The 288,358-nt window shown below is 44.0% G+C and overlaps 4 protein-coding genes and 2 long non-coding RNA genes across 6 annotated transcripts; 2 read left to right on the top strand and 4 right to left on the bottom strand.

Annotated features, from left to right (window-relative positions):
* Window positions 1–54,666: 54,666 nt before the first annotated feature.
* LOC143768596 (protein kinase C delta type-like) lies at window positions 54,667–58,213 on the top strand. Its single transcript, XM_077257232.1, has 6 exons — window positions 54,667–55,138; window positions 55,759–56,012; window positions 56,169–56,231; window positions 56,408–56,962; window positions 57,084–57,127; window positions 57,287–58,213. Exons 1-5 carry the CDS (start codon window positions 54,779–54,781, stop codon window positions 57,106–57,108), a joined length of 1,257 nt encoding a protein of 418 aa, XP_077113347.1. The 5' UTR covers window positions 54,667–54,778; the 3' UTR covers window positions 57,109–57,127; window positions 57,287–58,213.
* A 40,829-nt stretch (window positions 58,214–99,042) lies between these two features.
* LOC143768595 (uncharacterized) lies at window positions 99,043–102,784 on the top strand. Its single transcript, XR_013213960.1, has 3 exons — window positions 99,043–99,242; window positions 100,749–100,826; window positions 102,659–102,784. It is a non-coding gene; the product is annotated as an uncharacterized LOC143768595 (long non-coding RNA).
* On the bottom strand, window positions 102,416–119,552 carry GFY (golgi associated olfactory signaling regulator). Its single transcript, XM_077257231.1, has 3 exons — window positions 119,048–119,552; window positions 107,060–107,233; window positions 102,416–102,764 (listed from the first exon to the last, which is right to left on the bottom strand). Exons 1-3 carry the CDS (start codon window positions 119,517–119,519, stop codon window positions 102,559–102,561), a joined length of 852 nt encoding a protein of 283 aa, XP_077113346.1. The 5' UTR covers window positions 119,520–119,552; the 3' UTR covers window positions 102,416–102,558.
* Window positions 119,553–165,089: 45,537 nt separating this feature from the next.
* Window positions 165,090–180,819, bottom strand: LOC143768597 (uroplakin-2-like). Its single transcript, XM_077257233.1, has 5 exons — window positions 180,662–180,819; window positions 175,650–175,808; window positions 175,258–175,423; window positions 165,589–165,662; window positions 165,090–165,313 (listed from the first exon to the last, which is right to left on the bottom strand). Exons 1-5 carry the CDS (start codon window positions 180,747–180,749, stop codon window positions 165,174–165,176), a joined length of 627 nt encoding a protein of 208 aa, XP_077113348.1. The 5' UTR covers window positions 180,750–180,819; the 3' UTR covers window positions 165,090–165,173.
* A 465-nt stretch (window positions 180,820–181,284) lies between these two features.
* LOC143768593 (uncharacterized) lies at window positions 181,285–266,379 on the bottom strand. Its single transcript, XR_013213959.1, has 4 exons — window positions 265,759–266,379; window positions 240,828–240,908; window positions 207,260–207,379; window positions 181,285–181,411 (listed from the first exon to the last, which is right to left on the bottom strand). It is a non-coding gene; the product is annotated as an uncharacterized LOC143768593 (long non-coding RNA).
* Window positions 266,380–272,524: 6,145 nt separating this feature from the next.
* Window positions 272,525–278,505, bottom strand: LOC143768592 (galanin peptides-like). The gene is made up of 6 exons (XM_077257229.1): window positions 278,358–278,505; window positions 276,151–276,231; window positions 274,435–274,489; window positions 273,164–273,253; window positions 272,819–272,893; window positions 272,525–272,703 (listed from the first exon to the last, which is right to left on the bottom strand). The coding sequence occupies exons 2-6, from the start codon at window positions 276,229–276,231 to the stop codon at window positions 272,645–272,647; spliced, it is 360 nt and encodes a 119-aa protein (XP_077113344.1). The 5' UTR covers window positions 278,358–278,505; the 3' UTR covers window positions 272,525–272,644.
* Between the last annotated feature and the right edge of the window lie 9,853 nt (window positions 278,506–288,358).

Raw genomic sequence — 288,358 nt, 5'->3', positions numbered from 1 at the left:
GCTTGAAAAGGAATATGTTTCAGTTGTTTATAGTTTTTTTTTTATTTTCAAAAATATTTTTTTTAATTTAATTTACTTTTTTAGTCCCCTTTGGGGACATGAACCTGCAGTCATCTCATCACCACAATATTGCGATATACAGTGCCTACAAGTAGTATTCAACCCCCTGCAGATTTAGCAGGTTTACACATTTGGAATTAGCTTGGCATTGTGACATTTGGACTGTAGATCAGCCTGGAAGTGTGAAATGCACTGCAGCAAAAAAGAATGTTATTTCTTTGTTTATTTTTTTTTTAAATTGGGAAAAGTTTTTTCAGAGGGTCATTTATTATTCAACCCCTCAACCCACCAGAATTCTGTTTGGTTCCCCTAAAGTATTAAGAAGTAGTTCAGGCACAAAGAACAATGAGCTTCACATGTTTGGATTAATTATCTCTTTTTCCAGCCTTTTCTGACTATTTAAGACCCTCCCCAAACTTGTGAACAGCACTCAAACATGGTCAACATGGGAAAGACAAAGGAGCATTCCAAGGCCATCAGAGACAAGATTGTGGAGGGTCACAAGGCTGGCAAGGGGTACAAAACCCTTTCCAAGGAGTTGGGCCTACCTGTCTCCACTGTTGGGAGCATCATCCGGAAGTGGAAGGCTTATGGAACTACTGTTAGCCTTCCACGGCCTGGACAGCCTTTGAAAGTTTCCTCCCGTGCCGAGGCCAGGCTTGTCCGAAGAGTCAAGGCTAACCCAAGGACAACAAGGAAGGAGCTCCGGGAAGATCTCATGACAGTGGGGACATTGGTTTCAGTCAATACCATAAGTAACGTACTCCACCGCAATGGTCTCCGTTCCAGACGAGCCCGTAAGGTACCTTTACTTTCAAAGCGTCATGTCAAGGCTCGTCTACAGTTTGCTCATGATCACTTGGAGGACTCTGAGACTGACTGGTTCAAGGTTCTCTGGTCTGATGAGACCAAGATCGAGATCTTTGGTGCCAACCACACACGTGACGTTTGGAGACTGGATGGCACTGCATACGACCCCAAGAATACCATCCCTACAGTCAAGCATGGTGGTGGCAGCATCATGCTGTGGGGCTGTTTCTCAGCCAAGGGGCCTGGCCATCTGGTCCGCATCCATGGGAAGATGGATAGCACGGCCTACCTGGAGATTTTGGCCAAGAACCTCCGCTCCTCCATCAAGGATCTTAAGATGGGTCATCATTTCATCTTCCAACAAGACAACGACCCAAAGCACACAGCCAAGAAAACCAAGGCCTGGTTCAAGAGGCAAAAAATCAAGGTGTTGCAGTGGCCTAGTCAGTCTCCTGACCTTAACCCAATTGAAAACTTGTGGAAGGAGCTCAAGATTAAAGTCCACATGAGACACCCAAAGAACCTAGATAACTTGGAGAAGATCTGCATGGAGGAGTGGGCCAAGATAACTCCAGAGACCTGTGCCGGCCTGATCAGGTCTTATAAAAGACGATTATTAGCTGTAATTGCAAACAAAGGTTATTCCACAAAATATTAAACCTAGGGGTTGAATAATAATTGACCCACACTTTTATGTTTAAAATTTATAAAAATTTAACTGAGCAACAAAACTTTTTGGTTTGTAAGATTTATGCATCTGTTAATAAATCCTGCTCTTGTTTGAAGTTTGAAGGCTCTAACTTATTTGCATCTTATTAAGCCTGCTAAATCTGCAGGGGTTTGAATACTACTTGTAGGCACTGTATAGCAAAAAAAGAGGTTCCCTATAAAATTCAGCCTGAGCATCACAGGAGTTCCAAGACGGCAGTGATTGGGGTGTTCAGCAGGCCCCCAATTGCCACGCTTAGGCCGGGATCACACATGCCAGAAAAATGGCCGAGTCTCGCATGTTACTACGCGGCGGCAATCCAGAGCAGAGCGTGAGGCCGCATAGCAATACGTGGAGTCGCACGCTCCGCTCCCGAGTGCCGGCGGTAGTGTCGGGTATCGACATGCGAGACTCGACCGTGTTTCTCACATGTGTGATCCCGGCCTTACCTAGAGATTGTCAGCAGCATCTAAATGGTTAACAGCAGCTATCAGACATCAACTCCCCTACATTGCTGCTGCTGTCCTGGTGCTAGTTACAGGACACCTTCTGAGGTCTTATGGTGTCAATATCTCATTAGGGTAAATGTATGTTGATGAAGCCGATGCGCCTTACACAGTGTTAGGTATTAATGTTATGGCTGATCGAGGTATATACCGTAATTACTCTTTAAACTTTAGGTACAAAGTAACAAAGTGTACTTTCTTTGAAGTCATCATGACATCTTCTGTAAATCAATGTTACAATATATTCTGCAGCCAGGATGCAGAGTGTGATGGCCGAAAAATGTCTGGATAGCAATAAAGTCAAAAGTGATGATTTAAGGCGGAATATATCACTTTCCCGGGTGCACTGAGCTTCCATTTTATGTGTCTCCGCAGTGTAGTTTCCAGAAGACAGATCTGTACTCATGGGATAGTTGAACTATGTGCATAAATAGATTAGAAAAAAAACCTTAATGTATCTGTGATGATTAATGTTGTTATTATGTCGTCTGCAGAAGACAAATCATGTAATGTGCAAACCAGAATTATTACACCACTATACCTCAGCAATCTATATCCTTTTAATAGGATTATGTGCAATTAATGTATTTTACATCAAATAGTCTTTTCTTATATTGTGTTTGTGAATGTGTTTTTTATTATATTACTTGTACCTCTGTTACAAAACACAAACTGTACAATATCATCATGGTTTGGAATTGTGCAGCTAGCAGTCAGGTGGTAATGCTTGGTGGCGAACTCCATCTACCCTATATAACATTATCTGCATTCTTTATGGGTGGCATCAACACAACGCTCCAAATTCATATTCTATAGAATCAGGTTTTGGCACAAAAAAAAGCAGCAAAACCTGATACTTGCAGTTTTGGTGCATTTTTTCAGTGCTTTTTTCACCACCCAGCTATTTCAATGGGTGAAAAGCGCTGAAAAAATGTTGAAAGAAGCGATGCTCCATTGTGGAAGAAAACAAGCAAAGCACAAAATCCTCATGACAAAAAACAAACAAACTGTGTGCATGAGATTTCTGACTTCTCTAGACTTTGCTGGTACTGTAAAACGTAGCTGAAAATTTGCATGGATCAACACAACGCTACAAAAACGCCTAGCGTGAACTTAGCCTAAAAATCTTGGCAAAATGCTGATGAAGTGGAATCGCTTACGCAAAAAACAGTGGGTGGATTTACAGAGCAAAAGAATTAGGAATGTTCCTGAACATATTACACAGGTATTTGCACCCCAAGAAAATTTTTTAACTAATTTTGTGGGATTCAAACAGCTTTTCTACAGATATTTTCCACTCGAAAATGTCTACAGTGATTGGGCATTGTAGTTAAGTTAGGTCAACAGTTGAGCACTTACGATTTTGGAATTGAACTATCCTCTTTATGGTTTGCTTTGAAATGACCATAGGGAGGACCATAGAATTCGATATTATATGCCCCCATAGCAAAAATTTTCGATCAGAAATATGGCATATGGAATGAATTAAACAGACTGGTAGGCAGTGGGCTGAAGCTGCTTGCAAGTTCTGACAGCTTTCCAAGGGAACAGATGGATTTTACAAAGTGTGATCTGGTGGCAAATTCATGTCCAAGTTTTTCGAAGACCAGTAACGGTAAGAGAAAAAAAATGTATATTCAGCAAGTCTAAGCCATGATATCACAGACTGCGAGGCTCATGGTTGTAGAAGGTGATACAAAGCCACATAGCAAAAAAAAGAGTATAAAAATAAAATAAAAGGTATCTATATAAAATGGTCATGCAAAAAATAGGAATTAATATACACTATGTTCCAAATTATTATGCAAATTACATTTTTCTCGGATTTTCCTAAATGTTTGGTGCAAATGACAGTCAGTCTAATAAAAGTCATCACCCGATAGAGTATACATCGAATTTTATTGAAGAAACCTCCCAATGATAACAGTATAATCTCTAAAATGAATAAAAACTCAAAATGCACTGTTCCAAATTATTAGGCACAGTAGAATTTCTAGACATTTGATATGTTCTAAAGAACTGAAAATGCTCATTTGAAGAATTTGCAGCATTAGGAGGTCACATTCACTGAGCAAAAAAGCTATTTAACTCCAAAACATCCCAACAGGCCAAGTTACATGTTAACATAGGAACCCGTCTTTGATGTCACCTTCACAATTCTTGCATCCATTGAACTTGTGAGTTTTTGGAGAGTTTCTACTTGTATTTCTTTGCATGAAGCCAGAATAGCCTCCCAGAGCTGCTGTCTTGATGTGAACGGCCTCCCACCCTCATAGATCTTTTGTTTGATGATACTCCAAAGGTTCTCGATAGGGTTGAGGTCACGGGAAGATGGTGGCCATACCATGAGTTTATCTCCTTTTATGCCCATAGCAGCCAATGACTCAGAGGTATTCTTTGCAGCATTACAGCATGAGATAGTGCATTGTCATGCATGAAGATGCTTCTGCTCCTGAAGGCACGTTTCTGCTTTTTATACCATGGAAGAAAGTTGTCAGTCAGAAACTCTATACACTTTGCAGAGGTCATTTTCACACCTTCAGGAACCTTAAAGGGACCTACCAGCTGTTCTGGACCAAAACATGACTCCTCAACCTCCTTGCTGATGTCGCAGCCATCCACCAACCATGCACTACTCCTTCCATCTGGACCATCCAGGGTTGCTCAACACTCAACAAGACTGCTTGAAAAATAGTCTTCATGTATGTCTGGGCCCACTGCAACCATTTCTGCTTGTGATCACTGTTTAGGGGTGGCCGAATAGTAGGTTTATGCACCACAGCAAGCCTTTGAAGGATCCTACACCTTGAGGTTTGAGGGACTCCAGAGGCACCAGCAACTTCAAATAACTTTTTGCTGCTTTGTAATGGTATTTTGGCAGCTGCTCTCTTAATTCAATGAATTTGTCTGGCAGAAACCTTCCTCAATATGCCTTTATCTGCATGAACTCTGTTTCAGTAATAAATCTCTTCATAGTATGATGATCGCTCCTAAGTTTTCGTGAAATATCTAATGTTTTCATACCTTGTCCAAGGCATTGCACTATTTAACACTTTTCAGCAGCAGAGAGATCCTTTTTATTTCCCATATTGCTTGAAACCTGTGGCCTACATAATAATGTGGAACATCATTTTTAAGTAGTTTTCCTTTAATTAGAATCACCTGGAAAACTAATTATCACATGTATTTAAGATTGATTTCAGTGATCCATTGAGCCCTGAGACACAATACCATCACTGAGTTTATTTGAAAAACAAAACGATTAAATCTTTATGACACTTAAATCCAATTTGCATAATAATTTGGAACACAGTGTAGATATTAGGTGAATCAGTACAAAATAATCCTTAAAGCGCATAAGATAACAAAACTAAACACAAAAGCTAGTGTTGGGGCCAAAATTACAACCGATCTCATCATATCAGACAGAAAACCCTCTACTATAAAAATATACAACATCACTCACATACTGTGTACAGTGCCAAGTGCAAAGAAAATCTGTGCGATACATGAAGGTCCAAGGTCATAAATAAACCAAATAGAGTATAACAATAAATAATATAATAATGGTATTTTAGCCACAAATTTTTTATGTTCATAAGGGTAACAGGAGAAATTGCACCATATTATTTGTTGTGAAATTTCTCCTGAGTACGCCGATACCACAAAAATGTTGTTTTAGTCCCAAGTTTTTAATTTTTCCAAGGGCTAATAGGAAAAAATGGACCTCAGTTTGTTGTAAAAATTTCTCCTGAGTGCGCAAATGCCCTACATGTAATCGGGAACTACTTTTCAGGCACAATGGAAAGCTCAGAAGAGAAGGAGCGCCATATTGTAGTGTAGATTTTACTGTTAAGGCCCCGTCTCACATAGCGAGATCGCTAGCGAGATCGCTGCTGAGTCACAAGTTTTGTGACGCAACAGCGACCTCAGTAGCGATCTCGCTATGTGTGACACGTACCAGCGATCAGGCCCCTGCTGCGAGATCGCTGGTCGTGTCGGAATGGCCTGGACCTTTTTTTGGTCGTTGAGGTCCCGCTGACATCGCTGAATCGGTGTGTGTGACACGGATTCAGCGATGTCTTCACTGGTAACCAGGGTAAACATCGGGTTACTAAGCGCAGGGCCGCGCTTAGTAACCCGATGTTTACCCTGGTTACCAAAAAAAACAAACACTACATACTCACCATCTGTTGCCCGTCAGGTCCCTTGGCGTCTGCTTCCTGCTCTGACTGCCGCCGTAAAGTGAGAGCACAGCAGTGACGTCACCGCTGCGCTCTGCTCTCACTGTACGGCGGCTCAGTCAGAGCAGGAAGCAGACGCCAAGGGACCTGACGGGCAACAGATGGTGAGTATGTAGTGTTTGTTTTTTTTTGGTAACCAGGGTAAACATCGGGTTACTAAGCGCGGCCCTGCGCTTAGTAACCCGATGTTTACCCTGGTTACCCGGGTGCTGCAGGGGGACTTCGGCATCGTTGAAGACAGTTTCAACGATGCCGAAGTCGTTCCCCTGATCGTTGGTCGCTGGAGAGAGCTGTCTGTGTGACAGCTCCCCAGCGACCACACAGCGACAAAACAGCGACGCTGCAGCGATCAGCATCGTTGTCTGTATCGCTGCAGCGTCGCTGTGTGAGACGGGGCCTTTAGAGTTTGGGGATGCCATGATCCACTGGGAGAGCCCCGGAGGTGCCATAAGACCAGAAACCCCAATAAGTGACCTCATTTTACAAACTACACCTCTCAATGAACTCATCTAGTGGTGCAGTGATCATATTGACACTACAGGTGAGTCACAAAATGTTATACCATTGGGCAGTGAAGAAAAAATAACTACATTTTTACCATCAAAATTTAGTTTTAGCTCCAGATTTTACATTTTCACACAAGCAGTAGGTAAAGATTGCACCCTAATTTGTCCCACAATTTCTACTGAATGTGGCAATAAACCATATGGAGAGACTCAGGAGGGACGGAGCTCTATTTGCCTCCTCCAGTGCAGATTTTCCCAGAATAGATATCCAGAGTTCCTAAGTGATAGAAGAGCAGAATCCCACCATCAAGTGACCCCATTTTGGAAATTATACCCCTTGAGAATATATCTACCGGTGTAGTGACAGTTTTAACTCCCTGGCTGTTTTCCAGAAACCAGCAGCAGTGGATGTTGCTGAGTAAAAAGTACAAACTGCCCTTGTAGTGACCAGTACGTTGTAGTAACCAGTACATTGTAGTGCCCGTACATTGCAGTAACTAGTACATTGTAGTGCCCAGTAGATTGTAGTGCTAAGCTTGTGCTTTTGGAGACATGCACCCATAAATTAGGCGGGTTTTCATTGCTCCAAAAATGGCAAACATGTGGATGCTAAATGTGGTTTAGGTACACTGTCAGGCTCAGGAGGGAGTGAGGATTTGGATTTGGGATCGCAGAATTTGTTGGATTTCTTTTGGGGGGGCGAGGAGCCATTGTGATTTCCAGAGCCTTCATGCTGCCAGTAATGTGGAAGCCCACATTATATTTTCATTGACAGATGACAGACCTGAGTGGGGGCTTGTTTTTTTTTTTGTGGATTAATTTGGAACATTTTACATAACATTTTGGATCATATTTATCCGGTGATCTTGGCTGATAATTTATATTTTTTGTATAGTTATATTTTTTTAGCTGTCACCTGTTCACACTAGTTGTGATGTTCTGGTCATTTTCTTCTATTTCTAGCAAACCTTTTTTGATATGTGCACAACTACTTCCATCAGCCTCAGGTGATTTTATGTAGTTCGTTGGTTCATTTCTGCCCCATAAATTGTAGGCTTATTACCCAGAAGAGGTGTCATATCAGGACAGGGACCAAACAATGAGGTACGCCTTGACATTGTCTGTTGGGCTTACATATACTGGCCAATCTATGCACTAAGTATCTTCTTTTTCACTGTAATTTTTTATACCAATATTGCAGTTTTATTTCTCCAATATTCCATATGTACATAATGTACTCTTTTTCCTATTTTTAATGGCAGTAATGCAGTTCCAATGCTCTAGAGTTCTCATTCTTAGCAATTCAGGGTGCAACTTAATGTTTTTCTATAGTTATATTTTTTAGCTGGCACCTGTTCACACTAGTTTGGATTTGCTAGTCATTTCCTTCTGTTTATATTGGGGTTTCTAAGTGCATCTCCGAGTGACATGATTCAGATGAAACTTCGAAGTATCCATTCTCTATAATGAGGCAGTAGAGTTACTCTGACCTCTGTTCAGCAGTCGCCTTAATTTCAGAAGTACACAAACCTGTGGCAGACTGTGCTTTTATGCACGCCTAAAAGACAGACTTCGCAGGATCACCTGTCCTATGGCGTCCACAGTGCCTCCATCTGCCTCATTATAGGGAATCTTCTGCTGGGGATTCCATCTGAATCACATATTTCAGACATTTACAGGGAAACCCTGGGGTAAGCAATTAGCGCAGAGCGCAGGATAAATGTGCGATGAGCCTTACTGCGATCTTTGGGAGGCAGTATGAACAAATCAACAGCAAGTGAAGAATTGATTTTATTTATTTTTTACGCTGTTCCTTGTGCAGTGTGATTAGGCGACTTTATTCTTCAGGTCGGTGTGATTACAGAGATATCAGATTTATATCGGATTTTTATGTTTGGCTGCTTTAACACACTAAAAGACGCTTTTTATTGCGCATCTCCATATTTTGAGAGCTGTAATTTTTTCCATATTTCTGAATCATGTGAGGGCTTATTTTTGTAGGACAAGTTGACATTTTTATTCTTACCATTTTCAAGAGTATGACCTTTTTTTTATCACTTTTTATTTCGATTTTTAGGAGGCAGAATCATCAAAAATAAGCAATTCAGGAATTGTTTTTTCTTTTGAGGGTGTTGGGGGGTTTATGCCGTTGTGCGTGTGGTAAGATTGAAAAGGCAGTCTTATTCTTCGGGTCAGTACGATTACAGCAATACCCCATTTATATAGTTTTTTTATGCTTTGGCGCTTTTACACAATGAAAACTATTTTAGAGAAAAATAATTATTTTTGAAGTGCTTTATTCTAAGAGCTATAACTTTTTTATTTTTGCACTGATGGAGCTGTATGATGGCTTATTTTTTTTGCATGACAAGATAGCGTTTTCAATGCTACCATTTATATCTACATTCTTCTTTCTGAATGCGTTTTATTGCACTTTTTGCTCATCGGGATGATGAAAAAGCATTGGTTTGTGTCCCGATTGCCAGCGGCAGTGCCGGGACTTGATGCGAGAGACTCGCTCAAGTTTCTCTCATTGAGCTCGTTAGTGTGACCCCGGCCTTAGTTAGATCATGCTCTGCGCATGATCCAACTATTTTGATAGAGCCTGGTGAAGTGGATGTTATCATGACGAGATTGAGTCACTATGGCAACAATCGGGTCAACCGCCAAGATGTCACCGGTGCGCCGATCGGAAGGCAGAAAGGGGCCTTTCTCTCTGCCTCCCTTCTAAATGCTGAGATAGATTTTGATCGCAGCATTTAGGGGGTCAAACTGCCTGGAGTGGTGTGGACATCACTCCTGGCAGTGAGTGCCGGTTGTCAGCTATGATATTAGCTGAATTCCCGGCGGCGATCACTTGCGCAGTTGCTGCACGTGCAAAGTCACCTGGACGTACTGCATACGTCCAAGGTTGGGAAGTGGTAGAACATCCTTTCTCTTATTTTAAATACAAATTTGATTAGTGAATATTATACTGTATATTTTTATAAGGCTAGAGGTGTGCTCACTATTTTTTTTTAAGTGTCAAGGGTTCTTCTAAGCAGCTGCCTAGCACTCTGAAAATGAAAATGGAGGAGGCCAACAAAGCCGGAGAAGGCTATAAGAAGATAGCAAAGCATTTTCAAGTTGTCCTTTCCTCAGTTTGAATGTAATTAAGAAATGCCAGTTAACAGGCACTTTGAAAGTCAAGATAAGGTCTGAAAGACCAAGCAAAATTTCAGTGTGAGCTGCTCGTAGGATTGCTAGAGAGGCAAATCAGAACCTCCACTTGACTGCAAATACTCTAGCGTTGTGGTACATTGTTCTACTGTTAAGAAGCACCTGCACAAATATGGAATTTATGGAAGTCTTGAGGAGAAAACCTCTCCTACATCCTCACCATAAAATTAATCTTCAGAAGTTTGCTAAAGAATAAACAAGCCTAATGTGTTTTGGAAACAAGTCCTGTGGACTGATGATTCTAAAATAAAACTCTTTTTCCACAATGATCAAAGGTATGTGTTGAGTAAAAAGGGCACAGAATTTCAGGAAAAGAACATCTCACCAACGATTAAGCATGGGGGTGGATCAATCATGGTTTGGTGTTGTGTTGCAGCCAATGGCATGGGGAAAATTTCACTGGTAGAAGGAAGAATGGTTCAAAGAAATTTCAACAAATTCTTGATGCAAACCTAACACCAACTGTAAAAAGCTAAAGTTGAAAAGAGGATGGCTTCTACAAATAATGATTCTAAACACATGTCAGTATCCACAATAGACGACTTCAAAAGGCACAAGCTGAAGGTTTTACAATGGCACTCACAGTCCCCTGATCTGAACATCCTTGAAAATCTGTAGCTAGACCTCAAAATAGCAGACAATGCAAGACGACACAGGAATCTCACAGAACTGAACACATTTTCCAAGGAAGAATGGATGAAAATCCTGCAAACAAGAATTGAAAGACTCTTTACTGGCTACGAAAAGCGATTATAAGCGGTGATACTTTGAAAAGGGGTTCTACTAAGTACTAACCATGCAGGGTGCCCATACTTTTGCATTGGCCCATTTCCATTTATTTATTTTTTAAAATGTAATAGTATAAATAAATATAGATATATATATACTAGATGGTGGCCCGATTCTAACGCATCGGGTATTCTAGAATATGTATGCGTAGTGTACAGCACAGCCCACCTAGTATATTGCACAGCCACGCAGTACATTGCGCAGCCCACGCAGTACATTGCGCAGCCCACGCAGTACATTGCGCAGCCCACGCAGTACATTGCACAGCCCACGCAGTACATTGCGCAGCCAGCGCAGTACATTGCGCAGCCCACGCAGTACATTGCACAGCCCACGTAGTACATTGCATCTGTATTTTACTATTTGGTGCAAATAATAATCCACGGCCAGATTATATATATTACAATATGGAAGATTGGAGTTCTCTACTTTTTAGAGTAACCTTTTAGATGTTTTTAACTGTGTGTTGTATTTCTTGTGTGTACAAATAAAATTTGATATATTTTGAAAGAATTTATTTGTGGAGTTCCAACCATTTTTTGCATGTACCTTTTTCTTTACTTCATAAATAAGCCCACGTAGTATATTGCGCAGCCCACGTAGTATATTGCGCAGCCCACATTGTATATTGCGCAGCCCACATTGTATATTGCGCAGCCCATGTTGTATATTGCGGATCCCATGTTGTATATTGCACATCCCATGTAGTATATTGCGCAGCCCACGTAGTATATTGCGCAGTCCACATTGTATATTGCGCAGCCCACGTAGTACATTGCGCTGCCCACGTTGTACATTGCGCAGCCCACGTTGTATACTGTGCAGCCCATGTTGTATATTGCGCAGCCCATGTAGTATATTGCGCAGTCCACGTAGTATATTGCGCAGCCCACGTAGTATATTGCGCAGCCCACGTTGAATATTGCGCAGCCCAGGTAGTATATTGCGCAGCCCACGCTGTATATTGCACAGCCCATGTAGTATATTGCGCAGCCCACGTTGTATATTGCGCAGCCCACGTTGTATATTGCGCATCCCACGTATATAGCAATGTGGGCATGATATCCCTGTTAAAAAAAAAAAGAATTAAAATAAAAAATAGTTATATACTCACCTTCCGTTGGCGCCTGGATCCAAGAAGCGGTTACCGACGCTTGGGATCCACCGAAGCTCCGCCCAGCCGCTCGTGCCAGCCGCCATCTTCCGTTCCCAGGATGCATTGCGAAATTACCCAGAAGACTTTGCGGTCTCGCGAGACCGCTAAGTCTTCTGGGTAATTTCGCAATGCATCGCCGGGAACGGAAGATGGCGGCCGGCGCAAGTGGCTCGGCGGACTACGGAGTGTGAGTATAGCAGGTTTTTTGTTTTTTTATTATTTTTAACATGACATTTTTTTACTATTGATGCCGCATAGGCAGCCTCAATAGTAAAAAATTGGGGACACACAGGGTTAATAGCAGCGGTTACGGAGTGCTTTACCCACGGCATAACACGGTCCGTTACCGCCGGCATTAACCCTGTGTGAGCGGTGACCGGAGGGGAGTATGCGGGTGCCGGTCACTGAGTGCGGGGAGTAAGGAGCGGCCATTTTCTTCCGGACTGTGCGCGTCGCTGATTGGTTGTGGCAATGGTCGTGGGCGTTTTGCCACGACCAATCAGTGACTTGGATTCCATGACAGACAGAGGCCACGACCAATGAATATCCGTGACAGAAAGACAGACAGAAGGACAGACAGACGGAAGTGACCCTTAGACAACTATATAGTATATATATATATAGTTTGAAATACAAAGGAAATGTGTCACATTTAACTTTAGGCCTTTTAGAGATCATGTCATCTTCAACTTCCTTAACTCTTCACAATAACAGTAATTTTGACCAGGGGTGCCCAAACTTTTACATAGCACTGTAGATCACTTCTTGGAAGTAGATTTTTGTATCAGAAAATGATAGCTCATATATCAAATTACACGGTACTTTTTTAATACTTCCTTTGCTTCCTAAATGCAACATTCAGCAGCTTTTTAAGTAGTCTTCATTGAAAAATTTTGACCATTTTGCTACTGCAGAGCGTCTGTGAGTCTTTTATTTAGCTGAGTGATTTGAAAAACAAATACAATTCCAGCTCTATCTGCTTTACCCTTTTTCCCTCAGTTTTATGGACAGTAACCAGAAGGGGAAACAAGTTGCACAGAGGTCTACAGGACAAAAAACAGGCTACAAAAGGCCTATGAAGAGAAAATAAGTGCTGGATAGAAGCTGTGCTGTCCACCTCACTTTAGAAATTGAAATCAATGAACAGATTGGTTAGATGTGTTGGGCAGCTATGTCTATTTTTCCTGACCTTCCCATAGGTGCCGGTGTAACAGGCCAAAGTAACCCCGTCCCAGATTAACCCCGGGTATAATTTGGCCTAGGCCAGAGTATACCCCGGGGTATAAACTGGCCTAGGCCAAACTATACCCAGGCATAAAATGGCCTAGGCCAAACTATACCCCGGGGTGTAAAATAGCCTAGGCCAAACTATACCCCTCCAGGCCACATTATACCCCCCAGGGTTAAAGTGGCCTAGGCTACATTTAACCCTGGGTATATTTTGGCCTAGGCCAAACTATACCTAAGGATGTAAAACAGCCTAGGCCAAACTATAACAGGCCACACTATACCCTCAGGCCAGACTATAGCCTTTTACTGGTTGCTATGGGATTTTACATGACCAATTTATCCTAGCAACGCCTTGTATACGCTTGGAAAAGGGGTTAATCTACCTTGGGGGCACCCTCACAGCACTGCGGGGTGGGTGGGGATCCCTTTTACTGGTTGCTATGGGATTTTACATGGCCACTTTATCCTAGCAACGCCCTGGATACGGTTGGAAAAGGGGTTTATCTACCTTGGGGGCACCCTCACAGCACTGCGGGGAAGCCGGGGAACCCTTTTACTGGTTGCTATGGGATTTTACATGACCAATTTATCCTAGCAACGCCTTGTATACGCTTGGAAAAGGGGTTAATCTACCTTGGGGGCACCCTCACAGCACTGCGGGGTGGGTGGGGATCCCTTTTACTGGTTGCTATGGGATTTTACATGGCCACTTTATCCTAGCAACGCCCTGGATACGGTTGGAAAAGGGGTTTATCTACCTTGGGGGCACCCTCACAGCACTGCGGGGAAGCCGGGGAACCCTTTTACTGGTTGCTATGGGATTTTACATGGCCACTTTATCCTAGCAACGCCTTGGATACGCTTGGAAAAGGGGCTTATCTACCTTGGGGGCACTGTCGCAGCATTGCATGGAGGCTGGGGAACTCTTTTCCTGGTTGCTAAGCGATTTCAAATGATCAATCTAAGGTACTTACACCATGTAAAACCCTATAGCAAGCAGGGTGCCCCCAAGGTAGATAAACCCCTTTTCCAAGCATATACAAGGCATTGCTAGGATAAAGTGGTCATGTAAAATCCCATAGCAACCAGTAAAAGGGTTCCTCGGTGTAACAGGCCAAAGTAACCCTGTCCCAGATTAACCCCGGGTATAATTTGGTCTATGCCAGAGTATACCCGGGCATAAACTGGCCTAGGCCAAACTATACCCCGGGGTGTAAAATAGCCTAGGCCAAACTATACCCCTCCAGGCCAGATTATGTAACTAATCTGGGGTTAAAGTTGCCTAGCCCAATTTATACCTCTCAGCTCATATTATACCCCAATGAAATCATTTGCATTGAGTGATATACACAAGAATTACTTAATGCTTCAACATTTTATTGAGAAACCAAACTGACAATTCTTAAAGAGTACCTCCCACTATACAAAACTTTTGCCCATGGCAAAAGTAGTTGTAAAGGGGGGTATTTGTAATGCATATGCATTACAAATACCCCCCCATTTTATAGTTACCTTAGGGGGGCTGCCCGATTACCCCCCCTCGCTAACCGCCGCTGCCCGTCTCCTGGTAGACGGGGTCCCCCTCCTGCCGCTAGGTGGCGCTGCCTCTCCATGCGCCGACGTCACAGCCAGGCGCCATAGAGGAGAGCGGCACCTGGCTAGTGCCGTTGGAGCTTGTAGAAGCAGAGCCAGCACCACCTAGCGGTGGGAGGGGGGGCAATAATTTCTCATTAGCTATAAGTCACTTATCATGCAATGCAATTATCTGGGGCAACAAATCGCCCAACAGTCATTCTGTGTATTATGACATTTAGTCTAGCATGTCCTTGCTACCAAATTAACGTTTAAAGCTAAACACTGATAACAACATTGAAATGATCGTGCTTATTTTCAAGATACAGTGCATGTTCAGTTGTTGACTGCAGATTGAAGCTTGCAGGATATGTCAACCAATCCATGGAGTCACCGACGTTTGTGTAGATTATTATGTCGCAACTCAACAGATTCGCCGTGGTCATGATCTCTGCATCAGTTGCCCAGACTCCATCACGAGAGATTCCAGAGATGTTCACATATTCATTCACATTTTGGTTCAAGTAGTCCTGTAGTTTTTTTGTCAAGTCAGTTTTCATATGGTGGATGACTTTATCTCTGAGAAGGGAATGGTTGTCCTCTGTTCCTGTCAAGATGTAGCTGATGGCCCGGAAGAAGCAGTTTCCATCACCTTTGGTTTTATATGTACGCCGTGGTTGTTCAAGGTCTCGTCTGCATCCACAGTATACAACCTTACTAAACGTAAGGCCAAGAGTGGTGCTAAGATACTTCCTTCTTGAACTTGGTAGTAGGTTGAAAGCCTTAGTTTGCTTATTTTTCTGTGTGGCAGAGTCACTGGAATAATCATCATCGGATGGTGGAGAAGCCTCTTTATCCTGGTAAATCTTTAGGTTGCTGGTGTGGTATGTGTTGCTTAATATCTTGCCAGTTTTGTTGTTCTTAAGTTTTACTCGTCCCTTGGTCAAGGATTCCACAACTAAATAAGGTCCAATCCAGCGTGGTTCCATCTTTGAACCTATGCGTTGAATACGGCGCTGATTCTTGATATAAACTATGGTACCAGCAGTGATTTCTTTGTTGCTTTTGTGTCGGCGATCAAAGGCACACTTCTGGTGTTCTTGAGCAGAGTGGATGTTGGTACTGACGTCTGAGTGCAGCTTTTTAAGAATGCTTGACAGTGTATTTAGCACATCAGGGGTGGCATGATCTGAAATGGGCATGGGATCCACCGTATCATCTTTTGAGGGATTAAGGTCCATGGGAAGCTTGGCCTTCCGTCCATACATGACCTCAAATGGAGTAACCTTGGTTGAAGCATGCACAGATGTGTGATAGGCAAACAGAACACCAGGGATGAATTGATCCCAGTTGTTTCCTTGGTCATTGACAAGCTTACTAAGAGCTTCTTTAAGTGTCCGATTATCACGTTCCCGCTGGCCATTTGTTTGTGGGTGGTATGCAGATGAAATACGGTGATCTGTTTGAAAATGTTCCATCAGGTTGTCAATGATCGAGTTTACAAACTCTCGTCCCTGGTCGCTAATCAGAGTCTCCATACAGCCAAGGCGACAGATAACGGAGTACAAAAAATTTGCCACTGACTTGGCACTCTTATCTGGGACAGCTGTTGCTTCAGTCCATTTGGAGAAATGATCAGTGGCAGCAACTATATATTTGTTGCCATTTGATGTTTCCTGAAGAGGGCCAATCATATCAATCCCAACTAAGCTCCATACTTTTCCAGGCACTGATATACTGTTGAGTGGTGGAGCTTCCTTTGTGATTTTGGGATTTATAACAAAACATTTTTGACAGGCTTTCACATACTGGTGAACGTCATTTTTCATTCCCTTCCAGTAAAACCGGTCAGAGATTTTGGCTAAAGTTTTATCTCTGCCAAAATGGCCCCCAGATATTGGGTTGTCATGACAGGCCTTCAGGATATTTGGCAGTCGACTTTTAGTAAGAACCTCCTTTTCCCTATGATAAACAATTCCTCCTTGGGCTCGATATGGCTTTGCTGTTTGTCTAAACTGGGACTTGGCATTTGCACGTTTCTCAGGAGGTAGATCGTAGGTATACTGAGGGTACCTTTGTTCTGTTGCAGTGTAGAATCTCAAAAGCTGGTCATACAATTGATCTTCCATGGTTGTCAAAATTGGAAAAGATTTGGTGTCATAGAGAGCAGAGAGGTGTCATAGAGAACATACAAAACAAGTTATCATTAACTATGCACTGACAGGACAGCGCCATCTACTGTCAGTTCAGATCTGCACACTTTTCAACAAATAAGCAATAGGGTGAGAAAAACAGTGAAGTGATAACATTATGGCCTAGAGAAATACTATAAAAACTATTTTATACCCCCTGGTATAAAGTTTATCCCCCGGGGGTATACTATGGCCTAAGTCAGCTTTTGAATTTTTGTGCTGTTTCCTTCCTCAGTAAAAGGGTTCCCCGGCTTCCCCGCAGTGCTGCGAGGGTGCCCCCATGGTAGATAAACCCATTTTTTAAGCGTATCCAAGGCGTTGCTAGGATAGAATGGCCTTGTAAAATCCCATAGCAACCAGTAAAAGGGTTCCCCACCCACCCCGCAGTGCTGTGAGGGTGCCCCCAAGGTAGATTAACCCCTTTTCCAAGCGTATACAAGGCGTTGCTAGGATAAATTGGTCATGTAAAATCCCATAGCAACCAGTAAAAGGGTTCCCCGGCTTCCCCACAGTGCTGCAAGGGTGCCCCCAAGGTAGATAAACCCCTTTTCCAAGCGTATACAAGCCGTTGCTAGGATAAAGTGGTCATGTAAAATCCCATAGCAACCACCTAAGGGGTTAACCACCTATCCTTAAGTGCTGCGAGAGTGCCCCCAAGGTAGATAAACCCCTTTTTCAAGCGTATTCAAGGCGTTGCTAGGATAGAGTGATCATGTAAAATCCCATAGCAACCAGTAAAAGGTTTCCCCACCCACCCGCAGTGCTGCAATGGTGCCCCCAAGATAGATAAACCCCTTTTCCAAGCGTATCCAAGGTGTTGCTAGGATAGAGTGATCATGCTATATCCCATAGCAACCAGTAAAGGGGTTCCCCACCCACCCCTCAGTGCTCGTCAGTGCCCCCTAGGTACACAAAGCCCTTTTCCAAGCATATCCAAGGCGCCAAGACAACGAGCTGGCACGAGCAGGGCTGAAGATTTCATGTCACATGTGACTATAGGGAGGGGGTGGGGCTTAGAAAGGGAGATCCCTGGCGTCACCAGAGGTGGAGGAGCTTGAAAAGGAGCAGTGCCCGATGGGAGGGGGAGCTGTGACCTAGAAGAATGAGCAGCTTTCCCTCAGCTTACCCTGGGGGGTATAATCTGGCCTGGAGGGGTATACTTTGGCCTAGGCTATTTTATACCCCGGGGTATAGTTTGGCCTAGGCCAAAGTATACCCGGGGTATAATCTAGCCTAGGCCACTTTAACCCCGGGTATAGTCTGGCCTGGGGGTATAATCTGGCCTGTTACACCGGGAGTCATATTGATAACTTACCCAGAGTTTACTGCTCAGGCAGCATAATGGCCCAGTGGTTAGCATTGCTGGTGTCCTGGGTTCTACTCTGACTGAGGACAATGAGGTTCCTCCTCTCAGGTGTATTTTATAAATTGTGACTGCAAATGGGACTTCCTCTAGTTTTCCTGACCTTCCCATAGGTGCCGGGAGTCATATTGATGACTTACCCAGAGGTTAGTTTTCAGGCAGCATGATGGCCCAGTGGTTATCTCTGCTTCTGTCCAATGCTGGTGTCCTGTGTTCAACTCTGACTGAGGACAATGAGATTCCTCCTCTCAGGTGTATTTTTAAAATTGTTGTCAGTGATTGTAATGGTACCCGCTCTAGTTTTTTCTGACCTTCCCATAAATGCTGAAAGTCCTATTGATGACCTGGCTAGAAATAAACTCTCAGGCAACACAGTGGCTCAGTGGTTACCTCCATTGCCATCTTACGCTTGGGTCCTTAGTTCAACTCTGACTGAGGTCAATGAGATTCCTCCTCTCAGTCACATCTTAGAAAATGAAATTAGAGACCTCAAATGAAATCTGCTCTTCCTTTTCATGACCTGTCGATGGGTACTGATAGGCATATTGATGACCTAGCCATCAGATAATGCTATGGTGGCTCAGTGATTAGCTCCCTTAGCTTTGAATGCTTGAGTCTTTAGTTCTACTATGACTGAGGTCTGAGTAATTCCTCCTCACAGGTCTACTTTAGAAATTGCAAATGGACCTGCTCTAGTTTTTCATGACCTGTTGGTGGGCACTGTTAGATATATTGAAGACCTAGCCATCAGGTAATGCTTAGCTAGCACGGTGGCTCAGTGGTTAGCTCCATAGCATTTCAACGCTTGGGTCCTTAGTTCAATTCTGGCTAAGGTCTGAGAAATTCTACCTCTCAGTTGTACTTTAGAATTTGCAAATGGACCTGCTCTTATTTTTCATGACCTGCCGGTGGGCACTGATAGATATATTGATGACCTAACCATCAAAAAATTCTCAGCCAGCACAGTGACTCAGTGGTTAGCTCGATAACCTTTCACTTTAGAAAATGCAAATGGACCTGCTCTAGTTTTTCCTGATCTTCCCATTGGTGCTGCAAGTCATATCAATGATTTTGCCAAAGGTTATCTTCCGAGCAACACGGTGGCTCAGTGGAAAGCATTGGTTCTTTGCAGCATGGGAGTCCAGGGTTCAAATCCCACCATGAATGACATCTGCAAGGAGTTTGTATGTTCTCTCTGTGCTCAGGTGAGTGCCACACATGCTACAAAGACATACAGGTAGGGACCAGTGATGGAAGTGCTGTGCTAAATGATGTTGTTATTGTTACCTGTATCAAGGAGATAAACAGCTGCTATCCTGAGTTTCTGAGGGTTGGAGGAATACCGGAACTTGGGCTACAGGTGTCTGTGCTCTGCAGGGAGGTAGATCAGTTGCAGCTATTCTCAGTCTCCTGTGCTTCACTTCTCCTACACGCTCTCTACAATCCGTTTGTCTTTCTGTTTCATAGGAGCTGCAGCACTTCTAGTGGCTGAACGTCCCCTTGACTTCCTTCTCCTCTGTCTCTCTGACAGGAACTCTCTCTCAGTCTGACTGACTTTCCCTCCAGGCCAGAATATATATAGGGAAGCCACCCACAAGTTGGATCAGAGCTCCCCCTTCTGGCCTGGAGAGTGAACATGTTGTATGCTTGTGTGTACCTGGTAAAGAAGATCCTCCCTTGCTTCCAAGCATGACATCACTCTCCATGTGAGGAAAGCAATGCCACTGTGACAACCACTGTGTCACAGTAACATCAGGCTTTTAATCATCATTATAATACAATAATCAATCCATTTAGATAGAACATAAAATACATTTGTTGGAATACAACTTTAGAACAAAAAACTTTTGCATATTTACAATTTAATATACAGTACACTATGCAGTAAGTGGAAAAAAGTTTTCAACAAAATCGTACTGAATAACATTTGTGCAGTCTATGAATTTGTTCTGAGAAATAGTATCGCCTCCATCAGATGCTCCTCCATAGATGACCTCACATCTGACCTAATTATTTTAAGGATAGAGAACAACCTCTCTACACTAACTTGGGTTGGTGGCAAAGCAGTAACCACATCGGTAACATCTCTAACAATTTCGGGGTATAGAGGAATTATCTCGTGCACAGTCAGTTTTGATGAATGATTGAACTTTTCTACTTCTCTGAGAGCAAGTGAAAAATTTTGCTGAAATATGGACACTCTATTTTCTATGGGAGTGAATTTTTTTCCCCTGCTGCAACGCTTTGCCTGCTCCATGTCGTCCAAATACTTTTCGAAATCAAACTCCTCATCTGATGAGGATGAAGGAACGGCAGCAGCAGCACTGGCTGTACCTGAGTCCTCCTGCTCTTGGCCGTCCTGTAGCCCACTCATCCTAACTGCTACCTCAATCAGAGCTTTATTTCCTTTAGCAAGCTGTTGATCATCCAGCACTATACGATGACTCGGGTCCACATAAACAGCTGCCAGAAGAATCTTATTTTCCAATAGCAGTGTCTCCCTCTGTTTCATTGAAGCAGCAATGTCATCTGCGATTAAATCTCTTTGGGACAGGCAAAACAACAAGTTCTTCCACTCCTTTATAAAAATGCCAGGAGTTAAATAACTTAATGTAATGATAATGTAACTTTTTAGTCACTGTAAATGGGTGACGAAGCAATTACTTCAATTCAGCCACCTGTGTCCATTGACCTTCATGTAGTGTTACCTGAGGGTTCGCCATATCTACAAGGAAGGGTTTCAGCTCAAGCAATTGCTCAATCATTAAATAGGTGCTGCACCACCGAGTGGCTTGATCCACAATTGCCCCTTTTCCAGCATGTCTCTTCAAGATGGAATACATTTTAGAGGTTCTGGCAGGAATAGCCAAATTCCTCACTTTGCTAGTCAGAGTTCCAGCTTGTCCCTCTTGCAGACTATCTCTTATTGCCAGCTGCAGCATGTGCACAACACAGCACATGTGATGAAAAGGAAAGAGGTGTGAAGCTGCTTCAACAAGATCATCTCCATCAGTCGTGTTCATGCCCAGCGGTGCCAAGAGAAGCAAAGAGAAACTGGTATAAATGTATGTGGGAGAAGGAGGGACGAAACGGGCCCCGAGAGATGACAGTCAGGTCCTCTACAGCCGCGCTCTGCTCTGTAAGATGGATGCTGATAGATGATGTAGATGGGTGATGGAAGCATTTTGGATAGCTAGGACTGAAGCAGAGATTATATAAGAAAGCTACAGAACTTTTGATATCACAATAATTAAATAATTATATGGGTATTCCTTCCAAGTTTACCATTTTTGCCATATTTATGTCAAGCAATCCAGTCCTGAAAATGCATATGTATGCACTGTGCCCTGCGGCCGCCTGTCACGATATGTAGCGACAGCACAGGGGGTAGCTCAGCGGATGGCACGATACACATACAATGGGATGGAAGTGAGGAGAGGAAGGCCGTACTGATAGGGAAATTAGGGAGGAAAACCTCCTGCTCAAACCTGAGACTGACCCTGCACTTCCCTAATGCCCTAAGTGGGTCCTTCCCCATCATCATCAGGAACCTCATCCTTCGCTGTCACCTAGTACTGCCCTGGCTAGTGCACTGACTGGCAAGGGCGCTAGCTGCATCACCACAGATGGAACAACACAGGGGACAGTGACAAACACGAGACAGACTAGGACAAAAACACTAAACTTAGCTTAATAGCCTTCTCTGCTGCAAAGCACTGCATAGCACATATGACCTGTTGAAGCGCAATGTAAGCGTGAAACGATCGTCGTCTGTATTTGCTCCACTGTTTTATCTGCCTGCTGTTTGTATGATGATGCCACAATAAACAATTTTGTTGTATGTGACAGTATGTGCCAATCCACTTTCTTTTCTATGGACAGCAGAAGAAAGGCTCCCAGACCACAAAACCGTCTGAAATACCACAGCAGCCAGAGAGCTCCTTCCTCCAGGCTTGGTCAATACAGAAGGCTCTATCACCGACATTCAGCTGGTGCATCAGGTGACTATTTAAAGGATGGTGGGAGTGATTACCACCCAAATTAGCTCACCTAGCCACTCTGCAGTTGCAGCAGGGTTCCTGGTAGGGAAACTGACATTAACCCCCACTGGTCCTGAAAGGAAAAAAGCTCCATTTAAATCAAAGTGGAACCAGAGCTGCCACGAATCCAAAAATGGATCGTGACATTGCCTTATCCTCGCACAGGGTCAGTGGACGGTTCACCACAATGTCAGCTGGTCCCATATCTTTATTCTCCAGTGCAGGTTTTGCATGTGATCTGCGGTTATATACTACATATTCAGCGTCTGACTGGAGCACTTTGGGCCCACCAGAGAAAATCACGGCATCGGATCCCTGCACTCCGCTTCGCTGCCAAGCTGCAGGGATTAGCAGCCCTGCAGGGGCCCACCTCCAGGGCCCCAATGCAACCACTCAGGATTTACATGGGTGCAGTGTTAGCCACAGCCTGCGGCTAACACTGCCCGCTATGTGAAATTAATACTCACTCCTCTCCACGCCCATGGGGGCGTGGGGAAGCATGAATATTCATTTCTTTTCAGCAGTGGGGACAGGCTCCTGTCTCCAGCCGCTCCTCAGCTGACACCAGGTGGGCCCCAATGACTCAGGGGCCCCATAGCTGCTGGGTGTGCCGCTATTAGCGACACGCCACTGGCTGGGGGCCCCTGGAGCTGTGGGGCCCTAGGAAGCTGCTGGCCAGTATGCCAGCAGGTGTCAGTGCCAGGACCCACTGGAGAATCCTCTGATTCTCCGGTGGGCCAGTCAGACCCTGGTGATGGCCATCATACAGTGAGGGGGCTTCTAAGAGATTAGCATTTCATGTGGGGGCTATGATACACTGCGGTGGTCATTATACTATGTATAAGGCCGGCGTCACGCTCAGCGTATGAAAATACGGTCCGTTTTTTACAGCTGTAATACGCAGAAATGTTCCCAAAATAGTGATCCGTATGTCATCCATAGGCAGGGTGTGTCAGCGTATTTTGCGCATGGCATCTTCCGTATGTAATCCGTATGGCATCCGTACTGCGATATTTTCTCGCAGGCTTGCAAAACCGACATCTAATGGATTTATGGGCTCAAATGTTCGTTAAAACATATATAAAGTATATATATATATATATATATATATATATATGTCATTGAGACACATATATATATATATATATATATATATATATATACTGTATTTATATTTACTAAAAATAAGGAGGGTAAAGGAGTATATTGGGTATCAAAGTTTATTAAATATACAATGTATAAATACGATCATCAATTTACATAGATACGAAAAAACATTAAAGACCTACATATAAATGCATACAGGATGAGGACAGAACATCCCCACTGGTGAACGGGGCCCAAGTGGTCAAATTGTCCGCACTGGACTGCAGACTAGTAATAAATGTAACCGCAGAGTGCCATATGGCTAAATAAGTGTAGTGCAGTGTTCGCGATCACTGCTGATAGACACCGCCAAAAATGCTTACCACTGATTGCGGTGGGCACACCAGGACACCAGGCTGGGACCGGGAAGAAGAAAGTCTTTCTTCTTCTTCCCGGTCCCAGCCTGGTGTCCTGGTGTGCCCACCGCAATCAGTGGTAAGCATTTTTGGCGGTGTCTATCAGCAGTGATCGCGATCACTGCACTACACTTATTTAGCCATATGGCACCCTGCGGTTACATTTATTACTAGTCTGCAGTCCAGTGGGGACAATTTGACCACTTGGGCCCCGTTCACCAGTGGGGATGTTCTGTCCTCATCCTCTATGCATTTATATGTAGGTCTTTAATGTTTTTTCGTATCTATGTAAATTGATGATCGTATTTATACATTGTATATTTAATAAACTTTGATACCCAATATACTCCTTTACCCTCCTTATTTTTAGCAGTTATATGGAGTGGGTGGCCTTTTGAGTAGGCCTGGGGTTGTTTTGCATTATTATGTGTTAATTCACCCCTCCCTTTGCCGGCTTTCGGTAATATGTTTTCTGGTTGTACTATATGTATTTATATTTAATTCAGCGTCAATTATGACACCTATGCATTATTAATCCAATAGTACGAAATGGTTAATAAAACACACACACATTATTTAAAAGTATTTTAATGAAATAAAGACACAGGGTGTTTTAATATTTTATTATACTGGTAATCCACCTGAAGACCCTCGTCCTGTAAAAAAGGTAAAATAAAAAATCAACAATATCCCATACCTTCCGTCGTTCATTCAGTCCCACGATGTAAATCCATCTGAAGGGGTTAAATCGTTTTACAGCCAGGAGCTTTGCTAATGCAGTTGCTCCTGTCTGTAAAATGTCGTGAATGAATATAATGTAGGGGAATGTCCTGTCGTTACCTTGAGTCGCGGTGATGCGCCCCCTGCTGGATGTCCTCATATGAACTCGAGCGTGGGAACTTTTCCCAGGCTCGAGTTCATATGAGGACATCCAGCAGAGGGCGCATCACCGCGACTCACGGTAACTACAGGTCATTCCCCTGCATTACATTCATTCCCCGGGGTTTTACAACCAGGAGCACAGCTGCTTTAGCAGAGCTCCTGGGTGTAAAATGATTTAACCCCTTCAGATGGATTTACATCTTGGGATGTTCAAGAATGACGGAAGGTATGGGATATTGTTGATTTTTTATTTTTCCTTTTTTACAGAACGAGGGTCTTCAGGTGGATTAAGAGAATAATAAAATATTACAACACCGTGTCTTTATTTCATTAAAGTACTTTGTAATAATGTGTGTGTTTTTTTAACCATTTCGTACTATTGGATTAATAATGGAGAGGTGTCATAATTGAAGCCTCACCATTATTAATCTGGCTTAATGTCACCTTACAATAGCAAGGTGACATTAACCCTTCATTACCCCATATACCACCGCTACACGGGAGTGGAAAGAGAGTGGCCAAGTGCCAGAATAGGCGCATCTTTCAGATGTGCCTTTTCTGGGGTGGCTGGGGGCAGATGTTTGTAGCCGGGGGGGCCAATAACCATGGACCCTCTCTAGGCTATTAATATCTGCCCTCAATCACTGGCTTTACCACTCTGGCGGAGAAAATTGCGCGGGAGCCCACGCCAATTTTTTCCGCGATTTAACCCTTTAATTTAATAGCTACAGTGCCCAAATTTTGCACATACATACTACTAACATTAGTAGTGTGGAATATGCAAAAAAAAAAGGGATATGAGATGTTTTACTGTATGTAAACCATGTCTCATATCATGTCGGGTTTGGGAAGGAGATATCAAAAGCCGGCAATTGAATTACCGGCTTTTATGATATCTAGCGCTGTATGAAATATAAATATATATATGTGTCTCACTGACATATATATATATATATATATATATATATATATATATATATATATACCTATTCTATGTGTGCACATTTATTCTACCTATTCTATTCTATTCTATTCTGTCAGTGTGATTTTACTGTACACCGCACTGAATTGCAAAAGACCATATAATACGGATCAGTAAAATACGGCAGATAGGAGCTGGGCCATAGAGAATCATTGTACCGTATGCAATCCGTATTTTCTGCACCTCTCATACGTTCGTAATACTCGCTAGTGTGACGCCGGCCTAAGAGAGCATGATACTGTGTATAGCTGAGCTGTACAGGGGGGAGACTCGGGACATTATTAAATGTAAAGTGGCCACCAATTGTTATAGGGGAACTCAGGTTACTGTGAGTGTCAAAGGGGCACACAGGGCATTATTACTTTCAAGGGGGCAAAATGTGGGCATTGTTTTCTGGGGCAATTGCACCCGACATTACTATATTCTTGGAGGTTGCTTTAGAATTTAGAGGGCACATAGTGCCACACATCAGGTGCAGTAATGGGGACACATATGGCAGCAGCGGCTCAGTATTGGAGTATCAGCAGGATGTCGAGTTTGTGCAGGTTGGGAATAGATGGTGATGGCTGGAATGTGAGAAGTCGAACATGTCTTTGTTGCATTCTCTGCAGCCGAGTCCTGGGTGGAGAAGTTGTCATGATGGTCTGGGCCAGATGGAAAAGATGGGAAAAGTGAACGATTCCATCAGAAAGTACATCAGAGGTAAGACATTACCTGTAACTGTGCTGTGATCACTTAAATGTTCTGTAGGGCTGATATCTACTACTGACCATATGGCGGTAATATCCATATTGGTCTTTATATAGAGATTATTTTCAGCAACAGCATGGTCATCTGCTGAGGTTCTCCTCCACTCTTAGGGTCCACCACCATAGTTGTAATCAACAGGGTTACCTGGCTAAGGGCCACTCCAAAGTTTGCCCCCCTGACCCCTGAACCAAAACCCTAGCTACGCCTCTAAATCAGGCCATAGGTTAAAAAGAATTGAAATGCTAGAATTGCCATTTTTCTGTCACAGCACTTCCCCCCAAAAAAATACAGCAAAAAGTGAAATATTATATGTATCCCAAAATTGTTTAACCCCTTAAGCCCCGAGGGTGGTTTGCACGTTAATGACCGGGCCAATTTTTACAATTCTGACCACTGTCCCTTTATGAGGTTATAACTCTGGAACGCTTCAACGGATCCTGGTGATTCTGACATTGTTTTCTCGAGACATATTGTACTTCATGATAGTGGTAAAATTTCTTTGATATTACCTGCGTTTATTTGTGAAAAAAACTGAAATTTGGCAAAAATTTTGAAAATTTTGCAATTTTCCAACTTTGAATTTTTATGCCCTTAAATCACAGAGATATGTCTCACAAAATACTTAATAAGTAACATTTCCCACATGTCTACTTTACATCAGCACAATTTTGGAACCAAAATTTTTTTTGTTAGGGAGTTATAAGGGTTAAAAGTTGACCAGCAATTTCTCATTTTTACACCACCATTTTTTTTTAGGGACCACATCTCATTTGAAGTCATTTTGAGGGGTCTATATGATAGAAAATGGTGTGACACCATTCTAAAAACTGCACCCCTCAAGGTGCTCAAAACCACATTCAAGAAGTTTATTAACCCTTCAGGTGTTTCACAGGAATTTTTGGAATTTTTAAATAAAAATGAACATTTAACTTTTTTTCACACAAAATTTATTTCAGCTCCAATTTGTTTTATTTTACAAAGGGTAACCAGAGAAAATGGATCCCAAAAGTTGTTGTACAATTTGTCCTGAGTACGCTGATACCCCATATGTGGGGGTAAACCACTGTTTGGGCGCATGGCAGAGCTCGGAAGGAAAGGAGGGCCATTTTACTTTTCAATGCAAAATTGACTGGAATTGAGATGGGACGCCATGTTGCGTTTGGAGAGCCCCTGATGTGCGTAAACATTGAAACCCCCCACAAGTGAGACCATTTTGGAAAGTAGACCCCTTAAGGAACTTATCTAGATGTGTGGTGAGCACTTTGACCCACCAAGTGCTTCACAGAAGTTTATAATGCAGAGCCGTAAAAATAAAAAATCATATTTTTTCACAAAAATGATCTTTTTGCCCCCAATTTTTTATTTTGTCAAGGGTAAGAGAAGAAATTGGACCCTAAAAGTTGTTGTACAATATGTCCTGAGTACGCCAATACCCCATATGTGGGTGTAAACCATTCTTTGGGTGCATGGCAGAGCTCGGAAGGGAAGGAACGCCATTTGACTTTTCAATGCAAAATTGACTGGAATTGAGATGGGACTCCATGTTGCGTTTGGAGAGCCCCTGATGTGCCTAAACATTGAAAACCCCCACAAATGACACCATTTTGGAAAGTAGACCCCTTAAGGAACTTATCTAGATGTGTGGTGAGCACTTTGACCCAACAAGTGCTTCACAGAAGTTTATAATGCAGAGCCATAAAAATAAAAAATCATATTTTTTCACAAAAATGATCTTTTCGCCCCCAATTTTTTATTTTCCCAAGGGTAAGAGAAGAAATTAGACCACAAAAGTTGTTGTGCAATTTGTCCTGAGTACGACAATACCCCATATGTGGGGGTAAACCACTGTTTGGGCGCATAGCAGAGCTCGGAAGGGAAGGAGCGCCATTTTACTTTTCAATGCAAAATTGACTGGAATTGAGATCGGATGCCTTGTCGCGTTTGGAGAGCCCCTGATGTGCCTGAACAGTGGAAACTCCCCAATTCTACCTGAAACCCTAATCCAAACACACCCCTAACCCTAATCCCAATGGTAACCCTAACCCTGACACACCCAACCCTAATCCCCACCGTAAATGTAATCCAAACCCTAACCCTAACTTTAGCCCCAACCCCAACCCTAACTTTAGCCCCAACCCTAAGCCTAACTTTAGCTCCAACCCTAGCCCCAACCCTAACCCTAGCCCTAACCATAACCCTAGCCCTAACCCTAACCCTAGCCCTAACACTAGCCCTAACTCTAGCCCTAACCCTAGCCCTAACCCTAACCCTAACCCTAGCCCTAACCCTAACCCTAGCCCTAACCCTAGCCCTAACCCTAGCCCTAACCCTAGCCCTAACCCTAGCCCTAACCCTAACCCTAATCCTAATGGGAAAATGGAAATAAATACATTTTTTAAATTTTATTATTTTTCCCTAACTAAAGGGGTGATGAAGGGGGGTTTGATTTACTTTTATAGCATTTTTTATATCGGATTTTTATGATTGGCAGCTGTCACACACTAAAAGACGCTTTTTATAGCAAAAAAGTTTTTGCGTCTCCACATTTTGAGACCTATAATTTTTCCATATTTTGGTCCACAGAGTCACGTCAGGTCTTGTTTTTTGCGGGACGAGTTGACGTTTTTATTGGTAACATTTTCGGGCACATTACATTTTTTTATCGCTTTTTATTCCGATTTTTGTGAGGCAGAATGACCAAAAACCAGCTATTCATTAATTTCTTTTGGGGGAGGCGTTTATACCGTTCCATGTTTGGTAAAATTGATAAAGCAGTTTTATTCGTCGGGTCAGTACGATTACAGCGATATCTCATTTATATATTTTTTTGTATGTTTTGGTGCTTTTATATGATAAAAGCTATTTTATAGAAATAATTATTTTGGCATCGCTTTATTCTGAGGACTATAACTTTTTTATTTTTTTGCTTATGATGCTGTGTGGCAGCTTGTTTTTTGCGGGACAAGATGATGTTTTCAGTGGTACCATGTTTATTTATATCCATCCTTTTGATTGCGTGTTATTCCTCTTTTTGTTCAGCGGTATGATAATAAAGCGTTGTTTTTTGGCTCGTTTTTTTTTTTTTTTTCTTACGGTGTTCACTGAAAGGGTTAACTAGTGGGACAGTTTTATAGGTTGGGTCGTTACGGACGCGGCGATACTAAATATGTGTACTTTTATTGTTTTTATTTTTTTATTTAAAGAAATGTATTTATGGGAATAATATATTTTTTTATTTATTTATTTACGATTTTTTTTTTTTTTTACACATGTGGAAATTTTTTTTTAAACTTTTTTACTTTGTCCCAGGGGGACACATCACAGATCGCCAATCTGACAGTTTGCACAGCACTCTGTCAGATCACCGATCTCACTTACAGCGCTGCAGGCTTACCAGAGCCTGGTCTGCACCCGGAAGTAATCCCTGCAGGACCCGGATGCAGCCCCGTGGCCATTTTTGATCCGGGGCCTGCAGGGATAGGAGTTAAGAGACCCTCGCAGCAACGCGATCACATCGCGTTGCTCCAGGGGTCTCAGGGAAGCACGCAGGGAACTCCCTCCCTGCGCGATGCTTCCCTGTACCGCCGACACACCGCGATCATGTTTGATCGCGGTGTGCCGGGGGTTAATGTTCCAGGGGTTGTCCGTGACCGCTCCTGGCACATAGTGCCGGATGTCAGCTGCGATAGTCAGCTGACACCCGGCCGCGATCGGCCGTGCTCCCCCCGTGAGCGTGGCCGATTGGCTATGACGTACTATCCCCTCACTGGGAATTAAGTCCCAAGTCACCTTGACGGGATAGTACGTCATATGGGATTAAGGGGTTAATTAAAAGCATCAGCTCCTGGCGAAAAATAAACTAGACCTCACTCAGCTCCATGAACGAAAAGTATGCAGCAGAAAAATCCACGGCAAATATTGGAGTTTTTAATTTCCATCCTAAAACTCAACATAATGGGACCTAGAGGCCCCCAACAATAATCAGAGGGGGCCCCCTGCTTCCATTCGTATCAGTTATGCAACTGAGTCATTGCAGATATTTGGGCTATGTTCACATACAGCTTTTTTTGAGTTTTTTTGCTGTTTTTTAATGCAATTTGAAATTTTGCTCAAAATCAAAAATGTTTTATTTTTGTTTTTAATCTTGTTTTACAACTTTTCAGCATAAAAAGTGACATGTTAAAATGTCGCAAAGTATGTGTGAAAAATTTTTATGACTTCAGTACATAAAATCACTTAAGGGACTAAAGTACATTTAAGTAACATTTTTGCAAGTTTTTAAAAAGTTGCAATTAATGAATCAGCCGGAAACCCCAAAATGATGAATGAAAAAAAAAAAAAAAATGGAACACTGCAGAATTTTAAAAAAGCACAAATTAAAAGAAGAATAAAGTGCCAATGAAAAATAAAATCTAGAATAAAATGCGGCACAAATGCTATAATGAATTTTCCTATCATTTCATAACAGTGATATAACATGTGGCTTGTGTAGGAGCTCACCGCATTACAAAGAGGAAAGTGACACCTAGTAGTTGGGTGGGTAATACATTTCCAGGAACGGCACAATATGGAGGTCACAGAAGATACATAAACTGTTCTTTCATTGAGGACTTTTTTAAATGAACGTGCGGTATTTATACGCTATAGAAAAGTCAATTTCATGGGGGTCCACGTGGTCCATAGCAATCTTGTAGACATCCTGATTTACGCTATTTTCAAGGCATTCTCCATGGCATTGGTGCCATTCCCCCAATCATCGACCTCAGATTTGTAGAGCAAAAATGGAGAAGAACATTTCATTAATGGCGGATAAATAACGACTTCTCACTATGGAGGACGAACAACTTGATGTTATTTTTCCTCAAGGTTAAATAATTTGGCCAGATCTGTACCTTACAGTCCAAGTGTTTTCATCATCTGGGTAGATCCATGTATGGGAGTAAATTAGTAGAGGTGAGGGCTTCATGGAGGACTAAATGCCCACTGGCGATATTTTTATGGACTTTATTCCACAATGTCTTCAAGTCTCAGACATTCTAACCTTGTTATCCTGAAGAACAATCCATCCTCCACGTTTGTTCTAGAATTTCAGAAATTTCTCAGCCTGTTCTTGCTTTTCCTCAGACTGTCAGGGAGCTGATGTGATGCTATATAAGCAATGAGCTGGTAGACAAATGGTTTGATTTTGGGGACCACTTCTGTTCAATGTGGGTCACCAGTCCAGAGTTGGGGTGTCACAGATGTGTCAGAGGCTGCAGACAGTTGCCCTGCATCTGTCTGCAGAAGGTCTCAGTAGTGGTTACCTGACCCGATACTCAAGCTAAGTGTTCCCTTGTTTTGTGTATCCTAGTTGTCTTTAGCATTAGTGGGGATTGACTAGCGCTCATCCTGTGCTTCCCGCAGGGCTTATTGCCTGGGTCAGGCAGGGATTAGATATCCTGCTCGGCGATAGGTGCGGAACCTATATAGGGAGGATGGGACAGACAGGGTGACGTTAGCTCTGTCTAGGGGTCTCCACTCTCCCCTTCCCTAGTGTTTGGTTCCCCTTCCCTTATCCCTTTGTGTTGCACTTAGTCTGTCCAACACTGTGCATGACATGGGGAGACCAGTGGCTAGCGGCAGACTAGCTGCCTTCCTGACGAATTCACTCTAAACTGTGTGCAAAATGAACCTAGAAAAACTGATTTGGGCGGTCACCAAATATTGATGTGATTTATATTTCTCATTTGTTTATTCACTTTGCATTTTTTTAATTGATGAAAGTTAACCATTAATCCAGGTTAACATTACAGAGGACAACCACCTCCGTGATACATACCTCCCATCAATTATGTGTCCAGCAGTCATGCACACACAAATATATATATATATATATATATATATATATATATATATATATATATATGTATATATATATATATATATATATATATATATATACACACACAGGGCCGGCGTCAGCACGGGCAACTGCTGGGACCCTGAGCAGGCAGGGGGCCCACTCGCCATCGGGGACACTGGCGCGCTATAGTGCCGGCCCCCGCGAGTGGACCCCCCCTCCTGCTCCGGGCCCCGGCACTTGCGATACTTACCTCTCCCAGTTCCAGTGCTGCAGCGTCTTCCATCCTCTGACTGTGACGTTCAGGTCAGAGGGCGCGATAACGTCACCAGTGCGTGCCCTCTGCCTGAGCAGTCGCAGCACAGAGAGCAGGAAGACGTCGACACTGAGGAGTCCAGAGCAGAGCAGCGTCAAGCAACAAGAGGTGAGTATTTCATTTTTTTGTTTTTTAATATTTGGAGCAATATATGGGAACAATCAGAAGGGGCCCATATATGGAGCATTATATGGGGCTAATTCTATATGGAGTATCTTATGGGGCCAATAACATAGGGAGCATCTTATGAAGCAAATTCTATAGGGAACATTATATGGGGCCAATTTAATATGGAGCCAATTTAATATGGAGCATCTTATGGGGATAATTACATATGGAGCAGTATATGGGGCCAATAATATATGAAGCATCTTATGGGACTAATTATATATGGAGCATTTTATATGGCCAATTATATATGGAGCATTATATGGGGCCCATTATACATGGATCATCTTATGGGGTCAATTATTTTTGGAGCATTATATGGGACACATTCTGTATGGAGCATCATATGGGGCCCATTCTGTATGGAGCAATATATGAGACTCAGTATACTGTATGGGGCCAATCATATACTGTATGGAGCATTATATGAAGCCCATTCTGTAAGGAGTATTATATGGGGCCCATTCTGTATGGAGCATTATATGTGGCCCATTCTGTATGGAGCATCATATGGGGCCCATTCTGTATGGAGCAATATATGGGACTCAGTATACTGTATGGGGCCAATCATATACTGTATGGAGAATTATATGTGGCTCACTATACTGTATGGAGCATTATATGGGGTCAATTCCGTATGGAGCAATATATGCGGCTCATTCTGTATGGAGCACTCTGTGGTATCCATTATACTGTATGGAGCATTATATGAGGCTCATTATTCTGTATGGAGCATAATATTGGGCTCATTATTCTGTTTGGAGCAATAGATGGGGCTCATTATTCTGTATAGAGGACTATGTGGTGCCAATTATACTGTATGGAGCACTATATGGGGCCATTATACTGTATTTGGCAATATATGGGACTCATTATTCTGTTTGGAGCAATATATGGGGCTCATTATTTTGTATAGAGGACTATTCCCAATCCAAATCACCTAACATACAGTATATTACAAAAGTGAGTACACTCTTCACATCTTTGTAAATATTTTATTATATCTTTTCATGGGATAACACTGAGGACTGAGGTTATGACACTCTGACACAGTGTAAAGTAGTCAGTGTACAGTTTGTATAACAGTGTACGTTTGGTGTTCCCTCTAAATAGCTCAACACACAGCCATTAATGTCTCAACCGCTGGCAACAAAAGTGAGTACACCCCTTAGTGAAAATGGCCAAATTGCAACAAATTAGCCGTTTTCCCTCCCCGGTGTCATGTGACTCATTAGTGTTACAAGGGCTCAGGTGTGAATGGGGAGCAGGGGTGTTACATTTGGTGTCAACGCTCTCACGTTTTCCCATGCTGGTCACTGGAAGTTCAGCATGGCTGCTCATGGCAAAGAACTCTCTGAAGATCTGAAAAAAAGAATTGTTGCTCTACATAAAGATGGCCGAGGCTATAAGAAGGTCACCAACACACTGACACTGAGTTGCAGCACGGTGACCAAGACCATACAGTGATTTAACAAGACAGGTTTGACCAAAGAAGTTGAGTGCACGTGCTCAGCGTCATATCCAGAGGTTGTCTTTTCAAAATAGACGTATGTGTGCTACCAGCATTACTACAGAGGATACAGCGTTGTGAGGTCTGCCTGTCAGTGCTCAAGCATATGGCAGCACACTCCATAACATTTGTCTGCATGGCTGTTGTCCTAGAAGGAAGCTCTTCCAAAGATGATGCAAATAAAGCCCGTAAATAGTTTGCTGAAGACAAGCAGAGTAAGGACATGGCTTACTAGAACCATGGCCTTTGGTCTGATGAGACCAAGATAAACTTATTTGGTTCAGATGTTGTCAAGTATGTGTGTCAGCATCCAGTGAGGAGTACCAAGACAAGTGTGTCTGGCCTACAGTCAAGCATGGTGGTGGGAGTGTCATGGTTTGGGACTGCATGGGTGCTGCTGGTTATGGGGAGCTATAGTTCATTGAGGGAACCATGAATGCCAACAAGTAATGTGTTATACTGAAGTAGAGCATGATCCCCTCCCTTCGGAAACTGGGCCGCGGTGCAATTTTGCAACATGTTATGACTCCAAACACCTCCAAGATGACCACTGCCTTGCTAAAGAAACTGAGGGTAAAGATGGTGGACTGGCCAAGCATGTCTCCAGACTTAAACCCTATGGAGCATCTGTGGGGCATCCTCAAATGGAAGGTGAAGGAGGACAAGGTCTCTAACATCCACCAGCTCAATGCTGTCATCATGGAGGAGGGAAGAGGATTCCAGTGGCAACCGGTGAAGATCTAGTGACCTCCATGCCTAAGAGATTTAAAGCAGTGCTTGAAAATAATGGTGGCCACACAAAATATTGACACTTTGGGCACAATTTTGGCCATTTTCACTTAGGGGTGTACTCACTTTTGTTGCCAGCGGTTTAGACATTAATGGCTGCATATTGAGGGCACACCAAATTTACACTGACTACTTTACATTATATCAAAGTGTCATATCTTCAGTGTTGTCCCATAAAAGATATAATAAAATATTCACAAAAATGTGAGGGGTGTACTCACTTTTGTAATATACTGTAATTATTAAGTTATATACACAGTATATGCATTTTTTCTACAATTTTGCAATGCATTGGTGTCAGGGATGGAGCGTTGACTGTGCATTCAAGGTTCTTTCAATTTATTTCTATGAATACTCCTAAAACGGCAATTTTCAGAGCTGCCACAAAAGCAAATGGAGCAAGCTGTGCATGTGACCCAAGTCTATCAGACATTGAAGGTTCAATAATAATAATAATCTTTATTTTTATATAGCGCTAACATTTTCCGCAGCGCTTTACAGTTTGCACACATTATCATTGCTGTCCCCAATGGGGGCTCACAATCTAAATTCCCTATCAGTATGTCTTTGAAATGTGGGAAGAACCCGGAGGAAACCCACGCAAACACGGGGAGAACATACAAACTCCTTGCAGATGCCGTCCTTGGTGGGATTTGAACCTAGGACCCCAGAGCTGCAAAGCTGCAGTGCTAACCACTGAGCCATTGAGTTCAAAAACTTTTTCTTTTTTTTAAGTCTAATAAAAGGTAATCGGTAGGGTTGAGCGAAACGGGTCGATCATTTTCAAAAGTCGCCGACTTTTGGCTAAGTCGGCGTCTCATGAAACCCGATCCGACCCCTGTGCTTGTCGGCCATGCGGTACGCGACTTTCGCGCCAAAGTCGCGTTTCAATGACGCGAAAAGCGCCATTTCTCAGCCAATGAAGGTGAACGCAGAGTGTGGGCAGCGTGATGACATAGATCCTGGTCCCCACCATCTTAGAGAAGGGCATTGCAGTGATTGGCTTGCTGTCTGCGGCGTCACAGGGGCTATAAAGGGGCGTTCCCGCCGACCGCCATCTTACTGCTGCTGATCTGAGCTTAGGGACAGGTTGCTGCCGCTTCGTCAGAAGCAGGGAGAGCGTTAGGCAGGGTCCACTAACCACCAAACCGCTTGTGCTGTAGCGATTTCCACTGTCCAACACCACCTTCGGTGTGCAGGAACAGTGGAAGCTATTTTTTTTTTTTTTCCCCTCAGCGCTGTAGCTCATTGGGCTGCCCTAGAAGGCTCCGTGATAGCTGTATTGCTGTGTGTACGCCACTGTGGAAACCAACTGCTTTTTTCAAAGCACATATCCTCTTGTTCCTTCCTTTCTGCACAGCTATCTTTTTTGTTTGTCCACACTTTTTATTTAATTTGTGCATCAGTCCACTCCTATTGCTGCCTGCCATACCTGGCTTAGATTACTGCAGGGAGATAGTAATTGTAGGACAGTCCCTGTTTTTGTTTTTTTTTTTTTTTTTTTTTTGTGGGAGATTAAGATTGGCATTTCTGCTACAGTGCCATCCCTGTGTGTGCCATCTCTCACTGAGTGGGCCATAGAAAGCCTATTTATTTTTTCCGTGATTTGTGTTCTAAATTCTACCTCAACACAAAAACACTACATCAATCAGTGGGAGAAAAATATTGGCCTCAGTCAGGGCTTGTGTGCCACTGCTGTGTGTGCTATCTCTCATTCAGTGGGCTATAGCAAGCCTATTTATTTTATTTTTTTTTTTTAATATTATTTGGTTTCTAAAGTCTCCCTGAAAAAAAAAAAAAACCTAAAAAAACAGTGGGAGAGTAATATTGCCCTTTCAGCTTGTGTGCCAGTCTTGACTCCTGGGTGTGCCACCTCTCTCTCTCATTCAGTGGGCCATAGAAAGGCTATTTATTTTTTTGTTTTTTTTTAATATTATTTGGTTTCTAAAGTCTCCCTGAAAAAAAAAAAAATACATAAAAAAACAGTGGGAGAGTAATATTGCCCTTTCAGCTTGTGTGCCAGTCTTGACTCCTGGGTGTGCCACCTCTCTCCCTCTCATTCAGTGGGCCATAGAAAGCCTATTTTTTTTTTTTTTTAAATATTATTGGGTTTCTAAAGTCTCCCTTAAAAAACAAAAAATACATAAAAAAACAGTGGGAGAGTAATATTGCCCTTTCAGCTTGTGTGCCAGTCTTGACTCCTGGGTGTGCCACCTCTCTCTCATTCAGTGGGCCATAGAAAGCATTTTTTTTTTTTTTTCCTTGATTTGTGTTCTAAAATCTACCTCAACACAAAAACACTACATCAATCAGTGGGAGAAAAATATTGGCCTCAGTCAGGGCTTGTGTGCCACTGCTGTGTGTGCTATCTCTCATTCAGTGGGCTATAGAAAGCCTATTTATTTATTTATTTTTTTTCTTATTATTTGGTTTCTAAAGTCTCCCTGAAAAAAAAAATAAATAAATAAAAAAACAGTGGGAGAGTAATATTGCCCTTTCAGCTTGTGTGCCAGTCTTGACTCCTGGGTGTGCCACCTCTCTCCCTCTCATTCAGTGGGCCATAGAAAGCCTTTTTTTTTTTTTTTTTTTTTTAATATTATTGGGTTTCTAAAGTCTCCCTTAAAAAACAAAAAATACATAAAAAAACAGTGGGAGAGTAATATTGCCCTTTCAGCTTGTGTGCCAGTCTTGACTCCTGGGTGTGCCACCTCTCTCTCTCTAATTGTGGGCCATACAAAGCCTTTTTTTTTTTTTTTTTTAAATATTATTGGGTTTCTAAAGTCTCCCTTAAAAAACAAAAAATACATAAAAAAACAGTGGGAGAGTAATATTGCCCTTTCAGCTTGTGTGCCAGTCTTGACTCCTGGGTGTGCCACCTCTCTCTCTAATTGTGGGCCATACAAAGCCTTTTTTTTTTTTTTTTTAAATATTATTGGGTTTCTAAAGTCTCCCTTAAAAAACAAAAAATACATAAAAAAACAGTGGGAGTAATATTGCCCTTTCAGCTTGTGTGCCAGTCTTGACTCCTGGGTGTGCCACCTCTCTCTCTAATTGTGGGCCATACAAAGCCTTTTTTTTTTTTTTTTAAATATTATTGGGTTTCTAAAGTCTCCCTTAAAAAACAAAAAATACATAAAAAAACAGTGGGAGAGTAATATTGCCCTTTCAGCTTGTGTGCCAGTCTTGACTCCTGGGTGTGCCACCTCTCTCTCTCTAATTGTGGGCCATACAAAGCCTTTTTTTTTTTTTTTTTTAAATATTATTGGGTTTCTAAAGTCTCCCTTAAAAAACAAAAAATACATAAAAAAACAGTGGGAGAGTAATATTGCCCTTTCAGCTTGTGTGCCAGTCTTGACTCCTGGGTGTGCCACCTCTCTCTCTAATTGTGGGCCATACAAAGCCTTTTTTTTTTTTTTTTTAAATATTATTGGGTTTCTAAAGTCTCCCTTAAAAAACAAAAAATACATAAAAAAACAGTGGGAGTAATATTGCCCTTTCAGCTTGTGTGCCAGTCTTGACTCCTGGGTGTGCCACCTCTCTCTCTCATTCAGTGGGCCATAGAAAGGCTATTTTTTTTTTTGGTTTTTTTAATATTATTTGGTTTCTAAAGTCTCCCTGAAAAAAAAAAAAAAAACATAAAAAAACAGTGGGAGAGTAATATTGCCCTTTCAGCTTGTGTGCCAGTCTTGACTCCTGGGTGTGCCACCTCTCTCCCTCTCATTCAGTGGGCCATAGAAAGCCTATTTATTTTTTTTTTTAAATATTATTGGGTTTCTAAAGTCTCCCTTAAAAAACAAAAAATACATAAAAAAACAGTGGGAGAGTAATATTGCCCTTTCAGCTTGTGTGCCAGTCTTGACTCCTGGGTGTGCCACCTCTCTCTCATTCAGTGGGCCATAGAAAGCATTTTTTTTTTTTGGTTTTTTTAATATTATTTGGTTTCTAAAGTCTCCCTGAAAAAAAAAAAAAAACATAAAAAAACAGTGGGAGAGTAATATTGCCCTTTCAGCTTGTGTGCCAGTCTTGACTCCTGGGTGTGCCACCTCTCTCTCATTCAGTGGGCCATAGAAAGCATTTTTTTTTTTCCTTGATTTGTGTTCTAAAATCTACCTCAACACAAAAACACTACATCAATCAGTGGGAGAAAAATATTGGCCTCAGTCAGGGCTTGTGTGCCACTGCTGTGTGTGCTATCTCTCATTCAGTGGGCTATAGAAAGCCTATTTATTTATTTATTTTTTTTCTTATTATTTGGTTTCTAAAGTCTCCCTGAAAAAAAAACTAAATAAATAAAAAAACAGTGGGAGAGTAATATTGCCCTTTCAGCTTGTGTGCCAGTCTTGACTCCTGGGTGTGCCACCTCTCTCCCTCTCATTCAGTGGGCCATAGAAAGCCTATTTATTTTTTTTTTTTAATATTATTGGGTTTCTAAAGTCTCCCTTAAAAAACAAAAAATACATAAAAAAACAGTGGGAGAGTAATATTGCCCTTTCAGCTTGTGTGCCAGTCTTGACTCCTGGGTGTGCCACCTCTCTCTCATTCAGTGGGCCATAGAAAGCATTTTTTTTTTTTGGTTTTTTTAATATTATTTGGTTTCTAAAGTCTCTCTGAAAAAAAAAAAAAAAAAAAAAAAAAAAACAGTGGGAGAGTAATATTGCCCTTTCAGCTTGTGTGCCAGTCTTGACTCCTGGGTGTGCCACCTCTCTCTCTCATTCAGTGGGCCATAGAAAGGCTATTTTTTTTTTTGGTTTTTTTAATATTATTTGGTTTCTAAAGTCTCCCTGAAATAAAAAAAAAACTTAAAAAAACAGTGGGAGAGTAATATTGCCCTTTCAGCTTGTGCGCCAGTCTTGACTCCTGGGTGTGCCACCTCTCTCTCTCTAATTGTGGGCCATAGAAAGCCTTTTTTTTTTTTTTTTTTTTAATATTATTTGGTTTCTAAAGTCTCCCTGAGAAAAAAAAAAAAAAAATTAGGTGGGAGATTAATATTGACATTAGTGCTTGAGTGACAGTCCTGCGTGTGTGTCATCTCTGTGATTTTGTGCCACAGAAAACAGAGTGTGTAACATTGTGCCTGATTTTCCTTGTGGTCTCACCAACCTGTTAAGGGATATTGAAATCATACTGAAGTTATAGCTCACCGTGTAAGTTGTTTGACAGCAACAAATAAAGTTACTTTGGTTAAGATTTTAAAACAATGAGGAAGTCTGGTGCAAGAGGTCGTCGTGGGCGTTCATTGTCAGCTGGTAATGATGGTAGTGGTAGTGGAGCATCAGGTGGTCGTGGGGATAAAAATATTCCACCTAAGTCTGGAGCTGTGGAGCCAGTTTCGTCGTCAGGCTACACAAGGCCTCGAACGCTCTCTTTTCTGGGAGTAGGAAAACCGCTTTTAAAGGCGGAGCAGCAACAGCAAGTTTTGGCTTACATTGCAGACTCAGCCTCTAGCTCTTTTGCCTCCTCTTCAGAAACTGGTAAATGTAAAAGCAGCGCGTCGCTTGTGGATGTTCACGGTCAGGGACAAGTCGCTTCCTTGTCCTCCTCAGCAAAAACTACAACAAGAGAGAAGGATGCAGCAGGCGACACAACGGGTCACTCCATGGAGCTCTTTACACATACCGTCCCTGGCTTAGAAAGTGAAACATTTAACAGGCCATGCCCATTACAAGTAGATTCTGACATGGAGTGCACTGATGCACAGCCACAGCCAGAGTACTATGCTGCTCCTTTGACTCAGACCACCACATTGCCCTCTCAGGGTACAGATCCACAATCAGACCCTGATGAGACTATGTTGCCCCGCCACGAACGCTATACCACCGACCGACACAGTGACACAGACGAAGTTGCACACGAGCTCGAAGAGGAGGTAATAGATGACCCAGTTATTGACCCCGATTGGCAGCCATTGGGGGAACAGGGTGCAGGCGGCAGTAGTTCAGAAGCGGAGGTGGAGGAGGGGCCGCAGCAGGCATCAACATCGCAACAGGTTCCATCTGCCGGGCCCGTATCTGGCCCAAAACGCGTGTCAAAGCCAAAACCTGTTGGAGCACAGCGTTGCCATCCGGTTAAAGCTCAGTCTGCAATCCCTGAAAAGGGATCCGAGTCTAGGAAGAGTGCAGTCTGGCATTTTTTTAAACAACATCCAACTGATCAGCGCAAAGTCATCTGTCAAAAATGTTCAACTAGCTTAAGCAGAGGTCAGAATCTGAAAAGTCTAAATACTAGTTGCATGCATAGACACTTAACCACCATGCATTTTCAAGCCTGGACTAACTACCAAACGTCCCTCAAGGTTGTAGCACCCTCGGCCAATGAAGCTAGTCAGCAACGCAACATCCCTTCCGTCACTGTAAGGCCACCATTTTCCGCACCACCGGCAGTATCTGTGCAGGTTTCTTTGCCAGCCAAAAGCAGTCAGGGTCAGGGAATCACCAGTTTTGTAGGAGGAAATATTGCATCTAGGGCACCGGCGGAAACAATACCGTCTCCAACCGTCTCTCAGTCTGCCATGTACACCGGCACACCCGAAAGTTCCACGATCTCCAGCTCTCCAGTCCAGCTCACCCTACATGAGACTCTGGTTAGAAAAAGGAAGTACTTATCCTCGCATCCGCGTACACAGTGTTTTAACGCCCACATAGCTAGACTAATCTCGTTAGAGATGATGCCCTACCGGTTAGTTGAAAGCGAAGCTTTCAAAGCCCTGATGGAGTACGCTGAACCACGATACGAGCTACCCAGTCGACACTTTTTTTCCAGAAAAGCCATCCCAGCCCTGCACCAGCATGTTAAACAGCGCATCGTCCATGCACTCAGGCAATCTGTGAGTACAAAGGTGCACCTGACTACAGATGCATGGACCAGTAGGCATGGCCAGGGACGTTATGTGTCCATCACGGCACACTGGGTGAATGTGGTGGATGCAGGGTCCACAGGCGACATCAATTTAGGGACAGTTGTGCCTAGCCCACGGTCTAGGAAACAGTTGGCTGTAGGCGTTCGCACCCCCTCCTCCTCCTCCTCCTCGTCCTCCTGCAGAAGCTACAGCTCTTCCACAGAACGCAGTCTGCCAACCACTCCATCGGCAGATGACACTGTTGCACACCAGTTGTCCCATTATGGGCCAGCTACTGCCAAGCGTCAGCAGGCTGTATTGGCTATGAAGTGTTTGGGCGACAACAGACACACCGCGGAAGTTCTGTCCGAGTTCTTGCAACAAGAAACGCAGTCGTGGCTGGACACAGTAGATCTTGAGGCAGGCAAGGTAGTGAGTGATAACGGAAGGAATTTCATGGCTGCCATCTCCCTTTCCCAACTGAAACACATTCCTTGCCTGGCTCACACCTTAAACCTGGTGGTGCAGTGCTTATTGAAAACTTATCCTGGGTTCTCCGACCTGCTCCTCAAAGTGCGTGCACTTTGCTCACATATCCGACGTTCGCCTGTACACGCCAGCCGTATGCAGACCTATCAGCGGTCTTTGAACCTTCCCCAGCATCGCCTAATCATAGACAGAGGCATCAGCTATATATTGCTAAACCAAGAAATAGGCGACTCAATCATAAATATACCATACCTAGGAGGACCATGAGTCAAAAAACGTTGCCAGTCATATTCATATCAAACAATACCAATATTTATTAGAAATACAATCAGATAACATAATAAAATATTACCATTTATAATAAGGTGATATAGTGATTAGATCCATGGATGCAGTAGTGAACTGGCGATAGCGGTACGAGACATATAAACTCTTGTATATATGAGGATTTAACGTTATCACAATCTAGTGTGCTAGCAGCCGGCTACCACCAATCAGTAGTCCAGCAAGGATTAAGTATAAAGTGCAAATCGTGCTATAGAGTAAGCCGAAAGCTGCAATGCACACAAAATAATAAATTAGGAGCATTATTTACCCATGTGGGATGGTGTACAGGTCTCGTCCGGCACCCAGTCACGAACCGTGACTGGGTGCCGGACGAGACCTGTACACCATCCCACATGGGTAAATAATGCTCCTAATTTATTATTTTGTGTGCATTGCAGCTTTCGGCTTACTCTATAGCACGATTTGCACTTTATACTTAATCCTTGCTGGACTACTGATTGGTGGTAGCCGGCTGCTAGCACACTAGATTGTGATAACGTTAAATCCTCATATATACAAGAGTTTATATGTCTCGTACCGCTATCGCCAGTTCACTACTGCATCCATGGATCTAATCACTATATCACCTTATTATAAATGGTAATATTTTATTATGTTATCTGATTGTATTTCTAATAAATATTGGTATTGTTTGATATGAATATGACTGGCAACGTTTTTTGACTCATGGTCCTCCTAGGTATGGCCTAATCATAGACGTTGCAACAAGGTGGAACTCAACACTGCACATGCTTCAGAGACTGTGCGAACAGAGGCGTGCTGTTATTTATTTGTGGGAGGATACACGGGCAGGCAGTAGGATGGCAGACATGGAGTTGTCAGGTGTGCAGTGGTCTAAGATACAAGACATGTGTCAAGTCCTTCAGTGTTTTGAGGAATGCACACGGCTGGTTAGTGCAGACAACGCCGTAATAAGCATGAGCATCCCCCTAATGCGTCTGCTGATGCAAAGTTTGACGCACATAAAGGAGCAGGCGTCTGCACCAGAGGAAGAGGAAAGCCTTGATGACAGTCAGCCATTGTCTGGTCAGGGCAGTGTACAGGACGAGGTAGCGGGCGAAGAGGAGGTGGAGGACGAGGAGGATGATGGGGATGAGTATATTTTTAATGCCGAACCTTTCCCGGGGGCACAGGAAATTGGTTGCGTGTCACGGCCGGGTTCTGGTTTTTTGAGGGACACAAGTGACGTAGATTTGCCTGCAACTGCCCCTCAACCAATCACAACCGGAGATTTGACAACTGGAACTTTGGCCCACATGGCGGATTATGCCTTACGTATCCTAAAAAGGGACACACGCATTACGAAAATGATGAACGATGACGATTACTAGTTGGCCTGCCTCCTTGATCCACGCTATAAAGGCAAATTGCAAAATATTATGCCACATGAGAACTTGGAACTAATATTAGCAACCAAACAATCAACTCTTGTTGACCGTTTGCTTCAGGCATTCCCAGCACACAGCGCACGTGATCGTTCTCACACGAGCTCCAGGGGGCAGCAGACTAGGAGTGTTAGGGGTGCACACATCAGAAGTGGCGTTGGACAGAGGGGTTTTCTGACCAGGTTGTGGAGTGATTTTGCTATGACCGCAGACAGGACAGGTACTGCTGCATCAATTGAAAGTGACAGGAGACAACATTTGTCCAGTATGGTTACTAACTATTTTTCATCCCTTATCGATGTTCTCCCTCAACCGTCATTCCCATTTGATTACTGGGCCTCCAAATTAGACACCTGGCCAGAATTGGCAGAATATGCATTGCAGGAGCTTGCTTGCCCGGCAGCAAGTGTCCTATCAGAAAGAGTATTCAGTGCTGCAGGTTCAATATTAACCGAAAAAAGGACTCGTCTGGCTACCCAAAATGTTGACGATCTAACATTCATTAAAATGAACCACAACTGGATTTCGAAATCTTTTGCCCCACCTTGCCCGGCCGACACCTAGCTTTCCTATGAAAGGCTCTTGCCTGTGAATTACTTTTCTAATGTCTAATTTGCTGCAGCTGATTGTACAGCATACGACATGTTTACACCTCCCTAAATGGCCAAACTCCCCACACGGGGCCGTGGTATCGCGACTTGGCGCAAGCACCCGTGAGACTGCTGTTTGTCTGAAGAGGTGGGTGTGCTCGCTTTTGGTTGACGGCATTGCTACTGGGTCCCTCATAGTACAATGTAGTGTCTCTGGCGGTGGTGGTGCGCACCCAACGTCAGACACACCGTTGTAACATGAGGGGCCCTGGGGCGGTCCCGCCGGCCTCTAGAGAGTTCCCCCCTACCCCAGCTCAAAATGTGCTCTACCACATGCAAAATTATGTCGCACAGCTCCACCAATCTTTAGTCTATTCGCTGACATCATTCAATGTCTGGCACTGACAATACAAATTTGTAGACATCTATGATGCAACTTAAAGTAGTCTGTGTCTGTGTCCTATATTGGCACCATTAAATAGTTACTGCCAAATTACTATGTCAGAAACTCAGCAGATGAGCCCACCCCTGTACCTAAGTATGCCACCTTTTTTTTTGTTTTGGTTGTTTTGCGAGACATTAACATCTATTTATATTTTGGGAGTACTGGGACAGACACTCCTTGCACTACTCCTCCACTCACCACCAAGCTGCCCGTGTATCCATGTAACCGCTGTAAAACTGCCATGAGCCTATTGTTTGTTATTTTAGGCCTTTGATAGCCTGTCTGCGGTCCCTACTTTAAATACTCCTCCACTCACCACCAAGCTGCCTGCCCGTGTATCCATGTAACCGCTGTAAAACTGCCATGAGCCTATTGTTTGTTATTTTAGGCCTTTGAAGCCTGTCTGCGGTCCCTCCTTCCACTAGTCCTCCACTGACCAGACCACTGCTGCCCGTGTACCCCTGGAACCAATTATAAAGTGCCTACAGCCAGCCCATTTTTTTATGTTAGGCCTTTGAAGCCTGTCTGCGGTCCCTCCTTCCACTAGTCCTCCACTGACCAGACCACTGCTGCCCATGTACCCCTGGAACCAATTATAAAGTGCCTACAGCCAGCCCATTTTTTTATGTTAGGCCTTTGAAGCCTGTCTGCGGTCCCTCCTTCCACTAGTCCTCCACTGACCAGACCACTGCTGCCCGTGTACCCCTGGAACCAATTATAAAGTGCCTACAGCCAGCCCATTTTTTTATGTTAGGCCTTTGAAGCCTGTCTGCGGTCCCTCCTTCCACTAGTCCTCCACTGACCAGACCACTGCTGCCCGTGTACCCCTGGAACCAATTATAAAGTGCCTACAGCCAGCCCATTTTTTTATGTTAGGCCTTTGAAGCCTGTCTGCGGTCCCTCCTTCCACTAGTCCTCCACTGGCCAGACCACTGCTGCCCGTGTACCCCTGGAACCAATTATAAAGTGCCTACAGCCAGCCCATTTTTTTATGTTAGGCCTTTGAAGCCTGTCTGCGGTCCCTCCTTCCACTAGTCCTCCACTGGCCAGACCACTGCTGCCCGTGTACCCCTGGAACCAATTATAAAGTGCCTACAGCCAGCCCATTTTCTTATGTTAGGCCTTTGAAGCCTGTCTGCGGTCCCTACTTTAAATACTCCTCCACTCACCACCAAGCTGCCTGCCCGTGTATCCATGTAACCGCTGTAAAACTGCCATGAGCCTATTGTTTGTTATGTTAGGCCTTTGATAGCCTGTCTGCGGTCCCTACTTTAAATACTCCTCCACTCACCACCAAGCTGCCTGCCCGTCTATCCATGTAACCGCTGTAAAACTGCCATGAGCCTATTGTTTGTTATGTTAGGCCTTTGATAGCCTGTCTGCGGTCCTTACTTTAAATACTCCTCCACTCACCACCTAGCTGCCTGTGTATCCATGTAACCGCTGTAAAACTGCAATGAGCCTATTGTTTGTTATTTTAGGCCTTTGATAGCCTGTCTGCGGCCCCTACTTGCAATACTCCTCCACTGACCACAATGCTGCCTGGAGTGCCTGCCTGTGTATCCATGTAACCGATGTAAAACTGCCATGACTGCCTACTGTTTGTTATTTTAGGCCTTTGATAGCCTGTCTGCAGCCCCTACTTGCAATACTCCTCCACTGACCACAATGCTGCCTGGAGTGCCTGCCTGTGTATCCATGTAACCGATGTAAAACTGCCATGACTGCCTACTGTTTGTTATTTTAGGCCTTTGATAGCCTGTCTGCGGCCCCTACTTGCAATACTCCTCCACTGACCACAATGCTGCCTGCCTGTGTATCCATGTAACCGATGTAAAACTGCCATGACTGCCTACTGTTTGTTATTTTAGGCCTTTGATAGCCTGTCTGCGGCCCCTACTTGCAATACTCCTCCACTGACCACAATGCTGCCTGGAGTGCCTGCCTGTGTATCCATGTAACCGATGTAAAACTGCCATGACTGCCTACTGTTTGTTATTTTAGGCCTTTGATAGCCTGTCTGCGGCCCCTACTTGCAATACTCCTCCACTGACCACAATGCTGCCTGGAGTGCCTGCCTGTGTATCCATGTAACCGATGTAAAACTGCCATGAGTGCCTACTGTTTGTTATTTTAGGCCTTTGATAGCCTGTCTGCGGCCCCTACTTGCAATACTCCTCCACTGACCACAATGCTGCCTGGAGTGCCTGGCTGTGTATCCATGTAACCGATGTAAAACTGCCATGACTGCCTACTGTTTGTTATTTTAGGCCTTTGATAGCCTGTCTGCGGCCCCTACTTGCAATACTCCTCCACTGACCACAATGCTGCCTGGAGTGCCTGCCTGTGTATCCATGTAACCGATGTAAAACTGCCATGAGTGCCTACTGTTTGTTATTTTAGGCCTTTGATAGCCTGTCTGCAGCCCCTACTTGCAATACTCCTCCACTGACCACACCAATGCTGCCCGTGTACCCCTGGAACCTATTTAAAAGTTCATAGAGCCTAGTTATATATTTTATTTACTATTAATAAGGCCATGATGGACTACGCTGTACCACGCTACAAGCTAACCAGTCGACACTTCTTTTGCGAGAAAAGCCATCCCAACCCTCCACCAGCATGTAGAAGACCGCATTGTCCATGCACTCTGGCAATCTGTGAGTACAAAGGTGCACCTGACAACAGACGCATGGACCTGTAGGCATGGCCACGGAAGATTACGTGTCCATTACGGCGCAATGGGTTAATGTGTTGGATGCATGGTCCACAGGGGACAGCCTACTAAGTCTGTCTGCAGTCCCTAATTCAAATTGTCCTCCACTGTCTAAATCGGAGCTTCCACCTTCTGGCTTTTGGCCTATAGTATCAGAAATTAAACGGCATTTGGCCTTCAACTTTGGTTAGGGCCTACTAACGGCTTCTGCCCCTCCCTGGTGTTGCCCTCAACTAAATAAAGCTGAGCTTCAACCTTCTGCTCCAAATTACCATTTTAAAAAATGCAATAGGCTTTTCCGGCCTACTAAAGGTGTCTGTCTGTGTGCCCCTGCCTGGTGTTGTCCTCAACTGAATAAAGCTGAGCTTCAACCTTCCGGCTCTCATTAAGTGGTTTTTTAAAAAAAAAATGGTGGTTAGGGCCTACTAACGGCTTCTGCCCCTCCCTGGTGTTGCCCTCAACTAAATAAAGCTGAGCTTCAACCTTCTGCTCCAAATTACCATTTTAAAAAATGCAATAGGCTTTTCCGGCCTACTAAAGGTGTCTGTCTGTGTGCCCCTGCCTGGTGTTGTCCTCAACTGAATAAAGCTGAGCTTCAACCTTCCGGCTCTCATTAAGTGGTTTTTAAAAAACAAAATGGTGGTTAGGGCCTACTAACGGCTTCTGCCCCTCCCTGGTGTTGCCCTCAACTAAATAAAGCTGAGCTTCAACCTTCTGCTCCAAATTACCATTTTAAAAAATGCAATAGGCTTTTCCGGCCTACTAAAGGTGTCTGTCTGTGTGCCCCTGCCTGGTGTTGTCCTCAACTAAATAAAGCTGAGCTTCAACCTTCTGCTCCAAATTACCATTTTAAAAAATGCAATAGGCTTTTCCGGCCTACTAAAGGTGTCTGTCTGTGTGCCCCTGCCTGGTGTTGTCCTCAACTAAATAAAGCTGAGCTTCAACCTTCTGCTCCAAATTACCATTTTAAAAAATGCAATAGGCTTTTCCGGCCTACTAAAGGTGTCTGTCTGTGTGCCCCTGCCTGGTGTTGTCCTCAACTGAATAAAGCTGAGCTTCAACCTTCCGGCTCTCATTAAGTGGTTTTTAAAAAAAAAAATGGTGGTTAGGGCCTACTAACGGCTTCTGCCCCTCCCTGGTGTTGCCCTCAACTAAATAAAGCTGAGCTTCAACCTTCTGCTCCAAATTACCATTTTAAAAAATGCAATAGGCTTTTCCGGCCTACTAAAGGTGTCTGTCTGTGTGCCCCTGCCTGGTGTTGTCCTCAACTGAATAAAGCTGAGCTTCAACCTTCCGGCTCTCATTAAGTGGTTTTTAAAAAACAAAATGGTGGTTAGGGCCTACTAACGGCTTCTGCCCCTCCCTGGTGTTGCCCTCAACTAAATAAAGCTGAGCTTCAACCTTCTGCTCCAAATTACCATTTTAAAAAATGCAATAGGCTTTTCCGGCCTACTAAAGGTGTCTGTCTGTGTGCCCCTGCCTGGTGTTGTCCTCAACTAAATAAAGCTGAGCTTCAACCTTCTGCTCCAAATTACCATTTTAAAAAATGCAATAGGCTTTTCCGGCCTACTAAAGGTGTCTGTCTGTGTGCCCCTGCCTGGTGTTGTCCTCAACTAAATAAAGCTGAGCTTCAACCTTCTGCTCCAAATTACCATTTTAAAAAATGCAATAGGCTTTTCCGGCCTACTAAAGGTGTCTGTCTGTGTGCCCCTGCCTGGTGTTGTCCTCAACTGAATAAAGCTGAGCTTCAACCTTCCGGCTCTCATTAAGTGGTTTTTAAAAAACAAAATGGTGGTTAGGGCCTACTAACGGCTTCTGCCCCTCCCTGGTGTTGCCCTCAACTAAATAAAGCTGAGCTTCAACCTTCTGCTCCAAATTACCATTTTAAAAAATGCAATAGGCTTTTCCGGCCTACTAAAGGTGTCTGTCTGTGTGCCCCTGCCTGGTGTTGTCCTCAACTGAATAAAGCTGAGCTTCAACCTTCTGCTCCAAATTACCATTTTAAAAAATGCAATAGGCTTTTCCGGCCTACTAAAGGTGTCTGTCTGTGTGCCCCTGCCTGGTGTTGTCCTCAACTGAATAAAGCTGAGCTTCAACCTTCCGGCTCTCATTAAGTGGTTTTTAAAAAACAAAATGGTGGTTAGGGCCTACTAATGGCTTCTGCCCCTCCCTGGTGTTGCCCTCAACTAAATAAAGCTGAGCTTCAACCTTCTGCTCCAAATTACCATTTTAAAAAATGCAATAGGCTTTTCCGGCCTACTAAAGGTGTCTGTCTGTGTGCCCCTGCCTGGTGTTGTCCTCAACTGAATAAAGCTGAGCTTCAACCTTCCGGCTCTCATTAAGTGGTTTTTAAAAAAAAAAATGGTGGTTAGGGCCTACTAACGGCTTCTGCCCCTCCCTGGTGTTGCCCTCAACTAAATAAAGCTGAGCTTCAACCTTCTGCTCCAAATTACCATTTTAAAAAATGCAATAGGCTTTTCCGGCCTACTAAAGGTGTCTGCCCCTCCCTGGTGTTGTCCTCAACTGAACAAAGCTGAGCTTCCACATTCTGGCTTTCGCCCTATACTATCAGATATTAAACTGCATTTGGCCTACTAGTGTGGTTAGGCCCTTGAAACAGTGTCTGCTGCTCTTGGGTTTGCTACTCCACTGAACAAAGCAATGCCGCCTGTTTAGTCCTGTTACCAATTTTGAACTGCATTTAGCCTACTTTATTCTTTGGCCCTATATCTGTTTCCTCCTCATCCTGCCCATTGCCCAGCCACTGCTAAATGAGTCTGCTGGTACATTGACCTAGACCACTACATTCCCCTTGTACTCTACACAGCCAGAATCTGACCCTGCTGAAAGTAAGGTTCCCCTTCCCGCATGTTATACCACCTTACACAGGGACAAAGAGGAAGGTGCAGATGAAAGTGCAGGTTCCTTCATCAGGTGGGGGGGCATACTCGTTGGCGACGTCACTGGCACAGGGCCCCTCAGAGTACGCAAAAGTGTCGCTGCTGGTGGGAGGCGCCCCCGCCATGCAAACACACCGCCGTACTTTGAGGGGCCCTGTGCCAGTGCCAATGCGAACGAGTGGGCCCCCCCCTGCTTGCTCAGGATCACAGCACTTGCAACGTTTAAATACTTACCTTTCCCTGCAACACCGCCGTGACGTAGTCCGCATTTCCTGGGCCCACGAAAAACTTGAGCCAGCCCTACTCCCCCCACAACTTTCCCCCAATTCCCTATGCCCAACTATTATTATACAGTTAATTAAGATTGGCAAGCTTCAGAAACAAGAATGGATGTTTTTGGCATTAAAATGGGCACTGTAGGTGTTTTCCTGGCCTCCACTCACTGCCGACTATGCTTCCCCATTGACTTGCATTGGGTTTCGTGTTTCGGTCGATCCCCGACTTTTAGCGATAATCGGCCGACTGCACTCGACTCGACTCTGGACAAAATCGGGTTTCCCAAAACCCTACTCGATCTTAAAAAAATGAAAGTCGCTCAACCCTAGTAATCGGTTTTATGTGGAGGATCTCAGATTATGTAAACAAAGACATAAAGAAAAGGAAAGGACAAAACAGAAAAGAAGAGAAGGTGATAAAAAATGATGACAGCGGAGAACTTCTTATCAACCAAGGTGAGAAGATGGGAGAATATCTGGAACATCAGGAATCATTTGAAGGATAGTCAGGAGATCTAGTACCATAATAGACATATAGGAGGTCAGGTACACCAGACATATATAACTGAACCTGGAGCTGAAGCCCACCATCAACACAAGTACGAGAATGACTTGAACATTTGATGTAATTTAGCAGGGATCTTGGACCATTGTGAGAGGATCTTAAAGTTCAGTTCCTTTGTGTGTCCAACATTTCTTGGCCCTTTCTTCACGGGTCCCGATATCAGGTCCACTTTTGATATGTGTTGCCTGTTATCAATATAATATTTTTGTTTATATCCATGGCCAATACTTATCTATCTTCCACCATCCTTGGCACCCAACTATCTAATTCTGCAACTTTTCTCTTATCTTACTGACAGGTCGCATCTTGGCTGTGGATTCTGATCAGAAAGTTCAGCTAGGATATGATCTACTATGCTTCATTAGAGTTGTGTCTAAACCCTACAACAACTCCTAAAGGTGAACACTAGTCTATGTTTCTGTGCCACCTTATTATTGTGAGATATACTAACTTAGAGGAGCACCATTGTCCTTTTCTACTTGTATCAGTAGATGGGTCTGTCGGCTTTGGGCACAAAGCTTCGTGACTTCTTTGTCAATTGGGTGAGATGTTCTCTATATTAGGTCACCAAAAATATTTCTGTGCCCATTCCTCCAATTGTACTGCTCCAACTTCTTCTGATAGCCTTATAATTCGAAGGTTGTTCCTCCTGTGTCTACCTTTGTTATCATTGAGGTGTATGACGATGTTGTTTGTAATTTGTGAAGAATGCTCCTGTGGACTGTCTTGTGTAAAACTTTGCCCCAAAAAAGCCACCAAGCTATTTTGTGTTTTCTGTGGGATTCAAGATCTTGGCCTGGGAACATTTAATCTATCGTTGTCAATCGTTCTCTACTTAGAGTCCATAAACACCTCACCTATAGAAGTCCTTGTAATTAAGTAGTAATAATCCAACTCAACAGGTGGATTCTTTCAGATGAGGTAGTAGAAGTTGGGCACACGACCTGGTGATAGGTTGTCCTTCTTCTGTAGTGTCAAGTAGGCAAAAACATAGGGTGAACGGATCATTCAGATAACAGGAGCAACTTCTGCTAAGACACAGAGTTTCACAGGAGCATTAGAATATTATTATATATTTAAGAATTGTAGCTATACTTTGGCTGTATTTGTGCTCCCTTTCCTTTTCGGTTTTCCCTCCCTATTCTTTCCCGTAATGGTACTTATCAGTTGAGAGTCAATGTTGTCTCAGCTGTGGTCCTCCACGACCAAGTTTTGGAAGATTCTGTTAATTGCACAGGAAGATGCATCTTTACCCTGATTGGTGAACTAGTGCTAGCGGCGGGAATATTTCTGCATGAAAGGCCCAGTTTCGCCAAAGTCCGGGGTGGTCCGTGCACTTCAAGTCACCAGCATCCTGCCGGCCCACCCTTTTTGTTGCGATGCCCATTATTTAGCTAAGGCTGGGAGGATTTGGTCCATTTTTGATCATCACAGTTGATTATTTATTTGATTACTAACTGATGAATTTTTTTCTATGGTTTTTAATATTTATTGACTTATTAATTTATGTTTTATGTAACCTTTCATAAACATTGGGAGCCTTTTCTTTGTCAAAACTAACCTTTTCTAGTCTTTTTTTTATTAATATGTTAAAGGGAATCTGTCACCAGGTTTTTGTTACCTAATCTGATAGCTGCATAATGTAAAGACAGAGACCCTGATTCCAGTGATGTGTCACTTACTGAGCTGCTTGCTCTAGTTTTTATAAAAATCACTGTTTTATCAACAGGAAATTATCACTAGAGGACTAGTAAACCTTCTGCCAGGTAGTCTTCTGTATTCATGAGCTCTATGTAACCACACCCCCACCACTGATTTGCAGCTTTCTGCCTATGCACAGTATACACAGAAATCTGCCAGTGATGTTGGTGGGGTTATCACAGGCTTAACATTTTGAGCTATGCTAGATCTGTAGCAGGGAAAACACTGATTTCAAAAAACTACAGCAAGCAGCCCAGTAAGTGATATATCACTGGAATCAGAGTCTCTGTCCCTACAACATGCTGCTCACAGATGGGAAAGAAAAACCTGGTGACAGATTCCCTTTGTATTAATTGATTATATTTTTGTTGGGCCTTGTGCCTTGGTGCTTGGGTGGGTGCAACCTAAATAAAGACCCGAGTGCCGGCCAAAAATGAACAGTTACAATATTGTCAACAAGAGAGAAACCAAGGATAGGACATGCAAATAAATATTAGGATATCTTTATTGTGAACGCCATCGAGAAAAAAGCAGAACAAATCCACAGACTACAAAAATCTATAAACACATCAACGTGCGCAAAATGACCGATCCAAGTCCCAAGTCATGGACAGAAAGGACAACCAACCCCATACTGACAATAAGAGCAGGAGGGCCCAGGAAAAATGCAATAATAGAAAAAAATACTCAATAAGTGCAAAAGACTCTAATATCAATGCAATAAAGGACGGCAAGAGAATTAGTAAAGCATTGAAGAAAATGGCCGGCAATACAGCGCCCTGAAAAAGTATTCACACCCCATGAACTTTTACACATTTATTCACGTTACATCAACAAACTGAAATGTTTTTTATTGGGAATTGATGTGAAACCAACACAAGGTAACAAGTGTTTGTGAAGAGTAAAGGAAATGATACACGGGTTCCTAAATAATTAAAAAATATAATCTCTAGTAACCACGATATATGAGAAATAATATTATGACATGAAAGATAAAAGGAATCATTTATTAAATATATGGAAACCCTAGAATTACATTGGTAATGGGAAGAGCTGGGATTTTATAGTATGTTGTGTTTTTTATGTATTCTTGGCATATAATTACATCTCTGTGCATGTGGATAAAAAGAATGTATTCTGAAATTTTAAAAAACAGCACTAACAGTCGCCATGAAGTTCTGTGCCGTTCCTCTGGACCCTAAACTGTCACCCATGATGCCCACATCTCAGTGTATAGGGCAGAGCAGGGCCAGGAGCCACTTCCTGGCAGGAGCCACCTGAGGGTTCCGTCACCTCTGACCTCTGGTCACCTGCACACGACCAACTGCCGTTTACTTTCAACTGTCGGCTGAAGTGATTGGACCGAGGTCTACAGGCGGGAAGAGATTACTGAGAATGGCGACTACAGGACGAGGAGAAGAAAGCGAGAAGAGGAGCGAGGATGAGAGGAAGAGGGAGGAGAAGCGGAAGAGAGAAGAGGAGAGTGATACCACTGATGGATTCAGGAAGAAGAGAAGAGAGGAGAAGAGGAAGAGAGAAGAGAAGAAGAAGAGAGAGAAGAGGAAGAGAGAAGAGGTGAGTATTACCACTGCTGGTTTCAGGAAGAAGAGGAGAGAGGCCGAAGACAATGGATTGGAGGATGGAGAACCAACACCTGGATGCAGCAGAGACACCGGAACATCCAGCCCCTACGCCAGGCTTGACATGACCAACTTTGCCTTCCATAAGGTCTTGGGTAGAGGAAGCTTTGGGAAAGTAAGTTTCATATTTTTTTTTTAACAATCTATATTTGTCATTGTATCTCCATCTGTTATTTTCTGTAGATAGATATTCATTGACATCTTCTTCTATGGAATGGCTGACAAAACACACAGACGCTCCCCTGACCCCATGATTATTTCACAAATTGGATCATCTCATCACCATAGTTAGGTTTAGTGCTGCTGTAAACGGGTATTCTGATTCATTGAAGAGCTGATCTCTGGGATTACATCTGTGGGGAGTTGGGGTGACAGTTTATTTCCATGTACTGGTCCATATATGATGCTATCAGGATACAATATATGCTTTGACCTTTATGTTTTTAAATCAGCTGCACATTCATAGAAGACCAATACTGAACCCCAACCAGCTCCAAATACCATCCAGTGTTTGTCCTATTTATTGCCATATGGTGATAATGGAATACCCCTTTAAGGCCTCTCCATAGAGCATACGTGGAGGAGACGTATAGCTTTGCATTGCTCTGCTATAAAGTCCAGGACACCAGCAGACTCACAAACCACTCAGGCCACCCGTTTCTTGTGCAATAGATGAACCAGCTGTTTTCCACCTCCCATACACATTTTCCAACCATAGTTTATTCCTTTCTTCAGGTGGTCCTGACATCAGTCCCCAGCCGAAACATCTATATGGCTGTGAAGATGATCAAGAAAAGGGAGGATAATGAGAACATCATTATGAGAGAGCGGCGGATACTCCTGGCGGCCCGAGACTGCCCATTCCTATGTCACCTGTATGCCGCACACCAGTCTCGGAAGCGCGCGTATTTCATCACGGAGTATCTGTCCGGAGGCAGCCTCAAGGCTTTGATTGAGATGTATGGCTCTCTGAACATTGACAATGTAAGGTGAGAAAGAGGAAGAAATACCAAAAAGTGAGAGGAGGGGTGGAAATAAAAGGTGAGGTTGGGATGGAGCTGGGAAAGGACTGGCAGGGAATCTGGCCCAGGCAGGAAGGAGGTTCCAGCGATGACATTGATTCTACACTATGTTCTCTCCATCAGATTCTACACAGCAGAGATCGTATGTGGCCTCCAGTTCCTCCACGGACACAACATCGTCCACCGGTAAGCAGAACTTTAGAACTTTCTTCCTTCTCTCTGTCCCCTTTACGTGCTAGTAATATTGCCCCCAACTTTCCTGGGCTCCTGACTCCCTATTCCACCTGATCTTGCAGTGACCCATTTTCCATCTCCTGTATCACTCGGCAGATTTCTTACTCTGATGTTTTTTTTCATTGCAGAGATATTAAGCCTGATAACATCATGTTGGATGCCGATGGCCACATCCGTATCATCGACCTTGGGCTTGCCCAAGATGGTGTCACCTCCTCCAATAACATCTCTGGAGTGACGGGCACTTTACATTTCATGGCCCCAGAGGTGCTTCGTAAAAGAGGATATGGTACAGCAGTGGATTGGTGGAGCCTGGGGATTGTGGTGTCCGAGATGGCAACAGGACACTCCCCATTTTACACCGGCTCCGTCAGCAAAATTTCTTACAGAGCTATTACCAAAGAAGAGCCTGAAATTCCATCTTGGCTTGATGCTGACATGCAAGATCTTATCAAGAAGCTGCTGTGCAAAAAGCCTCAGAAGCGATTGGGTGTGAGCGGGAACATCAGAGAGCATCCATTCTTTACCACCATCGGCTGGGAGGATCTGGAGGAAAGGAGAGCACAGCCGCCATTCATACCATTCAGGCCAGTTCTGGAGAAACATCTTATGCAGTGGCCAGAGGAAAAGAAAGCCCTTAACCCCATAGCCGGCTTCAATTATGTGTCACCAAGCTGGGCCCGGTAAGATCATCTTTCTCTGAGGATAAATCCCATCAAATGTCCTTCTCAGCTTGTTGCCATTATCACCGTCCTTGTCTTCTCCCAGTGTTTCTGCCAATGACCATGTCTCTATTATTCTTAGGTGGATGAGAAGATCTGGGCTGTGAAACCATCCAAGACCATCAGGTGAGTGACTGCTGTACACACAGGACACTGATCATTATATCAGTACATCAGATCTGATATTTCATAGCCGAATGGTTCATTATGATGGCCATTCCTCTAAGACAACAGAAGATCCAGTAGATGGAAGACATTTCAATAACTTCTTTTTATGTCTTGCAGGATGAGCCTGTGCCAACTTCCCAGAACTTTGTGCCTCCAGACCCGTACCTGAGATCACTGCTGCTGTTTGTCACCTCGGCTGCCCTAGAACATCATGTCTCTCCATAACATCTTCATGTCGGACCACTGCTATCGTGTCGCTGCACCAGCCCAATCCTGGGCTGGTTCTTCACATCACTCCAGCCCAATCTTCTGTGCCATCGGGAGCGGCCTGTGCTTAGTGTCCATCTTTTGAGTTCAGGAATAATAGTCTAATATGGGCCATTATCCCTGAACTCAGCTCAGCACAGGCCTGGTAAGTATTTCACCCATAACCCATCACATCAACATCACCCACACTACATGATAGATATAGGTCCACACTACACGATAGGTATAGGCCCACACTACATGATAGGTATAGTCCCCTACACATAGACATATAGCATGTAGTTAGAGATTTCAGCTTTTGATCCTGGGATTTAATCTGATCGCCATATTTGGGGTCAGGAAGGAATTTTTCCCCCTAATATGAGGACAATTGGCCCATTCCTCATGGGGGTTTTCGCCTTCCTCTGGATCTACACGGCCTTAAATAGGTTTAGTATAAAATATTAAAAAGTAGATTCCCACATAAGTAGTCCAAAAAAGTTTTAATAATCAGAAATAGTTTATTTTACACAAAACAAAAACATTCTAAATATATAACAGATTAATTAAAATATTTTAAAAAAATCTCACTTCCACACTTTACAGATTAGGCTCGAGTCTTTGATCCTGGGATTTAATCTGATCGCCATATTTGGGGTCAGGAAGGAATTTTTCCTCCGTCACGAGAATAATTGGCCCATTTCTCACGTGGGGTTTTCGCCTTCCTCTGGATCAACACGGCCCATAGATAGGTTTAGAAATTAGAATAAATAAATAGATTATTATGTTTATAACAAATATATATATATATATATATAATTTTATTTTGGGTTTAAAAAAATAGTTAGCATAAAAATAAAAATAAATTAGTCCAAAAATAAAAAATTTCTAAATAAAAAATAATTACACTTAGGCATGACATATTAGCTATGAGCTCTTGATCCTGGGATTTATTCTGACCGCCATGTTTTATTTGGGGTCAGGAAGGAATTTTCCCCCCTGATATGAGGATAATTGGCCGATTCCTCACAGGGGGTTTTCGCCTTCCTCTGGATCAACTCGGCCAATAGATAGGTTTAGTAAAATAGAATAAATAAGTAGTTGCTTATGTTTATAATAAAAAAATATATAATTTATATAAAATAATAATATAATATTTTTAATTTACAATAATTTAGTTGATACAAATATAAACATAAATTAGTCCAAAAATAGAAATTACTTTTATATTTTTATATAATAAGCATTTATATAATAATAATAATAATATAATAATTTTATACACTATATCTTTTTTAAATTACACCTAGGTATGACACATTAGCTATAAGCCCTCGATCCTGGGATTTATTCTGACCGCCATATTTTATTTGGGGTCAGGAAGGAATTTTCCCCCCTGATATGAGGATAATTGACTGGTTCCTCACAGGGGGTTTTCGCCTTCCTCTGGATCAACCCGGCCCATAAATAGGATTATTCCGATAGAGTAATAATTTACACATCTACATAATAATAAAATATATAATAATTTATAACCCCGTCTATAAATAAATTATCTGTTTTTCCCCTACATCGTTGTTTTTGTTCTTATTTCATCCGACGTCCATGTAGTGAATGTGGGTTTAGCCCCTGACTCTTATTCTCCAGCACTATGGACCTTGATGGGGTCGTCCAGTCTCATGTAAGGTTTCTCCATATGGGTCAGAGGTAAAGCCCCAATGTGCTGTGAATAAAGACGAAATTGATCCCCTCTACACAAACCTCCTGCAGTAGTACCCGGCAGCCAATGCTGAATTTCCCTACAGCACCTCCAAATGAGAAATTAGGTATTACACATTGTCCTCTGTAATCACGGAAATCATGGAAGTGTTGGGTCGTCCAGAGCAGAGAATGCTGTTTATTGGTCGTCTGCATTCTGACTAATGGATGAGAATACAGAACGGGTCCCTTCTGTTGCCTCAGATTCCCATAAATGGCAGTTGGATTTTGGGTTTTCTAAACTGGTCAAGAACATTAAAGGTTCCTGTGAAACTTCAGCTGTAACTTCATCCCGGCACTGACTGACAGCCGACTCAGCAGTGCATCAGTACAGATACGACTGTCAGTCAGTGTCAGGAAGCGGACGCAGGGGCCGCCCACCATGGTCATCAGTAGGGCCCGGATCATAAGTGCACTGCCCCGGATCTCTAGTTAGCTTTATTTATTTGAATAAACTTTATAATCTGTACAGGCGCACACATGTGCAGGGTTTACCTGACACAGCCCCGGGTGGTGCGGCGGTGCGATCACCTTGTAACTCCTCCTCCCGCACCCCGATCCTCCTCATCGGTGCCAGCTACAGAAGAGGATTTATCTGTCCATGTGCAGAGCGACTGCACAGCACCGTGAGGAGGCAGAAAGTGGAAGTGAACGGGTCTAATACTGTGGGGGACAACAAGGCAGCTGATCCTGAGGAGAGGGGACACAAGTGCAGCCCACTCCTATCTGTGGCTGCTGTTCACACATGAGCTTCCTTCCACTCCTTTAATGCCACTACCAGGCTAGCATTAGGGCAGTCTGTCAGTCAGTGCCGAGGCATGGATACAGCCGCCGCTCTCTATACATAGCGGTGATTGAACTTGCGCCAGATAACGCCATATCAGCAGGTTAATAGTGTTATTCTACATGACAGGTTCCCTTTAACCTATGATGTAGTTTTATCACTGGTCTCTTAGGGCTATATGAAACCGACTCAGTAGCAGTGCCCACTTTATATGCAGCAGATGCCGGCTATGCTACAGAGCCAAAAACTGCCTGTAACTGAAGCAACCGGAGCTTGCTCCGATCGCTGAAAGTTTATCCATTTAAAGGCCTCTGTCAGTCACTGAATGGTGATTGCAGGGAGCCCACCTGGAGATGCGTCATTTGCACTGTATCGGCATGTGCAGCAGGTCCAAAGTGAAGCGGTGCGATTACGTCATTGAGCCCTGACACACAGAACGTGAGTTCTGGCGCGATGACATCACTACATTCGTCTGTTCGAGACCTGCCACTGTCTGCTGCTGGACTTGTCGGGGTAAGTGTACGAGTAAATTATGTTTATTCTTTCCTTTGAAAATTGTGTTATGGCCATAATGTTTAGGGGCCCTGCAAAAATAGTGGGGGCTACTAAGCGGTTACTAAGGGGAGGCTATCATGCATAGTGGGGGCTACTAAGGGAGCTATCATAGAATGTGGGCACTACTAAGAGGGCCATGACACAGTGTGGGCGCTACTAAGGGAACAATGCCAGTGTGGGGGCTACTAAGAGCGTCATCACAGTGTTGGGGCTACTGAGAGGACCGTGATACAGTGTTAGGGTTTCTAAGGAGGCCATGACAAAGCATGGAGGCTACTAAGGGTGCATAATACAGTGTGGGGGCTAGTAAGGATGCCATGACACAGTATGGCAGCTATAAAAGAGGCCATGACATAGTGTGGGGGCTACTAAGGGGGCAATGACATTGTGGAGGCTACTGAGGGGGCCATGATACAGTGTTAGTGCTACTAAGGAAGCCATGACACAGTGTGGGGGAGACTAAGAGGGCCATGACACAGTGTGTCAGCTACTAAGGAGGCCATAGTACAATCTTGGGACTACTAAAGGGACCATGATACAGAGTGGGGGCTGCTAAAGGGGTAATGATACAGAGTAGGTGCTACTGAGGTTGTAATCATACAGTGTGGGGGCTACTGGGTGATCATGACACAGTGTGAAGGCTACTAAGGGGCCATAACAGTGTGAGGGCTACTAAATGTCCATTATATAGATTGGAGGCTACTAAGGTGGCCATGAAACTATGTGGGGACTACTGTGATGGCCAGCGTCAGACTGGACTACCTTGGGCCCACCAGAGAAAATCATTCTTGGGGCTCACTATTCAGCTACATAGAAAAAAATACAAGACCACCAAATGGTAGTAAAACACACTAATATCAGGGTATAATATAAGGTAGTACACGTCTTAATTATGTAGCAGGGGTTGGGATAACCCCCTCATAGAATATAATGTGGCCCACTCATGGAATATAATGCAGCCCCCCCTCATGGAATATAATGCAGCCTCGCTCATAGAATATAATGCTGCCCCTCATAGAATATAGTGCACCCCCCTCATAGGGTATGATGCAGCACCCCACAAAATATAATGCAAACCCCCTCATAAGGTATAATGCAGCCCCCCATAGAAAATAGTATAGCACCCTCACAGGGTATAACGCAGTCCCCCTCATAGAGTATAATGCAGCCCCTCCACACATAATATAATGTAGCCCCCTCAGAGTATAATGCAATCCCCCATAAGGTATAATGCAGCCCCCCATAGAATATACTGTAACCCCCTCATAGGGCATAATGCGGCCCCCAACATATAGTATGATGTAGCCCCCCAGAATATAATGTAGCCCCCTGAGAGAATAATGCAGCCCCCACACAGAATATATTGCAGATTGCAGCCCCCCCACCCAATATAATGTAGCCCCCTCAAAGTATAACGCAGCTCCCCTCATAGAGTATACACTGTGTTACAAATTATTATGCAAATTGCATTTAAGTGTCATAAAGATTTAATTGTTTTGTTTTTCAAATAAACTCGTGGATGGTATTGTGTCTCAGGGCTCAATGGATCACTGAAATCAATCTTAAACACATGGGATAATTGGTTTTCCAGGTGATTCTAATTAAAGGAAAACTACTTAAAAATGATGTTCCACATTATTAAGCAGGTCACAGTTTTCAAGTAACATGGGAAAGAAAAAGGATCTCTCTGCTGCTGAAAAGCAACAAATAGTGCAATGCCTTGGTCAAGGGATGAAAACATTAGAAATTTCCCGAAAACTTAAGCGTGATCATCGTAGTGTTAAGAGATTTGTGGCTGTATCTGAGCACAGATGTGTTTATGCTGATAAAGGCATAATGAGGAAGATTTCTGCCAGGCAAGTTCATTGGATTAAGAGAGCAGCTGCTAAAAAGCCATTACAAAGCAACAAACAGTTATTTGAAGCTGCTGGTGCCTCTGGAGTCCCTCGAACCTCAAGGTGTAGGATCCTTCAAAGGCTTGCTGTGGTGCATAAACCTACTATTCGGCCACCCCTAAACAGTGTTCACAAGCAGAAATGGTTGCATTAAGCCCGCACATACATGAAGACTAATTTCCAAACAGTCTTGTTTACTGATAAGCATTGAGCAACCCTGGATGGTCCAGATGGATGGAGTAGTGGATGGCTGGTGGGTGGCCACCATGTCCCAACAAGGCTATAACGTCAGCAAGGAGGTGGAGGAGTCATGTTTTGGGCCGGAATTATGGAGAAACTGCTGGTAGGGCCCTTTAAGGCTCCTGAAGGTGTGAAAATGACCTCTGCAAAGTATATAGAGTTTCTGACTTACAACTTTCCTCCATGGTATAAAAAGCAGAAATGTGCCTTCAGGAGCAAAATCATCTTCATGCATGACAATGCACCATCTCATGCTGCAAAGAATACCTCTGAGTCATTGGCTGCTATGGGCATAAAAGGAGATAAACTCATGGTGTGGCCACCATCTTCCCCTGACCTCAACCCTATAGAGAACCTTTGGAGTATCATCAAGCAAAAGATCTATGAGGGTGGGAGGCAGCTCCCATCAAAACAGCAGCTCTGGGAGGCTATTATGACTTCATGCAAAGAAATACAAGCAGAAACTCTCCAAAAACTCACAAGTCCAATGAATGCAAGAATTGTGAAGGTGATATCAAAGAAGGGTTAACATGTAACTTGGCCCGTTAGGATGTTTTGGAGTTAAATAGATTTTTTATTCAGTTAATGTCACCTCCTAATGCTGCAAATTCCACAAATGAGCATTTTCAGTTCTTTAAATCATATAAAATGTTTAGAAATTCTACTGTGCCTAATAATTTGGAACAGTGCATTTTGAGTTTTTATTCATTTTGGAGACTATACTGTTATCATTGGGAGGTTTTTTCAATAAAATACGATGTATATTCTAAAGGGTGATGACTTTTATTAGACTGACTGTCATTTGCACCAACCATTTAGGAAAATCCGAGAAAAATGTCAGTTGCATAATAATTTGGAACATAGTGTAATGCAGCCCCAATCCACCTCAATCACTGTCCTTATTACCACCTCCATCATTGCCTTCTCACCCAGAACCCCTATCATTGCCCATTTCACCACCTCCATCATTGCCACCTCCATTATTGCCTCCTCCCCCACCACCCCATCATCCTTTCCATACCACCAACATTGCCTTCTCCCCCTCCATTACCATCACTGCTCTTTCCATCACCCACATCATTGCCAATCTCCAATACACACACAGCACCCCCCCCCCCCCACACTCACACACTCACGCAGGCAGACAGAGACACAGCAACACTCACCTATCTGCACGTTCCCCGCAGCCGCAGCACATCCAGGAAGCAGCATCTTCGGCGCCGGCAGCTTTCTCTCTGAAACAGCTACGCTGAATGATGATGTCATCCAGACACGCTGCATCAGACAGGAAGCGCCGGGCAGCGGACAGGAAGCAGGATGGCATCGGATCACTGCAGCTCCGCTTCGATGCCAAGCTGCAGAGATTAGCAGCCCTGCAGGGGCCCACCTCCAGGGCCCTAATGCAGCCACTCAGGATTTACATGCGAGCAGTGTTAGCCACAGCCTGCGGCTAACACTGCCCGCTATGTGAAATGAATACGCACTCCTCTCCATGCCCATGGGGGTGTTGGGAAGAGTGAATAATAATTTCTCTTTAACAGTGGGGACAGGCTCCTGTCTACAGCTGCTCCTCAGCTGACATCGGGTGGGCCCCCGTGACTCAGGGACCCCAAAGCTTCTGGGTGTGCCGCTATTAGCGACACACCTCTGGCTCGGGGACCGTGGAGCAGTGGGGCCCTAGGCAGCTGCTGGCCAGTATGCCAGCAGGTGTCAGTGCCAGGGCCCACCGGAGAATCCTCCGATTCTCCGGTGGGCCAGTCCGACCCTGTACATATTGTTATAATAGATATTTTTCTGGACTGCAGGACAGTATAGATCTCGACCTCATATAAATATCACACCTAAAAAAAAATTGTCTACATTTAGATTGTTGATAATTGTTATCATTGTGCAAAGTGGAGATGATCACATCACTCAGGGTTATTGTCGCTAATGGATGATGAGAAATAGATGAACATCCAGCCAGAATGAGGAGAACCCCAAGTTTCAGTGTCATTAACGTATATCCCAAGAATCACTGTGTAATTATTCTGTTCCGTAATTGTTTGCATCATTACACCCTATTCAAGGTATCAGTGTCATTACCCTGTACCCAAAGTGTTAGTGTCATTACGCTGTAACCTAAGTGTCAGTGTCATTATGTACTGTTTGGAGGAGGGAAAATAAAGCATACACTGAAAGGAACACACTGCCTACAGTGAAGCATGGCGGGGGGGACTTGGGGATGTTTACAGTGAAGCACAGTGGGAGCTTATTGATTCATACAGTGATGCATGATGGTGGCTTGGTGATGCTTATAATGTAGCACAGTGACAGTTGTCGGGTAATACAGTGGCTGTTGCCAGCTAGGACAGTGGCTCAGTGGTTAACACTGGAGTGATTGGCTCAACTCTGACCAACATTAATGAGATTCGACCTCTTGGGTACACTTCACTGATTTGATGCCTTGGGCAACTAGCTTTCTCTTTCATGATCTTGCCATTGCTGCTGGTAGTCATATTGATAACCTACCTATAAATAATCTTCCAGGCAGCATGGTGGCTCAGTGATTAGCAATGCTGTTGAAGTCTTATCATTATTATTATTGAAGTCATGGGTTCAACTTGGACAGAGCACGCTGATATTACACCTCTCAGACACACTTTAAAAATTGAACTGAGTGGCTGCAATGGGAACTAGTTTCTTTTTTCACAACCTTCTCATAGGTGTTGGAAGTCATTTTCAGGACTAAGCCAGTAAACAGCTCTTGGACAGCACGGTGGCTGGGTGATTATGTTGATAGTGGATTAATCTGTGTACAGTCCAGCTGTTCAACAGTGAAAATATATTTATTCATGAACCAAGACAACGCAGCTTACAACTGGTATTTCTTACAGCTTGGGATCTTAGAATCTTGCCTGCCAGCTTGTAAAGTGAAAGCAGAATGTGCTCCAGCAACACACAGAGTGAACAGTGAGCGGGAATGTCCTGGTACTCTTTTTTTCTTTTTAGACAATGTATTAATGACAATATAACACTATTGTTGGAGACAGAGACTCATGCGCCAATAAACAGTAGTACATAATAGTTGTAATATATGCAGTAATAAACATTATTCTAACAGGTTAGCATTGTAGGTTTCCACTGCTGTTTTCCAGCAATTTCCAGTGCTGATATACAGTATAAGCTAATGAAAATAGCAGCACATACATATAGAGCTCACGTCCAGCCTATATTACAGGGAGAATAGCAGGAAATCAGCTAGTCTTGCATTGAGAATTGTTAGAATGATTGCTTGTAATTATTTATTTATTTACAGTACAATATTTCACCAAGAATATAGAGTGGCAAGTTGTATCTACGTTTCCACCTGTCCCGGGTGTTTCCCATCGTCACTTTAATCACAAGGATAAAGTGTACTGCGCAGTACGCACCCCAATGCTGGTTACTGTCGCTCCAGTGGACGTGTCCCAGGTTCCATTTGTCGCTGAACCAGACAAGAAGCAAGTCCTTCAGTGGGGTCTCTCATCTAAATTGGCTGTTCATGCTGGACAGAAGAAGATGGCTCTTCTCATTTCATGGTATTATTGGTGGCCTTCCCCATGCAAACATATTGCGGATTTTGTTTCAGCCTGTCCCCCTCCTGTTCCCAGAATAAGACTCCAAAACAGCTTCTGACCAGTCTGTTACTTCCTCTCATTGTACAATCACCTCCTCGGCAGGATATTTGAATGGACTTACCAATCTCCCAGTATCGGCCGGATGTAGTATCATTTGGGTAGTTGTGGATCGCTTCTCTAAGAAGGCCCATTTTACTCCACTGTCCAGTCTCCCATTTGCTCCTGTTCTTACTGAGAAGTTTATCCAACATATCTTCCATCTACATGGCTTACCTCTCCATATTGTCTCCGATAGAGGCATCTAGATTCTACATTCTGCTTCTGGAGGGCTACCCGAAATCTACTTAATGTCACTTTGGACTTCTCTTCAGCCTATCATCCACAATCCTATGTCCAGGTAGAGTGGGTCAATCAGATCTTAACCAATTTTCTATGGAACTTCATCAATGCCCCATCAATGACCAGTGATTGAGTCAGTCTTCTGCCTTGGGCCAAGTTCTAATATAACAACCATGTGAGTGAATCCTCAGCTAAACCTGTTTTTCGCTGTCTATGGTCAACACCCCAGTATTCCATTCCCTGTGTCTACTACCTCCGACATTCCTGCTGCTGAAACTATCATCAACAGCTTCTCTAAAATCTGCGGGGACACCAAGACCATATTAATGAAATCTTCCGAATGGATAAGGAGACACACAAACAAGAGACATCTGGACCTACACCTGTTTCTATAAGGTTTGGGTTTCTTCACAGTTTGTCTGTCACAATCTACCATTGTATAAATTGAGTCCCGCTTCGTAGGTCAAACGGATTAATGCCATAGCTTAAAAGCTCAAACTCCCGGCCTCTTTACGAATCCCTAATTATTTCCACGTGTCTCTCCTCAAGCCTGTCATCTTCAGCTCCTTTTTCAAGGACCCAGGTACCACTCCTATTCCAGTCAACTTTGAAAATGTTTTCAAGGTAGAGAATATTCTGGCCACAAAAAGGGTAAGAAGAAAAAACGATTATCCTATGGATTGAAAGGAGTTCAGTCTTGAGGAGAGGTCGTGGGAGCCCAAGGAGAACATTCATTCCCATCTCCTCCTGAAGAGATTTCTTGTGGGCTTGAAGAAGAAGGGGCATAAAGGGGGTACTGTGGCATTGGTGTATCTTCACACTTCCCATCCTAAACTCCCCCAGCAGGGATGCTGACTCACGCACCGCATTGCCTCCTCCTGCTGCTGACAAGGGTCTGCGCATGGCTCTCAGATCCCCATGCACTGTCAGGTGTTCATCTATTTACAACCCTCCAGGCTGTCCTTGGTCCACAACACAGAGGTTCCACTACCACAGACGTTACAGTCCATTATGTGTACAGCTGTATCTGGCCCCAAGGACCAACCACTGGAGCAAAACCAGCAGCGGCAGCACTGGCTCTGGAACAGCCTCTCATTCCTGCTGACTGCTTGCGGTGGCCCCGGGAGGTAACTATCTTCTCCATCTCATCCTCACTCCCTCCTTCTGGATTCCAATACTTATCATTAGGGTTGGGTGTGTAACCAGCCATTCTCACCGTGAGCTTTTCGCGGTGCATCTAACCTCTTCCACACTGCAGACAAAATGTCGCCTCACGTCTTCCTATGGCAGGCTTCCTGTGCGCCTGGCTCCGCTTTTTCCTGGGCCGAACTTCTCACGCAACTTTTTGCGTTCCCGTGCGGTCGGCGGGCATGTCAAAACACCGCATACGGACGCATCCGCATACAACACATGTCCCTGCGTATCCAATGTTAAAGATAGGTACGCAGGATACATGCGGAAGTAGGCAGAATGTAGGCGGAGCTTAAGGGAGGATGTATGCAGCCATACACAGACCAGCCAAATGCAGGTGTGTAACCAGCCTAAGTCGTATCTTTCCCGCTTTCTTTGTGCGAAAGTCGCATCCTGCTGACTATAATAAATGTATGAAGCCCAAGCGAGGTAGTCGTGAGAGAGCTTTAGTCCACACTCGCTCTGGAATCCTACAGACAAGGAGTACTTCAGTCCTGGTGTGCTGCTGTTGCTGTGTATATGGTGCTTTCCACTCACTTCTGGACAGCAGGCCTTTTCTGAGTCCAAGAATCCCTCTTCTGAAACCAGGGCCGCAAACAGTCCAGGAGACACATGGTTAATAAATACCAAACTTTTACTTAGAGAATGGCAGTCTCTACATTGTTTACATGCAGATTTAAAGGATAAGGCCCAACGAGTTGTCATCTTTCCCACAGGTACCTTATACAACTTTAGCCCTGGTTCTTGGGATAGGTGGCATATCCCTCTCTCTGGCATTCCTAGCCCTTGATGATCTTCTTCACCTATAACAGCATTTCTGGATTGCGATACCTTCTGCCTCATCCGAGTCCATCCTTTCATCTAGCTTTGCAAGCTCAGTGTGCCCCTGGCCCCTGAAATCCATCTCGAGGTTGCCCTTGGCCATTAGACGGAACCACACGGAAGGTATTTACAGCAATCTGCTGTCCCGAATATTGAGCTCACATTGTCCCTAGCAGCCTACTGATCCTGATACATATGCACTCCTGCCCTCGCATTAACTGAACTGTCACTTTCCACCTCTGTCTATAACACTCAGTTACACCCTCCCAACTGGGTTAACCCTGTTCCAGCTAACTGCAGCCCCATGGGGTATTCTACCTGTACCACATACAAGTACATAAACACATTTAACCCTTGGGGGTCTGGAAGCAATCCATGAGCTTCCACCACCATTACAGTAACAAGGACTCCCAAACGACAAGTGAGTACAGAATGAATCCCACAGCACAATACACACGACGGGTTTCTGGTTAGAAAAGGGGTTTCATAGTGAAGAGAAGACAGTACCGGCCCACAGCATTGGCCCTGGATCCCCCTTCATTCTCACCATTTATGGGTTCCCAAGATCCTTTCATGTGAATAGATAATTAAGTCAGTCTTCCATGGGAAAACCCTTTCAAACATGTCTAGAGAAGACAAAAATAGTGGACATATCTTTTCGGGAAAACTTTACTTAGATGATCAATGGAGAGCTGATTGAAAGCGATGGGGCATCGCACAATTTTACTTTTGCAAAAAAATGAAATAAATCTCCTCCTTTATCTTTTATTTTACATGTAGGTGTGAAGCCTATGCATAAACCTGGCTAGACAAATACGTGGCAATTGGTTCTGGCATGTTTGACACATTCTATAAGAAAATATTTGTATGGGTAGTATCAAAAATAAGATCCAACTTCGCCTCTGCCTACAAAATATATATATATTTGTGCTGATCACAATTGATCATCAATGTCTAGTATCTTCTTCTTGCTGATAACATTTCCCTGTGAATAATGTCAATCCGTGCTCTCCCAGCTATTATTAGATGGCACAGTTTCCTATCTGGCCAGGCCGTTCCTATGTGCTCCATCATGGGTGACTTTTTTTTCCTGAAAATTCACAGCTATTTAAATGAATTACTCATGATGATACCAGGTTGAAAATGAATGCACAGACTGGATCCTGTCATTGGAAAGTCTGTGTATTCATTGCACTAACTACAATCTGTACTGTTCTAGCCCTGGCACCGAGGCGGTGAACAGATGTAGCGTTGGCAGCAAACAAGAACTGGAAGGTTGTTAACGATCCCAGCAAAAGAACTGATTCAGGAAAGAAAAAGTGACTGGACAGCGCCTGCTGGGAACACGTTTGCTGCGAGTGCAAGTTCCATTTTTAGGATTTTATTAAGCTTATAACCTAGAATATAAAAAGGAGCCTGGTTTTTAAATCCCTCATGTATAGCTATGGCCAATGTCAATGACTTGGGAAGTTTGGGTGAACCATCAGAATATATTCTCAGGATATTTTTTTCAACTAAGTTAAAGGGAATCTGTCAGCAGATTTTAGCTATGTAATCCGAGAGCAGCATAATGTAAGGGCAAAAAATCCTGATTCTGGCAATGTATCACTTACTGGCCGTTTTGATAGAATCCCTGTTTTTGCTGCTGTAGAAAGAGTAGTAGTCAGAGTTGTGAACACTGTCTAACCCCGCTCACACCTCTGATTGGTAGCTTCCTGTGTACACTGTAAGCAAGCTGCCAATCAGTTGTAGGGGCGGGGTTGCACAGATTAGCCTGACTGGCCTGCACGTGAGACCTAGTCAGCAGTGATAATCTCCTGCTGATAAAACACAGATTGTACTGAAATTACAGCAACCTGCTGAGCAAGTGACACATCCCTGGAATCAGGCTCTCTGCCTCTACATGATGCTGTTTTCAGATTATGTAAAGCAAAAACCTGCTGACAGTTTTCCTTTAAGATATAGTCAATGCTTAATGAGGTCTTTATTTGCTGGATCTATGGGGCCCATTATTGTGACCCTGCTTAGGTCCACCAATGGATCATCTGGTACTCTAGTGGGCAGCCTGACCATTACTATGTCTCTCGCCCATTGAGAATAGCTAAGCGTGATATCATCTGCGGTCAGTCATTATGGAAAACTTAAAAATATCATAGATGGGAGGGGAAATAGACCATGCTAACATCCTTCACACTTTGTAGTTGCATCGACATACATACACCACATTGTCCCTCATAACTTTGATAAATAAAAATAAAACTAAAATAAAATTGATGTGGAGTTTGGCAAATCTTAAAAAACACAGAAAAGCAATTCTTCCTTAAAAACAAACTATGCTGGATTCTTAAGTGGTTTAAAACCCTTAAAAGGTAAAAGAAAGAAGTTATCCACCCTTTTTTTAATTAAAAAAGCCAAGCAAAGTACAAAAATAAAAAAATAAGGAAAAAAAACAAAGAGATTGGCAACGAATTATGTCTTGGCAATGGAGGAGCAGTGGGAGAACTGTCAGAAAAGATTTTTTTTTTTTGTATTTTTAATCCACTCTGGGCACAGTTTCAACGGCAAGATGACCCCATAGTTCCAACAATGAACTTTTAGTGAATTTTTGAAGCAGTGTATTTTTGCTGCACAAAAAAACAGAGCGACTTAAATATAAGAAAAGTGGATGGGATTTATAGTAACCTCTTGCCAACTGTGCTTTTATTTTGGACAGCATAAACAGACCTGTAGTGCATTTCAAATATGCAACATGTCAACTTCCATTATGGGTTCGCTGACTTTTATGGGTTAATTTTTCCCATAGAATTGCATTAGAAGTAGAAAACCTGCAGGTAAAAAATGCATATGCGTTTTTGGTACATTTTTGGTCAGCCAGGATGACATAAATTGGAAATTGCAATAGAAGCTGCCAACAGCGGATCTTGATGATTTGTCCAAGTGCATTCAGACTGGCAACTCTTTGCAACTAATATAATAGACTGCTAGCCTTGCCTTATAGTTTTTGCAATGTGCATTAACCCCTTAAGCCCCGAGGGTGGTTTGCACGTTAATGACCGGGCCAATTTTTACAATTCTGACCACTGTCTCTTTATGAGGTTATAACTCTGGAACGCTTTAACGGATTTTGGCGATTCTGACATTGTTTTCTCGTGAGATATTGTACTTCATGTTAGTGGTAAAATTTATTCGATATATCTTGTGTTTACCGTATTTGTGAAAAAAACTGAAAATTTTCAAAATTTCGCAATTTTCCAACTTTGAATTTTTATGCCCTTAAATCACAGAGATATGTCACGCAAAATACTTAATAAGTAACATTTCCCATATGTCTACTTTACATCAGCACAATTTTGGAACCAAAATTTTTTTTTGTTAGGGAGTTATAAGGGTTAAAAGTTGACCAGAAATTTCTCATTTGTACAACACCATTTTTTTTTAGGGACCACATCTCATTTGAAGTCATTTTGAGGGGTCTATATGATAGAAAATACCCAAGTGTGACACCATTCTAAAAACTACACCCCTTAAGCTGCTCAAAACCACATTCAAGAAGTTTATTAACCCTTCAGGTGTTTCACAGGAATTTTGGGAATGTTTAAATAAAAATGAACATTTAACTTTTTTTCACACAAAATTTAATTCAGCTCCAATTTGTTTTATTTTACCAAGGGTAACAGGAGAAAATGGACCGCAACAGTTGTTGTACAATTTGTCCTGAGTACGCTGATACCCCATATGTGGGGGTAAACCACTGTTTGGGCGCATGGCAGAGCTCGGAAGGAAAGGAGCGCCATTTGACTTTTCAATGCAAAATTGACTGGAATTGAGATGGGACGCCATGTTGCGTTTGGAGAGCCCCCGATGTGCCTAAACATTGAAACCCTCCACAAGTGACACCATTTTGGAAAGTAGACACCTTAAGGAACTTATCTAGATGTGTGGTGAGTAGTGTTGAGCATTCCGATACCGCAAGTATCGGGTATCGGCCGATACTTGCGGGTATCGGAATTCCGATACCGAGATCCGATACTTTTGTGGTATCGGGTATCGGTATCGAAACAACATTAATGTGTAAAATAAAGAATTAAAATAAAAAAATATTGCTATACTCACCTCTCCGACGCATCCTGGACCTCAGCGAGGGAACCGGCAGCGTTGTTTGCTTAAAATTCGCGCTTTTCCTTCCTTACGTGAAGTCCCGGCTTGTGATTGGTCGCGTGCCGCCCATGTGGCCGCGACGCGACCAATCACAGCAAGCCGTGACGTAATTTTAGGTCCTTCAGGATTTTAAAATTACGTTCTGGCTTGTGATTGGTCGCGTCGCGGCCACATGGGCGGCACGCGACCAATCACAAGCCGGGACTTCACGTAAGGAAGGAAACGCGCGAATTTTAAGCAAACAACGCTGCCGGTTCCCTCGGTAAGCTCCAGGCTGCGTCGGAGAGGTGAGTATAGCAATATTTTTTATTTTAATTCTTTCTTTTACACATTAATATGGATCCCAGGGCCTGAAGGAGAGTTTCCTCTCCTTCAGACCCTGGGAACCATCAGGAATACCGTCCGATACTTGAGTTCCATTGACTTGTATTGGTATCGGGTATCGGTATCGGATTGGATCCGATACTTTGCCGGTATCGGCCGATACTTTCCGATACCGATACTTTCAAGTATCGGACGGTATCGCTCAACACTAGTGGTGAGCACTTTGACCCAACAAGTGCTTCACAGAAGTATATAATGCAGAGCCGTAAAAATAAAAAATCATATTTTTTCACAAAAATGATGTTTTCACCCCCAATTTTTTATTTTCCCAAGGGTAAGAGAAGAAATTAGAAAACAAAAGTTGTTGTGCAATTTGTCCTGAGTATGACGATACCCCATATGTGGGGGTAAACCGCTGTTTGGGCGCATAGCAGAGCTCGGAAGGGAAGGAGCGCCATTTTACTTTTCAATGCAAAATTGACTGGAATTAAGATGGGACGCCATGTTGCGTTTGGAGAGCCCCTGATGTGCCTAAACATTAAACCCCCCCACAAGTGACACCACTTTGGAAAGTAGACCCCCTAAGGAACTTATCTAGATGTGTTTTGAGAGCTTTGAACCCCCCCAAGTGTTTCACTATAGTTTACAATGCAGAGCCGTGAAAATAAAAATTCTTTTTTTTTTCACAAAAATGATTTTTTTAGCCCCCAGTTTTGTATTTTCACAAGGGTAGCATGATAAATTGGACCGCAAAAGTTGTTGTCCAATTTGTCCTAAGTACGCTGATACCCCATATGTGGGGGAGAACCACTGTTTGGGCGCATGGCAGAGCTCGGAAGGGAAGGAGCGCCATTTGGAATGCAGACTTAGATGGATTGGTCTGCAGGCCCCTGATGTACCCAAACAGTACAAATCCCTCACAAGTGACCCCATATTGGAAACTAGACCTCCCAAGGAACTTATCTAGATGTGTTGGGAGAACTTTTAACCCCCAAGTGTTTCACTACAGTTTACAACGCAGAGCCGTAAAAATAAAAAATCCTTTTTTTCCCACAAAAATGATTTAGCCCCCCAAATTTTTATTTTCCCAAGGATAACAAGAGAACTTGGACCCCAAAAGTTGTCCATTTTGTCCCGAGTACGCTGATACCCCATATGTTGGGGTAAACCCCTGTTTGGGCACATGGGAGAGCTCGGAAGTGAAGGAGCACTGTTTTACTTTTTCAATGCAGAATTGGCTGGAATTGAGATCGGACGCCATGTCGCGTTTGGAGAGCCCCTGATGTGCCTGAACAGTGGAAACTCCCCAATTCTACCTGAAACCCTAATCCAAACACACCCCTAACCCTAATCCCAACTGTAACCCTAACCACACCCCTAACCCTAACACACCCCTAATTCTAATCCCAACCCTAATCCCAACCGTAAATGTAATCCAAACCCTAACCCTAACTTTAGCCCCAACCCTAACCCTAACTTTAGCCCCAACCCTATCCTTAACTTTAGCCCCAACCCTTACTTTAGCTCCAACCCTAGCCCCAGCCCTAATCCTAACCCTAGCCCTAACCCTAGCCCTAACCCTAGCCCCAATGGGAAAATGGAAATAAATACATTTTTTTAATTTTATTATTTTTCCCTAACTAAGGGGGTGATGAAGGGGGGTTTGATTTACTTTTATAGCATTTTTTATAGCGGATTTTTATGATTGGCAGCTGTCACACACTAAAAGACGCTTTTTATAGCAAAAACGTTTTTGCGTCTCCACATTTTGAGACCTATAATTTTTCCATATTTTGGTCCACAGAGCCATATGAGGTCTTGTTTTTTGCGGGACGAGTTGACATTTTTACTGGTAACATTTTCGGACACGTGACAGTTTTTGATCACTTTTTATTCCAATTTTTGTGAGGCAGAATAACCAAAAACTAGCTATTCATGAATTTCTTTTGGGGGAGTGCTATGATCCTTAGTGGCTGAGGATCACAGAATGAACTAGCTAAGTAACTGAACATAGAACGAGCTCTAGGGAGGTGGTAACTGGACTGACCGCAAAACCTGATCCTAACCAAACACACTGAAGGTAGCCGGTGAACGTGCCTAAATTCCTGGACGTCTCGACGCAGCCTGAGAAACTTGCTACCCCTATAGAGAAAGTAAGACCTCACTTGCCTCAGAGAAATGACCCCAAAGATATAGGAAGCCCCCAACAAATATTAACGGTGAGGTAAGGGGAAAATACAAAACGTAGAAATGAAAACAGATTCAGCAAATGAGGCCCACTAATACTAGATAGAAGAAGACAGGCAGGGAACTGTGCGGTCAGTAAAAAACCCTATACAAAATATCCACGCCGAGAATTCAAGAACCCCCACACCAACTAACGGTGTGAGGGGAGAAACTCAGCCCCCCAGAGCTACCAGCAAGCAAGGAAATCACATATTAGCAAGCTGGAAAAGGACAAGTAAATAACCAAGAAACATATTGAACACTGATGAGCAAAAAATAACCAAACAGAAAACTTAGCTTCTCTTGAAGAGAATGATAGCGAAGGAATTCAGGAGAGATCAAAATAGCACTGAATACATCGACAGCAGGCAAACACTGAAAGTCCAGGTGAGCTAAATAGGAAACCAGCTAACAGATAACGAGACAGCTGATCCTGCCTCAGACCTGCAGAATGACACAAAGAGCCACCAGAGGGAGCCCAAAGACAGCACTCACACAGTACCACTTGTGACCACAAGAGGGAGCCCAAAAACAGAGTTCACAACAGGGGAGGCGTTTATAGCGTTCCACGTTTGGTAAAATTGATAAAGCAGTTTTATTCGTCGGGTCAGTACAATTACAGTGAAACCTCATTTATATCATTTTTTTATGTTTTGGTGCTTTTATACGATAAAAGCTATTTTATAGAAAAAAATTTTATTTTGGCATCGCTTTATTCTAAGGACTATAACTTTTTCATTTTTTTGGTTATGATGCTATATTGTGGCTCGTTTTTTGCGGGACAAGATGACGTTTTCAGCAGTACCATGGTTTTTTATATCTGTCTTTTTGATCGCGTGTTATTCCTCTTTTTGTTCAGCGGTATGATAATAAAGCGTTGTTTTTTGGCTCGTTTTTTTTTTTTTTCTTACGGTGTTCACTGAAGGGGTTAACTAGTGGGACAGTTTTATAGGTTGGGTCGTTACGGACACGGCGATACTAAATATGTGTACTTTTATTGTGTTTTTTTTTTTTTTGATAAAGAAATGTATTTATGGGAATAATATATATTTTTTTTCTTCTTTATTTAGGGATTTTTTTTTTTTTTCTTTACACATGTGGAAATTTTTTTTTTAACTTTGTCCCAGGGAGGGACATCACAGATCGCCGATCTGACAGTTTGCACAGCACTCTGTCAGATCGGCGATCTGACATACAGCCGTGCAGGCTTACCAGCGCCTGAAGGGCACCCGGAAGTACTCCCTGCAGGACCCAGATGCAGCCCCGCGGCCATTTTGGATCTGGGGACTGCAGGGAGGAGACTCTCGGTACAAGGTGAGTACATCGCCTTGTACCGATCGTCTCAGGGAAGCCCGCAGGGAGCCCCCTCCCTGCGCGATGCTTCCCTGTACCACCGGCACACCGCGATCATGTATGTGTGCCGGGGGTTAATGTGCCAGGGGCGGTCCGTGACCGCTCCTGGCACATAGTGGCGGATGTCAGCTGCGATAGGCAGCTGACACCCGGCCGCGATCGGCCGCGCTCCCCCCGCGAGCGCGGCCGATCGCTATGACGTACTATCTCGTCGGTGGGAATTAAGGCCCACCCCACCTCGATGGGATAGTACGTCATATGCGATTATGGGGTTAAGGGGTGTAGCCACCTTCCTGGCCATCCACTATTATCTGCCCATCGTTTCGAGACAGATTTTAATTTGAATTAAATCAGATCCTATTTCTTCCCCAGTTTAATTAAGGCCAGGTTAGTCTCAGAGAGGCGAGTGCATAGGGCTAGGGTCCATCCAATGTACATTCATCTTTGCAAAACTCCTGTGATTCCTGCAAAACTCCTGTGATTAATTGGCGGTAGGTTGGGCTTATACAATTTTGATCAAAACTGTAAACTAAGTACCTCACATTTCTAATGTGTAAATCAACACTGGGATTCATGTATTTATTAATTGAAGAATGCTGTTGGGAAGTGTTTGTACGTAAGTTTGTATATTGGCCATGGCGCACATGCACCTACATATTGATTTAGTGCTATAGGAGCATCAGCTTTGTATTTTCTCCATCTTTGCTGTTTGTGAGCTTGTTTTTGTCCCATTACACAAATACGTATGTCTAGTGAAGGAATAAACATGCAACGACATCTGTCTGTCTTCATTATTCCTCTAGGATCTTGTTTATCATGAGTAATTTGCAGAAAGTCCTGAAAAATATATTTAAATTATGCTATAAGAAAAAAAAAAACAGAAAAAGTAAGTAAGCATGCATCAGCACTACTAAAATAGAAACATAAGCAAAGTCTACTGTTCAATGTATAGATGATTTAAAGGCACTGCTCCATCAGGTCAACTCCTGTGTCCATGCACTATTATTGCATTGGAATGCCATAGGGATGGTCCCCTGCTCAAAAGCCCTCCTAAAAGCCATTACATTGATTGGGCATTACACTGATTGGGCACAGGACTCGGGTGTCATAATAACCACATGAGAACTCCGGGAACGCAAGTGCCTAAGTCACGGGTTTACCAAGACAGAGAGGGGCCAGAAGAACGCCTAGACTTAAACTCAATTGGATCATTGTCCGGGATCCATACTTTCTCTCTTTTATCCCGGACCTCTTTAATCAGATTGTGGGAGCCAAATGGTTTTCTAAACTGGATCAGGCACAATAAATTATTTGACAAACTAGAGAAATGTATGTTCTCGGTTCAGGAGATCCCTTTTCTGGGTTATTTTTTATCGTCCAACGGTATTTGCATGGATTTGACGAAAGTCCAAGCGATACTGGATTGAGATCGTCCTGAAGACTTAAAGACCTTACAAAGGTTTTTGGGTTTCGTCAACTATTACTGACAGTTAATCAAAAAATTTTGGTAGTGGCCAACCCCCTGGTGAATATGACTAGGAAAGGGACAGAATTTTTCAAATGGTCCAGTCTTAAAGTTATAAATGAACATAATGAATTGGTGTTGGCCAGACACCCTAGTAGTAAAGCCACCATAGATCTCCTTACACGACGTTTTTGATGATGATGCATCAGGATGTTCGGGAGTATGTAGCTTCCGGTTATGTGTGCGCGGTTTAAGACCCCTAATACTCATCTATCTGGGTCTCTCCAATCATTGACGATTCCCAGTAGACCTTGGACTTGTTTGCCAGTAGATTTTATTACTGATTTACCCGTATCTGTAGGTAATAAATTTATTTTGGTGGTAGTGGACAAGCTCAGCAAGATGTCTCATTTCATTGTGCTATCTGCTTTACTGAATGCAAAGATCTTAGCGCAAATTTTCATCAAAGAAATCGTGAAATTACATAGAATTCCTATTGATATTTTTTCTGACCGGGGACGGGGGTGCAATATATTTCCAAATTTTGGAAAGCGTTTTGCGCTCGGTTGGGGATTGACCCAACGTTCCTTAAAAAAGTCTGAAAAGGAGCGCTCATTTTTTGTCACCCATATAATACAAGAGGGGCTTATTTTGATCTTTGCTGCTGTCGCCCCCATTCTGTGTATGAATAAGACACTGCACTAATTTGGCTTCGTTAGCCCGGTGATGGCTTCGGCTCTGTGGTTGGGCTGATTGCTGAGATTCTGCATAGCGGTTCACATTGTAGGTTGCTATTTCTGTCTGGCACACATCTCCTTTTATTCCACCCTGTGGCTGCCGCAGCGAGACGTTTCTCCTTCTCTGCTGCATTATTAAATACCTCTCCTTCAACCGCCGGGTCAGAGGAGATCACCTTCTAACTGCCCCGCATTTCTCTGTTCTGTTTTTTTTTTCTTGTAGATGAGTCGGAAAAGTAGAAATTTAGCTGGTGAAGAATGACCCGTGTGTCAGACTCCATTATTTCCTCAGCTTGTTTGTCAAAAAAGAAAAAGGGCTAAAAAAAACTTTTCCTTTGATTTTTTTTCTTACTGAGAAGCCATCAAACTTTTAACCATTTCATCCCTACTTTTATCTATTAATCCCTTAATGACCGCCGGTACGCATTTTTTCGACTATAAATAAGGGTCCTTACTCTTCAGCCCTGCCTTTTTACAGGAATATGTGAATGGCACCCCACAGCAGGTGCCTTCTGAGTGGGGTCCGCTGTATACTACAGCTTATGCCCTGCTACACTAGCCACAACAGGTGCTTGCACCATCATGGATCATTAACCGCATAGATACTGCTATAGCAGCATATAAATGGTTAACAGAGAGAGGTGAGCTCCCTCTATAATTTAAATATTGATGGGATTTAGATTTATTTTGTTTACTCACTTTGCATTTTGCTAAAGGGAATTTGTCAGCAGATTCATGTCATGTAATGCACCGGGAAAAGCCAAGGAACGCGGAAAAACCAAGAAGCAAAGCCAGCGCATGCACACTTCAGTACTTTGCTCTGCCATCGGCAGGGCAGCAAGAAGTTTGACTGCTGATAAGCGTGATGGAGGACACTGTGTAGATGGCGTAAGACTCATCATCCATGTGATGAAAGAAGGACAATGGTGATTGAAGGAAGTGAAGAGGCGCCAGATCAAGACCAGACATCCAATGGACCAGACAGCCCATTCTGTAAGTATAATAAAAGGTGTTTTTTGGGATTTGCAGACTGGATTGGGGATGTACATACAGTAAAAGAGGGCCTAATGGTGGTGGCTGAACGTTAAATGGGGAAACCTGGTGACAGGTTCCCTTTGAAGACAATGTTCTACCTAGTTGCAGTAGCCTCCAAACTATGCATGTTCCTGAGCAGTGTCAGTGCCGACCTCCGTGCTACAATACTGTACTGCAAAGTTAAAAATAGACACTAAATAAAGCGACCCAGATCTCTGGACCCAAAGAAAAGGTTTGAAAAAAAGAAAAGTGGAATACTAAAGGGAGCAGAAGGAATAAAACAAGAGCAAGAACTGGCCACTTTTCATCTCATGACAGGTCTTCTTTAAAGGAGAAATTAGCTCATCTTTCTTTTTTAAAAGCTTGTGGCACAAGTGTCTACCATATAGGGCCTAGGCGCCAGGCACCCAAGGCCACCAATGACTATACATGAACTGTTTATTACCTACTACCTGATATACTACTTGTCTGCAGCTTAGATACGGTTCATGACTTGGGAGTAACCAAATTTGTCGAAAAGTTCTTCCAAACAAAGTGATTAATAAAAGGACCTCAATGTTTAGTTTTTTGAGGATGAAGAAGATGGGGATCGATGAGCAGGGTTGACAATCTGATTTTTTTTTATGTTCTAGACTTCTCCAAAAATTACAGAAAGCCAAGAATTTACACACAATTGGCAACACTGCCACTAAATAGATGGGAGGATGAATTGGAAAGGGTCCGATATCATCGCATATAAATATATTAAAAGATTAGAAAAAAGGGTTTTCTGAAAACGGCACCATGCTTGGTCTAGATTTTCAACTCCACCCTATTAACCTTGGATGGACACCAAGGCCATGGACAAGGTAGGAAGATAAATGATCTATTTCCTATAACATTCGATTCCTTTGTAGCGCTACCTATTAAAATGTATCACCATAATGCAATGATATGTCAGCGGTGCACTTCTATATAAAGCTTCTCCTAATCCCTTCCATTAGTAGTTTTTTTTTTCCTCCTGTGTCCTCATGACAAAACCACAAAGCTCCGCAATCTGTCACTGGAAGTAGCCAGGGATAATCCTTTCACAGCACCAAATGTTGAGAGAGGGGAAGAGAAAGAGGGCGACGAGTGTGTACAGATTCTGTAAAGACACGTTAGCTGGGATTTGGCAATTCCTTCCCACTCCTACAGTCCTGCCCACGCAGCGGGGGCTTGTGAGAACACGTGCCTTGGTACACTAATCGGATGATGATGTCAGCAGGTGAATCACTAAAGAGAATTTGGACAACATAAGGCTATCTGGACCGGGCTGCATTATTATGACAGCACATCGTACAGATTAAATAATAGTAGATATGATGAGATCGGCAAAATAACTCACATTAGCCAAAGCGGACACCCATCTGAAGACGACACTGCTCCATGGTGTTGTATTGTTGTTTTCTTTTCTTTTTTTCTCATCGGTACTGGTTGGCCAATTGAGATGCCTAGATTGAGGTCAGGGCGGCGGGGTACCGGCTCATATAGAAGAGATCCAACTATGTTTGGATTGGAAGACTTCAAGGCAACACTCCTTGGGGAAAAAAATACATACAAAGTAAGGGCTTATTCAGAAGTCCAATTTTTCCATATGTGTGCTATCCATGGTTTTCATGGATCGCACTTGTACCTGTGATCATCTTCAGGACAGGAGATTGAGGAGACATGTCCGTTGGATCAGAATCTACCTCCCTGGTGGACAAAAATACAAAGTAAGCGCTCATTCAGAAGTCCAATTTTTCCATATGTGTGCTATCCATGGTTTTCATGGATAGCACTCGTACCTGTGATCATCTTCAGGACGGAAGATTGAGGAGACATGTCCGTTGGATCAAAATCGGACTCCCTGGGGGGGGTAAAAATACAAAGTAAGGGCTCATTTAGAAGTCCGATTTTTCCATAATAGTGCTATCCATGGTTTTCATGGATAGCGCTCATACCTGTGATCGTCTACAGGTCGGAAAATTGAGGAGACATGTCCGTTGGATCAAAATTGGCAATGCCAGTCTGTGGGTCCATGAAAAACTACAGATTTCATCTGAGTGCAGTCTGAACGGAGAATAAGAACACTCATATGTATTAAATGGGAAGCAAAATAGGTAGGGCATCTGGAGCTAAAACTTATACCTGCTCTTTACTATGAGGGAGTAGTTTTATCAGTGTTCAACTTTTACTTTAAACCCACTTGTTTTTTTTAGACTCAGCCATATCAATCACTGAGCACTTACTGTTGTTGCCAAGCATCATCCTAAATTGTCAGCTCCATTGAACACTGAAGAAACTGCTAGTAGATCATCAAGCAAAAATGCTACCAAAATGCTCAAAAAGATGTCCGGGTCATGGAACCTTTCCATTGACATGCATTGTAAAGTATAGAGCATCTTCAGAACAGAAAACACCCGAAGAATGGTCAGGTCACTTATTCGTACTGTTCGGCATCTTTGAAAACATGAAATGGTTAAAAGACGCTTAAAAGCTTGAAGAGCTTAGAAATGCTTATGTTAATTTTTTTCGTTGTGACTTAGACTGCCAAATTTAAGAGATGATTTTCCTGAAGGGGAGTGATTATCAAATTATATTTTACTTATATTCAAACCCATTTTCGTAAGACATGCCTCTCTCTGCCCGGTTTACTGCACCCCTTGGATGCTAGAGCTGTGTCTGATGATGGAGCATACCGACATCACACACAAGAAACCTTCCTGAAGAGCTTCATCTACTGCCCAATAGAAATTTGCCATCTATTCCAAGAGTCCAAAAGGTCCTTCTCTGTCTTCAAAAGTCTCTCGCATATTCTAGGAGAGTTGGCAAATATGTCAAGTACAATTCAGATGCAACATTCACCAAAAGGGTGTGATGTTCACCTTGTGAAGTGGACCCACTAAGCCCCAGGTGAGGGTGGGTTCATGGACCACAGGCGTTGGTGCAGATGGCATGATGACAGCCACGGGGAAGCAAGGACTTAGAACCAGTAGTGTAGCTACTGGGGGGGGCAGAGGGGGCCATCGCCCCGGGCCCTGTCACATAAAGGGGCCCACCGGGAGCCAGGGCCACTTCTGTAACGAGGCAGAGCACAGCATAGGAGCAGAGCAGTATAATGTCTGCTCCCATCTGACGGAGACTCTGCACGCTACTAGCATAGTGGCGGCTGCAGTCTCCCCCCTGCAGTGAATGGTTTCGCCTGTCTGACCTGATCATGAAGCTTTTCCTGGTTGCAGTTTTCTTCACTCTGTGCACGCTGGGATTGGCTCAGGCGCGCTGGGTCCTAGTGCCCACCCTGCATTTTACCTAGACACTTCCTGGTCCTGCCTGCAAACTTTATCAGTAAGTGGGGATGGGACTTATTAGGTTTATTAAATTCAGGTATGCCAGTGTTAGACCGTTGGGGTATTGTGGGCGCTGAAAGTGGGTGAGGGGGGACAGGGTACTGGGGGGTAAATGTAAGACCATGGGGGTATTGTGGGGGAGGGGAGACAGGGTACTGGGGGGTGAATGTAAGACCATTTGGGTGTTGTGAGGGGAGAATGTGGGTGAGGTGGGACAAGGCACTGAGGGGGTGGATGTGAGTTGATGGGGGTATTGGGACTGAAAGTGGGTGAGGGGAGACAGGGCACTGGGGGGTAAATGTGAGACCATGGGGGTGTTGTGGGGGCTGAAGGTGGGTGAGGTGGGACAGGGCACTGGGGGGTGGATGTGAGATGATGGGGTATTGGGACTGAAGTGGGGGAGGGGGACAGGTCACTGGGGGCTGAATATTATAATGTTTAGTTCTGATATTATATGTACTTCATCATGTAATATTTGCTGTCTGGGGAGGCTGGAGATGGGGGGTAGGGGGCTTTTGATACGTACCACCTGGGTCTTTTATGAGTATTAGTACAAGGAGCCGCATACAGTAACCAAGAGCTGCATCACATTTACAGCGCCACTCCAGCATTATTTTTTATTTCATTGCTGGAGCGGTGCTGAAAATCCACATCCCCTGCCTCCTGTCTGATACTCACCTTCCGGCGTTTTCATCTGTTTTAGGGCTCTTTTCCATTTGCGAGAAACATGTCTGTGTCTCGCATGTGAAAACCAAGCTCTGGCGCCGGCACTTGGGAGCGGAGCATGCAGCTCCATGTGTTGCTGTGCGGCCGCACGCTCCTCTCTGGAGTGCCGGCACCAGAGCTTGGTTTTCACATGCGAGACACGGACGTGTTTCTCGCAAATGGAAAAGAGCCCTAAGTCTCCGCTCGGCTCCGTCTCCTGCAGTTTGTGGCCTGTCAGCGGTTCCAGTGTTTCATGGAGCAGCGCAGAGGTCACTAATCAGTGTGAGTCTGTGGGAGCCTCGTTCTGGCCTCTTTCTCACTCTCAGGCTATGTGCACATGGTGCGGATTAGCCGCTGCGGATCTGCAGCAGTTTTCCATCTGGTTTACAGTACCATTTAAACCTATGGAAAACCAAATCCGCAGTGCCCATGATGTGGAAAATACCGCGCGGAAACGCTTCATTTTATTTTCTGTAGCATGTCAATTCTACTTGCAGATTCCGCAGCGTTTTACACCTGCTCCTGTATAGGATTCTGCAGGTAGTAAAACGCAGGTGAAATCTGCACAAAAAACACAGGAAATCCGCAGGAAATCCGCAACAAGTGCACATAGCCTCATAATCTTACACTGAGCGCTTGTGACATAGCTTCTAACTTCTGGCCAGTCAGAAGCTGCACTCACAAGTTTGAGCAGCGGCACTGCAGCAGTGCTACAAAATAGTGAATACGCCGGAGGATGAGTAAATGACCGGGGCATCCAAATCATGACAGGGAGCTGTAAGTCCATCATACTGTGTATACGGGAGCTGCGGGCCCATCATACTGTGTATACGGGAGCTGCGGGCCCATCATACTGTGTATAAGGGAGCTGCGGGCCCATCAACTGTGTATAAGGGAGCTGCGGGCCCATCATACTGTGTATACGAGAGCTGCGGGTCCATCATACTGTGTATAAGGGAGCTGCGGGCCCATCACACTGTGTATAAGGGAGCTGCGGGCCAATCATACTGTGTATAAGGGAGCTGCGGGTCCATCATACTGTGTATAAGGGAGCTGCGGGCCCATCATACTGTGTATAAGGGAGCTGCAGGCCAATCATACTGTGTATAAGGGAGCTGCGGGTCCATCATACTGTGTATAAGGGAGCTGCGGGTCCATCATACTGTGTATAAGGGAGCTGCGGGCCCATCATACTGTGTATAAGGGAGCTGCGGGCCAATCATACTGTGTATAAGGGAGCTGCGGGTCCATCATACTGTGTATAAGGGAGCTGCGGGTCCATCATACTGAGTATAAGGGAGCTGCAGGCCAATCACACTGTGTATAAGGGAGCTGCGGGTCCATCATACTGTGTATAAGGGAGCTGCGGGCCCATCATACTGTGTATACGAGAGCTGCAGGCCAATCATACTATGTATAAGGAAGTTGTGAGTCCATCATACTGTTTGTACGGGAGCTGCAGGCCCATCAGACAGTGTATAAGGGATCTGCGGGCCCATCACACTGTGTATAAGGGAGCTGCGGGCCCATCACACTGTGTATAAGGGAGCTGCGGGCCAATCATACTGTGTATATGGGAGCTGCGGGTCCATCATACTGTGTATAAGGAAGCTGCGAGCCCATCATACTGTGATAAGGGAGCTGCGGGCCCATGATACTGTGATAAGGGAGCTGTGCACACATCATACTGTGTATAAGAGAGCTGCGGGCCCATCATACTGTGTATAAGGAAGCTGCGGGCTCATCATACTGTGATAAGGGAGCTGCGGGCCCATCATACTGTGTATAAGGGAGCTGCGAGTCCATCATACTGTGTATAAGGAAGCTGTGCACACATCATACTGTGTATAAGGAAGCTACGGGTTCTTCATACTGTGATAAGGGAGCTGCGAGCCCATGATACTGTGTATAAGGGGAGCTGCGGGCCCATGATACTGTGTATAAGGGAGCTGCGGGCCCATCATACTGTGTATAAGGAAGCTGTGCACACTACATACTGTGTATATGGGAGCTGTGGGTCCATCATACTGTGTATAAGGGAGCTGCGAGCCCATGATACTGTGTATAAGGGAAGCTGCGGGCCCATCATACTGTGTATAAGGAAGCTGTGGGCCCATCATACTGTGTATAAAGGAGCTGTGGGCCCATCATACTGTGTATAGGAAACTGTGAAGGCATATTGTGCATATGGGAGCTGTTGGCCCATTACACTGTATATAGGGGAGCTCTGGGGGCATTATACTTTCTATAGTGGAGTTCTGTCAGCATTATACTGTGTATAGGGGAGCATTGGGCTCATATTATCTATAGGGGAGCAGTGGGAACATCATTTTGTGTAAATAGGGGAGCAGTGGGAACATCATACGGTGTATAGGGGAGTTATAGAATCACCATACTGTGTATAGGGGAGCTGTGGGGGCCTTATACTGTGTATAGGGAAGCTTTAAGCTCACCATACTGTGTATAATGGAGCAGTACATGGGGGAACTTAGGGGACATTATTAAATGTTAAGTGGGCACTTAAGCATTATTGTTATAGGGGCACTCAGAGTATTGTGACCATCAAAGTTGCATATGGTCACAATATGGCGGTAAAGTCAATGTTCGTTTTTGTATATAGATTTATTTTCAATAACAGAGCGGTCATATTCTGAGGTTCCCCTATATTCACAATTAGAGTGCGCAACCGTAGCTGTAATCAGGGTTAGCTGGTTAGGGGTCCACTCAGATGTTTCGCCCCCCCTAAGTTGAAACCCTAGCTACGCCTCTGCTTAGAACATTTAGGAATCTTGGGAGAAGCAGGATGGATGAAGTGAAAGTCAGCAGGGAATGAAGCAAGTTAAAGTTCAGAAAATGGAGAACACCAAAGACAGAAGTCTAGTTTCTCAATCACAAGACACAGGGGTGTGTCCTAATGGGCCTTAAATAGGGTCATGGAGATGACGTCAGAGAGCCAGGTTGGGCAACCTGCAAAACACGATGTGGAGCACAACAGCAGTGGACCGAGGTGAAGGAAGCGGAGCCTGAGATACCGAGACACATATGTAACAATAAGATGCACTTTCTAATGGTCCTAGAATGTGCGTCATTCAGAGTTTTCCAGAGTATGGTTTATCCATGTGTCTTGCCAAGGAGTTCAGTAGGGGCTTATTTAGAATGGACATCCCCAAGTGCTATAGTAATTGAAGTGGATATTTGGCTCTGCTGTCAAGTACATTCTAAAGTGTCACATGTTGGATGCAACGATGACAAGAAGTTTGCCTTTCATGGTGTATTATTCTATTATCACAAATGTATAGGGTGTTAGCTCCATATGTTCCATGATCTGATATTTTAGTGTTAGCTGTTTTACCTCCTTTACAAGACAGCAGATCAGAAGTGATGATGCTTTTTACCATCTGCTCACATATTTTTCATCTTTACCTTTGTTACTTTGAATTTATTCTTGTTTCCCGTTCTGTTTGTGGCTCACCAATGTAGAGGAGGTTTTTAGACTTGTCTTTGCTTTACTTGTTCAGACATTTGAACACTTGTGGTACGTTTGGTATCAGCCATCCTCAACGGTCGTGAGAAGTTTCTTTACAGAAGTGTTCTATTTCGGAGCCTTGGGTAGTTTTTCATGCTGGTATGTTGTTCTTACTGCGAAATGTTATATCAGTCTTACATCAGATGTCATATATGGCCTGCGTTACTACACTTTTGACTTAATTGTCCATTAAATAAAGATTGTCAACTGTGCCAAATCTGTGCATAATGGCTCTCACTGTAGTTCGATGTGATAACAGACTATTGTAAATGTCTTGTGCCTAGGAGAGGAGATTATTCTAAGGGTGACTCCACTTCTACACAGAACATGTTTTATGTAAATCATCCCATAAGAAATAGACTCTAGTGCAGTCGTGTAGCTAGAGTTTGATGGGCCCTGGTTCATGTTTTGGACCAAGGCCTCACCCATCTTGAGTTTTATATATATATACACTCACTGGCCACTTTATTAGGTACACCTGTCCAACTTCTTGTTAACACTTAATTTCTAATCAGCCAATCACATGGCGGCAACTCAGTGCATTTAGGCATGTAGACATGGTCAAGACAATCTCCTGCAGTTCAAACCGAGCATCAGTATGGGGAAGAAAGGTGATTTGAGTGCCTTTGAACGTGGCATGGTTGTTGGTGCAGAGTATTTCAGAAACTGCTGATCTACTGGGATTTTCACGCATAACCATCTCTAGGGTTTATAGAGAATGGTCCGAAAAAGAAAAAAAATCCAGTGAGCGGCAGTTCTGTGGGCGGAAATGCCTTGTTGATGCCAGAGGTCAGAGGAGAATGGGCAGACTGGTTCGAGCTGATAGAAAGGCAACAGTGACTCAAATTGCCACCCGTTACAACCAAGGTAGGCCTAAGAGCATCTCTGAACGCACAGTGCATCGAACTTTGAGGCAGATGGGCTACAGCAGCAGAAGACCACACCGGGTACCACTCCTTTCAGCTAAGAACAGGAAACTGAGGCTACAATTTGCACAAGCTCATCGAAATTGGACAGTAGAAGATTGGAAAAACGTTGCTTGGTCTGATGAGTCTCGATTTCTGCTGCGACATTCGGATGGTAGGGTCAGAATTTGGCGTAAACAACATGAAATCTTTGGGATGTGGTGGAACGGGAGATTCGCATCAGGGATGTGCAGCCGACAAATCTGCGGCAACTGTGTGATGCCATCATGTCAATATGGACCAAAATCTCTGAGGAATGCTTCCAGCACCTTGTTGAATCTATGCCACGAAGAATTGAGGCAGTTCTGAAGGCAAAAGGGGTCCAACCCGTTACTAGCATGGTGTACCTAATAAAGTGGCCAGTGAGTGTATATATACATATATATATATATAACAACAGATCAGACTCTCACCTACCATCGAAACCTTCAAAAAGAGCCTGAAGACCCACCTCTTCCGACAAGCCTACAACCTGCAGTAACCACCGATCAACCAAACCGCTGCATGACCAGCTCTACCCTCACCTACTGTATCCTCACCCATCCCTTGTAGATTGTGAGCCTTCGCGGGCAGGGCCCTCACTCCTCCTGTACCAGTTATGACTTGTATTGTTTAAGATTATTGTACTTGTTTTTATTATGTATACCCCTCCTCACATGTAAAGCGCCATGGAATAAATGGCGCTATAACAATAATATATATATATATATATATATATATATATATATATATATTTATATGTATACAGCCTTCATCCTAATATACATGTCCCTCATCGTGGCCCCCAGGGGAGAACATAGAAGTAATTGGGCCCCATAGCAGAAGTATAATGTACTCTCTGTAGTCCTCCTTATGGTATAATGCATAGTCCATAGTCATCCATAAAGTATAATGCACAGTCCATAGTCAGCCATATACTATAACTAGATGGTGGCCCGATTCTAACGCATCGGGTATTCTAGAATATGCATGTCCACATAGTATATTGCACAGCCCACGTAGTATATTGCACAGCCCACGTAGTATATTGCCCAGCCACGTAGTATATTGCCCAGCCGCATAGTATATTGCCCAGACACGTAGTGTATTGCCCAGCCACGTAGTATATTGCCCAGCCACGTAGTATATTGCACAGCCCAGGTAGTATATTGCACAGCCCATGTAGTATATTGCCCAGCCACGTAGTATATTGCCCAAACACGTAGTATATTGCCCAGACACGTAGTATATTGCCCAGTGACATAGTATATTGCCCAGCGACGTAGTATATTGCCCAGTGACGTAGTATATTGCCCAGTGACGTAGTATACAGCACAGAGCCGCGTAGTATATTGCACAGCGACGTAGTATATTGCCCAGCCACGTAGTATATTGCCCAGTGATGTAGTATATTGCACAGCAACGTAGTATACAGCACAGAGCCACGTAGTTTATAGCACAGAGCCGCCTGTAGTTCTGCCGCCTGTGCGTGGTGCAGGCGGCAGCTTCCGGTCCCAGGGTGTGATGACTTTGCGGTCACATGACCGTGACGTCATGGCAGGTCCTTCTCACACAGGCGCGCAGGGCCTGTGATGACGTCACGGTCACATTTTTCTGTGACGTCATGGCAGGTCCTTCTCCCGTACCATCGTTAGCACTTGAAGCTGCCGCTTGCATGCAGAGGTCACCGGAGCGTCGCGAGGAGCGTGAAAGGTGAGTATATAATAATTTTTTTTAAATTCTTTTTAACATTAGATCCATTTACTATTGACGGTGCATAGGCAGCATCAATAATAAAAACTTGGTCACACAGGGTTAATAGCGGCGGTAACGGAGTGAGTTACCCGCGGTATAACGCGGTCCGTTACCGCTGGCATTAACCCTGTGTGAGTGGTGACTGGGGAGTATGGAGCGGGCACCGGGCACTGACTGCAGGGAGTAGGGAGGGACTAATCGGGCTGTGGCCATCGCTGATTGGTCGCGGCAGCCATGACAGGCAGCTGCCGAGACCAATCAGCGAATGAATATCCGTGACAGAAAGAAGGACAGACAGAAGGACAGACAGAAAGACGGAAGTGACCCTTAGACAATTATATTTTAGATTCACAGCACGTAGTCATCCATATTGTACAATACACAGCCCATAGTCATCCATATAGTATAATGCACAGCCCATAGTCATCCATATAGTATAATGCACATCCCATAATCATCCATATAGTACAATACACAGCCCATAGTCATCTATAAAGTATAATGCACAGCCCATAGTCATCCATATAGTATAATGCACAGCCCATAGTCATCCATATAGCATATTACACAGCCCATATTCATCCATATAGTATAATGCACCGCCCATAGTCCTCCATACAGTATAATGCACAGCTCAGTCATATATGCAGTATAATGCAAATCCTATAGTCATCTATGTAGTATAATGCACAGCCCATAGTCATCCATGTAGTATAATGCACAGCCCATAGCCATCCATGTAGTATAATGCACAGCCTGTAGTCATCCATAAAGTATACGTTTCAGGGATTCAGTCAATAGTTAGAGTGTCCGTTTATTTTATACCCTTCATAAATATAGGTGCTTTGTACATAAATGTAAATGGTTCATTTATAATAGCAAATGGCAGAATTCTTAGCTGCATAAGAAGGTAAATGAGTTTTGTAGTTGCACAGTCTTCCATGGAGCAACTAGCTTGATGGTTTTAATAGTCTTACATGATGCAATGGCTTACATTAATAAAAGTAGATAGTTGACACTTGCAACAATAGGTTCGTACTTGTGACGCTTCACCCATTGTAGTTACACCCCTGCTAGTTTGTCTGCTGGTGCTTACGTGATTCCGCTGTGTTCTCTATCACTTGCTCAGCAGCGCAGCGCACACTCTCAGCACTGGGCACAGTCTCCTCTCTTTGCGGTATCTTTTCTGGCTTAATAAATCGAATAAATCAGTATACACTGGCGCTCGGCTGAAATAAAGAAAAGATGGGGGGGGAAAGAGTAGCAAAGGAACCAGGTACAGCTGCTGGCGATAAAACAGGGTCTGTGCAGCATCCTGTGTATAAGGCAGATAGTGAAAAAAATATAGAGTGATCACCTGCGCTGTAGAATGTTCCTACAAATGTGCTCCAGAGTTGTACATGAGGGCAACACACCAAATATAAAAAGCCTTGAAAGTATGTACTTATGCACTTACTAAATGTAGGAGTAAAGGTGGTCTCTAGATGCAGATGCGTGGGTCCTCGCAAAACAGTGTGACCGGCTTTGTGCTGCAGAATCAAGAGGCTGGGGAAAAGTGGTTGTGCCCAGATAGACAGAATAGACAGGAACTGCCGACTTCTGGCGTGCCCCGGCCAGAAGCAACGCCGAAGCAGTCCGATTTTTCCGTACGTGTGCTATCCATGGTTTTCATGGATAGCACTTGTACCTGTGATCATTTTCAGGACAGAAGATTGAGGAGACATGTCCGTTGGATCAAAATCGGCAATGCAAGTCTGTGGGTCCATGCAAAACTACAGCTGTCATCTGAGTGCAGTCTGAACAGAGAATAAGAACACCCATATATATTAAATGGGAAGCAAAGTAGGTAGGGCATCTGGAGTTAAAACTTACACCTGCTCTTTACTATGAGGGAGTAGTTTTATCAGTGTTCAACTTTTACTTTAAACTCACTTGTTTTTTTTAGACTCAGCCATATCAATCACTGAGCACTTACTGTTGTTGCCAAGCATCATCCTAAATTGTCAGCTCCATTGAACAATGAAGAAACTGCTAGTAGATCATCAAGCAAAAATGCTAAATGCTCAAAAAGATGTCCGGGTCATGGAACCTTTCCATTGACATGCATTGTAAAGTATAGAGCATCTTCAGAACAGAAAACACCCGAAGAATGGTCAGGTCACTTATTTGTACTGTTCGGCATCTTTGAAAACATGAAATGGTTAAAAGACGCTTAAAAGCTTGAACATATGCCTGGTCGTTTTTACAAAGAAATGCTTATGTACATTTTTTCGTTGTGAGTTAGACTGCCAAATTTAAGAGATGATCTTCCTGGAGGGGAGTGATTTTCCAATATAATTTCCTCATATTCGAACCCATTTTCTTAAGACATGCCTCTCTGTTACCTGTTTACGGCACACTTGGATGCTAGAACTGTGTCTGATGATGGAGCATACCGACATCACACACAAGAAACCTACTGCCCCATAGAAATTTGCCATCTATTCCAAGAGTCCAAGAGGTCTTCCCCTTTCTTCAAAAGTCTCTCAAAAACAAAACAGTGTGACCGGCTCCGTGCTGCAGAATCAAGAGGCTGGGGGATGGTGGTTACGCCCAGATCCCCACACAGCGGCTCTAGTAGACGGATGCCGGGAATAGACAGGAACGGCCGACTTCTGGCGTGCCTCGGCCGGAAGCAACGCCGAAGCAGTGGCGGAGTGTGAGAGGGGCGTGGCGGGTAGTGTGACGCCACACGGCTAATGGGCGAGCGCGTATGAGGATTATCTGCATCTAGAGACCACCTTTACTCCTACATTTAGGAAGTGCATAAGTACATACTTTCAAGGCTTTTTATATTTGGTGTGTTGCCCTCATGTACAACTCTGGAGCACATTTTTAGGAACATTCTACAGCGCAGGTGATGACTCTATTTTTTTCACTATCTTTTCTGGCTTCCTTACTTGTGACCCACCATTCATGGAGATTGTGGCACAGACCCTCACCAGTCTCTTACCCATCTCTTGCATGTTGCTCCTCTTCGCTCCCAAGTGTCAGATTCCAGACTCCTTTGGTATTTTGCTATTCCTCGCTCTTCGTGAGACGTTGTCTTCTCTTCTTATGGCACTTCGGAGACATTTACATAACAAGTGGTAGGTTTGGTGAACAGGTGGTACTTCAGTGGCAAAATGGTGACCTACAGTAACCATTAAAGGATGTAGCAGTCTGGAATGTAATAGTACAGCTAGGGTAATGTTAGAAGATCCTTCTTGCAAAAGGTCGTTAGATCGATTTTCAACCCTCTAATAAGCAACTGTAAGAAATTTGGACCTTTTTAAGATTCCAAGAGTCCAAGTTTATGTTTTTTAAAAAATACACAAAATTAATAAATCTGCCCTAAAGTGTTTGGAGCTCAATGGCCATCGACATAGCAGCACTAGAGCGAATGGTCACCACTCACCACAGGTACTCAGAAATTCAGCTCTGCTACATTCGAAAGTAAATCCCATCACAACGGATAATATGATAATGCTGCCATCCAGTGGTAAATTACTAAAATACAATGATATGGGAAAAATATATCTTTGTATCGGGTTAGCCATAGATAGAAAAATATTAACATTTGTTACTATCTTTTCAGTTATCCAAAACCACTGAGTACTCTCAAATTTTAATGTTTTTCTAAAATATAATGGTGTACTAATCGTTGTATAGTAGTTTCAAACTTCGGCATGACACTAATAGCTTGCATATAGGAGAGGATACTATGTAATAAGGGATGGTGATATACATAATAAGGGAGGAAGCTGTGCAATATGGGATCGGGATGATGCTATAGATTATAAGAAATGATACTCTGTAATAAGGAACTGTGCTATATGTCAAAAAAGGAGGAAGCTATGTAATAAGGGATGGCGCTATACATTACGCTTTGTAATAAGGAACTGTGCAATAGGTCAAAAGAGGAGGAAGCTAAGTATTAAGGGATGGCGGTATAAATTATGAGAGGAGACTATGTAATAAGGGATGGTGCTATATGCTAAAAAGGAGAATACACTATATTCTAAGGAACAGCGCTATACATAATAAGTGAGTTTAATATGTACTAAGGGAAGGCCCTATACATAATAAGGAACGTTGTTTTACTCCCATTATCTCTTTTCAAAGCATAAAATATAGATACAGAATAAATATTTGCATCTAGTAACTTAACGAAGATGTCTCATGTGATTGGAGTCATTTTCTTTTATTCGTTCTTTATTTGGTCAGACCTTCATGTCGACATCTTCCAGCCATGGTTTGTCTTGCCGCACTGAATACCACAACCTGAAAATAACAAGGTCACATACATTGGAAGCAGCAGTGAAGTGGCAGTAAAAAAGTGTTTCAAAAGTCTGTGTGCACATAGACACTGACCACAAAATCGCTTCAAATATTCCTCCAAATCTCAAAACTCCTCAAAAACTCATATTTTCTGCTGAAAAGTTCTGCAAAAAACTTTGTGCACATACCTACACAAAAAACAAGCGTGTGAATTATTTTGCATGACTTACCATTCTTACATATTTCTCCAACTTTTCAAATGTTTATTCAAAATCTTCTTCTTTTAGAAAATCTGAGTCAGTTAATAAGGGATTGATTGTTCTTATATCAACTAATCTCTGACTGAAGTAGCTCGTAGTGCCAGTAGGTGGCGCTGCAGATCTCTTATGTGCCATGTTCCAGATTGAGTCTAGAAGACACAAAATTCTTTCAAGAGGCTTAGCTATAATAAATGTGAATTTCAAGTTATGTCCACATAGGAATGATACACTGCACATTTTCGATCCCGAATTTCTGGTCAGAAGATGCACAGCGTATGAGAGTAGCAGCACTGAGGATGTGCTATGCGCAGCAGCCAATCAGCAGAGGCAGTGGAGCAGGAGGAGGAAGAGAACAGCAGTCTGAACCAATCATGAAACTGTAGGCGTGTCTAAGACTACCGCAGACTCCCAGTAGGCACTGTAGGTAAGCAGCAGTCACAGATCTCACCATGAGATCATGGAGATCTATATATATATTTATTTATTCCACAAAGTAATAAAATACGAAAGACAGACAACATACGGATGGTCCGAATGACGTCCTTTTTTTTAAGCAATGCTGTGCCAAGTATAAATCACCCAATATAAGAAAGTGACATACAGGGAAGTGTTTGCGGGCTTGTGTAAAATCCTGGCAGTAAGCATTCTATGTGATACACCTCCATGCAAGTCGCATGTTATAAATGTGGAAATGCTATTGGTCTTAGTCCAGGAGAGGCCCAAACTATGGGAACTACAGGACTCCAATTACAAAACCAGAAATATTAAGGACCCATCTTGAATTGTTTCAAATTGTGTTACTTCACATGTAGGACAGAATTCAACTTGCGGGAATGGGAGGCCGACCCTGGACAATCGCAACTGGAGGTTCCAGGCCCATCTGAGGAGGATGTTCCTAGCCCATCTGAAGAGGATGAGTGTGGCTCAGATCCCTAAGTCCAGGTTGTCACTGAACAAGAAGAGCAGGCCAGGAGTGGCAGCCCAACCTTGGCCAATCCTCTCTCAGCATCCACAGACACCGGCAAATTGTGGATACGGGTAAAATTGTGTAGTATTACACAGGCCTTAATGACACCATTGACATTTTGCCCACTTAATTGGCAGACAGTAAGCAATACCGTACATTTAAATGCCAAAGGCATATTGAACCAGATTCTGTTCCAGAGTTAGCCTGCCATTAAAAATCCTCATCATATGGTGTGTGAGCTGAAAAGCCTCATCAGACACAATAACAAAAGGAACTGGTTCCCCATATGAGCCAGGAAGAATCCTTGAGGATGGCACACTCATTTGATTGTCCTTGAACCGCCAACCCATTAAGAAAGAATTGAAGATTCGAGAATCTCGAGTTTTCGTAGACCCCAATATCTACAATTACAAACTCATGGTTGCTGTCAACTGATGTCAACAGCATTATGTTATAAAATTGTTTACAATTGTTTAATTAGGACCCTGAGTTTGGCGGCTTCTTGACCCAGATGTGCATCCCATCTAAAGCACCCAAATAATTGGGAAACACACGTAACATATGCATCAACAAAATCGTTACGCTTGGCCAAAGCTCCTCCAGTAGACTGTCAAAGGTCTCCAGCAACATTCTCGAGTAGGCCATACATTTTTCAGGATGACTCCATAGATGTGTATAGAGCAGTGCAAAATACCCTCTTATAGGACGTTGGGTGAGGAGTGGATGCACCCAAAATCTGCGCCGCAACAATGGGGGAATAACCAACACCATACTCCTGGGATAACACCCAGTTAAAAAGGAGCTGCTCTGTAGGATCCAAACTCAATTTTTGACCTGCCATAGTTCCAGGTTGTTCATGGGAAGTTGGGAACACCAGAAATGACAATTCTGTTAATTATATCCAGAAGAATATATGGATGTGTTCAACATCACAAATGTTGCTAAAGGGGTTTATATAGGACTAGCAAACTAAAATGCCCTACAATAACTGGTTGATTCAAAATTGAAAACTTATGAGAAAAACGGATTGCATAGGCATGTAATACGGATGTCATATGGATGCTCCGTTGAAAAAAATCAGATTGTATGAAAATCGCATGACACTCGTCAGACTTTTAATTGAAACATTTTTTCACAGGGAAGGGTACGAGCCCTAACACTTATGCTCACCTCTGGATCTGGTGCTCTTCCAGTGGTTTCAGCAATGGGGCTGTTCCAGCAGTGCCAGCGCTGGCTCTCCTGGGGCTTGTGTGACATTGTTATGTCACGCGATCCCTGCTGCCAATCAGTGGACAAATCAGACATTCAAAAAAAGTGTAACAGCAGCTCTGGATGTTAATTACATCAGAAGGAGAGGAGAGTAAACTGGCCGCTGACTGGCCACAGGGATTGTGTGACATACTGTCCCGTGAGCCCTGGGAGAGTCAGCACTGAAACTACTGGAACAGCACTGGCACCGGAGGGGAGTAGAAGTGTTATAATTTTAGTGGGAGAAAACATAGTGATTAAGATGGGATTGTCCGTGTAGTAGACAACTCCTTTAAGATCAATAAAATAGTAGTGAAATAACCTTTTAACCTTATGGCTCAGTGACTGATACAACCTCCTCTTTTGTGGACGCTTTGTAATGACTTTGAGGTGTATGCTCACACTTGCTTTAAAACGTTTTCTCTTTTCTAGTCCTTTATTTTCTCTGTTGCTATAGCGAAGCTACGGGAGGAATTTATCATTAATAAATCTAGGGTAAAATGTAGCGACTTGTTGTCATTTTGCAGCGACTAAATTATGGGTGGGCTTAACAAAAAGGGGCAGAAAACTGGCGAAGATTTTATTACTTGCAGCAAGGACAACACCTGGGTGTGCCAATTTTATTAAGAGGCGTGTATGCTTTTAGGATGCCCCTTTACATAGCAGTAGGAAACCATATTGCCGATCGCCATTGTTGTTTTAGTACATAGAAAGCACATGATTTTTACTTATCAGCCACAAACCTAATCACAAACCAATTCTAGTGTGGCTTTCGGCAGCATGACGGTCACACCAAGGAGCAGCGATAGGTTCTTTATCATGAATAATATAGATTGCGTGCATTAAGTCCACCACTCATAGAAGGTAGGCCATTTTTTAACGGAACATAAAAGTTTAGAGGACGTTTTTATGGCTATTTGTATATAGCGTAACTACAGATGTAAAGATTCCAGACATGTACAAACAGGTCTATAAAAATGAGGAATATTGTGGAAATAGGTAAAAGTTACACCTATCTGGGGTGAAATATCTCTCCAACACTCACAAGGGGTGGAATGTATTGAAGGAAGACGACTGGTGCCAAACGTCATCTATCAGGTGGAAGAGCTCAGCTCAGGACGTTAAGCGAGCGTGATCGTCAATATTCATGTCGTTTCCTGGACTCTTCACACCGGCTGAGGAAGAACGTTGGCCACAGAATTATTACTAGTAGATCAATCAGTCTCCAGCATCATGTTATGAGCAGCACATCTGCAGTTTAGAACGGGCGATGTGCTGCTGAGAACAATGATTTTTGGTCCGGCATAAACAATCCAATCACCCAATGAATGGACATCATTTTTTGCATTCGTTGGGCGCTCGCTGATATCTTTACACCTGAAGAGACAATTTGCATAATTTGCATATTTCCCAGAGGAGCATTGTGGCTTTAAGTCTCCTCATCTCGGCATGCTTAGCAATACTTCTTGGATAACGATCTTTACACCTATGAACTCTCGACTGCGCTGCCAGGATTTATAAATGTGGAAGCTACACACACAGAATGTGACACACATATGTATAAACATGTAGCACACAAATGTATGCACTGAGCACATACATACACATATGTATACAAGGAGCAGATACATGCATACACAAAGCACATACATACAGAGACATGGATACAAAGGTACATACATACAGACATGCCCATACAAATAGACACATACATGCACATACAGACACATGAATGTACATATATACAGGCAAATTCATACACATACATACATACATACATATATACTCATGCATACATATATACAGTATATTATACAGACACAATAGAATACTTACCAGTCCCCTCTTCTTCAGTTCTTCTAAACTCCCGCACATTGCAGGACCTGTGGTGACATCATGGACATAAGACCAGTCACATGATCATGATGTCACCAAAGGTCCTAAAGTCACCCAGAGTACAAGACCTGTGGTGACATCATGGTCACATGACTGTGATATCATAGAATATCCTTGAGCTGTTTCAGCATTAGAAATTAGATTGATATTATTAATCTAATATTTGCTGAGGGCTCCTGGGGAGTGGGGGCCCTAGGCAAATACCTAGCTTTCCTACCCCTAGTGCTGACCTTGTGGACACGCTATGCAAAGAAGATGGTCTTAAGGGACAAGACAAAGAGTTCACGGTGATGATGTACTATCCATGTTCCCATGATCTTCATCCAATCGAACATCTGTGGGATGCTCTTCAAATATACCCATATCCCATTTCAGAATAACTTACCAGATTTAAGAGTAATCGTCATTTTATTTTAGTTTTTATCAGAGAAATTGGCTTCTTTCTCCTTCTGGACTGATCTTTCAATCTCAATTGAAGGGTAAAATCTGTAATCAGTGAAGACAGATTTTCCCATAACTGAGATAGGAGATGAGAGTTGGCGCTCATAAGGGTCTACAGAAGAGGGGAGGATCTCGAGACAGACACAAATTCTGCTACAAGTTCTCCTTGAGCAACAGTTACAGTTCTCCATAGCGCCAATTGTCATCTCCTATCTCAGTAATGGAGAAATCTGTCTTCACTGAAGACACATTTTACCCGTGAATTGATAATTTTGAGAATGAAAAATCAGTCCAGGAGGAGAAAGAAGAGGATTTCTCTCATAAAATATATTTACAAATGTTCTTATTTTTGTGAGTACTATTAATTTATGGGGAAAAAAATGTAAATAATTGTTCCATGTTAATGGATCTGCTGCTAAAGTCTTGTTGCCCGATAGCACAGGTGACCTTCAAAGATCTTGGAGAGTTCATGTTTGATGGCATAAAGGGAAACCTATAGAAAATGATGTAAATAATGAGTGTAATGAAATTCCCTTACAGACATTGTCCTTCTTACATTCACAAAAAGAATCCTAAGAATTGCAACCAATGACTCGGACAAGAACAAACACTGAGGAACGAGACTGAAGAAAGGACGCGGCTTTATTTTTATTTTTTTTATGAAGCGGTTAACAATCACATTTTGCTTTATGAAACGAGAAACCACAACATATTTAGTAGAATGCGTCATCATATCAGTTTTCAGTTCACCGCATTTTACATCGTATGTACAGAAATAATCTACGCGAAAAGTTGTAAAACAAATTGCATGACGTAACTTGTTCTGATCTTCGGTTACAGCCGGTTATGTTCCAGAGCAGCCTCAACAATTCTTTGCCAAACATATTCCTATAGGTAACGGCCACATAGTTCTGAAATGCGTTGAATTGTTGACCCATATTTAAAAGTAGAAAATCTGCTGCTTATTAGAGAATTAGTAATGAGGATGAGATTTTGAGAAACTTTGTGCGACGAAAAACTGCTACAATCATTGACTTCTGGTGCGAATTTGTAATCTTTAGCGGGTCAATTTTTGTTATGGATTTTCCATTCCGGCTAAAAGTTGGCTTTGTGAAGAACAGCTCATCACTAAGCCGGAAATATTTACCCTACAGATTATTTATCCAGAACCAAATATTTACAAAATTCATGTTATATCTACATATTTCCAGATATTATTAAAATAAGCGTTGAGCGAATTTATTTGAGGGGAATTGAGTTTTTCTTGAATTTTTCAAAAATCTGTATTCTCCGAAATATGGATTTTTTTGCATTTTCTCCGCACATATTCAGCAAAATTTCGGTCAGCTGGCGGCTATTTTGCTGAACTATAGCGGGCCGAAAAAATCCTTGACTGCAGCAACCTCTGCTGATCACTGTCTCCCGAACGGTCCTCATTGCCTCTTCTTACCACCCCCCCAGGTGTCTTCACGCTAGGCCAGGACCAATCTCGCAGCGTTTCTGAACATGTGTGTCATAACTTTGCACAGACAACTCCAGGTGAGTTCTTGAACAAGTAGCTATGGAGAAATAGGATGGGTCCAATATCCGCAGATAAGAAATAATTTAAAGTCACATTTTATGTTAAATTGGTTTAACCCCTTCCTGACATGGCAATTTTTTTCCCCATTTTTGTTTTTCTTCCCCTTCTTCCAAATGCCATAACTTTTCATATTTTTCCATCCACGTAACCATACAAGGACTTGTTTTTGTTGTTGAACGAGTTGTACTTTTGAATGACTCCATTCATTTTATCACATGATGCTCTGGAAAACGTGAAAAAAAAATTCCAAGTGCGTTTTTTTTATTTATATGGTAAAAATTATTTAGGGAAATTTGTAAAAAGAAAAAAAAATTGTGCTTGTGTTGCCATTTTCCATAACGTTTTACATTTTCGGGATCAGGGGCTGGGTGAGAGCTTATTTTTTGGCCCTGAGCTGACATTTTTATTGATACCATTTTGGGGTAGATAAGATGCTTTGATCACCTCTTATTGCAATGTTGTGGAGGTCAAAAAAAGTAATTCTGGTGTTTTGATTTTCTTTCTCGGTATGCTGTTTACAGATCGGTTTAATTTACTTCATATTTTGATGGATCGGACTCTATGTGTATATTTTTTAATTGCTTTGTTTTTAATAGGGCAAAAAGGAGGGTGATTTGAACTTTTGTATTTTTTCATATTTTTAAAAAAACTTTTTTTTTACTATATATGGTAGTTCCCCTTAGGGAGCTTGAACCTGTGATCGTCTGATTGCTTGTGTCATTCACAGTAGTACATCGGCACTGCCATGTATAGATAAAATCATGGTCTCCTATGAACGCTGAACAAGGGCTGGCTTTTATAGGAGAATCGCAATGATAGGCTTGGAAGTCTTCAAAAGACCACTGGCTGCAATGGTAATCCATTGGGACCCTGCGATCACGTCACCGGTGTGCCGATCGGTGTGTTGAATGACATGCCTCCCTGCCGGCGCGTGTTAAATGCCACGGTCAGAGATTGCCCCTGTCAGGCAATGATGTGACAAATGACGTAACTGTACATCATATGTCATGAGTGAGTTACAAGAAAAATAAATTAAAAGCCAATAGTAGCAGAGGGACACCGGTTCTATGCATTTTGAGTCCAGCAGTGACTCAATCATAGATGCTGGACTCGAAACATGTAGACCCGGGGTCCCTATGCTACTATTAACTTTTATATTATTTTTCTTCTAAACTAATTCAAAATAAATATGAGTTTTAATTACACTTTACCAGCGGATATCGGACCCTTCCGACCTTTTACCTTTGCCCCAAAACTGGTTGCTGATGGAAGTTCTGGCCTGAGGTTTCAATGCTCGTCTGTGATAAGAAGAAGTGCTGACGACCGTAGAGCGAACAACAAGAAGCAGTTGTGGTTGGAGAGGTGAGTACTACATCTTACATTTATTATGCTCTTGGGTCCTTTCAGACCCCAGAGCTTAATAAAAGACACATAGTTTGCAGAGTCCAATTCCCTGCTAAATCCAAGAGATTTAGAAATTCAAAGCTTGTGAAATCTGCTCATCTCTAGTTAAGACAGAACAAAAAACATCTCGAAATGTGGTAGATATAAGTCACATCAATAGGTTTGGACACATGGGTACTCTATTCCAATTATGAGCTTATTGGATCCATTCATTTGACATCAAGAAACCAACTTTCTCACGTTTCATCCAAGACAAATGTAGCTGTAGCTCAGTAGACGGGTCATTCATTGCTTAATGGAGCTCATTTGGATCATCTGATGTAAATAATCGTTTGTTGAAATGACCTTGGGGGCTTCTACCCTGTAGTCTCCATTACTTTCATAGGTCTCTGTTTTATTACATTTGTGTTGTGGCGTCGGAGCGGGAGTCAACTCTGTATCTCTGAAGGAGAAGAAGTCAAGATGGTCTACGGGAGTGTCCAGGTGAAGCACTGCCCAGAAAGAACACAAGAGACTAGTTAGTAGGAATTCAGATAAAAATATACAGTAGGTAACCATTAACCAGCAGTATACTTCATTTACGTTATCAACGTAGCAGATACTAACCTGAGGAAATACTGGATTGTCAGAAAAAGTTGGAATCTAAATATAATTTGGCTATGTTCACGTGGAGTTTTTTGAGACATTCAAGTAATTTAAGTGGAAACCGATCCAGGAAACTCTCCACTTTGGAGAGTTTTTGATGGAGTTTTCAATTTCCTGAAGCGAGTTTAGAAAGCTTTTTTTTCAGTTTTTTTCCTTCTATGGAGTGGGATCCAATAGGTTCCTCTGGGTTTTTTTTTTATACCAAACGTTTGCTTTTTTTTATAAATCCTCAGGAAGAAAAATAAAACCCTCTTCATATGATCTGGAAGTGGATTTCCCATGAAAAAATAAATCAGAAGAGTTTTTTTGAAGCTGTAAAAGTACTCCATAAAAGAAACTCCTCTAAAAACTTCTTGTGAACAGTACTGTGCAAAAGATTTTGGCAGGTGTGGGAAAAAATGCCCCAAAATAAGAATGCTTTAAAAAATAGAAGGGTTAATCGTTTCTTTTTGTCAATTGACAAAAGACAAAAGAGAAATCTAAATCGATTTGGTGACCAATTTCTGCCTTCAAAAGAGTCAGTTCTTCAGGTAGTTGTACACAGTTTTTGAAGGATCTTGACAGAGAGGTTGTTCCAAACATCTTGGAGAACTGACCACAGATCTTCTGTGGATGTCGCTTGTGCAAATCCTTCTGTCTCTTCTGTCCCAGACCGACTAGATAATGTGAGGTCAGGCCTTTGTTTGGGCCGGATTATTACTTCCAGGACTCCTCGTTCTTCTTTACACTGAAGATAGCTCTTAATTACATTGGCTGGATGTTTGGGTGATTGTGCAAAAGATCTGTGGTTAGAGCTCCATGATGTTTGGAAAAACCTACCTCTTGAGTTCCTTCAAAAACTGTGAGCACATGTATCTGGAAGATCTGATAAAGGCAAATGGTGGCCACCAAATATTGATTGATTCGCTTTTGGTCATTCATGTTTCAGTTTGTTCATCACTGAAAATAAACTATTTACACTTCTGTTTCTCAAAGCATTTTTACTTTGCTGAATTTTCCCACAACTGTCAAAAAATGTTTGTAGCTTTAAAAAGGTTATCACATTTTGAGATTGTGTTTAGGAGATCTCGCCTCTGTATCCGTTATTATCTGCAGCACTTCAACAGTGCTGCAGCCAGTGACTGAGCTCAGCGGTCCTGAGCGGCTTGTACGGTCACCTAAGGTAGCACAGTCACTGGCTGCAGCACTATCGAAGTGATGTCAGTGCTCCAGATAATAACAGACCCCCGGGAGCAGTGGCGGAGACTCGGCATTGGACCCGTAGAGGGGGAATGGTTGGTAGCCGGGGACAGAGATTTTTCTGAAACTAAAAAACCCCTTTAAGAGCAAAAAAGCTCTTTCCAAATGCATTGCTTCTCAACAGGCAATAGGCACACAAGAGTGTACTATAGTAGATACCTCCAGTATATGGCCGCCATGGGGACCTTAGATGGTGACCAACTGTAACTTTGCTCGGTACTGGCAACCTGTTCATGGCTCATCAGGATTTACGAAAATTTGCAAACAAGGGAAGACAAAAGACAAACAAACACCAAGTGCTCCAAGCTCAAGTTTTTGGGGAATATTTGCGTTAACCAGCACCAAAAGAAGACATTATTAAATCTTTGCAAATGGGCCCCTTTTGCCTTGATGTAAACCCCTGGGCAATACAAATTATTGCATGAGCTTAAAACACTATGTTCAGGTAGTCTTCTTGACTTCAAAGCCGTAAGTGGTCGCCAAGAGTGATAGAAAAATGACATAATTTTTATAAAACCACATTAGAGCCAAATTATGGGAAAATAAATGCTAATCTTAGTATTGGTAACAGACACAGGATATGTATATCACCGCAGCTGACGACCGTTCATTATTTTATCTCTTGCTGAAGGAATATCGTTAACCTCTGTTTCGCTATGTCTCTCCAGCACCGTTAATAGCCACAGCTCATTAAATCCTTAGATGTTAGAGTTCACCATGGTTGTTCTGAGAGGGCTAGAGGCCAGGAGATATCCTGTGTGCATGTATTTGATGCCATCTTTAGAATGATGTGGTGAACTAGACGTGAGCACTGCTGGCATAGGTGCACGGGTAGGCTCCTACACCTTATAGTAAATGTAACAAAACCCGGCACTCAACTTAAGTATGGATGCTGTAAGGTTTATTGTGTAGTATTAACAATAAAACGTTTCGGTCCTGTGGACCTTCCTCAGTTACTATTTGTGAGATGAGTAGGGAGTAAGTATCTTTTGCCAATAGAGCCCTATTGGTACAACTTAATATCCAGTAAGCTCCTGATTTCAGCTTTAAGGCTGTGTTGTCTCCGGGTGCAGACGCGGTGTCCACCGCTTGTCCCTAACATCTACCGGAGTCTTGTGTGAGTGACTCCGTTTTATTGTTAATACTACACAATAAACCTTACAGCATCCATACTTAAGTTGAGTGCCGGGTTTTGTTACATCTTTAGAATGATAACAGCAATGGGGAGCCAGTTGTTACTGTGAAATCTCGTTATTTTGGTCTTTCGGTCATTGGATTCGTTTTGTTCCCGTACTAAGCAGATGATGTGCCGTCCACAATCAGTTCATTGGTAGAAATGTTTTGTAGCAGAGTCCTCGGTAATATGCGAACCAACCAAGTTATTCTGAACTAGAGTGCAAAACTGGTCCTGGTTCATGAGTTCAATAAAATCCAATGACCACCCAAAATTACTTGTATGTTAGGGATGTGCACACTTAGAAATCCTCTTGTCTTGGTTTTCGGCAGGGAAAGCAAAATAAAGCCCTTGATAATCTTTAGATGGATGTCAGCCACACAATTGTTCAACCTATCGTTTGCCCGGCAGCTATCTCGGCCCTGTCCAATACATAGGAAGCGTTTGCTCAGCTCAGGGCTCCTGTGTTCTTGATGAGAGGCACTACCAGACAGTTCTGGAGGAGGCCCATCTCCAGGAGAACAAACAAATTAACAGTCCATCATTGGACATGCCCAATCCTTAACTCCAGTGACAATCTTCTGCCCGGATGACCCATACACATTAGTCTGTTGGTGAAACCTGCCAATATCAGAATGCTCGACTGACGTCAGTCTAATGTATTTGGAGGGCTTAAGTTGCTCTCAGACCCTGGTGGTAGCTTATCTAGCTGAGGAACAAAAGTATTGGATATTTGATTTCAAGCTACCCAATCCTTATCTCTTGAAAAGTTATCTAATAGGGGAGAGTCAAGAGTCAAGAGGCCCCAAACAAAATAGATGATCTGAAATACCCCATCAGACAAGAGTGGTGGCCGAGCATGCACCCAACTGCTCCATTCATTGTTAATGGGACTATAGGACATAAATATAGAGAGCTTGGCTATCTCCTTCAGTTTTCATTCTAACGAGGTATTTATGAGCCTCGTTCTCAGGATTCCAGTGCTTGAACACCGAGTTATTAGAAAGTTATCTCCTATTGTAATTGATCTATACATAAGAAAAGAACTCTTAAGGAGGAATTGACCCAAAAACTCATCTGTATTAAGGAAGAGTCAGATAGCCTTATAACTCAGATGGGTATCGCAACACATTGCTCAGACTGGTTGCCGATTCTCCAAACCCAAGCGTGACATCATGTATTTCTATGCAGCCATCACGCTATGGTTGGGTGAGCTGTCGGCCAGTCCGAGCATATCATTGCAATCCCTATCTGAGTTGTACAACCATCTGACTATTCCTTTATGGTAATGTCAGAGTTCACAACACGACAAATGAGAGTACCAGACATAAAAACTGCGGAAATCAAATACCAAGCAGCAGTTAGTTTATAGCTATGCATGCAAAGCTATGGACTTCTCACAATGCTCAATCTTCTCTTTCCGAAAGTGCAACTCGATTGTTAGGTCTTCTTCACACTCCCTCTGGAGTGTCAGCACAAGTGTCATGTCGACTTTCACCATGTTGTGCGACGAGTGGAGTCAGGGAGTGGCATATACATCCCTTACAGGATCAGTATGGTATCAGTATGCTTTTGTAGGGTGGGATGAAACCAGAGTAGCCACAGAATAGTCACACAAAGTTGGCTTTGATGGAATTTCAATTTAGGACCCAAGTGACGTAAGACAACAGTTGTAACCTCTTATCATTTATAAAACATGAAAAACAACCCAATAATCTATGCACATACCAGGATCCTCAAAACCTTCTCCGTAGAGTCTGTGGTGGGAAAACATTTCCTCTTTGTGCTGTCGAATGTAGATGCAGTAGATCAGAATAAGCAGACACGCAAGTACCCCAGCCATAGCCAGGAACATGGCAAGCAGCTTGTGGCCTCCAAAATATGTCTTCTTCACTTCTGGATCTAGTAAAGAAAGTAATGTCACAATATGTTATGGGTCTGACAACCAGTTGTCTTGTCACAGCATCTCACCTGACATTAACCTATTTGCCTTTCTGAAACTCAGATGTGAAATAACAGCAAAAAAGACATTTGCGATGTCACAACTGTCTTAACTATTTATGCCATAACCTTTTTATTTTTCCAATTTTTTTTTATTTTTTGACACAACGCCAAGTCACACCAGCCTAAAGGTACCGTCACACTTAGCGACGCTGCAGCGATACAGACAACGATGCCGATCGCTGCAGCGTCGCTCTTTGGTCGCTGGAGAGCTGTCACACAGACCGCTCTCCAGCGACCAACGATGCCGAGGTCCCTGGGCAACCAGGGTAAACATCGGGTTGCTAAGCACAGGGCCGCGTTTAGTAACCCGATGTTTACCCTGGTTACCAGTGTAAAATGTAAAAAAACAAACAGTACATACTCACCTTCGCGTCCCCCGGCGTCCGCTTCCTGCACTGACTGAGTGCCGGCCCTAACAGCAGAGCGGTGACGTCACCGCTGTGCTGTGCTTTCACTTTACGGCCAGCGCTCAGTCAGTGCAGGAAGCGGACGCCGGGGGACGCGAAGGTGAGTATGCACTGTTTGTTTTTTTACATTTTACACTGGTAACCAGGGTAAACATCGGGTTACTAAGCGCGGCCCTGCGCTTAGTAACCCGATATTTACCCTGGTTACCATTGTAAAACATCGCTGGTATCGTTGCTTTTGCTGTCAAACACAACGATACACGGCGATCTGACGACCAAATAAAGTTCTGAACTTTAATCAACGACCAGCGATATCACAGCAGGATCCTGATCGCTGCTGCGTGTCAAACACAACGATATCGCTATCCAGGACGCTGCAACGTCACGGATCGCTAGCGATATCGTTTAGTGTGACGGTACCTTAAATTTGCTGCCATGGTCTGCAGCGTCTTCAGACTTATCTCCCATCAAGCACATCTGGGACATCATTGGTCGGTGATTACACAGGAGCTGCCAGCAGCGGATCTTGATGATTTGCCAAAATGCATTCAGTTGCAGAACCTTCCTCAGACGACCAATAATTATCTCACCGATAGAAGCCAAGGTTGTAAATACGGAGATCTCTCTGCGTGGTGCTCATACTCCAGACTGAATAAATTGAGATGCTTTGAAAATTCAGTTCTCTTTTTTACATTATTTGCAGATCAGTAGCCTGTCTATCCATCCTGTCATTGCCATTATTCCACAATTTTTCCTTCTTGATCTTGCAATTTCAATATTGAGTAGTGTATTTAATGGTGTACACCATTTAGTGGCGTACACCACTTTAATATTCTTCTTATTAGCTGTGATTTAGCCGTTTTATACCAGGGAGTACAAGGTACAGTATATGGGTATCTTTGGAAGAAGACTTCTCATAGTGTTGAAGCTCAAGTTCTTCGTAGACCGATAAGACCAGCCCACTGTTTAGAATGAGGCTTCAAGAACTCTAGGCGGGTTGTCCTAACATTACAGGGGCATAAAACTGTGTGTTGGATGAAGAACAGAGAATCCAACTTAAATTTCAACATGAAAACTCGATTCTGTGTCCATCTGTGTATGGACGGGAAGGGTCTCCCTTCGCTAGATGTGGAGGATGGGTATAATACAAGTTTATGGTTATCGATTTATGAGTTGTATGTTTTGTATATACCGCATATCTTTTGCTATCTTCTGTATATAAATATATTTTTTTTTGGAAGTGCATCTGAACAGCAAGGTGGATTGCTGTTGAGGGGAGATAGAGAGAAAAAAAAAAAATATATATAAATCTTCAGCACAGCGAGTGAGAGCGAGCTGAGTGTGACCTGAGCGTAAGTGTGAACGGCGGTAAGTGTGTGACTTGTGATTCAGTGACTTTGGAATCAGGGAGTTTCCAAGGGAGGAATTGCTTCTGTTTTTTTTTTTTTTTTTTTAAATTAATACTTTGTATTTATTTTTAATTAAAGTTTCTGTGTGGTGCAATCCCCATTAGGAAATGTGCTCCACAATTGTTAATGCCATCCAGTGCACATCTTGCCACATGTATGCAGTCCTTGACCAGCTGGTCGAGGGTGCATACTGCTGTGCGAGATGTGAGCACATTGTGCATTTGGAAGCCCAGATTTTGGATCTAAATGTGCAGCTGGCAACACTGAGATCCATAGACAATATGGAGAGGAGTCTTCTGCTCACAGAGCAGACGCTCAATGGGATAGATGAGGAGGGGGATGGTAGGATGGAGCTGCAGGACAGTGTGGCAGTTAGCTGGGTGACAGATAGAAGGCGGGGTAGAGGGAAGAGTGCCAGGGAGGCTAGTCCTGATCTGGCACACCCCAATAAGTTTGCTAAGTTGGCAGATGAGGGGGGTGCCAGTACAGGGGTAGCACTGCTGCAGCCAGGCATGTCCTCTGAAAGCCGGAGGAGTGACTGCTCCAGTAAGGAGGGAAATAGGAGAGCAGGGCAGGCCAGACAGGTGCTGGTAGTGGGGGACTCAATTATTAGGGGAACAGATAGGGCAATCTGTCACAAAGACAGGGATCGTCGGACGGTGTGCTGCCTACCTGGCGCTCGAGTCCGACACATCGCTGATCGGGTGGACAGATTACTGGGAGGGGCTGGTGAGGACCCAGCAGTCATGGTGCACATTGGCACAAATGACAAAGTTAGAGGTAGGTGGAAGGTCCTTAAAGATGATTTCAGGGAATTAGGCTGCAAGCTGAAAGCAAGGACCTCCAACGTGGTATTTTCCGAAATACTGCCTGTACCACGTGCCACGCCAGAGAGGCAACGGGAGATTAGGGAGGTTAATAAGTGGCTCAAGAATTGGTGTAGGAAGGAGGGGTTTGGGTTCCTGCAGAACTGGGCCGACTTCTCAGTGGGCTACAGGCTCTACGCTAGGGACGGGCTGCACCTCAATGGGGAAGGGGCAGCTGTGCTGGGGGAGAAAATGGTTAGAAGGTTGGAGGAGTGTTTAAACTAGGGATTGGGGGGGAGGGTATTCATTTTATAGGAGGGGAAGATAGTGCAGATAGAGAGCTGGGCACAAATAAGGAAGTTGGGGGTGGCGGTGGCATGGGGGGTGGGGTTAGAACAGTTAATAATTTAAGAAAGAATAGAGGTACAGAGAGTAACATCAAGTGCATGTATACTAATGCCAGAAGCCTCGCCAACAAAATGAACGAATTAGAACTAATGTTGTTGGAGCATAATTATGACATGGTGGGGATATCTGAGACGTGGCTGGATGAGAGCCATGACTGGGCTGTTAACTTGCAGGGCTATAGCCTGTTCAGAAATGACCGTACAGATAAGCGAGGGGGAGGGGTGTGTCTATATGTAAAATCTTCCTTAAAACCCATCCTGCGTGATAATATAGGTGAATTTAATGAAAATGTGGAGTCCCTGTGGGTGGAGATAAGGGGAGGGGGAAAAAATAATAAATTACTGATAGGGGTTTGTTATAAATCTCCAAAAATAATGGAAGCAATGGAGAATATCCTCGTAAAGCAAATAGATGAAGCTGCGACTCAAGGAGAAGTCATTATTATGGGGGACTTCAACTACCCTGAAATAGATTGGGGAACAGAAACCTGCAGTTCCAGCAAAGGTAATCGGTTTTTGACAACTATGAGAGACAATTACCTTTCACAGCTGGTTCAGGACCCAACAAGGAGGGGGGCACTGCTAGACCTAATATTAACCAACAGGCCAGACCGCATATCAAATATAAGGGTTGGGGGTCACTTGGGGACTAGTGATCATAAAATAATAAGTTTTCATGTAACCTTTAATAAGATGGGTAGTAGGGGGGTGACAAGGACACTAAACTTCAGGAGGGCAAATTTCCAACGGATGAGAGAGGATCTTGGTGCAATTAACTGGGACGATATCCTGAGACACAAAAATACACAAAGAAAATGGGAGACGTTTATTAGCATCCTGGATAGGACCTGTGCACAGTATATACCGTATGGGAATAAACATACTAGAAATAGGAGGAAACCAATATGGCTAAATAGAGCTGTTAGGGGCGCAATAAGGAACAAAAAGAAAGCATTTAGAGAATTAAAGGAAGTAGGTAGTGATGAGGCATTAAATAAATACAGAAAATTAAATAAATTCTGTAAAAAGCAAATCAAGGCAGCAAAGATTGAGACAGAGAGACTCATTGCCAGAGAGAGTAAAAATAATCCCAAAATATTCTTTAACTATATAAATAGTAAGAAACTAAAAAATGACAGTGTTGGCCCCCTTAAAAATAGTCTGGGTGAAATGGTGGATGAGGATGAGGAAAAAGCCAATCTGCTAAATGACTTTTTTTCATCAGTATTTACAAAAGAAAATCCCATGGCAGCCAATATGACTAGTGATAAAAATTCCCCATTAAATGTCAACTGCTTAACCCAGCAGGAAGTACAGCGGCGGCTAAAAATCACTAAAATTGACAAATCTCCGGGCCCGGATGGGATACACCCCCGAGTACTGCAGGAACTAAGTACAGTCATTGATAGACCATTATTTTTAATCTTTAAAGAGTCCATAATAACAGGGTCTGTACCACAGGAGTGGCGTATAGCAAATGTGGTGCCAATATTCAAAAAAGGGGCAAAAACTGAACTCGGTAATTATAGGCCAGTAAGTTTAACCTCTACTGTGGGTAAAATCCTGGAGGGCATTCTAAGGGATGCTATACTGGAGTATCTGAAGAGGAATAACCTCATGACCCAGTATCAGCACGGGTTTACTAGGGACCGCTCATGTCAGACTAATTTGATCAGCTTCTATGAAGAGGTAAGTTCCGGACTGGACCAAGGGAACCCAGTGGACGTAGTGTATATGGACTTTTCCAAAGCTTTTGATACGGTGCCACACAAAAGGTTGATACATAAAATGAGAGTAATGGGGATAGGGGAAAATATGTGTAAGTGGGTTGAGAGCTGGCTCAGGGATAGGAAACAAAGGGTGGTTATTAATGGAGCACACTCGGACTGGGTCGCGGTTAGCAGTGGGGTACCACAGGGGTCAGTATTGGGCCCTCTTCTTTTTAACATATTTATTAATGACCTTGTAGGGGGCATTCAGAGTAGAATTTCAATATTTGCAGATGACACTAAACTCTGTAGGGTAATCAATACAGGGGAGGACAATTTTATATTACAGGATGATTTATGTAAACTAGAAGCTTGGGCTGATAAATGGCAAATGAGTTTTAATGGGGATAAATGTAAGGTCATGCACTTGGGTAGAAGTAATAAGATGTATAACTATGTGCTTAATTCTAAAACTCTGGGCAAAACCATCAATGAAAAAGACCTGGGTGTATGGGTGGATGACAAACTCATATTCAGTGGCCAGTGTCAGGCAGCTGCTACAAAGGCAAATAAAATAATGGGATGTATTAAAAGAGGCATAGATGCTCATGAGGAGAACATAATTTTACCTCTATACAAGTCACTAGTTCGACCACACTTAGAATACTGTGCACAGTTCTGGTCTCCGGTGTATAAGAAAGACATAGCTGAACTAGAGCGGGTGCAGAGAAGAGCGACCAAGGTTATTAGAGGACTGGGGGGTCTGCAATACCAAGATAGGTTATTACACTTGGGGCTATTTAGTTTGGAAAAACGAAGACTAAGGGGTGATCTTATTTTAATGTATAAATATATGAGGGGACAGTACAAAGACCTTTCTGATGATCTTTTTAATCATAGACCTGAGACAGGGACAAGGGGGCATCCTCTACGTCTGGAGGAAAGAAGGTTTAAGCATAATAACAGACGCGGATTCTTTACTGTAAGAGCAGTGAGACTATGGAACTCTCTGCCGTATGATGTTGTAATGAGTGATTCATTAATTAAATTTAAGAGGGGACTGGATACCTTTCTGGAAAAGCAAAACTACTAGGGTGGGATACCAGCCAGTCCCCCACATAATCACCATCACAATACTGGTATATACAATATATTGGGACTAAATAAGGACTAGACAGGACATAACTGCATGGGATATGAAAAACATACTAGAGAAGACACAGTCGAAAAAGTCCAATGTACAAAATGTAAACTTTATTAGATAAAAACATAAAAGATGGAAATAAGGTGCTAAACAACAGTGCAAAAAAGATCTCCGTGCGCATCCACAGCACGATGACATGAAACGGGGGGAAGGCAGCCCTATATCACAGCTAACATATCATGTAATGGTAAATAAATATATATAGTATATCATACGGAGTATGCATTGAAAACAGTTCCCATATCTGCAGATAGAAGTGCAAATCTCAAACAGTGTAGACATATAAGGACTGTTGCTGTAAATACATACATACCGCGTTAAACTGTAAGCCTGAGATGGAAGAACGTGCCACCCCCCGTCTCCCCCGACGCGCGTTTCGGCGGGTGCCTTTCTTTCTTGAGAAAGGCACCCGCCGAAACGCGCGTCGGGGGAGACGGGGGGTGGCACGTTCTTCCATCTCAGGCTTACAGTTTAACGCGGTATGTATGTATTTACAGCAACAGTCCTTATATGTCTACACTGTTTGAGATTTGCACTTCTATCTGCAGATATGGGAACTGTTTTCAATGCATACTCCGTATGATATACTATATATATTTATTTACCATTACATGATATGTTAGCTGTGATATAGGGCTGCCTTCCCCCCGTTTCATGTCATCGTGCTGTGGATGCGCACGGAGATCTTTTTTGCACTGTTGTTTAGCACCTTATTTCCATCTTTTATGTTTTTATCTAATAAAGTTTACATTTTGTACATTGGACTTTTTCGACTGTGTCTTCTCTAGTATACCTTTCTGGAAAAGTATAATATTACAGGGTATATACACTAGATTCCTTGATAAGGCGTTGATCCAGGGAACTAGTCTGATTGCCGTATGTGGAGTCGGGAAGGAATTTTTTTCCCCATGGTGGAGTTACTCCTTGCCACATGGGTTTTTTTTGCCTTCCTCTGGATCAACATGTTAGGGCATGCTAGGTTAGGCTATGGGTTGAACTAGATAGACTTAAAGTCTTCCTTACACCTCAATAACTATGTAACTATGTAACTATGTATATTCTCTTGTATGCAATTTTTAGTATTATTTAAGTCAACTGGATTATTTAATTTGTCCATTGTGCATGCAAATCTATTTATTGCGCATCTTCAAAGCCATTATTAACCATGTATAGACCTGAGCTTTGTTGTAATGTTTAGATTAAAGGGTCAGAGGGCAGGATAAATGAGAAGGAAATATACAAGTATATGAAAGGGCTTATTGTTCATAATTAATTAGAAGACTAAATTGAAAAAAAAATGTACAGCATTGAGAAACCCTTTTTAAGACTTATGTATTTCATAGTTACATAGTTGACATGAACCCGTGCTGATACTGGGTCATGAGGTTATTCCTCTTCAGATACTCCAGCATAGCATCTCTTAGAATGCCCTCCAGGATTTTACCCACAGTAGAGGTTAAGCTTACTGGCCTATAATTACCGAGTTCAGTTTTTGCCCCTTTTTTGAATATTGGCACCACATTTGCTATACGCCAGTCCTGTGGTACAGACCCTGTTATTATGGAGTCCTTAAAGATTAAAAATAATGGTCTATCAATGACTGTACTTAGTTCCTGCAGTACTCGGGGGTGTATCCCATCCGGGCCCGGAGATTTGTCAATTTTAGTTATTTTTAGCCGCCGCTGTACTTCCTGCTGGGTTAAGCAGGTGACATTTAATGGGGAATTTTTATCACTAGCCATATTGGCTGCCATGGGATTTTCTTTTGTAAATACTGATGAAAAAAAGTCATTTAGCATATTGGCTTTTTCCTCATCCTCATCCACCATTTCACCCAGACTATTTTTAAGGGGACCAACACTGTCATTTTTTAGTTTCTTACTATTTATATAGTTAAAGAATATTTTGGGATTATTTTTACTCTCTCTGGCAATGGGTCTCTCTGTCTCAATCTTTGCTGCCTTGATTTGCTTTTTACAGAATTTATTTAATTTTCTGTATTTATTTAATGCCTCCTCACTACCTACTTCCTTTAATTCTCTAAATGCTTTCTTTTTGTCCCTTATTGCGCCCCTTACAGCTCTATTTAGCCATATTGGTTTCCTCCTATTTCTAGTATGTTTATTCCCATACGGTATATACTGTGCACAGGTCCTATCCAGGATGCTAATAAATGTCTCCCATTTTCTTTGTGTATTTTTGTGTCTTTCGTTCTGTATCAACCACTAAAAACTTGTAATCGTAATTTAATCCATAAAAAAAATAAGTATATGCAATAAAATGAGGAAAAGACGAGCAACCATGCTCTTATTTTTAGAAGATCAATTAGTAGAAATTCCCTTGGAGATTTCCTTTAGATAGTGGTTGAGCGCAGTAATTGCGGCTATCGATTATTCAGAATGTTCCACCGGCAAATATTTCTCTTCTAAATGTAGAAATATGTTTGCACTTACATTTTTTAAATATTTGGAAAACCCAATTAGTAGAGATGAATGGATCTTTTGAAATTCTAATTTGCAGACATCACCGAATCCCCCTCCCCTTCATTTTCTTGCATCAAATAAATTTGCACAAATCTGAATACTGGAAAGCTTGTAATTGTACAGAAAAAAGATATGGGGAGAAGAGAGAGAACCTCGCTGACCATAAGAACTTACACTCTACAGGAGAGAGAGGACCCTGCTGACCATAAGTGCTTAAACGCTACAGGAGAGAGAACTCCGCTGACCATAAGAGGTTACACTCTACTAGAGAGGGAGAGGACCCTGCTGACCATAACAGCTTACACTCTACAGGAGAGAGAGGACTCCACTGACCATAAGAGCTTACACTCTACAGGAGAGAGAACTCTGCTGACCATAAGAGGTTACACTCTACTAGAGAGGGAGAGGACCCTGCTGACCATAAGAGCTTAAACTCTACAGAAGAGAGAGGATACTGCTGACTATAAGAGCATAACCATTTAGAGAAGTGAGAGAAAGGACCTTACTGACCATAAGAGCATCCACTCTACAGGAAAGAGAGAGGACCCCGCTGATCATGGGAGCTTACACTGTACAGGAGAGAGAGGACCCCGATGACCATAAGAGTTTACACTCTACAGAAGAAAGACAGGACCCCACTCACCATAAAAGCTTACACTCTACAGGAGAGAGAGAGGGCCATGCCTACTATAAGAGCTTACACTCTACAGGAGAGAGAGGACCCCGCTGATCATAAGAGCTTACATTATACAGACAAGAGAGAGGACTCCACTGATCATAATCGCTTACAGTCTGCAGGTGAGAGGACCCCGCTGACCATAAGAGCTTACACACCACTGGAGAAAGAGAGAGGACCACAATGATCATAAGAGCTTACACTCTACAGAAGAGACAGAGGACCCCACTGACTGTAAGACCTTATACTCTACAGGAGATACAGAGAGGACCCCGCTGATTATGGGAGCTTACACTGTACAGGAGAGAGAGGACCCCAATGACCATAAGATCTTACACTCCACAGGAGAGAGAGAGAGAGGATTCCGCTGATCATAAGAGCTTACACTACAGGAGTCAGAGGACCCCACTAACCATAAGAGCTTACACTCTACAAGAGAAACACCCAGTGTCCCTGAATATGTAAATCAGTCTGCCATACAAACAGTGCTTCCCTGGGAACTGCTGACCTGTTATGGTTCTGGTACCGACCACCACTATACAAGGTGTGATCATCCATTACATGTCATAGCTGCAGGACATTATGGGGAAGCCTGAACTGCCGCGTAAAAGGATGTTAGTCCGTTCTCCGATGTGGGAAATGGGTCCAGGTAAGGTTTTTTTGCTTGTCAATTGCAAATCAAATATCAAGGTGTTTAAATTTGTGTGAATCTGAAAATTTATTGATATTCGACTCAAAGCCTCCGTGGATCGATCCCCTCATCTCTATGTACAGTAGATATTTTATTTGAATATTTTCTATAAAAAAAAACACCCTTGACCCATCATGCACAAACAACTACAGACCGGTCTCCAATCTCCCCTTCATCTCAAAACTCCTGGAGCGCCTGATCTACTCCCTCCTTACCCGTTACCTCTCCACTCATTCCCTCCTAGACCCTTCACAGTCCGGTTTCCGCCCCCTACATTCGACAGAAACTGCACTCATCAAGGTGACCAATGACCTTCTGACAGCAAAATGTAATGGTGACCACTCTCTGCTCATTCTCCTCGACCTCTCTGCAGCTTTCGACACTGTTGACCACCCTCTCCTACTCTCTAGGCTCCAGTCACTAGGCATTAAGGACACTGCTCTCTCCTGGTTCTCCTCCTACCTTTCTGAATGCTCCTTCAGTGTTCTGTTCTCTGGCTCCACTTCATCTCCTCTTCCTCTCACTGTTGGTGTACCTCAGGGCTCAGTCCTTGGCCCCCTTCTCTTCTCCCTCTACACAGCCCCAATTGGACAGACCATCAGCAGATTTGGCTTTCAGTACCATCTTTACGCTGATGACACACAACTATACACGTCATCCCCTGACCTTACCCCCACTGTACTACAGAACGCCACTGACTGTCTGTCTGCAGTCTCCAACATCATGTCCGCTCTCTATCTGAAACTCAACCTCTCCAAAACTGAACTTCTTCTGCTCCCACCTTCTACTAACCTCCCTAAATCTGACATTTCCCTCTCCGTGGGTGGCACCATAATAACACCCCAGCAGCAGGCGCGCTGTCTGGGTGTTATGTTTGACTCCGATCTCTCCTTCACCTCCCACATACAACCTCTTGCCCACTCGTGCCACTTACACCTAAAGAACATCTCCAGAATCCGCCCTTTTCTCACCATGGAGACAACAAAAACTCTCACTGTCGCCCTAATCCACTCCCGCCTGGACTACTGTAACGCTCTACTAATTGGCCTCCCTGTTACTCGACTTTCCCCTCTCCAGTCTATCCTTAATGCAGCAGATAGGGTCGTCCATCTGGCTAATCGTTACTCGGACGTGTCCGCTCTTCGCCAGTCGTTACACTGGCTGCCCATTCATTACAGGATACAATTCAAAGTACTTGTTCTCACCCACAAAGCTCTCCACAGTGCGGCACCCCCTTACATCTCCTCCCTCATTTCTGTCTATCGGCCTAGCCGACCACTGCGCTCTGCAAACGACTTTCGACTAACCTCTGCACTAATCCGTACCTCCCACTCCCGACTCCAAGACTTCTCCTGTGCTGCGCCAATCCTCTGGAATGCTCTACCCCAAGATATTAGGACCATCCACAACTTGCATAGTTTTAGGCGCTCGCTCAAAACACATTTGTTCAGAGCTGCCTACCACATTAACTAATCAAAGCCATTTTATGTTTGTGTGTGTGTGTGTAGCCCATTCACTATCTTTATCTACCCCCCACCCCCTGAAGATGGCTGGACCATCATTGTAAATACATCATTGTAAATACACACCTGTACTTTGTATCTCCCCCACCTCATTGTAGATTGTAAGCTCTCACGAGCAGGGTCGTCTTATTTTGTCTTATTTTGCTTTATTACTGTATTGTTAACGTTGTTACCTATGACTGTTGTGTTTGAAACTGTTAAACTGTAAAGCGCTGCGGAATATGTTGGCGCTATATAAATAAAGATTATTATTATTATTATTATAAATGAGGATATGACGCCTCCAGGGTTATTAAAAAATGTAAAAATATGAAGAGGAAAATATTGACACCACTTCTTACCCACCACAGCCTGCGTCTTACATTATGACTACAAGTGTAAAATTATGGCTTCTTACCTTTTTTTATATAGCCATCCCCTTGATAAACTTGACAGATTACATAGTTTGGGAAGTTTAAGAGATGTTGCCAAATTTTATAATACGTTGAATTGGGTAGATTTAATGTTGTCAGGTTTGCAGTAGAGGTGAAATTGGTGAACATATTGACGTATTCATCTTCATCCAGTAAATCTTTGCTGGGTTTACCATTGACTTTGGAATCTGGAGAGATGTTAGACTGATGGAGAAGGACATCTGCAGTGGTGGACTCATTGGCAATGAGGTGGCCGATTTTGGTTGCACCATGGTCAAGCTCAAGTGAAGAATTAGATCTATCAATAGCAATGGTATCATTGGCAGTAGAAGAGCTGGATAGTCCTGAAGGTAGTAGAATGCTAGATGTGAAGCTCCGCCCTGTGTAGCAGAATAGGAAGTAGAGACACGAGATGGAATGTGTCCATTTAGAACCCATTGTGTCTTCGTTTTTCATTGTCCTGCAAAAAAAACCAAATATATAGACTAAATCAACTAATTTATACAAAGGACATGGCAAAGCAAAAAACATATCAAATATCAGAACTGTTATGAACTTCGGCAGCTGAAGTTAAATGCTATATATATAAAGAGCTGCAGACAGGAAGTGAGCAAGAGCTTGAAAGCCACATGTCACGTAAGGATCCTTTGTACTGAGCTGAGCACTAAGCTGAAGTTTGAAACAGTTCCCAAAGAAGAGATCTGACACAGGAGATTCTGAGTAGAAACACCACAGAGAAACAGGTAACAGGGAAGAGGTCCAACTGCTTTGCTAAGCAAGGTAATTATGGAGGTGGACAGTTAACTACCACAAGTGACCCATTAATGTTCTGGAGGCACAAACATCTGCCCATAAAATAGGATGGCTTGCAACATTCTGTATGGGTTGCCACACATCTGATTGTCATGGTCTAAGTACGGCCCGGCAGCAGATGCTCTGACCCGAACACAGCAGCCTCATCCATACCTATAACTCGCGACCGGACCGTGCTCTTAATGTGAGAAAAGCATGTGTGAATCTAGCCTAGTACGAACCGGTTGCAGGTCTCCTGACCGGAACTCAGCAGTCTCATTCAGTATATGTCCATGACCTGCAACTAGTCAGTGAGAAACGGATGTGTGAATCTAGCTTTAATTTATAATGTTGGGCCTGGTGTTGAACTTTTTGGGGCACTAACAGTAGTGACTATGTGTAAACTTTGCCTGGATAGATGCAGTGTGATGCCACTTTACCAATGTGACTTTGCTCCCGAGAGCTGTATGAAATTAACAAGGAGCTGTCCACCTTTGGTGACTTTTTTTTTTACTTAATTACATGTTGTAATGGCACAGCATTTATTCATAATTATGTCAGAAGTATTATTTAGTAGGTCAAGAGACATGTGCTGTTGTTCATATGAGCCTGCATGTTGACTCTTGTATGTTGGTTTGTTGAAGGCCTGCTGATTACCTATTGTATCAGCCCCTACAATTTATTCTTTTCAGTAACCTTGGAGGACAAAGACATTGAATGCCCGCTGATTACCCATTGTACCAGCCCTGCAGTTTTTTATTCTACAACCTTTGAATGACAAAATATGCAAATTACACACTCAAACAATGAGGGATTATCTTCTCTCACCTTCCTCCAATCCTGTGGAGGAATGCCCTGAACAAGAGCTGCTTCATTGACCATCACTGAACCCTCAAATACATTTGGAGAACCAAGGTTGAGACAATCAGGTCACCTGGTCACATACCTCAATGTACTCTGTCAGCTTCCCAAGATTGCAGCTTTCTCTCTGTGGATTCCTGCCAAAAGCAGGGTGCTACTTGTTGGGGTAGATGGCCCTGGAAGCCCCTAAGTCACATATGTTCTAATTCCCGCAAAGTCAGCGGAAGGGTAAGACTGTCTTTTGCACCATTTTGTGTATTTGCTGGGACTTTATTATATAGTGTTGACTAGGGTTGAGCGAAACGGATCGGACAAAAATCAAAAATCGCCGACTTTCGGCAAAGTTGGGTTTCATGAAACCCGACCCGATCTTAGTGTTGGATCGGCCATGAGGTCGGTGATCTTCGCGCCAAAGTCGCGTTTCATATGACACGTTCAGCGCCATTTTTCAGCCAATGAAGGAGGACGCAGAGTGTGGGCAGTGTGATGACATAGGTCTCGGTCCCCACTATCTTAGAGAAGGGCATGACAGTGATTGGCTTGCTTTCTGCTGCGTCACAGGGGGTATAAAGGGGCGTGCACGCCAACCGCCATCTTACTTCTGCCGATCTTAGCATAGGGAGAGGTTGCTGCAGCTTCATCAGAAGAAGGGATATAGTTAGGGAGGGAAGATTAACCCCCAAACCGCTTGTGCTGTAGCGATTTCCACTGTCCAACACCACCTTTTTTTTGCAGAGACAGTGGAGGGTATATTTTTGTGCATCAGCTCTGTAGCTTATTAGGCTGCTTTATAAGGCTCCCTGATAGCTGCATTGCTGTTTGCATTGCTGCTGTGCAAACCAACTGCTTTTTTAAAAGCAAAAATCCTGTTGCTCCTTTCTGCACAGTTATCTTGTTTATTTGTCCACACTTTTGTGTGCAGCAGTCCTTTTTATTGCTGCCGTACTTGTCCTGAGATCATTGTAGGGAGATTGAAATTGTACTAGTCCTTGTATTTTTTCATATATCTTCCAGCCACTTTCTGCCACTTACATTGTGTTGTGTTATACACTGGGCCTGAGTTTTGGTGCAGTCTCCCCCCCAAAAAAGGGAGATTCAAATTGTCACAAAGTGGATATACTTCAGTTCTGTTAGTTTGTCGTATATCAGCCAGCCACGTTCTGCCACTTACATTGTGTTGTGTTATACACTGGGCCTGAGTTTTGGTGCAGTCTCCCCCCCAAAAAAAGGGAGATTCAAATTGTCACAAAGTGGATATACGTCATTTCTGTTAGTTTGTCATATATCAGCCAGCCACGTTCTGCCACTTACATTGTGTTGTGTTATACACTGGGCCTGAGTTTTGGTGCAGTCTCCCCCCCAAAAAAGTGAGATTCAAATTGTCACAAAGTGGATGTACGTCAGTTCTGTTAGTTTGTCGTATATCAGCCAGCCACATTCTGCCACTTACATTGTGTTGTGTTATACACTGGGCCTGAGTCTTGGTTCAGTCTGCCAAAATAAAAAGGGAGATTTAAATTCTCAACAAGTTTATATACACCTTCTACCTTGTTTTACAGTACCATATAACGGTTGTTATTTTGGTTAGATTTTCCCCAAAATGAGAAAGTCTGGTGGAAGAGGCCGTGGGCGGTCGTTGCCAGCTGGTACTGATGGTGGTGGTGGTGGTGGAGCATCTGGTGGTAGTGGGAAAAGCAAAATAGCACCTAAGGCTGGAGGTGTTGAGCCAGCGTCATCGTCTGGCTACACAAGGCCTCAAGGCTCCCTTATCTGGGAGTAGGAAAACAGCTTTTAAAGCCGGAGCAGCAGGAAAAAGTTTTGGCTTTCCTTGCTGACTCAGCCTCTAGCTCTTTTGCCTCCTCTTCAGAAACTTCCAAATATAAAAGCAGCGAGTCGTCAGTGGATGCTCCCGGTCAGGAACAAGTCGCTTCCTTGTGTCCTTCACCCAAACCAAAAGTGAAGGATGCGTCAGGCGACACTACAGGTTACTCCATGGAGCTCTTTACACATACCGTGCCTGGGTTAGAAAGGGAAATTGTTAACAGCCCATTACAAGATGAATCAGACATGGAGTGCACTGATGCACAGCCACAGCTAGATTATTATGCTGTTCCATTGACTCAGATCACTACATTGCCCTCACAGTGTACTGAGCCAGAATCTGACCCTGATGAGACTATGGTGCCCCATCCCGAACGCTATAGCACCATACACGGTGACACAGAGGAAGGTGCACCTGACATTGAAGAGGAGGTGATAGATGACCCAGTTGTTGACCCAGATTGGCAGCCATTGGGGGAAGAGGGTGCCGCTGCCAGTAGCTCAGAAGCGGAGGATGATCCGCAGCAGCCATCTACATCGCAACAGCTTTCATCTGGCAGGCCCGTATCTGGCCAAAAACGTTTGTCAAAAACAAAAATAGTTTTAGGACAGCGTGGCCATTCGGTGAAAGTAGCACAGCCTGCAATGCCTGAAAAGGTATTCCATAGTAGGAAGAGTGTAGTGTGGCAATTTTTTAACCAAGATCCGAATGATCAATGCAAAGTTATCTGTAAGAAATGCTCAAAGACCTTTAGCAGAGGGAAGAATCTCCAAAATTTAAATACAACGTGCATGCTTAGACATTTAACCAGCATGCACTTGCAAGCCTGGACTAACTACCAAACGTCCCGTACTGTTGGTGCACCTGCTCAGAATGAAGGTAGTCAGCAATGCTACATTGCTTCCCTCACTGTAAGCCCACTGGTTAGGACACCACCTGCAGCAAATGCGGAGGTATCGTCGCAAGGCCAAAGCAGTCAGGGAATCACCAGGTTCTTGGTAGGAAACACTGTATGTAGGCCAACATCAAGAATACCATCACCAACCCTCTCTCAATCTGCCATGTCCACCACCACCCCCGCTAGTTCCACCATATGCAGCTCTCCAGTCCAGCTCACCCTACAAGAGACTCTCGTTAGGAAAAGGAAGTACTCATCCTCACATCCACGTACACAGGGTTTGAACGCCCACATTGCTATACTAATCTCGTTAGAGATGATGCCCTACCGGTTGGTTGAAAGCGAAGCTTTCAAAGCCCTGATGGCCTACGCAGTACCACGCTATGACCTACCCAGTCGACACTTCTTTGCGAGAAAAGCCATCCCAGCCCTCCACCAGCATGTCAAAGACCACATTGTCCATGCACTGAGGCAATCAGTCAGTGGAAAGGTGCACCTCACAACAGATGCATGGACCAGTAGGCATGGTGTTGTGAACTCTATTTTTGGGCTCCCTCTAGTGGTCACAAGCGGTACTGTGTAGTGTTGTCTTTCTGCAGGTTGGCAGCATCAGCTGGTTCGTTATCCTTGGTTGGTTTCCTATTTAGCTCACCTGGATACTCAGTTCCTTGCCTGCTCTCAATGTATTCAGTGCTCTTCAGATTCCTTGTGACTACCTTGCTCCCAGTCTCTCCAAGACAAGCTAAGTTTTTGTTTGTTTATTTTTTGATTATCAGCATTCATCATGTTTCTTGTCCAGCTTGCTAAAATGTGATTTCCTCGCTTGCTGGTTGCTCTAGGGGACTGAGTTTCTCCCCCCACACCGTTAGTTGGTGCGGGGGTTCTTGAAATCTCAGTGTGGATATTTTGTAAGGGTTTTTTACTGACCGCACAGACCCCTTTTCTATTTTCTGCTATCTAGTATTAGTGGGCCTCATTTGCTGAATCTGCTTTCACCCCTGTGTATGTGCCTTCCTCTTACCTCACCGTTATTATTTGTTGGGGGCTTCTATATCTTTGGGGATTATTTCTCTGGAGGCAAGTGAGGTCTTTCTTTCTCTCTAGGGGTAGTTAGTTCCTCAGGCTGGCTCGAGACGTCTAGGATTTTAGTCACGTTCACCGGCTACCTCTAGTGTGTTGGATAGGTTCAGATTTGCGGTCAGTCCAGTTTACCACCTCCCTAAAGCTTGTCCTATGTTTTGTTACTTAGCTGGAGTATTTTGTGATCCTCAACCACTAAGGATCATAACAGTAGAGCAGGCCAAAAAGTGTTTCATGCATCGCAGAAGTGGGATAAAAAGAAGACCTGAGTACATTTTTTTTTTTTTCCTCCCGCTTTTCCTTTGCTGCAGTCTGTTTAGCTTCTTTCATCCCCTTGAACTCTGGGTGGTTTTGAGCTCAGCTGCAGACATGAATGTTCAGACTCTGACTTCTAGTGTGGATCATCTTACTGCACGGGTGCAAAGTATTCAGGATTTTGTTATTCATAGCCCTATGTCAGAACCAAAGATACCCATTCCTGAGTTGTTTTCTGGAGATAGATCTAGGTTTCTAAATTTTAAGAATAATTGTAAGTTATTTCTATCTCTGAGACCTCGTTCCTCTGGTGATTCCGCTCAGCAAGTTAAAATTGTTATCTCCTTGTTGCGTGGCGACCCTCAAGATTGGGCTTTCTCTCTGGCGCCAGGAGATCCTGCATTGCTTAATGTAGATGCAATTTTTCTGGCTCTTGGACTGCTTTATGAGGAGCCTAATCTTGAGAATCAGGCAGAAAAAGCGTTGCTGGCTATCTCTCAAGGTCAGGATGAAGCAGAGGTGTATTGTCAAAAATTTCGGAAATGGTCGGTGTTTACTCAATGGAATGAGTGTGCCCTGGCTGCAAATTTCAGAGAAGGTCTTTCTGAGGCCGTTAAGAATGTTATGGTGGGGTTTCCCTCCCCTACAAGTCTGAGTGATTCTATGGCTTTAGCCATTCAGGTTGATCGGCGTTTGCGGGAGCGCAAATCTGCTCATCCTTTGGCGGTATTTTCTGAACGGAGACCTGAGTCTATGCAATGTGACCGAACTCTGACCAGAATTGAGCGACAAAGTCATAGACGTCAAAATGGGTTGTGCTTTTACTGTGGTGATTCTACTCATGTTATCTCAGCATGCTCTAAACGCTTAAAAAAAATCGCTAAACCTGTCACCATTGGTACTATGCAGCCTAAATTTATTTTGTCGGTTACTTTGATTTGTTCTTTGTTGTCCTACCCGGTTATGGCTTTTGTGGATTCGGGTGCTGCCCTGAATCTGATGGATTTGTCGTTTGCCAGGCGCTGTGGTTTTGTCCTGGAGCCTTTGGAATTTCCTATTCCTCTGAGGGGAATTGATGCTATGCCATTGGCTGAGAATAAGCCTCAGTATTGGACGCAAATGACCATGTGCATGACTCCCGTACATCAGGAGGTGATTCGCTTTCTTGTTCTGCATAATTTGCATGATGTTGTCGTTTTGGGTCTGCCATGGCTGCAGGCTCATAATCCAGTTTTAGATTGGAAAGCTATGTCTGTGTCAAGTCAGGGAATTCATGGCGATGCTCCGTTGGTGTCTATTGCTTCTTCCACTCCTTCTGAGGTCCCTGAGTTTTTGTCTGACCACCAGGATGTATTTGATGAGCCCAGGTCCAGTGCCCTGCCCCCTCATAGGGATTGTGACTGTGCTATAAATTTAATTCCTGGTAGTAAATTCCCTAAGGGACGACTTTTTAATCTGTCTATACCAGAGCATGCCGCGATGCGGAGTTATATAAAGGAGTCTTTGGAGAAGGGACATATTCACCCATCCTCTTCCCCTCTTGGTGCAGGATTTTTTTTGTGGCCAAGAAGGACGGTTCTTTGAGACCTTGTATAGATTATCGTCTTCTGAATAAAATAACAGTCAAATTTCAGTATCCTTTACCACTATTGTCTGATTTGTTTGCTCGGATTAAGGGTGCCAGTTGGTTCACCAAGATAGATCTCCGTGGTGCGTATAACCTTGTGCGCATTAAGCAGGGAGATGAATGGAAAACAGCATTTAATACGCCTGAAGGCCATTTTGAGTACTTGGTGATGCCTTTTGGACTCTCTAATGCTCCTTCTGTGTTTCAGTCCTTCATGCATGACATCTTCCGAGAATATCTGGATAAATTTATGATTGTTTATCTGGATGACATTTTGGTCTTTTCTGATGATTGGGAGTCCCATGTGAAGCAGGTCAGGATGGTGTTTCAGGTCCTGCGTGCTAATGCTTTATTTGTGAAGGGCTCAAAATGCCTCTTCGGAGTACAGAAGGTCTCCTTTTTGGGTTTTATTTTTTCTCCTTCTACTGTGGAGATGGACCCAGTCAAGGTCCAGGCTATTCATGACTGGACTCAGCCCACGTCTGTTAAGAGTCTTCAGAAGTTCTTGGGTTTTGCTAGTTTTTACCGTCGTTTCATCGCTAATTTTTCTAGCGTGGTTAAACCTTTGACGGACTTGACCAAGAAGGGTTCTGATGTGACTAATTGGTCTCCTGCGGCCGTGGAGGCCTTTCGGGAGCTGAAGCACCGGTTTTCTTCAGCTCCAGTCTTATGTCAGCCAGATGTCTCTCTCCCCTTCCAGGTCGAGGTTGATGCTTCTGAGATTGGAGCAGGGGCTGTTTTGTCGCAGAGAAGCTCTGATGGCTCTGTGATGAAGCCATGTGCTTTTTTTTCAAGAAAGTTTTCGCCTGCCGAGCGGAATTACGATGTTGGTAATCGGGAGTTGTTGGCTATGAAGTGGACATTTGAGGAGTGGCGACATTGGCTCGAAGGAGCTAAACATCATGTGGTGGTCTTGACTGATCACAAAAATCTGATTTACCTTGAATCTGCCAAGCGCCTGAATCCTAGACAGGCTCGTTGGTTGTTGTTTTTCTCCCGTTTCAACTTCGTGGTCTCATACCTGCCTGGTTCGAAGAACGTCAAAGCTGATGCACTTTCTAGGAGTTTTGTGCCTGACTCTCCAGGAGTTTCTGAGCCGGCTGGTATTCTCAGAGAGGGAGTGATTGTGTCTGCCATTTCCCCAGATTTGAGATGAGTGCTGCAGAAATTTCAGGCAGATAGACCTGACCGTTGTCCACCAGAGAGACTGTTTGTCCCGGATAGATGGACCAGCAGAGTTATTTCCGAGGTTCATTCTTCGGTGTTGGCGGGTCATCCTGGGATTTTTGGTACCAGAGATTTGGTGGCTAGGTCCTTCTGGTGGCCTTCCTTGTCGCGGGATGTGCGTTCCTTTGTGCAGTCTTGTGGGATTTGTGCTCGGGCTAAGCCTTGCTGTTCTCGTGCCAGCGGTTTGCTTTTGCCTTTGCCTATTCCGAAAAGGCCTTGGACGCACATTTCCATGGATTTTATTTCGGATCTTCCAGTATCTCAGAAAATGTCTGTCATCTGGGTGGTGTGTGATCGTTTTTCCAAGATGGTCCATTTGGTGCCCTTGCCTAAGTTGCCTTCTTCCTCCGATTTGGTTCCTCTATTTTTTCAGAATGTGGTTCGCTTGCACGGCATTCCTGAAAATATTGTGTCTGATAGAGGATCCCAGTTTGTGTCCAGGTTTTGGCGGACTTTTTGTGCTAAGATGGGCATTGATTTGTCTTTTTCGTCGGCCTTCCATCCTCAGACTAATGGCCAAACTGAGCGAACTAATCAGACGTTGGAAACTTATTTGAGATGTTTTGTTTCTGCTGATCAGGATGATTGGGTGACTTTTTTGCCATTGGCCGAGTTTGCCCTTAATAATCGGGCTAGTTCTGCTACTTTGGTTTCGCCTTTTTTCTGCAATTCTGGTTTCCATCCTCGTTTTTCCTCGGGTCAGGTTGAGTCTTCTGACTGTCCTGGGGTGGATTCTGTGAGGATAGGTTGCAGCAGATTTGGAACCATGTGGTGGACAATTTGAGGTTGTCACAGGAGAAGGCTCAGCGCTTTGCCAACCGCCGCCGCGGTGTGGGTCCCCGACTTCGTGTTGGGGATTTGGTGTGGCTGTCTTCTCGGTATGTTCCTATGAAGGTCTCCTCTCCTAAATTCAAGCCTCGCTTCATCGGTCCTTATAAGATCTTGGAAATCCTTAACCCGGTGTCTTTTCGTTTGGATCTCCCAGCATCGTTTGCCATTCATAATGTGTTCCATAGGTCTTTGTTGCGGAGGTATGTGGTACCTGTGGTTCCTTCTGTTGAGCCTCCTGCTCCGGTGCTGGTCGAGGGCGAATTGGAGTACGTGGTGGAGAAGATTTTGGATTCTCGTATCTCTAGACGGAGGCTTCAGTATTTGGTTAAGTGGAAGGGCTATGGTCAGGAGGATAATTCCTGGGTTGTCGCCTCTGATGTTCATGCGGCCGATTTGGTTCGTGCCTTCCATGCGGCTCATCCTGATCGCCCTGGGGGTCTTGATGAGGGTTCGGTGACCCCTCCTCAAGGGGGGGGGTACTGTTGTGAACTCTATTTTTGGGCTCCCTCTAGTGGTCACAAGCGGTACTGTGTAGTGTTGTCTTTCTGCAGGTTGGCAGCATCAGCTGGTTCGTTATCCTTGGTTTGTTTCCTATTTAGCTCACCTGGATACTCGGTTCCTTGCCTGCTCTCAATGTATTTAGTGCTCTTCAGATTCCTTGTGACTACCTTGCTCCCAGTCTCTCCAAGACAAGCTAAGTTTTTGTTTGTTTATTTTTTGATTATCAGCATTCATCATGTTTCTTGTCCAGCTTGCTAAAATGTGATTTCCTCGCTTGCTGGTTGCTCTAGGGGACTGAGTTTCTCCCCCCACACCGTTAGTTGGTGCGGGGGTTCTTGAAATCTCAGTGTGGATATTTTGTAAGGGTTTTTTACTGACCGCACAGACCCCTTTTCTATTTTCTGCTATCTAGTATTAGTGGGCCTCATTTGCTGAATCTGCTTTCACCCCTGTGTATGTGCCTTCCTCTTACCTCACCGTTATTATTTGTTGGGGGCTTCTATATCTTTGGGGATTATTTCTCTGGAGGCAAGTGAGGTCTTTCTTTCTCTCTAGGGGTAGTTAGTTCCTCAGGCTGGCTCGAGACGTCTAGGATTTTAGTCACGTTCACCGGCTACCTCTAGTGTGTTGGATAGGTTCAGATTTGCGGTCAGTCCAGTTTACCACCTCCCTAAAGCTTGTCCTATGTTTTGTTACTTAGCTGGAGTATTTTGTGATCCTCAACCACTAAGGATCATAACAGTAGAGCAGGCCAAAAAGTGTTTCATGCATCGCAGAAGTGGGATAAAAAGAAGACCTGAGTACATTTTTTTTTTTTTCCTCCCGCTTTTCCTTTGCTGCAGTCTGTTTAGCTTCTTTCATCCCCTTGAACTCTGGGTGGTTTTGAGCTCAGCTGCAGACATGAATGTTCAGACTCTGACTTCTAGTGTGGATCATCTTACTGCACGGGTGCAAAGTATTCAGGATTTTGTTATTCATAGCCCTATGTCAGAACCAAAGATACCCATTCCTGAGTTGTTTTCTGGAGATAGATCTAGGTTTCTAAATTTTAAGAATAATTGTAAGTTATTTCTATCTCTGAGACCTCGTTCCTCTGGTGATTCCGCTCAGCAAGTTAAAATTGTTATCTCCTTGTTGCGTGGCGACCCTCAAGATTGGGCTTTCTCTCTGGCGCCAGGAGATCCTGCATTGCTTAATGTAGATGCATTTTTTCTGGCTCTTGGACTGCTTTATGAGGAGCCTAATCTTGAGAATCAGGCAGAAAAAGCGTTGCTGGCTATCTCTCAAGGTCAGGATGAAGCAGAGGTGTATTGTCAAAAATTTCGGAAATGGTCGGTGTTTACTCAATGGAATGAGTGTGCCCTGGCTGCAAATTTCAGAGAAGGTCTTTCTGAGGCCGTTAAGAATGTTATGGTGGGGTTTCCCTCCCCTACAAGTCTGAGTGATTCTATGGCTTTAGCCATTCAGGTTGATCGGCGTTTGCGGGAGCGCAAATCTGCTCATCCTTTGGCGGTATTTTCTGAACGGAGACCTGAGTCTATGCAATGTGACCGAACTCTGACCAGAATTGAGCGACAAAGTCATAGACGTCAAAATGGGTTGTGCTTTTACTGTGGTGATTCTACTCATGTTATCTCAGCATGCTCTAAACGCTTAAAAAAAATCGCTAAACCTGTCACCATTGGTACTATGCAGCCTAAATTTATTTTGTCGGTTACTTTGATTTGTTCTTTGTTGTCCTACCCGGTTATGGCTTTTGTGGATTCGGGTGCTGCCCTGAATCTGATGGATTTGTCGTTTGCCAGGCGCTGTGGTTTTGTCCTGGAGCCTTTGGAATTTCCTATTCCTCTGAGGGGAATTGATGCTATGCCATTGGCTGAGAATAAGCCTCAGTATTGGACGCAAATGACCATGTGCATGACTCCCGTACATCAGGAGGTGATTCGCTTTCTTGTTCTGCATAATTTGCATGATGTTGTCGTTTTGGGTCTGCCATGGCTGCAGGCTCATAATCCAGTTTTAGATTGGAAAGCTATGTCTGTGTCAAGTCAGGGAATTCATGGCGATGCTCCGTTGGTGTCTATTGCTTCTTCCACTCCTTCTGAGGTCCCTGAGTTTTTGTCTGACCACCAGGATGTATTTGATGAGCCCAGGTCCAGTGCCCTGCCCCCTCATAGGGATTGTGACTGTGCTATAAATTTAATTCCTGGTAGTAAATTCCCTAAGGGACGACTTTTTAATCTGTCTATACCAGAGCATGCCGCGATGCGGAGTTATATAAAGGAGTCTTTGGAGAAGGGACATATTCACCCATCCTCTTCCCCTCTTGGTGCAGGATTTTTTTTGTGGCCAAGAAGGACGGTTCTTTGAGACCTTGTATAGATTATCGTCTTCTGAATAAAATAACAGTCAAATTTCAGTATCCTTTACCACTATTGTCTGATTTGTTTGCTCGGATTAAGGGTGCCAGTTGGTTCACCAAGATAGATCTCCGTGGTGCGTATAACCTTGTGCGCATTAAGCAGGGAGATGAATGGAAAACAGCATTTAATACGCCTGAAGGCCATTTTGAGTACTTGGTGATGCCTTTTGGACTCTCTAATGCTCCTTCTGTGTTTCAGTCCTTCATGCATGACATCTTCCGAGAATATCTGGATAAATTTATGATTGTTTATCTGGATGACATTTTGGTCTTTTCTGATGATTGGGAGTCCCATGTGAAGCAGGTCAGGATGGTGTTTCAGGTCCTGCGTGCTAATGCTTTATTTGTGAAGGGCTCAAAATGCCTCTTCGGAGTACAGAAGGTCTCCTTTTTGGGTTTTATTTTTTCTCCTTCTACTGTGGAGATGGACCCAGTCAAGGTCCAGGCTATTCATGACTGGACTCAGCCCACGTCTGTTAAGAGTCTTCAGAAGTTCTTGGGTTTTGCTAGTTTTTACCGTCGTTTCATCGCTAATTTTTCTAGCGTGGTTAAACCTTTGACGGACTTGACCAAGAAGGGTTCTGATGTGACTAATTGGTCTCCTGCGGCCGTGGAGGCCTTTCGGGAGCTGAAGCACCGGTTTTCTTCAGCTCCAGTCTTATGTCAGCCAGATGTCTCTCTCCCCTTCCAGGTCGAGGTTGATGCTTCTGAGATTGGAGCAGGGGCTGTTTTGTCGCAGAGAAGCTCTGATGGCTCTGTGATGAAGCCATGTGCTTTTTTTTCAAGAAAGTTTTCGCCTGCCGAGCGGAATTACGATGTTGGTAATCGGGAGTTGTTGGCTATGAAGTGGACATTTGAGGAGTGGCGACATTGGCTCGAAGGAGCTAAACATCATGTGGTGGTCTTGACTGATCACAAAAATCTGATTTACCTTGAATCTGCCAAGCGCCTGAATCCTAGACAGGCTCGTTGGTTGTTGTTTTTCTCCCGTTTCAACTTCGTGGTCTCATACCTGCCTGGTTCGAAGAACGTCAAAGCTGATGCACTTTCTAGGAGTTTTGTGCCTGACTCTCCAGGAGTTTCTGAGCCGGCTGGTATTCTCAGAGAGGGAGTGATTGTGTCTGCCATTTCCCCAGATTTGAGATGAGTGCTGCAGAAATTTCAGGCAGATAGACCTGACCGTTGTCCACCAGAGAGACTGTTTGTCCCGGATAGATGGACCAGCAGAGTTATTTCCGAGGTTCATTCTTCGGTGTTGGCGGGTCATCCTGGGATTTTTGGTACCAGAGATTTGGTGGCTAGGTCCTTCTGGTGGCCTTCCTTGTCGCGGGATGTGCGTTCCTTTGTGCAGTCTTGTGGGATTTGTGCTCGGGCTAAGCCTTGCTGTTCTCGTGCCAGCGGTTTGCTTTTGCCTTTGCCTATTCCGAAAAGGCCTTGGACGCACATTTCCATGGATTTTATTTCGGATCTTCCAGTATCTCAGAAAATGTCTGTCATCTGGGTGGTGTGTGATCGTTTTTCCAAGATGGTCCATTTGGTGCCCTTGCCTAAGTTGCCTTCTTCCTCCGATTTGGTTCCTCTATTTTTTCAGAATGTGGTTCGCTTGCACGGCATTCCTGAAAATATTGTGTCTGATAGAGGATCCCAGTTTGTGTCCAGGTTTTGGCGGACTTTTTGTGCTAAGATGGGCATTGATTTGTCTTTTTCGTCGGCCTTCCATCCTCAGACTAATGGCCAAACTGAGCGAACTAATCAGACGTTGGAAACTTATTTGAGATGTTTTGTTTCTGCTGATCAGGATGATTGGGTGACTTTTTTGCCATTGGCCGAGTTTGCCCTTAATAATCGGGCTAGTTCTGCTACTTTGGTTTCGCCTTTTTTCTGCAATTCTGGTTTCCATCCTCGTTTTTCCTCGGGTCAGGTTGAGTCTTCTGACTGTCCTGGGGTGGATTCTGTGAGGATAGGTTGCAGCAGATTTGGAACCATGTGGTGGACAATTTGAGGTTGTCACAGGAGAAGGCTCAGCGCTTTGCCAACCGCCGCCGCGGTGTGGGTCCCCGACTTCGTGTTGGGGATTTGGTGTGGCTGTCTTCTCGGTATGTTCCTATGAAGGTCTCCTCTCCTAAATTCAAGCCTCGCTTCATCGGTCCTTATAAGATCTTGGAAATCCTTAACCCGGTGTCTTTTCGTTTGGATCTCCCAGCATCGTTTGCCATTCATAATGTGTTCCATAGGTCTTTGTTGCGGAGGTATGTGGTACCTGTGGTTCCTTCTGTTGAGCCTCCTGCTCCGGTGCTGGTCGAGGGCGAATTGGAGTACGTGGTGGAGAAGATTTTGGATTCTCGTATCTCTAGACGGAGGCTTCAGTATTTGGTTAAGTGGAAGGGCTATGGTCAGGAGGATAATTCCTGGGTTGTCGCCTCTGATGTTCATGCGGCCGATTTGGTTCGTGCCTTCCATGCGGCTCATCCTGATCGCCCTGGGGGTCTTGATGAGGGTTCGGTGACCCCTCCTCAAGGGGGGGGGTACTGTTGTGAACTCTATTTTTGGGCTCCCTCTAGTGGTCACAAGCGGTACTGTGTAGTGTTGTCTTTCTGCAGGTTGGCAGCATCAGCTGGTTCGTTATCCTTGGTTTGTTTCCTATTTAGCTCACCTGGATACTCGGTTCCTTGCCTGCTCTCAATGTATTTAGTGCTCTTCAGATTCCTTGTGACTACCTTGCTCCCAGTCTCTCCAAGACAAGCTAAGTTTTTGTTTGTTTATTTTTTGATTATCAGCATTCATCATGTTTCTTGTCCAGCTTGCTAAAATGTGATTTCCTCGCTTGCTGGTTGCTCTAGGGGACTGAGTTTCTCCCCCCACACCGTTAGTTGGTGCGGGGGTTCTTGAAATCTCAGTGTGGATATTTTGTAAGGGTTTTTTACTGACCGCACAGACCCCTTTTCTATTTTCTGCTATCTAGTATTAGTGGGCCTCATTTGCTGAATCTGCTTTCACCCCTGTGTATGTGCCTTCCTCTTACCTCACCGTTATTATTTGTTGGGGGCTTCTATATCTTTGGGGATTATTTCTCTGGAGGCAAGTGAGGTCTTTCTTTCTCTCTAGGGGTAGTTAGTTCCTCAGGCTGGCTCGAGACGTCTAGGATTTTAGTCACGTTCACCGGCTACCTCTAGTGTGTTGGATAGGTTCAGATTTGCGGTCAGTCCAGTTTACCACCTCCCTAAAGCTTGTCCTATGTTTTGTTACTTAGCTGGAGTATTTTGTGATCCTCAACCACTAAGGATCATAACAGTAGAGCAGGCCAAAAAGTGTTTCATGCATCGCAGAAGTGGGATAAAAAGAAGACCTGAGTACATTTTTTTTTTTTTCCTCCCGCTTTTCCTTTGCTGCAGTCTGTTTAGCTTCTTTCATCCCCTTGAACTCTGGGTGGTTTTGAGCTCAGCTGCAGACATGAATGTTCAGACTCTGACTTCTAGTGTGGATCATCTTACTGCACGGGTGCAAAGTATTCAGGATTTTGTTATTCATAGCCCTATGTCAGAACCAAAGATACCCATTCCTGAGTTGTTTTCTGGAGATAGATCTAGGTTTCTAAATTTTAAGAATAATTGTAAGTTATTTCTATCTCTGAGACCTCGTTCCTCTGGTGATTCCGCTCAGCAAGTTAAAATTGTTATCTCCTTGTTGCGTGGCGACCCTCAAGATTGGGCTTTCTCTCTGGCGCCAGGAGATCCTGCATTGCTTAATGTAGATGCATTTTTTCTGGCTCTTGGACTGCTTTATGAGGAGCCTAATCTTGAGAATCAGGCAGAAAAAGCGTTGCTGGCTATCTCTCAAGGTCAGGATGAAGCAGAGGTGTATTGTCAAAAATTTCGGAAATGGTCGGTGTTTACTCAATGGAATGAGTGTGCCCTGGCTGCAAATTTCAGAGAAGGTCTTTCTGAGGCCGTTAAGAATGTTATGGTGGGGTTTCCCTCCCCTACAAGTCTGAGTGATTCTATGGCTTTAGCCATTCAGGTTGATCGGCGTTTGCGGGAGCGCAAATCTGCTCATCCTTTGGCGGTATTTTCTGAACGGAGACCTGAGTCTATGCAATGTGACCGAACTCTGACCAGAATTGAGCGACAAAGTCATAGACGTCAAAATGGGTTGTGCTTTTACTGTGGTGATTCTACTCATGTTATCTCAGCATGCTCTAAACGCTTAAAAAAAATCGCTAAACCTGTCACCATTGGTACTATGCAGCCTAAATTTATTTTGTCGGTTACTTTGATTTGTTCTTTGTTGTCCTACCCGGTTATGGCTTTTGTGGATTCGGGTGCTGCCCTGAATCTGATGGATTTGTCGTTTGCCAGGCGCTGTGGTTTTGTCCTGGAGCCTTTGGAATTTCCTATTCCTCTGAGGGGAATTGATGCTATGCCATTGGCTGAGAATAAGCCTCAGTATTGGACGCAAATGACCATGTGCATGACTCCCGTACATCAGGAGGTGATTCGCTTTCTTGTTCTGCATAATTTGCATGATGTTGTCGTTTTGGGTCTGCCATGGCTGCAGGCTCATAATCCAGTTTTAGATTGGAAAGCTATGTCTGTGTCAAGTCAGGGAATTCATGGCGATGCTCCGTTGGTGTCTATTGCTTCTTCCACTCCTTCTGAGGTCCCTGAGTTTTTGTCTGACCACCAGGATGTATTTGATGAGCCCAGGTCCAGTGCCCTGCCCCCTCATAGGGATTGTGACTGTGCTATAAATTTAATTCCTGGTAGTAAATTCCCTAAGGGACGACTTTTTAATCTGTCTATACCAGAGCATGCCGCGATGCGGAGTTATATAAAGGAGTCTTTGGAGAAGGGACATATTCACCCATCCTCTTCCCCTCTTGGTGCAGGATTTTTTTTGTGGCCAAGAAGGACGGTTCTTTGAGACCTTGTATAGATTATCGTCTTCTGAATAAAATAACAGTCAAATTTCAGTATCCTTTACCACTATTGTCTGATTTGTTTGCTCGGATTAAGGGTGCCAGTTGGTTCACCAAGATAGATCTCCGTGGTGCGTATAACCTTGTGCGCATTAAGCAGGGAGATGAATGGAAAACAGCATTTAATACGCCTGAAGGCCATTTTGAGTACTTGGTGATGCCTTTTGGACTCTCTAATGCTCCTTCTGTGTTTCAGTCCTTCATGCATGACATCTTCCGAGAATATCTGGATAAATTTATGATTGTTTATCTGGATGACATTTTGGTCTTTTCTGATGATTGGGAGTCCCATGTGAAGCAGGTCAGGATGGTGTTTCAGGTCCTGCGTGCTAATGCTTTATTTGTGAAGGGCTCAAAATGCCTCTTCGGAGTACAGAAGGTCTCCTTTTTGGGTTTTATTTTTTCTCCTTCTACTGTGGAGATGGACCCAGTCAAGGTCCAGGCTATTCATGACTGGACTCAGCCCACGTCTGTTAAGAGTCTTCAGAAGTTCTTGGGTTTTGCTAGTTTTTACCGTCGTTTCATCGCTAATTTTTCTAGCGTGGTTAAACCTTTGACGGACTTGACCAAGAAGGGTTCTGATGTGACTAATTGGTCTCCTGCGGCCGTGGAGGCCTTTCGGGAGCTGAAGCACCGGTTTTCTTCAGCTCCAGTCTTATGTCAGCCAGATGTCTCTCTCCCCTTCCAGGTCGAGGTTGATGCTTCTGAGATTGGAGCAGGGGCTGTTTTGTCGCAGAGAAGCTCTGATGGCTCTGTGATGAAGCCATGTGCTTTTTTTTCAAGAAAGTTTTCGCCTGCCGAGCGGAATTACGATGTTGGTAATCGGGAGTTGTTGGCTATGAAGTGGGCATTTGAGGAGTGGCGACATTGGCTCGAAGGAGCTAAACATCGTGTGGTGGTCTTGACTGATCACAAAAATCTGATTTACCTTGAATCTGCCAAGCGCCTGAATCCTAGACAGGCTCGTTGGTTGTTGTTTTTCTCCCGTTTCAACTTCGTGGTCTCATACCTGCCTGGTTCGAAGAACGTCAAAGCTGATGCACTTTCTAGGAGTTTTGTGCCTGACTCTCCAGGAGTTTCTGAGCCGGCTGGTATTCTCAGAGAGGGAGTGATTGTGTCTGCCATTTCCCCAGATTTGAGATGAGTGCTGCAGAAATTTCAGGCAGATAGACCTGACCGTTGTCCACCAGAGAGACTGTTTGTCCCGGATAGATGGACCAGCAGAGTTATTTCCGAGGTTCATTCTTCGGTGTTGGCGGGTCATCCTGGGATTTTTGGTACCAGAGATTTGGTGGCTAGGTCCTTCTGGTGGCCTTCCTTGTCGCGGGATGTGCGTTCCTTTGTGCAGTCTTGTGGGATTTGTGCTCGGGCTAAGCCTTGCTGTTCTCGTGCCAGCGGTTTGCTTTTGCCTTTGCCTATTCCGAAAAGGCCTTGGACGCACATTTCCATGGATTTTATTTCGGATCTTCCAGTATCTCAGAAAATGTCTGTCATCTGGGTGGTGTGTGATCGTTTTTCCAAGATGGTCCATTTGGTGCCCTTGCCTAAGTTGCCTTCTTCCTCCGATTTGGTTCCTCTATTTTTTCAGAATGTGGTTCGCTTGCACGGCATTCCTGAAAATATTGTGTCTGATAGAGGATCCCAGTTTGTGTCCAGGTTTTGGCGGACTTTTTGTGCTAAGATGGGCATTGATTTGTCTTTTTCGTCGGCCTTCCATCCTCAGACTAATGGCCAAACTGAGCGAACTAATCAGACGTTGGAAACTTATTTGAGATGTTTTGTTTCTGCTGATCAGGATGATTGGGTGACTTTTTTGCCATTGGCCGAGTTTGCCCTTAATAATCGGGCTAGTTCTGCTACTTTGGTTTCGCCTTTTTTCTGCAATTCTGGTTTCCATCCTCGTTTTTCCTCGGGTCAGGTTGAGTCTTCTGACTGTCCTGGGGTGGATTCTGTGAGGATAGGTTGCAGCAGATTTGGAACCATGTGGTGGACAATTTGAGGTTGTCACAGGAGAAGGCTCAGCGCTTTGCCAACCGCCGCCGCGGTGTGGGTCCCCGACTTCGTGTTGGGGATTTGGTGTGGCTGTCTTCTCGGTATGTTCCTATGAAGGTCTCCTCTCCTAAATTCAAGCCTCGCTTCATCGGTCCTTATAAGATCTTGGAAATCCTTAACCCGGTGTCTTTTCGTTTGGATCTCCCAGCATCGTTTGCCATTCATAATGTGTTCCATAGGTCTTTGTTGCGGAGGTATGTGGTACCTGTGGTTCCTTCTGTTGAGCCTCCTGCTCCGGTGCTGGTCGAGGGCGAATTGGAGTACGTGGTGGAGAAGATTTTGGATTCTCGTATCTCTAGACGGAGGCTTCAGTATTTGGTTAAGTGGAAGGGCTATGGTCAGGAGGATAATTCCTGGGTTGTCGCCTCTGATGTTCATGCGGCCGATTTGGTTCGTGCCTTCCATGCGGCTCATCCTGATCGCCCTGGGGGTCTTGATGAGGGTTCGGTGACCCCTCCTCAAGGGGGGGGGGTACTGTTGTGAACTCTATTTTTGGGCTCCCTCTAGTGGTCACAAGCGGTACTGTGTAGTGTTGTCTTTCTGCAGGTTGGCAGCATCAGCTGGTTCGTTATCCTTGGTTGGTTTCCTATTTAGCTCACCTGGATACTCAGTTCCTTGCCTGCTCTCAATGTATTTAGTGCTCTTCAGATTCCTTGTGACTACCTTGCTCCCAGTCTCTCCAAGACAAGCTAAGTTTTTGTTTGTTTATTTTTTGATTATCAGCATTCATCATGTTTCTTGTCCAGCTTGCTAAAATGTGATTTCCTCGCTTGCTGGTTGCTCTAGGGGACTGAGTTTCTCCCCCCACACCGTTAGTTGGTGCGGGGGTTCTTGAAATCTCAGTGTGGATATTTTGTAAGGGTTTTTTACTGACCGCACAGACCCCTTTTCTATTTTCTGCTATCTAGTATTAGTGGGCCCCATTTGCTGAATCTGCTTTCACCCCTGTGTATGTGCCTTCCTCTTACCTCACCGTTATTATTTGTTGGGGGCTTCTATATCTTTGGGGATTATTTCTCTGGAGGCAAGTGAGGTCTTTCTTTCTCTCTAGGGGTAGTTAGTTCCTCAGGCTGGCTCGAGACGTCTAGGATTTTAGTCACGTTCACCGGCTACCTCTAGTGTGTTGGATAGGTTCAGATTTGCGGTCAGTCCAGTTTACCACCTCCCTAAAGCTTGTCCTATGTTTTGTTACTTAGCTGGAGTATTTTGTGATCCTCAACCACTAAGGATCTTAACAGCATGGCCAGGGACGTTACGTGTCCATCACGGCGCACTGGGTTAATGTGGTGGATGCAGGGTCCACAGGGGACAGCCATAGTGGGACAGTTCTGCCTAGCCCACGGTCTAGGAAACAATTGGCTGTAGGCGTTCGCCACCCCTCCTCCCCCTCCTCCTCCAGAAGCGAAAGCTCATCCACAGAGCGCAGTCGCACGACCACTCCATCCGCAGCTGCCAGTGTTGCACATGAGGTGTCCCATTATCGAACAGCTAGTGGTAAGCGTCAGCAGGCTGTGATACAAATGATGTGTTTGGGTGACAACAGACACACCGCGGAAGTACTGGCCAAGTACTTGCAGCAAGAAACTCAGTCATGGCTGGGCAGTGTACATCTTGAGGCAGGCAAGGTAGTCAGTGATAATGGAAGGAATTTTATGGCTGCCATTGCCCTTTCAGAACTGAAACACATACCTTGCCTGGCTCACACCTTGAACCTGGTGGTGCAGTGCTTCCTGAAAAATTATCCTCCGGGGTTACCAGCCCTGCTCCTGAAGGTGCAAAGACTTTGCTGGCACATCCGCCAGTCGGCCGTATACACCAGCCATATGCTGAACCATCAGCGATCGCTGAATCTTCCCCACCACCGGCTAATAATCGACGTTGCAACAAGGAGAAACTCCACACTGCACATGATTCAGAGGCTGTGCGAACAGAGGCATGCTGTAATTTATTTGTGGGAGGATACACATACATGGGTAGGCACTTGGATGGCAGACATGGAGTAGTCTGGTGTGCAGTGGTCAAAGCTACAAGACCTCTGTCAAGTCCTTCAGTGTTTTGAGGAATGCACACGGCTGGTAAGTGCAGACGACGCCATCATAAGCATGAGCATCCCACTAATGTGTCTGCTGATGCAAAGTTTGACGCACATTAAGGAGCAGGCGTCTGCAGCAGAGGAGGAGGGGAGCCTTGATGACAGTCAGCCATTGTCTGCTCAGGGAACTCTCCTGGACGAGGTGGCGGATGAAGAGGAGGAGGAGGAGGAGGATGATGGGGATGAATATTTATGGGAGGAGGATGCTTCCCAGGGGGCAATAGAAACTTGTGGCGTTGCAAGGTCAGGTATAGGGTTTTTGCGGGACACAAGTGATGTTGATTTGCAAGAAAGTGCTCCTCAACCCAGCACAAGCAGTGAATTGACACCTGGAACATTGCCCACATGGCTGAGTATGCCTTGCGTATCCTAAAAAGGGACCCCCGCATTATCAAAATGACCGATGACGATCACTGGTTGGCCTGCCTCCTGGATCCACGATATAAAGGAAAATTACAAAATATCATGCCACATGAGAACCTTGAGCAAATATTGGCTACCAAGCAAGCAACTCTTGTAGACCGTTTGGTTCAGGCATTCCCAGCACACAGCGGCGGAGATGGCTCTCACACGAGCTGTAGGGGGCAACATGGCAGAGGTGTTAGAGGTGCACAAATCCGAAGTGGCGTTGGACAGAGGGGTTTTATGACCTGGTTGTGGAGTGATTTCGCAATGACTGCTGACATGACAGGTACTGCTGCATCGATTCAAAGTGACAGGAGACAGCATTTGTCCAGTATGGTTACGAACTACTTTTCCTCCCTTATCGATGTTCTCCCTCACAGGTCATTCCCCTTTGATTACTGGCCATCTAAAATAGACACCTGGCCAGAATTGGCAGAATATGCATTACAGGAGCTCGCTTGCCCTGCTGCTAGTGTGCTATCCGAAAGAGTCTTCAGTGCTGCTGGTTCAATACTGACCGAAAAAAGGACACGCCTGGCTATCCGAAATGTCAATGATCTAATCTTCATTAAAATGAACCAATCATGGATTTCCAATTATTTAGCCCCACCTTCCTCTACTGACACGTAGCTTGCCTGAAAAATGCCTTGCTTCTGGCCTCCTCTTACTGACTGCTCCAATTCCTCCATTTGCAGCTGCTGAATGTCCACCATAGGCCATTTTTATACCTCCCTAAATGGGCTGACTCCCCCCACAGGGCCGTGGTCACCACCTGGCGCAAGCACCCGTGCGAGTACCGTTTGCCTGGACAGGTGGGTGTGCCCACTCTTGGGCGACGGCACTGGCACAGGGTCCCTCATAGTACAATGAAGTGTCTCTGATGGTGGTGGTGCACAACCAACGTCAGACACACCGTCGTAATATGAGGGGCCCTGTGCCAGTACCGCCGCCCACGAGAGAGTGTTCCCCCCCAGCTCGAACAGTGCTCTACCACTTGCAATACTTACCTCTCCCTGCTCCACCACTGTGTAGTCTGTGCTGTTAAATCCTTCAATGGCACTGCCAATACAAATTTGTTGAAATGATAGATGATAGTTAAAATACACAGTGGCCCTGGCCTCCATTTAGACCAGTTAATACTTTGCACCTACAACCACTGTCTGCTACTCAGCAGAGGAGCCCACCCCTGTACCTAGCTATGCCACCTATTTATTTATGAACAATTTCTTGGCAGACATTTAGCCCACTTTATTATTTGGGCCTACTAACTTAGTCTGCTACTCATTACAATTTTCCGACACTGAGCAAAGCAATGTCGCCTGTTTATTTATGAACAATTTTAAGGCAGACATTTAGCCCACTTTATTAATTGGGCCTACTAACTGTGTCTGCCACTCATTACAGTTTTCCTCCACTGAACAAAGCAATGCCGCCTGTTTAGTCCTGTTACCAATTTTGAACTGCATTTAGCCTACTTACTTATTTGGGCCTACTCACTGTGTCAGCGTCTCATTACAGTTGTCCTCTACTGAACAAAGCCATGCCGCCTGTTTAGTCCTGTTACCAATTTTGAACTGCATTTAGCCTACTTACTTATTTGGGCCTACTAACTGTGTCAGCCTCTCATTACAGTTGTCCTCCACTGAATAAAGCAATGCCGCTCGTTTAGTCCTGTGTTATGACCTGGTGGTTAAGAGGCCACACTGATATGACCTGGTGGCTAAAACGCAACATGGGACGAGCTCTGAGGAGGTGGTATCTCTACTGACCGCAGTCCCTAATCCTAACAACAACACTAGTAATAGCCGTGGGATGTTCCTGACTCTCCCTAGACACCTCTTCACAGCCTAAGAATTAACTACCCCTAAAGAAGGAAATAGAAAGCTATCTTGCCTCAGAGAAAACCCCAAAAGGAAAGATAGCCCCCCACAAATATTGACTGTGAGTGGAGAGGGAAATGACGTACACAGAAATGAAATCAGATTCAGCAAAGGAGGCCAATACTAAACTTGATAGACAGAGAGAAAAGGATACTGTGCGGTCAGTATTAAAAAACTACAAAAATCCACGCAGAGGTTACAAAAATGAACTCCACACCGACTCACGGTGTGGAGGGGCAAATCTGCTACCCCAGAGCTTCCAGCTAGCCTGAATATGACATAGTGACAAGCTGGACAAAAAGAGACATATTTGCAAAGCAATAGAGTCCAAAACAAATGGACAAACAAGAACTAGCAGAAACTTATCTTTTGCTGACAAGGACAGGCCATATGAGAAATCCAAGGAGAGAACAAAATCCAACCTAAGACATTGACAGCTGGCATGAACTAAAGCCCAGAGCAGGTTTAAATAACAAACCCAGGCAAGGCGATTAGTGAAGGCAGCTGCTACAGCTACCTAACGGAGCAGCAGTTCCACTCGAAACCAACAGAGGGAGCCCAAGGGCAGAACCCACAAAAATACCATTAGCAACCACAGAAGTGAGCTCCAGAACGGAATTCACAACAGTACCCCCCCTTGAGGAGGGGTCACCGAACCCTCACCAGAGCTCCCAGGCCGATCAGGACGAGCCAAATGGAAAGCACGAACCAAATCGGCAGCATGAACATCGGAGGCAACAACCCAAGAATTATTCTCCTGGCCATAACCCTTCCACTTGACCAGATACTGAAGCTTCCATCTCGAAAGACGAGAATCCAAAATCTTCTCCACCACATATTCCAATTCCCCCTCAACCAACACCGGAGCAGGAGGATCAACGGAGGGAACCATAGGTACCACATATCTCCGCAACAAGGATCTATGGAACACATTATGAATGGAAAAAGAAGCTGGAAGGGCCAAACGAAAAGACACCGGATTGATAATTTCAGAAATCTTATAAGGCCCAATAAAGCGAGGTTTGAACTTAGGGGAAGAAACCTTCATAGGAACATGACGAGAAGACAACCAGACCAAATCCGCAACACGAAGCCGGGGACGAACACACCGACGACGGTTAGCAAAACGTTGAGCCTTTTCCTGAGACAACGTCAAATTGTCCACCACATGAGTCCAAATTTGCTGCAACCTGTCCACCACAGAATCCACACCAGTACAGTCAGAAGGCTCAAGCTGCCCTGAAGAAAAACGAGGATGAAAACCAAAGTTACAAAAGAAAGGCGAAACCAAGGTAGCAAAACTAGCCCGATTATTAAGGGCAAACTCGGCCAACGGCAAAAAGGTCACCCAATCATCCTGATCAGCAGACACGAAGCATCTCAAATAGGTTTCCAAGGTCTGATTGGTTCGCTCCGTTTGGCCATTTGTCTGAGGATGGAATGCTGAAGAAAAAGACAAATCAAAGCCCATTCTAGCACAAAAGGACCGCCAAAACCTAGAAACGAACTGGGAACCTCTGTCAGACACAATATTCTCCGGAATACCATACTAGTCTGATTGCCGTATGTGGGGTTGGGAAGGAATTTTTTTCCCCATGATGGAGCTTACTCTTACCACATGGGTTTTTTTTGCCTTCCCCTGGATCAACATGTTAGGGCATGCTAGGCTATGGGTTGAACTAGATGGACTTAAAGTCTTCCTTCAACCTTAATAACTATGATATACTATGATGCAAACGAACCACATGCTGAAAAAATAATGGAACCAAATCAGAGGAGGAAGGCAACTTAGGCAACGGTACCAAATGGACCATATTAGAAAACCGGTCACAAACCACCCAGATGACAGACATCCTCTGAGAAACAGGAAGATCAGAAATAAAATCCATGGAAATATGCGTCCAGGGCCTCTCAGGAATAGGCAAAGGCAAAAGCAACCCACTGGCACGGGAACAGCAAGGCTTAGCCCGAGCACAGGTCCCACAGGACTGCACAAACGAACGCACATCCCGCGACAAGGAAGGCCACCAAAAGGACCTAGCCACCAAATCTCTGGTACCGAAAATCCCAGGGTGACCAGCCAACACCGAACAATGAACCTCAGAAATTACCCTGCTAGTCCATCTATCAGGAACAAACAGTTTCCCCACTGGACAGCGGTCAGGTTTATCAGCCTGAAACTCCTGAAGTACCCGCCGCAAATCAGGGGAGATGGCAGAAAGAATCACCCCCTCCTTGAGGATCCCAGCCGGCTCAAGAACTCCCGGAGAATCAGGCAAAAAACTCCTAGAAAGGGCATCAGCCTTCACATTCTTAGATCCCGGAATATACGAGACCACAAAATCAAAACGTGAGAAAAACAGAGACCACCGAGCCTGTCTAGGATTCAACCGCTTAGCAGACTCGAGGTAAATCAAATTTTCATGATCAGTCAAGACCACCACGCGATGCTTGGCTCCCTCTAGCCAATGTCGCCACTCCTCAAATGCCCACTTCATAGCCAACAACTCCCGATTGCCGACATCATAATTACGCTCAGCAGGCGAAAACTTTCTGGAGAAGAAAGCACATGGTTTCATCAAAGAGCCATCAGAATTTCTCTGAGACAAAACGGCCCCTGCCCCAATCTCAGAAGCATCAACCTCGACCTGAAAAGGGAGTGAAACATCTGGCTGACGCAACACAGGGGCAGAAGTAAAACGACGTTTAAGCTCCTGAAAGGCCTCAACAGCCGCAGAGGACCAATTCATCACATCAGCGCCTTTCTTTGTCAAATCGGTCAGAGGCTTCACCACACTAGAAAAATTAGCAATAAAGCGGCGATAAAAATTAGCAAAGCCCAAAAATTTTTGAAGGCTCTTTACAGATGTGGGTTGAGTCCAATCATGAATGGCCTGGACCTTAACAGGGTCCATTTCAATAGCCGAGGGAGAAAAAATGAAACCCAAAAAAGAAACTTTCTGAACTCCAAAGAGGCACTTAGACCCTTTCACAAACAACGCATTAGCACGAAGGACCTGAAATACCATCCTAACCTGCTTCACATGAGACTCCCAATCATCGGAAAAAATCAAAATATCATCCAAATACACAATCATGAATTTATCCAGATAATTCCGGAAGATATCATGCATAAAGGACTGAAATACCGATGGAGCATTAGAGAGCCCGAATGGCATCACAAGATATTCAAAATGGCCTTCGGGCGTATTAAATGCTGTTTTCCATTCATCACCTTGTTTAATACGCACGAGATTATACGCCCCTCGAAGGTCAATTTTAGTAAACCAACTGGCACCCTTAATCCGAGCAAACAAATCAGAAAGCAAAGGTAAAGGGTACTCGAATTTGACCGTGATCTTATTGAGAAGGCGATAATCTATACAGGGTCTCAAGGAACCATCCTTCTTGGCAACAAAAAAAAATCCCGCTCCCAACGGTGACGAAGACGGGCGAATATGCCCCTTCTCCAAGGACTCCTTTACATAACTCCACATAGCGGCATGCTCTGGCACAGACAGATTGAAAAGTCGGCCCTTAGGGAACTTACAGCCAGGAATCAAATTAATGGCACAATCGCAGTCCCTATGAGGAGGCAGGGAACTGGACTTGGGCTCATCAAATATATCCTGGAAATCCGACAAAAACTCAGGAACTTCAGAAGAAGGGGACGAGGAAATGGACATCAAAGGAATATCACTATGTATCCCCTGACAACCCCAACCAGTTACAGACATAGATCTCCAATCCAGCACTGGATTATGTACCTGTAACCATGGAAAACCCAGCACAACAACATCATGCAAATTATGCAACACCAAAAAGCAAATATTTTCCTGATGTGCTGGAGTCATGTACATGGTCAACTGTGTCCAGTACTGAGGTTTATTCTTGGCCAATGGCGTAGCATCAATCCCCCTTAAGGGAATAGGGCTCCGCAAAGGCTCCAAGGAAAAACCACAGCGCTTGGCAAATTCTAAGTCCATTAAGTTCAGCGCAGCGCCAGAATCCACAAATGCCATAACAGAAAAGGACGACAATGAGCAAATCAGGGTAACAGACAAAAGAAATTTAGGCTGTACAGTACTAATGGTAACAGACCTAGGGACCCTCTTAGTACGCTTAGGGCAATCAGAAATAGCATGAGCAGAATCACCACAGTAAAAGCACAGGCCATTCTGACGTCTGAATTTCTGCCTTTCTGCTCTAGTCAAAATCCTATCACATTGCATAGGCTCAGGACTCTGCTCAGAGGACACTGCCATATGGTGCACAAAATAGAAAAAAATCCAGCTCAACGAGGTGGTGAAAAAGCAAAGTCTTGGTACTTTATTCACTTCATATCAAAAAATAGAGGATAAAACAACAGCACAATATAATTAAAAACGCTATCTACGCGTTTCTGGTGACATAGCACCCTTAGTCATGACTAAGGGTGCTATGTCACCAGAAACGCGTAGATAGTGTTTTTAATTATATTGTGCTGTTGTTTTATCCTCTATTTTTTGATATGAAGTGAATAAAGTACCAAGACTTTGCTTTTTCACCACCTCGTTGAGCTGGATTTTTTTCTATTTCCTGCATTCCTCACGCCTTGACACAGTGTTTCCGTGCTCCGAGCCTCCAGGGACTACAACTATGGTGAGCTGGATTTTTTCATATGGTGCACAACCTTGCGCTCACGCAGGCGCCGATCAATTTGAATGGCCAAAGACATTGACTCATTCAGACCAGCAGGCGTGGGAATCCCCACCATAACATCTTTAAGGGCTTCAGAAAGACCCTTTCTGAAAATCGCTGCCAGGGCATACTCATTCCATTTTGTGAGCACAGACCACTTTCTAAATTTCTGGCAGTATACTTCTGCTACTTCCTGACCCTGACACAGAGCCAGCAAAGTTTTTTCTGCCTGATCCACAGAATTAGGCTCGTCATACAGCAATCCGAGCGCTTGAAAAAATGCGTCAATATTGAGCAATGCAGGATTTCCTGGCTCAAGGGAGAATGCCCAGTCCTGCGGGTCACCACGCAGCAAAGAAATAACAATCTTCACCTGCTGAATGGGGTCACCAGAGGAATGGGGTCTCAGAGCAAAAAACAATCTGCAATTATTTTTAAAGATCAAAAATTTAGATCTATCCCCAGAAAATAAATCAGGAATAGGAATTCTAGGCTCTAATACCGGAGTCTGGACAACATAATCTTGGATACTCTGTACCCTTGCAGCGAGTTGATCCACGCGCAAGGACAGACCCTGAACCTCCATATCAGCACCAAAATCCTGAACCACCCAGAGATTAAGGGGAAAAAAAGACAAAACAAGCTACAAAGGAAAAAAAAATGGCTCAGAACTTTCTTTTCCCTCTTTTGAGATGCATTTAACACATTGTGGGCCAGCTGTACTGTTATGACCTGGTGGTTAAGAGGCCACACTGATATGACCTGGTGGCTAAAACGCAACATGGGACGAGCTCTGAGGAGGTGGTATCTCTACTGACCGCAGTCCCTAATCCTAACAACAACACTAGTAATAGCCGTGGGATGTTCCTGACTCTCCCTAGACACCTCTTCACAGCCTAAGAATTAACTACCCCTAAAGAAGGAAATAGAAAGCTATCTTGCCTCAGGAGAAAACCCCAAAAGGAAAGATAGCCCCCCACAAATATTGACTGTGAGTGGAGAGGGAAATGACGTACACAGAAATGAAATCAGATTCAGCAAAGGAGGCCAATACTAAACTTGATAGACAGAGAGAAAAGGATACTGTGCGGTCAGTATTAAAAAACTACAAAAATCCACGCAGAGGTTACAAAAATGAACTCCACACCGACTCACGGTGTGGAGGGGCAAATCTGCTACCCCAGAGCTTCCAGCTAGCCTGAATATGACATAGCGACAAGCTGGACAAAAAGAGACATATTTGCAAAGCAATAGAGTCCAAAACAAATGGACAAACAAGAACTAGCAGAAACTTATCTTTTGCTGACAAGGACAGGCCATATGAGAAATCCAAGGAGAGAACAAAATCCAACCTAAGACATTGACAGCTGACATAAACTAAAGCCCAGAGCAGGTTTAAATAACAAACCCAGGCAAGGCGATTAGTGAAGGCAGCTGCTACAGCTACCTAACGGAGCAGCAGTTCCACTCGAAACCAACAGAGGGAGCCCAAGGGCAGAACCCACAAAAATACCATTAGCAACCACAGGAGGGAGCTCCAGAACGGAATTCACAACAGTCCTGTTACCAATTTTGAACTGCATTTAGCCTACTTACTTATTTGGGCCTACTAACTGTGTCAGCCTCTCATTACAGTTGTCCTCCACTGAACAAAGCAATGCCGCCTGTTTAGTCCTGTTACCAATTTTGAACTGCATTTAGCCTACTTTATTATTTGGGCCTATATTTGTGTTTCCTCCTCATCCTGCCTATTACCCAGCCACTGCTAGATGAGTCTGCTGGTACATTGACCCAGACCACTACATTCCCCTTGCACTCTACACAGCCAGAATCTGACCCTGCTGAAAGTCAGGTTCCCCTTCCCACATACTATACCACCTTACACGTAGACAAAGAGGAAGGTGCAGATGAAAGTGCAGGTTCTTTCATCAGGTGGGGGGGCATACTCGTTGGTGACGTCACTGGCACAGGGCCCCTCATAGTACGCAAAAGTGTCTCTGCCGGTGGGAGGCGCCACCCGCCGTCAAACACACCGCCGTACTATGAGGGGCCCTGTGCCAGTGCCAACGAGTGGGCCCCCACTGCTTGCTCAGGATCACAGCACTTGCAAAGTTGAAATACTTACTCTCCCTGCTCCACCGCCGTGACGTATTCCGCGTTTCCTAGGCCCATGAAAATCTTGAGCCAGCCCTACCCCCCCACAACTTTAGCCAAATGACCCCGTTTTCAATGCCTAACTATTATTATAAAGTAAATTAAGATTGACAAGCTTCAGTAATACGAATTGATGTTTTTGGCATTAAAATGGGCACTGTAGGTGTTTTCCTGTCCTCCACTCACTGCCGACTTTGATTCCCCTTTGACTTGCATTGGGTTTCGTGTTTCAGTCAGCCCCCGACTTTTCGCAATAATCGGCCGATTTCACCCGACCCGACTTTTGACAAAGTCGGGTTTCGCGAAACCCGACTTGATCCGAAAAAAGTAAAAGTCGCTCAACTCTAGTGTTGACTGTTAGTGATCCAATAAATTATTACCGTGGTGTGTTACACTCAACCTGTGTTGTCTGAGTAGTATTCTGCCGATGGGGAAGGAGTGTGGGTGTTCAGTGGGATGAGTCCTGGTCCGTGCGGTCTTTCTAAAGACAGCCAGGCCAGCGGACCAGAGCATTCTCTGACCCTTCTGTCACCACAAATGTATTTGGTGCTTAGAATCATTTTTGCAATTGAGTTTCATTGAAAATGTTGCCCAATTTTCCTTCTATAGGCTCTGTGTTGCATTTTCTATGGCTGGCAACAGAATAAGTAAACTGAGAATTGTAAAATAAATAAGGACACCGCGCTAACCAGCCAGGAAATGCAATTAGATAGGTGTACCTAAAAAGTAAAAAAACCTATGCATGAAAGCAAAAATGTTACTAGTTGGTAACCCGCAGAGGCGGCAGCCAGTGAAAAAGTGGTTACAACCCCAAATAACAACACTGGTAACACTGATAATGATAATAATGCGCAAATGTCAGAAAGCCGTTACTCGTAATCACCGGCAACACTAGATATTACTGCCACGGTCGGTACATGTATAGAGTAATCGATATATATCAGACAAGTTTAAAGTGACCGCGCACTTACTGTTTATCGCATGGCTGAGGTGCGGGTGCTGGCATTGTGCTGGTATGTCTTGGAGCAGGGGTAACAGCCGCCTGTGTGTCCGGAGCTGGAGGGGTCCAAGCGGCGGTATGGCGGTAGATATTACTGCCACGGTCGGTACATGTATAGAGTAATCGATATATATCAGACAAGTTTAAAGTGACCGCGCACTTACTGTTTATCGCATGGCTGAGGTGCGAGTGCTGGCGTTGTGCTGGTATGTCTTGGAGCAGGGGTAACAGCCGCCTGTGTGTCCGGAGCTGGAGGGGTCCAAGCGGCGGTATGGCGCGGCAGAAACACTCACTGAGTGGGGAGCGTCCTCCCTTGCTAGTGCTCTGCCTGCACACGCCTGAAGCGCCGTTGGCCGGCACACGTGGGCTGGAAGGACGCCGCTAGAGAGAGCGGTGGAATGAGGGGGCGTGTGGTCAGGGTGACGTCACCAGGCTGGGGAAGGGAAAAAAAGAGGAGAGCAGAGGACGGATGCCGATTGGGACCAAAGTGCCTACGCGTTTCGAAGGTCTCTGGACCTTCTTCGTCAGGGCTAGCCCTGATGAAGAAGGTCCGGAGACCTTCGAAACGGCGCTTCAGGCGTGTGCAGGCAGAGCACTAGCAAGGGAGGACGCTCCCCACTCAGTGAGTGTTTCTGCCGCGCCATACCGCCGCTTGGACCCCTCCAGCTCCGGACACACAGGCGGCTGTTACCCCTGCTCCAAGACATACCAGCACAACGCCAGCACCCGCACCTCAGCCATGCGATAAACAGTAAGTGCGCGGTCACTTTAAACTTGTCTGATATATATCGATTACTCTATACATGTACCGACCGTGGCAGTAATATCTAGTGTTGCCGGTGATTACGAGTAACGGCTTTCTGACATTTGCGCATTATTATCATTATCAGTGTTACCAGTGTTGTTATTGGGGGTTGTAACCACTTTTTCACTGGCTGCCGCCTCTGCGGGTTACCAACTAGTAACATTTTTGCGTTCATGCATAGGTTTTTTTACTTTTTAGGTACACCTATCTAATTGCATTTCCTGGCTGGTTAGCGCGGTGTCCTTATTTATTTTACTCTTCTCCTACCACGTGACAGATTTAGCACAGTAGCTGTCTAGGCACCAGCAGCTTTCCATCACCTTCCTCCTAGGAGCGCCGGTGTGTTTTCTTCCTTTTGTAAACTGAGAATTGGTCAGTGAGCTCATTCAGACTGAATAACTGGGAGTTTCTAACCATTTCATCTCTGTTTTTAATGAGCTCTGTCATAGAGAAAAATTTAAATCCACAAAGACAACAGAACAAGAGAACCGGAGAGAGAACATATCACCCTCACATTGAACGGGATTAATTAAAACTGGGGAAGTGAGAAAGAGCAGACACTTCAACCTCCATTGAAGTAGGACATCACATTGAAAGTATGGGATTAATTATAACTAGTGTTGAGCGATACCGTCCGATACTTGATAGTATCGGTATCGGATAGTATCGGCCGATACCCGAAAAGTATCGGATATCGCCAATACCGATACCCGATACCAATACAAGTCAATGGACACCAAGTATCGGAAGGTATCCTGATGGTTCCCAGGGTCTGAAGGAGAGGAAACTCCCCTTCAGGCCCTGGGATCCATATTAATGTGTAAAATAAAGAATAAAAAAAAAATATATTGATATACTCACCCTCTGACGCGCCCTGGTTGCAACCGCCAGCCTCCGTTCATAAGAATGAGCGCTTGAAAGTCCTTAGATGACGTCACGGCTTATGATTGGTCGCGTTGCGGTCACGTGACTGCTCCACGACCAATCACAGGCCGTATGGCAGCAAGTCCAGGGAGAGATACGAGCCCCCACGCGTATCGACGCTGCTAGAGCGTCAGGGGAGATCAATAGGGCTGATAGTATTTTTCTTTCGTTGCCCTTTGTTGTATAAATATTTCTAATAAAGATTATTATGGTTGGTTGATCCCACTAGTGTGCATATTCTTCCTCTCCCTTTTTTGTTGTACAGAACCTATATAGGGTGACAGGGTGACAATAGATCTGTCTAGGGGTCTCCACCCCCCCTTCCCTAGTGTTTTGTTTCCTTTCCCTTATCCCTTCGTGTTGCACTTAGCCTTTCCTACATGTTGCATAACAACAACTTGCTGTGGGTTCTGCCTGTTTTGCTAAGGAGTACCTCCTTCCGCTAAACTCTGAGCCATTTCCATGACATCAGATTTAGTAATTTTTATTTTGTTTTCTCTTTTATTGCATTTGATTGTAAATACCATATTGTTTTGTTCCCATTTTGTATTATCTTTACTTTTTTTAATAAACTCTGCCTACCTTCCCATATTAAATATATAAAATGTAATAGCTCGGTTCCTCTTATTCTGTAAAACACACCCCTGAAGTCGTACGCTAATGCTACCTGTAATGGGTGTCCAATTGGCCTGTATAAATGATGGTGGCAGCTAGTAGTTCTTTTTATTATTGTGGAGTTGGCAGTGACTGCACCGGGGTATATGTATTGCATATATATATTCCATGAGTTGGAATTGGAGGTGTTTATACAGTATTCTCACTGCGAGTTCCCCAATAAGCGGCCTATGAATGGAAGAAGCCGCGGCCTCGTCCATCACTCGTCAGTCAATTGTGTAATTGTCCTGATGATCACAGGCAGCGGAGGTGTGTCTCCCTGACAAGCTGATGTCAGTATTTCCGAAAAACTGAATAATGAGATCTAGTAGGGGCTCTCTCAAAAAATGGCCGATAAACTATAAATCGTATTAATCGCAGCAGAAAATGTGAAGACAGAATCAAAGATTAGTGCCTCTTTAAGGGATTGTTCACATTTGGGGGAGATTGTTTTTTTTTTAGACTTAAATATTTTGTGATAGAAATTATTTTTGTCTTCTAAATTATGTTTTTCCTCTAAAGCCCATGTGTTACACTATCTAACGCTGGCTGTAGAGCGAGTTAACTGAAATCTGTTAGTGAGCTCTGTCAGCGTCCGACAGGAACATTTTTAACTTTGATCTATCTCTTTCTGAGCTTTTATGACCACATTCAAAGTTGAAGGAGCAAGAAAACAGCTTCAAAGCCAAACGGTGCAACATTTTTAATGAAACCCAATTTCAAAAATGATTTTTTGCATTTAAGTTAAAAAAAATAAAATTGTGCCCAAGGGGGGACAAGCCCTTGTAAGAAATGCATTATCAAGCTCCACATCTGGGAATTAATGAGTTAAGTGGCAGGTTTAGTTTTTCCCTCCAAATGAGAGTTAATAAATCTTAAAGCGGATTCAATCTACCAGGAATTAAAGCGACAGCTGTTCCATTTCCCCTGACAGTTCGCTTGTTGTTCATGGCTTGTTTTCTCCTAGGCGTTCTCGATGACTTAGAAAAGCTCTTGTTTTGTACCATTTGTGCTGTCAACAGATACATACATACACAGCAATTACTGATAATGCTTTACTAATAGGTGTCAGATAGTTTTATGCCAACTACGCCTGTAAAAAAAACTTTTAGATCATGGGCGGGTAACTAGATCAAATTACTTCATTGGTTATGCCCTGCAGATAACTAGGGGGATTAACGCTGAAGCTATGTGCACACGTTCAGGATTTTTGGCATTTTTTCGGCCGTTTTCCATGGGAAAAACGCTTAAAAAATGCATACATAAGCATCCCATCATTTTTAAAGCATTCTACAATTTTTGTGCACATGATGCATTTTTTTCCGCGAAAAAAAGGCATCGCGGTAAAAAACACAGCATGTTCATTAATTTTGCGGATTTTTTGCGCTTTTCCAGCTATTTAATGCATTGGGAAGCTCCGAAAAAAAATGCGCAAAAACACATGCGGATTTCCTGCAGAAAAAGTCCGGCTTTGTTCAGGAAAATTCTGCAGAAAATCCTGACGTGTGCACATAGCCTTATAATACAACCTGATCATAAAGATAAAAATGTTTTCTAAAAAAAAAAAAACCTCTTAACTCCAGGCCAGCAGTTATCTTCTCACTCTCCAATTTTTGTCGAGTTCCAGAAACGCAAAGAGTGATGTTAACCTAGGGTAAAGCCAAAGAGGTTGCTCCAGGCTGGATCAGGGGCGTTCCCATGGTTAGATTTTGCCCATCAGAATGGTTTGATGTATACTAGATCTGACACTACCCTATAAACAAGTGATATTACACCAAGGAGATGGTCACACCGAGCCATAGCAAGGTCTCCATTAATTCAGGGCAAAGGTTTAAAGGGAACCTGTCACCTGAATTTGGCGGGACCAATTTTGGGTCATATGGGCGGGGTTTTCGGGTGTTTGATTCACCCTTTCCTTACCCGCTGGCTGCATGCTGGCCGCAATATTGGATTGAAGTTCATTCTCTGTCCTCCGGAGTACACGCCTGAATTTGGAGGGAACAATTTTCAGTCATATGGGCGGGGTTTTGGGGTGTTTGATTCACCCTTTCCTTACCCGCTGGCTGCAATATTGGATTGAAGTTCATTCTCTGTCCTCCGTAGTACATGCCTGCACAAGGCAATCTTACCTTACGCAGGCGTGTACTATGGAGGACAGAGAATGAACTTCAATCCAATATTGCAGCCAGCATGCAGCCAGCGGGTAAGGAAAGAGTGAATCAAACACCCAAAAACCCCGCCCATATGACCCAAAACTGGTCCCGCCAAATTCAGGTGACAGGTTCTCTTTAATCCTCTCATCTACATACCGTGATCAAGGTAAAAAAAAAAAGGCTTATTGCTCCCATTCCTATGACCTGGGGAATATGCCCTTGTTGCTTCCTCCCATTTCTGACTTTATTTCTTTGATTACTAAGTATCAGACTAAATAAATAAGTATTTACTAGATTGATGTTATGCAGCAAAAATTGATCAAACTGAAGTCAGAAACATCACCTAAAAAGAACCTGAAACCAGTTCAAAATTAGCCAGTTTTGCTTTTATTCTTATTCCCATTGCTCCCCTGAGTATTCTTGTTTTACTTTTTTCTTTTTCTTTTTTTTTTTTAAATCTGCCACACGGTTCCAGAGATATAGAGATTTCTATTTGGTGCTACTTTTATGGTCTTTACAAGGAGGCATGGTTCACTGTGTAATAGTGCTGAGCAGCCTAAAGACACACCCCAGAGGATCCTATAAAACACACCGCCTTACTAAAGACCGTAAAAATTAGCACAAAATAAAAAGGTTCATATCTTTGGAACGATATGTTGGATTTAAAAAAAAACTTCAAACCCCAAAAACTTAGGAGAGGAGTGGAAATAAAATAAAGAACAGAAGCTTGTATTTTTGATCTAATGACAGGTCCTCTTTAAATGAAAGTTAAAATAGAAGCGTTGTTTTAATCATGGAGTTCCTCTTGTTGAATATATATAGTCACTGTTATGTATAGCGGCAGCTCTTATACAGTATAGTTGCTTGTCTGCATTTATAACTCACATTTTGCCTTACATAACCCCACAGTAGTCCCTGGTCTGTAAAGTCACATATGAAGTTTCATGCAGAAGATGGAATTAAACCCACATACTACAATCAAGTAACGCAATACTGGAATCTATTTGGTTTTTTTTACTGGTTAGCAAATGCTAGGGTCCCACGCAACGGTCACCGAGCCCTTTGCAAATTAATTATTTAGCGTTAATGACTGGTTGGTAGTGCAAAAAGCTTTCAATTTATATTAATGTTCTTAAGAATTTAAATGCATGTATTTCGGGGTTAAAAATATTTTGGGTCTCTTCAAAAATTTGGCACTGTTTGCCTTCTGTAGCCTATGGCTGGGTTCACATTGCGTTCAGTGACTCCGTTAAACGGACTATGTGTTGTGCTGTTACTGGCTGCAGAATGAGCTAACTGAGAATCCGTCAGTGAGATTAGTCATACAGGAGAGTTTATAGCTCTTTTAGGTGTCTTTTTATGGGCACTGCTTAGCTGATTGATAAAGAAGGGCTGCTTCAAAGTTGAATGTGATGTAAAAGCCTAACAGTTCACAATTATTAATGAAACCAAATTGTAAAAATAATTGTTGGACCCCAAAATGATAAAATTAGGATAAGACTGATAACACCTAAATTTGTTATAAAGAAAGCATCTGCAGGTAAGAGTGGTCTCCTTTCTGGGGCTCAGACGAGAGTATTTTATGGCGAGTACAGAGTTTGCAATAGCCATACTCAACCTGGGTCTCCCGACCTGAACATAGAGCCTAGACACATATGAGGCCAAGAGCTTAGATCTGGAGACCTCTTCTGGGCATTGTGGTCTATATTTGTGCCGTCTGAGCCCAGCTTCATTATGTTTCCAACCCATGGAGCCTCTTCAAGTGGCAGGTCACTCAGCCACAAAAAAAGTGATCTCCATATTAGAAATGACACATGGCTTATAGATTTTGTATTTTGACCTACGAGTTACAACGATGACTTTACGGTAGGTGCATCCTAGCTAACTGGTACAATGCTAGAGGCAAGAAAATTTAGAAAGCCATCATCCTTACCTAGTTTTCATCACAGGTCTTGTCCTTTTGCTTCCAGTTCTTATGACTAATGTAAGAGCTGAGCCAACGTGCAGGTGCTTTCACCTACCACCCCTCCCAAAGTTCCTTCTTCTGCAGAAAAGAATGTGAATCTGACACTCCCAACCTACAGGAACCTGTTGTGGATACCAACATCCTGGATTCGTTGTCCCATGAGCATGGAGCAGAGGCAGACAGTACCTGCTGTGCGGAGAATTACAGCTGCTGTATGCTGCGTTATCCGATGCCCTACCCGGTTCCTTCAAGGCTTCTTCATTTATTCTAAGCATGGACCAATAAGGGAGTCTGTCCACCCTGAAACAAGAGATTAACTAATCATACAGTCTTATTGCTGACTTATCCCCTATAAAACTCATACCTGCAGATTAAATTTTACTGCTTTAGTTGGACAGAAAAGTAATTACCAGTAATGGGATTTTTCAGGACCCTTGGAGAGAGGGGATCCACTCTTCAAGGACGGGAGACCTACAGGATAAAAGGGCGGCTGTCACGGCTGCCTCTGCTGCCGGATCCACCGCCGCTCCAGCTCATACTTACCTGCTCTGGCGCGCTCCTCTTGTTCCTCCAGCTGCCGGGTCCGCCGTCGTCTTCTCCGCTTCTTCTCACCCACGGCGGCGCGCTCCTCCTGCAGGCACTTGTCCTCTTCCTGGTTCTCGGCGGGTGCGCATGCGCACTCCTCAGTCCAGCACCTCTCTGCGCACGTGCACCTGTCTTTCTTGAACTACAGGTGCTCCATACATTTCTCTATGATCCTGGATGGACTCTGACCCGGAAGTCCTTCAGTACGTCTTGTATATAAGGTAACTCCTTCCTCTGCTCTTTGTCTGTTTGTCATTTGTCCGCATTTGACCCAGGTCCTCCGCACCTTGCGCCGTCCTGTGTTTCTGCCAAATCCCTGCCAGTCCTGGGCATCCGCCTTATCCAGTCCGTCCTGTGTTTCTGCCAATCCCTGCCAGTCCTGGGCGTTCACCTTATCCAGTCTGTCCTGTGCCTCCGCTATTCCCTGTCTGTCCTGGTCGTCCACCATAACCGGTCCACTCTGTGTTTCAGTCACTGTCACTCAGTCCTGTGTCTCTGCATTAGCCACTTCCACGTCCTTCCTCTCCCGCTTTCGGTTCCCTGGCATCAGCTTCCGCGGCAATAGTCTCCCTCGGGCCTGCCCCTAATGCTCCCTGTATAGGGGGTGGTCCATCTGGTTAGCTCGCCCTTGGGAGGTTCGTTGTCGCGGTACTGTGGGTCCACTCTTTGGGTTCAGAAGTTCTGACAGCGGCTCCTCTCCAACGCAGCAGTTGGATTACAGAACACGAGAGGACCTCCAAATGGTTAAGGACAAACAGCATTAAACGCCAACACTACGCGTTATCCTTAAGCACTGAGTGACCCCACACCAGAAATGAACTAGTGTTCACCCATACAAGTGATGGGAGGGAATATAAGGGTGCTGTCATGGGTTCTGAAAAATCCCATTACCGATAAGTAATTACATCTTTTTTGCTCACCCATCCAGGTTATCTTCCAGGATATGTGTAAATTGAGGACCTACTGACATGGCTCGCATGTCACTATCCCTGATGATAAGGCTTCTATAAGGACTGGCTTTAGCAAGAGGATCTGAACTGATACTAAGTCTATAGGTTCAAAGGGAGAGTCTATCAGAGATGTCAGAACCATATTTAAATCCCAAGGAGGTACATTTGGCCTGGGAATCAGTCTTGATCTGCCACAAGCTTTGATAAAAGAGGGAAATCCAACGTTAACCTGCCAGGTCATAACTATACAAGACACCAAAGGCCGACATCTGGACTTTAAGGGTACTATTTGAAAGTCCAGGCTATAGACCTTAATGAAGGAACTCCAAAATGAAATTGACTAGCACTCTATCACCCAGCTTCGCCCTTGAAAAGGCTAGAAATTTTCTCCAGGTCCTACCATAGATCTTCATGTTGACTGCCTTCCTACTCTGGAGCAAGGTGGAAAGGGCCACAATCTGATTGAAAATTAACTGGTTCAGAGCCCATTCTCTTTCTTTTTTAAGCAAATTGTGGCTTAAAAAGTCCACCTTGCAATTTGGTTTTCCCTTTATGTGTAGAGCTGGTAGAAAAAGATGATTTATCACGTCCATCAAGGAATTGGATCGAGCTCCTCCATAAAGATTGACCTAGGCCACCGTTACCTGATTGAGAGGACTTTCACAGGGTGACGTTGTAGAAAAAAATAAAAGCTTCTTTATGGCATCTTCTACCACCAGTAACTAGTGTTGAGCATTCCGATACCGCAAGTATCGGGTATCGGCCGATACTTGCGGTATCGGAATTCCGATACCGAGTTCCGATACTTTTGTGATATCGGAAATCGGAATCGGATCCATATTCATGTAAAAAATAAAGAATTAAAATAAAAAATATGGATATACTCACCTCTCCGGTGGCCCCTGGGCCTTACCGCTGTAACCGGCAGCCTCCGTTCCTAAGAATGAGCGCGTGAAGGGCCTTCGATGACGTCGCGGCTTCTGATTGGTCGCGTGCCGCTCATGTGACCGCTCACGCGACCAATCACAGGCCGCGACGTCATCGCAGGCCCTAAACTCGGAGTTTAGGACCTGCGATGACGTCGCGGCCTGTGATTGGTCGCGTGAGCGGTCACATGAGCGGCACGCGACCAATCACAAGCCGCGACGTCATCGAAGGTCTTAAACTGCTCATTCTTAGGAACGGAGGCTGCCGGTTACAATCGGTAAGGTCCAGGGGCCCCCGGACGGGTGAGTATATCCATATTTTTTATTTTAATTCTTTATTTTTTACATGAATATGGATCCCAGGGCCTGAAGGAGAGTTTCCTCTCCTTCAGACCCTGGGAACCATCCAGGATATCTTCCGATACTTGAGTCCCATTGACTTGTATTGGTATCGGTATCAGCGATATCCGATATTTTTCGGGTATCGGCCGATACTATCCGATACCGATACTTTCAAGTATCGGAAGGTATCGCTCAACACTACCAGTAACGCTTTCATGTTTGAAGAAACAGACTTCTCTTCCCATGCCCAATCTTCCTGGATCAGGTGATCCTCCAAATGAGCTCAACATCTCTTTGGGCTTATGTCTGAGGTGATTATCCTCAATTTTTTATTTACCCAAGGCACTCCTCTGGCTAAATTCTCTATGTTCAACTCCAAAGAAAGGACTGAGTTGTTATTGTGGATTATGTTAGTCTCCCTTCCAGATGTCCCTTCAAAGTGAATTTCTCCATTAGAACATCCCACTACAACACTGTGGTATGAAACGGAACCCATAACAATGCCGGTGATATGCGAGGTCAGAGAACCCAGCAAAGACATAGCTTCTCTGAAAGTCATGGTGGGAATTTTTACCACCTCTGATACCTGGCTGCATTTTTTTTCCCTTCTTGCCATCTGGAAGACAACATTCTTGATTTATGGAGTCCAGCATAAGACCTAAAAAGACTTGTACTCTTCAGGGCTAGTCTCAATTTTTTTTAGATTTAAAACGCACCCCAATTTCTTCAACATAGAACTAGCCTCTTCTAACTGGGCATGAACTGACCTGCCTATAATTAGAAAATGGTTCAGATATGGCACTACCAAAGCATTCTTTTCTCAAAGGTGAGCTGTCGCTTCTGCTATTATTTTTGTAAAGAAACTAGGGGGCTTCTGACAGTCCGAACAGAAGGGCTCTGACCTGGAAGCGTTTGATTTTTCCTTTTATGGCCCAGGGTATAACAGGTTACACATTCTCCTCCGCCATCTTCCACACAATAAACCAGCTCATTTCCCAGAGTTAGTTAGTATTTTGTTCCCGGCGTCAGATACCGCTGTGGCATGGTGAGAAATTGGAGTTGCCTGCATTTTCCTAAGCATAAGGTCATACTGGTCCAGGTGCATCACCACGACCCCGATACCCTGTGTCCTTATGTATATCAGTCCCATGAGCCACTTGTAGAGACGATGCTCCATATTTCAGTACCCATAGTAGGGCACTACCTTGTCCCCAGGTCCCATTTTCGATGGACAGTATGGTTCCTCGACATAAGATTTCCTCCTCTTGCAGATTTCCCCCCCTTGCCTATGATGTTCTGCTGCCTCTAACCAGTTCCTTTCCATGCTGAGCCTTGTAGTTCCATCACTGGTAAACCTGTCACCTTCTCTCCAACATTGACTACTTACTTCCTATATCCCTAAAACCTTCCCCTGGTTACCTTATGGGGCTGCCTTTTCCCCCCTCCCTCAGCCTTGCTGATCGGTTCCTGCAGTGTTAGCACAAATAAGGGCCATAGGGGTATATAAAAAAAAATTTTATTATGCACAAATATAACCACACCATCTTCATGAGGGGGATAGGACTCCTTGTCCACTCTATTATGCCCGCATGGCCCTTTGCACTGATTAGGACAAAAGTATTGAGTTTTTTTGGCAGTATACACTAGGCTGGTTTGTTTGCCTTATACTGCGGGATGGGGGAAGTCTACTCTACGTTCCTATACAGAAGAATACACTGAAGGCAACTTGTCAGTGGGAGGCATGGACTGCTTTATTCTACAACCCCTGGCAAAAATTATGGAAGCACCGGCCTTGGAGGATGTTCATTCAGTTGTTTAATTTTGTAGAAAAAAAAAGGAGATCACAGACATAGCACAAAACTAAAGTCATTTCAAATGGCAACTTTCTGGCTTCAAGAAACACTAAAAGAAATCAAGAACAAAAAATGTGGTAGTCAGTAATGGTTACTTTTTTTAACCAAGCATGGGGAAAAAATTATGGGATCACTCCATTCTGAGGAAAAAATTATGGAATCACCCTGTAACTTTTCATACCCAAAACTAACACCTGCATCAAATTAGATCTGCTCGTTAGTCTGCATCAAAAGGAGTGATCACACCTTGGAGAGCTGTTGCACCAAGTGGACTGACATGAATCATGGCTCCAACACGAGACATGTTAATTGAAACAAAGGAACAAATGATCAAACTCTTAAAAGAGGGTAAATCATCACGCAATGTTGCAAAAGATGTTGCTTGTTCACAGTCAGCTGTGTCTAAAATCTGGACCAAATACAAACATGGGAAGGTTGTTAAAGGCAAACATACTGGTAGACCAAGGAAGACATCAAAGCATCAAGAGTGGAAACTTAAAGGGACTCTGTCACCTGAATTTGGAGAGAACAATTTTCAGTCATATGGGTGGGGTTTTCGGGTGTTTGATTCACCCTTTCCTTACCCACTGGCTGCATGCTGGCTGCAATATTGGATTGAAGTTCATTCTCTGTCCTCCATAGTACACACCTGCATAAGGCAAGATTGCCTTGTGCAGGCATGTACTACGGAGGACAGAGAATGAACTTCAATCCAATATTGCAGCCAGCGGGTAAGGAAAGGGTGAATCAAACACCCGAAAACCCCGCCCATATGACTGAAAATTGTTCCCTCCAAATTCAGGTGACAGAGTCCCTTTAAAGAAATATGTCTCCAAAATAGGAAATGCACAACAAAACAAATAGGAAGGAATGGGTGGAAACGAGTCAACATCTGTGACCGGACTGTAAGGAAAAACCTAAAGGAAATGGGATTTACATACAGAAAAGCTAAATGAAAGCCATCGTTAACACCTAAACAGAAAAACCAAGGTTACAATGGGCTAAAGAAAAGCAGTCGTGGACTGTGGATGACTGGATGAAAGTCATATTCAGTGATGAATCGTGAATCTGCATTGGGCAAGGTGATGATGCTGAAACTTTTGTTTGGTGCTGTTTCAATGAGATTTATAAAGATGACTGCCTGAAGAGAACATGCAAATTTCCACAGTCATTGATGATCTGGGGCTGCATGTCAGGTAAAGGCACTGTTATAATAGATGAATGTGGATAAAATCCGTGCTGCTGTGACAAATAATGGATCCAGATATGGTTGTAAGGTGTTCGGATGGTTTATTCAACGCGTTTCGAAGCTCATAGCTTCTTCTTCAGGAAGTTTCCACACAAAGATATACCTTCAAACAGTTCGGATCTCAATCCAATTGAAAAGCTTTAGTGGAAGTTGAAGAAAATGGTCCATGACAAGGCTCCAACCTGCAAAGCTGATCTGGCAACAGCAATCAGAGAAAGTTGGAGCCAGATTGATGAAGAGTACTGTTTACACTCATTAAGTCCATGCCTCAGAGACTGCAAGCTGTTAGAAAAGCCAGAGGCAACAAAATACTAGTGATGTTTTTTGTTTGTTTTTCATGATTCCATAATTTTTTCCTCAGAACTGAGTGATCCATAATTTTTCCCTATGCTTGGTTAAAAAAGTAACCATTACTGACTACCACATTTTTTGTTCTTGATTTCTTTTAGTGTTTCTTAAAGGCAGAAAGTTGCCATTTGAAATTACTTTAGTTTTGTGCCATGTCTGTGATCTGTGATTTTTTTTCTACAAAATTAAACTGAATGAACATCCAAGGCCGGTGGTCCATAATTTTTGCCAGGGGTTGTATTACCAAAAGGATACTATAGAAGATAAATACAATTACTTGGGGGGGGGGGGGGGGGGAATTGATCGTAGTTCAATCCCTTAAAATTTAGAGCTTTTTGAAAGCCCATCTTACCATTAAACAACATGTCATCTACACACATGATAAATAGTTTGAGTTTACTGCTCAGACCCCTATTGATCCTAAGAATTGGTGTCTCAGACTACTATGTGAGAGGAGCAGTAGCGAGCAGCACGTGTGACCACATCAACATTTGCCACCTATCCAATGGGGGGGGTGCAGATCGGGCAGTGAGCCCAGGGGCCCAACTGGAGCCAAGCTACTGTAACAGTATTGGCGTGTACAGCGCACCCATTACAGTTAATCTGCGGCAGAGCAGGGAGACTTGATTTTACAGCTCTGCCACCTTTCCGTTATGGGACCCATGACCTGGAGGGGGCGGTGCCAGCATCAGGCCTCCCACCCATCATCACAAGTTCAACTGTATTGGTTGGATGCCGATACAGTTGGCGGCATTGATGAGACAGGGAACGTCACGCTCTCTCTCTGTCTGATGCAAGCACAATGACGTCATTACTTAGCACCCGCTGGCCTGAGACACTTGCACAAGGCATTACTATATCCTAGGGGGTTATTTTAGCATCTAGAGGGCACACCGTACCACACAGTAGGTGCAGTAATAGGCACACATACCCCAATACTGAGCCGCTGCTGCCTTATCAGAAGGATGATGAGTTGGTGCAGGTGGGGGATAGATGGGGACGATGCTGAAAATGAGATGTGAAATGTGTCCTTGTAGTAATCTCTGCAGATGAGTCCTGGCTGGAGAAGTAGTCATGTCAGTCTGGGTCAGATGGAAAAGACCGGAAAAGTGAACAATTCTATCAGAAAGATCGTCAGCTGTAAGTCACCATCTATAACTGTGCTGTGATCTGTTATATGTTCTGTAGGGCTGGTATCTACCACTAACCATATGGCGGTAATATCAGTGTTGGTCTTTGTATAGAGATCATTTTCAGTAACAGTGCGGTCATCTGCTGAAGTTCTCCACTATTAGGACACGTCACCCAGTTGTAATCAGGGTTACCTAGTTAGGGGCCACTCAGAAGTTTAGCCCCCTGAACCAAAACCTCAGCTACGCCTCTGCACCTACCTAATGTATAGATGTGGTGTTACAATGCAGATATCCGAGCACAGACTGTCCTCATCTCTCCCAACCCGAATGTCACAGACTCAAACCTATGGATCCCCAGTGATCACACGTCAATAATCATACATCTTGTGATTAGGGAATAAAACGTTTGCGTGACAACTCTTGAGTTTGAAGTTTATAGTGCTGGGTTTACACAATTTCTAGGGAAATCCTGTGTCCAATAAAATAATTGGAGGGTTAATGGTTAGGTCTCCCTTAAAGAGCAACACTTGTTTTAATTTTCATAATAGATGTGAAACAAGAAACCCAACCCTTTAAAAACAAGATTACAAGACCTTGAAAAACTTTTATTCATCAGTAAAATAATTTTTGCTCATTGACAGTTGATGCATTAAATACTGGGAAATTAGCTATTTATGTGTTGCGAAAGTCACCGCAAGGCCAACCAACAGCATGAACATGGAGATGCTGATCAGCACCGTGATGACCACCATTCCTCCAGAGCGTCCCTCAAAAACAAAGCGCATCTCTCTTGGGTTCGGAGGCAGATCTGTAGTCCAACCAGAAACAAAAAAAATTAAAAATCCTTAGTAATAAAATTCTAGTTTAGTGCAACTAATTACAAGTCCAAAAATATTAAAATTTTCTTTGACACTAGAAAAATTAAAATTTTTCATTTTTATCAATGTGCTGGATCCAACTCTTTCACTCCTATGCACAATTAAAAAAATAAATCCACCCCCTGCGGATGGATGTCTGAATGAGGTCTTCGATCCATTTCTGGATGTACCTGGGAGGATTAGAGGGCAGTAGTTAAAGACTCACCTCGTGTCATGAAGGGCTGGGACCAATTTGTGTAAGCGATCTGCTTATCAGTGCTATACAACATAAAACGGATCCTGCAACAAAAACAGCGTCAGTGGCTTAAAGCTGGAGAGAGCAGACAGAAGATGGCTGCAGAAGAGACGTTTTATCCATCACAAGCATGACGCATGATAATTAGAAGGGGGATCTATAATATGCGGGGAGTAGGGTTTAAAGTATCAGGATGAAAAATAAATAAATCAATGTGCGCACATCAAACTCCAAATTAGAACTAGGAAAATCAATACTGTAGATTTTATTTTAGATGTTTTAGTTAAGAAACTAATCAAAAAGGTGAAGAAACCAAGTCCGGTCATCAGGCGCGAAGGAACAAGCAGATGCCACAAATTGGTCTCACAAACTTTTAATGGTGTTGTAGTGTTACAGGAAGGCATTTGTCTGCACAGTAGGAGTGGGATTGCCCTGCCGAGTCTGCCGACCTCAATGCAGACACGTGGGAAGATCATAAAGTGAAGTTCACGGGCTGAGAAAGTTTTTTAGTCGGTTAACCTCTTACATGGTCTGGCTGTCCAACTGTTCAGTTTGCACCCATGACTGCTTTTTCAGGCGAATTCCTCCTGAAAAAGCACTCAAAAAGAGGAACATATGCAATAACTACTTAATATGCTTGTGAACAGCCTTTGGAGTGTCTTTTAACCACTTCAGGTTTCCAAAGACATCAAATACTTAGTGATCCAATTTTTAGTGTCTTCTGCTCAGAAGGTGCTTGATATTTGACAAGACAAGCGAATGGCAAAGCTCCAAAGACTTCAGAACAAATAAAAGAACAACCTCTTGGAAAACTCAGTGGGTTCATCAAAGTTTAAAAAGATATCATGTGCACATATGCTTAACACAGCCAATCAGAGAAGACTGACCGTATAAAAAAAGAAGAAGAGGGCCAGACAAACAGCAGCATTTTAGGATTTTAAAGTGTAGAGGTAGGCGGTCAGAGACCCCAGCCGATTACACAAAAGGGATAGAAAACCGGTTTTTACTTACCGGTAATAGGATTTTACAGAGTCCACGACAGCACCCTTACGAGAGAGGGGATCCGCCCACCATCTGGACAGGAACCTACAGGATTTAAAGGGGCGGTCCCCCTCACCACTCCAGTTTGTGTTTCAGAGTATAAGGGACACCGCCCATTGAGTTAGCACATAAACATATATACTTAAACAGTACTAAATACCACCACCTCTAAAAGAGTGATAACTAATAGCACACTTTCCAAAGAGTGCAGGAAACCAATGATTAACTACGGGGGGGGGGGGGGGGGGAAATGTGCGGGTGCTGTCGTGGACTCTGTAAAATCCTATTACCGGTAAGTAAAAACCGGTTTTCATATCGCCACGACAGCACCCTTACGAGAGACTTTCAAAGACTAATCACCTGGGAGGGACTACAGCACTAAGTACTGAACGGCCAAAGTCTAAATTGGCCTTACATGATAGATCAAGACGGTAATGATTATAAAAGGTGGAAGGAGATGACCACGTTGCCGCCTTACATATCACGTCTATGGAGACGTCCGTTTTCTCCGCCCAGGATGAGGCCATGGCTCGAGTGGAGTGGGCCTTGATGCCTTCTGGTGGAGTCTGGCCTTTGGCAGTATAGGCAAGACATATTGCATCCCTGATCCATCTGGCAATAGAACCTTTAGTAACACTTGCCCCCTTCCTTGGGTTCTGAAAGGAGACAAACAGAGCCCTACTCTGCCTCCAGGGTTCTGTTTTGTGTAGGTATTCTAATACTGTTCTTCTAACATCTAGCGTATGATATTTTTGCTCTTCTGCTGAAACTGGGTTATCACAAAATGAAGGTAAATATTTCCTGACTCCTATGGAACTTAGAGGCTAATTTCGGCAGATATGCTGGGTCGGGCTTCAAGACTAGCCTATCCTGAAAGATATTTAGATAAGGAGGGTCTACTGACAATGCTTGCATATCACTCACTCTTCTAGCAGAAGTCAAGGCCACTAGCAGAGCCGTCTTTAAAGTTAAATTTTTTATGGAGACAGAATCTAATGGCTCAAATGGGGGTTCTGTTAAAGCATCTAAAACCAAATTTAGATCCCATGGCGGTAATCTAACATTATGAACGGGGTTACTCCGTTCCATAGCTTTCATGAATCTAGATACCCATCTATTTCCCGCTACATTGCTGTTATACAATGCCCCCAGAGCTGATACCTGAACTCTAAGGGTATTTACCGCCAAACCCAATTCACGACCCTTCTGTAAAAACTCCAGAATAGCCGGAATTGGAATTTTATCCGTAAAGGGCTGTTGGTAAAAGGCAAGAAATTTTTTCCAGATCTTACAGTAAATCTTAGTAGTAACCTCGTTTCGGCTACTTAAAAGGGTAGATATTAAAGCATCAGAAAATCCCCTCCTTTTCAATAATTCCCTCTCAAATTCCAAGCCGTGATATGCACATTGGGATAACAGAATGGACCCTGAGAAAGAAGTTCCGGACTCACGGGCAACACCCAGGGGTCGGTGACTGACATTGCCCTGAGTAAGGAGAACCATGCCCTCCTGGGCCAGAAGGGGGCAATTAGGATTACTCTCGCCCCCTCCTTCCTGAGGACTAGAGGAATCAGACATAGTGGGGGAAATGCATAGGCTAGAGGGAAACCCCAATGAATCTGAAGGGAGTCCACTACGGAAGGGTTGTCCGCTACCCGAAGGGATGCAAACTTCCTGGTCTGTCTGTTTTCCCTCGTAGCAAACAGATCTATAACTGGTAATCCCCACAGACCCGCTATTTGTTTGAAAACTAGCCGATTTAGAACCCACTCTCCCTGACGTAGAGAATGATGGCTGAGGTAGTCTGCCTGTATGTTGTGTTCTCCTCGTATGTGAACCGCTGAAAGAGCGAAAATGAGTTTGGGCCATGTTGAATATGTCTGCGGTGGTGATCATCAGAGACTTTGACCTCGTCCCTCCCTGATGGTTGAGGTATGCTACTACTGTCGTGTTGTCCGACTGGACTCTTACATGCGAGTCCCGTAGGAACGGTAACCATCTGAGCAGGGTATTTTTTACTGCCATAAGCTCCTTCCAATTGGAGGACTCTTGGGCTTCTAAGGGAGACCATTGCCCTTGAGTCCAAACATCTCCTATGTGAGCTCCCCATCCTATTGGACTGGCATCGGTTGTGACCGTGTTGTCTGGTACTATTTCCCAACCAACTCCTTTTGCCAAATGTTCCATATTTAGCCACCATCTTAGACTGTTTAGAGTGGTGGTAGATAGCCTGAGACTTCCGCTTAAGCAACCTTGAAGACTCCTCTCTATATCCAGGACTTGGGCTTGCAATACCCGAGTGTGGAATTGAGCCCACTGGACAGCCGGTATGCATGCTGTTAACGATCCCAACAGGGACATTGCGTCTCAAGGTCAGATTTGGTCTTTTTATCAGTTCTGACTGTATAACCTTCTGCTTCTTTTCTTCTGGAAGAACAGACAGCTGATTCTCTGAATTTAGCTGAATACCCAAGAAGGTCTGAATAGTTGATGGCTTTAGTTTTGACTTCTCTAGGTTGACCAACCAACCTAGGTCCTGCAGAGAAGATATTATACAGTTTAGGCGATCTTTACACTGTACAAATGAATTACCCACTACCAGGAAGTCATCCAAGTAGGGTATAACTAATGTATCTTGCTCTCTGACATAGGCCATTACTTCCGCAATGACCTTAGTAAACACCCTTGGTGCCATAGATAATCCAAATGGCATTGCTGTAAACTGAAAGTGCCTGACCTGATCGTTTAGGCGCACCGCCATTCTGAGGAACCGTTGGTGATCTTTGTGAATGGGCAGATGGTAGTATGCATCTTTTAAATCCAGGACTGTCATATAACACCTGGGAAAAAGAAGTTTAGTAGCTGATTTAATTGATTCCATTTTAAAAAGGCATGGTATTGTAGAAATTTGTTCAATTTACGTAAATTTATGATGGTCCAAAAGGAACCATCAGGTTTGGGGATTCAGAATAAGGGGGAATAGAACCCTTCTCCCTCCTGATCTTTTGGAACTTCTACAATAACTTCCTTCTGTCTCAACATTTGAATCTCTTTTTCCAGGGCTTTCTGTTGGTTTAAGGAACCAGGGGCAGTCAATACATAATAACCTGAAGGTCTTTCCCGGAACTCTAGTTTTAATCCCGACCTAACTATACCCAGGATCCAATTACTGGAAGTTATTCTGACCCATTGAGCATAAAAATGTCTTAATCTGCCCCCTACTGGAAGGTCCGATCTAACGGTAATTTTGCCTACGTCTTGAAGATGATGAGGTGTTAAAGTCTGAACTTCTCTTCTTCGGCTCCGCCGACTCCCAATTTCGGGTTGAGTAAGGTCTCCGGTATGGGAAACGTCTCTTGAAGGTATTCCTAAAGGTAGGATTGAACACTTTAGGAAAACCTTTCTTCCTATCCTCAGCCTTAGCTAGAATGTCATCTAGCACTGGCCCAAATAAGTACTCACCCCTACACGGAATAGTACATAGTTTAGCTCTAGCCTGCGCGTCCCCCTTCCAGGTCTTAAGCCATAAGGCTCGCCGGGCAGCATTTGAGAGTCCTGCTGATCTAGCTGCAAGTTTTAGGGAGTCCACCGAGGCATCCGCCAAATACGCCACACCTTCCCGAATCTGGGATAGTGAATCCAGCAATTTGTCACGAGGCACTTTAGTTTTTAGCTGCTCTTCCAGCTGGGCTACCCAGACCATAACCGATCTGGCAGTGCAAGTGCCGGCAATTGCCAGTTTGAAAGCCCCTGACGATGCTTCCCAAACTTTAAGGAACATATCCGCTTTTCTATCCGCAGGATCTTTTAGAAGGCCTACGTCCTCTAGCGGTAAGGTGGTCGATTTTGACGTGGAAGCCACAGCCGCATCCACTTTAGGAATTTTAACCCATTCTGCCAGGACTTTATCATCAAAAGGGTACCTTCTCTTTGCTGACGATGGCAGGAAACCCTTATCCTGCTTATCCCATTCTCGCTTAACAAGTTCTTTGACCGTATCCACTACCGGAAACGATTTACGGCTCCTTTGGCACAACCCAGCAAACATTATATCTTGGGTTGACCTTGGCTCCTTGTTCTCCACAACCCTCATGGTTGTGCGAACTGCTTTAACTAATGCGTCCATTCCATCCACCGAAAAACAAGGTCTCCCCTCTTCATCCGAAGAGGATGGTGATGAGGAACGTGAACATTCACCTTCTTGCACAGACGGGCTCGATCCTAGTGATACTTCCCTGGATCTCTCATGCCGACTTGTTATGACCCCAATGGCGAGGGTCTCAGAGGAACGTGGAAGTCTGCAGAATACAAAAATCCAGCTCATAGGGCAGTGGTAACTGGGTTGACCATATATCTACTCCTAACGCCAACACTAGAAGTAGCCGGGGATCATTCCTACGTTGATTCTAGATGACACGCGCCAGCCGGAGAATCTAGCTACCCCTAGTAGAGGAAAACAAAGACCTTTCTTGCCTCCAGAGAAGGGGACCCCAAAGCTGGATAGAAGCCCCCCACAAATAATGACGGTGAGGTAAGAGGAAATGACAAACACAGAAATGAACCAGGTTTAGCACAGAGAGGCCCGCTTACTGATAGCAGAATAAAGAAAGGTAACTTATATGGTCAACAAAAACCCTATCAAAATCCACACTGGAAATTCAAGAACCCCCGAACCGTCTAACGGTCCGGGGGGAGAACACCAGCCCCCCTAGAGCTTCCAGCAAAGGTCAGAATATAGATTTGGAACAAGCTGGACAAAAATACAAAACCAAAACAAATAGCAAAAAAGCAAAAGGCAGACTTAGCTGATATAACTGGAACCAGGATCAGTAGACAAGAGCACAGCAGACTAGCTCTGATAACTACGTTGCCAGGCATAGAACTGAAGGTCCAGGGAGCTTATATAGCAACACCCCTAACTAACGACCCAGGTGCGGATAAAAGGAATGACAGAAAAACCAGAGTCAAAAAACTAGTAACCACTAGAGGGAGCAAAAAGCAAATTCACAACACCGACTGCTCTTAAGGGAACTACTAATTTCCTCTCTTATGACTGCCCTGAGGTCTGATGCATGAAGGGGAGCCTCTTCTAAGGTCTGACAAATACAAGTTTGGCAGAGCCTTTTCTGATAACTATCAGGCAAGGGAACCGTACATAAAGCACATTGCTTGTGCTTGGATTTAGCTGATTTTTTGGCCTAAAACAAAGCACAAGAACAAACAGACCATATCAGCTACTTGGTTCTTTAAAAAACACTCACCAAGGCTGAACTGGATAGTACCGGTCTCTGAGGAGGAGAATCCATACGTGACGTTGAGGCACCTGCCCCCGTACCACGCTGCTGCTGCTTCTGGAGCGGCTGCTGTCACTCTTCTTGCGCTGGTCAGGCACCTCCACCTGAAGGTGCTCTGTGTCCGCAATCGAAGACATCTTCTGCCGCACATTATCCTGCAGTTGCCGCTGCTTAATACTGGCAGCCGCGCCTCCTCCCCCAGCATACCCCGGAAGTCCTACCTTCCACTTCCGGGTCATCTGTATGAAGTACGCTGAGCCGGCGCCGCGCACTTACAGATGGCCTCGCGGCATTCACGCGACCCAGGGCGGCCTGCCCGACCCCTGGGATCACATACCATACGGTCAGACGAGGAGGGGTCTGAAAAAGAACACCCGACGCTGCTTCCAGAGTCCCCGATTCTGCCGTTCTCATGGATACCGCGCAGAGGCCTGGTGGACCTGGGTAAGAGAACATCCTGCAGGCTCCCGCCATCCGGACAGGAACCCAAACTGGAGTGGTGAGGGGGACCGCCCCTTTAAATCCTGTAGGTTCCTGTCCAGATGGTGGGCGGATCCCCTCTCTCGTAAGGGTGCTGTCGTGGCGATAGGAAAAAGGAGTATACCGACTGTGGTGTCCTATGGGGCTGAAGCACGAATTAAGTTGGAGTGTTATTTTCAGCCTCTGAATAATAACACAGGTCAACAAAAAAAAATTTTTTTTCTGGTGGCCATAATATTTTAATGAATTTGGGGTATTTTTGGGGTGCTGATTCTGAATATGCTATCAGTTTTGCCAGATTGGCTCAAGTTTTTGACATTTTTGGTATCTTATTTATAGCACTTGTTGGTAAATGCGACGCATCATCTCATTAATTTCTTTGGATTAGTACTTGAACTGAGCAGTTCTCAATATAGTTTTGTGTTAATTAGTGTTCTAAAAGTTTGTTCATAGCTTGATTTTTGCACTAACTTTATGTTGTTGTCATGCTTTTCACTGGAAAACAGAACTCATCAAGAAGAAGTTGTCTTAACGATCCAGACTCATTCTGTTACATTTGTGGTGAATACACACTGCCAAAACATAGAAGAAACATAACAGACTTCGTAAAAAAAGTGTATTTTGCCTATTTTGGGGTTATGCTTGGGGACCAAGACAAGTTTTGGGCACCACACATAGTGTGCAAAGCATGTATCGAATTATTACGAAAATGGAGCAAAGGACAAAGAAAAAGCTTCAAATTTGGTGTTCCAATGGTGTGGAGAGAGCCAAAAAATCATCATGATGACTGTTATTTCTGTGCAGTGCAAGTGCAAGGATTCAATAAGCATAAGAAACGAAAATGGGAGTAACATGGAATCTGCAAGAAGGCCTGTCCCTCATTGTGAAGATGTGCCTGTACCTGTGTTTACCATAAATAACAGTCATCATGATGATTTTTTGGCTCTCTCCACACATTGGAACACCAAATTTGAAGCTTTTTCTTTGTCCTTTGCTCCATTTTCGTAATAATTCGATACATGCTTTGCACACTATGTGTGGTGCCCAAAACTTGTCTTGGTCCCCAAGCATAACCCCAAAATAGGCAAAATACACTTTTTTTACGAAGTCTGTTATGTTTCTTCTATGTTTTGGCAGTGTGTATTCACCACAAATGTAACAGAATGAGTCTGGATCGTTAAGACAACTTCCTCTTGATGAGTTCATGCTTTTCACTGGAAAACAGACAACAACATAAAGTTAGTGCAAAAATCAAGCTATGAACAAACTTTTAGAACACTAATTAACACAAAACTATATTGAGAACTGCTCAGTTCAAGTACTAATCCAAAGAAATTAATGAGATGATGCGTCGCATTTACCAACAAGTGCTATAAATAAGATACCAAAAATCTCAAAAACTTGAGCCAATCTGGCAAAACTGATGACATATTCAGAATCAGCACCCCAAAAATACCCTAAATTCGATGAAATATCTTTGGCACCTAAAATGCTGTTGACCAGTGTAATAATCCAAAAGATTCAAGTGAGATCAGGAAGTGCTGTAGCTTTATAGTCACTGTAAACTGATCTGTTATATACTGCAGTAACAGCACCTTAATGAACACATTTTTCCCCCCCATTCTTCACACACTGCAAACAAGGAAGGTAGTTTAAAACGGTTTTTTAAGTGATGGGCAAACCCATGGATGTTCAGGTCAGGTACCAGAATAGTACTGTAATCCCATTCATGAATAGGTGGCCCCAACATCCGTTGTTTGTCACGCTGTTATGTGCATGACAGCCTGGAAAGCACAGGCTCTGACCAGGGTCTAATACGCTTACTGCCGATCAGAGCGCTGCAGTTCCCACACTGTCAGATGACAGCATGAGTCACCAGCTGTAAAAATGTTACCTCTAGTCAGATGTGTTGGCTGATTAGAGAGTACTACTCATCAGCCTACAGCTACAGGCGCCACTGATGGGAGTATTCAGCTGGCACTTGTGCTATAAATAAAAAAAATAATTTGAAACAAATGGCATGGGGTTCCCCCCGACCCCTATTTTTTGACAACTAGCCAAGCTAAAGTAAACAGCTGGTATTCTCAGACTTATAAGGGGCCATAGATTTCTCCCCCCACTGACCTAGGTTGTCAAAAAATGAGGGGGACCCCATGTTTTGCTTTTTTCTTAAATTTAAACAAATGGCATAGAACCCCTATAGCTCTTGATAACCAGCCATGATAAAGCTGACAGCTGAGAGTTGCAGCCCGAAACTGTCAGTTTTGCCTTTGCTCGTTATCGAACTAGAAGAGACCCCACATCATTATTTATAGCACAGGTACCGACTGATGAATACTCTGATCAGCTGTGCCTGCTCTCGCTGTTATCAGCAACAGCAGGTATAGGCTGATGGGAGTAGTAATCTCTCAGCTGATGCCTGTGATCGGAGGTAATCTTTTACCACCAGTCACAGCTACTGGATCACATGCTGTCATCTGAACCTCAGCTCTGACTGGCGGTAATGCTCTTCCCGCCGATCAGAACCGCCGGTGTTTTACGCTGTCATGCACATGACATCATGGCAAACACGACATTTGGGGGGTGCTGAACCCAAACAGTAACACTGACTTCCTTGAGCAGTCGTGTTTGCCCACCTTCACCGTTTTGTCCCAATTTTGCTTTTGAGTAAAATCACTGGACTAAGGCTGAAGTGCCACAAAATTTGTGCTTCTTGGTTTGTGAGAGTGGCAAGCTAGGATGAAGAAAAAAAAAATATATATATATTTTATATTTTCTCTCATTGTTCTCAAAACCCAACAAAAAGGTATTAAGCCTCACTTACAAATACGTCGTCCCTGGAAGAATTCGGATCACTTGGTCGGCATTCTGATTACTAATGTCCGGTCCAACTTGAAACACATAAAGATCCAATGGCGAAGGTTCTCCAAACATGGATACGCACTGCGGTAAAGCAAATCTGTCCGGGACAACATACGTTTCATTGTTTCCTAGGTTTAAAAAAAAAAAAAACAAACACAAGAAGAAAAAAAAAAACACACACTTTTTTAGACCACGAACAAGTTGATCAGTCATCCTGCAGCTAAAATTTACAGCAGGACCACGACGTGCGAACATAGCTTTAGGGTACGACCGAGATACCTCTGTATGACACTGGACATTTGGAATTACACATTGGGCTCCACAGACCTACAGCTAAAATAATGCTCAACTTACCAAGGATCTGGACCTCCACCTCTATCATGGAAGTACTTCTTGGAGCCACAGATACATCAAATGCCTGGTGAATCCATGTTTCATACAAGCAGTAAGGTGGCATCAACCAGATGACAGATGATAGAATTAGATCTTCAGAAAAGAGTGAAATTTCAAATTCTGAAAAGATAGAAGTGGGAACGAATAAATACTATAGAGATTTGCAAGAAGAATTAGAGATGGAGCCAATATCCTTATAGAACAGATGTTTTAAGCCAACTGTCATTTCAGCAGCACAATGTCAGTCTGACTATAGCTCCTCCCCCTCCATTCCACATAGAACTTTATGAGCACCAACTGTCATCTCTTATCACATTTCAGAATATTTTTTTTCAGGTAGTTCACATTAGCTCTGGAATCCCACACCAGAAGTGATGAAAATGGATGATGGATTTTGGCTTACAAATACAGATGTAAAAAAAATACTGACTTAGGCCGGCCTCACACTTGGCGTAAGACAATATGCCACGTATTATACGTCCGTACTACGGCCGTAATACGGAGAAATGTTCCCAAAATATTGATCCGTAGTCAGGGTGTGTCAGCGTATTTTGCGCATGGCATCCTCCGTATGTAATCCGTATGGCATCCGTACTGCGAGATTTTCGCGCAGGCTTGCAAAACCGACATCTAATGGATTTATGTGCTCAAATGTTAGGGAAAACATATATATATATATTCTGTATTTAGATTTCATTCAGCGCGATATCTGTGAACAGCCGGTAATTCAATTGCCGGCTTTTCATTTCTCCTGCACAAACCCGACAGGATATGAGACATGATTACATACAGTAAACCATCTCATATCCCCTTTTTTTTTGCATATTCCACACTACTAATGTTAGTAGTGTGTATGTGCAAAATTTCAGCGCTGTAGCTGCTGAAATAAAGGGTTAAATGGCGGAAAAAATTGGCGTGGGCTCCCGCGCAATTTTCTCCGCCAGAATGGTAAAGCCAGTGACTGAGGGCAGATATTAATAGCCAGGAGAGGGTCCATGGTTATTGGCCCCCCCGTGGCTAAAAACATCTGCCCCCAGCCACCCCAGAAAAGGCACATCTGGAAGAAGCGCCTATTCTGGCACTTGGCCACTCTCTTCCCACTCCCTGTAGCGGTGGGATATGGGGTAATGAAGGGTTAATGCCACCTTGCTATTGGAAGGTGACATTAAGCCAGATTAATAATGGAGAGGCGTCAATTATGACACCTATCCATTATTAATCCAATTGTTGGAAAGGGTTAAAAAACACACACACGATTTAAAAGTAGTTTAATGAAATAAACAGCGGTTGTTGTAATAATTTATTGTTCTCTCAATCCATCAGGAACACCCTCGCTTGGAAAAATAATAAACGCACAAGATACATACCTTCTGGTGAACCGTCACGTCCCACGAAGTAATCCATCTGAAGGGGTTAACTAATATTACAGGCAGGAGCCCTGCAAATGCAGCTGTGCTCCGTGCCTGTAATCCCCGGCGAATGAATGAAATGTAGGTCATTGACCTACATTTCCTTCAGTCGCGGTGATGCGCCCCCTGGTGGATGTCCTCATATGACCTGGAGCGTGGGAAAAAGTTCCCAGGCTGCAGTTCATGAGAACATCCACCAGAGGGCGCCTCACCGCGACTCAATGTAAGTACAGATCCTGCTTTCCTTTCAGCACCCGGGGGATTACAGGCACGGAGCACAGCTGCATTTAGCAGGGCTCCTGCCTGTAATATTAGTTAACCCCTTCAGATGGATTACTTCGTGGGACGAGACGGTTCACCAGAAGGTATGTATCTTGTGCGTTTATTATTTTGCCAAGCGAGGGTTTGCAAATGGATTGCGAGAACAATAAATTACTACAACAACCGCTGTGTTTATTTCATTAAACTACTTTTTAATCATGTGTGTGTGTTTTTTAACCCTTACCAACAATTGGATTAATAATGGATAGGTGTCATAATTGACGCCTCTCCATTATTAATCTGGCTTAATGTCACCTTCCAATAGCAAGGTGGCATTAACCCTTCATTACCCCATATCCCACCGCTACAGGGAGTGGGAAGAGAGTGGCCAAGTGCCAGAATAGGCGCATCTTCCAGATGTGCCTTTTCTGGGGTGGCTGGGGGCAGATGTTTTTAGCCACGGGGGGGCCAATAACCATGGACCCTCTCCTGGCTATTAATATCTGCCCTCAGTCACTGGCTTTACCATTCTGGCGGAGAAAATTGCGCGGGAGCCCACGCCAATTTTTTCCGCCATTTAACCCTTTATTTCAGCAGCTACAGCGCTGAAATTTTGCACATACACACTACTAACATTAGTAGTGTGGAATATGCAAAAAAAAAGGGGATATGAGATGGTTTACTGTATGTAAACCATGTCTCATATCCTGTCGGGTTTGTGCAGGAGAAATGAAAAGCCGGCAATTGAATTACCGACTTTTCACTAACAGCGATGCGTATTTCTCGCAAGTCACACTGCTGGTCCGTGTGGAATCCGTATTTTTCTCGCCCCCATAGACTTTCATTAGCGATTTTTTTGCGCAATACGCTGACAAACGCAGCATGCTGCGATTTTCTACGGCCGTAGAAAGCCGTATAACACTGAACCGTAATATACGGCTAATAGGAGCAGCCCCATTGAGAATAATTGTGCCGTTTATTTTGCGAGTTTTACGGACGTAATTTCTGCGCTCTTACGTCCGTAAAACTCGCTAGTGTGAGGCCGGCCTAAATAGTGATGGGTGAATGTGGCCTAGTGGGAGAGACTATTCATTAAGAATATTTTGAGTGAAAAAAAAAAAAAAAAAAAAAAATCATATTTATCTGATAGTATAAATGACAATAAACGGATATCTTATTGATTTATGAAAAACATTCAAGCAACAGTTACTCATTAACCTCTTCATGACATAAACTTACATCATATGTCAGTGTCCCTGCTTTTGATGATGGCTCCGGCGCTGAGCCCGCCTCTTTCCTGGAATATGATGGCCGATTTAGGCCATGTGCACACGCTGTGGATTCCATTGCCGAATTTTCCGCAGCGGTTTTGATTAATCCGCAGTGCAAAACCGCTACGGTTTTTACTGCGGATTTATTGCGGTTTTTATTGCGGTTTCCGCTGCGGGTTTTCACCTGCAGTTTCCTATTGGAGCAGGTGAAAAGCCGCTGCGGATTCCACACAAAGAATTAACATGCTGCGGAAAATAAACCGCTGCGTTTCCACGCGTTTTTTTCTGCAGCATGTGCACTGCGGATTTAATTTCCCATAGGTTTACATGGTACTGTAAATGCATGGGAAACCGCTGCGGATCCGCAGCTGCAGAAATGCTGCGGATCCACAGCGTGTGCACATACCCTAAGGCTATGTGCACACGTCAGGATTTGTAGCCAAAACCAGGAGTGGAACAATTAGAGGAAAAGTATAATAGAAACATATGCACCACTTCTGCATTTATCACCCACTCCTGGTTTTGGCTACAAAACCTGAGGAAAAAGCCTGACAAAATCCTGACGTGTGCACATACCCTTAATCAGCCATCATGTGCCTCTAACAGCCGCGAATGGAGTGGAGCTCCACCAGTAGCTGTTAACCTGTTACATCCTGCTGTCAATTTTCGACAAGGGGGATGCATCATTCCATATTCCCATAGGCGCGCCCGTGATGTGATCAAGGGGCGCCGATGGGTTTTCATGACAGCCGGGGGTTTGCAGAAGACCTTTGTGCTCATCATGACGATTCACCTGCGAAAGCCTAGTTTTCATAGGAAACCATGATTTTTCTCTATACATAGTGCTGACGGATTGGATGATCAAAGATTTAAGCCCCCAAAGGGGACTAGTGCAGAGAAAAAAAAAAAATACATAAATTCAGTCCACAGGAGCAAGTCCTAGAGCTACAATCTGGGGGTAGATGCAAGGTTTGGATCACCTATTGTTGCTGTAGCCAAAAATAAAGTAATTCTGGCTTTCTGGTAACACTGCATTTGTAAATGTCCAATCAAAAATCTAAAATAAAAATTAATGCAATTGGTAAATGGCATGAGAAAAATATAAAACTGAAAAGCCAGAACTATTTTTTTTTTTTTATTTTTTTTTTTTTTGGCCACTGCAACAATGGGTGGTCAAAACCTTGCATCTACCCCAGATTGTAGCTCTAGGATTTGCTCCTGCAGATTAGATTTGCTAGCAACCTATATGGTCAGAACAGGTACATGTATAATACTGAGGGCCTAAAAAATTTGGGCAAAACATATATACAAGATGCCATTTGAGAGCCATGCAGCAGCAGCACGCAACATCCATTCTGTAGTGAAGCCTCGTGGACGGATGGTTGAGCAACCGATGTTCATGTTAAAATTTTGAAACCCATGTCTGGAGTGCATTCAAGATCGAGAAGGGTCACATGAACAGACTTTCCAGTGGGGATTTTGCTGTAGATTCACATGAATATCTGCATGTTTCACATGCGGATTTTTAAGCAATTAAATCACCAGCAAATCTAGAAAAAATATGCTATGTATTCCCACCATGAAAGCATACCCAAAGGGCCCATTCACACTTGCAGTTCTTGTGTTAATCAAAGTTTGAAAAAGTCAAAAAAATATGGAAAACAAATCAAGTCTTCCCATCAGGTGATCTCGACTTTGGATCACAGATACAGACAAAAGTGGACAAGCTTGAAATGGCTCCTGCTGGTATATGTGCAGTAAATGAGTACACCCTTGCTGGGCTTCTACTTCCAAGCATTAAATGAAAAATTAAAAAGTTAACTCCTGATTAGTGATGAATGAACGTGCTGGGATAAGGAGTTATCAGAGGATGCTCATGTGCTAACCGAAGGTCTACGACGTGCTCAAACGATATGTTCTAGTCCCCATGGTTGCATGTCTCAAGGCTGTATGACAGGCACAACACATGCTCGGATAACACCTTTTCTGAAGACATTCACTTATCACTCTACAAAGCAGAGAAGAATCTTACTGTCCAGAAGTAAAGCCGTCTGCTGACTGACAACGCATCTCATAAGAAATAAGACGTTGAGTAAACTCCTCCATGATACGGGTCTCATTTCTCCAGGAGAACAGCCCAGGTCTGCTGTGTTACCAGGAGCCAACTATTTGGGTTGTTCCCAATTCCTTAGATTGCTAATTAATACCCTTGGTCAAGATGATGACTCGCTGACATGGTCTGCACACCCACATTCGTAAGGGTGGATTCACACACGACAGGTTTGGTTCAGCTGCAAAACTTTTTGTAACCGAAAGTCATTTTTATTTATAAAAGGTTAAGGTGCCAAAAAAGAAATCTTTAATTTTTACTGTCATCAATTTTTAGACATCGGCAGTGAATAAAATTTACAAGACCAAACACAATTTCTCCTGTGAATATTTGCGCTATACGATTGATCCAATTTTTCTTTGTGGACTTAAATGGGTCAATTCGGCCAAAACTAGCGCATGCCGAGATTTTTAATGTGGACTTCATCTGTACATACCAAATCCAATTGTAAAAACCACACATCGATTTTGATGCAATTTTTGCTCTAAAGCTAGGTGCACATGGCGTTCATCAGACACCAAGTTTTCTCAGACTTTACCGGTGGTTTTGCTGTCGTTCTTGTTCCGCCGCCGGCATTTTCCTCTCCATGATGTGGAGTAAAAAGACAGGACAGCTTCCGAGACCCCTGAAGATTGACTACAGTATGTCATTTCTTTTCACCATTTTCGATCTCTGAAATTCAGAAGACGTTTTTAAATTTTTCACGTTTTTGCGGTGCTTTTTCAGGCAGACAGAGAAAGACAAATGCACATAGGCTGTTTATATCGGACATCAGCTATCCGTGGTTTTGATCTATAGCACCCATACCCATGTTATTCTATGGGGCTGTGCACATGTCCGATTTTTTCCTCTGGCCAAGTGGTCGGAGAAAAAATTTGCAGCATGCCCGATTTGCCTCTGATACTCGCCCTTTCAAGTCTACTGGTCTACGAAAAAAATCAGATGACATACAAGTGCAACTCGATTTCCATTAACAGACTGAATGGAGGAGATGGAGAAACTTTTTTTGGGCAAAGCTATGTCCCTCTAATTAATCTATGAAACACTTTATACAAAATTTTGGCGCAAAAATGCCAAAATTTGCAATGTTTTTGCGCAACTAACAATTGTGCGAGAATTTGGTATTTTCCATATATGACTCATCTGGTCATAAGGACTTGATGATTCGGTCCCTAAGGCTGCTTTCACACTAGCGTCGATACGGGCCAGTCGCAGTGCGTCGGGCCGTCGTACCGACGCATGCTGTGAAAGAAATGCCCGACGTGGGCAGCGGAACCAGTCTTACAACGCTTCCGCTGCCCCATTGTAAGGTCCGGGGAGGAAGGGCGGAGTTTCGGCCACGCATGCGCGGTCGAAAATGGCGGACACGACGCGCAAAAAAAACGTTACATGTAACTTTTTTTGTGCCGACGGTCCACCAAAACACGACGCAACCGTCGCACGACGGTTGCGACGTGTGGCAATATGTCGCAATGCATCGGTAATGTTAGTCTATGGGGAAAAAACGTTTTTTCTCCTGAACGACGCATTGCGACGTATTGCAAACGACGCTAGTGTGAAAGTAAGCTAAGGCTCCATTCACACATCCATCACCGACCCATAGAGTTTAATTGATCCATACACAAATCCATTTTAAAAACAGATCCGTGACTCTGAAATTCTAAGAATGGTGAGATCCCACAGCCCATCCATGACTGGCTGCAGTTAATACAAACCACAGCGGCCATGGTGATATTAGGGTATGTGTCCACGTTCAGGAAACGCTGCGTTTTTGACGCAGCGTTCAGCCGCAGCATCAAGAACGCAGCGTCCAGATGTTACAGCATAGTGGAGGCGATTTTATGAAATCCCGTCTCTCCACTATTCATTAAAAAACGCATGCGTTATTCCCGCAAAAACGCACATGCGGTGCGTTTTTGAAGAACGCAGCATGTCCTTACATAGCAGAAAAAACGCCAGGACAGCGCAGGTGACCTGCCAGTGACCTCAGGTGCATAGTTGATCAGGATTTTACTTGCATAAAATCCTGAACAAATCCTGAAACAATCTTGAACGTGGACACATACCCTTACTGTATATAGAGTGACGGAAAGAGCAAATAGTCATCAGTCTGACACCTAGCGGATAAGATAGAAATCACTCCATTACATGGGAAATAATAATATCAAATATGTCGCTTTTACATCTAAACTATTGTGCTGAAAATATTTCTTAATAAATCTTTGCAGTGGTCAGAAGTTTTGTTTTCTGGTAAAGTGCTCCAGATTCTCTGGATAATAGATTTAAAAAATATCATTCCACACCGTGCAACTTTAAGGTCACGTTCACACATTCAGTATTTGGCAGTATTTTATATCAGTTTTTATAAGCTAAAACCAGGAGTGGGTGATAAATATAAAAGCGGTGACGTGTTTCTATTATAATTTTTCTCTCCTGGTTTTGGCTTACAGATACTGTAAAATACTGACCAAATACTGACTGTGTGAACGTGGCCTAATTGTAAGCTAAAATCAGGAGTGTAGCAATCAGAGGAAAAGTATAATAGAAACACGTCATCACTTCTGTGTTTTTCACCTATGATTTTGGCTTAAAAATACAGATGAAAAAAACTCACCAAATGCTCACCGTGTGCACATGGCTATAAGATCAGTAAAGCAATTTTTTTTTCATCTAAGCCACAACCCTTCCGCACCCAATGTTTTTTCTGCACCCACACATAAATAATGGCACTCATAAAACCTCTTAGGCCGGTTTCACACGTCAGTGGCTCCGGTACGTGTGGTGACAGTTTCCTCATGTACCGGAGACACTGACACACGTAGACACATTAAAATCAATGTGTCTCTGCAGATGTTAGGGATTTTTCGCGGACCGTGTGTCCGTGTTCAAAACACGAAGACATGTCCACGTTTCTCCGGCAGCACGGTCCTCAAAACGTCCCGCACACATAGAACAGTGTGCACTCTCCTCCGTGTGCACAGGAGAAACAGCGCTAGAGTTAAGCGCTGTCCCCTGCTTTTGGTGCTGAAGCCGGCATTCATTCCTTCTCCCCAGCAGCATTCGCTGGAGAGAAGGAATGAAAAATCAAGGTGTTTTTTTTTTTTGTTAAAAATAAAGTTCGGGGTCATCTCCTGCCTCCCACCCGGACGTGTGAGACTGGCCTTAGGGTATGTGCACACGTTGCGGATTTTGCTGCAGATCCGCAGCGGATCTGCAGCTGCAGGTCCGCAGCGGCTTTCCATGCGTTTACAGTACAATGTAAACCTATGGAAAACGCAATCCGCAGTGCCCATGCTGTGGAAAAAAACGCGCAGAAATGCTGCGGGTTACGTTCCGTCGCATGTCAATTCTTTGTGCGGATTCCGCAGCAGTTTACACTTGCTACACAATAGGAATCTGCAGGTGTAAAACCACAGGGGAATCCGCACAAAATCCGCATAAAAACCGCGGTAAATCCACGGTAAGTCTGCAGGTAAAACGCAGTGCCTTTTACCTGCGGATTTCTAAAATCCGCTGCGGAAAAATCCGCAGAGGTCCATTCTACGTGTGCACATACCCTAAGGCTGCGTGTCCACGATCAGGATGGCCGGCGGTATCGCCGGAGCGGTGAAGCCGCTCGGTGCTAAGCCCCGCCCCCTTTCTGGGACGCGATGATGCCGGATGTGTACTGTACACATCCGGGATCATCGCACCCCACGCCATAGGGCCCTGTTATATTACCTGCGGCGACGCAGCGTCGCCGCAGGTAGCACGGACATGCTGCGATCTGAAAAGACGCGCAGCATGTCCGGAGTCGCAGGCCCGTCGCGTGCGGGTTTCCACGCATAGTGGACACGGGATTTCAAAAAATCCCCTCCACTATGCTGGAACATCTCGACCCTGCGTGTTTGACGCTGCAGCGTCAAACACGCAGCGTTTACTTACCGTGGACACTCACCCTTAATGTCCCACACAGTTCAATACACTTTGAATGCCCCTCCGCACAGTATAATGCCCTAAAGATGCCCCTTCCACACAGTCCCCTTCAATGTATCCACCCACACTGAACTGAACTCCTCGTGTTCTCTCCCTTTAGTAACCTATCTTTCTCTGACATTGCCATCTCCGTGTGTGGTTCCACCATTACTCCCAAGCAACATGCTCGCTGCCTTGGGGTCATCCTTGATTCCAAGCTTTCATTCACCCCCCACATACGATCACTGGCTCGCTCTCCTTATCTGCATCTCAAAAACATTTCTAGAATTCATCCTTTTCTTACTTTCGACTTTGCAAAAACTCTTACTGTTTCACTCATTCATTCTCGTCTGGACTATTGTAACTCTCTACTAATCGGTCTCCCTCTTACCAAACTCTCCCCGCTCCAATCTGTCCTAAATGCTGCTGCCAGGATTATATTCCTCGCCAACCGTTACACCGATGCCTCTACCCTGTGCCAGTCATTACACTGGTTACCCATCCACTCCATAATCCAGTACAAACTTATTACCCTCATCCACAAAGCACTCCATGGCTCAGCACCACCCTACATCTCCTCCCTGGTCTCAGTCTACCACCCTACCCGTGCTCTCCATTCTGCTAATGACCTGAGGTTAGCATCCTCAATAATCAGAACCTCCCACTCCTGTCTCCAAGACTTTTCACGTGCTGCGCCAATTCTGTGGAAAGCACTACCCAGGTTAATACGATTAATCCCCAATCCCCACAGTTTTAAGTGTGCCCTAAAAACGCATTTGTTTAGACTGGCCTACCGCCTCAACTCATCATCCTAACTATCCCTGTGTGGCCCATTCAAAAAACTTAAACCATAATCAGGTTCCTCGCATCATGTTCTCAAACACTTTATGCAGTTAATAGCCTCTGTGTCTGTGCTGCTACATATTTAGGCTGATAACTTTGTCATGCAGCTTTACATGAACACCTGAGCCTTACACTATGGCTGGTCCAAACAACGAAAACAATTGTTACCATCCACTTCTCGTGTCTCCCCTTTTCCTCATAGTTTGTAAGCTTGCGAGCAGGGCCCTCATTCCTCTTGGTATCTGTTTTGAACTTATTTTTGATATGCTGTAATGTCTATTGTCTGTACAAATCCCCTTTATAATTTGTAAAGCGCTGCGGAATATGTTGGCGCTATATAAATAAAATTATTATTATTATGCCCCTTCAGTTTTTCATGTGCTCCAATTCTTCAGCGCTGTTGCTCTCTTGTGCTCAGACTCTCCAGCGCTGCTGCTCCCCCTTGCTCGAGCTCTTCAGCACTGATGTTCCTCAGTGCTCTGACTCTTCAGTGCTCATGTTCTCCTGTGTTCTGGCATTCCAGAGGTTAGGATGTAGCCTGCTCTGGCTCTCCAGTGCTGCTGTTCTCTTGTGCTCTGGTTCTCCAGTGCTGCTGCTCTCCTCTGCTTCTGCTTTCCAGTGCTTCTACTCTCCTGTGCCCCAGCTCTCCATTGCTGCTGTTCTCCTGTGCTGTGGCTCTCCAGCATTGCTGCTCTCCTCTGCTTTCCAGTGCTGCTACTCTCCTGTGCTCCAGCTCTCCAGTGCTGCTGTTCTCCTGTGCACTGATTCTCCAGCATTGCTGCTCTCCTCTGCTTCTATTTTCGAGTGCTTCTACTCTCCAGTGCTGCTGTTCTTCTGTGTTCTGGTTCTACAGCATTGCTGCTGTCCTATGCTTCTGCTCTCCGGTGCTGTGGCTCTCCTGTGATCCTGAGCTCCAGTGCTGCTGTTTTCATGTGCTCTAGCAGGAAAAGACTTGACAACTACAGAGTTCTCAGGGTAGTCGCGCGAGACAAATCTCATCTCAGGTGAACACGCTGAGTCTGTAGCTGTGACTTTCTTGGTGGGCGGTCGCTTTTTCCTCTCTAGAATGCAGCATTTTTAATTGGTCAGTAACATAGAGAAAAAAAGGCAAATACTCACAGACAAGTTCTGTGAGATACACATAATTGGTTGAAGGGAATAGTTGCATATTGGATGCTCTTTATTACAAGTGGGCATAACTTTGGAACAGAAGGATAGAGAAAAAAAGAAACATACTCCAGTGCCCCCTGACTACATTTTTGCACAAAATTTGCATAATTTTAGCAGAACATGCAACGTTTTGCTCTAAAAAGTTGTAAAAAGGTTACAGACTAAAACCAGAGAGCAGGGGATTTTCTGGTGCGGCATTACTATTACAATAATTTTATCAAGTAATATGATCTAATTATTCCTTGCTATTTCATGATTCTGGTCCCGCCTTGGTGATCATCATATCACACCTGTCGAGAAGTATGTGTGATTTCAGCACTGTCCATAGGTCTTTGTGAGGTCAACACTGTCCAGATGTCTGTGTGAGGTCAAATATCCACCTGATGTCAACACTGTCCAAAGGTCTGTACCATACTAGCACTGTCCAGAGGTCTGTTTGACGTCAACATTGTCCTTAAGTCTGCCTGATATCATCTCTGTCCAGAGATCAGTGTGAGGTCAACTTGATCCAGAGGTCTAGCTGATGTCTACACTATGCAGAGGTCCATGTGAAGTCAACACTGTACAAAGGTCTGTGTGAGGTCAACTCGGTCCACAGGTCTGTGAGGTCAACTCAGTCCAGAGGTCTGTGTGAGGTCAATTCGGTCCAGAGGTCTGTGTGAGGTCAACTCTTTCCACAGGTCTGAATGAGGTCAACTCGGTCCAGTGGTCTGTGCGAGGTCAACTTTGCCCAGAGGTCTGTGAGGTCAACTCAGTTCACAGGTCTCTGTGAGGTCAACTCGGTCCAGAGGTCTGTGTGAGGTCAACTTGGTCCAGAGGTCTGTGTGAGGTCAATTTGGCCGAGAGACCTGTGTGATGTCAACCCTACCCATAGGTCTATGTAATATCAACAGTGATCAGAGAAGCAGATATATAACAGTTGCATTTTGATGTACTGTATGTTCAAGTTGTGTCTGGTAATGTTTAAGCAGTACTGCCTCCTATATGGAATTGCAACCATCAAGCTCCTGTGCCCTCCATGATAATTGCAACCACAAAGTTTTTTCGTTCCACTCATATAAAAATAAACAATAGGGCCTGTAACCGTTTCTTTAGGCTCAAAATTTTACTTGTGACAGCAGGAAAATTATAATATTGCATTGCAATATTCCATAATTGTCAATGGGGTTGCATAGGGATCTGTAACATAGCAGTCACAAAAAATCCAAAACTTTTGGCTTTTGTGGTCGCAGGTCATAAGCAACTTTTCCATCACAGACCACAATGCAAGTCACGCTCCACTGTGATGCTGGTCCAACATATACCCCTCTTACTTCTTTTAAGCTGCCTAACTTTCATGATACTGATGAAGAAGAACATAAATTTGGCACGTGAAGCATTATCTGAGATTAATGAAGTTATAGTCTTGGCTTTATAGCTGTCAAAAAAGGTCAACATCATGGCCAACAGCATATGCCTTTGTCACAGCATGCAGGTAACTGTAGTTCCACAAAAGCTGATAGGCAGAACCCGGATACCCATTACAAGAAATAAGGACAGTGATTATTGAACCTTCACTAGACTTGAACATTTTAGTAGAACCTTCCATGTGCCAGAAATGTGACACCAATGACCTCCATACTTTACACGTTATGCTGCAGGCCCTCAACTGATCAATGACAGTCAAGTGTAAAGATTCTGAAAGAATATCCTGTATATTTAGTCTATTTTAGGCTCCGTTGATCTACATGGCTATAAATAATGTGCCATTAATAGGCTGAGGACTGTGTGAAATATTAGATTTTCTGATAAAGAAAGCCATAGGCCACAGTAACTAACAAGCAATAACATACGTACAGAAAAGAAATATCTCTCTGCAATTAGCTGGCTCGTTAATCCTGCCTGATTGCCTTGCAAATTATTCCTATTTACAGTATACTTAAATTTAAGGACATCAATTGTCACCTGCCCTTAGATCATTGTGAAAAAATAGAACTTAATATTTGGAATTCAATTATTCTTTATTATAAACTGTCTTGTAACAAAATAAGTGGTATTAAGCATAGTTTCAGCTTTGAAACTATAAAATCTGGCAATTGTATTTAATTCATTTATGGTTTATCTAAAGAGAACCTGTGACTTGCTAAAAAAAAATACCTATTAAAAATCCCAGAGCTCCCTTGATTCTGCTGCTTTTTTCCATTTTGCAGTGTGTTGCTCCACTGCAGGGATATTGTATGTGAAATCTCTGCTTGTAGTGCAACTGGGTGTTTCCTCAGAGTCTTCTCTGGGGGCGGGTACTTTCACCCCTCCTTCCCAGACCCTGCCAATCACAGCTCTGAAGCTTCTAAGACTGCTAGATTATCTGCTGATCTGTGATTGGCAACACGTTGGATGGAGGTTTGAATGCACACGCGCCCTATAGAAGACTCTGAAGAAACACCTAGTTGGACTGCAAAGAGAGATTTCACATATTGTGCTCCAGAAGAAACAAATGTGAATATCTCTGCAATTAAATGACACAGGGCAAAACGGAAAAGAATGACAGAATCAGCGGGGGCTGTTGTGAATTTGGATTCTGGGCTCCCCCGGTGGCTACTGGTGGAATTGAACTGGTGTCTTCATCTTCTCTGTTCACCTGTTCCCATCAAGATGTGGGAGTCGCTATATAACCTTGCTGCTCTGTTAGTTGCTTGCCGGTCAACAATGTTATCAGAAGCCTCTCTGTGCTTGTTCCTGCTCCTAGACAACTACTAGATAAGTTGGACTCTTGTCCATGTTTGTTTTTGCATTTTTGTTCCAGTTCACAGCTGTAGTTTCGTTACTGTGTCTGGAAAGCTCTTGTGAACAGGAATTGCCACTCTGGTGTTATGAGTTAATGCCAGAGTTTTAAAGTAATTTCTGGATGGTGTTTTGATAGGGTTTTTAGCTGACCATGAAAGTGTCCTTCCTGTCTTCTGCTATGTAGTAAGTGGACCTCAAATTTGCTAAACCTATTTTCATACTACGTTTGTTATTTCATCTTGATTCACCGCCAATACATGTGGGGGGCCTCTGTCTCCTTTCGGGGTATTTCTCTAGAGGTGAGCTAGGACTAATATTTTCCTCTGCTAGTTTTATTTAGTCCTCCGGCTGGTGCTGGGCATCTAGAATCAACGTAGGCATGCTACCCGGCCACTGCTAGTTGTGCGTTAGGTTTAGTTCATGGTCAGCTCAGTTTCCATCTTCCAAGAGCTAGTTCCTATATATGCTGATGCTATGATCTCTTGCCATTGAGATCATGACAGTTTGACCGGCCCACTAAAGGGTTAAAATCCTTGGCTGAGAAAGGAGAGAAATAAGTACTCTGCTGAAATTTTTTTTTTTTTTTTTTTTTTTTTTCTCTCCTTTGAATGGCTCTGTGTTCACCTGTTTGCAATGGATCTTCAGAGTGTAACTGCAGGTTTGAATAATCTCGCCACGAAGGTACAAAATTTGCAAGATTTTGTTTGTCATGCACCTGTATCTGAGCCGAGAATTCCTTTGCCGGAATTTTTCTCGGGGAATAGATCTGGGTTTCAGAATTTTCGAAATAATTGCAAATTATTTTTGTCCCTGAAATCTCGCTCTGCCGGAGATCCTGCACAGCAGGTCAGGATTGTGATTTCCTTGCTCCGGGGCGACCCTCAAGACTGGGCTTTTTCATTGACACCAGGGGATCCTGCGTTGCTCAATGTGGATGCGTTTTTTCTGGCCTTGGGGTTGCTTTATGACGAACCTCATTTGGAGCTTCAGGCAGAAAAAACTTTGATGTCCCTATCTCAGGGGCAAGATGAAGCGGAAATTTACTGCCAAAGATTCCGTAAATGGTCTGTGCTTACTCAGTGGAATGAGTGCGCCCTGGCGGCGACTTTCAGAGAGGGTCTCTCTGATGCCATTAAGGATGTTATGGTGGGGTTCCCTGTGCCTGCGGGTCTGAATGAGTCCATGACAATGGCTATTCAGATCGATAGGCGTTTGCGGGAGCGCAAACCAGTGCACCATCTGGCGGTGTCCACTGAGAAATCGCCAGAGAGTATGCAGTGTGATAGAATTCTGTCCCGAAGCGAGCGGCAGAATTTTAGACGGAAAAATGGGTTGTGTTTCTATTGTGGTGATTCTACTCATGTTATATCAGCATGCTCTAAGCGCACTAAAAAGCTTGGTAAATCTGTTTCCATTTGCACCTTACCGTCTAAGTTTATTCTATCTGTGACCCTGATTTGCTCTTTGTCATCTATTACCACGGACGCCTATGTCGACTCTGGCGCCGCTTTGAGTCTTATGGATTGGTCCTTTGCCAAACGCTGTGGGTATGATTTAGAGCCTTTGGAGACTTCTATTCCTCTGAAGGGGATTGACTCCACCCCATTGGCTAATAATAAACCACAATACTGGACACAAGTAACTATGCGTATTAATCCGGATCACCAGGAGATTATTCGCTTTCTGGTGCTGTATAATCTACATGATGATTTGGTGCTAGGATTGCCTTGGCTGCAATCTCATAACCCAGTCCTCGACTGGAAAGCTATGTCTGTGTTGAGCTGGGGATGTAAGGGGGCTCATGGGGATGTACCTGTGGTTTCCATTTCATCATCTATTCCCTCTGAAATTCCTGAGTTCCTGTCTGACCTTCGTGACGTCTTTGAAGAATCCAAGCTTGGTTCGTTACCTCCGCACCGAGAGTGCGATTGTGCCATAGATTTAATCCCGGGTAGTAAATACCCAAAGGGTCGTTTATTTAATCTGTCTGTGCCTGAACATGCTGCTATGCGTGAATATATAAAGGAGTCCTTGGAAAAGGGACATATTCGTCCATCGTCATCTCCCTTAGGAGCCGGTTTTTTCTTTGTGTCAAAAAAAGACGGCTCTTTGAGACCATGTATTGATTATCGGCTTTTGAATAAAATCACTGTTAAATATCAATACCCATTGCCGTTGCTGACTGATTTGTTTGCTCGCATAAAGGGGGCCAAGTGGTTCTCTAAGATTGACCTTCGTGGGGCGTATAATTTGGTGCGAATCAGGCAGGGGAATGAGTGGAAAACCGCATTTAATACGCCCGAGGGCCACTTTGAGTATTTAGTGATGCCTTTTGGTCTTTCAAATGCTCCGTCAGTTTTCCAGTCCTTTATGCATGATATTTTTCGCGATTATTTGGATAAATTTATGATTGTGTATCTGGATGATATTCTGATTTTTTCGGATGACTGGGACTCTCATGTCCAGCAAGTCAGGAGGGTTTTTCAGGTTTTGCGGTCTAATTCTTTGTGTGTGAAGGGTTCTAAGTGTGTTTTTGGGGTACAGAGGATTTCCTTTTTGGGATATATTTTTTCCCCCTCTTCCATTGAAATGGATCCTGTCAAGGTTCAAGCTATTTGTGATTGGACGCAGCCCTCTTCTCTTAAGAGTCTTCAGAAATTTTTGGGCTTTGCTAACTTTTATCGTCGATTTATTGCTGGTTTTTCGGATATTGCTAAGCCATTGACCGATTTGACTAAGAAGGGTGCTGATGTTGCTGATTGGTCCCCTGATGCTGTGGAGGCCTTTCGGGAGCTTAAGCGCCGTTTTTCCTCTGCCCCTGTGTTGCGTCAGCCTGATGTTGCTCTACCTTTTCAGGTTGAGGTCGACGCTTCTGAGATCGGAGCTGGGGCAGTGTTGTCGCAGAAAAGTTCTGACTGCTCCGTGATGAGGCCTTGTGCCTTCTTTTCCCGTAAATTTTCGTCCGCTGAGCGGAATTATGATGTTGGGAATCGGGAGCTTTTGGCCATGAAGTGGGCTTTTGAGGAGTGGCGCCATTGGCTTGAGGGGGCCAGACATCAGGTGGTGGTATTGACTGACCACAAAAATTTGGTTTATCTTGAGACCGCCAGGCGCCTGAATCCTAGACAGGCGCGCTGGTCATTATTTTTCTCTCGGTTTAATTTTGTGGTGTCATACCTACCGGGTTCTAAGAATGTTAAGGCGGATGCCCTTTCTAGGAGTTTTGAGCCTGACTCGCCTGGTAACTCTGAGCCCACAGGTATCCTTAAGGATGGAGTGGTATTGTCAGCCGTTTCTCCAGACCTGCGGCGGGCCTTGCAGGAGTTTCAGGCGGATAGACCTGATCGTTGCCCACCTGATAAACTGTTTGTTCCTGATGATTGGACCAGTAGAGTCATCTCTGAGGTTCATTCTTCTGCGTTGGCAGGTCATCCTGGCATTTTTGGTACCAGGGATTTGGTGGCAAGGTCCTTCTGGTGGCCTTCCCTGTCACGAGATGTGCGAGGCTTTGTGCAGTCTTGTGACGTTTGTGCTCGGGCCAAGCCTTGTTGTTCTCGGGCTAGTGGATTGTTGTTGCCCTTGCCTATTCCTAAGAGGCCTTGGACGCACATCTCGATGGATTTTATTTCAGATCTGCCTGTTTCTCAGAAGATGTCTGTCATCTGGGTGGTGTGTGACCGTTTCTCTAAGATGGTCCATTTGGTTCCTCTGCCCAAGTTGCCTTCTTCTTCCGAGTTGGTTCCTCTGTTTTTTCAAAATGTTGTTCGTTTGCATGGTATTCCTGAGAATATCGTTTCTGACAGAGGGACCCAATTCGTGTCTAGATTTTGGCGGGCATTCTGTGCTAGGATGGGCATAGATTTATCTTTTTCGTCCGCTTTCCATCCTCAGACGAATGGCCAGACTGAGCGGATTAATCAGACCCTGGAGACATATCTGAGGTGTTTTGTGTCTGCTGACCAGGATGATTGGGTTGCTTTTTTGCCATTGGCGGAGTTCGCTCTCAATAATCGGGCCAGCTCTGCCACTTTGGTGTCCCCGTTTTTCTGTAATTCGGGGTTTCATCCTCGATTTTCCTCTGGTCAGGTGGAATCTTCGGATTGTCCTGGAGTGGATGCTGTGGTGGAGAGATTGCATCAGATCTGGGGGCAGGTGGTGGACAATTTGAGGTTGTCCCAGGAGAAGACTCAGCTTTTTGCTAACCGCCGTCGTCGTGTTGGTCCTCGTCTTCGTGTTGGGGACTTGGTGTGGTTGTCTTCTCGTTTTGTCCCTATGAGGGTCTCTTCTCCTAAGTTTAAGCCTCGGTTTATCGGCCCGTATAAGATATTGGAGATTCTTAACCCTGTTTCCTTCCGTTTGGACCTCCCTGCATCCTTTTCTATTCATAACGTTTTTCATCGGTCATTATTGCGCAGGTATGAGGTACCGGTTGTGCCTTCCGTTGAGCCTCCTGCTCCGGTGTTGGTTGAGGGTGAGTTGGAGTACGTTGTGGAGAAAATCTTAGACTCTCGTGTTTCCAGACGGAGACTCCAGTATCTGGTCAAGTGGAAGGGATACGGCCAGGAGGATAATTCTTGGGTGAATGCATCTGATGTTCATGCCTCTGATCTGGTTCGTGCCTTTCATAGGGCCCATCCTGATCGCCCTGGTGGTTCTGGTGAGGGTTCGGTGCCCCCTCCTTGAGGGGGGGGTACTGTTGTGAATTTGGATTCTGGGCTCCCCCGGTGGCTACTGGTGGAATTGAACTGGTGTCTTCATCTTCTCTGTTCACCTGTTCCCATCAAGATGTGGGAGTCGCTATATAACCTTGCTGCTCTGTTAGTTGCTTGCCGGTCAACAATGTTATCAGAAGCCTCTCTGTGCTTGTTCCTGCTCCTAGACAACTACTAGATAAGTTGGACTCTTGTCCATGTTTGTTTTTGCATTTTTGTTCCAGTTCACAGCTGTAGTTTCGTTACTGTGTCTGGAAAGCTCTTGTGAACAGGAATTGCCACTCTGGTGTTATGAGTTAATGCCAGAGTTTTAAAGTAATTTCTGGATGGTGTTTTGATAGGGTTTTTAGCTGACCATGAAAGTGTCCTTCCTGTCTTCTGCTATGTAGTAAGTGGACCTCAAATTTGCTAAACCTATTTTCATACTACGTTTGTTATTTCATCTTGATTCACCGCCAATACATGTGGGGGGCCTCTGTCTCCTTTCGGGGTATTTCTCTAGAGGTGAGCTAGGACTAATATTTTCCTCTGCTAGTTTTATTTAGTCCTCCGGCTGGTGCTGGGCATCTAGAATCAACGTAGGCATGCTACCCGGCCACTGCTAGTTGTGCGTTAGGTTTAGTTCATGGTCAGCTCAGTTTCCATCTTCCAAGAGCTAGTTCCTATATATGCTGATGCTATGATCTCTTGCCATTGAGATCATGACAGGGGGCTGAGGTTTTTTTTTAAGTATTTAAGTCATTTTTTGACAAGTAACAAGACGGTTCCTCAACATTTTATAATGTTAAGACAACAAAACTATGCAGCCTTTGCATAATATGGAGTAATCTACTGAATATTATGATAATGGACATTTTTCAGGCTGTGGCCATCATAAAAATCTAGGCAATCCTATTAAATTCATCATGGAATGTGTTATCTTACAGTGTTAATTTGCTTATTTTGCTTCTATCTCCATTTTTGCCTCAGTCATTATTACTATTACTACCTAAGAATCAATAAGTGCTAAGTGTTTCTAGGGTCTGCGGTCACACCTTCCATTTGTTGTGGAGACGATTGCCCATAACATATAATAACGGTGGTTCAAGTTCACAACTGTGCAACACACTGTAATTAGTATTACTGTTGTGTGATTAACTGAGTGAAGGGGGACTCGGGAGGACCAAGCGCTGTGTCACTCCATGAAAAAAAATTTAATTAGGCATTAAGACAGAGGCTAACGAAACATAAAGGATAGTAATATAACAATACAAACAGGAAGATATAAGTATTTTACCATAAACAGTCGAGTAAAAAATGACAGTAAAGAGAGGATCTTTGTAAAAATTGAAAAACACATTCTTGGATTTAATTTAGCCTCTATTAAGCATGTATTCTAATATCTAGAAATTCACAAATATTACATTAGAGAAGTAGTATGGCAATATAAAAAATGGCATAAAAGGTAACTGTTATGCCCAACGCGTTTCTGGACATTATCATTATCCATCCATTTTTTTAATTTAAAAAAAACCAAACAAGTTCTCTTACATATTGTCCCCCATTATGCTACAAACAACAGAGGAAATGTCCTAATATTGAAATGTGACCACTGCTGTCAACCACTGGAAACAACAGTGACCAAGGCAGTGATTTACTGCAGTGGTTAGGAAGATATCCCTGGAGAAGGAAGCACAGAGATCGGCGGGGTACCAGAAAGTGTTGGAACTGGAGCGGTTCCAACACTTTCCCTAATCCCTAATACAAACTGTGAATCATAGTCCGGTTCGTATCATGTTTTGAGGCATCTGGACCAGTATGACTCTCATCTAAAGAAAAGTGACAAAACATCTCTACATGTGCAGAGTCTCAAGAGAACATGGGTCATGCACTGTGAGGACTGAACTCCAGCATCTCTTGTGTATCAGGCGACAGCTCTTCCTGCTGAGCTATTAAGCTTGCTGGACAGTTCTGTGCTAACCCAAATTCTTGTACCTGTGTTATTTCTGATTGGCTCCACCCTGAGTTTCCACCCTTAGCATTTTGCATTTAGCTCAAAAAGTTTTCCTGTCTCATCCTACCAGAGCACCTACTTCCACATGCTCGAGGTGTCACCTACATGGCTTTTTGCAAGCAGTAAATAAGACTTCCTATGGCTTGCTTTCAAAAATGTCTTTCTTCTTGTCACTTTTCATAAAGGCCAGATTTGTGGACTAAACGACTAATCGTTGTCCTGTAGACAGTTTCTCCCACCTGAGCTGTGGATCTCTGCAGCTCCTCCAGAGTGACTATGGGCCTGTTGACTGATTTTCTAATTAGTGCTCCCATTGCTTGGGATGTGAGTTTAGGTGAGCGACCATGTCTTGCTAGGTTTGCAGTTGTGCCATATTCCTTCCATTTTTGGATGATGGATTGAACAGTGTTCTATGAGATGTTCACAGCTTGGAATATTTTTTCCTAACTTATCCCTGCTTAACTCTTCTCCACAACTTTATCCCAGACCTGACTGGTGTGTTCCTTGGTATTCATGATGCTGTTTAATCGCTAATGTTCTCAAACAAACCTCTATCGCCTTGAGAGAACAGCTGTAATTATACTGATAATAAATTACACATGGTTGGACTCAATTTGCTAATTATGTGACTTCTAGAGGCAATTGGAGATCACTTAGGATCTTATTTAGGGGTGACAGACTACAGGGGGCTGAATACAAATGCACATCACAATTTTCAGATTTAAAGATTTATAAAATAATTAGAAAACCATGTTTCATTTCTTTTACAGGTCACAAATACTTTCTACTTGGTGTTAGTATCACATAAAATCCTTATGAAATAATTTACGTTTGTGGGTGTAATGTGAAAAAATATAAAAAAGTTAATGGGGTATGAATAATTTTTCAAGGCTCTGAATGGTTTTTCTCCACTCATAGTTAGTGGTTGGGTGAAGCCATTTATTGTCAAACTATTGTGCTTTCTCTTTATAAATCATAATGACAACTCCAAACATCCAAATGGCCGTGTTCAAAAGTTCACTTACCTCATTTCTTAATACCGTGTGTTGCCCACTCTAGCAGAAATGACAGCTTGAAGTCTTTTGTGGTAATTGTGGATGAGGTTCTTTATTTTCTCAGATGGTAAAGCTGCCCACTCTTCTTGGTAAAAAGCCTCCAGTTCCTGCTAATTCCTGGGCTGTCTAGCATGATCTGCGCGCTTGAGATCTTCCAAGAGTGGCTCAATGATATTGAGGTCAGGAGACTGAGATGGCCACTCCAGAACCTTCACTTTGTTCTGCTGTAACCAATGACAGGTCGACTTGGCCTTGTGTTTTGGATCATTGTCATGTTGGAACGTCCAAGTACGTCTCATGCACAGCTTCCGGGCTGATGAGTGCAAATTTGCCTCCAGTGTTTGCTGATAAGGTGCTGCATTCATCTTTCCTTCAACTTTCACCAAGTTTCCTGTGCCTTTGTAGCTCACACATCCTCAAAACATCAGCGATACACCTTCGTGCTTTACAGTAGGACTGGTGTTCCTTTGTTGACCTGTCTCCAAATGTAACGTTTATGGTTGTAGCCAGAAAGTTCAATTTTGGTCTCATCACTCCAAATTAACTTGTTCCAGGAGCTTTGAGGCTTGTACCTGTGCTGTTTTGTGTATGGTAGGCAAGATACTTTGTGGCATTTGCGTAGTAATGGCTTTCTTCTGGTGACTCAACCATGCAGCCCATTTTTCTTCAAGTTTCTTCTTTTTGTGCATCTTAAAGCAGCCACACTGCTAGATTTCAGAGAGTCCTGTATTTCATCTGATGTTATTTTGGGTTTTTCTTTGCATCCTGAACAATTTTCCTGGCAGTTGCGGATTACATTTTTGTTGGTCTACCTGACCGTGGTTTTGTTTATACAAAGCCCCTAATTTTCCATTTGTTAATCACAGTTTGAATGCTGCTGACTGCCATTATTAATTCCTTGGATATGGATATCTTTTTGTATGTCTTTCCTGTTTTATACAGTTCAACTACCTTTTTACCGTAGATCTGTTGACAATGCTTTTGCTTCCCTCATGATTCACAATCCAGAAACATCAGTGGCTGGAGGAAAGATGCAAGAGTCGTCTGGATCCCAGAAACCCAGCTTTTATGCACACACACTAATTACAAGCAAACAGGTCACAGGTGAGGATGTTATCTTTAGCAGCCATTCAAACCCATTTGTGTCAACCTCTGTGGATGTTATCAGGCCCAAATCAACAGGGAATGTGAACTTTTGTTTCAGGGTCATTTGGATGTTTTAGATTGTCATTATGAGTTAAAAAGAGAAAACACAGTAGTTTGACAATAAATAGTTTCACCCAACTACTAACCATGAGTGGATAGAAAGTTTGGTGTTATCATTCATATTCTCTGAAAAAAGGCCAAGAAAGCTGGACAGGTCCTCGAGGTAATATATGTATCATCAAGGTTGATAGCTTTGGTGATGTAAGCTCGAGAAAGCATGCTCCAGCACGCATAGTGCTGAGAGAGTTATTAAGGCATTCCAGGGCTGGGTTTTATGAGCGGTCAAAAGAGATGGGTGGCAATGACTGCTCACATATCCCCACCCCACGGGCATGGTTTGGCAGATAAAATGGGGACCAAGTGTCTCATTCAGTGGCTGTGGCTGGAGGTGCGGTGGCCTCCAGTGTGTCTGTTGTAAGACACTGACCTGAGCAGGCATACCCGCAGGACTATATGGACTGTTTATTTTCTTTTTGTTTCCCTTTATGCCAGAGAAGGCTATCTTTTGTTTTGCTTATACTTAAGCTTTTTTATGGAGTTAATAAATCTGACTGGACATTTTTATTAGACCTCTCCCTGTGCCTACCTCAACCGCAGCTAAGTGAGTAAAACCCTACAATTGGTTCTAGAAGCATAGACAGGAATCGCAAGGGGCTGTGAATACCGCAGAGATACTGCATGTCCTGGGTGAAAGCGACTGCAGGACCAAAATCTGACAAAATGAAGGAGTTGATAAAGCAATTGTTGCAGGCTAATCTCCAGCAGCAACAGCTATGGCAGCAGTAGCATCAACAGCAGCAGCAGCAATGGCAACAACAGCAGCAGCAGCACAGGCAGCAGATGGAACTCCAAGCACAGGCGATCCATGGCAGGGCAACCGCCCCAACCCCAAGTCAGGTGATGACTGACATGTCAGGAAGACGGTAAGAAGAACGTTGCAAAAGATGACCCCGGGTGATGACATTGAGGCATTCCTGACGGTTTTCGATATGTTTGCGGAAAGGGAGAAATTGCCTCTGGAGCAGTGGGCGAAGGTTCTAGCCCCATATTTAACAGTGGAACTGCAGAAGGCCTATTATGACCTGGCCTTGCAGAATGCAAAAGAGTATGCTAAATTGAAGACTGAGATCTTCTCACAATTAGGAGCAATTCTGACTGTCAGGATGCAACAGGTGCACCATTGGGGTTTTTTGCGGTGACAAACCTCCCCGATCTCAAATGTTTGACCTCCTACACCTGGTCCAAAAATGGTTACAAACTGAATATTTCTCCCCAGCACAGATGGTGGAGAGGGTCATCATGTACAGATTCATACATTCCCTTCTGAGGCTGGTGCAATCCTGGGTTGCCCAGGGAGATCCCCGGAATGACGATGAACTGGTGGGTCTGGTCAAAAGGTACCAGGCAGTTCAGAGTGCCTTGGGGAAGCAAGGGGTCTTAGAATCTCCATATTGGGGTTTACAAAGGGGGCGGACACCCAAAAAAGGGGAACTAGAGCCATATCTGGGGGATGTCTAAGAGCCGAGGAGTCATCTGAGTTGGGGAGGTAATTGAGCAGTTGCTGGTGTCAGGGCTATACAGATGCAAGGTGCTAGACATGGCCCATACACATGTGTTAGGTGGTCATCTGGGTGTAGAAAAAACCCAGGAATGCATCCTCCAGAGGTTCTATTGGCCCGGTTGTTATTGAGAAATTGTAAATTATTGCAGGTCATGTCCCACCTGCCAGTTGACCTCCCATTGGCTCATTTCCAGAGCCCCTTATTGATGTTGCCTAATATTGAGGTGTTATTTGATCACATAGCCATGGATCTAGTGGGACCCCTTGTCAAGTCCCCCAGAGGGCATCAGTATATCCTGGTGATACCCGGAGGCCATACCACTAAGAAACTCATCCGCCAAGTGTATAGCCTGGGAGTTGGTCCACGTTTTCTAGAACGAGGTTGCCTAAGGAGATCCCAAGGGACCCCATTCATGTCAAAGGTGATGAGGGAATTGTGCAAAACCCTGATAGATTATCCATCTCCGGACCTCAGTCTACCATACACATACGGATGTCTTGGTGGAAAAGTTTAATCAAACCTTGAAGGCCATGTTGAAAAAGGTTGTAGAGAAGGACGGCCAAGACTGAGACTGTCTACTGCCATATCAACAATTTTACATCAGAGAAGTCCCAGAGGTCTCGACTGGATTCTCCTCTTTTGAACTATTGTATGGCCAACACCCCTGCAGGCTCCTGAACGTAGCAATGGAGACATGGGAGGCTGAGTGTACACCCTACTGGAGTGTAATTGAGCATGTGGCCCGGATGCAAGAGAGGATTGCTGAGGTGATGCCCATCATGAAAGAACACCTCAAAGCAGAAAAGGCACGGTCGAGTGTGTACAATAGATCGGCAAGGGTAAGACACTTCAACCCTGGGGATCGAGTACTGGTGTTGGTACCTACGGTGGAGAGCAAATTCCTGGCCAAGTGGCAAGGCTCCTATGAAGTACTTGAAAAGGTTGGAGACATCAACTATACCTCGTAAGGGTATGTGTCCACGTTCAGGATTGCATCGGTATTTGGTCAGGATTTTACGCAGGTAAAATCCTGACTAAATCTGCACCTGAGGTCACTGGCAGGTCACCTGCATTGTTCTTGCGTTGTTTCAGCAATGTAAGGACATGCTGCGTTCTTAAAAGACGCGCTGCATGTCTGTTTCCGCGGGTATGCCGCATGCGTCTTTTAATGCATATTGGAGACGGGATTTCATGAAATCCCCTCCACTATGCTGTAACATCTGGACGCTAAAATTAAATACCCCAAAAAACTATAGACCAATAAATATATACGCTGTATCTCCAAAATTAGCATATATAATATATAAATAAATAAATAAATAAATAAATGGCCCCTAAATAAACCAATAAAAATATGCAAAATATTGCACAGTGTACTGAGTAAAGTCTACACCAAAAAGTATTAAGTCCTAATAAAGTGCCAGTGACTACAACCCCCAGGAAGAAGCTACGTTGCGAAACGCGCGTCGGGGCCATCCCTCTCATGGTGATCCACTTGTCAGCAGGTAATGATACGATGCCACCATTCTTTCAATAAACATTAGATGTCCCCTATATATATCTATACCTAACTTGGTCTAATCTATGCACTGGCACTTTATTAGGACTTAATACTTTTTGGTGTAGACTTTACTCAGTACACTGTGCAATATTTTGCATATTTTTATTGGTTTATTTAGGGGCCATTTATTTATTTATTTATATATTATACCTGCTCACGTTAATATACCTTGTAGGCAGCTTTATGCTCACTTTGTGGAAACTTTCCCATACAATCTAGAGCTTGCTGGTGCACTTTTGCTTTATATTTGTTGCATTGGTTTAACTTTCCATTTACAATTAATTATGCAACTTTATCTATTGTACGGATTGCCTTGAGTTCACTCTGCCTTGTTTCAATTCCCTTTTTTGAAAAAATTATTTTCTGTTTTTTAAATTGTTATCAATAAAATTTCTCTAATTTTACCTTTAGGTTTGTAACTCCCTTCCTTTTTGGTTTATAACATCTGGACACTGCGTGTTTGACGCAGCGTTTCCTGAATGTGGAAACATACCCTAAAGTCCACCAACCAGGGAGAAAGAAGCCCTACCAGATGAATCACGTCAACCTGATTAAGCCATGGTGAGATAGGAATCCCATGGAAGCTCTGTGTTTCATGGCCAATCCTGAAGCTGACATGGAAGAGGTTAGGGTGGCAGAGATGCTGTCACATGCCTAAAAGCAACAGTGCCAAGAGTTGTTTCATCGGAACAGAGACCTGTTCGCAGAACTACCAGGTTGTACTAGGATCATAGAACATGAGGTTCTGATGGACCCTCATGTCCGGGTAAACTTGAAGCCATATCAGATTCCTGAAGACCGCTGAGAGGTGATCTCGAAAGAGGTGAAGCAGATCCTGAGCCTTGGGGTCATTGAAGAGTCCAAGAGTGGCTGGCCTAGTCCCATAGTCTTAGTGCCAAAACCATATGGAGAATGATGGTTTTGCAAAGACTATAGGAAGCTGAATGAGGTCTCTGAGTTTGATATGTACCCAATGCCCCGTGTCGATAAATTGATTGAGAGGCTAGGGCCGGCCCAGTACATTACCAACCATGACCTCAAAAAAGGGTATTGGCAAATTCCCATGTCCCAAGATGCCGAGGAGAAGACTGCTTTCTCAACACCAGACAGATGCTTCCAGTACACCAGGATGCCCTTCAGGTTACAAGGAGCTCCAGCCACTTTCCAGAGAGCCATGGACCAGATCCTAACTACCCACAAAAGGTATGCAATGGCCTACCTAGATGACATTGTGATCTTCAGTCAGAATTGGGTGAAGCCATGTGAGCAAAGTCCAGGCAATACTTGATGCTCTATAGAGGACGGGGTAGAGATGTGCCATGGGAATGAAGAAAGATAGATACTTGGTGTCAGGAAATAGGAAGAAGTTCTGATTACTACAATTACACATACAGGGCTGTCAGCTGCAGTTTCCTGTGCCTGCCAGCAGAAGGCTGGAATTCTAAGCCACTCTCCCTCCCCCCTGCTATATGGCTGTAATGTGAACTCAGTAAGCCAACACTGGGATCGCTGAGGAATTTATATGGCCCTGTGCTGCGAAAGCAGGTCTCCCTCCACTCCTCATTCCCTCCTCCCACCTGATACTGGCTAAAACTGGTACAGAAGCATGGGATTCTATTGTTCTTTGAAAGTTATATATATTGGCACCTATCAGGGCTAGAGATATAAGGATTATATGTTCTGGATGTCCATCGAGAGATCTATAACTACCTGAAATCGCTAGAAGCTAAACTCAATGAGTGCAAGGAGGGGGTTTCTCCATAAGCGGGTCATGTAACTGCGCCATGTTTACATTTAAAATAATCCCCCCAGTGTGGTGCACATCCTGATCATTGTGTCTTTCGTATACAAGGTTCATACAGCGAGCTAAGTATAAAAATGGTTTTCATAACACTGAGAAAAGAGGAGTGATTTCATAACTCAGCCCACTTAGTGATGTCATGACGAGAGGGCATATCTTAACAATGCTGAGTTGTGAGTGTGTTTTTTGTCTGGGGGTCTAGCTGCTACACAGATGTGTGATGCATCTAGATGTTTGTCCCTGAGCACATGGGCAGCCAGGAGATGAAATGATCTGAACGAAATGTGTTTTTTCAGTTTTAATCCATTTTATTTGTAATTGTACTGTACATACGACACTTGTCTTCTTTATAATATCTTTTTATACCTCTGTAAACACTGCCTACTTTTTTTGGAGTAAAATATAAAATTACTAGGTTGCTCTATAACATATGGCCACGTCCTCTCGTCCTCTGAAGTGAATTACGCTACTAATCTGGGTTGGCTCCAGACCCATTAATAATTAAGAAATCGGAGCTGGTGGCAGCGGATTTGTCCTGTGCGTTTGGGAGCCTTTATAGCATCTGGCGGCGTTGATAATTATTGTTCTCGCCTGAGTGGGAGCAGTTATATTGCCCTCGCTGCAGTGTGCCCCTTAGCCAGTACAAAGTAAGGCAGCCTTTCTGGCGACTAATGATCCTAGGTACAGTGCCATGTCTGACCTGAGGGTAAGGGGGCGCCAGAGAGCTGCAAGTTCCAAACCAAAACTGGGAAGTAGTATATAGATAAATCCCCTTCAGAAAGAACCAGGGGCAACCAAATAACTTCGGTTCATGACAAATTGTTGTGAGTGGTGGGGAAGATAAGGGTTTCCACCCTGTGAACCGTGACACTTGGGCTATGTCGTAGGCAGGGGCAAAATAAAGCCCAAAATAAATAAAGTTGAAGCGATCCTGAGTTGGCCACAACCCCTCTCAAAGAAGCAGGTTAGAGCATTCCTGGGCATTGTGGGCGATTACTGCCATGATAGCTGCCCCTCTGATGGACCTCCTTAAAGGGATAAAGTCGGCTATGGCTAAGTGCTCTCTATAAGCTGAGACAGCCTTTCAGGAACTGAAGCTAGCCCTGTGTAAACAGCCAGTGCTGGTGGCACTGGATTTCTCCAAGGAGTTTGTGGTACAGAAAGACACTTCAGATTTCGGGCTGGGCGCTGTCTTATCACAAGAGGTGAACATGGGAGAGCACCCTATAATATATCGGAGTCGGAAGTTGTCATCCTGTGAGAAGAATTGCTCCATAGTGAAGAAGGAATGTTTAGCCATGAATTGAGCATTGGACACTCTAAGGTACTACCTCTTAGGCAGGAATTTCAGGCTAGTGTCAGACCATGCCCCATTGAAGTGTATGAGGGAGAAGAAGGGGAACTATGCCCGAGTGACCAGGTCGTTCCTAGTACTTCAGGATTTAAATTCCATGCAGAGCATAGGCCAGGGAAACTGCATGGCAATACTGATGCTCTGTCAAGAGTCCACTGTTTGATGGCAGAATTTGCCAATCCCGTCAGCTTTGGGCAGAGGGGGGTATGTAAGATGGCCGCCGGACTGGTTCTTGAGGGGAGATATGCATCATCGAGGTTGGTAGCTTCAGTGATGTAAGCTGAGGAAACCATGCTCCAGTATGCATAGTGCTGAGAGAGTTATTAGGGCATTCCTGGTTTTACAAGCGGTCAAAAGAAATGGGGGAGAATGACTGCTCTCATATCCCCACCCCAGGGGTGTGGTTTCGCAGATAAAATGGAGACCAAGTGTCCCTTTCAGTGTCGTGGATGGAGGTGTGGAAGCCTTCAGTGTGTTTGCTGTAAGACACTGACCTGAGCGGGTGGACCTGCAGGACTATATGGACTGTTTATCGTCTGTTTTTTTCACTTTGTGCCGGAGAAGGCTATCTTTTGTTTTGCTTATGCTTAAGCAGTTTTATGGAGTTAAAGGGAACCTATCACCCCGTTTTTTAAAGATTAGATAAAAATAGTGTGAAATAGGGGCAGAGCTGGGCTTTACATTAGTGCCTTTTTGTTGCCTTTATTCCCCCGTTAGGCTGCCGAAATACCTGTGTGAAGTGGCCGTTTTGTCCTGTCACTCAAGTTGGTCAGGTCGGATGGGCGTGGTTACAGCGCTGTTTCTCCCCCAGAAACCTGCTCATCATTACGTTGGTGGCGTAGTGGTGTGCGCATGTCCAAAGTGAAGATCCACTGCCCAGGAGATTCAAAACAGCGCGGGCTTCGCTATTCGCCGTTTACCGGTGGGCGCGGCCATCTTTCCTGTGGCCGCGCGTGCGCAGATGGAGCGCTCTGCTGCCCGGGCTTCAGGAAAATGGCCGCCGCGATCTCCATCTGCGCACGCGCGGAATCCCGCGGCCATTTTCCTGAAGCCCGGGCAGCAGAGCGCTCCATCTGCGCACGCGCGGCCACAGGAAAGATGGCCGCGCCCACCGGTAAACGGCGAATAGCGAAGCCCGCGCTGTTTTGAATCTCCTGGGCAGTGGATCTTCGCTTTGGACATGCGCACACCACTACGCCACCAACGTAATGATGAGCAGGTTTCTGGGGGAGAAACAGCGCTGTAACCACGCCCATCCGACCTGACCAACTTGAGTGACAGGACAAAACAGCCACTTCACACAGGTATTTCGGCAGCCTAACGGGGGAATAAAGGCAACAAAAAGGCACTAATGTAAAGCCCAGCTCTGCCCCTATTTCACACTATTTTTATCTAATCTTTAAAAAACGGGGTGATAGGTTCCCTTTAATAAACTCGAATGAACATTTTTATGAAACCGCTTTCTGAGCTTACCTCACCCGCAGCTGAGAAAGACTCTACAATATATATATAACACTTCTGTATCACCCCCAATGGGGGTGGTCTTTTTGTTGGCCTTTCTCATTCTCGTCTCCTCTACCAGAGGCCTCTAAGTTTGAGGGTTCTGCACAGGATCTTAGTTGTTCCTAGCATTGCGCTTTTCTGGACAGAGAGCTCCGATGTTGCTCCTGGGATTTGTTGCAGCCATTCTTCCAACTTAGGGGTCACTGCTCCAAGTGCTCGTATCACCACTGGAATCACTGTTGCCTTCACCTTCCACATTTTCTCCAGTTCTCCGTTGAGGCCCTGGTATTTCTCCAGCTTCTCATATTCCTTCTTTCTAATGTTGCTGTCACATGGCACTGCCACATCTATATATATTGAAATTACAAAATTAAGAAGGAAAATTTGTGGAATTATAAAAATCACAGGTCGCTTTTGTAATACATATGAGCTTTTTAAAAATACTCCTTCTCCAGGTGCAGTATTAAGACTAATATTAATAATACAATAATTAATACGTGAACCTATAGGAGTCTTTGCTTTGCAGGCCTTGATATAAATGCCTAAATATTATTAAATAAAACTTCATTAAGACACAACACAAACTTCATTATTCTCTGACTTTGATTCACTAATGATCCATTCGGAATATTATATGTCCTATGCAACCATCATCTGTCTCCTTATCTGGAGAGGCTGGTGACTCACGTCTGGTCCGCGAGCCGCTCGCACTTAACAAGCAAACGAGGGCTCTCGTTCTGTAAACAATTAGCCCTTCACCGTTACAATTTTTAACAAGGTCACCCTTAACCTCAACGCTGGAGGTCAGTGACTGGGTTTCCTGGACATTTTGATATTGAAAATTAAATACAAGACAACAGGAAGAGAGAAGAAGGAAGAGGGTTAGGTGAGAGGTCCGTTACTTCTGCTGACTTTGAATTAAAATGAGCAATATTGGATTTTTTTCCTTGCAGTCCTGACACAAGTCTCTCCTTTGCCTCGGCAAAGAACACTAGCTTAATTTTTGCATGTCATTATTCAATTCATTAAAGCGTCCAAGTTACCCCCTGTTCTGGCTAGAATGTCATCTCTTGAGAAATAAATGATAAGAATAAAGTGGCTTCTTCTACTATTTTCGAAAGTTCTCCTCCTCCATGTCTCGACACCATAGCACGTCTTCATAGCTGTTAAAGAGATATCAAGAAGACCCATGAGCAGAGGTGACACAGTCAATTTTGTATATACAGAAATGAAAAAAAATGGCAAAGTACGTCATCTCATAACTGTACCCACGTATCTATAAAAAGAGAGGAGAGCTTGGAGACTTCGCAAAACATCACTGGACTTCTATCAACTCAAGACGACAAGTCAAGAACATAACGGGGAACAAAGACCCAGGTAAGCTCCAGACTTACCCTATTTCTACCATTAAGGGAAATATGACTCTCATACCTAGTGGCCCAAAAGTATTCTCCAAGATGGAGTTAAAAAAGCTAAGAAATCTTAAAATGAAGATGTCGGAACTAAGTGATGAAAGTCGAATTTTTTTTAAAGCTTTGTAGTTTTTTTATAATTTTATTTGCTTTCAAGTTTTACTTTCTTCTTCTTTTAGAATTTTAATTGTAGACAGACCCAAAAAAATGGATAAACAGATGAGATAAAATGTATAGTTTAACATTAAATTTATGAATATATTATTTCCAACTTTACATACTCACCCATTTAATTTAATTAATGTGAAAACAATTGATTGAGGTCAGCAAGCATTCAATAGATGGGAGCTTGTATCATCTTCTAGTATTGGAAATTGACTTTGTGCAGATTAATTCTAGCAGGTACCAAAATAATGATGCCTCTACTAATAAGTATCAGGGAATGGGGGTTAAAACAAGGCTCTTAGCCTGAGAAAGTTTTTTTTAAAAATGATAGTTGTATCACTTTGTATGAATGCTATGAAATTCTGGGTTACCCCCAAGCTTGGATTATAGAAGCACCAAAAAAAGACTCAGGAATCTGAAAAGATTTAAAATGTATCATAAAATTTTTTAGAAGGAAATTGTAAAGATTTTTAAAGCGCAACAAAACTTTATTTTATATTTAATTTTTTTTATTTTATCCAGTATGGAAACTTATGAAACTTTGAAGACAACTTTAATAAGGGATTTGTGTTTATTCCTGCAAAAAAAATAAAAAATTGGCTTCCACACCCCGTCTTTTGTTACAGTCTACCTTCATCTGCATGGAGTACATAAAAATGGCAGTGGTGGGTGATCACCTGTCTCCTCCCCTTGCAACAGCTTATCCCCAGTTAGTGAAAAATTAACTGAGCAGACCCATCACTACCATCATCTGTACTCCAACTGAGTATGTTCTGATATCAATGCAGCTGAAGGTAGATTAAAGAATAAACCGAGTTTGGGATCAACTTACATGTAATTTCTTTAAAAATTGGAATTAAGACAAATCCCTTAATAAAGTTTCATAACTTTCCATGCTGGTCGGACAAAATTATAAAAATAAATAAATAAATTTTAAGTATCTACTAAGGTTTGATACTTTAAGCTCCTGAAGAGTAGTGGTGGATGAGCATGCAAGGTTTGATAAAAAGATGGACATGATTAAATACATCATACAGAGCCTTGTGATCTATAACAGTAAACACGAAGGAACAATGAAGCTACCCTGAATGTCTTCAGATATTGCTCCCATAAAATGCACTTTTTCCAACTATCTATTGTCCATATATAGGACTAAGCAATGTAATTCAGATTATTAATATATATATATTTCTATATTTAATAGGGAATGGAAAGAATTGCTGTTGGGCGAGGCTTTTTTCTGTTCACAGTCCTTTTGGGATGCTGCATTGTGTTGTCTTCTCCAACCATAATTCCCACCATTCGGAACCCAAGCAGGCACGTACCAATGTTCTCCTTTCTAACACGCTCTTATATATTCACAAACAATAGCAATCAACAGAATTTGATATTTATGATTTTTTACTGCTTTGTATTATTGTTTTGTATTGCTTTTTCACTACCGTACTTTGTGCTACTTTTACATCCGCAAACGGTCTCAAATTCCACGAAGGGTGTGTATCCAAAGACAGGCAACCAGGTAGCATGGAAGGGATAACCCTAAATCTTACAACCTTTAATGGCGTAATTTGTGCCAAATTTAACAAGTCTAATGTCAGACACCAGGAAAATTGAGGTGTTAGTTCTTTTTACACAAGATATGTCATGTTGAATTAGTTGGTAATGTGTCCACTATATTTATTATATTGTCAGAAAATGATCTATTGTTTAAATCATATTTTAGGATCACATATATTTATTAGTGGATATCACCAAGTCAGTGTGAGGAGACTTATATGCCTTACAAGGCATATATGCCTCCATACACTGACGTGGTTCTCTTAACAAGGTGAAACTTTACCCCTTAGACCCCATGTCAGCCAAACCAGTTTTCTCTTGCTATACACTATTGAGAGTAAAAAAAAAAAAAAAAAAAAACAGGTTTAGAAATGGAGTTTCTGGTTTGGCTTCTAATCTTAAGTCAGTAGTAACTTTGAAGGTGTCACAGACGTGGTTTGTGGAACCACTGTGCCATGGACCGTGGAGAGCCTGGATGGGCGTGACTAAGCGAACACCTGACTGTTCACTGAAGCCTCTGATGGTGAGGTTAGGCTTGGCTCCTGGTGAACACCAGGTGCCACTCCAGGACAGACCAACCAGACCAAGATGATCGCAGTGTTCCAGCGGTATAGGGAAGCATCGCGCAAGGAGGGGGCTCCCTGCGTGCTTCCCTGAGACCCTCGGAGCAATGCAATGTGATCGCGTTGCTCCGAGGATCTCCTACCTCCTCCTCCCTGCAGGCCCAGGATCCAATATGGCCACGGGGCTGCTTCCGGGTCCTGCAGGGAGGTGGCTAGCAAGCGCCTGCTCAGAGCAAGCGCTTGCAAGCATCCCTGCAGTGCCTGTCAGATCGCTGATCTGACACAGTGCTCTGCAAAGCGTCAGATCAGCGATCTGACCCTATAACATAATGCCCCCCCCCCCCCCCCCCCCCGGGCCAATGTTATAAAGTAAAAAAAAAATTTATTCACACATGTAAAAAAAAATAATTCCCAAATAAAGAAAAAAATATATATATTGTTCCCATAAATACATTTCTTTATCTAAAAAAAACAAAAAAAACAATAAAAGTACACATATTTAGTATCGCCGTGTCTGTAATGACCCGACCTATAAAACTGTCCCATTAGTTAACCCCTTCAGTGATCACTGTAAAAAAAAAAACGAGGCAAAAATCAACGCATTATTATCATACCGCCGAACAAAAAGTGGAATAACACGCGATCAAAAAGACGGATATTAATAACTGTGGTACCGCTGAAAACATCATCTTGTCCTGCAAAAAATGACCTGCCATACAGCATCATCAGCGAAAAAATAAAAAAGTTATAGTCCTCAGAATAAAGCGATGCAAAAATAATTATTTTTTTTATAAAATAGTTTTTATCGTATAAAAGCTCCAAAACATAAAAAAATTATATAAATGAGGTATAGTTGTAATCGTACTGACCCAAAGAATAAAACTGCTTTACCAATTTTACCAAACGCGGAACGGTATAAACGCACCCCCCAAAGAGAAATTCATGAATAGCTGGTTTTTGTTCATTCTGCCTCACAAAGATCGGAATAAAAAATGATCAAAAAATGTCACATGTCCGAAAATGGTACCAATAAACACGTCAACTCGTCCCGCAAAAAAGAAGACCTTACATGACTCTATGGACCAAAATATTGAAAAATTATAGCTCTCAAAATGTGGAGACGCAAAAACTATTTTTTGCAATAAAAAGCGTCTTTTAGTGTGTGACGCGGCCAATTACAAAACTCAGCTAAAAAACCCGCTATAAAAGTAAATCAAACCCCCTTCATCACCCCCTTAGTTAGGGAAAAATAAAAAAATATTTTTTTTTATTTATTTCCATTTTCCCATTAGGGTTAGGGGTTAGAGTTAGGGTTAGGGTTGGGGATAGGGTTGGGGCTAGGGTTAGGGTTGGGGCTAGGGTTAGGGTTAGTGCTAGGGTTGGGGCTAGGGTTAGGGTTGGGGCTAGGGTTAGAGCTGGGGTTAGAATTGGGGCTAGGGTTAGGGTTGGGGCTAGGGTTAGGGTTGGGGCTAGGGTTGGGGTTAGGGCTAGTTAGGGTTGGGGGTAAAGTTAAGGTTAGGGTTGGGGCTAAAGTTAGGGTTGGGGTTGGGGCTAAAGTTAGGGTTAGGATTTGGATTACATTTACGGTTGGGATTAGGGTTAGGGGTGTGTCAGGGTTAGGGGTGTGGTTAGGGTTATGGTTGGGATTAGGGTTAGGGGTGTGTTGGAGTTAAACTTGGTGGGTCAAAGTGAGCACCACACCTCTGGATAAGTTCCTTAGGGGGTCTACTTTCCAAAATGGGGTCACTTGTGGGGGGTTTCAATGTTTAGGCACATCAGGGGCTCTCCAAATGCAACATGGCGTCCCATCTCAATTCCAGTCAATTTTGCATTGAAAAGTCAAACGGCGCTCCTTCCCTTCCGAGCTCTGCCATGCGTCCAAACAGTGGTTTACTCCCACATATGGGATATCAACGTACTCAGGACAAATTGATCAACATCTTTTGGGGTCCAATTTCTTCTCTTACCCTTGGGAAAATAAAAAATTGGGGGCGAAAAGATCATTTTTGTGAAAAAATATGATTTTTTATTTTTATGGCTCTGCATTATAAACTTCTGTGAAGCACTTGGTGGGTCAAAGTGCTCACCACACATCTAGATAAGTTCCATAGGGGGTCTGCTTTCCAAAATAGTGTCACTTGTGGGGGGTTTCAATGTTTAGGCACATCAGGGGCTCTCCAAACGCAACATGGCGTCCCATCTCAATTCCAGTCAATTTTGTATTGAAAAGTCAAACGGCGCTCCTTCCCTTCCGAGCTCTGCCATGCGCCCAAACAGTAGTTTACCCCCACATATGGGGTACTCAGGACAAATTGTACAACAACTTTTGGGGTCCATTTTCTCCTGTTACCCTTGGTAAAATAAAACAAATTAGAGCTGAAGTAAATTTTTGGTGAAAGAAAGTTAAATGTTCGGGTTTTTTTAAACATTCCAAAAATTCCTGTGAAACACCTGAAGGGTTAATAAACTTCTTGACTATGGTTTTGAGCACCTTGAGGGGTGCAGTTTTTAGAATGGTGTCACACTTGGGTATTTTCTATCATATAGATCCCTCAAAATGACTTCAAATGAGATGTGGTCCCTAAACAAAAATGGTGTTGTAAAAATGAGAAATTGCTGGTCAACTTTTAACCCTTATAACTCCCTAACAAAAAAAATTTTGGTTCCAAAATTGTGCTGATGTAAAGTAGACATGTGGGAAATGTTACTTATTAAGTATTTTGTGTGACATATCTCTGTGATTTAAGGGCAAAAAAATTCAAAGTTGGAAAGTTGTGAAATTTTCTAAATTTTCGCCAAATTTCCATTTTTTTCATAAATAAACACAGGTAATATCAAAGAAATTTTACCACTATCATGAAGTACAATATGTCACGAGAAAACAGTGTCAGAATCATCAGGATCTGTTGAAGCGTTCCAGAGTTATAACCTCATAAAGGGACATTGGTCAGAATTGTAAAAACTGGCCCGGTCATTAACGTGCAAACCACACTTGGGGGTAAAGGGGTTAATATCCTGTGATGCCTATTATTTAAGTACATGCTAAAACACCACAAATTTCAGCATGTCCAAATGTGTGACCACCGCACTTTTTGATTCCCCCTTCCCATTGATCCTGGGACATCACTATCTTGTCTGCACAATATATTCTCAAACTTATTCTGTTTAAAGTGAATCTATCAGCAGGTTTTTCTATGTAATCTGAGAGCAACATGATGTAGGGGCAGATAACCTGGTTCCAGTGATGTATCACTTAGTTTACTGGATGCAGCAATCCTGATACAACCACAGTATTTACTGCTGCAGATTTAGCAGAACTCTGAATGCTGAGCTGTGTATTACCCCACCCACACTCCTGATTGGCTGCTTTCTGTGTACACTGCATATTGACAGAAAGCTGCCAATCAGTGGTGGAGGAGCGGCTGGACTAGGAGGCGTGAGACACATAGTCCTGTAGTGATAATCTCCAGCTGATAAAATACTGATTTTATTGAAATACCAAGACACAGCAAAATAAGTGACAAATCAATGGAATCAGGCTTTCTGCCTCAATATCATGGTGCTCTCATATTACATGACAAAGACCTGCTGACAGGTTTGGTTCCTTGATGTCTTGCGATCAACGTCATGTCAACAGGATCAGGATGGATGTTTCACAAATCTTACACACATAGCTTTGTACATCGCAGCTTGGGTCGGTTTTACTATTAGACGAAGCATTACAAAAAATATCATGATATTGGCTCATAGAAGAGATTAAAAATAAAACAGACTCATTGTTCTGAGTATTAATGAGGAGAAGGTGACTAATGTCCTGCCATCTGCACATGCAGTTACACATAATGGGGAAAACATTGGGACCATAAATACAGCTATGTGCTATGTATAATACCTGTGCCTTCTAATGTAGCAGAGAAGCCTTTGGGCAACTCCTATCTATGTGTGAGATGCCCAAGTGAGGTAGTCGTGGGCGAGCTTTATTCCCCATTCACTTTGGCATCCTACAGGCAACTCTTGTCTCAGTCCAGGTGACATCACATTCATTTAAGGGCCGCAGGCTTCTTCTAAGGCCGGGGTCACACTTGCGAGTACAATGCAAGAAACTTGCGTGAGTCTCTCGCATCAATACCTGGCAGTGCCGCCCGCACTCGGGACCGGAGCGTTCAGCTGCATAGAAATACATGCAGCCGCCGATGGCAGTGCCGGGTATTGATGCGAGAGACTCACGCGAGTTTATCACAAGTGTGACCCCGGCCTAACCCCAGGAATCCTTCTTATAGAACCAGTGGCACAATCAATCCAGGAGGCACGAGGTTCATAAAGACAACCAAACTTTTAATTGGTGAATAGCAGTATTTACAGGCAGGTATAGAGAATAAGGTCCACTGGGTTGTCATTTTTTCCATAGGTACCAGACACAACTTCAGCCCTGGTTCTCAGTATAGGTAGAACATCCCTTTTACTGTCTTCTCTAGCTCTAGAGGATCTGAATTCCATCTCACTCTGCCTCTTAGGGGTTGAGTCCAGTTTCTCCTGCAGCTTCACAGAAGGAGTGTGCCCCCAGGCCTCAACGTCTATCTCGAGGTTCCCAGGCCGGCAAAGGGGGACTCGTGAGGAGGGGTGCTCTGCTGTCCCTAGCAGCCCCTGTCCTGCCACTTGTCTCTACCCAACTCTGTCACTTCCTGAACTTGACACAAACTCTCAGTTCCCCCTCCAAAACTGGGCCAGCCATTACAGTTAACCCTTTCTTAGCTAACTGCAGCCCCTTTGAGTGTTCTCCTTTTACAACATACATGAACATCAAGTAATTTGAACTTTTTAGAGTTTCAGGGAGCAAAACCATCAGCTCCACCACTTCTACATATACACCTTCCGTAGTTACACCCGTGTCTACATTAGCCTTAGGAGTTATTGTGAATTTTTTTGTAACATTCAGAACGTTTTAAAGGAAACCCACATAATTTAAAATACAATCCAATCTGCAGTCAGCATGTTGTAGAGCAGAGGGAGCTGAGCACATTGATTTAGTTTAATGTTGATATCTTGATGAATATATTCTAATTGATATTGGATGTCTTCCTAAAACAATTATGTATATTCCACATCACTGAAGTCACAGAGTGATGGAAATCACAGTATGAAGACATGTTACTGATCTGAAAATGAGGGAAAAATAGAAATACATTTTTCAAAATATCTTGATTTATTCAGTATTGCCTATGGGCGCTATATACAGAAACCCCCAAACACGTATATGCCTTAGCTGCTAATAATGAGGTTATTAATGGTTGTCTGAGGGATGTTCTGCCTCGCTGAATACACTTGAGCATGGAAATCATCAAAATCCACTACTAACAGCCCCCTTGGCAGTTGCGGACCAATGATGTCCTAGATCTGCTCTTTCAGAGCCACTTTTGGAGACTCTGCAGGCCATGGTAGCACGTTTAGGCCATGAAGACTACTCACAGTAGTGGCCTAGAGTTGTTGTGCTAAAAAATAGCTTCTGGGACACTTTGAAGAACTAACCATACCACTAGTTCCACGATTGTGCTATTTTGCTCTACGAGGGAAATTGTATGTCATACACAAAGCCAAAGGCATCTATCAATGTCTACACAAACCATCAGAAGGCGTTTGTATGACAGTGGGCTACAAACAAGATATCCAGCTACAGGTGCTCTGTTGACCTCAGGCCACCACTCTCAAAGGCTATCATGGTGCAAAGCAAGATGGCAACCGGGGCTGGAATGGAGGTCTGTCCTTTTCAGCAATTAATCTAGCTTTTGTCTTAGATGCAAAGATAGCTGGGGATTGGTTGGGAAACCACGTGGGCAACATCATGAAGAAGCATTTGTGAGGGACAGTCCTACTTCCAGGATTAAGGTGTGGAGGAACATAATGTGCTGTAGTTGGACCCCTCTAGTTTTCATTCAAGATACACTAGAAGCTTAGCATTACATTGATTTGTTGGTGGAACCAGTAGTACGGCCATTTCTACAGTGTCTCATTAGCCATTTTTCAGCACACCCATTCGAGACTACATGTTGCTGGTTCTACTGTGAGCAGCCTGTGTAGCCTAAATGTGCTACCATGGCCTGTAGCATCTCTGCACTTGTCTCCCATCAAGCACATCTGGGACGTCATTGGTCAGTGATTACACAGGAGCTGCCAGCAGTGGATCTTGATGATTTGTCCAAATGCAGTCAGTGTGGTAGAACCTCCCTCAGACGACCATTAATAGCCTCCCTGATAGCAGCTGAGGCTGTAAGTGCCAGGATTTCTGCACGTGGCGCTCATACTCCAGACTGAATAAACTGACAGGTTATGAAAATTTTATTTTCAGTTTTTTATTATTTGCAGATTATTATCATGTCTATCCATCTTGAGATTTTTATTACACTACGACTTTTCCATGTTGGTGGTTACAATTTCAATGTTGAGGAGAAAAATATTCAGTATAACTTGTTACTTACTAATTTTATTTAGAGATAACTGTCAATCATTGTTGGGCCCAACCACTGGACTCCTAATCTTGCTCTATAACATGTTTATTGGATTGGATTCATATTGGATTGCCTTCAACATGAAGGCTTTCCTTTATATACAGTATGTATGGTATTGAAAATGTTTTTGTGACTGTTAATTTCTCTTTCATTTTCATTCTAGACTCTGGAAAAGAGACCTCTCTGACCAATCTCTTAGTGACAAACAGCTAAATCCCTTTCTGAATCGACCAGACTCTTGGAACCAACAAGTTCCTTCTATAACTTTCCATGACTGGAGCCTGAAGATGCTATCCTCGGACTTGCTCCCTAATGAGTCACCAAATGAGAAGGCCAGGAAGTTGCTCATGCAGCCCATCACCAGAGAGCTCTTATTTGGTTCCAATGATGTTTCGAAAAAAGTTATTACAGATGATGGCAGGCTTAACAGAGGGATGAGTGACCAAAGATGGCTATCAATGTGGCCAACTAATGAAGAGATGGAAAAACGAAGCATTGTAGTTGCGGATGACGCTGCTTTCCGGGAGAAGAGCAAAATGCTAACTGCAATAGAAAGACAGAAATGGCTAAATTCGTACATGCAGAAACTTCTAGTGGTCAATTCTAATTAACTGTCATTAATGATGAACCTCATTTTATGTGTCTTCTATGTTCAGTCAATAAACATTTAAATATTTTTGTTTTGTTTTGGGCAAATGTGTGCAATACTCCTTCTCCTCTCACTGTGCCTCTCTATTCAGAAAGAAATTTCTTGTCACTCTCATCGTTCTTTTCCGACACTATTCCTACTGTTGCCATACCGAAACAAACTACTGTATATAGGTCCCTTAAATACTGTTCTTCCGTTTTCATACCATAACTATATTTACACACAAATTATATACGCCCCTGAAAACAAAAGTGCCAAATACTGTAGCTACAGAGAAAAATGAGGTTATGGTGGCATTGAAATGGGGAGTCATTTTGGTGGCGTGGGGTTGGAGCGCACACACGCTAAGGAGTGGGGAGAGGCACAAATTAAATTCAGGAGAGGAATGGGTTATATGCAAACAGTAGACAAGTGGATGCTGATGAGCTGCCCAGGAGGATAGTGGAGACACAGAAGGTAAGTATGGATACCTGTATTAGAAGTATTCAGAACCCTAAGCCAGTTTTCGGCACCAGACTGGAGCCTTCGTCAGAAATAACCACATGATCAATGCTTTAGTCAAGAGCCGAAAACTGACTTGTGATCCTGAATATCTGTAATGAAGGTACTTACTGTGATAGATTGGCTCACTCTGCTGCACACGGAGGTAGACACAGATACACTGTGGTTTTAAGAACTTCCTTTGGTTTATTATAGGCAGCATAAACCAAGATGTAGTAAAGCAAATACAGCCCTCTGGGCAAAACAGGTAAACAAAACAAAATGGTGGCAGAAAACACAGCCCTTCTGAGAGCGAGGTTCCACCTGCTCACGGCTAGCAGAACACACAAGGTTCAGGTTGTAGCATACACTTTCCTGGGGTTCTTCCTCTCCAGGCACACACTGAACACTGAAAGCTTTGGAAGCCAGCCATTTAAGCCCCAGACCATGTGACTGATCACATGATTGTGACATCACTAAGGTCCTGTCAGCATACGGCAGTGCTCGGCTCTATAGGTGGAGATAAAGTGGACATTCTCCCACCCACTCTATGAATGTCCACATAAAAACCAGCCCATAATAAAACTTAACTTAACCCTTGCAACACTTATTGTGCTGGAGGAAATAAAACTCTGGGTTTTATATCACTGAAACATATCTCCCCTCCAACACTTTACCAGTGACTTTGTCACATTACCTATTGTGTCTCCACTCCCCTACCAATTTCGTGGCCCTGAAATGAGGAGGCCTTGTAGACAAATTGTTGTAATTTCTGAACATTTCAATTGATATTTTTGCTCAACCCCTTTAATTAAACCTTAAAGTGTACACTTTAGTTATATCTCAGTTGCTTCATTTTAAATAAAAAATAGTGGCATGCAGAACCCAAATCACAAAGATTGCGTCACTGTCCAAATATTTCTGGAACTTATGGTACTGTATGTGTTCAGAATTATTGAACAATTATTATTGTACAGAATTACTCTTCAACTAACTGAAAAATGTAAATTTTCTCATCTCAGTTGTTTATTTTTATCTACCAAGAGTCACTGTTCAGAGAGTTGACTGTTATCCTTCACCCTAAATCTACCATTTAAGAAGGGCCCACAAGTTCTCAGTAGGGTTTAAGTCATCATTAAGGCCTTCAACTGACATACAAGCAGTGGAGATTTCGATGCTGTGATGGAGCATTGTTATACCTAAAAATCATGGTATTCTTGAAAGATGCAGTTATTTTTTGCACCACTGCTTGAAGAAAGTGTTTTCTGAAAACTAGCAGTAGGTTTGAATATTGATTTTGAGTCCATCTTCAACCCAAAAAGGTACAAGTAGCTCTTCTTTAATAAAACCAGCCCATAGCAGTGCCCCACCTCCACCTTGCTGGTGTGGAAGTGAAGGTCTGTGCCTGTTACTGCTCTACCAACTGGCCCATCCCTCTGGTCCATCAAGAGTCAGGCTATGTGCACACGTCAGGATTTCTGGCAGAAATTTTCTTGACAAAAAACGGACATTTCTTCCAGAAATCCGCATGCGTTTCTACTGCGATTTTACAGCATTTTTACCGCGGTTTTGACGCGTTTTTGTGCGTTTTTTTCCAAATGCATAGAATTACAAGAAAAACGCAGAAAATCTGCAAAATTAATGAACATGCTGCTTTATTTACCGCGATGCGTTTTTTTCGTGGCAAAAAAAACCGCACCATGTGCACAAAACATACAGAATGCATTCTAAATGATAGGATGCATAATGTATGCGTTTTAATGAGTTTTTAATGAGTTTTTATTGTGAAAAAACGCAAAAAAAACGCAAAAAAACCTGAACGTGTGCAAATAGCCTCACTTTCATCTCATCAGTGCATAAAACCTTTGAAAAATCTGTCTTCAGATATTTCTTGCCCCAATTTTTACTGCCTGTCTGTCATTACATCTCACACAGGAGTAACCTATACTGAGATATTGTGGGGTGTGTCCTTTTTCTCCTGTGTGTTGCTGCCTGCTTATGATTGGGCTACATCATAAGGAGGAGGAGGAAGCGCACACCCCCTGTGAAAACTCTCTAATAATACCTATTTAGACTTAACAAAAATTAAGGTGCCATTAACATTAAGGTGCAGTAGGTGCTGAATAATTTGCCAATATCTCTGTAATGGAGTGTGTCCAGGTCCGTCACCGCTAGTGCAGATAGAGCATCTGCGCTAGTGCGATCGCATAATGTGATCTTTTTCGGCACTTGCGTTAACGCAGTCCGTTTAATAATAAAAGATAGCATAACAAAATTAGTTGAAAGCCTTCAAATCAAATATAAGGGCATAAAAAATGACAACCACTCCAACAAGGACTTTTGTTTGTAGATGGGAAGCTTTCCCTAAAAGTGCCTATGGAAAGCAAAAGACAAGGACGGTGACACCTAAAGGGACATAAGAAGCTGGTGACCAAAAATGAAAGCTCTTTACTAATCACCGCCGAGAATTTGGAAATTAGATTAAATTATCTCTGCTAAAACTTTGACTAATTACTCAGATTGCCATTTTAACGATCTCACTAAGGTAAAATGGTGGAACTGAAGGAATTGTCCAATGACGAAGACATCACCATCCATTCTGCAGATGTCATCATGTAAATTATAGCAAAAAAAAATGGTTGAAAGATAGAAGTCCAAATGGATATTCAGATGAAAAAGTGGCTTTATTCAACGAGTTTCGGAGTACTATGACTCCTTCATCAGGAAACCACAAAAGTATATACCAAAATCATGGAAATTATGGCATAAATATTTGAAATTAGGTGTTACTTAGCTGATGTGGCTATATACTGTACAAAAGGTCGACGTGGATGCCAAGTTCACCATAGCCAAATGAGTTAAAGCAGTTGTTCAGCGAAAACAAGTTTTCACCTATCCAAAGGCTAACTTGTTGATCGGTGGATGTCCAACCACCGGAACCCACACTTACCGGTAGAGCAGGAAACTAGTGGCGGGGGCACATGTTCAACCACCACCTCAATAATTCCATCGGGCTGCCGAAAACTGACTTGTTCAGATAATAATAATCTTTATTTCTATAGCGCCAACATATTCCGCAGTGCTTTACAGTTTAACAGTTTCAAACACAACAGTCATAAGTAACAAGGTTAACAATACAATAATTAAAGCAAATTAAGAGGACCCTGCTCGTGAGAGCTTACAATCTACAATGAGGTGGGGGAGATACAAGGTAGAGGTGTGTATTTACAATGATGGTCCAGCCATCTTCAGGGGGTGGGGGATAGATGGAGATAGTGAATGGGCTACACACACACGCAAATATAAAATGACTTTGATTAGGGAACGTGATAGGCCGCTCTGAACGAATGTGTTTTGAGGGAGCGCCTAAAACTATGCAAATTGTGGATGGTCCTAATATCTTTGGGTAGAGCATTCCAGAGGATTCAGATAACCCCACAAGAAAAGAATCACGTGGTTGACTGCCTGATTTACAGAGTCATTTCATAACAGGTGTAACACCATAGAAGCATCACCTAGAGAGGACCCTCTTGGTCGAAACACCAGAGGCCCCCTGAGCAAGCTGGCCAAGTGATGACACTCCCTATACAGGAAGCATTATGGGCAGGCCCAGAGGGGTTAGAGGGGTTAGAATCCCAACAGCGGGTAGCAAAGGGGCCGCTCTAGAGAACAAGGAGTGTAAGACTGAGAGGAGACATCGGGCACAGGGTACCAGGAGGACGGGCTGGGAGCTAACAGGAAAGTGGGGTAGGTAGAGAGGGATGGGAATACTAGGTCAGGTCCTGTAGACCCAGGGTCAGGGAGGCGAGGCAGGATTCAGGAACTGGCAGGAGCCGAGGAGGAGGCAGGCACTTGAAAACAAAAAGCAGAGCAGGGTAAATACTAGTAGGGATTGCGCAGGAAGGCAAACTGGGGACCTGACTAAAGCACAGCACTAGCGCCAGCACGAGGGCAGGCAAGGAAGTAGGCACAAACAATAATCAGGCGCTTACCCACCGCAGGAAGCAGTCTGAAATACCCGGTGGAGGCCGCCATGACAGGGTGGAGCTTCCGGGTCACTACCCTCCTGCAGCATAAGGCACTGAAGGAGCGCACGGCCAGGACCTAAGGTGCATGCCGGGGAGTCATGGCGCGGGACCCGAACCGCGCTGCGCCAGGGGATTGAGGAGCCCAGGTAAGTACTTCTGGGAGCAGAGAGTGTAACAATGGGGATAACATTTTGCATTCATTATCAATAAGGCTGCCAAATGCTCAGCCCCATAGGGAGTGAACAGAGCAGCGGTCAGGCATCCGAGCTACCACAGCTTGCAAAATAGAAGTTCCCCATTTGAGATACAAAATTCCCCATTCTGCAAATCGGCGTGTCACTTTATTAATTGTTTTAACTGAACAACCCCTTTAAGACACTTTTATTTAATGAAATTGGAGGTGGTGAATGCTCAGGAGCAGTATGGAAGACAATATACTGCAGTAATGGAGAACATTATACAGCAGTACTGAGCGGTGTGGCTGTGAATCCAGCACAGCACAGTTGCTTGAAGCTACAACACAAGTCTGTGTGTGTCTCACTGTGACAGGTTCTCTGTAAACATTTAACAAATTCTATACAAACTTTTATCAATGGGATAGAACGCAATATTAAACTCCCTTTCGTTAACCCCTATAAAAACATACAGTTTATGGATGTGCGGTTACTGCGACAGACCCAGGGTTGAAAACCTCGTCGTTGTACATTAAACCAAGAGATGGAAATAATTTTTTGCATTTCGAGAGTCATCATCCTAAGTTCATAATAGACTGTCTTCCTTATAGTAATTTTTAAGAGCAAAGCGAATTGTGAGTAATGAAATGGAGTTAGATCTAACTGCCTTTCAATGATGTCTTTTATCTACAAGATGTGGGTTATCTCGACCGTGTACATTGTAAGGAATAGGATTGACATGATGGAACGTGTTATGGTATTGAAGACACGCACAGAGAGATGAAACTTGTGCAAGATACCAATTGTGTGAACTTTTAGAGAAAAAGTAACTTCCTTGCAGGAATCATTCAAAAACACAGTCTGATGTTAGATGCTCCAAGGGTTCTTAATCCTCCTTTGTTTTTATACAGAAGGCCCAGGAACATTGAAGGCGTTGTCCAGCCATGGGATACAAGTCTGCAATCCATCTATGTTACTGCAAACTGCAATCCTCATACTCCTGGCACCGACACCGTAGAATCCTCACAGTGTGCAGCGCGCGCTGTGAGGATCCACAAGTCTACAGTCATACAAAGTGACTGCAGACTTGTACCTTAAGGGCACATCCCCTGTAAAGGCAGATTGGCCCATTCTGTTGTTGGCTCACTTAAGACAAGTAGCCAAACATACTCAAAGGGAAGTCGTCATCAGAAAATTACCTATCGTTTAAACCAGGTTTTTGTGTTTTATGTGCTTTTTTAAATTTTGGTCATGGATTTTTTTTCATATCATGTTCTTTATAAAACATAAATAAAAAGTAACAGTAATTAAATAAATTAAAGTTAGTATTGTTGTAACCAGGGCTTTTTTTTAGACTCACACTTCCTGTCATTTCAGGAAGAATTGACAGCAGTTTCCTTATCAGCAGAGGCAGGATCACAATGACAGTAACATCTCTATACACAACTGATAACACTGGATCCACCAATCACAATAGGTGATGTCATAGCTCCCTCTGCCCTTCACAAAGACCTTTTCAAACAGTCATTAAATGGTTCAATACAAAACATAATGTCTATTTAGAGTGGCTAGGTACATGTGTTGTTTCCTGAAAGTCAAAAACAAGCCCCAGTAGCCAGTGTAAAAATTACATTAATACAGATTGTGATATGAAAAAAATAAAAATATATACATATATATATATATATATTATATATGTTTTAATTTGTAGCATTTTTTTCATATCACAATCTGTATTATTTATTGTAATTTTTACACTGGCTACTGGGGCTTGTTTTAGACTTTCGAGAAACAACACATATACACAGCCACAATAAATAGACTTTAAATATATATATATATATATATATATATATATATATATATATATATATATATATATATATATATATATATATATATATATATTTAAAGGGTTGTCAAGTAAAAACAAGTTATCAAGTTATCACCTATCCATAGAGTGGGGACCCAAACCGATTGCCAGTAAGGGGAACTTTTATACCTGCTAGAATGAAGAAACCTTCCCTCCTATCCTTCTCTATGGGGCTGTCAAATGCTGGACTTGACTTTTTTCAGCAGTGAATGGGTGGGTGGCGGTCAGACATTCGACCTGTCTCAGAAAATTCTCTGTTTGTCGATCAGTGCAGTCTCAGTGGTCGAACTCCCTGCAGCTGAGTGACTTTTTTGTCAATGGACAACCTATTTATATGTCATTTTCTGATAATAACTTCCTTTTATCCGAGGTACCTAGAAAGTATTTTATCCATGCTTAGGCCACATTGATTTCAGTTGTATGATTAAAGGTGACACTTTCACACCTCCTTCTGTAGGACAGTTCATCAGAATCAATCGTTATTTTACCTAGAATTCAAATTTCATTCTTTCCTTATTCTCTTGCCCTTGTGATTTGGGGTATATCTATATAGTTACGTCCATATATATTTGGACAGAGACAACATTTTTCTAATTTTGGTTCTAGACATTTTACCACAATGAATTTTAAACAAAACAATTCAGATGCAGTTGAAGTTCAGACTTTCAGCTTTCATTTGAGGGTATCCACGTTAAAATTGGACGAAGGGTTTAGGAGTTTCAGCTCCTTAACATGTGCCACCCTGTTTTTAAAGGGACCAAAAGTAATTGGACAATTGACTCCAAGGCTATTTCATGGACAGGTGTGGGCAATCCCTTCATTATGTCATTCTCAATTAAGCAGATAAAAGGTCTGGAGTTGATTTGAGGTGTGGTGTTTGCATTTGGAAGGTTTTGCTGTGAAGTAAACATGCGGTCAAAGGAGCTCTCCATGCAGGTGAAACAAGCAGTCCTTAAGCTGTGAAAACAGGAAAAAAAACATCCGAGAAATTGGTACAATATTAGGAGTGGCAAAATCTACAGTTTGGTGCATCCTGAGAAAGAAAGAAAGCACTGGTGAACTCAAAAATGCAAAAAGACCTGGGCGCCCACGGAAGACAACAGTGGTGGATGATCGCAGAATAATCTCCATGGTGAAGAGAAACCCCTTCACAACAGCCAACCAAGTGAACAACACTCTCCAGGAGGTCGGTGTATCAATATCCAAATCTACCATAAAGAGAAGACTGCATGAAAGTAAACATAGAGGGTTCACTGCACGGTGCAATCCACTCATAAGCATCAAGAATAAAAAGGCTAGACTGGACTTTGCTAAAAAAAACATCTAAAAAAGCCAGCACAGTTCTGGAAGAACATTCTTTGGACAGATGAAACCAAGATCAACCTCTACCAGAATGACGGAAAGAGAAAAGTATGGCGAAGGCGTGGTACAGCTCATGATCCAAAGCATACCACATCATCTGTAAAACAGAATGAATTCTGAGGTATTTAGAGCCATACTGTGTGCTCAGATCCAGCCAAAGGCAGCCAAACTGATTGGTCGTCGTTTCATACTACAGATGGACAATGACCCAAAATATAAAGCCAAAGCAACCTAGGAGTTTATTAAAGCAAAGAAGTGGAATATTCTTGAATGGCCAAGTCAGTCACCTGATCTCAGCCCAATTGAGCATGCATTTCCCTTGTTAAAGACTAAACTTCAGACAGAAAGGCCCACAAACAAACAGCAACTGAAAACCACCGCAGTGAAGGCCTGGCAGAGCATCAAAAAGGAGGAAACACAGCGTCTGGTGATGTCCATGAGTTCAAGACTTCAGGCAGTCATTGCCAACAAAGGGTTTTCAACCAAGTACTAGAAATGAACATTTTATTTAAAATTATTGAATCTGTCAAATTACTTTTGGTCTCTTTAAAAACAGGGTGGCACATGTTAAGGAGCTGAAACTCCTAAACCCTTGATCCAATTTTACTGTGGATACTGTGAGATTGCACTCACTAACGGGTAGGGGATTACTCGCTTTGCACGGGATTCAAGCACACGGGCATGGATTTTCCAAACAAAACAGTCTATTTGGTTTATTAAAGTATCATAAACCGCACCGTAAGCCAGGTTAGTACATATCACCAACAGGACATCACACAGTCCATAGAACTTTACACGATATGGCTTTAAACTCATTAGCCACACAATATCCGTTTGCAGTAACTAAACACGCTGGTCCTCTCCTGACCAGTTGCCGTGGGTTACCACACAGTTCATGGAACAATTAGCACCAACAGACTTTGGTACCTTATGGGAGCTCCTGCCCCACCTGCTGACTCCTTGTCAGTCCTCTCTCTTGGGAAGGCTGCCTCACGGGGATCACCATCTTGCCTGGTCGGCACACATTAGTCAGTCCAGACCCACCGAAGGACTGCAGCTTCCTCACACAGTAGCTGTCACTGGCTCTGCAGATCCCTGTCCTCACCTTGTGCTGTTCAGGGATCCAGTCCTACTCCCAGGACCTCCCAACACCCAGGTAACTCAGGATCACACAGGTGGCCAGTCCGGGTACTATTCAGGACGTCCATCCCCGGCTGGGACCGTCCAATACCCAGGCCACCAGTAGCAAAGTCCCACCACGTGCTCTTCAGGGCTAGCACGCCCAACACAGAGGTTTCTATCAAGACCTTGCACCTGTACCGTACAGGTCTACACACTCAGACCACGTGACCCACACCCTGGTCACATTACATACCCGTAACCACTCCCCTGGGTGGGTGTGTGGGTGTGTGGCTAGTTTGTCCCGCCCATCTCACATAACTAGCCCTGCCAGCCTCCCATGACTATTATACAACACTATAACTGTAGGACTACAGGTCCCAGAACACCACATCGCTTCAGGCTGGCAGCGCAGAGTCTTCTCCTCTGCGACACACATATCGGCCATTCACCACAATGCCAGACTTTGTCACATTAACACAGTCATGCCTGCGATTGCCATGTATTCCTATGGCCTCAATACGCCTCTGTGCACATACTGGGGAGACCATGCAGCGCCCCCTACCTGTTACAGGGGTCACTGCATCACATACCTCCCCTCTGTTCAAACTTGTGGGGTTGAACATTTCTCTTAACCCAGGGGCCTCGAGACCGGGTACGCAAGTCACCTTGCCCTACTAGTCGAGACGGTCCTCTCAGTCGGGTTTGGGCATCATGGTCAATCTGGCGTCGCAATCCCCTTGTACCCATACGACCTGTCTGGACTGACTCTTTGTCAACACATTCGCTACAAGGTCTCCCACCTAGGCCACTCAACACTCAACAGCTAACTGAGGAGTCACTGCCTCTAACTCTTCCTTCAGGCTGGGTACTTCTACCCCTTTGTTTGTCCATATTTTGGGACGAAAGCGGCCGCCATCTTCTTCGTCTTTCTGGCAGCTGTTTATTAACTTGCAGTCTCTCAAGTCTCAGCTGCTCTACCTCCCTTAGGTATGCCATGCGATATTACAGGAGCATGCAGATATTCTCAAGACTCTCTCTGGATCCAACAACGAATGGAACCATCCCATCTTCACCCATGACCTGGACCTCGTCATCAGCCGGTATCCTCAGTCTCTTCACACCGGATTTATCCACCATCTCCTGCATCACTCTCCCAAGTCTCCCAATGACTTTCGCCACCAGAGCTTTGGGCACTTTGACTGTGTCTTCCACCAAGCCCAGACGACTTTGAGCTTTTTTTCACGCTCCAAACGTCGAACGGCTTCATTATTCTTCATAATGATCCTCTGTTTTGTATGGAGGCAGTGTAGGTGCATATCCCTCAGGACAGCCACCCTCTTCACTGTGACTTCCTTAGTCGACAGTATGACCAATTGCTGAGTCTCAGGCGCCCAGTGCACACTACATGCCTCTATTGCCTTTCTAAAGGCCTCATGCACACCCTTACTGGCACACACTTCTTGCATGTCTTCGGGTATTCCTATTATGCTCTTGAAAAGCGGGGTCTCACTCTCTTCAAGGACAGATGGCTCCTGCTTTGCCATGGCCCTTTTCATCAAGACCTCTGCCACCACCGGGTGACCGTCTTGCTCCGCTCTTAGCGCACACTCTTCTTCAGCTTTACCCTCTTCCAGACCCCTGGTCAAGATGGGCATTAGCAGCTTCACCTCGTTACCACTCTGGTACTGGCAGGGTAAGTCTGCGACCACCACCTCTTTCTCTTGTAGAGGGCCTTTTAGTGCTTCTCTGAGCACTTCCATGTCTTCCTTTAGGGCCTGGGTCACAATTTGCCACTTTGACAGGTGACTTCTGAGCTCTTCCACCTCATTCTCCAAGGCACCCACACGGCACTCAGCAGCTTGTCTCCAAAGCTCCTCTTGCTTCAACCGGGTATCCACTTCAGGCCCCACTCCTTTGGTGGCCTCCTCCCCTTCTTCACAAGGTGCAACTGGTACCACCTCTTTGCACCCTTTACGTCTCCGGCGACCAAAGGACTTGCATTTCTTGTGGGGCTCTTCATTACTGTATTCCTCTACTTCCTCAGAGTCACAGTCACCCTCGTATTCTGTGTCATACCCCACAGTATGGTGAACCCCCAAGTCACACTCTAACTGGGTGTCAGCTTCAGAGGCTTTATCTACCACATAACTAACAGTCACACTGTGGCACACATCCGGTGACAACAGGTCAGTAAGTTCGGCAGACGCACCTTTTCCTCTGGTCACTGTATACCTAACCCATCAGTTTTGGGAGGTGTTTCTGCCAATGTCGTGTCACTAAGTCGGGCCCATTCACCATTTTCCTTGGTCATGCCCATCTTAGGACTGTTAACTCTAGGGGGCGCATTCTCAACATTACTACCTCCCATACACAAAATTTCCACAAACACTTCACCCTTTTTCCTCCAGTCCCACAGTGCTTCCAAATCTTGTCCTATTACCATAGGACACGGCAAGTTCGGGACTACAGCCACCTCATGGTATGTGGAAACATCAGCTGCGACAATGTAGAGAGTGGCTACCTGAAGACCTTTAGTGTCCCCACCTATGCCATTTACTTTCGCCTTTGTCCAAGGTGACACAGAACTTCCTGGAAGGGTCCTCAGCAAAGACGCTTCCCTCCCCATGTCTATCAACCCCTGCACACGCTCTCCATCCAGACAAAAAGGACACAGTCGTGACTCCTCACTGATTGCCGCCCCTTTTTTGGCTCTGCCTCCTTTTGGGCAAGTGCTCCATTTTTTGACACCACCCCTGTTCGGGTTACAGCCCCCTTTTGGGATTCCACCCCTTTTTGGGCTACTACCCCTGTTTGGGTTACTGCCCCCTTTTGGGACTCCACCCCCTTTTGGGCAACAATCCCTGTTTGGGTCACCGCCCACTTTTATGGACACCACCCTTTTAGGGACACCACGCCTTCCCTGGGGTACACCTCGTGGACTCCCACGGTACTCTTAAGCACCAGTTCGCACAGTACACACACTATGTCCCTGGACTTGCACTGGCCCTTTAAGAGTCTGCACGACCTGGGAATTTTTTTTTTTTTTTTTTATATATATGTCACTTCACCAGCTCCTGCTGGTACTGCCACTGCTCCCGCTGCAGTCACATACAACCGGCACCTCCGGCTGCCGACCACAAGCCGCTGCTGCTGCCACTGCAGCTCCGGCTGCTGCGGAACCTCTTTCTGCAACCGCGGCTACACTCCACAAGGCTCTACCGCAGACTGCGTGGACCCACAGATCCACAGCAAGCCGCTTGTCACCTTCATGGACCTGCCGATCCACAGCAAGATGCTTGTCAGCTTCGTAACCCCACTGAGTTACAGCCAGATGCAATCTTCGTGGCCCCGCCGAGCCACAGCAAACAACTCTGAATGTGCGTCCTGGACCATTGCCCGCATTCTCCACCATATGTAAGATTGCACTCACTAACGGGTAGGGGATTACTCGCTTTGCACGGGATTCAAGCTCACGGGCATGGATTTTCCAAACATAACAGTCTATTTGGTTTATTAAGGTATCATAAACCGCACCGTAAGCCAGGTTACATATCACCAACAGGATATCACACAGTCCATAGAACTTTACACGATATGGCTTTAAACTCATTAGCCACACAATATCCGTTTGCAGTAACTAAACACGCTGGTCTTCTCCTGACCAGTTGCCGTGGGTTACCACACAGTTCATGGAACAATTAGCACCAATAGACTATGGTACCTTATGGGAGCTCTTGCCCCACCTGCTGATTCCTTGTCAGTCCTCTCTCTTGGGAAGGCTGCCTCACGGGGATCACCAACTTGCCTGGTCGGCACACATTAGTCAGTCCAGACCCATCGAAGGACTGTAGCTTCCCCACACAGTAGCTGTCACTGGCGCTGCAGATCCCTGTCCTCACCTTGTGCTGTTCAGGGATCCGGTCCTACTCCCAGGACCTCCAAACACCCAGGTAACTCAGGATCACACAGGCGGCTTGTCCGGGTACTATTCAGGACGTCCATCCCCGGCTGGGACAGTCCAATACCCAGGCCACCAGTAGCAAAGAACCACCACGTGCTCTTCAGGGCTAGCACGCCCAACACAGAGGTTTCTATCAGGACCTTGCACCTGTACCATACAGATCTACACACTCAGACCACGTGACCCACACCCTGGTCACATTACATACCGGTAACCACTCCCCTGGGTGGGAGTGTGGGTGTGTGGCTAGTTTGTCCTGCCCATCTCACATAACTAGCCCTGCCAGCCTCCCATGACTATTATACAACACTAAAACTGTAGGACTACAGGTCCCAGAACACCACATCGCTTCAAGCTGGCAGCGCAGAGTCTTCTCCTCTGCGACACACATATCAGCCATTCACCACAATGCCAGACTTTGCCACATTACCACAGTCATGCCTGCGATAGCCATGCATTCCTATGGCCTCAATATGCCTCTGTGCGCATACTGGGGAGACCGTGCAGCACCCCCTACCTGTTACAGGGGTCACTGCATCACAATACCCTCAAATGAAAGCTGAAAGTCTGAACTTCAACTGCATCTGAATTGTTTTGTTCAAAATTCATTGTGGTAATGTCTATAACCAAAATTAGAAAAATGTTGTCTCTGTCCAAATATATATGGACGTAACTGTAAATGAGATGGCATGTGTCACGATTCACACCGTGACTGTCAAGATCCCTTAGCCGCTGCCCACAATATGTCACGGATTGGGGTGACTTTAGACCAGCAGACGGCTATCACATGTGCTGGGGGCTTATCCTAGTTATCCCTCCACTGCCACAATGTGATGAAAAAAAACACACACGAGGCTATTGACCTCTTGTTTACAGCAGGGGCTTATTTTAGGTATCCCACTGCTCTTCAGTATACCATGAACTGCAGGGATTTGTGTATATCCCGCTTACAGTTCCACTTAAACCTTGCAGCTCTCTGGCGCCCCCCTTACTGTCAGGTCAGATTAGGTACTGCACCTAGGGTGATTATTCGCCAGAAAGGCTGCCTGCTATGTACTGGCTATTGGGCGCGCTGCAGCGACGCGATAACTACTCCCGCTCAGGCAGGAACAATAATTATCAAGCTGCAGTCGCTGCAATGTCACCCCAAGGCCTGCACATGGTAGTGCCGCCACCAGCTCCGATTAAACGGGTCCAGAGCTAACCCAAAACAGTAGCGTAATTCCCTTCAGAGACAGGGTACGGTTTAGGGCAGGAAGAACGAACTAGTATTAAATATTATACCCCATAAATGATTTTTAGGCAGTGTTTATAAAATATTTTACAAAGATGTTACAAATGAGACAATTGCAAATATGTACAAGGTAATTATGAAAATAAAAGGATTAAAGGAAGAAAAGATAACTCACATGTTCTTAGTTCATATCAGTTCAGGCAAACACCATGCTAGGGGGAGGGGCTCCCAAAAATCCCAATGCATGAGGTACAGCTCTTCAAGTCAGACCCACATGTTCTTCCAGCAACAGACTGACTGCTGGAGTCCGGCCAAAACAGTTATAGCTTAACCTGGTGACATCACCAAAAAGGCTGGCTATCCCAGTCCCTCCTCTCTCTGCATTCTGACTAAGTATAAGCTAAATCTTTCTAAGACTTGTAATTCCGCTGCTGAACCTATCATAGTCCTAACATAACCAGCATTCATCTCGGAGTAACGTGGGCTTTCTAATAAGATCAAATATGCCCTGTCTGGGATACATATTTACAGAGAAATCCCTACTTCTTCACCAGATGGAGTTAGACGCCCGTATTTAGAGTGATGCGTAGATCCTCCGAGTGTGATTATGACGATATATTTTGGTGTTCGTATTTTAAATCGTTCGCCTAATATCTTACAAAAATGGAACAAAGAACTTCCATGTGTTCTAGAAGTTTCCATTCCAGTGATAGCTGGACCAGAGCTTACCCGGCAGGAAATGCCGGTCGTAAATTCCTTTCTTCAATAAAACTCCCCTCTCACATACATTGGCATGGCAAGCTCAACTCTGAAGTAAAAGACAAGGGGGGTTTCTTAGCCCACATCCTGGGCTGACAAGAGAACTAAACTTATGATATTTCATACCATATCGTGACACCTCCCCCTTTTGGCGTGCGCTACGGCGGCAGAACCTCTCGGTATGCCTCCATGCGCACCTCCGTGGGTTCACCCTGGCGGGAGAGTCCATCTGCATTCCCATGCTCTTTGCCCGCTTTGTGTTTAATGGTGAAGTCAAATTGCTGAAGGGCAAGGCTCCAGCGTAGCAACCTGCCATTGGTTCCACACATGGTGCTTAGCCAGCGCAGAGGGTTGTGGTCGGTCACCACCGTGAAGGTGCGACCGTACAAGTAGGGCTGCAAGCGCTGCAGGGCCCAGACTATGGCCAGGCACTTTTTCTCAATGGTGGAGTAGGCCACTTCCCTCGGCAAAAGTTTCCGGCTCAGGTACAACACGGGGTGCTCTTGGTCCTCCGAGTCAACCTGGCTGAGCACAGCACCAAGGCCAAACTCGCTGGCGTCGGTCTGTACCAAGAACGGTCGACTGCTGTCGACTGCTTTCAACACAGGGGCGTTGCACAGTGCTGCCTTCAACGCCTGGAAGGCCCCCTCACAGCCATCTGTCCAGTTGACCATGTGGGGTAGCTTCTTCCTGGTGAGGTCCGTCAAAGGTTTTGCCAGGCCACTATAGTGCTGTACGAAGCGCCTATAGTACCCTGCAGTGCCCAGGAAGGACATCACCTGTTTCTTGGTCCTGGGAGTGGGCCAGTTCACGATCACGCCCACTTTGTCAGGCTCTGGCTTTAGGGTGTTTCCGCCTACCCGGTGCCCCAGGTAGTGAACCTCCCTCATGCCCATCTGGCACTTTCCCGGCTTGATAGTCAGTCCTGCTCAGTGAATTCGCCCGAGCACCTCCTCGAGATGCTGCAGGTGTTCCTCCCAGGAGGGACTGAAGATGGCAATGTCATCTAAGTACGCCACAGCGTACTTCTCCAGTCCCTGAAGCAGGAGATTGACCATCCGCTGGAAAGTGGCAGGGGCATTCTTCATGCCGAAGGGCAGGACCGTGGACTCGTACAGTCCAAAGGGTGTGATAAAGGCGGACTTCTCCTGCGCCTCGGGGCTCAGGGGAATCTGCCAGTATCCGCGACTCAGATCCATTATTGTCAGGTATTTTGCGCCAGCTAACTTCTCAAGCAGCTCCTCAATGCACGGCATTGGGTGCGCGTCAGAGGCTGTAATGGCGTTGAGCCCCCTGTAGTCCACACAGAACCGGGTGGTCCGGTCCTTCTTTGGCACGAGAACTACCGGTGAGGCCCACGCGCTCTTTGACCGTCGAATCACCCCCAGCTGTAACATCTCATCGATCTCCTGGCGCATAATCTGCTGCACCTGGTCAGAGATTCGATAGGGTGTTCGCCGTAGTGGGGCGTGATTCCCGGTGTCCACCTCGTGGACCGCTAACTCAGTCCTTCCAGGCCGGTTGGAGAACACGACCCGGAAGGGTTCCAGTGTGGTTTGCAACTGCAACCGCTGTGGTTCATCTAGCGAGGCGCTTACCTCCACATCCTCAATGGACCCACGGGCCTTGGCTTGGGCCAGCATGTCCAGGAGGGCGTCTTCCTCCCCGTGTGCGGGTGCGCTGCAGACCGGTAGGACGAAAGGTTCACATTCGTGATGAGCCTTCATCATGTTGACGTGAAAGGCCTTTCGCCTACCCCGAGTGTGGTCAAGCGTGACCACGTAGGTGACCGGGTTGAGCTGTTGGTGGACGACGTACGGGCCCTCCCAGGCTGCCTGAAGCTTATCCGTTGGTACAGGAACCAGCACCCACACCTTTTGACCCACGTGGTAGGTCCGGGCGTTCTGGTCTTACCAGTGCTTCTGATCAGCCTGAGCCTGCGTCATGTTGTCATGCACCAACTGCGTCAAGGTCTGCATCTTGTCACGGAAGCGCATGACATACTCCACTATGGACACTTCAGAAGGGTTCGGCTCCCCTTCCCAGGATTCTCTTACCAACCCAAGGGGTCCCCGGACTCGCCTGCCGTACAGGAGCTCGAAGGGGGAGAACCCCGTCGAGGCCTGCGGAACCTCTCGGTAAGCGAATAGCAGGTGTGGGAGGTACCGCTCCCAGTTGCGCCCTTGTGTCTCAACCAGCATGCGTAGCATCTGTTTGAGGGTACCATTGAAGCGTTCACACAAGCCATTGGTCTGTGGGTGATATGCACTCGATACCAGGTGCTTCACCTGCATTTTCTTACAGAGAGCCTCCATTAGGTGAGACATAAATTGGGTCCCTTGATCAGTAAGCATTTCCCTGGGAAATCCTACACGTGAAAAGATTGCCAACAGGGCATCCGCCACCTTATCTGCCCTAGTTGACGACAGAGCTACTGCCTCTGGGTACCGGGTAGCGTAGTCTACCACAGTAAGAATATATTGCTTTCCAGAGCTGCTGGGGACGGCCAGCGGGCCCACAATGTCCACCGCAATCCTCTGGAAAGGCTCCTCTATCACTGGCAAAGGGATCAGGGGAGCCTTAAGAGCAGGCCCCGCCTTCCCCACTCTTTGACAGGTGACACAGGAGCGGCAGTAGTTTGACACATCTGTCCCCATCTTAGGCCAATAGAAGTGTTGAGACAGCCGGGCCTTAGTTTTGCTGATCCCCAAGTGTCCAGCTAGCGGGATCTCATGGGCAATCCGCAACAACTCACCCCGGAATTGCTGTGGGACGACCAGCTGTCTTTCCCTCAACCACTCCTTTTGTGATTCTCCGGGTACTGTCTCCCGGTACAACCTTCCTCCTTCCCAGAACACCTTCTCCTTATCAGTCTCGGAGAATGACGTCCCGGCGAGTTGTCTCAAACTCTCTAGGCTCGCATCTGTGTGCAGAGCTGCCTGAAACTCCTGGCTAGGGGAAGCCAGAAGCGATGTCAGGGTCCCTTCCCCACGGGAGCCCTCTGGGACCTGCTCTGGGTCCACCTCTGGTTCAGTCACACGGATGACTGAGGAGGGTCCGGAAGGCAGACAGGTATCTGCGTTCCGGGCACTCTGACTGCGGGTGACAGCAGCTACGTAGGCTGTCTCCCCGGGGATTTCTACAGACCCATCAGCCGACGCTGCTATGGGCTCTACCTCCCCATCCACCCCCATTACCTCAGGAGCATTGCTACTTATGGGCCAGTTACCTTCCTCGGTGGCACTGGTCAATTGCATGGCATCACCTTCCTCACGGTTCCCATGTATCTCCCCATTTCCTGTAGCACCGACACTTGCCCCTGCTGGGGGTTCCTCAGCCGTCTCACTCCGCAGAGCGACGTGGCTGAGCACTCCTGTACCTATGGACACATCAACTTTCACAGAAACATCATTATCAGATACAGTTGGCACAGGTACAACATTTCCACCATCAATCCTAGGGAAAAAATGGTTAACAGATGCATCATTACAAGATAAAGCATGGTCAGGTAACACATGCGATTTCCCATCATCATCATCATCATCACCAGGGTTAACTTTACCCTCATTAGTAGATTGGGGAGGGGTGTCAATGACATAGTATGCAAACAACCTCCCCAAATCAGTCCCCAACAAAACATCAGTGGGCAAATTATCAGACAGCCCCACTTCCTTCACCCCGCTCCCGGCACCCCAATCAATAAAAACCCGGGCCATCGGTAAGGGACAGCTGATGCCCCCAATCCCAGTGACAGTTAGGGTTTTCCCCGGAATGATTTCTTCAGGGACCACCAGTTCGGGTCGGATGAGGGTTCGTTCAGCCCCGGTGTCCTTGAGGCCTGTAGCAACACGACCTCCCACAATGACATGCTGTACGTTATCACACCCCCTCCCAGCCACACCACCCACCAAAAGAACTGCTGCATTCGGCCCTGGGGCCTGGGATGAGGGGTTCTTCTGCTTGGCTGGACATCGGGGACTGATGTGACCAGTCTGCCTGCAGTGGTAACACTGGCGAAGTTCGGTGGCAGGTCTGGTGCTGTTGGCCACGGGGACAGGACCTCTGGTAGGTTGGCTGGCAGGGGTACTGGCGTTGGATGCAGGCTTACCCCCTCTCCAGCTGGAGGTGACTGGCTTCCGCACTTCCGATCTACGGTTGGCCTCATAGGCATCGGCAATCTGCGCTGCTTTCGTCACGTCTTTGGGTTCTCTGTCCATCACGAACTGTCGCACCTCAGTTGGGCAAAGATGGAAGAACTGGTCTTTGATCATCAGGTCTCGCAGCTGTGCAAAGGTGGTCACTGACAGTCCTTGGGTCCACTGGTCAAAGTGGGTCCCCAGTCCATGCACCACATCACTGTAACTGTCGTGTGGGCCACGTTGGAGGGTCCGAAACTTTTTACGGTACACCTCGGGTGTAAGCTGGTACTTGGCTATGAGGGCCTGCTTGATAGCCTCATAGTCACCATCTTGTTCTTGAGGGAGGGCAGCAAACGCCTCCAGAGCTTTTCCTCTCAGCCCTGGTGTCAGGTATCGTGCCCATTCTTGTGTAGGCAGCTGGTACTGTCTGCAGGCTTTCTCAAAGGCCCGCAGAAAAGTGTCCAAGTCCCCATCCTTTTCCATAACAGGAAAGTGGTCGGGCCGGGGCTTTGGTGTCTGAGCGCTGCTGGGCTCACGGCTCTGGGCGGTGGAAGGCGTCCCCCCCTGCCGGAACATCTCCAGTGCATGTTCTTGCTGGGCTTGGCGCTCGGCTCGCTGGGCCTGGGCCTCTCGCTCGGCTCGCTGGGCCTCTCGCTCGGCTCTCTCTGCCTCTCGCTGGGCCTCTCGCTCGGCTCTCTCTGCCTCTCGCTGGGCTCGGGCCTCAGCCTCCTGCCGGTATTGCTGAATCAGCTGCCGACGTCCCTCATGGTCGTCAGTGGGGAATTCTTTCAAGGCCGCCTGCAGGTGGGGGTCCAATTCGCCCGGATTGCTAACGGGGCGAGCATTCAGTGGTTGGACCTTTGCTGCAGCACCATGTTCGCTGGTGCTGGCATCTGCGGCCTCTGGGCTCTCTGAGTGGTCTAGAGCGGCTTCCCATTGCATCAGGACTGCGACCAGTTGGCTTTTGTTTTTGTTTGCATAGTCAATGTGCTGTGACTTGCACAAGGCCACAAGGGTGTCTTTGGTCTGCTGCTCATAAAAGGTTTCTCCCAGCACAACCATGGTTGCCAAATAAAAGATAGGATAGAAAAACGAAGAAAAAGGGAGGGGATAATTACCAGTACACAATTGTCTCACAACTAATAAGCACTGAGTTCGTTCTCCCAAACTTATTTGCGCAGAGTTCTCGCAAGAACTTTCTGCAAGTTTTTAGTGAGAGGAATGATTGCTCAAACCTAATCACTAATGCTCTAATATCCCACCGCCTTGCCACCAATTGTCACGATTCACACCGTGACTGTCACCAATTGTCACGGATTGGGGTGACTTTAGACCAGCAGACGGCTATCACATGTGCAGGGGGCTTATCCTAGTTATCCCTCCACTGCCACAATGTGATGAAAAAAAAACACACACGAGGCTATTGACCTCTTGTTTACAGCAGGGGCTTATTTTAGGTATCCCACTGCTCTTCAGTATACCATGAACTGCAGGGATTTGTGTATATCCCGCTTACAGTTCCACTTAAACCTTGCAGCTCTCTGGCGCCCCCCTTACTGTCAGGTCAGATTAGGTACTGCACCTAGGGTGATTATTCGCCAGAAAGGCTGCCTGCTATGTACTGGCTATTGGGTGCGCTGCAGCGACGCGATAACTACTCCCGCTCAGGCAGGAACAATAATTATCAAGCCGCAGTCGCTGCAATGTCACCCCAAGGCCTGCACACGGTAGTGCCGCCACCAGCTCCGATTAAACGGGTCCAGAGCTAACCCAAAACAGTAGCGTAATTCCCTTCAGAGACAGGGTACGGTTTAGGGCAGGAAGAACGAACTAGTATTAAATATTATACCCCATAAATGATTTTTAGGCAGTGTTTATAAAATATTTTACAAAGATGTTACAAATGAGACAATTGCAAATATGTACAAGGTAATTATGAAAATAAAAGGATTAAAGGAAGAAAAGATAACTCACATGTTCTTAGTTCATATCAGTTCAGGCAAACACCATGCTAGGGGGAGGGGCTCCCAAAAATCCCAATGCATGAGGTACAGCTCTTCAAGTCAGACCCACATGTTCTTCCAGCAACAGACTGACTGCTGGAGTCCGGCCAAAACAGTTATAGCTTAACCTGGTGACATCACCAAAAAGGCTGGCTATCCCAGTCCCTCCTCTCTCTGCATTCTGACTAAGTATAAGCTAAATCTTTCTAAGACTTGTAATTCCGCTGCTGAACCTATCATAGTCCTAACATAACCAGCATTCATCTCGGAGTAACGTGGGCTTTCTAATAAGATCAAATATGCCCTGTCTGGGATACATATTTACAGAGAAATCCCTACTTCTTCACCAGATGGAGTTAGACGCCCGTATTTAGAGTGATGCGTAGATCCTCCGAGTGTGATTATGACGATATATTTTGGTGTTCGTATTTTAAATCGTTCGCCTAATATCTTACAAAAATGGAACAAAGAACTTCCATGTGTTCTAGAAGTTTCCATTCCAGTGATAGCTGGACCAGAGCTTACCCGGCAGGAAATGCCGGTCGTAAATTCCTTTCTTCAATAAAACTCCCCTCTCACATACATTGGCAAGGCAAGCTCAACTCTGAAGTAAAAGACAAGGGGGGTTTCTTAGCCCACATCCTGGGCTGACAAGAGAACTAAACTTATGATATTTCATACCATATCGTGACAGCATGAAACTTTAAGACCTGTGTCTATCATCTCTGATATACCATAAGAAAGAAAAATCTTGATTTCCTTATGCTAAATCATTTTGTAGAGCTTTGGCATTATCAATTGGGATCCACCCCTGAGGAGTGAGGAAGATAGAGAATGATTGGTCAGAAAAAATGGCTACAGGGAATGAATACGCTCAAACCACATGGTCTGATTGTGGATTATAAAATTAATGTGGTACCTTGAGTTGCACTTTGTCTTGACATGTTCCTCCATCCTCAAGGCACATCCACTCATGAGAAGGAAAGATAAAATGGTTCCTCAAAACAAAGGATCTTCAAATGGATACAGATGTTCAATACGCTCAGAACATGTGGTCTGAATGTGAATTCTAAAACAAATGTGGCACCTTGGGTTGCACTTTGTCCTTAATCTTGGCATGTTCCTCAATCCTCGAGGCACATCCGCCCCCGAGGAGAAGGAAAGATAGAACGACTGATCAAAACAATGGATCATCAAATGGATACAGATGTCAATACATTAAGAACATGTGGTCTGAATGTGAATTCTAAAATAAATGCTGTCACTTAGGTCGCAGTTTGATCTTACTCCTAATATTTTCCACCCATCCTTAAGACAGATCCACCCCTGAGAAATATAAAGAACGACTGCTTAAAAGAAAGGAGCTTTGAATGGGCACAGGGATTGAAAGCGCCTAGACCATGTGGTCTGAATGTGGATTCTAAAATAAATGCGGTCACTTAGGTCGCAGTTTGACCTTAATCCTGGTATGTGCCCCCATCCTCGAGGCATATCCAGGGTGATTATGTAAATGTGAATTATTGTATGTGTCCTATTCATATTATACTCATTATTCACAGACTGGGTTGATGAATAAAGGCTTTCAGACACTTGTGAAGGGATAATGCACAGTAAAGAGGAACAATGACTCACTACTTGAATACATTGTAAATGCTTTTTCTGTATTTTTTTTATAAATATGAATTTTTTTTTAATCTTCCATGATTGGTTGAGCCTGTATCATCACTATTTTGCCACTCAATTTTGTAGGAGGCACAAAGGGTCTCTTCTAATCTATATAGATACATCCACTATAGAGTGTTACAATAAAACTATATGGTTATTTACACACCATAACTTGGTCGAATCGGGGTCTTTGTCTCTGTATCATGCTGCTGTCAGACTCCATAGCAAAAACTATCGAAAATTGCAATATCCAGATGGAAAAGTGGTGGAAAGATGGAAATCACAAGATGGACAGACAGGTTAGTGATAAGTAAATGCTGAAAAAAATGGAACAAAATTTTAAAAACATCTTGATTTATTCAGTCTGGGTTATGAGCACCACACGTAGAAATCCCTGCATTTACAGCGTTGCAGTTGGACAAATCATCAAGATCCGCTGCTGGCAGCTTCCTTTGCATGTGCTGATCAATGACATCCCAGATGCGCTCGATGGGAGAGGCTGCAGTTACGCTCACAGTAGCAACAGCAACAAGCTTTGGAGTTGTGTTGAAAAACAGATCCTATTACACTTTGGAGAAATGGCCGTACCACTGGTTCCACCACCAAGTTAGTTATCAGTCTAGAAAATTGGGTATATTAGGCCACAGCGCCCCCAATGCTTTTTGTGTATAAATCAGTATGCATAATATATATAAACCCAAGTAGACAATTCATTAGCAAATAAACAGATGTATCATTTCTAAACATATTTGTCCAAAGAACAGACAATGATTGCGACCTCTTGCGAATCCATTGTAAGGACCTTTTGCGTCAGACTCTTGAAAATAGCAAGTGCTGAGGACTTCATAGCATTGAACTAGGATATATACTTTGTGCAATTGCATTGTTGTATGGCTCTCTCGAGCCCATTATTGTCCTTATAAAAGACACAGTGATAAACAAGTCTCCCAGACCCCAGCTTACTTCTTGTAACTCCCTAGCATAGGAACCCAGAGCCCGGCTCCGTGTGTTTGTCAAGCCTTCGTAGCAGCAGAGGAAGAAGTTCTGGAATTTAAATGTGAGTAATTACATTTACAAATTTTATGTAATATATAGATATATACATATTTGCACATAAGTACATATCACATTAACATTATATATATATATATATATATATATATATATATATATATATGTATTTATTTATAATAATAAAATCGCTAAGAAATAATATAATACTATTCATTCAGCAATTAGTATTGTGTATAATACAATCGTGGCATAGCTAAGCAGTTCTAAATATTGCAAAATATGAAATATAATGCAATTATTGTCTGCATAAGTCAATAGAGATATGAATGAAAATAATTCAGCCCCATCAACAAATCAAAAGAAATAAACATTTAGCGATAGCATTCCTCTCTGTTTTCTGGGTAACAATGCTAGTATGAATGTTAAGTGTTAATGAGAATTAATCATGTTGTTAAGACCAAGCTCCATCAGATTTTAGACACACTTGTGATTTTCGTTGCAGAGAGAGAAGATGTAAAATGTTTCCTTCCTTTGTATTTTTACTTCCTTTTGGATCAATAACTGGCTTTGACTAATAGAAAAAACTAAATGTGTGAATCCAGCCTTTCACTTATATGTAAAAGATAGATAGATGATAGATAGATGATTGATAGATAGACGATAGATAGATAGATAGATAGATAGATAGATAGATAGATAGATAATAGATAGATGATAGATAGATAGATAGATAGATAGATAGATAATAGATAGATGATAGATAGATAGATAGATAGATAGATAGATAGATAGATAGATAATAGATGGATAATAGATAGATACTGTAGATAGATAGATAGATAGATAGATAGATATGAAATAGATAGATAATAGATGGATAGATAATATATAGATAATAGATAGTGCATTGTTCCTCATCCCCTTGGCTCAGTGGTTAGCACTGCAGCTTTGCAGTGCTGGAGTCCTGGGTTTAAATCCCACCAAGGACAATATCTGCAAGGAGTTTATATGTTCTCCCTGTGTTTGCATGGGTTTCCTCCGGGTTCTCCGTTTTTTAAGCCAAGGGGGACGTTTTAGCACAAAAAATGTGCTGAAAAACTCGGCTTATAAACAAGTATATACAGTAATTTATCTATGAAAATAATGCATTCCCCCAATGTGACTAGTGAAGATGACAAATGCAATAACTTTTGCTCTTTTGACATTTTAACAGTGTCTTAGGTAATGAAATGTCCCATCTAATTATTTTGTACTTCAGTTTGTAGGCTTACATTGCTATAAAGGCGACCTTTTGAAGCCAGAATTCTACTGTAATTAATTATTAAATATCTCAGAAACTAGAGCCAAAAACAGATGTGTTCAACGTTTCGACGCGGAACAGTCTTTGTCAAGGACACCAGTTGCAAGTACAGGTTGGCAAAATCTAGTAGAGCAATAACATAAATCGAAAGATCTTTTTCATGTCAAGAAGGACCTGTATGGAGCAGGAGCCATGAATTAGGAATTGCGGCAAGTAGGATGTAAGCTCTATTAGATTTTGCCTACCTGCACCCGTCGAAATGTTGGACCACATCTGTTTTTGACTCCCTGCCGGATCAAAATTAATTTACACTGCAGCAAGACCTATAGTCTCTTATTCTATTGTATTGCTGAGGTTCAGTCTGGACTACGAGTCCCTTTTTCAAACACACAATTCTTTCAAAATTACAGTGTGCCAGTCTTTCTCCATCCAATTCACTTCCTTGGAGATCAGTTCTCGCTGGGCCCCAGGAATTCGGTAGGGCTCCACTGGGTGAAATGGCATAGCTTCAGATGACCGTATTGATAATCGGGCTGGTCGCAATCATAAATTATGGATGCAACTGGCTTCATGCAACTCTGTTGGCTCTTCCATGTTGTGGATGGCTCGCGGAGATGCCTTATACCTGTCCGTAAAACTGACCAGAGTAGTGCTTGGCGCAATTTTTCTCCACGTAGATCATCAGTTTGCGTGGAAAACCAACATAATACGCAGCGACATTGGCTATAATAGGTCCATGTGCTCTTCGTGTCCGGTTCGTGGCGCACATGACCAACACATAGACCGATTATACGGTTTTCTGAATGAACACTAAGAATGATTCCACTTAATTTTAATATAAGATCAGCACACTTTCTAAAAGTCCAAGACAATTTCGGAAATAGGTTTGCAAAATAGATAAGATTTAGAAAAACCACACCCAAAAGAGGCCATTTTGGAGAATTTCTTAGGAAAGGGTTTAAATAGGAAAATATGGATACGTTTTAAAATCAAGGATTGTTTTAATAAAAAGTGCAGCAAACCCTTTAATTCTAGTTATTAGCCTTGAGATTTTAATTATTAGATTCATTTCTTTATTAGTTTTTTATATGATTGATTATTTTTGTTGATCCCTCCGCTGACTATGTTTTCTGTCAATTTTGCTTGTGATGCAAAGGCTCAGAATAACCATGAGATTGATATGTCGTGTGACAGTAATGGCCATCTGCTGGTTGACCTGTTCTTCAAAAGCCATGCCAATATTACCTGGATCTGACATGAGGACTGTAGGTGAGAAGCAATACAGGCATTTTTTAATCAGTTTATAATAATAATATATATTTTTAATAATTATTGTTATTATTTAAAGGCCTTCAGCTCGATTTCGAGCCATGGTGACTTGATGGATGAACGATAATAATATATATTTTAGTCAATATTTTTTAATCAATATATAATTAACACTGATATAAAAAAAATCCAAAACCTTAGATCAAGTCAGCCAAAATCAAAATCCTTCAGGTTCAGGGCATCTTACGGCTCCTTCAGATGCAAATAGGTCTGATCGAGGATGGCAAACACGTGAGCAGAACATGACGGCTTGATATCTTTCTATGAGGCTGACATGCTCAGGTTGACGGACCTGTGGTCCGAGATTGGACCGATTTGCAGGCACATCTGAATGAGCCCTTATGCTAAATGATCACTCAAGTCCCATCAGCCTCAAGGTGTCTTTAGGCGGACTTTGATGGACGCATTCGTTGGGTGATTGGATCATTAATGCCAACATAAAAATCAAAATTATCGACAGCACCTTGGCCTGTGTAAACAGGGAATGTGCTGCCGAGGAAATAGCGCTGTATGGCGACAGAAGGATAGTAGTAACAATTGTTCTATTTCCATCAGTAATTGTCGGCCTATGTATTTGTATACATTCAATCGCACTCAGTAGTGGACCTCAATCGACCTGTCCAAAAGGGGGCCATTCACTACATTTTTTCAAATGAAACTGAACAGCTCCTACAATTGTTGTTGCTCCACTGATTTTGGAATAGTTTTTCTTTTCTTCTGCGCCCCTCCATTCCAAAGTTATCTCCCCTGTAAATAAAGATGCATAATTTCCTTTCAACCACCAACTGGGCATGTACCGCTGAACTGCTCCGGGCGTGTCACCATGTTTTGATTGGCCAACGTCAAAGGAGAAAAAACAAATGCCCAAAGAGAAGATCTGTGATTTCACAACTGGATGTGTTAAACAAAAATGTTCCTGTGCTGAGATAATCTTATAAGTGTGCCCCGCTGTGTACTGTGTAATGGTTGTGTCTGACCATGCAGGAACATGTTCTGATCATACCACATCTCCTGGACAGGGGAGGAAGCAAAAGAGAGTTGTTAAGTCCTTCTCAGTCCCTGGCTTACTAGAGGTAGGGATCCGAGTGAAATGACACGCAGCACAAAAGGTTGTGTGATCATATACAGGGGAAGCCCAGGAGCACGTCTGACTCACTGGACTCTACCCCTCCTTTATATAGAAAAGAGTCATACATTTACAGACATGCGCACAAGCGCTCATATTTCACATCCTTTTACAAAAACAGTCTATACTAGAGATAAGGTACAGTTTCTGGTATGTAGGTAAAAGGTTACAATGTCAAGAAGGAATGCGTCCATAAAAGGAAATGTCAACTTTGCTTAAGTTTCCTGATATAAGCCAGATGTCTCAGGAGAAAGACACAATGGATTCTTTCAGTCTGATCTCCACAATTCCCCCCTTTGACATATTCTTTTTTTTATTACCACAGGGCCAAAGACAAAGCCTTTATTTTTGGTATTACACATGCACACACTTATATTATTAATAAGAGAATCAAATCTAGTATTAATTCTTCTATCGCAAATTATTTTCTTCTTTAGCAGTATACTAAAATATAAAAACAAAAATTAGTACGGTAATATTAATTAGAATCACTAGAGGATAACATAAGAATAAAGAAAAAAAAAAAAAAAAAAAATTTATACTCTTGCATCTATTACACAAAGTTTATCTGTGCATACTGAGATACCCTTGAGCACAATCTGGAATAGTACGTATATGACTACAATAATTATAACTATATGTATTATGCTCTGCATAATCCCAGCAACCCACCCACCGATTCCTCTGAACCAGTTGGCTGGGTTAAGAAAAGAAAAGGTATCTGACCACCAGCTATCCTTATTCTGGTCATTATCTTTGTCATACTGATCTCTGAGTCGTTGTACGTCCTTTAATTTAAATGTCATACTCATAGTACTATTCGGGTCTATATAATGACAGCAGGTGGGTCCGATGATTTGACACATACCCCCTTGTGAGGCAGTTAGGTAATCCAATACCAGGGTATGTTGGTTGACGACTATTATAAGCTGATTCTGTACAGCTATACTAGTGTTTAGTATATCCAATATATCCCAGATCTGATCATCTAAATAATCCGTGGCTCTAACTAATTTATCCCACATTTGTGTTAACATAGGATAAATAAAAATGGTACTAACAATTTTGTTAGGAATTCCCATTTGTACTATATGTGGCCTCCCCGAGGGACGTGGTGAGTTATCTGCAGCTCTTTTATATAGTGTGTGCTTGGGCACGGCTTGCATATTCACTTGTTTATTTGAAATTATGAATGTAGCTGGGGTTAGGCGTCCTAATGTACAAGTACCCTTTATACCTACGGGAAGCCATTTATATGCTCCTTCTCCGCATATCCAAAATGTACCTTCAGGCAGATCCCATAGAGCTGAGTGCTGCAATACCAATCTGTGAGCCAAATCCACAAATCTAGATACATCCTGAAGCATACACCAAGAGGGTTTTTGTCCCAAGGGGCTACAGTACCCGGCTGCGGGATTTCCACATACAGGCATTCCATTGACATACTCATCAGATTCATTACAAACCAGGTTCCCCGGTTTGCTTGTACAATCGCTTGCATTACCTTGAGGGAACAACTCAGAATGTTCCCAATTTCTATTGTGTATGTATCTTTCCAATACTACAGGTTTGAAAGCATCAGAGGAAGGGGTGGTTGTACTGAAACTGAGCTGTAGATTTTCAGTGGGGACCTGTCCTAGATCAGTTAATCCAGTCTTATTCCTAGGTACCCATTTTCCTCCATTAAATGCTAAATATTGTAGACGTGTACTAGTCCCTGAAAGATTACCCTGCCACCAAGGAAATTCTACCCATCCCACAATTGGTATGGCGATTGTAGTATTCCACAGCCTAGCATTACCAGTTTGGTTGTTGGCCAGGTTGTCTGAACAATTAGGCCAAGCAAATATTTCTTCTGCTGATACGGGAACTGCTAGAAAAGGTATACTTGTGGCTGATACCGGTGAATGGGTACAGATCCAACAATCTGTCAGGGTTTGTGTATTGTTTAACAAGTCATGCACTAATTTTTTATGATGTTGTACGAATCTATTGTTCAAAGGGGCTAGAGAATTCAGTCTATCCCATGCCTCCGTTGAGGTTATCATTATTAACATCAATATCATGAGTTTATACTGCTTTTTTTGCAATGGCTTGCATGTATCCATGATGCCTTTCCTTCAAGCTTGACTGATGTAGGTGTTGTCAACAGGACTTGGAAGGGTCCGTCAAACCTTGGTTCTAGAGCCTTTCTGGTGTGTCTTTTTACATAGACTTGATCACCTGGTTCCAACTTGTGACTTCCTTCTGTGTTGTCAGGATCTGGAAGGGAAGCAAAAACTTGTGCATGCACCTTAGTTAATTGTTTCTGAAGATTTTGCACATAAGAAGTCAATGACTCAATATTTAACACAAGCTGCTGTGGAAAATAACATCCTAAATTGGCAGTCCTGCCAAACAAAATTTCATATGGAGACAGTTTAGTCTTACCCCTTGGGGTATTGCGTATTGAGTAAAGGGCCAGTGGAAGGCATTCTGTCCAAGGCTTTCCTGTTTCAGCCATGGCTTTCTGTATTTTTAATTTTAAAGTTCCATTCATGCGTTCCACCTTACCAGAACTTTGAGGATGGTACGGAGTGTGTAACTGACTTTCAACACCCAACATTTTCAGTACATTTTGAAATATTTCTCCAGTGAAATGAGTACCCCTATCTGACTCGATCACTTCAGGGAGACCGTAACGGGGTATCAGTTCGGCAACTAGCTTTACAGCAGTGTTTTTAGCTGAAGCCTTCCGAACTGGATAGGCCTCTGGCCACCCTGAGAACATGTCCACACACACCAACACATACTCATACCCATTACTTTTTGGCAGCTGGATAAAGTCTATTTGTAATCGCTGAAACGGATAGAGAGGTCGGACGTGGTGCTTCATAGGGGTCTTTGTTGTCTGTCCGGGATTATGTGCCAGGCATATAACGCATGCAGCACAATAGTCTCTTGCGTAGTTGCCAAAACCTGGAGCCAACCAGACTTGCTTTGCCAGTAGTGTCATTGCATTTGCAGACACATGAGTAGGGTGGTGTAGTCCACCAACTACAATCGGGTACCAGGCTCTAGGTAGACATATTAGTCCATCTTTCTTCCAAATTCCCGCTTGTTCTTCTGCCCCTTCCTTTTTCCACCTGTCCCTCTCCTCTTCTCCTGCATCTTCCTGTGCTTGTCTCAGTCTATCTTCAGTATTTTCTGTGGGATTTACAGTATGAACCTGTTGTAAGGGTTTGACCGCTGCTGCTTTGGCTGCTTTGTCAGCCCTATCATTTCCCCTAGATTCCCTAGTGTCGAGTCTCACATGTGCAACTACCTTAATTACTGCTACTTCTTTTGTTTCTTGTGCAGCCTCTAAGATCTGTTTGATCAAAGAAGCATGTTTTACAGGTTGTCCTGACGCTGTCATGTAACCTCTAGCTCTCCAGATTACTCCAAAGTCAAACACAATACCATGTGCATACCTAGAATCAGTGTATATATTAGCTGTCTGATTCTCAGCTATTTTTAGCGCTGCAATCAATGCTGTTAGTTCTGCTTCTTGTGCAGACTGTTTTGGTGGAAGTGGTTCTGCTTTGAGAGTTTCAGATTCTGACACAACTGCATACCCTGTATGGAAGTTACCTGTGTCATCTGCAAACCTACTACCGTCTATAAACAGCTCTAAATCTGGATTTTGTTGTCCACAGTGTGAACATTCCCATCCTCCTACCCCACCAAGATTGGGATACAAGGCTGGAAATTGTTTTCCTCCTTCTGCTCTTCCAGATGGTACAAATGATTGGGCTTTTGGATCTAGGTAAGGTGGCGGGATTATGTCACAACTTTTTCCCTTCCCCATGATCCATTTGGAAGTGTCTGGATCGTACTTCCAATTCTCCTCTTTAGCTGTTTTTGAGACCTCTATCATACAATGTATGATTTCTTCCCACCCATTGTCTTTGATAATTCCACCTCGTTCTTTACTCAGTTTTTCCCATTCTGTACTGAACATAAGTGCTTCTGAAATTCCCAATTTTTCTCTTACCCTCCTAATCTGCCTTCTGACTATCTTTCCACATCTTTCCTGTATGATATCTGCTGCTTCCACTTGTCCTAAGACGGTTTTTGTCTGTTTATTTCCCATTTTTCTCTTCAATATTAGCTATTTCTACCCCAGGTGACGTTTGGACAATCACTTACTCTATGGTGATGTCTCGTTGCCTTCTCTCCTAGGGAGCTAAAATATTGAAAGGCTTGTCTGCTCCGTTCTTCCTAACGTGCAGAACGTACTTAAGTGCTATTATGCACGCAAACAGACCCAGCAACACCATACAGATCACAAAACTTTCTGTGTCAGTTAGCATACTTGTCCCAGGCTCATGAAACCGCGTCCTGGGCTCATTCTATCAAACCTTATCCAGAAATGAAGGAGGTTAAGCACTTAATGAGAGTCAAGCATGGGCGGAGGTCTCCCAGAAGGACGCAACCACATGACCCAGTTAGGCTGACTTCCGTGTATAAGGCTTATACCCCAACTATTTCGGCTTATTTTTCTACGCACTTTTGCTCTTCTTTCACAACATACCACAACCTTCACACTGTTCACACACTGCCAGGGACAGGACTCATAAATCTATACAATATGGTAACCCGAGTTTTATAGGTATCTACTCACTACTAGACTAACCCAGCGTGACACGGCTCATAGGGATCTTTCGGATAATACAGGGCAGATAAAAGAGAACTAATAATGTCTCTTACCTGGCCAGGTTTTTCAGTTCATTTGCCGTCCATTATCCCAGATCTCCGTTGTCCGTATCCGCAGGTAAATCTCGAGCAAATACTCTCACCTCGAGTCCCTGTTCGGTGCACCAAAGAAATGTTAAGTCCTTCTCAGTCCCTGGCTTACTAGAGGTAGGGATCCGAGTGAAATGACACGCAGCACAAAAGGTTGTGTGATCATATACAGGGGAAGCCCAGGAGCACGTCTGACTCACTGGACTCTACCCCTCCTTTATATAGAAAAGAGTCATACATTTACAGACATGCGCACAAGCGCTCATATTTCACATCCTTTTACAAAAACAGTCTATACTAGAGATAAGGTACAGTTTCTGGTATGTAGGTAAAAGGTTACAATGTCAAGAAGGAATGCGTCCATAAAAGGAAATGTCAACTTTGCTTAAGTTTCCTGATATAAGCCAGATGTCTCAGGAGAAAGACACAATGGATTCTTTCAGTCTGATCTCCACAGAGTATACAGGCAGGACAGCACGGGATCACAGCTGATTCTTTCTATGAGATTTCCTTTCCTGCAGGAGCATATATAGAAATCATGGAGCCCCCATAACACAAGTTCTGATTGGATTGCCTTCCCTTCCCCCCCCAAAAAAAAAAAAAAAATGTTCAACGGTGTCTCAGAAGAGTATATCCCCACAACTTTTCAGTAATTTTATCCGTATTAAAGCCCCTTAATGTTCCCACACACTAGGATAGCCCTTAATAAAGTATGATACCAACAAATGTGCTCCTCAAACACAGTAAGATACCTCCGCAATGAATTCCTCCAAATTAACCACCACATGGACAGTATTATGACCCTACTGTACCCCCTGCAAAGTATGAAACCCCCACGGTGACCCCAACACAGTATGATGGCCCAACACAGCCTTCTACACAATATAATTGCCCCCCACACAGCCATCCATACCCTATAGTGGCCCCCATACAATCCCTCACACTAGCCCTCCAAACAGTATAATGGCCCCCACACAACCCTCCACACAGTATGATTGACCATGTACAACCCTGTACACAGTATAATGTACCCTGCACATATCTCCAAACATATAACTGGCTCCCCACACAGCTCTCTAAACAGTTTAATGGTTACCTATAGTCTCCCAAAAGGTATTATGGCCTCACCAATAGCCCTCAAACAGTATGATCATAGGACAATGGACCCCTTAAATAGCCCTTCACGTAGTTTGATGCCCTCCAAATACTATGATTGTCCGCATATAGCACTCCCAATAGTATGATGGCTCACTAAATTGCATCATGGCGCTACAAATAGCCCTCCAAATAATATGATGGCCAAACAAGTAGCATGATGGCCCCTCAAATAGCCTACCAAATAGTAGATGGCACCACAAATAGTATGATAACCCCCACAAAGTACTAATTAAAAAAAATCACCTCTCCCATTTTCCCTGCTGGTATAGTCTCTGCTTGGCACAGCAATCGTGATGTAATGATGTCATCGGTGATGTAATGATGTCATCACGCCCGGTGCGCTGAGGCATCAGAAGCACAGGGAGAATGAAGGTGGAGGAGGCGTCATCTGTATCCACATCCAGTGTCACACATACCCCAGCCACATGGGCACAAAATGTGGCATGTGTACTAGGGTTGTCTCGTTAGGATTTTCTTCTTTACTTGTTTTTTTAGGTAATTGCAGTATATTTTTTCGGAATAAGATATTTATTAATGATGAGCCATTTTTCACTTTTTTTTCCAGTGAACACAGTTTTCGAGAGAGATGTGGGGCCAACGTTGAACATTTGTGATCTGATGGAAATTGTTAAAAGTGCTTCATGTGTGGAACTCCAGAGTCCACGTTACGAGACAGATGATACAGAAAACTTAAAGAATTCACTGGAGGAATTACTGGCCAATTACCTAAATGGTCGACAGTCACGACAAGCCCAAGTCGGTTACAACATTAACTCTTTTGGGTTACGCTTTGGCAAACGCGGATCGAAGTTAAATCTGAACGCGGTTTAGGATCTGTTTTGATGGAGATTTGAAATTCTTGGAAATAGTGCTGCATTACGAATTCTGTTGGGGATTGGAAATGGGCAAAGCCCATTGATTGCAATCTGAATGTTTACTAGTAAATTCCATTGAATTCCGTTTTCAGTTATGTATCATTATCTCCAATCAGCACATTTTACAGTCCCATGCTTTCAATGCATGTCATTCGTTAATGTTTGTTACCTAGCAGCATTAATACTGTGTCTTAAGGTGGAATGTGGCTTCCTCGAGCCTCATCATGATAGCCTTCCTTGGAAATAAATTGAAATTTATACACAAAACAAAATGGCATTTTCTCCTTTTTTATAATTGTGCGACAACATCGGGTTGGTTTCAACTTTGTAGAACTTAACCCCTTCATGACCCAGCCTATTTTGGCCTTAATGACCTTGCCGTTTTTTGCAATTCTGACCAGTGTCCCTTTATGAGGTAATAACTCAGGAACGCTTCAACGGATCCTAGCGATTCTGAGATTGTTTTTTCGTGACATATTGGGCTTCATGTTAGTGGTAAATTTAGGCCGATAATTTTTGCGTTTATTTCTAAAAAAATCAGAAATTTGGTGAAAATTTTGAAAATTTCGCAATTTTCAAATTTTTAATTTTTATTCCGTTAAACCAGAGAGTTATGTGACACAAAATAGTTAATAAATAACGTTTCCCACATGTCTACTTTACATCAGCACAATTTTGGAAACAAAATTTTTTTTTGCTAGGAAGTTATAAGGGTTAAAATTTGACCAACGATTTCTCATTTTTACAACAAAATGTACAAAACCATTTTTTTTAGGGACCACCTCACGTTTGAAGTCACTTTGAGGGGTCTATATGAGAGAAAATACCCAAAAGTGACACCATTCTAAAAACTGCACCCCTCAAGGTGCTCAAAACCACATTCAAGTAGTTTATTAACCCTTCAGGTGTTTCACAGCAGCAGAAGCAACATGGAAGGAAAAAATGAACATTTAACTTTTTAGTCACAAAAATGATCTTTTAGCAACAATTTTTTTATTTTCCCAAGGGTAAAAGGAGAAACTGGACCCCAAAAGTTGTTGTCCAATTTGTCCTGAGTACGCTGAAACCTCATATGTGGGGGGGAACCACTATTTGGGCGCATGGCAGGGCTCGGAAGGGAAGGAGCGCCATTTGACTTTTTGAATGAAAAATTAGCTCCAATCGTTAGCAGACACCATGTCGTGTTTGGAGAGCCCCTGTGTGCCTAAAGATTGAAGCTCACCCACAAGTGACCCCATTTTGGAAACTAGACCCCCCAAGGAATTTATCTAGATGCATATTGAGCACTTTGAACCCCCAGGTGCTTCACAAATTGATCCATAAAAATGAAAAAGTACTTTTTTTTCACAAAAATTTTATTTTGCCTCAATTTTTTTCATTTTCACATGGGCATCAGGATAAAATGGATGCTAAAATTTGTTGGGCAATTTCTCCTGAGTACACCGATACCTCACATGTAGGGGTAAACCACTGTTTGGGCGTACGGCAAGGCTCGGACGGGAAGGAGCGCCATTTCACTTTTAGAATGAAAAATTAGCTCCAATCTTTAGCGGACACCATGTCGCGTTTGGAGAGCCCCTGTGTGCCTAAACATTGGAGCTCCCCCACATGTGACCCCATTTTGGAAACTAGACCACCCAAGGAACTTATCTAGATGCATATTGAGCACTTTGAACCCCCAGGTGCTTCACAAATTGATCCATCAAAATGAAAAAGTACTTTTTTTCACAAAATTTTTATTTTTGCCTGAATTTTTTTCATTTTCACATGGGCATCAGGGTAAAATGGATGCTAAAATGTATTGGGCAATATCTCCTGAGTACACTGATACCTCACATGTGGGGGTAAACCACTGTTTGGGCGCACGGCAAGGCCCGGAAGGGAAGGAGCGCCATTTGACTTTTTGAATGAAAAATTAGCTCCAATCGTTAGCGGACACCATGTTGTGTATGGAAGGTATGTAGTGTATGTCAGGTTGGTGTGTGTGGTGTAGTATTCACCACACACACACACCAACCTGATGTACACTATACCACTCTACACACCAACCTGACGTACACTACGCCATACACACCAACCTGACACACTACGTCAGGTTGGTGTGTGTGGTGTAGTGTATGTCAGGTTGGGGTGTGGTGTAGTGTACGTCAGGTTGGTGTGTGGTGTAGTGTACACCACACACACACACACACCAACCTGACGTACACTATACCACACCACACACCAACCCGATGTACACCACACCGCACACACCAACCTGACACACTACGTCAGGTTGATGTGTGTGGTGTAGTGTATGTCAGGTTGGGGTGTGGTGTAGTGTACGTCAGGTTGGTGTGTGTGTGGTGTTGTGTATATCAGCCTGGTGTGGGTGAGTTCTGTAGTGGAATATCAGGATGTGGCTAGTCCACGGACGTGTGATGAATTCTGAAGCATTCATTCAAACACAGTGCAGGTTTGTCGGGACACGTTTCACATTGGAAACGAGTTTCCCTTCTTATCCCCCTTTTATAGCACACCCGACACCTTTTTTTTGCTCTCCCCTCACAGGGAAAATGTTGCCCTGGTACCATACGGGATCCTTGAGTTCCAGGGGTGCTGGGGCCCGCTCCTTCCAGGCCTCCAATCAGGGCCTTTATCACCGCCTCCTGGAACTGAAGGAAGGTGTTGTTGGTCTGACCTGCACATCGTGATACCACGTATGCATTATACAGTGCCATTTGTACGATGTGCACAGCCAGTTTTTTATACCACACCTTCGTCTTCCGCATGGCACTATAGGGCTGGAGGACTTGATCAGAAAGATCAACTCCCCCCATGTGTTTGTTGTACCCCAGGGCACAGTCCGGTTTGTGGACCTGTGCTGGGGTACCTCGAACGGTGGTGGCCGTGGTGCCGGGACCATGGATTGTGGTCAAGAAAAAGACGTCCCTTTTGTCTTTGAACTTGACCGCAAGCATGTTGCCGCTACATTGGGCCCGGCTCTCACCCTTTGGGAGAGCCTGCTCAATTAGCGACAAAGGGAGACCCCTCTTGTTTCTGCGCACAGTACCGCAAGCGATGGTAGCTCTGGCAGAGAGGGATTGAAAGAGTGGGATGCTTGTATAAAAGTTATCAACGTACAGATGGTAACCTTTATCAAGCAGTGGGTGAACCAAATCCCACACTATTTTCCCACTCACCCCCAGAGCGGGTGGACATTCTGGGGGCTGGATACTGCTGTCCTTTCCTTGATAAACTCTAAAGCTGAGAGTGTACCCTGAGGTACTCTCACAGATCTTGTAGAGCTTTATCCCGTACCTCGCCCTTTTGCTTGGCAGGTACTGACGGAACTGAAGCCGCCCTTTGAAGTGGACGAGGGATTCATCCACACAAATTTCTTTTTGGGGAATGTACACTTCAGCAAACTTGTTGCTGAAGTGTTCGATGACCGGCCGAATTTTGAACAGTCTATCAAAATTCGGGTCACCGCGGGGAAGGATGTCAGTGTTGTCCCTAAAATGAAGACATTTATGAATCGCCTCAAAACGTTTGCGATTCATAACCATGCCATATATTGGAGTTTGATATAAAATATCAGTACTCCAGTATTGGCGAATTTCTGGTTTCTTCACAATCCCCATGTGAAGGACCAGTCCCCAATATTTCATCATTTCTACGGAGTCAACGGGATTCCAAGTAGTAAATGATGAACTTGGGTTTTGGGCAAAAAATTGCAGGGCATATAAGTTTGTTTGCTCCACCATGAGACTGACAATTGACTCCGAAAAAAAGACTTTGAAAAAGTCTATTTCCCTGAGGTTGGCAGTCTCAAATTGGATTCCTGATTGGGGAATGAAATCAGGAATCCGTGGAGCAAAATTTTCAGGGACGGGGGTTCAGGTGGGGGCACTAGTGCTAGGTTGGGCGTGACTAGCACTAGGTTGGGGGATACTCACCCTTGGCTGTGTGTCTTCTCCCCTGGGCTCCGGCTCTCCTCCGCTGGGCTCCGGGCGATTTCTCGTCCTGCGACATCTTGGGGGTGGCGAGTCCGTGTCACTGGAGGAGGAAGAGGGGGAGGAATACAGAAAAGTGGGGTCCTCACCCTCACTATCAGCTTCGGAGGCAAGAAAGGAATATGCCTCCTCAGCTGAGTACAGCCTTTGTGACTGGGATGACTGGGATGAGCGGGACATTGTGTGTGTGGTGTGTGTGCGTGTGTAAAAAAAATCTAAACTTTATTATAGTGTTGCGTGTGCGTGTGTATGTGCGAGTGTTTGGTGAAACTCTTCTGCAGGAGGAGGCTGTCAGGCGTGCGGGGGGGCTGTCAGGCGCGGGGGGGGCTGTCAGGAGCGGGGGGGCTGTCAGGCGCGGGGGGACAGGAGGGGGCTGAGGAGATGCAGCGTCAGATGGAGATGAAGCTGGCAGCAGCAGGTGATCAGGGGGGCAGGGGGTGATCAGGGGGGGCAGGGGGTGATCAGGGGGTGATCAGGGGAGGCAGGGGGTGATTAGCGGTGATCACTGAAGAGGGTGATCACCAGGGGAGGAGGGGCTGACAGACGCAGGGGGCGGTAGGAGAGATGAAAACGCAGCAGCAGCAGCAGGTGATAAAGGGGGGCAGAGTAGTGATCAGGTGGACGGGGGGGGGCAAGGGGTGATCAGGGGGGGGCAGGGGGCGAACAGGGGGTTTAGGGGGTGATTAGCGGTGATCACTGAAGAGGGTGATCACCAGGGGAGCAGGGGCTGACAGACGCAGGGGGCGGTAGGAGAGATGAAAACGCAGCAGCAGCAGCAGGTGATAAAGGGGGGCAGAGGGGTGATCAGGTGGACAGGGGGGGGGGCAAGGGGTGATCAGGGGGGGCAGGGGGCGAACAGGGGGGGCAGGGGGTGATTAGCGGTGATCACTGAAGAGGGTGATCACCAGGGGAGGAGGGGCTGACAGACGCAGGGGGCGGTAGGAGAGATGAAAACGCAGCAGCAGCAGCAGGTGATAAAGGGGGGCAGAGGAGTGATCAGGTGGACAGGGGGGGGGGGCAGGGGGTGATCAGGGGGTAGGGGGTGATTAGCGGTGATCACTGAAGAGGGTGATCACCAGGCGAGGAGGGGCTGACAGATGCAGGGGGCGGTAGGAAAGAAGAAAATGCAGCAGCAGTTGATAAAGGGGGGTGATCAGGTGGACAGGGGGGGCAGGGGGTGATCAGGGGGGGCAGGGGGTGATCGGGGGGGGGGGGTAGGGGGTGATCAGGGGGGCAGGGGGTGATTAGCGATGATCACTTTAGAGGGTGATCACCAGGGGAGGAGGGGCTGACAGACGCAGGGGGGCGGTAGGAGAAAAGAAAGTAGAGCAGCAGCAGGTGATAAAGGGGGGCAGGGGGGGTGATCACCGGAGCAGGGGGTGATCAGGGGGGCAGGGGGGAGGGAGCAGAGGTTGGGGGGAGTGGAGGACAGGAGAGTGGAGGTACCTGTCCTCAGCAGCAGCGGTGGTGCTGGCGGTAGCAGTGGGGGAGGCGGCAGTAGCGGCAGCGGCAGCGCTCTGAAGCGGTATGCAGCAGCGGCGGCAGCGATCGCGGTGTCTGGGGGGGCAGGTGAACAGTCGGGCACCTCGCTCCTCAGCTTCCACGGATGGGATGAAGCTGAGGAGCGAGGCAGACACTGTTTTTCTCCGCCCCTCCACATCTGATTGGAGTGCAAGCGTCACATGGACGCTAGCTCCAATCAGAGCTGGAGGGGGTTAAAAAAAGGTCGCCAGGAGCGATCGTAGACCCGGGGGGGGGGCAAAGCCACACCCCCCCGGGGTGAAGTACAGGTCCCCCTGCACCTTCGGGTACGGTGACATTTGAATGACCCCGGTCACCGGACCCGCAGGGAAGCATTCCCGCCATGACGCCACATAGGCGTCATGGGTCGGATTGGCACCGACTTTCATGACGCCTACGTGGCGTCATGGGTCGGGAAGGGGTTAATGCAAAATTGAAAATGTCATAATTAATAACACTACAATTTTTAATTATCACTATGGTAGAGTTGAGCAAAAGATTTGCAGGACCCTGGTCCAGCTGCCACGTTGCTAGTCCTACAGGATCCTCGGTCCCTCTTCTCCACGACATCATGAATGTTTCGTGCCACAATATAACCACGTCGGAAAGGCATACGAATCAGAAACTGAGCCGATGTAGATAGTAGGAGGTTCTCAGTTCTCTGGTCCAGCGGTCACCTTGCTAGTCCGGAAGGATTCCCGGTCCCTCTTCTCCACGACATCATGAATACTTTGTGCCGCAATATAATCATGTTAGAAGGCATATTCATTGGAAAAGGAGCTGGTGGAGGTTCTCAGTGCTCTGGTCTGGTGGCCACAGACTACCAACCAGGGTCCTGCTAATCTTTTTGCTCAATGCTACACTCTAGAAATAAAATGAGCTTCATAGGTGACCATCTAAAATGTTCTGTTGTTTTCTCCAACATGTAGGACCATTTAGACAATCTGCAGCATTTTTTCTAGATTTTTTTCTAGGTCCACATGCTCCAAGTTCATCATATTCTCTACTGCAGAAGTGTTCTTGCCTAGAAGCAATGGGAAAATGCAGCTCTTCACTGAGACCACCATATAGAGGAACATGGAAGGTCTACACGTTGGTAATGATAAACTATAAGGACACCATGTGCCACCCAACTAGGTCCATACAAACATCCTTGTTGTGTGCATGAATCCTCAATACGTTCTATCTATATGTCAAGTACCTCCTTGTCAATACTCCCTCAAGATTTGAAACAATAAAGCTTTTAATGGAGACTTGTCCTTTGGAACTATCATGTGGATATCAATTTCAATAGTAGATATAATAAATTATGGTCACCCAAAGACCTTTTGTACTTTTTGGGCTTCTGATTCCATGAGAATATTGCAAGTGGGTTTTCCACGGAAGAGAAGAATTTCCTGCTTTTTTGATCTCATTTGCTTGGGTATAACCACTTAGAAGAAGGCAGAAGCTTATTGAACATCTCAAGTATTGCATATTCTTGGCTTACTTTTCAAAAGTAAGACGCCGAGAACAGATGATGGGTCGCCCCCCAATCTGATATTGATGGCCTCAATATCAGTCATTGTCATCAATTTCAAAGTTATAGAAAACACCTTTAAGGAGAGACATCTCCTCAAACAGTTGAAGATCTAGCTATGAAGTTATTAGCTTTTCTACAACACATCAGAATGGGACATCAGTGATTATTAAACCTAATTTGAACCTTTTATGAGATTTTGTAGTAAGGAGAAGCTAGTGTGCACATTTGCCGCCACTAAAATGCCCCTTCAATCCTCTGACCAGCAGAACAACTCCTGTCCATGTGTCCCATTAACGCATATGAACTTTTCTCTTTGCTACGGCTTCGAAAAAAATTTGTCTTAAGATCGTTCCCTATTATTGGCCAAGTGTAAACAGATTAGCAATCACCCAGCAAATGAGCAAAATGCTTGTTCTTTGTGTGGGATAATTTTTAAGCAAGCTTAAAATTTTTCAATCTTGACAGCACATTGTACTTTGTCAACAAGAGATGTGCTGCAGATAACATGATGATCTGTAAACAGAGAACAATTATATAAATGAACATTCTGCTTGCATAGAAATCTAGTATAAAGGAAATCTGTCAGCAGGTTTTAGTTAAGTAATCTGAGGACAGCATAAGATAAGGGTTAAAACACTGAATTAAGTGATGTGTGGCTCAGGCTCTGTGCTTTTGTTTACTTACAGTGAAGGTTTTATTACCAGCACATTATCATTGCTGTGACTATCTGGCATTTGAGCAGTTGTCCAACCATTCCCTAATAGGCATATATATGACTGGGCATCTGCCTCAGGTGCAGCCAGCAGGAGGGGTGCCATGGAGCTGTCTGATGCAACAGTCTGAGGTGTCTCCCCAGTGGCTGCATTTTGCCGCCTCCCGGATTGGGAGTCAGCTGTTCTGTGAGCCGGCTGTTAAACTGACAGAAGGCTCAGAGAAGGTGCAGCTTGCATGCTCCCAGTGATCAATTGTACTTACGTCTTTCAGACCCCTCTACTTGACAACCAAGAATTTCCTGCCGGGATGTGAGTTAAGAGATTCATGATCTGGGTATTTAGCAATAAAAATAGACTTAAACATGTTCTATCAACAGCATTTAAGCCCCCGTCTCACATAGCGAGATCGCTAGCGAGATCGCTGCTGAGTCACTAGTTTTGTGACGCAACAGCGACCTCCATAGCGATCTCGCTATGTGTGATACGTACCAGCGATCAGGCCCCTGCTGCGAGATCGCTGGTCGTGTCGGAATGGCCTGGACCTTTTTTTGGTCGTTGAGGCCCCGCTGACATCGCTGAATCGGTGTGTGTGACACCGATCCAGCGATGTCTTCACTGGTAACCAGGGTAAACATCGGGTTACTAAGCGCAGGGCCGCGCTTAGTAACCCGATGTTTACCCTGGTTACCAGCGTAAATGTAAAAAAAAACAAACAGTACATACTCGCCTTCTGATGTCCATCAGGTCCCTTGCCGTCTGCTTCCTGCTCTAACTGACTGCCGGCCGTACAGTGAGAAGTGAGAGCACAGCAGTGACGTCACCGCTGCGCTCTGCTCTCGCTGTACGGCGGCTCAGTCAGAGCAGGAAGCGGACGGCAAGGGACCTGGACACCGAAAGGCGAGTATGTACTGTTTGTTTTTTTTGGTAACCAGGGTAAACATCGGGTTACTAAGCGCGGCCCTGCGCTTAGTAACCCGATGTTTACCCTGGTTACCGGGTGCTGCAGGGGGACTTCGGCATCGTTGAAGACAGTTTCAACGATGCCGAAGTCGTTCCCCTGATCGTTGGTCGCTGGAGAGAGCTGTCTGTGTGACAGCTCCCCAGCGACCACGCAACGATTTACCAACGATCACGGCCAGGTCATATCGCTGGTCGTGATCGTTGGTAAATCGCTATGTGAGACGGGGCCTTTACTCTACCAAATCTATATGAACTCAAAAACCTTTACCGAAACATACTATTATCATGGTTCTCGTGTCTATAGTTGCAATCCTTTATTTCAACATTCCAGCTGGTCACAGAGCTCAGATCTGATCTAGCTACCTTCGAATCACTTTTACTTCGTGAACACAAGCCAATTCACCCCATCACTCAAACTTACTGGACCCTATCCTCTTACTTTGATGGAACCTCGCCTTGGTTAATTAAAGAAAGAGATGGGAAGATTGGTCAGAGCGATGTCAGCAATGTGATCAGGTTATGTGACAGGAGCGGGAGAGCAAGGATGGAGATGGGGCATATATTAGGAAACAGTATAGGGGAATGAATGCAGACACAGTATGGTGAGTGGGGGATCAGTACAGACATAGTATGATGAGTGGAGGGATGGATGCAGACACAGTATGGTGAGTGGTGGGATGGGTGTGGACACAGTATGGTGAGTGAGGTGATTGGTGCAGACACAGTATGGTGAATGGGGGGATGGGTGCGGACACAGTATGAGGAGCTAGAGGGGGGAATGTATGAGTAAACAATATAAGGGGGATAAGTGCAGATACAGTATGGTGAATGGGGGATTGGTGCAAACACAGAATGGAGAGAATGGGTACGGATGCACTATGGGGAGCTAAAGGGGATAATGTATTCGGACACTGTATGGGAAGTGAGGGAGGGGATGGGTGCAGACAGTATGGTGAGTGGGGGGATGGGTGCGAACACAGAAAGGGGAGAATGGGTGTGGACCCAGTATGGGGAGCTAAGGAGGGTAAAGTATGCATATACTGTATGGGAAGCGAGGGAGGGATTGGGTGCAGACACAGTATGGGAAGTGAGGAAGGAGATGGGTGCAGACACAGTATGGTGAGTGGGGGGATGGATGCAGACACACTATGAGGAGCGTGGGGAAGAATATATGTAGCTACGGTATGGTGAGTGATAGGAAGAAAGTATGCAGACACAGTATGGGGAGCGAGGGTGATGTGGGATGTGTGCAGACACAGTATGGGGAGTCGGAGAGATGTGTGAGGAGGCAGTAAGGAGAGCAAGGGGTAAATATATGAAGAGACAGTATGTTTGAGAGGGGGATGTGAGAGGAGACAGTATGAGGAGGGAGGGGAAAACATGTGAGGAGACTATTGAGAGGAATAGTATGAGGAGAAATGGATGTAGAAAAGTGTGAGTTGTCACAGAATAGAGTAGTGTGAGGAGTGCGGTAACGGGGTGGGCAGTGTAAGGGCACAGCTAGTAGGGGACAGTATACCAAGGAGGGAGAATTTGATGAGGTGGTGCAGTATAGAAACTGCCCCCTCATGTGATAAGCAGCTCACTGTCAATAGACTATGCACATACAGAGTCTGGTGTGGGCAGGGTCAACTGTGGTGGGGGCGGGGTTAGCTTTCTCACCTTTGCTTCATCCTTAATGTAAAAACGCTAATTGTATCACAACTACTGAAACCAGGAAACTAAGTGATACATTGTTAGATTCAGGGTCTCTTTTCCTACAACCATTACTCAAGGGAACTTGTTAGAGGTCCATCCTTACATTTTTGAAAATGACCTATAAATGAAACCTATTGTAAGGTTCTCGGTCTCTTTGTTATATCTGCTGTGATTTTCTGTTATTGTAACCTGGTTTTTCCGTCTGCCATTTTGCTTTGTCCTGCTGCAGCTACTTTACCCTGAGTCAGGGGTGGGATTCAAATTTTTAACAACAGGTCCTCTAAGTCGCCGGAATTTTGGCCACGCCCATTTTCAATAACCCCGCCCATACTAATAAGCCACGCCCAGTGGCACGATTCATATTTTTGGGAGCAGTTTGTCTCCCTTAATGACAAGAATACGTTATGTATGCATGGGTGGCTCAGGCACTGGCTCATCTCCCATCCCCCCCCCCCCCCGTATGCGTGGCCCATCGCCGGCGCGGCTCCCCAGTCCCATCTTGTATCATGGCTCCCCGTCCACCGCGGACCTCCTACATGCTCGCCGCCGGCTCCCTTCATCCTCCCTGGCTGCCTGCCTGGAATGATTCATGATTCATCCCGCTGCCCCCCCCCCCCATGCGTGGCTCATCGCCGGCTCCCCGACGCTCCCAGTCCCATCTTGTATCATTCATGGGCATGGCTCCCCGTCCTGGCCGTCCACCGCAGACCTCCTCCTCCCCGCCGGCTCCCCCGTCCTCCCTGGCTGGAATGATTCATACTCACCTGAGTCACCTCACAGGCTCACACACCGCGTAGCAGAGGAACGGAATCCTCCACCTCGCTCTGTCCCTGCGCAGCATTGCACCGTCCTCCTCGTCCTGTGTGAGTGCCGCGGTCAGGTGGTAACGGTCATTTAAGATGATGAATATTCATGAATATTCATCATCTTAATGAGGCGGCACCATGTGACCGCTCACACAGGGCGAGCTGCAGTCGTGCAGTCGCTGAGAACTAGTGATGGGCAGTCCGGCTCTTTTTGGTGATCCGGCTCTTTCGGCTCCGCTCACTATAAAGAGCCGGCTCTTTCGGCTCGTGAACCGGCTCTTTTTTAAATAAAACTAGATTTTACTCTGTCATCGTTCCCACTCTTTGCCTGTAAAGTGACAGCCTCATGATACACCTGTGTAAGTATCTAGTGAAGCAGTAAAGACTGTTTTTTAGCGTTGCTGTTTCCGCAGATTGTTGGCTCTTGTGAACAGAGCCCGCGCTACTCGGTTGTAGTCCTAAGCTGGGTTCACACTGCGTTAGCAGCAGCCCGCTCAGCACATATGCTAACTGGCTGCTGTTAACGCAAGTGCCGACGTTACATCGCGCTAGCGCAGATAGAGCATCTTCTAGCTCTATCTGCGCTAGCAGTGACGGACCCGGAAACGCTGCAGCCCGCGGCTCCGGGTCCGTCACTCAATGATGGCATATCCCTAGCGCTCGCCCATTGTGGGTGTGCGCTACTGATGCGTCCGACAATGGAGTCAATGGTGGCCGTAACGGACTGCGTTACACCGCGTTTATGCCGCTGTGTAACGTAGTCCATCTAACAGACGCCACTAACGCAATGTGAACCCAGCCTAACCTGTATTACTTTGTAATATGTGCCGTTTTTTGTACACGTCCTTTCTGAATTAGCAAGTGCTGTGCTATATGTTGGTGCTGTATAAGATTGTAATTCATAAAAATAAAGGCGTGCTGCAAGCACTGTGCTAAGGCTACTTTCACACTAGTGTCGGTACGGGGCCATCGCTATGCGTCGGCCCGATGTACTGACGCACGTTGTGAAAGAAATGAACAACGTGGGCAGCGGATGCAGTTTTTCAATGCATCCGTTGCCCATTGTAAGGTCTGGGGAGGAGGGGGCGCAGTCGAAAATGGCAGATGTGACGCACAAAAAAAGTTACATGGAACTTTTTTTGTGCCGACGGTCCACCAAAACACAACGCATCCGTCGCACGATGGATGCGACGTGTGGCCTTACATCGCAATGCGTCGCTAATAAAAGTCTATGGAGAAAAAACGCATTGTGCAGATAATTCTGCAGGATGCGTTTTTTCTCCAAAACAACGCATTGCGACGTACACCAAACAACGCTAGTGTGAAAGTAGCCTTACACGCACACTGTATACACACACTGTACACACACTACACACACATACACTGTGTACATACGCAATGTATACACTGTACACACACAAACACACACACACACACGCTGTGCAAAGCATACGGAATAGTAAACTCAGTTTATTTCAACACAACGTGGAACAGAAATGTATAATTGCTACTATACCATCAACTCCTGCTGGTGGTGCACAGCACTACAAATCCCAGCAAGTCAAACAGAATATGGCACTGCAACCCTAGTTACATACCAACTTTATTAACAGTTAAGTTACAGTAAATATGATTGAGGTAGTATTACAGATAGAACAAGTTTAAAGAGATTGTCCATGACTAACATTGATGGCCTGGCCTTAAGGTACCGTTACACTAAATGATTTACCAACGATCACGACCAGCGATACGACCTGGCCGTGATCGTTGGTAAGTCGTTGTGTGGTCGCTGGGGAGCTGTCACACAGACAGCTCTCCAGCGACCAACAATGCTGAAGTCCCCAGGTAACCAGGGTAAACATCGGGTTACTAAGCGCAGGGCTGCGGTTAGTAACCCGATGTTTACCCTGGTTACCATTGTAAATGTAAAAAAAAACAAATACTACATACTTACATTCTGATGTCTGTCATGTCCCCCGCCGGCGGCTTCCCGCACTGACTGTCAGTGCCGGCCGTAAAGCACAGCACAGCAGTGACGTCACCGCTGTGCTCTGCTTTTACTTTACGGCCGGCGCTCACAGTCAGTGCGGGAAGCAGACACCGGGGGACGTGACAGACATCAGATGGTGAGTATGTACGGTTTTTTTTTTTTTACATTTACGATGGTAACCAGGGTAAACATCGGGTTACTAAGCGCGGCCCTGCGCTTAGTAACCCGATGTTTACCCTGGTTACAAGCGAACACATCGCTGGATCGGTGTCACACATGCCGATCCAGCGATGACAGCGGGAGATCCAGCGACGAAAGAAAGTTTCAAACGATCTGCTACGACGTACGATTCTGATCGGTCCCTGATCGCTGCTGCGTGTCAGACACAGCGATATCGTATGGATATCGCTGGAACGTCACGGATCGTACCGTCGTAGCGACAAAAGTACCACTGTGAGACGGTACCCTTACTGTAGGTGATCAATGTGGCGAGACGCTGCAGAGAAGCGAGTGCAGCCCCAGCCTCCTGTGATGCCACGTGTGAGACCACCTCAAATGAAACCGTGCACTCTGAACTACGCAAAACAAATCCCCCAAACTATACGGTGGAATTGCTTCCCCACCTTCATTTTACCTCACTGTGAACTTTTTTTTTCCTGGTTTTTCAGGACATTATATGGTAAAATGGGCTCATTCAGAACTAAAACTTGTCCTGCAAAAAAGAAAAACAAAACCCCAAGCCCTTACAAAGGCTCCTGAAAGGTGTGGCAGAAAAAGAACAATAGCTGCAACATGAAGGGGTTAATCACCATGATTTGCAGATATTTTGGGTGCATTAAAAAGGTTGCAAAAGTGTAAAGACAAGAAGAGCTGCAGAGTGTCAGATAATTGGAGATGGCACAGAACTGCAGCCGTTATTAGAGGGAGCTGATAATAACAGCATGGCCACCTCTGCAGCACAAGCCTGGCCTGACGGGAGGCTACAGGCTGCACAGCTGCGGTACCTGTGTGAGGTGAATGCCCGGGTGCTGAGGGGAACAATACAGCGACACTTCAACCGCACCGGCTGTGCCTTCCTAGGGAGTGGGGACTGATTTTGTGATCACATCACTGGACTCACCGGCATTTACACTCCACAGACTCCACATCTCCCTCTCTGCTGTCTGCTCCTCCCACATGACTCACAGTCACACTCACTGAGCTCGCTGAATCTGATAGGCTGCAGGCGCCAGACAAGGAAGGAAAAAAAAAAAGAGTCGGTTCACTCACGCTGCAGAGCCGGCTCCCGGAACGCTGGCAGATAGAAATTTTAGTAAACGGCTGCCCCGTACCGGGTCGTACCGGCTGAATCCCACCCCTGCCCTGAGTCAGTATGGAGTTTCTAGCTTCTATGTTTCCACCCTGTTCTCTGCCTCTTGCCTTTTTAAGCAGCCTCAGCTGTTCAATCAGTGCTTCTGAATCATGTCTGCAGTCAGCCTGTGACCTGCTCCTGGAAGTCTTGGACTTAGTATTCCTTCCATCTCCTACTGAGGATCTCTGGGACACTTGTGGACACTGGAATTCTGCTGCATGCTGATCTACATTTGCAAGGGAAGTAACAGAGAGAGACTCGGAACCAGTTTGTGCTTAATGTTGAACTTAATGTTTACTCTGACCTGCCGTGTCATCTGCCGTGTCTCCTGCCTGTGTACCTGCAATTGTGTAAAGCCTTTTTCCCTGTGGCATACTTGTATGCAGTAATACAAGCAAGTTATAACTAAACCTCTGTCTACTGTGTCTTTCTTGCACCCAAGCACAAGACTCTAAATAGACTGTGTACAATACATTACAAGATTCAGAAGCCAACTTTAGTGTCTGCAGTGGACCGTGTATCTGTTTATTCCTTCTGTGATGACAGTGGTTGTGTGTGACTTCTCACAGCCATTTCAGGTGAGCGCATTCCCCTCTTTTCAGCCAGATGTGTTACCACAGGTAAACACTATAGTGCGCCCTTGTTTCTCTTCCAGCATTTCTGCCTTAGAGGATCTGGGAAGATATTTCATTTATGCCTTCTGTGATGACAGTGGTTGTGACTTCTCACAACCATTTCAGGTGAGCACATTCCCTTCTATTCAGTCAGGTGTGTTACCACGGGTAAACACTATTGTGCTCCTTTTTTCTTTTCTAGCACTTCTGCCTTAAAGGATCTGGGAAGATGGAGGCTCGCGTAAAGGACTTGTGTGGAATTACTGATAAAATCCTTGCGGATATACAGGCTTTAAAGACCAGCTTTGCAAGTCTACAGGATCTTAACAATCACAATCTGCAAGTTTTCGGACAAAATACCCAGGATTTACGAGCCAGGATTGAGGCTCTGGAGGAACGAGTCCAGGCACCATCCCTACCTCCGGGTTCTGGGTTTCCCAAGTTACCCCCTTTTCGTTTTGGTGGTGAACGTGAAAAATTCAGGGGGTTTATTAACCAATGCAAACTTTTTTTTCTGTACATGCTTCGCAATTTACCTCAGAACGATCCAAAGTGCTTACTATAATCATGCTGCTCTCCAACAAAGCTCTGATGTGGGCAAACCCCCTGATTGAGACTGAGGATGAGTGTTTGAATAATCTGGATGCTTTCGTTTTAGCCATGGGGCAGGTGTTTGATGACCCTAACCGAGGTGCGACAGCTGAAGCAGCCATGTTGACTTTGCGCCAAGGTAAGCGCTCAGTAGCCGAATATGCCTTGGATTTCAAGAGATGGGCCCTCGATTCCACTTGGGACAGTTCCGCCAAAAAATCTATCTTCCGGAAAGGGTTGTCTCCCATGATTAAGGATGAACTTGCGCGTGCTGACCCTCCCAATGCGTTAGGTGACTTTATTTACTACTGCATCCGTATTGATGCCCGTCTTACTGAACGCAGACAGGAGAGATGGTCTGAAAGTAATCGCATTAACCATTTCCTACCTTCCTCCCCAGCTAGGGAACCTCTGAGCAGGATCACACGGGAACCAGAACCTCAACCCATGCAGGTGGACTCTTTACAGAGACGGGTTAGTGATGCACGCAAAGAACATCGTCTAAAAGAAATTCTATGTTTCTATTGCGGTAAGTCAGGGCACTTCTTTATAGACTGCCCCAGCCGTTCTCGTAAGACTACTGCAGCAGTCATTCACTGTGAGTGTTGCGAAAGGAGATCAGTCATGTCCGAACCTCAGGCTCCAGAAAGATCTGCAGCTATAGATGTTGATTTCTCAGACTTAAACTCCGTTATTTCAGATTCTGATGACTGTGTAAATGCCGCAGTTTTTCAAGTTTCCTCAGCAGTGTCCCAGCTGGGCTGTAAGAAGAACAAGTCTCATTGCTTTCTTTCCATCAGGCTCTGGGTTGACTCGGTCTGGGTGTCTAGCTCTGCTATGATTGACTCACGGGCAAGCGGTAATTTTATGGACATCTCCTTTGCCCAGAAACATGGGATACGTTCAGTGAAGAAGGCTACTCCTTTACAGATGGAGACTGTGGATGGTTCCCTGCTAACCTCTGGACCAGTGGATCAGGAAACAGAGCCTTTGAAGGTCCTTATGGGTAAGGATCATCAGGAGAGGCTGTCTTTTTTGCTCATCTCTTCTCACTTTCCCATTATTCTAGGGCTACCATTGCTGCAGGCTCAGAACCCTACAATTAACTGGGAGACCAAGGAGCTGCATTTTCCAGAGAAACAGATGGGTCCAGAAGTTTCAGCTTGTTCGGTTCCTAAGAGACCCACGTCAGTCTCTGAACAACCAGCTATATACCAGGAGTATGCGAATGTATGTGACAAGAGGAACACTGACCAGCTTCCCCCTCATACGATTGTCCGATTGAATTATTGCCCAAAGCAGGAATACCCTTTGGTAAGATCTACCCTCTGGCAGGGCCCGAACTAAAGGCGTTGAAGGACTATATTGACGAAAATCTAGCCAAGGGCTTCATACGCCACTCTTCATCTCCTGCAAGTGCACCCATCTTCTTTGTGAAGAAAAAAGATGGATCTCTTAGACCCTGCATAAATTATCGGGAACTCAATAAGGTCACTATTAGAAACCGTTATCCATTGCCTTTGATCCCTGAATTATTGGAGAGAGTACGACATGCCAAGATTTTTTCTAAACTGGATCTCTGTGGGGCCTATAATTTGGTCTGTAATAGACCTGGGGATGAATGGAAGACTGCATTCAGGTCCCGCTACGGACACTTTGAATATCTAGTTATGCCGTTCGGTCTGTGTAACGCCCCAGCCACTTTCCAACACTTAGTGAATTACATTTTCAGGGATCTCTTAGATACATTCGTGGTGATTTATCTGGATGATATTTTAATTTTTTCTAACTCCACAGAGGAACATCACGGACATGTGAGAATGGTCTTAGAACGTCTACAACAGAACCATCTTTACATTAAACTGGAGAAGTGTGAATTCCATCAGACCGAAATTCAATTTCTGGGGTATGTAATGTCTACACAGGGAATTAGTATGGATGGAAGCAAGACCCAAGCCATCAAGAATTGGCCAGTTCCCAGGAATGTGAAGGAAGTGCAGCGCTTCATCGGGTTTGCCAATTTCTACAGGCGTTTTATTAGAAATTTTTCTGAGGTAGTGACACCTATCACACAACTTACCCAGAAAGAGGTTAGCTTCACTTGGACCCCTCAAGCCCAAGAAGCATTTTCCAGTCTGAAGGATAAATTTACCACCACACCTATCCTAGTGCATCCCAACTCTGAACTTGTTTTTATAATAGAGGTGGATGCCTCAGACTGTGCCATCGGAGCTATACTCTCCCAGAGAACAGGTGAGAAGAATGTCTTGCATCCCTGTGCTTTCTTTTCCCAGCGGTTATCTGCGGCTGAGAGGAACTATGATGTAGGCAATATAGAATTGCTAGCTATTATTGCCGCATTCAAGGAATGGAGACACCTTCTTCAGGGAGCGGCACAGCAAATAGTCGTCCTAACTGGCCACGGCAACCTTGAATTTATAAGGTCGGCTAAGTGCCTGACTCCTCGCCAGGCCCGTTGGAATCTTTTCTTAAACCAATTTGATTTCGTAATCTCTTATAGGCCAGGATCGTGCAATGGAAAGGCTAATGCACTCTCTAGGATCCATTCAATGGAGACCCGTCCATCTACTCCTTCTAAGACTATTCTTCCTGATTCTAGATTCCTGGGAGTGATTCATAATCAAGACCTACTTAAGGACATCAAAGACGCATACCATTCAGATTCTTTGCTGGCACAACCTCCTAGAGATGTAAGCCTTGTTTATAAGAATGGTGTGTGGTTTCAGGGGCAATTCCTGTATATACCTGAAACGGTCAGATTGAGAGTATTGCAACTCATCCACGATTCTAAGATAGCTGGGCATAGAGGAGTTCTAAAGACACAAGAATTTTTTTCACGTTTCTTTTGGTGGCCCACTTACAGAAAGGACGTTCTAAACTATGTCACTTCATGTGAAGTTTGTGCGAGATGCAAGACACCACGTTCCTCACCATCGGGTCTATTGCAACCCCTACCCACCCCTTCCCGTCCATGGGGATCCATTTCCATGAATTTCATTGTGGAGTTACCAACCTCTCAAGGGAAGAACACCATTCTAGTGGTAGTAGATCGGTTAACAAAGGCGGCTCATTTTATTCCCTGCATCGGCTTACCCACTGCTAAACAGACATCAGATTTAATGATTCAAAATGTGTTTTGATTGCATGGAGTACCGGATGAGGTCATTTCTGATCGAGGGGTGCAATTCACTTCAAGGTTTTGGCAGAATTTCTGTGCCGCATTGGACATTAAAGTAAACCTTTCTTCTGCTTTTCATCCCCAGACTAATGGACAAACAGAACTGACTAGTCAGACCCTGGAGCAGTATCTTCGCTGCTTTATCTGCCACCTACAGGATGATTGGGCGGATTTACTTCCACTGGCCGAGTTCTCCTATAATAACTCTCAGAGCGCTTCCACTAAGCAGTCTCCTTTTTACGCCAATCTAGGTTATCACCCTAACATTCTTCCTCAATTTCCCATAGATACGCCCTTGCCAGCTGTGGCTGAAAGAATCACGTCTTTACAACAGAATATTGTTCTTCTAAAGGAAAATCTGGAATTGGTTCAGGAAAGGTATAAGAGAGCAGCAGATAAATTTCATAAACCTGCACCAACTTTCAAGGTAGGAGACTCTGTCTGGCTATCAACTAAAAATCTTAAATTGAGAATCCCATCATCCAAATTGGGACATAAGTACATTGGACCCTACAAGATCAGTAAGATTGTAAGTGCCACTGCTTGTCGTCTTCAACTGCCCAGAACTATGAGAATTCATCCTGTCTTTCACGTTTCTCTACTAAAGGCAGCAGTACCCAATACGTTTCCTGGACGTTCTTCTCCTCAACCTGATCCAGTGCTGATTGATGGTCAGGAGGAATTTGTGATGGAGAAGATTCTGGATTCCAGGTTATATAGAAATCAGCTACAATACCTGATTAAATGGCAGGGCTACCCAGTTGAGGACAACTCATGGGAACCGGTTAATAACATTAATGCTCCCCGCTTACTCCGCCTGTTCCATCAGAGGTACCCAGACAGCCTGATCTGAGGTCATCCAGAGGCTGTCCCTAAGGGGGGAGTAATGTAAGGTTCTCAGTCTCTGCTATATCTGCTGTGATTTTCTGTTATTGTAACCTGGTTTTTCCGTCGGCCATTTTGCTTTGTCCTGCTGCAGCTACTTTGCGCTGAGTCAGTATGGAGTTTCTAGCTTCTATGTTTCTGCCCTGTTCTCTGCCTCTTGCCTTTTTAAGCAGCCTCAGCTGTTCAAACAGTGCTTCTGAATCATGTCTGCAGTCAGCCTGTGACCTGCTCCTGGAAGTCTTGGACTTACTATTCCTTCCATCTCCTACTGAGGATCTCTGGGACACTTGTGGACACTGGAATTCTGCTGCATGCTAATCTACATTTGCAAGGGAAGTAACAGAGAGAGACTCGGAACCAGTTTGTGCTTAATGTTGAACTTAATGTTTACTCTGACCTGCCGTGTCTCCTGCCTATGTACCTGCAATTGTGTAAAGCCTTTTTCCCTGTGGCATACTTGTATGCAGTAATACAAGCAAGTTATAACTAAACCTCTGTCTACTGTGTCTTCCTCGCACCCAAGCACAAGACTCTAAATAGACTGTGTACAATACATTACACCTATCATGTACAAAAATGCTATCCTGAAGATATATGATTAATCTTCAAGTAAGTATCATTAAAATGCTGCCTGGCCACCATACCAAAAGCACAGTTACCAGTAAGAAATAAATATATTTCCTCCACTCACGCAACTGTCCAGACCACCCAAATGTGCAGACCACTCAACTGTTTAAACCACCCAACTGTGCAGACCACCCAAATGTGCAGACCACTCAACTGTCTAGACAACCCAACTGTGCAGACCACTCAACTGTCCAGACCGCTCAACTGTCTAAACCACCCAACTGTTCAGACCACCCAACTGTCTAGACACCCCAACTTTGCAGACCACTCAACTGTCTAGACCACCCAGCTGTCCAGACCACCCATTTAGATGAGGATGTAATTCCTTATTTTTGGGGTTTAGTGATCATGATAACACTTCTCATATAATGTAACATCATAACATACAAAACTGAAGCACAGAATGGGAAAAAAGCAATTTCTGGAGATCCTCATTGATTGCATATGTAGATGCATCATTGCTTACTGAAAATTGTCATTTTTAGCTAAAACCTGGATTGGTCTTACTATTTCATTCGCTATGTTTTCTGTATCTTACCACAATGCCTTTATTAGACTGACGTCTACCCCTGGTAGTCATATAAGTGTTGGAGGTAATGTTCTAATTAAAAAATATAAAACCATTTTAAATTTCTCTTTATTTTCATTTTTTTTTCTGATCCTAAATTTGGACTGAAATTGAAATATTGCAACAATGATATCTGTAAGAAGGTTAGTAGCCTGGGGATGCGGGATGTCATTAGGTCTGTGTGGTCTCTTCTGAGACGAGCAAAGGCAAATGGTCCAAGGCTCCGATTTCTACAGAAGAAAACATATTATTGAATAATAGAACAGGAATGATGAAAAACAACCACTGTATCTAAGACTGATGCATTCACTGACTGTAATTCTATGATGACATTTTTCTTATTACCTTTGAGACGTAGAAATGCAAGAAAGTCAAGGACAGTCTGAACAGTGTTATCATCCAGTGGATGCTGCTGTATGCCTGCATAGAAATATACCACATACACCATATCACACAAAGACTGCTCCTATACCGTATATTAAATTGCCTATTATTGAGCTGTTGAGGTTTTTGGCTGAAATTGGGCTCCCCACAGGACATATAGGTGGCCAATCCCTAATACAGAATTATCTAGAAAAAGTCAGTGTTTCTTGCCATGAATTCAGAGTCTGATGGTTGCTCCTCCATTAATCACTATAACACACGCTTTTATATCACTATCGGTGCTCATCCACCCCACACGGCTCTTACCGAATGTATCTCTTCCAGACTTGAAGAGATCATCCAATACATCCCTTTTTCCGGCCATTCCACCTTTGTCGTTCAGTGTTCGATGAGCATCTGACGAAGCAAAAGACAATCACTAATTACCGCTCTTGTTATAATAGGTACATAATATTTTGCTTTGTCACCTGACAGTGATCTGATCTGATTGTCAAGAGTTGAAGGAAACCCATTGTTCTAATTCATCACAGCGAATAAAACAAGAGCAAGAACTGACCACAATTGACCAAGTGAAAAGTTCTCTTTAAAGGCCAACACATCTAACCTTTGATTTCCCTGAGGTTTTTCATCGAGTTTCCATAAATGAGATACTCTAGTTTGCATAGTTATTTTCTTAGAAGTTAATAGCCCATAAAGGGTTAGGGTATTCCTGAGCAGGGAAATACCATGAAGAAGCATCAGAGGAGGAGCGGTGGGGAACTCACACCAGTCAGTAAGTGATGGCATAATCTGTTGATACTCTATGCCATCACTGCCTATCATGGAAATAACCCTTTAACTGAATTAATCATGGCTGGAATGGTGACATCACTAATTTTGAGTGTCCAGAACAATCTACAATTTTGTTAATTATTACTATATAACAGCCTTTGGCTCGATCTCAAGCCATGGTTACTTGATGGATGAATGATCTGTAGGAAGATAGTTCTTGTGAAAGCCTAGATAGGTCCACCAGGGTCTTCTCCACCACTACTTTGATTGCATCCAGCCATCAGCTTTCTGGTCTTCCTCTTCACCTTCCAACCATGATGTTTGTTCTTCAGTGATTGTCTTCTTCATATGATGTGTCCAAAGTAGGCAAGTCATAGCTTGGCCATCTTTGCTTCGAGTGATATGTCTGACTTGATTTGTTCCTAAATTGATTTATTTGTTCTTCTTGCCATTCATGGTGTTGATGGCTTTAGAAAGGGTTAGTCCACTACTTGACAATCACTGCTTAATCAAATTATGAATTGTCACCACTATTGTGTCACGTGACCACCGCAGCCGATTTGCTTCAGCGGTATATGACACAACAACATCATGTCACCTGCCAGGAACAGCAGCGTCGACATCGATGGAATGATGGTGAGTATACCCTGATTAAGCTGGGCAGGCCTACTAGTGGGCAACCGCTTTAGTTTATTGGCTTTTTCAGTATTTAGTTTGCTTTCTACTCCTGTTTTTCAGGGCATAATTTCCGTGTTATTTTAGAGTAAAGCTAAAAAGATAATAACACATGCTAGAACAATACTTACGTGGCCCAAGCAGGTAACCAGCGCTGTTCAGAGTCCATCCTCTCTTATCTTTTGGCTAATAAAACACATTGATTAAATAAGTAAAAGACAAAAAGGAAGAAATAAAAGATATTAACATAGGAAAAACAAGATATACGGCAATTAAAAATAAATTAAAATATTTAAAGGGGCATCTCAGTTTTTCTGACTTGTCCGGTTTAGTAAATTTTCATGAAATAAGAATGTTGGACCATCTTTTCTTAAAACTGTTCAATGTGGCTTTTCTCTATTATTCCCAATTGAAATGTTTAAATAAATTGACAACTGGGTATTACCATTTTCTTTGGGTGTGTCTCTTCACAGACTTAAAATATCAGCACTGATTGGACAGTGTCAGACTGTTTAGCAAAACGCTTAATTGATAAGAGGATTGGTAAAATCCAGTTGACAACTTATCCATACATTTCCAGCCTGACCAAAGCAGACTTGTAGGAAAAGAAGCTCCAGAATTGTCAAGAGAAGCAATATGTCTTCTTGACCTTATGAAAAATGGCCGTTGACATGAGATACTTTATCTAGAGATTTCTCAGGGAATTCTCTAACAATCTCAACTCTACAGAGACCACGGGACCCTCATCTACGAAGTTTCTGTAGACCAAATTTTAGTCTATCCAATCCGTCTGTTTGACCCCAAAATTAGTAGTGCCAGAGTGTATTTTCACCCCATATCTATCCTACCATTGAATGAGAATGTATCAACACTAGTGGTGGCCCTAAAAATCCAGCGTAAAGTATTGATGAGTAATCACTGGGTTTGTGGTATCTTAATTTTACCACCAGTTGAAAATGCATTGACGTACTTAAAGAAGTTGTCCACCACTAGACAAGATCATATTTATGGCTTAAAGAGGTGACAAAAAAATTGCTACTCACAGAAAGGGTGATAAATGAAAGACTAGTGGGGGGTTAGGAAAATGGAGGTTTCGTAGCTCCTGTGAATGGAGTTACAGCACTCACTTCTCTGACTCTATGAAAGCACTATGGTGCCATTTTGATCACCACTTACATAATCAAGAATTGTAAAGGTGGTCACAGACGCACACTACCACTGATTTCTCATGCGGATGACATGGGACCCTTTTTTTTAGCTATCTCTGTCAGTGATTGAGATGCATTTGATCGACCATGTTGCTGTACTCGATTCCAACTGCAGTGGGGGGGGTGGAATGGAGAATAAGGACCCTCATTTTTGTAAACAATGAGGCCCCCTCCAATAATTAATCTTGATCATTCTGGTGTTATAGACCCACATTTAGCAACTTATTTGCATCGGTCTTTAGCATTGACAAAAACTGATGCAAATTATTGTGTAGGCCAAAATGTTTTCAAAAATTGCATAAAAGCTGAAAACAAGATGGAAAAGTTGTCGTGGTCAGATTTATTAAGTTGATAGCTAGAAAATTGAGCTTTTTTTTATCACAACTTGAATCATCAGTCTTAGTAAATATGGGCCATGGTGCCTCTTATTGGGCCACAAGGGCACGTACCATAGAAGCAGCCCATACAGACAGGAGAGCCAGACAGTTAATTCCACCATTGTGGTAGGACTAGTAATGCATGTTCCTAGGTTGAAGGGTTTTTTGGCATAAATCACTATCAGTGAGGCAAACTGAGTCTGAGTCTTTCTATAGATGTCTTTGAAGGGTCTAATAGAAATGGTAATTTCTACTTTCTTACCATTATACTGTAGCCAAAGCATTGAGCTGCCAAGCCACAAAGAATGAAAGAAACACACAGGAGAGCCTGAGACGTGCGCATCTGAAAAGTACAAAAATAATAACATATAGAAAATGTTTGATGACTTATTAACACAAATATAAGTGAATATAAAGTGACTGTGTCCAAATATTCTGATAATGATGACCAACATTTGATGTCTAAGCATGAATACCGAAATCTTTGCCCCGTTTAGTTGAGTGGTTGTAATTGTGATTCGCCAAAATTTTGGCATCCAATCTGCGGCATGTGACTACAGTATATCATGACTCTAAGTCAAGGCTCAAATTATAAATCCTTTAGATAGGTTGGATAAAATACGGGTTAAACCGAGAGCATTGGCAGCCCCAATAATTATGGATGTGAACATCTACTAAAACTAGAGACTATTCGGTAGGACCTTTAGGTGACCACTTACGTAGAAGTAGGTTGCTCATTAAACACCCATTGAATGAACAATTGATCGCCTACAGAATCCTTGTTTTGGTAATGCAGTCCTATAAATTTTAGTCCACAATTGTTCAATCAAGTTAAAAATTTCTGGATGACACCGCAAATGTTGAGTGATCGCTCGAAAAAAAACTAGAGATTGTTCAGTTGAACCTTAAAGTAGCCATTCCACCTAAAAAGAAGTTGATCATTGAACAACTGATGAATGAACGATCACCAGCAGAATGTTGGTTTCATGGATGTACTCATAGCAATTTTTGGCCACATTGGCCTTAACAGTTGTTCAAACTGGTGATCAATGCTCAATGACTTCAACCAATACTCTAGTGACCAATCTTTGACTGTCTAGTGACTAAATGTCTAAAATTTAAAAAAAAACTAACTTCTTTCGAGAAATGGTAGTGTGTCACCAACCAGCTAAAAATATCAACCTTTGTTAAATTTCACCAAATGAATGATCATTTTGGTTGAAATTGTCAGTTTTGATTAAGTTTAGACCACCTAAAGTTGAACGAAAAAGATTATTTCAGCCGAAATAATCATTTATTGGGTGAAATGTAACAATAAACATCTGGCTAATGACTAACCCTCATGGCCTGGAAAGACGATGGCTTTAATTAAAAATATCGATCAACAGTCATTAGTCCACAAAAGATCTTTCCATAAAGAACATTTTCTGAACGTTCCCGAAAAGATCTTGCCGGGAGGATGTTCCCAAAACTTTCCTTGAAGTAAGAGAACGTGTATGTCCGGTTTGAACCACTGTAATAGCCAATATGGACTAAATCATGGTTCACAAGGTGAATGTTGGTTCAGCCTCCAACCTACTTCTCTCTAATATATATGGCCACCATAAAACCAAGGTTGTACGAAAACGATGATTTCCCTTAAAATGATGGGTCATCAGGTGGAATTTAATAGCTTAAAACTATCAAATATTCATCACAATTTGGAGATATTCCATAAGAAAAATTACCCCAAACAATCACAGGACTTTTATTGAAAACACTGTACGTGTTTACTAGTTGTAAGTGGTAGCCAAAAAAAATGGTTTTAGGTATGGAATAAGTCAGGATGATGGTTAGAAAAATCGTTATGTGAACCTCAATGCGAAATATCCAGTGGGTACCCAAACTATTATTTTTTTAACCCCAATCTTAAAAAATTTGTGTTAAAGGATGGACAACCCCTTTAACAATTCGAAATCAAGAGCTCATATTCTGTTCCCAAGACAGGAGCTCTCAAATAAAAGTTAAAAAAGAGGTTCTGCAGCAGTTATAGCATGCGTTATACAGTTCTAAGACACAACTCCTAATACTACAGGACATCAAAATGCATCATTTCATGGCAGCTGATCACAATACTTATGGAGGGAGTTTTATATCATTCAACAGTGCACTTCAAAATGAGGTTCTGCAGCAGCTGCAGTGTATGGTACAGTTCTGCGTGTACCTAGAATATTAGGATGCTTCATGAATGCATAAGTATCTTCTCCCTAATGTTTAAAAAAAGATGTTCTGCAGCAACTGATGTGTGTATCATACTCGGAGGTTTTGGAGAATGCTGGGAGTTATAGTACCCCAATAGCTGGAGAGTCATAGGCTGGAGATTACTCTATTTCACCCTTCATCGAAGACAGGTATAATAGAAGAACAGATGAAATGTAAATGCGACAATCATACCGCCAATGATATGACATTAAATGCCGAAGTTCTTACCTTTTCTCGGAAAATTGTTGCTGTTTTTGTAGCAGATAGAAAATGAGATTTTCTTTTTTTTTCTTGGGTGGGTGGGATATTTTATATATATATATCTTATTGGCTGAAATTTTGCAAGCCCGATGTTACTCAGCCACCCGCTGACTGTAGTAAAATCCGAGCTACTTTGTGGGTATTTATGCAGGGAGGATAATTTTTGATCATTATCCAGGAGGGAGTAAAGGAGGGGATAAAAAAAAGAGAAAAAAAAAGAAAAAAAAAAGCAAAGACGCAAAAAGGTTTCTGATTAGGTGAATGCTATTATTTGCCTTTTCAACAGGAAAATTAGTTTGATAGCCATAATTGCCTATAATTGACTTCCGCCTATGTGGAGACAGTTCAGTCGAGGGTTCATACTTCGTAGTTCGTCTTTTTCTCCCGCCTGCACCAAGGACCCTTTTTTCCATGAATTTACCCTTATAATTCAGCAGGATTTTTTTTTTACGAGTTAATATATTAATAGTTCCTATAGACAGAATAACGTTAGTACTTATTTTTTTATTACAAGGAAAAATAATATTCTGATTCCATTTTCTACTTTTTACCAATGAGCATAAAATGATTTTACTATTGCGATGCTATTCTTTACTTTTCTCCAATGACCTGCCGCCAGCAAGGACAGATAAAGCTGCAATCAAAATTATTCAATCCCCGTTACGAATGAGATCGATTTTCAACATTTAGAAACTTTTTGCAGTTTGCAATAGTACAATGAAATAACATAACTAATATAACAAGTGTCTTCACCCAATCCAGCGCAAAATGACACTTTTATTGACTCTTGAAGTCTCAGGATTATTCACCCCCTTTTATGACAAGATTAGTAGAGTAGAGCTTCTCTGGCTGTTGTGACCTGCTACATACATGATGTAAGGATTATTCACCCCTTTCATGACAGACATAGTAGAGTAGAGCTTCTCAGGCTGTTGTAACCTGCTAAAACATGACATCAGGATTATTCACCCCTTTCATGACAGGCGTAGCAGAGTAGAGCTTCTCTGGCTGTTGTGACCTGCAACAAGCATGACGTCAGGATAATTCACCCCTTTCATGACAGGCGTAGTAGAGTAGAGCTTCTCTGGCTGTTGTGACCTGCTACAAACATGACGTCAGGATTATTCACTCCTTTCATGACAGGCGTAAGAGAGTAGAGCTTCTCTGGCTGTTGTGACCTGCAACAAGCATGATGTCAGGATAATTCACCCCTTTCATGACAGGCGTAAGAGAGTAGAGCTTCTCTGGCTGTTGTGACCTGCTACAAACATGACGTCAGGATAATTCACCCCTTTCATGACAGGTGTAGTAGAGTAGAGCTTCTCTAGCTGTTGTGACCTGCTACCAACATGACGTCAGGATTATTCACCCCTTTCATGACAGGCGTAAGAGAGTAGAGCTTCTCTGGCTGTTGTGACCTGCAACAAGCATGATGTCAGGATAATTCACCCCTTTCATGACAGGCGTAGTAGAGTAGAGCTTCTCTGGCTGTTGTGACCTGCTACAAACATGACGTCAGGATTACTCACCCCTTTCATGACAGGCGTAGTAGAGTAGTGCTTCTCAGGCTGTTGTAACCTGCTACAAACATGACGTCAGGATTATTCACCCCTTTCATGACAGGCGTAGTAGAGTAGAGCTTCTCTGGCTGTTGTGACCTGCTACAAACATGACGTCAGGATTATTCACCCCTTTCATGACAGGCGTAGTAGAGTAGTGCTTCTCAGGCTGTTGTAACCTGCTAAAACATGACGTCAGGATTATTCACCCCTTTCATGACAGGGGTAGTAGAGTAGAGCTTCTCTGGCTGTTGTGACCTGCAACAAGCATGAAATCAGGATAATTCACCCCTTTCATGACAGGTGTAGTAGAGCAGAGCTTCTCTGGCTGTTGTGACCTGCTACAAACATGACGTCAGGATTATTCACCCCTTTCATGACAGGCGTAGTAGAGTAGTGCTTCTCAGGCTGTTGTAACCTGCTACAAACATGACGTCAGGATTATTCACCCTTTTCATGACAGGCGTAGTAGAGTAGAGCTCCTTTGGCTGTTGTGACCTGCAACAAGCATGACATCAGGAAAATTCACCCCTTTCATGACAGGCGTAGTAGAGCAGAGCTTCTCTGGCTGTTGTGACCTGCTACAAACATGACGTCAGGATTATTCACCCCTTTCATGACATGCGTAGTAGAGTAGAGCTTCTCTGGCTGTTGTGACCTGCTACCAACATGACGTCAGGATTAATCACACCTTTCATGACAGGCCTAGTAGAGTAGAGCTTCTCAGGCTGTTGTAACCTGCTACAAACATGACGTCAGGATTATTCACCCCTTTCATGACAGACGTAGTAGAGTAGAGCTTCTCAGGCTGTTGTGACCTGCAACAAGCATGAAATCAGGATTATTCACCCCTTTCATGACAGGCGTAGTAGAGTAGTGCTTCTCAGGCTGTTGTAACCTGCTACAAACATGACGTCAGGATTATTCACCCTTTTCATGACAGGTGTAGTAGAGTAGAGCTCCTTTGGCTGTTGTGACCTGCAACAAGCATGACATCAGGAAAATTCACCCCTTTCATGACAGGCGTAGTAGAGCAGAGCTTCTCTGGCTGTTGTGACCTGCTACAAACATGACGTCAGGATTATTCACCCCTTTCATGACATGCGTAGTAGAGTAGAGCTTCTCTGGCTGTTGTGACCTGCTACAAACATGACGTCAGGATTATTCACCCCTTTCATGACATGCGTAGTAGAGTAGAGCTTCTCAGGCTGTTGTAACCTGCTAAAAACATGACGTCAGGATTATTCACCACTTTCATGACAGGCATAGTAGAGTAGAGCTTCTCTGGCTGTTGTGACCTGCTACAAACATGACGTCAGGATTATTCACCCCTTTTATGACAAGAGTAGTAGAGTAGAGCTTCTCTGGCTGTTGTGACCTGCTACAAACATGACGTCAGGTGTTGTGAATTAGACTTTTTTGGCTCCCTCTTGTGGTCACTAGTGATATGACTCTGGGATTGTCTTTCCTCAGTTTGGCACCCACCTGGGTCGTTAGTCCAGGGATGTTGCTATATGAACTTCCTGAATTCTCAGTCTGGTGCCTGGCATCGTTGTAATCAGTCCTTTCTGTTTGCTCCTGTCTGCTGGTCCTGGTTCTTGCAAAATTAAGCTAAGTCTTGCTTCCTTGTTTTTTGGTTATTTGCATTGCTCTTATTTTTTGTCCAGCTTGTACTAAATGTGATTCCTGATTTTGCTGGAAGCTCTAGGGGGCTGGTATTCTCCCCCCGGGCCGTTAGACGGTTCGGGGGTTCTTGAATATCCAGCGTGGAAATTTTGATAGGGTTTTTGCTGACCGTATAAGTCATCTTACTATATTCTGCTATTAGTCAGTGGGCCTCTCTTTGCTAAATACCTAGTTCATTCTTACGTTTGTCTTTTCTTCTTACCTCACCGTTATTATTTGTTGGGGGCTTGTATCCAACTTTTGGGGTCTTTTCTCTGGAGGCAAGAAAGGTCTATCTTTTCCCTTCTAGGGTTAGTTAGTTCTCCGGCTGGCGCGAGACGTCTAGAACCAACGTAGGCACGTTCCCCGGCTGCTGCTATTTGTGGTGCTAGGATTAGATATACGGTCAGCCCAGTTACCACTGCCCTATGAGCTGGTTTTTTTGTGTTTGCAGACTTGGTATTTATTTCTGAGACCCTCTGCCATTGGGGTCATAACAGTATGCCAGGCCAACATTGAATGTTTAATGCATTGCAGAAGTGGGATAATAAGAAAGGAAATTCTGAGTTTTTTTTTGTTTTTTTTCCTCTCTTTCTTCCTCCCCTTTACCTCTGAGTGGCTTATGCTTGCTGCAGACATGAATGTCCAGACTTTGATTACAAGTGTGGATCAGCTTGCTGCTCGTGTGCAGAGCATACAAGATTTTGTTACCAGTAGTCCAATGTCTGAACCTAAAATACCTATTCCTGAACTGTTCTCTGGAGACCGATTTAAGTTTAGGAATTTCAGGAATAATTGTAAATTGTTTCTATCTCTGAGACCCCGTTCGTCTGGAGACTCAGCTCAGCAAGTTAAAATTGTTATCTCTTTCTTGCGGGGCGACCCTCAGGATTGGGCTTTCTCGCTAGCGCCAGGAGATCCGGCATTGGCGAATATTGATGCGTTTTTTCTGGCGCTCGGATTGCTTTACGAGGAACCCAATCTTGAAATCCAGGCAGAAAAAGCCTTGTTGGCTATTTCTCAGGGCCAGGATGAAGCTGAAGTGTATTGCCAAAAATTTCGGAAATGGTCCGTGCTTACTCAGTGGAATGAGTGTGCTCTGGCCGCAAATTTCAGAAATGGTCTTTCTGAAGCCATTAAGAATGTGATGGTGGGTTTCTCCATTCCTACAAGTCTGAATGATTCCATGGCGCTGGCTATTCAAATTGATCGGCGTTTGCGGGAGCGCAAAGCCGCTAATCCTCTGGTGGTGTTGTCTGAACAGACACCTGATTTAATGCAATGTGATAGAATTCAGACTAGAAATGAACGGAAAGATCATAGACGTCAGAATGGGTTGTGTTTTTACTGTGTGGTGATTCTACACATGTTATATCAGCATGCTCTAAACGTCTAACAAGGGTTGTTAGCCCTGTCGCCATTGGTAATTTGCAACCTAAATTTATTTTGTCTGTGACTTTAATTTGCTCATTGTCTTCCTACCCTGTTATGGCGTTTGTGGATTCAGGTGCTGCCCTGAGTCTTATGGATCTGTCATTTGCCAGGCGCTGTGGTTTTGTTCTTGAGCCATTGGTAAATCCTATCCCTCTTAGAGGTATTGATGCTACGCCATTGGCGGAAAATAAACCGCAGTTTTGGACACAGGTAACCATGTGTATGACTCCTGAACATCGGGAGGTGATTCGTTTTCTTGTTCTGCATAAAATGCATGATTTGGTCGTTTTGGGTCTACCATGGTTACAGACCCATAATCCAGTCTTGGATTGGAAGGCAATGTCTGTGTCAAGTTGGGGCTGTCAGGGAATTCATGGTGATTCCCCGCCGGTGTCTATTGCTTCCTCTACTCCTTCGGAAGTTCCTGAGTATTTGTCTGATTTTCAGGATGTATTCAGCGAGTCCAGGTCCAGTGCTCTGCCTCCTCATAGGGACTGTGACTGCGCTATAGATTTGATTCCAGGTAGTAAATTTCCTAAGGGAAGACTATTTAATCTGTCTGTACCTGAGCATACCGCAATGCGTTCGTATATCAAGGAATCTCTGGAGAAGGGGCATATCCGTCCATCCTCTTCCCCTCTTGGTGCGGGATTCTTTTTTGTGGCCAAGAAGGACGGATCTTTGAGACCTTGTATTGACTATCGGCTTCTGAATAAAATCACTGTTAAATTTCAGTATCCTTTGCCTCTGTTGTCGGACTTGTTTGCCCGGATTAAAGGTGCCAAGTGGTTCACCAAGATAGATCTTCGTGGTGCGTACAACCTTGTGCGCATTAAGCAGGGAGATGAATGGAAAACTGCATTTAATACGCCCGAAGGTCATTTTGAGTACTTGGTGATGCCTTTTGGGCTCTCTAATGCTCCTTCAGTGTTTCAGTCCTTTATGCATGATATTTTCCGGAAGTATCTGGATAAATTTATGATTGTTTATCTGGATGATATTCTGTTTTTTTCTGATGATTGGGACTCGCATGTAGAGCAGGTCAGGATGGTGTTTCAGGTCTTGCGTGAGAATGCTTTGTTTGTTAAGGGCTCAAAGTGTCTCTTTGGAGTACAGAAGGTTCCCTTTTTGGGTTTTATTTTTTCCCCTTCTGCGGTGGAGATGGACCCAGTCAAGGTCCGAGCTATTCATGATTGGACTCAACCCACGTCAGTTAAGAGTCTTCAGAAGTTCTTGGGTTTTGCTAACTTCTACCGTCGTTTTATCGCTAATTTTTCTAGTGTTGTTAAACCTTTGACGGATATGACCAAGAAAGGTTCTGATGTTGCTAACTGGGCTCCTGCAGCCGTGGAAGCTTTCCAAGAGTTGAAGCGCCGGTTTACTTCAGCGCCTGTTTTGTGACAGCCTGATGTCTCACTTCCCTTTCAGGTTGAAGTGGATGCTTCTGAGATTGGGGCAGGGGCCGTTTTGTCGCAGAGAGGCCCTGGTTGCTCTGTAATGAGACCATGTGCTTTTTTCTCTAGGAAGTTTTCGCCTGCTGAGCGGAATTATGATGTTGGCAATCGGGAGTTGCTGGCCATGAAGTGGGCATTTGAGGAGTGGCGTCATTGGCTCGAGGGTGCTAAGCATTGTGTGGTGGTCTTGACTGATCACAAAAATCTGATGTATCTCGAGTCTGCTAAACGCCTGAATCCTAGACAGGCCCGTTGGTCATTGTTTTTCTCCCGTTTTGACTTTGTGGTCTCGTATTTACCAGGTTCAAAGAATGTGAAGGCTGATGCTCTTTCAAGGAGCTTTGTGCCTGACTCTCCTGGAGTCGCAGAACCAGTTGGTATTCTTAAAGAGGGAGTAATCTTGTCAGCCATTTCTCCGGATTTGCGATGTGTGTTGCAGAGATTTCAGGCTGGTAGACCTGACTCTTGTCCACCTGACAGACTGTTTGTTCCTGATAAGTGGACCAGCAGTCATTTCCGAGGTTCATTCCTCGGTGTTGGCAGGGCATCCGGGAATTTTTGGCACCAGAGATTTGGTGGCTAGGTCCTTTTGGTGGCCTTCCTTGTCACGGGATGTGCGGTCATTTGTGCAGTCCTGTGGGACTTGTGCTCGAGCTAAGCCTTGCTGTTCTCGTGCCAGCGGGTTGCTCTTGCCCTTGCCTCTCCCGAAGAGGCCTTGGACACACATTTCCATGGATTTCATTTCAGATCTTCCGGTGTCTCAGGGCATGTCTGTCATCTGGGTGGTATGTGATCGCTTTTCCAAGATGGTCCATTTGGTATCTTTGCCTAAGCTGCCTTCCTCTTCCGATCTGGTTCCTTTAATCTTTCAGAATGTGGTTCGTTTACACGGCATTCCTGAGAATATCGTGTCTGACAGAGGATCCCAGTTTGTTTCCAGGTTCTGGCGATCCTTTTGTGCTAAGATGGGCATTGATTTGTCATTTTCGTCTGCCTTTCATCCTCAGACTAATGGACAAACGGAACGAACTAATCAGACTCTGGAGGCTTATTTGAGGTGTTTTGTTTCTGCAGATCAGGATGATTGGGTGACCTTCTTGTCGTTGGCTGAGTTTGCCCTTAATAATCGGGCTAGTTCCGCTACTTTGGTTTCGCCATTTTTCTGCAACTCTGGTTTCCATCCTCGTTTTTCCTCGGGACATGTGGAGCCTTCTGACTGTCCTGGGGTAGATTCTGTGGTGGATAGGTTGCAGCAGATTTGGAATCATGTGGTGGACAACTTAAAGTTGTCACAGGAGAAGGCTCAGCGTTTTGCCAACCGCCGCCGCGGTGTGGGTCCCCGACTTCGTGTTGGGGATTTGGTATGGCTGTCTTCTCGATTTGTTCCTATGAAGGTCTCCTCTCCTAAATTTAAGCCTCGCTTCATCGGTCCTTACAAGATATTGGAAATCCTTAATCCTGTGTCCTTTCACTTGGATCTTCCGGTGTCGTTTGCCATTCACAACGTGTTCCATAGGTCTTTGTTGCGGCGGTACGTTGTACCTGTGGTTCCTTCTGTTGAGCCTCCTGCTCCGGTGTTGGTTGAGGGCGAGTTGGAGTACGTGGTGGAGAAGATCTTGGATTCTCGTCTCTCCAGGCGGAGGCTTCAGTATCTGGTCAAGTGGAAGGGCTATGGTCAGGAGGATAATTCCTGGGTGGTTGCCTCTGATGTGCATGCGGCCGATTTAGTTCGTGCCTTTCACGCTGCTCATCCTGATCGCCCTGGTGGTCTTGGTGAGGGTTCGGTGACCCCTCCTTAAAGGGGGGGTACTGTTGTGAATTAGACTTTTTTGGCTCCCTCTTGTGGTCACTAGTGATATGACTCTAGAATTGTCTTTCCTCAGTTTGGCACCCACCTGGGTCGTTAGTCCAGGGGTGTTGCTATATGAACTTCCTGAATTCTCAGTCTGGTGCCTGGCATCGTTGTAATCAGTCCTTTCTGTTTGCTCCTGTCTGCTGGTCCTGGTTCTTGCAAAATTAAGCTAAGTCTTGCTTCCTTGTTTTTTGGTTATTTGCATTGCTCTTATTTTTTGTCCAGCTTGTACTAAATGTGATTCCTGATTTTGCTGGAAGCTCTAGGGGGCTGGTATTTTCCCCCCGGGCCGTTAGACGGTTCGGGGGTTCTTGAATATCCAGCGTGGAAATTTTGATAGGGTTTTTGCTGACCGTATAAGTCATCTTACTATATTCTGCTATTAGTCAGTGGGCCTCTCTTTGCTAAATACCTAGTTCATTCTTACGTTTGTCTTTTCTTCTTACCTCACCGTTATTATTTGTTGGGGGCTTGTATCCAACTTTTGCGGTCTTTTCTCTGGAGGCAAGAAAGGTCTATCTTTTCCCTTCTAGGGTTAGTTAGTTCTCCGGCTGGCGCGAGACGTCTAGAACCAACGTAGGCACGTTCCCCGGCTGCTACTATTTGTGGTGCTAGGATTAGATATACGGTCAGCCCAGTTACCACTGCCCTATGAGCTGGTTTTTTGTGTTTGCAGACTTGGTATTTATTTCTGAGACCCTCTGCCATTGGGGTCATAACAGTCAGGATTATTCACCCCTTTCATGACAGGCGTAAGAGAGTAGAGCTTCTCTGGCTGTTGTGACCAGCTACAAACATGGCGTCAGGATAATTCACCCCTTTCATGACAGGCGTAGTAGAGTAGTGCTTCTCAGGCTGTTGTAACCTGCTACAAACATGATGTCAGGATTATTCACCCCTTTCATGACAGGCGTAGTAGAGTAGAGCTTCTCTGGCTGTTGTGACCTGCTACAAACATGACGTCAGGATTATTCACCCCTTTCATGATAGGCGTAGTAGAGTAGTGCTTCTCAGGCTGTTGTAACCTGCTAAAACATGACGTCAGGATTATTCACTCCTTTCATGACAGGCGTAGTAGAGTAGAGCTTCTCTGGCTGTTGTGACCTGCAACAAGCATGACATCAGGATAATTCACCCCTTTCATGACAGGTGTAGTAGAGCAGAGCTTCTCAGGCTGTTGTAACCTGCTAAAACATGACGTCAGGATTATTCACCCCTTTCATGACAGGCATAGTAGAGTAGAGCTTCTCTGGCTGTTGTGACCTGCTACAAACATGACGTCAGGATTATTCACCCCTTTCATGACAGGCGTAGTAGAGTAGTGCTTCTCAGGCTGTTGTAACCTGCTACAAACATGACGTCAGGATTATTCACCCTTTTCATGACAGACGTAGTAGAGTAGAGCTTCTCAGGCTGTTGTAACCTGCTAAAAACATGACGTCAGGATTATTCACCACTTTCATGACAGGCATAGTAGAGTAGAGCTTCTCTGGCTGTTGTGACCTGCTACAAACATGACGTCAGGATTATTCACCCCTTTTATGACAAGAGTAGTAGAGTAGAGCTTCTCTGGCTGTTGTGACCTGCTACAAACATGACGTCAGGATTATTCACCCCTTTCATGACAGGCGTAGTAGAGTAGTGCTTCTCAGGCTGTTGTAACCTGCTACAAACACGACGTCAGGATTATTCACCCCTTTCATGACAGGCGTAGTAGAGTAGAGCTTCTCAGGCTGTTGTAACCTGCTAAAACATGACGTCAGGATTATTCATCCTTTTCATGACAGGCGTAGTAGAGTAGAGTTTCTTTGGCTGTTGTGACCTGCAACAAGCATGACATCAGGATAATTCACCCCTTTCATGAAAGGCGTAGTAGAGCAGAGCTTCTCTGGCTGTTGTGACCTGCTACAAACATGACGTCAGGATTATTCACCCCTTTCATGACAGGCGTAGTAGAGTAGAGCTTCTCTGGCTGTTGTGACCTGCTACCAACATGACGTCAGG

Source organism: Ranitomeya variabilis, chromosome 4, assembly GCF_051348905.1.
Source record: "Ranitomeya variabilis isolate aRanVar5 chromosome 4, aRanVar5.hap1, whole genome shotgun sequence".
Lineage (NCBI taxonomy): Eukaryota > Metazoa > Chordata > Amphibia > Anura > Dendrobatidae > Ranitomeya > Ranitomeya variabilis.
Note: the sequence above shows the minus strand (reverse complement) of the source record. Positions and strands in the feature narration are given on the sequence as shown.

What these genes read in the sequence shown, in the direction of transcription:
- LOC143768592 (XM_077257229.1), bottom strand. Translation starts at nt 276,231, where the DNA reads ATGCGCACGTCTCAGGCTCTCCTGTGTGTTTCTTTCATTCTTTGTGGC. An exon ending in GCTTTGGCTACAGTATAATG is followed by an intron (nt 274,490 to 276,150) that starts GTAAGAAAGTAG and finishes GTGTTTTATTAG; the next exon opens with CCAAAAGATAAGAGAGGATG. An exon ending in TGCATTTCTACGTCTCAAAG is followed by an intron (nt 272,704 to 272,818) that starts GTAATAAGAAAA and finishes TTTCTTCTGTAG; the next exon opens with AAATCGGAGCCTTGGACCAT.
- LOC143768597 (XM_077257233.1), bottom strand. Translation starts at nt 180,749, where the DNA reads ATGAGACCCGTATCATGGAGGAGTTTACTCAACGTCTTATTTCTTATG. An exon ending in GGTGGAGGTCCAGATCCTTG is followed by an intron (nt 175,424 to 175,649) that starts GTAAGTTGAGCA and finishes TTTTAAACCTAG; the next exon opens with GAAACAATGAAACGTATGTT. An exon ending in CTTCCAGGGACGACGTATTT is followed by an intron (nt 165,663 to 175,257) that starts GTAAGTGAGGCT and finishes TTTTTGTTGCAG; the next exon opens with GATCCGTTTTATGTTGTATA.
- LOC143768596 (XM_077257232.1), top strand. Translation starts at nt 54,779, where the DNA reads ATGGCGACTACAGGACGAGGAGAAGAAAGCGAGAAGAGGAGCGAGGAT. An exon ending in GGACACAACATCGTCCACCG is followed by an intron (nt 56,232 to 56,407) that starts GTAAGCAGAACT and finishes TTTTCATTGCAG; the next exon opens with AGATATTAAGCCTGATAACA. An exon ending in GTGTCACCAAGCTGGGCCCG is followed by an intron (nt 56,963 to 57,083) that starts GTAAGATCATCT and finishes TATTATTCTTAG; the next exon opens with GTGGATGAGAAGATCTGGGC.
- GFY (XM_077257231.1), bottom strand. Translation starts at nt 119,519, where the DNA reads ATGAAAAACGAAGACACAATGGGTTCTAAATGGACACATTCCATCTCG. An exon ending in GGATGGCTATATAAAAAAAG is followed by an intron (nt 107,234 to 119,047) that starts GTAAGAAGCCAT and finishes TTTCTTTACTAG; the next exon opens with ATCCAGAAGTGAAGAAGACA. An exon ending in AGAAGGTTTTGAGGATCCTG is followed by an intron (nt 102,765 to 107,059) that starts GTATGTGCATAG and finishes CTTTCTGGGCAG; the next exon opens with TGCTTCACCTGGACACTCCC.